This window comes from Eretmochelys imbricata, chromosome 5 (genome assembly GCF_965152235.1).
Source record: "Eretmochelys imbricata isolate rEreImb1 chromosome 5, rEreImb1.hap1, whole genome shotgun sequence".
Lineage (NCBI taxonomy): Eukaryota > Metazoa > Chordata > Testudines > Cheloniidae > Eretmochelys > Eretmochelys imbricata.
Genome location: NC_135576.1, coordinates 91,881,775 through 92,152,835, shown reverse-complemented (window position 1 = coordinate 92,152,835; position 271,061 = coordinate 91,881,775). Strand labels below are relative to the sequence as shown.

General features: G+C 42.0%; 1 protein-coding gene across 1 annotated transcript; it reads right to left on the bottom strand.

Moving 5' to 3' along the window:
* Positions 1-34,205: 34,205 nt before the first annotated feature.
* FRMD3 (FERM domain containing 3) lies at positions 34,206-251,090 on the bottom strand. Its single transcript, XM_077816390.1, has 14 exons — positions 250,941-251,090; positions 165,656-165,760; positions 149,682-149,724; positions 132,134-132,212; positions 111,358-111,455; positions 108,260-108,383; positions 82,239-82,326; positions 80,043-80,131; positions 76,596-76,659; positions 73,609-73,697; positions 68,888-68,962; positions 68,004-68,072; positions 61,405-61,526; positions 34,206-34,804 (listed from the first exon to the last, which is right to left on the bottom strand). Exons 1-14 carry the CDS (start codon positions 251,088-251,090, stop codon positions 34,206-34,208), a joined length of 1,794 nt encoding a protein of 597 aa, XP_077672516.1.
* Positions 251,091-271,061: the final 19,971 nt, after the last annotated feature.

Below are 271,061 nucleotides of genomic sequence, written 5' to 3'. Positions count from 1 at the left end.
GTGTGCACATGAACTCTGACAACATTAACTTTATTTCAAGAGGAGACTTTGTTTAATTTTTCCTCATTAAGTTACTGTAGAGCAAATTACTCATATATATGGAATTATACTACAAGTGCTTATTGACTCATTATTCCTTCAGTGTTAGTATAAATTGTTGCTGCTTGCCCTTGTTAAATAACTGGGAAAAATACAAGAGCCACAGTGTATAAATAGAGTTGTTTCAAAACATTAATGTTCATTTAGAAGTCAATTAGGAAATACACACATACATATTAAAATGCAGATTTTAATAAAGCATTTGATGTACTCTCTCATGACAGATTATACATAAAGTCCATTCAAATTTGTTTGGGTTTAGAGGAAAGTCACATGGAATGAAAACTGACTGAAGGAACAAAAACAAAGGGTAAAGATAAACAGCAAATTACTGAATGGAGGGAGGCATCAAGTGGGATACAACAGGGATCCAGTATTTTGTCCTGTCATTTTTAAAATACTCTCTAATGATCCAGAAAAGGGAGTAAACTGAAATTAGTAAAATTCTTTCATTCAAGGAATTTGAATTTCTACAGGAACATGTAGGCACTTTGGGTGAAAAGAATTATGAACTGTATCATTTCATGATCACAGCGCATGATTCTGTGGAACGGTAGTAGGGAAAACAACAGAATAAAGACAATGGACTTCAAGAAGACAGACTTTAGCAAAATCAGAGAATTGTAGCTAAGATTTGGGGGGGAGGGATAGCTCAGTGGTTTGAGCATTGGCCTGCTAAACCCAGGGTTGTGAGTTCAATCCTTGAGGGGGCCATTTAGGGATCTGGGGCAAAGATTGAGGATTGGTCCTGCTTTGAGCAGGGGGTTGGACAAGATGATCTCCTGAGGTCCCTTCCAACCCTGATATTCTATGATTCTATGATCCCATGGGAAGCAGGTCTGAGGGCTTGTCTACACTGGCGAAAGTTGCAGTGCTGCAACGTTCTTGCTTAGGGGCATGAAAGAACACCCCCCTGAGCGCAGCAAGTTTCAGCACTGTAGAGCACCAGTGTAGACAGTGCACCACGCGTTGCAGTGATTAGACAACTAACATAGTGAACATCAGTATAAATGGGGTAGGATTTGAGGCTCAAACAGGAACAAACAAGTTAAGAATTACTCACACAAGTTAGATGTCTTACTAGGCAGGGCCTGATTAAATATATCCTAGAATACTTAAGGAACTGGCTGAAGAGATACCTGAGCCATTAGTGATTATTTTGAGAATTTGTGGAGGACAGGGGAGATCCCAGAGGACTGGAAAGGGGTAAAATATAGCACCTATCTATAAAAAGGAGAATAAAGACAACCCAGGGAATTACAGACTAGTCAACTTAACCTCGCTACCTGGAAGCATAATGCAGCAAATAATCAATCAATTTGTAAGCACCTAGAAGATAAGAGTGATAAGTAACAGTCAACATGGATTTGTAAAGACCCAATCATTTCAAACCAACCTAATATCCTTCTTTGACAGGATAACAAGCCTTGCGGGTAATGGGGAATCAGTAGATGATATATAGCTCAACTTTAGTAAGGATTTTGGTACTGTCTGACATGACCTTCTCATAAGCAAACTAGGGAAATATAGCCTAGAGACAAACCTACTTAAGATGGGTGTACAACAGATTGGAAAACCGCACTCAGGGAGTAGTTCTCAATGGTTCACAGTCAAGCTGGAAGGGCATATTGAGTGGGGTCCTGCCAGGATCTATCCTGGGTCCGGTTATATTCAATATTTTCATAAATGATTTGGATAATGGCATAGAGAGAACACTTATAAAGTTGGTGGATGACGCCAAGCTTAGTGGGGTTGCAAGCACTTTGGAGGACAGGATTCATTATGAGCTTGACAAACTGCAGAAATGGTCTGAAGTAAACAGGATGAAATTCAATAAGAACAAATGCAAAGTACTACACTTGGGAAGGAATACTAAACTGCACACATGCAAAATGGAAAATGACTGCTTAGGACAGAGTACTGCTGAAAAAGATCTGGGGGCTACTGTGGATCACAGATTAAATATGAGTCAACAATGTAAAAGTGTTGCTAAAACAGTGAACATCATTCTGGGTTGTATTAAAAGGAGTGTTGTAAGCAAGACACAAGAAGAAATTCTTTCACTCTACTCAGCACTGATAAGACTTCAACTGGAGTACTGTGTCCACTTCTGGGCACCATACTTTGGGAAAGATGTGGACAAATTGGAGAACGTCCAGATGAGAGAAACAAAAATGATTAAAGGTCTAGAAAACAGGACATACCAGGAAAGACTGAAAAAAATAGCTTTGGTTAGTCTGGGAAAGAGAAGACGTGGGGGGAGGGGAGGAAACATGATTGATAACAATCACTGAATACATAAAAGGATGTTACAACAAGGAGGGTGATCAGTTTTTTTCCTTAATCATTGAGGACAGGACAAGAAGTAATGGGCTTAAATTGTAGCAAGGGAGATTTAAGATAGACATTAGGACAAACTTTCTAACAGTAAGTGCTGTTCCAAGCACTGGAACAAATTACCTAGGGAGATTGTGGAATCTCCATCACTGGAGGTTTTTAAGAACATGTTAGACAAACACCTTTCAGGGATGGTCTAGATAACACTTAGTGCTGCCTCAGTGCAGGGGACTGAACTAGATGACCTATCAAGGTCCCTTCCAGTCCTACTTTTCTATGATTCACAGCTTGGGGTGAACTCTCTTTAAATACTCTCTCATACACAATGGCTTGTTCATGAACCACCCGAGGACAGCACCAGCAATAGCAGCTGCCACCTGCTCCGTTACGCTCATGAATGAGCTATTTTGAAGAAACGTTTTAGAACTCCATTGGCCAACAAAGATTCACTGACAAAAGTGTGTGTGTGGGGGGGTGTTTGAAGAAGAATGCATCATACTGGCCCTGTTTTAAACAGTCAGTTAGGGTCCAGTCCTTCTCCCATTGAAATCAATGGCTAAAGAAACAATGGGGCACATACTTCACCTCTGTTCAGATGCAGTGGAGTGAGGCCACTGCAGAAGATTAGTTGCAGCTCCCTGATACTCAGCCATCCACCACCACCGCAAGTTAGAGCTTCACAGTAAGCGCCTCTACCTTTCACTACTGGTGTAAGGTCTACCAGGGACCACAAGCCAATGGAGAATAGGGCACAGCAGAACTCCACTCTACCATACCCCATCTCCATCCCACCAATCTCCCTGAATCTCTCCAATACACCCTCTGTTTCCCCTTAGAGCTGTGTGGCACAGGGGCGGCAGGCACAGGAGGTGGTGGAGAGTTCCTGTGTGTAAGGGGAGTTCTCTGCCGTCCATTTCCAGCAACTTTAAGATTCCTTTGTGCAAAGTGGCTTTAGTAGACCACAGAATCCATCCCAATGGCTTCACAGGAAGCAGGGTCAGGGCCTTAACAAGGACAGAAATGAGGCAAAACATGACAGAGGACATGAGCAAGAGCACATGCACAGATTCTTACCACCAAAGAACAAATCAATTGAAAACAAGAAAAGAGGCCCAATAGTAACTGAATCTAGATTAAAACAATTCTCTTCTTTATTGGTCCCTAGTGCTAAGAAGTTTATTAATTATGGCGAAAGCACACTTGGATTTTTACAAATAAAAAATGCCGTCCTACACAAACCAACCCAGAGCATCTGAATATTAACACAAAAACTTTTTCAGCTCTCTGCCATGAAATTATAAGAATTTAGCCCTCTTGAGTGTTTGGCCTGAATTCTCCCCAATTCTAAGTACACTTTGACTTTTTCCACTGTTTAGATGTATGCTTTTTATAATATGCTCACACCAATTCTGATAAGCTGTGAGTACTTGGTGAACGCTTTCTTCAGATAATTAAACTAGATGTTTTATAAATCTTATTTTATTTCTCTAAAAAGAAAATAAATACAAAAATAAATTAATAAAAATAAACTTTCAAAATAAATGATGCTTACTATAAGCTGGACTCCAAAAATGGGCCCAATCCTTTCAGGTACCCCACATGAATACAGAGGTTCACCCATGTGAAACCATGTCCAGGGTCAGGGAATATGAGATGTTAATGAGATTTTCCCAAGCTACGATTTATCTAGTTACTACTGGTACTATCCATTGCAAGAAGCAATAAATCAGGTTAATGGTGTAATGAGTAAGAAACAGAATTTGTTAAAACTGGAAATTTCACAGAAATGGTAGGACAACTTTTTCAAACATAGGTGCCTAAATTTGGGTCACTAAATTGGTACAATTATCATCTTTTAGACATACACAGTACAACTAAGAATTTGACTGACTAGATTGGAAATATGTAAATTTATCATCTTTTTGTTGCTGCTCTGATTTCTTTGTTATTAGCTCTATAACAGACAATGGTGCAAATCCAGTCCTGTGTTATTCTATTGAAGTCAATGCATTTACACCAGGGTGTAAATTCACCAGGGTGAATTTAGCGTAATAACAATAATGAAACAGTTTTGCATTTCTATAGTGCCTTTCAACCAGCAATTTAAAAGCGCTTTGCTAATTCTAATGAATTAATCCTCGTTTCTCCTGTGATGTAGGGAAATATTATTATCTCCAACTTAATTATGGGGAAAATATTGAGCCTCATGAACTTGGCCCTTTTCCACTGGGCTCCAAATCCAGGAAGCAATGTCATTGGAGTGAGCTGCATCAAAGCAGCTCCCACAGCAAACCAGCATCGCCTCCTGCGCTTGACCCTTGCTCCTGCCACTCTCTACCTGGCTTCTAGAAATTAAAACTGCTGGGCAGTCAGAGAGAGGATCCTCAAGCTCATTCCACTTGATATGGATGGTGCCACAATAGGAGCCAACCCCGCCCTCTCTCCCTACTCAATTCTCTGTTCTTGTCAGATGCCATCTGAAGGCTGCTGCCACCAGACTCCGCCTATCTGCTATATAGATATCTTTTATGTGCCCCTTTTCCCCACTGCCTCTACTTATTCTTTTCTATTCAAAAGTATTCTGTAGTGTGTCCCCAGCACAGAGTCTGATTCTCACTTATGCTAAGGCTCCTTACCTTAAAGCAGGCGTAAATGTCATTTACACTGATTTTAAGCCCCTTTACACTGCTAAACTGGTTTAAAGGGGCCTAAGTATAAGGGATAATCAGACCATAATAAATAATGTTCTGCTTAAGAGACAATAAAAATATTATTTCCCATAACAGTTTTGTATTTTCCAACCCCTTTCTTTAACCATTTGCCATCTAATAGCTGACCTGAAGGAAGAGGGGAGCGCTATAAACAAATGTCTTGCCACAGACCTTATTGTGACTCCAGGGGATACTAACCATGTGAGGAGTAGACTTGTTCTTTTCCACTCAGCTGCCTTGAGAATCCCCACTGCTTGATTTGTTTCAGAAGCAATTAGAGTTGTATAATAAAAATCTTGACTTTAATTCTTTGCCAGTCTAGTGTCTCAATTCTGACTAACGTAGTTTGGCTAATTTGAGTTAAAATTAGAATGTTTCAAATTAAATTGTAACTTTAGAACAACATACCGCAGAGCTAGAAAAAAATTGGCAAGGTTGATAAGATTAAGGATGTTGATGTCGGTATTAAAGCCCTAACTGGAGCATTTATTACAGATAATTTTTAGTGGATTGTAAATTCAAAAAATTTAAAAAAAAGATAAGCAAACCTTGGCTTCAGTTCTCCATGTGTGTAAGATGACCATGCAATGCTGGATTTCTCCCAATACCTCTTAGAACCAGTCAGTTTTGTCCGAATGCTTTTGGTTTTTGAGAGTTTCCTATCTAAAAATATGTAACAACACTAAATGTTACCAAATGTTTACATATAATGAATTTATGATTTTTTTAAAATCATACGGAGTGATCTTACTTCATTATGAGTAAATTCTGACAATAAAGTATAGTACTGTAGTTCCACATTCTACTGTATTCCACAAGAAACATTTCCTAGAAAACATATATCATCTTTACTCATTGAGTCCCAAGAACAGCCTAATCAGAGCTGTTTATTTACACGCAAGTGATAAAAAGGGGCTAATAAAAGCAATGAATTTCACAAACAGTTGTTATGTGTCATTACTTGACAGCTCTTTTTTAATGCAAAAACTAAGCATCTCAGAGCACATGAATCAATTTCAGTTAACAATGAATTAGGAACTGGAGAGATGGATGCTACTTTATCAGTGCTGAGCCATTATTATTATTATTTTTATATCAAAGGTCATAAAATTTTAGATTTACTTATAAACACCCAAAATAAATTATGATAGAGAAGAATAATTATGACAGTCAGAGAAGAATAAACAACAGGATCATGCATATATTCAACAACAGAGGATTACCACATTTCTCCTTAAAGTAATAGTTAGAAATGGTTATATATTTTACATAATTAAAAATGAACAACTTAGCAAATGTGAAAAAATTCTTTACCTATTGAAACGTGGCTTTTTTTCTGCTCTGTTTTACTGTTCAACTCAAGATTATCCAAAAGTTTCATAAAAGTAGATTCTCCTTCAGATGTGTCCTGTTCTTCAAGATGGCTATTCTCTTGTTTTATGGCATCAGGATTTATGTCACTAACAGAGCTTAGTTCAGTTGCTCCACAGTCACTGTGAGTTTCTTCAGTCTCCTCTTGCTCAATCACCATACCCTCAAGATATTTGGCGATCTTTTCCTCTTTAGAGTATCCAAGGTATTCTTGGAAAGAATATGGCTGGTTTCTCTCTTTGGGATGAAGACATCTGGCCTTATTTAACTGATCCAAAACACTAATATCACAGTCTGAATATAACAGTGGCTTATCATCCCAGCATATCTTTTGGCAATCATCACTTCTTTCTCTGAGTTTGGGGAATTCCTCTGAGCTGCTTTCTGAAACGTGTGAAGATTTGTTGACTTGACTGAAAACATTCTTCTGCTTCTCAGTCACATCTCCTAGGAATACTTTGGATTTATGTTCCATATTGTCTTTAGTAGACTGTGTTAATATACCTAATAAAACACAACCACATCCACTGCACCAAGTCATATCTGGATAACTGAGGCATGCACAGTCAGGGCAAACTTTAAAAGTGTGTTCCGGAGGGTTCACTAATGAATTCAGCAAAGGATTGCTACTTTGCATGGCTGGATCTTTCTTAGAGCATTTTAGCTCTATTTCTTTTTGAGCTCTCTTGTAGTTATTTCCTTTACCCATACTCTTGTCAAAACTTGTGCTACTGAAGATACTGTCTGTTTGCTTTTCTCCAATCCATTTTCTCACTTCAACAGCGTAATCTGAGTCTTCCATATCCTTGAATCTTGATTCATTTCTCTGATCTGTATCTCTCTTCAGAGGTGTAAAATCTACCACCAGATCTTCTAATTCAACATTTTCTACCTCAGATTCACCAGCGAAGGGGATACATCTGTTTTCAGCCTCTCCCTTGATTCTACCTGCAATAACCTTGCCTTCACTGCAGCCATGAGCCTTTAAGGCCAAATTGAAATCTTTGTGTTTATAATTTTCTTTGTTCTCTAATATGTGCTTTTCTCCCACGGACCGTTTTCCATTTTTGTACGTCTTCTTCATGGAGGCAATACTACCTCCCAACACACCAGAACTCAAATATTTTATATTTTTTTCTTTAAATGAAAATATGCTGTGTGAAGATTTTTTGTGCTCCTTAATCTCAGCACCAGACCTATTTGATCTTTTTGTCTTCACAATTCTGTCTGTGAATTCCTCATCTGAACTATCAACTAGGGGAGCCCAAAAATAAGTACTAGGATCCTCACATAGAACCTCTGCCATTTTACTTGAATAATTGCCAGTTTTACACACAACTTGAGGTTCTGGCTGGACACTATGTATCTCTGACCACATATCTTTTTCACCTATATTTTGAAAATTTGATTTTTCTTTGCTGTTCCAGGTTTCATCAGCAAGTGCAAGTTGGCTCAAACTACCCAGGGAGATCTCAGGGTCCCTTCTTTCTCTCTTGATCCTAATTATTGTCTTTCTCTTATTATTATTATTAGCCTGAATGTTATAAAAACATTTGTTTTCAGGGGATAATGTTTTATCTCTTAAAGGGTCAAGAGAAATGCACCTTTCTGTATGCTCTGAGTTAACTTCAGAGATTGAAGAAAAGCTGGAACTCTTGCAAATATTAGCATGTGCATTGAGGTTAAAACCATCTGTTGATTGCGACAAAGAACGATGTGAGCTTCTGGTTTCCCTACTTAGTGCTATTTCACTTTCATTGTCTTGAGACAAAGTAAGTCCTTGAGATAACTGTGAATATTTCGGCATATGAGCTGCTTGCTGAGATTTACTAAGGAACAATTGTGCCCAACTCATAACATGCTGGAGTTTTTGTGTCTCGGGAACAGTCAGATCCTCAAGTAGTCTATGATCTAATTCTGAAATACAGGTCTGGCTCATACACTTGCTATGCGTTTCTGGATTTCTGATAATTGTTTCTTGTTCTTTTCCTTGATGGTTTACTCCAGATGATCTCTGAATTAAAAGTTTTCTTCTATTTGTTGCATCATTAGGTTGCTGAGAGCCACTTAATGTGGAAGTCTGATTTTCTTCTTCTTTAGTGCTCACTGCAGAATGTAAAACTGCTCCTCTGGAAGCTGATGAACTTAGTTTATTATCTGTACCACAAGAGCAAATCTTTGTCCTTCCACTCCTTCCATAGTAAGCTAAACGCTTGGCCCGTAAGAGCTTGAGGTTGCGGGTGCGAGGTGTATCTGTTTCATTAATGATTTCAGCATGGAGCTGTTCAGCTGCTTTTTCAGATAAATGCTCCATCTGCAAAAAAATATATGTACACAAAAATGACATTTTTCAGCAAGAGTAGAACTACAAATATAACTCTTACAGATAAACTGAGGCATTCCATGAACATATTCAATGCAGCATTACAGAACTGAAGCAACTAATTATAGGCAAAAAGGTAAAAAAATGCATATTAGTTTAGATTAAGTAATTAAAACAAGATGCAATTTTACTTTTCCATTCTGAGGCTAAAAACTTGATCCTGCATCGAATGACGTCAATGGAAAAATTCCCATTAATTTACATGGGTCCAGAATCAGCTGTAGGAGCACTAGCTCCAGCTGTGGGACCACTAGCTCCAGCTCAGCGAAGTACTTAGGCATGTCTAACTTTAAACACGTGAGTAGATCCATTAACTTCAATAGAATGGCTCATGAGTTTAAAAATTAGGCACAACCTTAAGTATCTTGCTGAATCAGGGCCTCAGTTCAGACTTTTTAAAGCTGCATGAGCTTATTGGCTTTAAGGCCAAACAGCTGCTTTAAGCACACAATTATCTTCTAAAGCAACAACATCAAAATACTCATCACATTACAAAGCTTCTTGCTAGAGTTTAGGGCAGGGGTGGCCAACCCATGGCTCTGGAGCCACATGAGGCTCTTCAGAAACTAAAATGCGGCTCCTCGTCTAGGCACCGACTCCGGGGCTGGAGCTACAGGCGCCAACTTTCTAACGTGCCGGGGAATGGTCACTGCTCAACCCCTGGCTCTGCCACAAGCCCTGGCCCCACTCCACCCCTTCCCGCCCCCTCCCCTGAGCCTGCCGTGCCCTCGCTCCTCCTCCCCCTCCCCCTCAAACCTCCTGTATGCCACGAAACTGCTGATTGGGAGGTGCGGGGAGGGAGGAGGAGGCACTGATTGGCGGGGCTGCCAGTGGGTGGGAGGTGCTGGGAGCGGGGTGGAGGAGCTGATGGTGGGGGCTGCTGGCGTATTACTGTGGCTCTTTGGCAATGTACACTGGTAAATTCTGGCTCCTTCTCAGGCTCAGGTTGGCCATCCCTGGTTTAGGGGAAGGAATATGTGACAATAAATGGTACATAAGAATGGCCATACTGGGTCAGACCAATGGTCCATCTAGCCCAGCATCCTGTCTTCCACAAGTGGGCAATGCCAGGTGCCCTAGAGGGAATGAATAGAACAGGAAATCATCAAGTGATCCATCCCGTCACCCATTCCCAGCTTCTGGCAAACAGAAGCTAGGGGACACTTCAAAGCATGGTTTCGCATCCCTAACCATCGTGGCTAGTAGCTACTGATGGATCTATCCTCCATGAACTTGTCTAGTTCTTTTTTGAACCCAGTTATATCTTGGCCTTCACCACATCCTCTGACAGAGTTCCACTGATTGACTGTGCATTGTGTGAAATACTTGGTTTTGTTTGTTTTAAACCTGCTGCCTATTAATTTCATTTGGTGACCCCTATTTCTTGTGTTATGAGAAAGAGTAAATAACACTTCCTTATTTATTTTCTCCACACCAGCCATGATTTTACAGGCCTCAATCATATCCCCCTTTAGTCATCTCTTTTCCAAGCTGAAAAGTCCCAGTCTTATTAACCTCTCCTCATATGGAAGCTGTTCTATACCCCAATCATTTTTGTTGCCCTTTTCTGAACCTTTTCCAATTCTAATATAGCTTTTTTCAGGTGAGGCAACCAGATCTGCACGCAGTATTCAAGATGTGGGTGTACCATGGATTTATATAGAGGCAATATGATATTTTCTGTCTTATTATTTATCCTTTTCCTCTTGATGCCCAACATTCTGCTCGCTTTTTTGAAAGCCCCTACACATTGAATGGATGATTTCAGAAAACCATCCAACAATGCCTCCAAGATCTCTTTCTTGGGAGGTAACAGCTAATTTAGACTCCATCATTTTGTATGTATAGTTGACATTATATTTTCCAATGTGCATTACTTTGCATTTATCAACATTGAATTTCATCTGCCATTTTGTTGCCCAGTTACCCAGTTTTGTGACTTCCCTTTGTAACTCTTCACAGTCTGCTTTGGACTTAACTATCTTGAGTAATTTTGTATCACCTGCAAATTTTGCCACCTTTGTTTATCTCTTTTTCCAGATTATTTATGAATATGTTGAACAGCACTGGTTCCAGTACAGAGCCCTGGGGGACACCATTATTTACCCCCTACATTCTAAAAACTGACCATTTATACCTATCCTTTGTTTCCTATATTTTAATCAGCTACTGATCCATGGGAGGACCTTCCCTCCTATCCCAGGACAGCTTACTTTGTTTAAGAGCCTTTGTTGAGGGACCTTGTCAAAGGCTTTCTGAACATCTAAATACACTATATCCATTGGATCACCCTTGTCCACATGCTTCTTGGATACTTTGTCGGATACTTTGAGAATACTCAAAGTAGATTGGTGAGGTATGATTTCCATTTACAAAAATCATTTTGACTCTTCCCCAACAAATCGTGTTCATCTATGTGTCTGATAATTCTTTTCTTTCCTACAATTTCAACCAATTTGCCTGGTACTGAAGTTAGGCTTACCGAACCGTAATTGCCAGGATCGCCTCTGGGGTCCTTTTTAAAAATTAGCGTCACATTAGCTATCCTCCAGTCATCTGGTACAGAAGCTGATTTCAATGATAGGTTACATATCACAATTACTAGTTCTGCAATTTCACATTTGAGGAACTTTTCAGTGAATACCATCTGGTCCTGGTGACTTATTGCTGTTTAATTGATCAGTTTGTTCCAAAACCTCCTCTTATGACACCTCAATCTGGGACAGTTCCTCAGATTTGTCATCTAAAGAGAATGGTTTTGGGATTGGAGAGGATAGGGAATCTCCCTCACATCCTCAGCCATGGAGATCGATGCAAAAAATTCATTTAGTTTCTCTGCAATGGCCTTATCTTCCTTGAGTGCTCTTTTGCATCTCGTTGGGCCAGGGACCCTACTGGTTGTTTAGCAGGCTTCCTGCTTCCAATGTACTTACAATATATCGTATTTTGATACCAAAAGGAGTGTACAGGTTAAGGATGTAAATACTGTTTAGAAAGTTAACTGTTTAAACTAAATATTTGTAATTGTTTAAATGGTTAACTGTTTAAGTGGCTGGGGCCCATCTCGCCGGGGTGGCTGGGTGGCAGCTTGGCCTGCTCCAGCTGCCCGGCACTGCTCCGGTCGAGCTCTGCAGCTGGGCCCACTCCATCCAGGCAGTGCTGCTCCATCTGGGCGCTGTGGCTAGGCCTGCTCCAGCTGGCTGGCACTGCTGGGCCCACTCCAGCTGGCATGGGGCCGCAGAAGCCGGCTGGCTAGCCAGCCCAGGCATTAATGGTTAAAGCAGTTAACTGGTAAGACATCTCTAGTACAGGTGTGATGAAATGGACAATCATTCCACTTTAATTATACCTATAATACACCTCAGTTTCATTTGAGATAACAGTAATTATACTCAAGAAGGAAAGAATCCAGATCCAGGTTTCTGCATTTGACAGATAAAAAAAATTGATCAAATTTCATATGAAATAACTGAAAGACAAACATGGATCCCACAATGTTATTTCTATAGAGTCACTTTCTGGATGACACAAAACATAAACAGTAGCGAAGGTTTAACCAAGATCAAAACAAAACAAGCGATCCTTCTACTAGAGAGTGATCAGGTTGAGTGTTACTGAAGCTACGTGGAGTCCCCAAGTACTGGGAGTGAAATCCTGGCACAACTCAAGTGAATAATAAAACTCCCATTGACTTTCATGGGGACAGTATTTCACACAAAAGCAGTCAGTTGTTTTGTTTGTTCTTAAGGCCAGCTCTGGAAACTGCTCAAGAACTGCAAGAAATGCACACTATCTCAATCTACCAGAAGCATTATCTCAGGGCTCATAAGGGCTAGTGGGGCAGGACAGACTGGGGCAGGGGCCGAATGGGAGTGGAGGCACAGGGACAAGGGTGGAGGGAGGTGCAGAGACCCATGGGGACAGGGGGAGGGGGGCAGAGCTACATAGGGACAGGGAGTGGCTGAGTGAGGGCACAGAGACACATGAGGATGGGGTACAGGGCGACATAGGGACAGGGGATTGGCTGGTGAGGGCACAGAGACACATGGGGATGGGCAGATGTGCCTACCTGAATGGGAGAGGCTAGGGGTCACCCAGGGTCTGCATGGGGGAAGCTCCCTAACAATCCCTCCCTGTCCGCCCCCCCCCCAAAAAAAAAACTGTTCCATATGTGACGGGTTCGGTCACAGAGACATCCTTGACACTGTCACCTTACGTACTGGAATTACCTTTTTTCCTGCCCGTTTTCCCTGCCAGCTTGGGACTTCCAGAACCCTGCCTTGTTGAGCCAGGCATACTAGCCTGCTGCAACACAGACCCAGGTCTGGTCCACACCCCCAAAGCTGCAGGCTTTAAGTGAAAACAGCTCAGCAGGTTACTTACCTCCAGCACCCAGACACCCAGCTCCCAATGGGATCCAAACCCCAAATAAATCCGTTTTACTCAGTATAAAGCTTGTACAGGATAAACTCATAAATTGTCTGCCCTCTATAACACTGATAAAGAGATATGCACAGCTGTTTGCTCCCCTATATATTAATCACTTACTCTGGGTTAATTAATAAACAAAAGTGATTTTATTAAGTATAAAAATAGAATTTAAGTGGTTTTAAGTAATAACAGACATAACAAAGTCAGTCACCAAGCAAAATGAAGCAAAAACACACAAGTCTAAGCCTAATACATTAAGAAACTGATTACAGGTAAAATCTCACCCTCAGAGATGTTCCAATAAGCTTCTTTCACAGACTAGACTCCTTCCTAGTCTGAGCCCAATCCTTTTCCTGGTACGGTCCTTGTTAGTTCCAGCAGACATCTTAGGTGGAAACTAGGAGTTTTCTCATGACTGGCAACCTTAGGTGGTAACCCAGGGTGTTCTGATGACCGGCAGCCTCCTTTGTACTGTTTCACCCCCTTTTATAGCTTTGGCACAAGGCAGGAAACTTTTGTCTCTCTGGGTCCCCACCCCTCCTTCTAAATGTAAAAGTACCAGATTTAAGATGGATTCCAGTCTCAGGTGACATGTCACTGTAAGACCTCATTCTTCATTACCCATGGGCTGGCCCACACGTACACAGAAAGGCTTACGGATAAATAAACCCATTCACAACCAATTCAATGGAAGCCATCAAGATTCCAAGCCATTATTAATGGCCCACAGTTTGCATAATTACATTAGGACCTCAGAGTTATACTTCATATTTCTAGCTTGAGATACAAGCATGATACATACATACAAATAGGATGAACACACGCAGTAGATTCTAAGCTTTGTAATGATACCTTACAAGAGACCTTTTGCATAAATCAGATTCCAGTTATATCATATTCACATTCATAAGCATATTTTCATAAAGCACATGGAATGCAATGTCATACCATACTTTTCCCACCCATACCCAACAGCCCTCCAAATTCACACCCAGGCTCCTTCCCAGCAATTTACTTCCCTCTCCCTCAACTCCTCCCTTACCTCTGACTCCCCCAAGCCTTTGCTCTGCTTCTGAGGGGTGCGGGAAACACGGTTCTGTATTGTAGTTTAAATGAATTATTACTCAGAGTTCTGTATTAATATGCCTAGTAAGGAAGCTAGTTGTCAAAAAACCTTTCCTGAATCTTTTTTGTTGTCTGTATTGTTACAGACATACTTGCTGACAGGTATTTTGAAATAAATGACCAAAAATAATTGAAACTGGTGTGATTATATTGTTATTTTGACAAATAAAATATGCAGAATTTTAAAATATTGTGTGCAGAATTTTTTGTTGCAGAATTTTTAATTTTTTAGCACAGAATTCCAACAGGAGTAATCATTGTTCCATAGCAAACTGGATGCCACCAGATTAAACCCTTGAGAAAACAATGTGTTATCATATGATTCTCTAAAACAAATTACAGTCTGCAATTGCCACCTAGAGGTATAAATAAATTATACTTGTGTTTTAATAGTACAGTGTGAGAGACGGAATATTAGTTTATTTCAGTGACAATGCTGCAAATACAAGCTATGTCAAGTGGGGCAATTCAGCAGGGAAATAACTTGGTAAACAACATGGTGGGGAGGGGAGACTGAAAATTAGGAGGAGGCTGATGGATGGTAAGACTGGCAACAGAAGGAGGAGAGGAGAGAAAATGCAGAGAAAGGGTTTTTCTTGTTTCCCAGTAGAGACGGGTGATATTTGAATATGGTTAGGCAAAACTAAAAGAAATGTTCATTAGTAATTTACAACATGAGTAACAATCATATTGAATGTAACTTAATAAAGTAGGCAAAGCCTACCCTGCTTTGTCCAGCCTGGCCTAGAGTTCCCATTCACAGATAGCCTATTTTACCCCCATTTTGTCTCACCCCACAAGAAAATTATACAATAACAGCCCTCCTTTGGTTCAACAATATGACAATTCTGGATGCAGAAGAAGGGTTAAACATCCAAGTTTTCTAGAGATTGAGTTTTCTTTTGTTGATTTTACCAACACTTATCTCTGATCTCTCCCCGGAGTTCTCTTCTATACAACTTTCTTTAATGTAGACCAGATTAATAATTAAAAATAATACTTTTCACTGCTACAGTACTTTCCCTTAAAGAACCTCAAAAGATTTTACAAACATTACTAGGTAAATATTATCTCAGTTGCCTCAGAGGAAGAATGATGATTGACTTGCCCAAAGGCAAGTGATTGACTTGCCCAAAGGCGCACAGATAGGAATACAGCCCAGATCTTATCAACTTTTGCTAGAAAGCAACATAAATGAAGCAACATAAAACAAATAATATTTCTAAATGATTTCCAAATGATAAAAGGACAAATAATGTTTACTAGATACACAGAAGTCCATTTCAACTGAACACAATACTATCTAAAGTCAGACGAGAATTCCTTAACACATTAGCTCTCCAACAACTTTTGGTACATCCCTGTATACTCAATAACCTGGCCCTTCCAGTAATTAGTCTCTGGCCCTTAAACCAGGCTTCCTCAATGTTCATGTACCCAGGTGGGTCTCTACAGGAGTCGATCTCAAATAATGCTGCTTTAGTGCTCTCTTTAACATGAAGGTCAAACAAACGTCTCTGGCTCAGGTCAACCTCTCACTTCATTTTTAATAGTTTATCCTATCTCCAGCCCACTTCACCCTTTTTAGAAATCCGCTATCCAGAAGAAATTACCCCAGGGAGCTACCACAGTAACTCAGATATCTTTAGGACTTTAGAGATAAGTTATATCACACCAACAAACAATGCTGTTTTTTCACTGGAGTAGTCAGAATGTCCTTTCCCCCCCGCAAAGAACTGGCACTGCAGTGCTGCTGGCCCTCGCAAGGAGTAGCTAGACCCAGCAGAGCCCAGCTCACAAACAAAAGACATTGTCAGGGAAGGGAGTAGGAGCTGGCGAGTTCCTGGCACCTCCTGAAGGAAGGAGGTGGCTTGAAGGAAACTCCATACAAGCCCAGGACCCAGCATCAGGTTGTTTCTCCCCCTGCATTCATGGGCTCTAAGTGGGGAAGTGAGCAGTTGTATGGGCAGCTGGACGCCTCCTTGAACGGGTGCATGGAGAGGTAGATGACTGAGTGAGCAGGCGGGTGGCTGAGTGGGAAAATGAGTGGCTGACCTAGTGGGTGGGTATGTGGATTAATAGATAGCTGTATGGATGAGTAGGCAGATAGATGGTTGGGCGGTCATATGGCTGGGTGAGTGAACGGCTAGATGGGTGGTTGGAAGGCTCGGTGGCTAGCATCTGTATGGCTGGGAGGGTGGCTGAGTAATTGGAAGGCAGAACAGGTGGCTGTGTGGGTGCATGGTTGGATGGGTGGCTGGGCAATTGGAAGGCTGGGTGAGTGACTGCCTGACTATGCAGGTGATAGGAAGGCTGGACAGCTGCATGGTTGGGCACCTGGCTGGCTGGCTGGAAGGCTGGGTGATCGTACAGGTGCATGGCCAGGTGGCTACGTGCCTGGCTGCACAGTTGAACCTGCAGCAGTCGCATGGTGGGACAGGCGCATGGGCGATTGCGTGGGCAGTTGAATGGTTGGATGGGTAGCTGTAGAGCTGGAGAAGTGGCTGGCTGCCTAGTTAAAGGCGCAGGACCGGGGTGAGTGGGGGCAGTTCCATGACTGTTTGGCGGGAGGGGCGGCTGTCTGGCGGGAGGCTGGCCAGGCGTTCGTGTGTGCGGGTGAAACGTTCAGCCCTGCGCCCAGCCCAGCCCGGGACTCCCCACCCACCTTGCCTGCAGTGCCCACGGCGCCGACCGGCTGACTCCCCGGGGCTTCGGGTTCTGCCTGCGGCGCGGCCCCTGCGCCGGGCCACACGGGGGTTATTTATGCCGGAGCCGGAGGGTCCGGTCGGGCTGGGCGAGTCACCCCTGCCCACAGCCCAGCAGAGCGCGGGACAAGAGCCCGGGAAGGGCCCCGGGAGTGGGTCTGGGGCGGCGGCTAACACCCGCCGCCTGCGGGGCCGAGGCGAGCCAGGCTGGGGTGACGGCTGCCCGGCGCGGCTCCAGGCACTTGCACCCCGCTGTCCCCGTGGAAACCGTCGCCAGGGCAGGGGGAGGAGCAAGCGGCCGCCCGCGCCCCGGAGCTGAGTCAGGGGCCGGTCCCCGCCCCGGCCTGCCCGGCTCCTCCCTCCCCCCCGCCTCGTAGCCATATACAAGCTCCAAAGCCAGGGGCCGGCCTGTTCCCGGCCTTCCCGCCTCCGCTGGCCCCGAGCCCGCCAGGCCCCGGCCTGCGCAGCGCTGCCCCCTCCGCCTCCACTGCCATTCCCGCTCTGCGCCCCCGGCCGGGCGCCCCCGCGCGCACAGGCTCCGTCCTTGGCCCCCCCGGGCTCGGAGAGCAGCGAGCGCCAGCAGCGGGCCTGGCCTGGCCACGGCGTCAGCCGCCAGGGGCCAGACGCGCGCCCCTCCTGCGCCCGGCCCCCGGTCTGGGCTGACGACAGCGCTTTGCTGGGCTTCGTGCTGCTGCCACCGTGGGGCAGATGAGGACTATGGCATGAAGTTGATCAAACCCGGCCGTGTATCTTCCAGGTTGACCCCGAGGGGCCTTAGCGTACCGTTCAGATTTCGGGCTGTCCTACAAAAACCAACCACCGTGCTATTCCGTTAGGAGCTGAACATGAGAAGGCCCTGAGCTCCTTAGCCGGGGAAAATACAACAATGTCCCAAAGAACATACAAGCTGCATTGGCGTAGCTAGGTGGAGCGAACAAGGGGAGCGGCTAACCAAGAGCGACAGAGCCAATAGGATGCACTGAGAAGCCCGGCAGAGGGAATAGCCAACAAAAACATCCTAGTTTTCTCCTTAGATGAAGGTGCAGATCGCAATTACCCCAGCCTGCTTCTGTGAGCAGGTAAAATACTAAGGGTTACTTTTAGGAGAATCCTGCACATATAGTTCTTCTGCTCTCCTATCTGTTCACGAGAGTAAGGCAAGCATGTCTAGCGCCTGAAGTCCGATGTATATGTTCACCAAGGTAGGGTTTGTCTATAGCGATTTCTAACAAGGACAAGATTTTGATGATTTTCACTCTCTCTCCAAACATTAAAACTGCAACGCAGGGAAATAGTGAACACTACTACACACACCCAGCACAGAGGTGGTGTTGTGACACCAAACTACTTGAAGTTTTAATGTAATAGTAGTGCCATTTAGTTTCTACTCTGATTCATGGTAATCACTATCACCACTTGTACTGGAGTGCAATGATAATATGCACCCTAATTATCAGGGGGATAAATGGTTTCTCATCTTACTTCAATGAGCCACAGACCTCTGTAGGACACATTATATTATGCAGCCAATGGGAGCTGCGGGGGTGGTGGCCTGTGTGGAGGAAGCATGCGGAGCTGCCCGGCCATGCCTCTGCCTAGCAGCTAAGCAAGGGGGATGTTGCTGTTTCCGGGGAGCCGCCCAGTTGAGCGCCACCCAGAGCCCACCTCACCCTGTCCTGTGCCTGTGCCCCTGCCCACAACCAAACTTTTCTGCTGAGGGGGTGGGGGCTAAAAGAATGGTGCCTCATGTGAAGATTTATTGGGGGAGGGAAGAGAAGGCAGTCAACTTACCTGGAACCTTTTTATCCCCATTCTTTTCCCCCTTGATATCCTTTTCTTCAAGGGAAATTAACAGCTCACACACTGATTTCAATTTGATCAGACCAGACCTGTGCAAAAACTTAACACAGACAGCACACCCAATCACACAGATTTGGCATGTTGTGTCTGAAAAGCACCACAGCTATAGATGAGTTTTGTATCTGCTATTTTAGAGACCTGAGTTCTATTCTTAGCTCCATTAGAAATGACCATGTGCAATCTCTCAGCTCCTCCAGCAATGCAGGGAATGATACTTGCCTGTCTCCCAAGGTAGGAGGGTTGAAGTACACCGAATTAACAACACAAGTCAGTAGAAAAGCTAAAACTTGAAGATTATTTTCAGGTTCCCAATCGTGCACACCTTCCTCTAAGTCATACAATATTCTGCTGCTGATTGTGCTACTATGTCCCACCAAGTCTTTAGCTCTGTACCTACTGTGATGGGTTGGTTCACAGACCCCCCCTTGGGACTGTCACCTGATGTGCTGAGGCTACCTCTGAGCCCTTTTTCGCCTCCAGAACCCTTTCTTGTTGAGCCAGATATGCTAATCTGCTGCAACATAGACCCAGGGTCTGACCCATGCCCCCAAAGCTGCAGACTTAACTGAAAATGGCTTAGGAAGCGCTCCTGTCTCTAGCACCCAGACACCCAGCTCCCAATGGGATCCAAACCCCAAATAAATTTATTTTACTCTGTATAACGCTTATACAGGGTAAACTCATAAATTGTGCACCCTCTATAACACTGATAGAGAGATATGCCCAGCTCTTTGCTCCCCCAGGTATTAATTACTTATCTGGGTTCAATAATAAACAAAAGTGATATTATTAAGTATAAAAAGTAGGATTTAAGTGGTTCCAAGTAATAACAGACAGAACAAAGTAAGTTACCAAGCAAAATAAAACACGCAAATCTAAGCCTAATATAGTAGGAAACTGAATACAGGTAAATCTCACCCTCTGAGATGTTCCAATAAGCTTCTTTCACAGACTAGACTCCTTCCTAGTCTGGGACCAATCCTTTTCAGACCAACATTGTGGCTTATGGCCTGGGTCCAGCAATCACTCACACGCCCATAGTTACAGTCCTTTGTCTCAGTTTCTTTCAGGCATCTCTTTGGGGTGGAGAGGCCACTTCTTGAGCCAGCTGAAGACAAAATGGAGAGGCTTCCAGACCCTTTTATATTCTCTCTCTCTTGTGGGCGGAAACCCCTTTGTTCTTCTGTGCAAAGTCTCAGCAACAAGATGGAATTTGTAGCCTCCTGGGCAAGTCACATGTCCATGAATGATTCAGCTTTTTGCAGGCCGATGCCATTGTTTACATGTTAGTTTGAACATTCCCAGGAAAGCTCAGATGTAGATTGGCATCTCCCAAAGTCCATTGTCAGTTAAATATTTCTTGATTGGGTGCTTACAGAGAATGGTCCTTTCTCAAGAAGCTGGCCAAATGCTTCACTGAGGCTACTTAGAATCAAACACATTGAGATACAAGTACATAGCCCAGAGGTGGGCAAACTACAGCCTGCGGGCCACATCAGGCCTGTGGGACCCTCCTGCCCGGCCCCTGAGCTCTTGACCTGGAAGGCTAGCCCTCCTGCTGTTTCCCCCACCCCCCTGCAGCCTCAGCTCACTGTGCCGCTGGTGCAATGCTCTGGGCGGTGAGGCTGTGAGCTCCTGGGGCAGCGCAGCTGCAGAGCCCGGCCTGTCCTGTTGCTCTGTGCTGCATTGCGCGGTTGCCTGTCCTGGTGCAGCTGTCAGTGCTCCAGGCAGCGTGGTAAGGGGGCAGGGAGCAGGGGGGGTTGGATAGAGGGCAGGGGAGTTGGGGGTGGCGGTTAGGGGCTGGGGGGTGGATAGCGGTCGGGGTGGTCAGAGGGCGGGGAACAGGGGGTTTGAATGAGGGCAGGGGTCCCGGGTGGGCAGTCAGGAATGAGAGAAGGGGTTGGATGGGACAGCGGGGGGCAGTCAGGGGCGGGGGTTCCGGGGGCGGTCAGGGGACAGGGAGAAGAGGTGGTTGCATGGGGCAGGGGTCCTGGGGGGGAGGGGCAGTCAGGAAGGAGAGGGGTTGGATGGGGCAGTGGGGGGCAGTTAGGGGTGGGGGGGTCTGTAGGTGGTCAGGGAGAAGGAGTGGTTGGATGGGGTAGGGGTCCTGGTGGGGGCTGTCAGGAATGAGAGGAAGGGTTGGATGGGGCGGCGGGGCACAGTTAGGGGCAGAGAGTCCAGGGATGGTCAGGGGAGAGAGAGCGGGGTGGGGGGGTGGATGGGGCAGGGGTCCCGGGTGGGCAGTCAGGAATGAGAGGAGGGGTTGGATGGGACAGCGGGGGGCAGTCAGGGGCGGAGGTTCCGGGGGCGGTCAGGGGACAGGGAGAAGAGGTGGTTGCATGGGGCAGGGGTCCTGGGGGGGAGGGGCAGTCAGGAAGGAGAGGGGTTGGATGGGGCAGTGGGGGGCAGTTAGGGGTGGGGGTCTGTAGGTGGTCAGGGAGAAGGAGTGGTTGGATGGGGTAGGGGTCCTGGTGGGGGCTGTCAGGAATGAGAGGAAGGGTTGGATGGGGCGGCGGGGCACAGTTAGGGGCAGAGAGTCCAGGGATGGTCAGGGGACAGAGAGTGGGGGGGGGTGGATGGGGCAGGGGTCCCGGGGGGCCATCAGGGAACAGGGGGTTTGGATGGGGCAGGAGTCCCGGGGAAGGGCCAGGGGGGGGTGAGAAGCAGGGGGGTCGGATGGGGGCGGGGGCCATGCCACACCTGGCTGTTTGTGGAGGCACAGCCTCCCCTAACCGGCCCTCCATACAATTTTGGAAACCCAATGCGGCCTTCAGACCAAAAAGTTTGCCCGCCCCTGACATAGCCAATATTCATAACTTCAAATACAAAAATGATACACTCATACAGACCGCATAATCATAACCAGCAAATTACAACCTTTCTACAACCTTGACTTCCTTTGTACAAGATTTGGTGCACCTATAGGACCTTGGTTGCAACAACAATCTGTAAGGTCACAGTTCATGTCAATAACTTCACACCTACCATGCAGGAACCTTGGAGCCTGAGGGCATGTTCCATGGAGATGGAATGTTTAAAGATTTTAGCAGCAAGCCTCTAACAAACTCCAGTGAATATGTAGAAATGGTGATTTTCAGTGTCTGATGACTTGGCCAAATCTGTGTAGATTATTCACAGGGGCAGCAGAAGACATCTCTCTTGCCCCAAGACTGTTCCCCTGCCAAATTTCCAAGTTCCTGTTCCAAAGTCTGAAGGTGCTAAAACACAGAAATAAAGGTTTTGGTTTAACATTGGGAAAACTACATTTCCCCCCAATCCCATTCTCAGAAACAACTGAACCATTTTTTATTTTTATTTTTTAAGTTTAGCAAAATCAGGCTGTGGCAGGGAAGCAGGATGGAAAATTTCAGCCCAAGTTGTTACAGTTTGGAATAATTATAAGCAACTAGGAACGGGCCTTAAAATGGAAAATATTATGTACTATAGATTTTGCTGTCATCTCAGTCCATAATTAATGTAGTATAGATTTAAGACCTACCTGGATTACAGAAATGGGACAGGACCCTTGAGAGTCTGTGTGCTTTTTGTGCTCAAACTCAGTTTAAGCAATTTAAAGCAACCTCAGGGCTATTCTAAATTGTGCCATCTATCCACAGCCCCCAGGAGATGTTCTAACAGCTAAGAATGACCAATGTGTAGGAAAATCCCAGTCATACCTCCTTTTCATCAACCTTGTCCACTACCCAGAGGTGAAAGTAAGCCGGTCCGGTACACCATGCCAGACCGGACCGGCTTCCCCAGCAGTGATTTAAAGGCCCGGGGCTCCAGCCACTGTGGGGAGCCCTGGCCCTTTAAATCACCGCCAGAGCCCAGCTGCTGGAGCCCTGGAGCTCCGGCAGCCGGGCTTGGGAGGGGATTTAAAGGTCCTGGTGCACCGGGCACTGCGGGGAGCCCCGGGCCCTTTAAATCACTACCGGAGCCCTGCCACCGCTAACCCGAGCAGCCACAGGGCTCTGGCGGAGCCCCGGGGTAGCGATGGCAAGACTTGTGCAGTGATTTGAGGGCCCTGAGCTCCCAGCCACTTCTGCAGCTGTTAGCTCCAGGGTGATTTAAAGGCCCTGGGCCTCCCAGCCACAGCTGGAGCCCAGGGGCCTTTAAATCTTGATTTAAAGTCCCCACCTCTTCCGGTTGAGGCCACACCCCCACTCAGGACTCTGGCGTACCAGTAAGTCCTTTAAGTTACTTTTACCCCCGCCACTATTCCAAGGGCGAGGAGGAGGCGGAGGTGGCTCTACACTAGTTAGAATTTCCTAACATAGGGAGAATCATCTACTGGCTGGCTATGCCAGCTTGAAAACAGCTTTTCACCAGCAGAGGATCACAGTGTTGCCACATGGCAGGGAAGAATCTAAGTCATTGGCTTAGAGTAAAATAACATGACAGAGATCCTTCCATTCACAGATGTATTATTTAATTTCACAGTAAGAGACTGGGAGATGTGCTCCAACAGGAAAGATGAAATACAATCAATTAATAAAACCTTCAAAATATTAAAATTTGATTTATTTCTACACTTGTTTTTAGAACTGCCAAGGAGTTAAAATAGTGTTGCCAGCACCCAGAGGCAAAACAACAGCAGGGGTTTGTTGCCCGATGTGCGTTACTTATTAAACACAATGGGATGGAGAAGCATAAAAGTTCATTTGGAATTTTAAAGAAAGGTACAGGGAGAGAAATCTCAAATCCTGCACACCAGAGCAGGTTATTATATACACTTTTATATTTTTCAGTGCTACTGCACTACATATTAGTTAATTAAAGCTTTGCACAAATACTTTGGTTTTTTTATATGGGTTACAACAATGTTTATTTTTTGCAATTTTTAATAAACATTTTTAGCAACTTAAACAACTAGCACATTTTGTCTGGCTTTGTAGCAGTTTTTTTTATTATTTTTAACTTGGCGTTAGCAAACTTTATATTATGAGGCATTATTTACAACTGCAACATTGTTTTAAGAGCAAAAGAGCTTACTTAAACCAGCCAGGCCTGAGTTTTATTAAAGGGGGTTGAAAAGAAGCTCTTAGACCTATAGCAGGGAGACTTTTTTTTTTACTTTTATGGCCTTTCATTTTTTTGACTTAACTAGTGGCTATGCCCTGGGGTTTTTAACAATTTTTTTTTTTGAGAATACTTATTTTTGTTGCTTGAGTTTTTTTATTTTTATTTGCTTATTAGCGGGCTATGCATAAAATTAAAATTTTTAAAGCTATGTAAAATAAGCATTTTTATATAGGACTACATATAATACTGTAAACATAGCATGATTAATACAGGGGAAAAAACTTAAATAATAGGCTAAACAACCCACTTAGCCACGGGGAAAGGCCCCAACCAGAAAATAGAGAGCCTAGCCAATCCTCCCCAGTTTGTTGATGAATGCTTTTTGCCAGCTGCTGTAGGCTTTGTAAATTAGCTTTTTCGGATGGCCCTGCTAATAAACTGTGGAACATATCATTAGAAGATGAGATATATCTACCAGCTAAGCTTTGTGACTTGTGGGCAGAAATATACTCACCCTAAAAAGTGGCATTGTGTTGGGTCTGTAGCAGTAAAAGGCCGATGAACAAATATTATACAGGTGTAACAGGTTTCGAGGGGAACCCAGAAGAAAAGCAATTCTAAGCCCCTTCTCCCAAGAAACAACAGAAAAACAACCATCAGGAATTCTTACCATGGAGAAGACTCATAAGTATTATTGACTGCCCTCAGTTTATGGCTTGCTTGTTTACCTGGAGCCACAGAAGACAAAATCTAATTTGATTCCAGGGAATTTCAAAGAATTATGAGTAAACCTATACATTTCTGATTCAACCATGTTCCCAAGTCTTTTGTTACTTTTGAGGAAGATTTTCAAAATGTCTTAATCCAAAAAAAAAAAAAAAAAAAATCCAACCCTGGCAGATTTGAAATAACTTGGTCCTTGTTAAGGAGTAGACCAACCTCTGAAAGATTACTGTCAGGTGTTACTAGAGGGCAGTCTTTCACTGTTTGCTTGCTTTATGAACAAATTTTATGTGTAATTTCTTTCATAGCATTAGTGCAAGAGATGAGGACAAAGTTCTTCAGACTGACCAAGAGAAAAGGTCAGAGTTCAAATGGTAACTATTTAATAAAAAGTATTTACCATTTTGGCTTCTGCTTATATACCTGTTGAGCTAATTATTTTAGCTGCTAGAACTGTGACCCCAGTCCAAGTGAGAACTGGAAACTGTCCTTCAGTTCAAATTCTGAGTCAGATTCAGCTCTTCTTTCCTGACACACTTATTTATATACTGCCGTAACTCCTGCCTCCAAGTGTTTTTCCTCAAACTGTTAGGTTAGTTTCCTTGAATAGGTTTTTCTTTTTTAGTTCAATTGAGTTATTCAATCTCAATTAATAATTACTTTTAGACATTTAGGGCAAAATTTGCTAGCAGGATACAAACAAGAAATTCACAGACATACTTTTTGAGTATGTGCTTTAGTTATTTGAATTAATATAACCCAGTGTGACAGAACAGAAATACAAACATAAGAAAAGGTCTTCTTACTTTACAATGAAAGCTGATGAAGAGGTGGATGCTTTCAATTATTTTCAACCATTTGTAATGGCTTCCCTGGCCTAGTCTAGACAGGAAAAATGCTGCCTTTCAAAATCAAGTTACTAAATGGGATATGAAAAACCATTTTGCATCTAATGTAGATACAGTTTAACTACCTTAGAATCATGTTAGTTGGTCCTGGTGTACTGTAGACTATCCCTTCAGATAGCTGGCCATGGTAATTTTATTTGGAATAAACTATTTTAATAAATTTTAAAATGAAATTAAGCAAAAATCACAAAATAGATAAATGGGACAGTCCTCAGAGCCTCAGTCATTATTCTTGGCTGGTTGTTAGATCTCCCACCTCACCCCACTTCACATCTTTATTCACCCATACCACATTCCCAAATTGTTTGACTTGGTAGTAGTCAAGTGGATGTAGATAAGGGCAGTCCCGCTCAGCTTGACTGCTGTGGACAGCTCTGATGTCTTTCTGCCAAACTCATTTAGATAATTGCATAGTTTTACAACAGGCTACATAAAAAACACTAGCAAAGTCAGTACAAACTAAAATTGCATTTAATGACTTGTTTATACTGCTATATATACACTATACTCTGAAATTTAAGTACAATATTTATATTCCAATTTTATAATTATATGGTAAAAAGGAGAAAGTAAGCCATTTTTCAGTAATAGTGTGCTCTGATACTTTTGTATTCTTATGTCTGATTTTGAAAGCAGGTAGTTTAAGTGAGGTGAAACTTGGGGGCATGCAAGACAAATCAGAGTCCTGAAAGGGATACAGTAGTCTGGAAAGGTTGAGAGCTACTGCACTAGGCTAGCTCTGATCAATTGTCAGCATTCCACTAGTTTGGCTTCAACTCATCACAGCTGGCTCCAAACAGATGCTGGAGTTAAAGACTCTGGATTGGAACCTCTCCCCAGAACAAAGTGAGACCTCAGAGTTCTCACTCTCACTTTATCTTTCCACATACACGCATTCACACAAAATAAGTTTAACACAGTTCCTACCAGACAACAAAGAAATACAAAATCAAACAACCGGATGCACCATAAAAAAATAAATAAAAAAGCACCACTTTAGCAGATGTAAATTATACCCTGCATCAGTAGGAACCCCCCTCAATTTTACCATTTTACCCCTCAGATGAGCCAAAGAGCTGAATATACAAATTCACCTGGCAGCTGCTAGGAACACACCCAGAATTTTCCCTTTTCATTTTGTGGGAGCCAAAAAAGCCATGCACTCCCAGCCTGGCTTCCATTTGTAATGTGATTTATTTCTGTGAAAGGTGCTATGTAAATGCTGAGTAATAATTATTATTAAATTTCAAATTTGCAAACTTTTTATACCCTTTTTTTAATCTCATTAGCCATGATTAGCTGTCATGTTTTGAGAACTGTCTTTTGAAGTTTCTTATGATTGATTTTGTTGATCATTCTACTCAGATGGTGAGGCCAGAGGGGGTCTGATGACTCTGCAATGACATTTCTATGCAGAGCAACATAACCACCAAAAATTCAGCAGCGTAAAGTAATCCAGTCATTATTGAGAAGCAGGAAAGAAGCCACATCAGCGGACACAAATCTTTGAAGCAGATGTTCCTAGTCTTTCTGCCAACCCTGGTGGGTGCTGGATGGGCAAGGTAAGTTAAATCTTCTCAATTATCTAGCCATATGTACAAACTTCAAAAATGAGCCTATTATTATCTATAAAATCATGTTTGCTATAATTGGGCATTTTTAGGGTGTTCATGAAATGGTGAGTATAAATGTAAGTAGATTTATAGAAAACAACATTTTATATCCTACCAATGACACACAGGAAATGATTGAACATGTTTTACTAACCTGGGTGACTTACTGGTTCAGTCACAGTAGTTCAGAGAAAAGGGTTTAGAGGAACAGTTAATTTTAATGCAAGCAGTATGCTTTCAAAATTGGCTGTTTCAATGTAAGGGCTGCTTTTCAGAATGTGACCAAAGAGGTAAAAAAGGATATTTCGCTGTGTATGAATTATCAAGCACTTAACCTGCCTCTGCCAGGGAGCTGCAATAATGCAGCTGAACAAAAATATGTATCCATGGCTCTTTAAAAGGACCATTTCAAAAGACGAAGATAATTATGAGCTCATAATTATGATGATTGGGAATTGTTTAAGAACACTTTATTAGATAACAAAAAAAGGCATAATTTGACAGTCATGAAAGAAAGTGACCACCATTAAAAACCATCCTGGTGAAGAGAGGAAAAGAAACCAGCACCAAAAATAATTATAAACTTTTATTATAGACAGAGCTGTTAGTGTCACCTATAGTTAAGGTTTCCATAATAAGACACTGTTTTCAGTTACTTAGAATTTTGTCTATCTTTAGCAGTTTGGGCTGGAATTTTCTATCCTGGGTGACTGTCTCAGGCTGTATTTTTTGGGAAGTTTAAGATAAAATGGTTCTGCCATTTCTGAAAAAGGGATTTGGGAAAATTATGTGTTTAAAAAATTCTTAAAATTGTTTAACTGAAAGCTGTAGCACACCTTTGCTTTGGAGCAATGAATTGAAATTTGCCAGAGGGATCAGTCTGGTGTCAGGCATGTGCCTTTTGCTGTCACTGTGAAAATTCACTCACATTTGACCAAGTTATGAGCCATGAAAAATCAAATTGCACATGCTCAGTTAAGATTTGTGGGTGGCTAAGTTCTCCAAAGCTTTCATCTGCACTGAGAATGCTCCAATCTATGAAGCTCCTATGTGCCAACTAGACTAAGTTTTTGTCCTCCGCACAGTCATTGAATCTTCTCCATCCCAAGACTACAGGTGCTGAGCAGCATTTACCGTTATTGCTGTTCCAGATTGCTATGGGCCTGGGCACCAGAACTGAGAGCAGAAAGACTGTCTCCTATGCTCTCAATGTACCCCTCTGCTGGCACTGAGAGAGCCTGGAGGAGGAATCCTCATGACTTGAATGCAGAGAGGGTGAGGAACTGGGCAGGAGGAAGAGATTGCAGGGGGAAGAGGACAGCAGAGAGTGAGGGGTATAGGATTAGAGGGGTTTGAAAGCCACTAGGAAAATGTGTGTCTCATTCTTTTCTGATGTTTTAGTCCACATAGAGGATAACAACCTACTACTGCTACCAATGACTGCATTACTTCAAGTGGCAGAGGTCAGTGCTACTTTAGTGCTTAGGAGCCCTAGCCCTAATCTCCCCACCCCCAGCCCCGCACTAGGCGCTGTACAAACACAGAACATATTTACTGTTTCATCAACAAGTTATTGGACTCAATATTCATTTATATAGTAGAGAATAATAATTTTTTCCACTGTAGAAATGTCTAGTGAAACTATATGGCCTGTGTTATGCAGGAAATCAGATAAGATTATCATAATGGCCTTAAAATCTATGAATTTCCAATAGGTCACTGAATAACTTACTAGCCAGCAAAAAAAACGAGGAGTCTTTGTGGCACCTTAGAGACTAACATTTATTTGGGTATAAGCTTTCGTGGGCAAGAACCCACTTCATCAGATGTATGAAGTAAAAGATACAGGAGCAGGTATAAATACATGAAAGAGGATGTGGGTTGCTTTACCAAGTTTTAGGTCAGTCTAAAGAGATTAATCAGTTAACAGCAGGATACCAAGGGAGAATAAATAACTTTTGAAGTGGTAAGAGAGTGGCCTATTACAGACAGTTGACAAGAAGGTGTGAGTAACAGTAAGGAGAAATTACTATTGGGGAAATTAAGTTTAGGTTTTGTCATGACCCAACTATTCCCAGCCTTTTTTCAGGCCTAATCTGATGGTATCTAGTTTGCACTTGGTAAAGCAACCAAGTTTTCTTAGGTCACTGTTTACTTCCTTTCTGCATTGTATTATCTGCTGTATAGAGATAACAGATAAAGGACCTCTCTCTACATAGAAAATGAAAGCTAAAGTGAGAGAGATCAGAATGCCACAAATATACAATGTGTCTTATTCATGTTTTATTTTGGAGTATTTTAATTAGCCCATAAATTATGGACAGTGTTTTCATCCCTTCTCCCTGTCCTCTCCCCCCGAGTGAAAATAGAGATCCCTTGTTCTCCTTTATTATGATGCAGTAGTATTGACAGGATTGATTATGACAAGCTGACTGTATGTTACAAAAAAAAGACTTTTATTGTTAAAAATTACACCATAGTTTTAAATTCAGGTCATTCTACATCTCTATGCATCATTTGAAAGGACAGAGAGCAGCATAATTCTCCATGAGGGAGCTCTGCAGCATTTAGGACAGATTGTGGCCCCTTACAGTGGTGTACAATGGAATAATCCCACTGACTATCTGGCCAAGGTGATTGCCATTAAGCTATCTTGAAAAAAATTAAACACAAAGGAGACTGCTTCAAAGACTAAGATGGGGTTCCTATAAGGATCTGTAGGAGAGGGGTAAATCCCACTGAGGAATGACTGGACCAGTCACTGGCCTTTGTAGAGCTAAGGAATGAAAAATTGCTAAACACAAGAATGTGGACCATTGTCTCTGCTGTCAACAGGGCCATTAACAGCTGCAATGGCTGAAGTAGACACAGGGAGATCACTCAGACATTTCTTGAAAGCTGACATGAGAAAGTCCAAATACGCTGGTGCAAACACGACAGGCAGTGACGTTCTTGGAGTCACACAAAGCTGATGAGATCCTCCAAATCCTACTGCAGTTTCCCATACTTTTGGGAGCAGAGACTCGCTTTACCAATCCTACCATGTGTCTTTAAAGGTCTACACATCTTAGTTTATACAGAGTTTGTGCTATTTCCGCCCCCCAGTTAGTCCTTTACACACATTTATTTTGGGAAATGGTCATGCAGAACTTCATAATACAATACTTTATCCCCTTCATGCTTTGATGAGTAGTAAACAATTTTGAAATTTAAAGTACTGTATCCTCATTCTCATTGGCATCTGAGTTAGCTCCTATTACCAGGAATGGGGCAATTCACAACTTAGAATTATTGTTTCAGACTCTCTGCAAACTCATTTTTAACTGGAACTAATAAAACATATTTGTTAACTTCCCAAAATTATTGCTTTTACTCTGAATGCTGAACAAATTTTCTGGGAGGATACACGGTATTCTTCATATGTTACAAAAAAGTTGAGTCCCTGCTTAAGTGCATAACTCAACACTACCTTAGCTGCAGAGTTGCAACTAGCAGCTCCATAACTGGGTATGTAGTGGCTTTCTATACAGAATACAAACATACATATGTAGAAATACGGTATAAGTCAACCGAACCTGGTTGGGTTTAGTGTGTGGATGCTGGGTGTTGTATGTGGCTCAAACTAGATGATGTGGTGTTCCCTTCCTGCCTTAAACTGCGTGTCTTTATAACACTCTTCGAATGTTCAGAAATACAACAAAAGTCCAAACTAAATATGAAAATTGTTTTACATCAAAAATATCTTCTTTTAAAGACTGAGACATACTGTATACAACAGTTACTAAAACATAGATAGAAAACATCAATTTCAAACAGTCCCACATTCTGTACCATTTCATAGGACAGCACAGTCCTGAAAAAGTACATTGTGAACACTACATTTTGTTTGTACAGGATTAATATGAATTTAGGTTGATATCCAACACTAAGAAACATTCCTTTATCATAAGAAGTGCCATCATTGCAGAGTGCTTTTTTTCCCAGTGTATTTTTATTAGGGATTCCTGCCATCATATCAACATACAAAACAATCAGGATATTGACAGAGAAATGTGAAATGCACTGTACAAAGATAAGGCTTGAGTTACAGGTACATTTTTCTCCCCAGGTCTTTTGTATTTCAATGAAATAAACCCATTTTTAATTCTTCCCAGAGTAGCATTTATAAATATTAGACAAACCACAAAATAGATTTCAAGTACATAACATTTTACCATATATCCAAGCACAGACAAATACACAATACTGTACCTACAAATTCTTCATAATCCAACTCTGTCATAGTCAGCACTAAATACAAGATTGTTTCTACGTGTGCGGATACGTATATGCCATACTGTGTGTTTGTGTATTACACACAGTGTGTGTATATTATACAAAGTTCCAGCCCTTTAAAGTCCCAAGTCTTATGTCGTAAAATGGTATGTTACAGGAAACTCTATGTTTCTCAGTGGAATTCAGTTTATAGACCAGAAAAGCTCCTGCATGGTGGGAGGAACTTTAAAGGCCAGGGCTGTATTTGCATACAGTAAAATATACACACACAGTCTCTCTCTTGCATTCAATCTACATATCTCCTTATTGCACTATCAGTTCTCTGAGGTAATCTTTTCCTCATGCAACTTAACCATTTTCTGATAGAGTTAAATCAAACAAAACAACTGCTCCTGTTTCTGGAGCTCTATGAATTTACATAGACAAAACTACACTTTAGAACACAGCGCCTAACTTTTTATAATAAAAGGACTTAATAGGATCCAGCATGGAACCCTGCCCCTGTATTCTAGCAGACTGCCAGCTTTCATAACTATCACCACCTAGAATCCCTCAGCTGACATCTTTGTGTAGGAAATCATTTGTATGAATAATATCCTGTTAAGGGCAAATGTCTACTTTAGTTCACTCTCAAAAGTTCTATTAGGCTGGATAATTCTTGTTTAAGGGGAACAGATCGTTTAGCTGGATGTTACGCAAGATGAAATACACACAAGACGACTAATCAATAGTGATTGTCATTGGGACCAAGCTAGTGACGAAAGAGTTAGAAGAGAGGGGACTAAATGGTTCTACGTAGTCTTTGTTCATTGGGAAATGGGGAAACAACCCAAATGGTCACAGTGGAGAAGAACAATTCCTAAGAGCTATGATTGTTTTATCCTTTTAGAGGTGTCAAATAAGAAAAAGGAGAAAAATTCCCCTGTTGGAAATTTCATACTGATCATTTGCAAAGATTTAGAGGAAACAGCGTTGCAATTCCCATTGTCAAGCATAAATGATTCTGAAGTATATGAATTACCGTTACGATATGTATGTACAATATGACAGACTCAAATATCTCTCTTATTGAAAAAAATCTCTTTATAAAGTACACAGACATTATGAGGTGAAGTTGCAGCCAGTACATAGGCAAAACTTCCACTGGCTTTAATGGGAGTATTATGGCTGAAGGATCACGCCTAATGATTTTGATTTAAAAAACAATCCTCTAAGATGATGTTCCAGTTTACAAAATACAATTTCCTATTTTCTGTAGCATTTGGATTGGGATGGGGGTATCCTACTGATCTTTCTAAATGCTTATGAGGTTTTATGTATATTCTCTACACAATATTGGGAGCAAATCCTTAGCACATTAAAGTAACAATGAACCTCATTGACTGGAGTCCTATCAATAGGGAAATAGTATGAGTACAATGCCACACATAAATGGTAAAACAATCAGCATGCACAGGAAGTAAAAACACATTAAATGATGATTCTCCGGGATGCGTTTCACAGAATAGTGACAAAAGAAATAAAGAACCAACATATTTCTCTCAAAAATATTTTGACCTTTTATTATGATTCAGTAGAATATCTGCATCTCAACTGTACAATCTAATGCCTTGATTTTTAAAGTATTGTATACTGTTTATTCTCTAGCCATTTAAAAAAGTAGGTTACTTATCTACCAATATAGCTAGACATTTCTGATACTTACTATCTCTTCATCTTTCCATGTTATGTACAATAATCTACATTTAGTCCAAAGATCCATCACCTTCTGGCAAAACTTACTTACACTGTCTTGTAAAAATTTACCACTGATTGAAGTGTAAGATGACAACACACAGATGAAGGTGGACTATCATTGTCTCAATGATATTCACCACCTTTAGCTTTAGAACTGTGCCATTAAAAACTTACTTGAGGATTTTGTGTCATTTCATCTCCCCTCACCAGTCCCCCCGCACTTGAATAAACTTTCTGTGTTCTACAAACTGCAGGCCATCTTTTATAGAGTTATAATAAACACATTGTCCATCCAAAATATTTTAAAAACAAACCATTGGTAAAACATTAAAAAATCCCCTACATGCCCTTGTGCATTAATTTTACCAACCTGTACACTTAAATAACTTCAGAAGTCATCTTTTGCTAAAAAATTACCAAAATATTTTAAACACATAAAAATATTTAAAAAAACAAAAACAAAAAACAAACCAAGAAACAAAAACCGAGCATAATAAACATTGCTTGTATAGGCATTGGTTAGAAAAGATTGTTACACCACTAAGGAGTATATTCAAAAACATTTCCCTCTCGATTTTACTATCATTGAGATTCAGAATGTCATGGCTTGTAATGTTACAGATAATGAACCCTAGTACTATCCAGTCTTGTCTGATGCAAGAGATGATCAGGAACTCAACACTGAAATAAAAATAAGACCTCTTCTTGGTTATTTAAAGGCCACCAGATAAGCCTATAACTAAAGCAACTGTTTATGAAAAGTAAATGTTAGATCTTGAACAGTCTGTAATGGATTGAAAATGAAGATAGCTACCTGCTGATGGCCTCATGGGCATTATGAGAAGCTAATGCTAACTAAAATTTTGAATATAACCCTTAGTTGTATCATATTTCTTTAACATTTAAGAGTTTCCCAGCATGTCACGAATGAAGTTTATTTTACAAGCTATCCACTGCCTAAGAGGACAGTAATATTCAATGTGAAATTGCTGAAACTCTGGCGTCTGACGGATTTCATGAAGAAAGGAGATATCAAGGTCCGACTCCAAGAGGACAAGGAGGAGTGGAAACACAAACAACAACAGTCCAAGACCTACAAAAAGAAGCCTGGAGAAACTCTTCACGAAGGCATTTACCTGCATGTTGCCCATTACAAAGTCATAACTGCACCTAAGTGCTCTACGGGCTTCTTTCAGCTCCTCTTCCTCAGCAACCAAAAATGCATTTTCATCCGCTTCCAGTTCCTCAAATGAATCTGTATCTTCTCTCTCATTCTCTGCTCTTGATGGGATGTCAAAGAGCATGTCAATCTCATCATCATCAACTGGGGTGGGCAGCAAGCTGGCACTTGGGTTGTACACCAGTTCTGAGATGGTTAGAGGTTCCTCTTTGATCTTCTCTTCCTCTTCAATGGTGAGATCTACACTCTCCCCAACATCCTTAGCAGGGGAATTAGATACCACAGGTACGGAGATTTCATCTTCCTTAGGCAGCTGGATACCTAAAGAAGGGAGATAAAAAGGACTCAATTTCTGATGTCGGACAAATTCATCCTTTCAGTAGGATCTTGTATAAGAAATTGTACAAATGAAATGTTCTTTCAGAACACAGTGGTGGCAGGAGGATTCCACAATCACTTGCTTATAACTTGATTACTGAAATTGGTAAAGTTTTAGTACTGTATAGTTGTGGCTGGCTTAGATTAAATATGACATTCCCTTTTTCAATTCCACCTATTCTGCAGAAGAGGAGTGTCTTTTACAGGAACTCAATCCTCTGAAACTTGAGGCCCGATTACCTTTTAATCTTAGCATACAATTAAGGCCATTAATATTTGTGGTTAACTGCAGCATATGGCAAGCGAAAGAGAATTTTCTACTAGAAGGCAGACTTCCAATCATCCAACTCCTGGTTTTACTATACAAACAGGTGTTACTAGGATGCAGCTAGGAAAATGTAGCTTCACCCTTCATTTGAAATGAGAGAGACAGGAAAGTGATAGGATAACACCTAGAGGTTGGGAAATTTAATCCCTACCATTCAACCACAGGTATCATGACATCAAGACAGGTTATTATAAATTCTTGTCAAGAGGAGACCATGTGAAAGGAGAAGAGGGACTACACAATAGGAGATATGGATGGAAGTGAATGGATACCCTGGGTCCTGATAGGAATCTCTCTCTCCCATGTCTGTCTCCTTCCTTTGTCGTCCCTCTCTTGTCTACACTCCCTCCTTGTTATTGGTCTCATTTCCCACTCCTTGATGCTTCTCTCTTTTCCAGCCCTCCTCCCTCACACTAAATCTTCCTTATTCTCACCACTCTGTGACTTTTTCTTCCTTTCTTTTGTTCTCGAGTTTTCCATCTCCCCAATGCCCTGAAGTCTCTCCCTTCACTTTCTTCTCTGCTCCTAACCCACTAGGTTTCCTCCAATATGACACTATATTCTCTTTAGTTGGCACTGACAAGGATTCCTGCTTCTGATGTACTTAAAACATTTTTTGCTGTTAGTTTTTGTGTCTTTTGCTAGTTGATATTCGTGTTCTTTTTTGGCCTGCCTAATTATACTTTTACACTTGGCTTACCAGAGTTTATGCTCCTTTCTATTTTCCTTACAAGGATCAGACTTACAATTTTTAAAGGATGTCTTTTGGCCTCTGATTGCCCCTTTTACTCGGTTTAGCCATGGTGGCTTTTTTATTTTTGTGGTCCTCTATTTTTTTTTAAATTTTAATTTTGAGTACACATTTAGTTTGAGCCTGTATTATGGTCTTCTTAAATAGTTTCCAAGCAGTTTGCAGGCACTTCACTCTTATGAGTGTTCCTTTTAATTTCTGTTTAACTAGCTTCCTAATTTTTGTGTAGTTCCTGTTTGAAGTTAAATGCTACTGTTTTGGGTTTGTTTGGTTCCCCCACACTCCAGTGATGTTAAATTTAACTACATTATGTTGCTAATACCGAGCAGTTCAGGTACATTCTCCTGTTGTACAATATCCTGTGGTCCACTTAAGACTAAATCAAGAATTACCTCTCCCTTTTTGGGTTCCAGGACTAGCTGCTCCAAGAAGCAGTCATTTATGGTGGCTATAAATTTTATTTCTGCATCCCATCCTGAAGTCTTTGTCTTTCTTCCACAGGACAGAAGCGACTTTGTCTGTACAAAGTGCAAGCTGGTCTCCATATTGGAAGAGAAGATTGAAGGTCTGGAGCAACAGATAACAACCCTGCGTTGCATACAAGAAACTGAGGATTTTCTGGACAAAACTCAGGATACGCTTCTAGGGGCACAAAGCTCTAAAGATATAGAGCAGGTTGCACAGAGGAGCCAAGAGGCCAGTGAAGAAGCTTGGCAACATGTGACCTCCAGAAGAGGTAAGCGGAATGTCCGGGTTCCAGTAACACAGACACAGGTAACTAACCGCTTTCATGTTCTCTCCACAGGTACCGTTGCGGAGAGTGGATCAGATGATATGTCTGGGGCGAGAAAGCAGAAGGAGACTCCGCTGGTTGGAAGGCATGAGATGCGATGTCCTGAGGTTGGGGGTTCCACGACCACCACTCCCAAGAGGAGAAGGCGGGTGGTGGTGGTCGGGGACTCTCTCCTCCGGGGGACTGAGTCATCTATCTGCCGCCCTGACCGGGAAAACCGAGAAGTCTGCTGCTTGCCAGGGGCTAGGATTCGCGATGTGACGGAGAGACTGCCGAGACTCATCAAGCCCTCGGATCGCTACCCCTTCCTGCTTCTCCACGTGGGCACCAATGATACTGCCAAGAATGACCTTGAGCGGATCACTGCGGACTACGTGGCTCTGGGAAGAAGGATAAAGGAGTTGGAGGCGCAAGTGGTGTTCTCGTCCATCCTTCCCGTGGAAGGAAAAGGCCTGGGTAGGGACCGTCGAATCGTCGAAGTCAACGAATGGCTACGCAGGTGGTGTCAGAGAGAAGGCTTTGAATTCTTTGACCATGGGATGGTGTTCCATGAAGGAGGAGGAGTGCTGGGCAGAGACGGGCTCCATCTTACGAAGAGAGGGAAGAGCATCTTTGCCAGCAGGCTGGCTAACCTAGTGAGGAGGGCTTTAAACTAGGTTCACCGGGGGAAGGAGACCAAAGCCCTGAGGTAAGTGGGAAAGCGGGATACCGGGAGGAAGCACAGGCAGGAATGTATGTGAGGGGAGGGCTCCTGCCTCATACTGGGAATGAGGGGCGATCAGTAGGTTATCTCAAGTGCTTATATCCGAATGCACAAAGCCTTGGAAACAAGCAGGGAGAACTGGAGGTCCTGGTGATGTCAAGGAACTATGACGTGATTGGAATAACAGAGACTTGGTGGGATAACTCACATGACTGGAGTACTGTCATGGATGGTTATAAACTGTTCAGGAAGGACAGGCAGGGCAGAAAAGGTGGGGGAGTAGCACTGTATGTAAGGGAGCAGTATGACTGCTCAGAGCTCCGGTACGAAACTGTAGAAAAACCTGAGTGTCTCTGGATTAAGTTTAGAAGTGTGTGCAACAAGAGTGATGTAGTGGTGGGAGTCTGCTATAGACCACCGGACCAGGGGGATGAGGTAGATGAGGCTTTCTTCCGGCAGCTCACGGAAGCTACTAGATCGCATGCCCTGATTCTCATGGGTGACTTTAATTTTCCTGATATCTGCTGGGAGAGCAATACAGCAGTGCATAGACAATCCAGGAAGTTTTTGGAAAGCGTAGGGGACAATTTCCTGGCGCAAGTGCTAGAGGAGCCAACTAGGGGGGGTGCTTTTCTTGACCTGCTGCTCACAAACCGGGTAGAATTAGTGGGGGAAGCAAAAGTGGATGGGAATCTGGGAGGCAGTGACCATGAGTTGGTTAAGTTCAGGATCCTGACGCAGGGAAGAAAGGTAAGCAGCAGGATACGGACCCTGGACTTCAGGAAAGCAGACTTTGACTCCCTCAGGGAACGGATGGCCAGGATCCCCTGGGGGACTAACATGAAGGGGAAAGGAGTCCAGGAGAGCTGGCTGTATTTCAAGGAATCCCTGTTGAGGTTACAGGGACAAACCATCCCAATGTGTCGAAAGAATAGTAAATATGGCAGGCGACCAGCTTGGCTTAATGGTGAAATCCTAGCGGATCTTAAACATAAAAAAGAAGCTTACAAGAAGTGGAAGGTTGGACATATGACCAGGGAAGAGTATAAAAATATTGCTCGGGCATGTAGGAATGATATCAGGAGGGCCAAATCGCACCTGGGGCTGCAGCTAGCAAGAGATGTCAAGAGTAATAAGAAGGGTTTCTTCAGGTATGTTGGCAACCAGAAGAAAGCCAAGGAAAGTGTGGGCCCCTTACTGAATGAGGGAGGCAACCTAGTGACAAAGGATGTGGAAAAAGCTAATGTACTCAATGCTTTTTTTGCCTCTGTCTTCACTAACAAGGTCAGCTCCCAGACTGCTGCGCTGGGCATCACAAAATGGGGAAGAGATGGCCAGCCCTCTGTGGAGACAAAGGTGGTTAGGGACTATTTAGAAAAGCTGGACGTGCACAAGTCCACGGGGCCGGACGAGTTGCATCAGAGTGCTGAAGGAATTGGCGGCTGTGATTGCAGAGCCATTGGCCATTATCTTTGAAAACTCGTGGCGAACGGGGGAAGTCCCGGATGACTGGAAAAAGGCTAATGTAGTGCCAATCTTTAAAAAAGGAAAGAAGGAGGATCCTGGGAACTACAGGCCAGTCAGCCTCACCTCAGTCCCTGGAAAAATCATGGAGCAGGTCCTCAAAGAATCAATCCTGAAGCACTTGCATGAGAAGAAAGTGATCAGGAACAGCCAGCATGGATTCACCAAGGGAAGGTCATGCCTGACTAATCTAATCGCCTTTCATGATGAGATTACTGGTTCTGTGGATGAAGGGAAAGCAGTGGATGTATTGTTTCTTGACTTTAGCAAAGCTTTTGACACGGTCTCCCACAGTATTCTTGTCAGCAAGTTAAGGAAGTATGGGCTGGATGAATGCACTATAAGGTGGATAGAAAGCTGGCTAGATTGTCGGGCTCAACGGGTAGTGATCAATGGCTCCATGTCTAGTTGGCAGCCGGTGTCAAGTGGAGTGCCCCAGGGGTCGGTCCTGGGGCCGGTTTTGTTCAATATCTTCATAAATTATCTGGAGGATGGTGTAGATTGCACTCTCAGCAAATTTGCGGATGATACTAAACTCGCTGGAGGGGAGGGATAGGATACAGAAGGACCTAGACAAATTGGAGGATTGGGCCAAAAGAAATCTGATGAGGTTCAATAAGGATAAGTGCAGGGTCCTGCACTTAGGACGGAAGAATCCAATGCACCGCTACAGACTAGGGGCCGAATGGCTAGGCAGCAGTTCTGCGGAAAAGGACCTAGGGGTGACAGTGGATGAGAAGCTGGATATGAGTCAGCAGTGTGCCCTTGTTGCCAAGAAGGCCAATGGCATTTTGGGATGTATAAGTAGGGGTATAGCGAGCAGATCGAGGGACGTGATCGTTCCCCTCTATTCGACATTGGTGAGGCCTCATCTGGAGTACTGTGTCCAGTTTTGGGCCCCACACTACAAGAAGGATGTGGATAAATCGGAGAGAGTCCAGCGAAGGGCAACAAAAATGATTAGGGGTCTAGAACACATGACTTATGAGGAGAGGCTGAGGGAGCTGGGATTGTTTAGTCTGCAGAAGAGAAGAATGAGGGGGGATTTGATAGCTGCTTTCAACTACCTGAAAGGGGGTTCCAAAGAGGATGGCTCTAGACTGTTCTCAATGGTAGCAGATGACAGAACGAGGAGTAATGGTCTCAAGTTGCAGGGGGGAGGTTTAGATTGGATATTAGGAAAAACTTTTTCACTATGAGGGTGGTGAAACACTGGAATGCGTTACCTAGGGAGGTGGTAGAATCTCCTTCCTTAGAGGTTTTTAAGGTCAGGCTTGACAAAGCCCTGGCTGGGATGATTTAACTGGGAATTGGTCCTGCTTCGAGCAGGGGGTTGGACTAGATGACCTTCTGGGGTCCCTTCCAACCCTGATATTCTATGATTCTAAGTGTCATGTACCCAATCAATATGGGGGTACCTGAAATCCCCCCATTACTGGGTTTTCTGTTTCTGTAGTCTCTCTAACCTTCCTGAGCATTTCACAATCACCATCTCCATCCTACTCATAAATACTTATATTGTCAATGGGTGAAAGAAACGTTGATTCCCCCATGCAAGTTAGACAGCTGAACGTCTATCTTTCCCTGGTTTGTGAATCGCTCTGGGGCTTAGGTGGGAAATACGTGTCCAGATGCCTAGAGTGAGGTGGCAGTGCACATGCCCTGAGGCCGGAATTTAGGCGCCTACAGGGTTCAGTGGGGGTTTTGTGCTTTGCAGTGGTCCTGGAACTGAAACAGGGACTTAGACACTCAACTCCTTTTGTGCATCCAGGTCTTAGAGCTTTACAAATGATTAATAAAGCCTTGCAACAACCCTGGGAGGTACACAGGTGCATCCATCTTCGGAGGACAAAACCAAACACAAAGAGATTAAGTGACTTGCCCAAAGTAACCCCAGAACCTCATGTCAGAGCTGTAATTAGAATCCAGATCAGCTGACTCCCAGTACTTTGCTTAAAGCAAAAGCCTAGGTACCAACAGAAACAAAGGCCCTAAGCCACCATTACAGTTTTAATACAAAATGAGAGTAATGCCATGGAGGACCACAGCCAGATGCTACATGACAAAAGTGAGGTATAAAATAATAAGATGCATGGCCATTAATTACTGGATAATGAGAAATAAAATGAATGCTGTTTCTCCAGTACCACGTGTACTAGACCTGCAAAGTCTTTCAGTGTTAACAAAAGTGGCGATCAAAGTAGAGCTCCGTCATAGGACAACAGATATAAAACCAAATGTAAAATGAATACACACGAGCCATTGCTTAACCTCTCCAGGAAAGATGTGAAACTCTGGGTTCTGCCACAGAGATGTGTGACTACTTTGTAACCATATAAAACAGGGCAGGGACTGAAAAACAATAATCCTAGTTAAAAAGACAGCCACAGTACAGCCAGTTGTGCAGACGAGATCATTCTGAATAGGTGTTCACTACTTCAGTTTTAAAATGTAGCTGCATTATTGCTCAAATGACCAATTATATTAAAAATTATTCGACTCAGAAATCAGGGGCCTTCTCACTTTTTTTGAGGGTGGGGGGAGGTCAGTATACGTTTTTCTTGTAGTTACACTGTAAAGCATTACTAAACCAGCTTATGGAGACTGCTGGTGTTTCTGTATACATTATGTTTTCTCTAGATGACTAGCTAGCTAAAGAAGACCACTATCATTCCATTTGTCTATGATCATTAAGACACCACCCAACATGCACAGTCTATCAAGGACTGTTGCACCAGCCAGAGTGGCCATGGCTAATGGCTTCACACCAGGCTTCGTGTAGTGAAGTTCCCAGATTCAGTCAATCCTAGGTCATGAGCCTTGTAATTGATTTTTGACCATCTCAGCACAGATGTCCTTACACTGGTATGAGAACACTAATACCTTCTTAACATAATTCCTATAACACAGGGGACAACTGCAACTGCTCCAAAGCAAGGTCACCCTCATTTGTGCCTCTGAGCCATCTCCCCCTCTCCATGGTGAATTCCAGTGTGCATAATATGCATAGAGAACACATACAAGGAAGATCATATTAGTATGATTAACATTGTTCTCATCTCAGACATCTAGCAAACTTCATTTGGCTTGCTGGTAACATGTTGGAAGAAGGCAGCAGAGTAAATTCCTTCAGCTCATGATTTTCTGAGAGGTAGCATGAAGCGTTAAGACATGAGAATGGAATGGCAGGTCCCAGTTACACAGCGCTATTATTTAGTTTGAGCTAATTATTTAGGAGAAAGGCTATCAAGGGGACCACTCATAAAAAAGCCAAACCAATTAGGGCTATCAATTTACGTTATCCACAGTCATTCATTAATATGGTACTTAAGATATTATACATTATCCTCAACTTCAGCAAAAGAAAAATAGGGCATTCGCATGTTGGCAGTGGGCAGAAGATTTTTCTGAACGTCAAACAGGAATTCTGAATAAAACAGCTACAGCATAATCCAATGCTGCATGTCATGAGTAAATGTCCTATGTTGAGTTCTCACCATAAATATAAGCTTCAGCAGTTATCCCCTGTAAATGTGGGATTATGGCTAGAAAAGTGATCTTGTAAACATGTCAGTGTTCTACATTTATTCTCTGTATCAAGTGCCCTTAGTTTGCAGGTCAAAAGGGGGCTATTTTTTCCACTACCTTGCATATCATGTTGTCCTTTATAGTGGTGTAAAAGCCTATCAAATCAGAACGGTAGTGCTATACACCTGCTTGGGACAAGTGTAAATTACTGCAGGTGGTGTCTGGCAATGAAGAATACAGGCCAGTGTTTCTAACTGCCAGGTCGATCTGAAAAATAAAAAACTAAAACAATCTCTTCTCTTCTTTCCTTCACACTCAGCACTTACAAGAACATTCGTGGAATCAAGGATTCTGGAAACTTGCATTGTCCACTTATTTCAAGTTAAATTTCCAGTCCTAGTAAAGTAGAGTAGTATATATTTTGGGGTTCATTACAGTTTGATAGAGTCGTGTCATGACATGGCATCATATCATAAGTGCCATGCCATTATGGCAGAACATGATTCAAAATGTTGAGATTTTATAAAATTATATGAGAACACACTGTCAAGATACAGCAATGCAAACTTTTTGACATTATGCCACAACAAATTTTCCAGCAGAGTTTACATCATCTTAGAAGTTGGCCCCTTTGTTAGTGTTTGGATATATTTCAAGAGCATTTGAATTGAAGGTTAACTAAAATGATGAGCCCATGTTAAAAGAAAATCCCTAAGACTTTGAGATCCTGGTGAAAGAGATGAAAAACCCGAAAGTAATCTTGGAGACAATTTAATTTAGTCTGTCACACCTGGGAATCTTTTGCACTTACTCGTGTCTGAACCCTATTTTCTCTTCAACCCTTTTCAGTCAGGGAGGATACATTATTTAATAAAGTTTTCTGGGAGTTTACAGTCTACTGTTTTTTCAATACTAGTTAAGGTGGGTTTGTTTTTTTTTACTGTGCGTATTTGGACTAAAAAAAGAATCTCTGGGTTGAATATTAAATTACATTCTGAAAGCACTGCTTCTTTCATTCATGCTTTGTGTACTTTATAGGCACTTACAGTCCATAGATAAAGATCCTTTCATACATATTATTTGCATCAGATCACTTTAGAATGGCATCTCTTTTATCTTCTATATTGTATCTCTATACCAAAGGTTTGCAACAGTTTGGGGCAATTGTACCAGTTTCACAGAATAAAATCTTACTGAACCAGTCAGGACCCAATTCCTCTCTTCAGCTATGTACTCTATACTCCAAAACAAGTTGGGATGGCTCTAAACCTCATTTCCACAACTGCAGATTAAAACATGAACAGTTGCATAAGAGGCAAACAAACACTACAGCAGGAGTACACTGTGCACCAGGACCGAGCTGGTCCCCTGGCATAACTTTCACCAGCTATTAATGGCCCAAAACCATCAGCTGAAGATTAAGTAGGGTCTAGAGGAGCCCCAGCTCCATTATATTTCCAGTTAATATAGATTCTTTATAGTGACCTAGAAAAATGTAGTGCATCTTAGTGAAACTTCTGCTTTAGGTGACTGGATATATTGTACAGCTTTACATACCAACTGGGGGGAAAAAATGGTGGGTAGGTGGGTGGTTTTTGTCTGTAGTAAAAAAATTACATGAGGAGGAATGTTAGTTCTGACAATACGCTCAAAAGTAAAACTAAATCACGCAGAAATTTCAAAATGACACAAAGTAAAACAATTAAACCTGAGATAAGGCAGGTTCTCCCCCCCATCTCCTTTCTTCATCCTGCAAGTTTTTAGATAGGAAAGGAGGTACTTCCTTGTGCATACATTATTAGTGCAGAGGAGTTATCAGCTACAAGTAATAACATCCACTCTACTATTGACTAACGTAGAAATACAGGGCATTTGCATGTTGTTTTCAGTAAGAATGAAATTCACCTGTGCAAGCCCACCACAGAACTTAAGCCTCAGAGCAATACTGTGTTGAGATAGTGAATACAATTATCATGGAGTGGGGGCCTTCACAATCCCGTGTGGCGGAGGAGTTGTCTGGCTTGCTTAGACCATAGTGAAGCATGGCAGTATGGGTGAGTTGGGCGATTACTGGGATCCCTTATCTCACACTTCCTTTACAATTGGTTGGAGTAGCATAGCAGCCGCATGGGAACTCCACCGCTGCCCCTGTGTTGTGGTCTCAGGGTTGAAAGTGAGTGGACTTCATCTCAAGCCTGCATTAATTTTGTACTTGGGGTTTATGTGCACTCTGGCTTTATCCAAGTGAAATGAATTTCACTCTGAAGAAGAGCTCAAGCTTTCATATCTACCTTGCATAATTAGCCAGCTGCCTGCTTTCCTGCTGGTAATTTCAATTTGTTTTAGCTGTACTGTAAAGCTAACTAAAATACCATTGCAGTTGCCAACTTTCAGAGCAATACTAAAACTAGCCTCTGACAAGAAGTGCAAGCAGGCAGGGATTTCTGCCTGACTATAACTGATGCTGCAGTTCTCACTGCAGCCACCGGAGGCTGCTGCAGGCTTTGGACAGAGGCCCAGGGCTCTGCTTTCTGTGTCCTGCAGAGACACCCTTTTGCTCCACTGAGAGTACTGCTGCCTGTACCCAGGAGGCAACCAAAGAAGCAGGGAGTTGTGTTTGGGTCAGCAGAGGCCGTTCTCACCCATCCTCCTCGTCTGTCCAGCATTAAGTGGGGTGAGGGAAGCAAAGCAGAGCAAGCCATAGAAAAGGGATCCCAGGAGTATGTTTCTCCCCTCCCTCCAGCCTCTCGGAATTCAGCTCCTGCCTAGCTGCCGTGTCCCAGAATTGGGCATAGGCCGGGGAGAGGGGAAGGAAGAGCTGGGCAGGAGAGCCGGGGCAATGTCCTGGGAGGAGGTACATAGCATAGGATAGAGTGTGCGCTTGGCAGGGCCAGCATCCAGGAGTTGGGATGACTGGAGCAGGGGGCTGTCTCCAGCATTAAAAGCTGGACAGGAGCCCTGCCCTGCAGAAGTAGAAAGAGCAAGACAGGAGGCTGCAAAGAGCAGGGCACAGAGGTGGCAGCAAAGATCAGTGCCTGGGGAAGGGACATGTGGGACACCATCTATCAGAAGTAAAAGGGAGGAAGGTCCCCAATTTCTGTGTGGCTTTTTTGAGCATTTTAGGATGAAATTCCTGAAACACACTCAAAACAAGACACTTTCCTCCAAAGTGTTCAAAAACCAGAAAGCACACCCAAAAGCATCAAGTTTGTCTTTTTTAAACATGATTTTTAAGTCAATCCAAGTATTTTGGGAGATTTCTCTCAAGATGTTTGTGAAGTTGCAATGCTGTAGCTTGAATGTGAACAGGTTCCCTAGCCAAGGCCGTTTTCACATGGGTTCACTTGCATCCACAGAAATCATGACAGCAAGGGTGCAAAACCAGGCAAACATACATTTCTCCTGGCCTTGTGTGGAGTGGAGGTCCCACAGCAGCAGCTCCTGCCCTGCAGGGCTGGGCCCAGCTCATCACTCCAGATGTTGCAACCTGGTACACGGGGTCATAGCACCACTCAGTTTTGGCCCAGCCAGTCCAAACCTGAGTGGTGTTGTGACCCCATGCATTAGGCTGCAACACCACCCATTTATATTTGGCCCAGCTGCCTCCTGTCATGACAGAAGGGTAGCCCGGCCAAACATGAGTTATGCTGTGATCCTGTGCACTAGGTTGCAATGCCCAAGTGAAGAACTAGGCACAGGGCTGCAGGACCGGAGCCACCGTGCAGGGCTGGCTCATTCGCCAGCCCCCCCGAGCCTCCACTCTGCACCAGGCCAGGATTAGGTTTGCAGTGCTGGGGCAGAGGGTGCTGCTACAGGTGGTCAGTGCCCCCTTGGCAGTTTAATATAATGCAGCCATTGCATCAGGAGGCCACATCCACCCCTGTTCCCACTTTTCTATTTTAATTGATATAGGGATATGGTATAAGTTTACCAGTAAGGATGAAAGCCATACAAGTAGCATTGTTTTCAATCCACATTATCAGAAACTAATTTATGTCCCAACGTCCAGATTAATCACTGCACTGGCTGTAGGTCCAGCAGGAGAGGTGATTTGCACGTACTCAGAGAATGCGTTTGGGCCACTGCAGGGATGCTGAATTTCTGGAGTGTAACACCACCCAGGCCATTCTCTCCCGCTGCCATCCGCCCTGGAATGCCCCCAATGCTGGGGCATCCTGTTGGGAAAGGTGGAGGTGGGGGCACACCCCAAAAGCCCTGCTGCACTGGGGGGTCTTATGATACCTTTGTAACCCCTTTGTACCCACTACAGCAGCACCAAGGCATGGGGTGATGCAGTGAATTCTCTTGGAAATTTAGGTTTTGGTCAAAGAGAGAAGGGGTTTAAAAACTTAATATTAATGGAGATGTAGTTTAAAAGAAAATTAGACAAAAAACACATTGTTCTAAGTGCATGGAAACCAAAAAATTAAACTGACTGAAAAGAAAGTTAAACTGACCAGTCAATTTACATAGCCCTGGCTGACTGAAGTGCAATAAGTAAACAAACAGTATCACAAAAAGAGATATTATATAAAACTGGACTTGAGTCTGACTACATCTATTTTACGGTTAAAGTTTTTTACTTCCATGGAATTCGTCCTGATGTACATCAATATCAAGCCCATTATTTTTCAACTGCACCCCATTAATTAATACATTGAATAAACCTTCAATTATTGCAAAATAAAGAAATCCAAAAAAACACTGGGGTTCAATTACATGAAAAAAATGGCATGGATTGGCAGTTCAACCCAGTCAGTTGTAATTAGTGAAATATCAGAGATAAGCTAAGAATAGTCATTATTGTATTTCAGCTATCATTCAAAAGGTCCCTAACTACTCTTTCTAGGGCTGTTTTGTTGTTTCTAAACTTATCATAGGTTTATATCTTTTTTTCTTTCCTGAAAGGCTGCAGGAGTAAAATTCCACTTGCTAGCAAAAATGAATAATTCACACTTAAATATACAGCATGTTAAATAATTTATCCAGTGGATCTCATTCATCTTTTGATCTGATCCTTTTTCCAGCTCTCAGTAGTTCCTCCTTCTCTCCACCCCATTAAAGTAGTATTCTGTTAACAACAATATATTCTGCTTCCATCAGAATGATCTATTTTTAGTATGACAAACTACAAAGAAAACTGGACACCAGACTTCTCTGAAAAGAGTCCAACAAGCAGCTGAGTATATTAGAATGAAACTTACCAGCACTTCTAGCTATGATCCTTGACCCATGCCTCAGCAAGCGAATACACACATCTTTGCTACAGTGGTTAACCATATGCAAATGAATACTTTTCCTGGTTTGGATTTTTACCAGACATTTCACCATACTGACTATTATATTTTCTATCACAGCCTTGTTAAACTACCACCCATACCGGCTCTGACCTTTCACTAAGTTTCTACTGTGTTTAAAGGACTAAAGCCAGTTGCCCAGAACGAATCAAATGACAGGCTTCTAACATGGCCAATAAAAATATCCCACTAGGGAACAGAAGAGGAGGTTATTTTTAAATATTTCCAACTGTCTCATAATGTATAATGCAATATCTTCAATACCATCTTTCTCACTTAGCAGTTGCTAATAAAACAGCTGAATTACACACAAATATAAAAATATGTAATACATTACAACATAGCAAGGTGAAACAACAGGCCATAAAAAAGACACACAAAGTATCTGGACAAAATGACACTATGATCCTTATTTTAAAAAAAAATTAAATTCAGCCGTCAGAGTTGCACAACCAATGTTATCTGTGGGTGCATTTGTAATTATCTAGGGCTAGATCCCTAGCCCATGCATGGGACTTAAAGCTGCTCTCACCAGGAAGCTGAGTATTCCTCCTGCATGGGGAGGAAGGTTATAAAGGTATTCTACATTTCAAGGTTTGGGACTTAGATTCCTCAGCTAAGGTCAAAGTCTGACCTGTCCTGTGCCCTGGAATAGGTGGGAGAAGAACAGAAAAGTGCAACTGGGAAAGTGCATCTCCCTTTAGAGATGTGCTCCAGTTCTCGATGGTGGACAAAACCAGAGGATGTTCACATCCATCAGAAAGGTGTTGCTCTAGAAAGCACATTGCATTCACCGGTTAGCAAAAGATATGCTGGGTCACTAAACAGACTTAACCCATATGTGCTTATAATTCATAACCAGTTCAACTGGAAAATGGAATAAAACCACATACATAGTGCCATCCTGACAGTTGTACTGGCAGTCCTTGCTGGTGCCAATGAAGTGACATGTCTCTTTCCACCCTAAATACACAAGAGCAAACCTTTTGTCTTTATTCATAAACAGGACAGCATCCCAAACTGACAGCATGCCTCATGAAAGGAGAGTCCCAGGCCAGCCTGGCTGTAAAGTGCTTCAAGGATGTTGGGTGAGCAATACACTACAAGACATGAGAGTATCCTGTTAATTAAGTCTAGGCTCTAGAATGCATGTCATGATTTTATTTTATATGTATACATTTGTTTCCAGTACTTCTACTTGCTATTACTTGAATTCTGTGCTTTGTTAAATAAATTTATACTGGATTTCACTGTAAACATATGTAAGTGCTGTGTGTTAAGCGGAACAGTGATCTGAGGTGAAACTGGTAAGCTGAGATGTACTGTTTCTTTCGAAGCAGAGGATCTGTGAATACTGCGAATGTTCAGTGGACCAGGGCCTGGACACTCCAGGAGATGCTCAGAAGGTTCACGGGTTGGCATGTGCCAATTGCTACCTGTAGAGTGGCAGCAGGGCCTGCGAGGCTAGAGGGGAGCGCTTGTGTAGCCAGTGACCAGTGCAGCTGGGGAGCTGACCCAAAGCAGGCACAAAGTTTCCTCACACGAAGGGCAGGTGGTAGCAAGGTGCCTCACAACCCTGGGTATCCCGGGAAACATAACAATATGATGTTCAAAACAAATGCAGAGAATATCTTAAAGGTCAGAATTCACAATTGTGTTCTGAGGGAATCCTGGCACAGCTGCTAATTGCCTCTAAAGGACATTAATCAGTATATTTTTGTAGGTTTTTCAGAGGGAATGTGGGGGAACATTTGTTATTTTTGCATTGACAGAACAATTTATGCTTGCAGAACTGGATGTTTCTGTCATGGGTGATTAAACCTCCGGTTTTGTTTGATTTGAAGTTAGAGGACTGTAAATTTGAAAAGCTCATGAAAAACAAATTATGCATTCTATTACATGTAGATCCACTAGGGGACTTCAGAAAGAAATGTTTAAGATTCAGTACCAAGATAAGTAAAGGCAGACACTTCAAGTCACACACTATGGACTTGGCTCCACAAATGAGAGAAATATCTCAACATTCAAAAATAACTGAGCAATTAGCAAGAAATTAAATTACAGGTAAATTGAGTAAAAGATGCCTATTATGTTTACAGGAATTTGCAAGAAAACTAGAAAACCTGCCTCCAATCTGTAGCAATCTCAAAATGGAATTATTTAATTTTAAAAAGCCACAGAGCCTTGATGCCCTGCTGCCTGCTCAACCCTGTTTTGTACAGCAGGTATAATCAGCACTCAGAAGTACTGTTCTTCTAATTTTAAGATCAAAGGCAGTTTGTTTCTACAATGCAAGATATTTAACGTTTTTCTCACCATCTGATAAACAGAAATCTGTGTTGTATTTTATATTCAACTGGAATGATTTTAAGAATGCAAATGCATAATTGTACAGATGTTTAATAGGTGATGTGCAGTTCTAACCTGAAGTAATGATTTAACAATAAAAATATCTTTTAAAAATAAAATTGTGTGATATAACTCTGTTCCGTGCACTGAAAAAAAGAAAAGTGGACTAGGTTAGAAGTAGTACAGAATCCTTACTGCACAAAGGATCTTTCTGAACTTTAAAGATTGCATTAAACCCCCATACTAAAGGCCACGGACTGTTATTTTGTGTTTTTATTAACCTGTTTCAAAACATCAAAATTGTTATGCAAAAGTGGCCAAATATTTAAAGTTGTGTGCCTAAGATATATGCATAAGATTTCCATGTGTACCTGCTGCATGCAGGAAGTTCATATTTTGACATACAAACTTGGATTGGCAAATGTAAAATGGGTAACAACTGTAAGCACCTGAGTGTGTGTATAGTTACATATATGGGTGTGCAGGTGCAGGTTTCAAGTGAAATATCAAGAAAGAAAGAATTACAGGTAAAGCATACCATCTGTACAGGTTTCTCACTCAAAGACTGAGCTGCTTGAGGGATTTGTCAAAAGTAAAGTAAAGCAATAACACCACACAAATCCAGGCCAATGCCCAACATTACTAAGCATTACTAAGAGAGGTAGCTGTGTTAGTCTGCATCCACAAAAACAATGAGGAGTCTGGGGACACCTTAAAGACTAAAAAAATGTATTTGGGCATAAGCTTTCTAAGCTATTATTAAGTAAAAATGTATATCCAATTGTATACTCACTACATATCTATCTTTTAATTAGATAGGTAAAGGTACGTACAGAGAGCAGGATAAGATATCTCCAAACACAAAAAGAGGCACATACACAGACCCCGTCAGTCCCAGAGGATATATTCTCAGAAAAAATATGTCCCAAATGTGGCCAACTCAAATAGAACAAAGGTAAAAAAGTACAGAACTCTCTGTGGAGGAAGTGCTTGGGAAGCTGACTTTGGGAATTAGTTCTGCAGTGCCAAGAATCAGAAGGGCTCTTTCCTGGAGCCAACTCTCAATACTAAGGCATAGTAAAAGTGTGCAGAGATTCATGCATAAATCTTCAATTGAAAAGGACTTGAAGCTAACAATTAAAGCTACTCTGCTTCAGACTGTTTGACATATGATCCGCAGCCCTCCATAGGTCAAAGCAGTAATAAATACAATGTCTTAAAATAGTTCCTCAGTCATTTAGACGTGGATTTTAAAACAGTGCCGACTGAATTAGTGTCAATTAAAACAAAACGTTGGGTGGACTTCCTAAAGTCTTAGTCTACTCCAAATAAGGTATGACGGACCTTTGGCTGTCGAGCTGGTGGAAAAGGACCTCAAGGGGATGGGCATGAGAGCAAGAAAATGTTCAGAAGTGGCAGACTGAAGTGGAGATCCATCCCAACTTTAGAAGGAATTCTGGGTGAGACAAGAGCACCATCCTTTTTTGTTGTAAAACTTGACATAAGGTAGAAAGTCACTAAAAAGACTCAAGGTTGCTCACTTAATTGGCGAACTAAAGTCACTGCTACCAGCAGAATAACCTTCCATGTAAGAAACTTGAGCTCACATGTATCAAGTGGCTTAAATGGCACTTTCATCAGTTTGTCAGAACCACATTCATATCCCATGACTCAGGGGACTTTCAAATGCGTCAAGCCCTACTTAACCGGGTGACTAAGGGATCCAGAGACACTGGTCTACTTTTGCTAGTTCCCGACGGCAAAATAACAGCTGAATAAACAAAGAGAATTAGGTTTTATTACAGACACAGAAAAAGAGAGCAACCTAGCAGGTTTTGTGGGGGTACTGTGCTGGTGTTCACTTGGGTCCAGCAGGCCTAGAGAGCAGGACATGGCTTAACAGTCTCATAACATTAGGATGGCCCTGCCAGGCAATCTGAGGGGCTGGCGGCCTCCACCGTCCCCTGGTACTTCCTGGGATCCTCCAGTGTCCGGGGGCATAGAGACGAGTAGGGGGAACTGGGCCCTCCCTTTCCACCAGTCCCAACCCAGGGCCAAATGGGGAACAGGTTAAGATAGTCTCAGTTCCCGCTTGCTGGTACAAAAGACCAGCCTCCGCAGGGCCACTGCCTAACTCCCCTGTTCTCTCCTCATGTTTGTGGCATGTCCCAGCACTCATTTTCCCTCCCAGTTTCAGTAATTCAGACAGTCAGTTGTCCAGCTCAGTGCCCAGTTGCTCTCTCATCAGGAAGAACAGGGGTAGAAAGAGGACCCAGGCCCTTGGCGTCCCAACTGGGTCTTACCCACAGTCCAGATCCTTCCCAGGTAGATCCCTCTGTTCCAGAAGCTAAAGCCTGGCTGCCTTCCTGCAGACAGTCTCAGAGTCCCCTTTTAAGCAGGTCCTCCATTTGGAGCATGCTCTGCTGCTGCTGAGGGGAAAGGCCTTCTTGGCTTAATAGTGCTCCACAATTCCCTTAGCCTCAGTATGGGTCTGTAAACCCCATCACAGGCACCTAAAGAGATCCACATGGGCCCATTTGCCCCACACTGAAAATCTTTTTCCTGGTCCGTAATACAGGGACTCAACTTAGGCTTCTGCTTCAAGGATCAATTGTTTGAAGTACTCCAAATCAGCTTATTGTATGGACAGGTGTTTCTGAGGAGTGCCTCTAGAAATGTCCTTGAGCACTCCTCTCAGAGTTTCATGGCTCTGGATGACATCTCCAAGCATATCTGACACTCACTCCTGTAATGCTCATCTCCATAGGGAGGTCACACTCACCTACGAGGGACATCTTGTACTTATAGTCACACTTTTTGAAATTACTGTGCTCCCTTCCTCCTTCTGCCTCATAGCCAGGGAGAACAACATTGCTGTATGTTTCATTTCTAGAAAGCAAGACTCCGGATCCACGCTGAGAACCGTACAAATCTAAGAGCGCTTTAGGCAGAGTCAATATGGATCGGGGGATTAATCGATCTGGAAAGCCTGGAACATGACAAGTACTAATTATTTTTCTTCAGAAAAATACTCCAAAGCTGGCACTGAATTTTTTTTTCCAGAGTTCCTAACACACTGGAGTCTTGAGAACGCTGATCGCTAAGGCTTTGTCTACACTATCACTTTTGTTGGTAAAACTTCTGATGGCCAGAGGTGTGAGGAAAAAAAAAAAAAACACTCCTGAGGACACAAGTTTCATTGGCAAAAGCACTGGTGTGGACAGTGCTATGTTGGCAGGAGAGGCTCTCGTGCCAACATAGCTAATGCTGCTTGTTGGGGGTGGTTTCATTATTCCGGCAAGAGAGCTTTCTCCTGCCGGCAAAGAGCGGCTACACAGGACACGTTACTGCAGCACAGCTGTAGCGGTACAGCTGTGCAGTTCGTAGGGTAGCCATAGCCTAAGAAATGCACCAAAGTGCCACATAACTTGTGACAGACTAAAAGTGTTAAGGCAACAATGCTAAAGCATTAAAAAAGGTGCTCTGAGGATACCAATGAAGCATACCAGATCAGCCCAGAGGCAGTAGGAGGTCATGGATTCTGAAAAGGATTCTATTTCTGTGATCACCAAGCCAATAGTGCAGAAGAACAGACAGGCCAGTAAACACTGAACATTTATTCAAGCAAAGATACCTGAGATGCTGTCACTGGACGAGCCGGACACCTGCAGAGAGCTCCTTCCCTGACCAGGGTTGAGAAAGAACCTGCTAGGAGGTTCCAGGAACTGAGACAGCGGAAGCTGGAGTGTGACTGGGAGGGTGTGATAGGTTTAATTGTCTCACGTTTAACTCCCATGGCCTCAGAGAATAAAAACTGTGAGTTAGGGGAGTTCTGCCCTATCGTGCACTGGGAGTTGGAGACTCAACATTGAGACTCCTGAGAGGACAGTATCTTTAAAGAAAAATATTTTCCATTAACTGTAGATAGAAAGACATTAACCTTCATTTCTATCATATCACCAGGGAAACTGTCCTGATAATTAGTGCCATCTCCCAGCACATTTCTTAAACAAATCTACTCGTTTCTCTAGGGGTTTGCATTCCTCTCTCTCTCTCATCTTGTCAGACTTTTCAAAGTTTCAGGTTGCTCAGCAATATAAACAGGCACCTGTTACTAGTCTGAAAAATGCAGGAGTACTGTCATTTTAAAAACTTTCAGGGATGGGGGGGAAGGGACATAATTAAGGTATAATGTTGAATGAGATTGTGGCCTGCCCAGGACACATTGGGACAGGCTGGGTGGGAGAGGTGCTGACAACGTGCCTCTCAAGGCAGTGCTCCTGTGAAGACTAGGCCAGATTTTAAAGCTGTCCTCCCTAAACTGTGAATGTGACCTAGTAGTTTTGTTAAAATGTTTTAATGGTATGAAGACAAAGATGTAGAGCTTCAGAAAAAGGGTGTTTCCCACTCTCCCTCTTAGCAGAACCATTGCTTTTAATTATAGCTGTTGACCACTTAGACTGTGTCTGTATGAATCAGCACTCTGTCCAGTGGTTCTCACGCACTTGTTGTTACAATGCATTGATTGAGAATGATCTTTTGAATGCTCAAGACACATGGGAGTGCAAAATCTGACACCTGGAACAGGAAGGGGCAAGGAGATCCTTGCCAACTTAAAAAAAAATTAAACAAAGTATTAGATACACATTTCCATCTCAATTCTGTTACTCATAGGCAGAGTTTTATCATTTTCCCTGAAGACATTCTAGTCAGTGTGACTAAGTACGAAGAATATTATCCTTATACTTGTAGCTCTTCCAGCACTGATCTGGTAAACCATCCACAAGAAAAAATGGTTACCTACTTTACATAACTGTTGTTCTTCGAGATGTGTTGCTCATGTCCATTCCATTCCAGGTGTGCTCGTGCCCATGTGCACAGCCGGAGATTTTTGCCTTAGCGGTATCTGTAGGGTCAGCTGTGGCACCCTCTTAAGTGCTGCGCTCATGCATCCGTATATCAGGGGCGCTGGCCCTACGCCCTCTCAGTTCCTTCTTGCTGGCAACTCCGACAGGGCAGGAGGGCAGGTAACGGAATGGACATGAGCAACACATCTCAAAGAACAACAGTTACTAAAGGTAGGTAACTGTTTTTTCTTCTTTGAGTGCTTGCTCGTGTCATTTCCATTCTAGGTGACTCACAAGCAGTATCCCTGGAGGTTGGCTCAGAGTTCACGGTAGCGCGGCTTGCAACACTGCTCTACTGAAGCGAGCATGGTCTTGGGCTTGCTGGGTAAGTGCATAATGAGACGTAAACATGTGGACAGATGACCAGGTAGTGGCCCTGCAGATATCCTGAATCGACACCTGGGCCAGGTAGGCTGCCGACAAAGCCTGATCACTAGTCAAGTGGGCGGTCACGGTTGCTGGTGGAGGCACTTGTGACGAGATCTCCCTGGGGTGCCACCTGCAACTGCGGTACCACTGAGCCCCCTGACCCACCAGCCTGGGCTCCCTCTCACACTGTACTGCTGTGGAAAGCTTCAAAGCCCTCCAGCCTGTACTTTTCCCAGAATTCATACAGGTCGGGACACACCCAGCTGCAGTTACACGCAGGCTCTCTACCAGCTTCCCAGCCTGGGACCCCAGAGCAGTACCATCCTGCCCTGGTCAAATCTGGTCAGTAATGGGTTTAATACCCAGTCCGCCTCTCCCTCAATGTGAAGAAAACAACGCACACGTGAGTGAACCAAGCAGAGATACTCCGCAAGCACTCCGGTCAAAGCTCACTAGTTTAGATTAAAACATAAAATAACTAACTACTAACTAACTACTGTAAAACTATTTACAAGGCCTTAAGGCTTGAAGACTGAAGTAGAAGAACTGCTAACCCTTGGAAGGAAAGAGAAAGGCGCTCCGACTACCCACCATGGGCAGTAAGAAGGAACTGAGAGGGCGTAGAGCTGGCAGTGCCTAATATACCGATGGATGAGCGCGGCACTCAAGAGGGTGCCGCAACCAACCCTACAGATCCCGCTTAGGCAAAGATATACGATGGCCCTGCACGTGGGCACGCACCTCTACAATGGAATCGACATGAGCAAGCACTCGAAGAAGAATATAATTTTGAAACTTTGGGGCTTAAGATAGAGCAACCAGTTCTGCATCTGGGTGTTCAAACTGGCATCAAGTTATCTCAACCTGATATTTGAGTGATTATTTGCAAATTTAAGTGCCCACATGACGAACCAGGCACCAAACTTTGAAAATTCGGATCTGCTTGTTTGTTCTAAACAGAAATGCTTTATTATTTACTTTTAAAACTTCTCTAACTGACAGAACAGTAATTTTTTATGGCATCATCAAAGTCTATTGGCTTTTGCCTGCACTGCAATGGACTGCCATGACCTCTTGTCCAGTCAGAACACCCTTCTTTCTGTATTATTCATGCTTTGGCCTCGGAGAAAACTAGCAATACCACACAGCATTACTGAACAACTTGTGTATTTATGGAAGAGAATTTCATTTTACAAGCAAGTCTACACAATGTGCTTAGATTTTTAGGAATGACATTAGATAGGTTAGAATGATGGGGATTTATTTTTAGTCCCTACATTCTGTTTGTTTTCTCTTCTGAAACAATTCTCCTACGCACAAACAAATAGGATATTTTGAACAACTTCAGACCTACACAAAGTTTCTTGTGCTGGAGTTCACTCTGATGTCTTTGTTACCTAGCAACTTTCAAATAATTGGCATGAAATCTACCTCATTGCCTGGCAGTTTCTGTCAAGTAATTTAGTTTCATACTTCTCATAGACTTGACCAACTTGTGAATGAATCTCTCGGGCAATTTTTGGAAGCAAAGGGATATTTTCAAGGAGCTCATTAAAATGGCAACACAAGAAACCACCAAGTCACTGCATATTGGGCAACTCATTCAGCTACCATGTATAAGGTTGATTGAAATTCAGGGACAAGCAAGAGGTGCTAGGCTAACAGGTGAAATATTGACAGTGCTAACACTGGTCTGGGAGTCAAGAAACCTGGTTTTTACTGCTGGCTCTGCTACCAATCAACCATGTGAACACAGACAAGTCATGTAACTGCTCTGGGACTCTGTTTCCCCATCTGTGTAAAGAAACTACTAATGCTTACCCCTGTTCATAAGACTGACACAAGCACCTCTGTAGTCACACCCAACACACTTTTGTAATAATCTTTGTACAAAATATGCCTTGTGAGGTACCATCTGAAAACTAATAACTCACTACTAATTAATATTTTTGCATGATGTAAGCACACAGTGGGTATTAAGAGTTATGAATATATGCTAAAATTATGACTAAAGTGTGTTTAAAGTAGGCATGCAGGGAGAGTTGGTAAATAGGTTTGCCTTAGAAAAAGAAATGTGTATTTGATTCTCTGACCACCCCAGTCTTCAGACAAAGACAATGAAGGTCCATTTTTACATATTAAGTAAACAAACCTATTAAGCTAACAAGTGGAGGAAGAAAGAGCACAGAGCTTCCTTCTCCACCGGAGAACATAGGAATGGCCATCCTGGATCAGACCAAAAGTTCATCTAGCTCAGTATCCTGTCTTTCGACAGTGGCCAATGCCAGGTGCTCCGGGGGAATGAACAGAATAGGTAATCAAGTGATCCATCCCCTATTGCCCATTCCCAGCTTCTGGCAAACAGAGGCTAGGGACACCATCCCTGCTCATCCTGGCTATCCTCCATGAATTTATCCCGTTCTTTTGAACCCTGTTATAGTCTTGGCTTTCACAACATCCTCTGGCAAAGAGTTCCACCCATTAACTGTGCATTGTGTGAAGAAATACTTCCTTTTGTTTGTTTTAAATCTGCTGCCTAGTAATTTCATTCACTGACCCCTAGTTCTTGTGTTATAAGGAGTAAATAATACTTCCTTATTTACTTTCTTCACACCAGTCACGATTTTATAGACCTGCGGTTCTCAAACTGTGGGTCAGGACCCCAAAGTGGGTCGCAACCCCATTTTAATGGGGTTTCCAGGGCCAGCATTAGACTTGCTGGGACCCAGGGCTGAAGCTGAAGCCCAAACTCTACCCACACCTGGGCTGGCGGGGCTCAGACTGCAGCCCCCTGTCCCTCCACCTGAGGCAGCGGGACTTAGTCTCCACCTCCCTCCTGGGGTCATGTAGTAACTTTGTTGTCAAAAGGGGGTTGCAGTGCAATGAAGATTGCGAACTCCTGTTATAGACCTCTGTCATATCCCCCTTTAGTCATCTCTTTTCCAAGTTGAAAAATCCCAATCTTATTAATCTCTCCTCATGAGGTTGCCTTCCTCACAGCTTAAATGAACTTTACTTTGAGGGGTAACTCTCAGAAGAATCCATATAAAGATGGGAGGGCTGACCCTTAAGTGAATTGAATTACCTGAATATATATAATATTAAATGAAATGTTTATATACAATATTACTGTATTATAAAAAAGTGTACTGAATGAGATCTTTTCTGAAAGCTGATAGCACACTGTTAATTAATATAATTGTGAAATGCCTGTATTAACACTATATGAGGATATATGGATACTTAATGATACTATTTATTAAAGTATGTGGCCAAACAGGGAGAAATGGGTTCCCTGCCAGACAGGAGAGAAGGCAGCTATTTACCTGTCTCCTGTGTAAAGTAAGCATGGTGGAAGCAAAACAATAGAAGCCCCATTTACACAGAAATGAGCAAAGGACTGGGAAGTTCACAAGAAGAGAAGAAAAGCATGAGGTCATCCTGACTCTTGAAAAGCAGTCACTGAACGTTGGAAGATATAAGAAAAGACAGAAGCCATCTTTGGCCTCCATCACGAGGCAGAAACAAGGGAGTGGAGTTTGTACAAGCTGAGAAAGATGGGTCCTTCAATTTCGGGTGTGGGGTGAGGGTCTAAAATCTCTGGAAACTGAATATGGTTGAGAAATCTGTCTAGGTAAAGATCTTTCACCTAGGAAGACAAGGAAAGACAGCACCTTGTACTTCTGTGGAAGGTCCTGACTGAGGGAAAGTCAGCCATGGCTGGGAAGAAGGAAGATTCGTGAGAGAAACCATCTTGAATAGTCCATACCTTGCCGATTAAGGTTTAGACTTTTAAATGCATGTTTTCACTTTTATTTGCTTGCAACCCTTTCTACCTTTATTCCTTTTACTTGGCATCACTTAACTTATGTCCTATTCATAAATTTGTTTTATTTTAACTATAAGCTAATTCAGTGTGGGTTTACCAGGAAGAATGTATTTACCCCAGTTAATAAGCTGTGATGTGCTTGTGTGTCTTCAGAGGAACAAACTAACCTTATTATTTCTCTGAGTGGTCCACAAGAGGGCTGGACATTACAGAGTATGTGGTTTTGGGAAAATTCAGGACTGGGAGCGTGGTGGGATCACCTTGCTGGACGTAACCAAGGCTGGTGGTGTAAGCCAGAGCAGAGCTGTAGACAGGCTGCTGGGGTCACAGCCACTGAACTAGGGCTGTCTAGCACACAGAAACTTCAGAGTGTGACCTGTATGCTTGCAGGCTAGTTGTGAATATCTCAGGCTGGGAGCTACAACAGCAAAGCATTGAGAGGCATCCAGGGTTGCAGAGGAAGTGGTGACACAGCCCCTCTCTTGGCTGGATTGCACCCCAAACCCCATAACAAAGTCACTTTAAGATCTATGGAGGAAAATATTATACAAGTGCTAAGTATTATTACTAGCAGTCATAGTAATTTAATTATGCATATGGTACCTCCTAGGAGACAATCCATAGACAAACATTCGCATTAGGTCTTACAACTTTACCTCTAAAGTAACTATATCAATATCTATTTGAAAGTCAAGGTGGCTACTGAACTGTACATGTTATTTATTTGAAGTGTATCAACATTATTCAGTGAGCACTACCCTTGACAGTTTTCAAAATTGGATTTCACTACTGCACACTTTTCATCATAACCAACAGTAAATTCAGCTGCTCCAGCTATATATACTTCTGCAGCTAGGAAACCCTAGATGGGACATTAGCTGATTTCGCAAAAAAGACTGTTTTTTTTACAAGTAACAAGGTGGATTATTCTGTAATTGTGGTAATTCTGTCTTCTAGTAACACAGTATTTGATGGTTATCTGGGAACCAGATAAAGAAGTCACCATAAATACACACCTTTCAAAGCCGTAGCTAACAAGTAATTTATTGTAAATTAACACTAATTACATAGTTATCTACAGTAATGGGTGAATGACCAGATGTTTAGCTAAGTACCCAAACATTCAAATGCTTAGCCAAACATCATCCAACCCCTTTGGATGAAATCCTGACCCCACTGAAGTAACAGGCAATATTCCCATTGACATCAATACAGCCAAGATTTCACTTTTGGGGTCTGTTAAAGGAAGGTAGAACTCTTATGAAAAAACAGACACACTTGTGAGATTTCTAGTACTTCCTGCTGCAGCAATGCGAAACCACAAATTATTTGATCTCCAGCCCAATGAAATCTAATTCTCTGGTGAAATACCATTGGCTTTCCATATTTCTATTGAATCTACAGGGGGGGAATTTTTAGGTAGAAATAATGTCTTTATGTATGTTGAAATTAAGCCAAGATGTTAAGATTCATACCCTTACTTTTAAAAACCATGCTATGGGATCTTTAATGAATACTTCAACTGAGAGTTAGGTGCAGAATGTGGAGAAAAAGCAGTGAATAAGCAAACATGTAGACATCCTCTTTACATAAAGAATATACTCAAATGTTCAGAGTCTCCTCAGAATAATGTCCACAGGAGTCAATGGAGTTACATTAGCAGAGAATTTGGGCTGGTATTCTTCACTATGTCCTTAAATTCTATGTAGTTTTGCAGTGCAATCTCAAACAGCTGCCACATTCCATCACAGAGTTCGTTGCATGTCATTATTTAGTGGAATGATCCCCATACTTCTTACCTATTTTGCAGGTATGTTGTGAGGCTGTGTGTGTGTGTGTGTGTGTGTGTGTGTTTTGAGTGCCTTTCACCTGAGGATCTCCAAACTGTTATCCCCATTAATTCCTCACCAAGACAATTATTCTTAAGTCATGTTACTTGCATGGAGCTTTCATACCACACAGCTCTCAGAATTAGTAATAATTTTTCAATACGGTGCACCAAGGAGTTAATGGTGTAATTCCTAGTGGTAACTGTACAGCTATTTCCACACTTACTAAGTTGCTATTGCACCTTTAATTAATCTTTCCATGTGCACAGGAATGTTTTAATAGCAGTTTATAACAGTTATGATTTCGAGTATGAACCAGTGAGGTAATTGACTCACCTTCATCTAAAGGAACCTCTTCTTCCTCACTTGGAGAAGGGAGGAGGGGCTGCAGTGGTTCCATATTGATTATGAGTTGTTTATTCAAGGAATGAGAGCTACAACTCTGAGGAATGCTGGTTCTAAAAGCAAAGATAAACAGCATCAGTTTGTTCACAAGAAATCATTACAAAATAAATACAACTGCCTTTACCCTTGCCTCAAAATAATTTTGAATAAGTTATAATGGGCCCCCAAGGAGAACATTCCACTTACAGTGAATATGCTTTGACTCCTCCCCTATCTATTAGGTCACACCCTTGGCTGAATAGTGGCTCTGCATCTGAAGTGCTGCAGAGGGGCCAGTAGTGGCTCTGCAGTAGGGGGGCTTCCCGCTTCATTTAGCCTCACATCTTCTCATTTTATACTGCATTTCAGCTTTACTGCTCCACTCTACGCTGCACAGCAGTGAGGAGAATACGGCCCCTTAGAGAGAGAATGCTAATCATTTTGCTGAAGAACCATGCTCCACTGTCTTTGGGACTGGGTCAAGGATCTTCTATGGTTTTGGATGTGTAGACTTAAGAATAAACCATGAGTGTTTTCTGCCACTCTCGTCACTACATGAGAAACAGCTCTCACTCCAGACACTGTCTCTACAACGTGCCTTCAATCTGTTTTTATTAGTTGTTTATTATTATTATTAGCTCTTTGGTACAGCCTTCCCTGTTAGCAAGTGTTGATCTTGTTAGGGAAGGTAAAGAAGGTTCTAACTGACTCACTCAGCCACTTGGCTCACTATCTTAGTCATGTGTTAAGAAGACAAGGACGTTAACTCACCTGTGCAGTAACTGACATTCTTCGAGATGCGCGTCCTTGTGGGTGCTCCACTCCAAGCCTTGATGCATCCCTGCCCCTTCGTTCAGAGATTTTTACAGCGGTACCCGCAAGGGCCGCACATGTGCGGTGCCTGCCTCACATGCTGACAGTGCCTTGATATCGCACGCGCGGCCCAAGCTCCTCAGTTCCTTCTCTACAATGGCGACCACTCCACACTCCGAAGCGGAGGGGAGGAGGGTGGGTAGTGGAGCACCCACAGTGCTCAAAGAACGTCAGTTACTGCATAGGCGAGTAACCTCCTCCTCTTCTTCAAGAGATGTCCCTGTGGGTGCTCCACTCCCGGTGACTGAAAAGCAGTCTCTCTTAAGGAGGTAGGGACTTCAGATCTGGTAAGAAAGCTGTAGACAGCACACCTCGGCCCATTTAAGTGTCGGTCAGGGGTTTCTGAGTAAGACCATAATGTTTAGTAAAGGTATGCGCTGAAGCCCAGGCCCAGGTGGCAGCTTTGCAAATATCTGTGAGGTGAATGTTATGTAAGAATGCCACAGATGTTGACACAGATCTGATGGAGTGTGCCCTAAAAGAAGTTGGAGGATTCATCTTCTTTAGTTGGTAGCATAGGAGGATGCAGTCTGTTATCCAGTTGGATAGTCTCCGGGTAGAGGTGGTATTTGCCTCTGGATCATTCTGCGATTGAAATAAAAAGTTTTGGGGAAGCCCTAAACGGCTTAGCCCTGTCCAAGTAAAAAAACAATGCTCTACGCACGTCGAGTGTGTGCATTGTTGATTCAAAAGAATTTGTGTGCCGTTTAGGGAAAAAGGTTGGTAAGTGGATAGCTTCGTTGATGTGGAAGGACAAGTGGACCTTGGGAATAAATTAGGGATGCATTTGGAGCATGACTTTGTCCTTAAAAATATATATAGTGTATGATGTGTCAGCCATAAGTGCTCCAACACGTCTGGTGGATGTAATCACAACTAAAATCTAAGTTCTCATGGATAGATGTAGGAGGAAGCATGTTGCTAGCGGCTCAAATGGTTGGTGCATCAAGCATGTGAGAACCAAGAACAGGTCCCAGGGTTGAGCGAGCGGTCTAATGTCCATTGCAGATTGCTCCTGTCCGTCCGCTGCAAAAGTGTGCACAGGTTCAGAAGCAGATCTTCGTGGGCTGTGTTGGTTACTGTGGTCCCTGCTGTAGAAAACCCAAGGGCTCCAGTAATGCCATTGTCTGGGGAAGGTTGCCATCCATGGGTGTCCATACCAGGGTGGTAAGTCTCTGGAATATGAGGACCTTGATCTCCTTGGTCCCATGCTAGCAGGAGTCAGAAGTGGGGATGAATGGTGTGGTGAAAAAACTCCCTCCACTTCATCGTCCTCATCACTAGAAAAGTGAGAGGGAATAGGGGATAGTTGTCAGTGCCATGCAGACAGTTCCAGTGAGAGACCGGTACCAAGTAATGGGGGATGATGAGACTAGCAAATCGCTTGAATGAATAAACTGCAGTGCCGAGGTAGAAGGAGCCAGAATATACTGCGCTGGGTGCAGCGGCGGTGCCGTAGGGTCAGCCAGCACAGATTGGTGCGGCACCATATGCGTCTGCATAGATGGTTCAGGTGTGGGTGCCACAACAGCAACCGTAGTTGTGTGGCCTGGGCAGACTCAGCTGAGTTGGCACCGAGTCCTTTGCAGTGCTGAGCAGTGGCGTATTAGAAGAGGCAGGCAACTTTAAGCCTGTAGCCTAGACACTGGAGCAGTGCATACTGGCAGCAGCTGTGGTATGCATGGTACCGGAGGTGCCCAGAGTGTCATATGTACTGAGCCAGAGACCTGCTCGGAGACCATTTGGAGGCTGACTGGTTTCTGTGAGGTGATGAAGCTGGCCATTTTTAATCCTTCGGGGACTTAGGCGGGCTTTGTCTTGAGTAGGACTCCTGACCTGGATCAGAGACAGGTCTGAGGGACTTCTCCTTTAAAATTAACTTGAGTCTCAGGTCTCCGTCCTTTCATGCCCTAGGCTTCAGCTTACTGCAGTGGGCACACTTTTGGGGGACGTGGGAATCCCCCAAACAATGAACACATTGAGAATGGCCATCAGAGATAGGGATGGCCTCTCTGCATGTAGTGCATCTCTTAAAACCTGGCAAGCCAGGCATAATATAAACTGTCTAAGTGAGTGACAGAAAAAAACTGGGAAGGGGCAGGGGGGCGGGGGGGATGGTTAAGAGAAAAAGGGGAGAGAGGAAATAAAACTTTTTTTTCATAGATATTTAGGTCAGACTGGATGATCATAATGGTCCCTTCTGACCTCCTGCACAACACAGGCCACAGAACTTCACCCACCACTCCTGCAAAAAACCCCTCACCTATGTCTGTGCTATTGAAGTCCTCAAATCGTGGTTTAAAGACTTCAAGGAGCAGCAACTGACCCGTGCCCCATGCTACAGAGGAAGGCGAAAAACTTCCAGGACCTCATCCAATCTGCCCCGGAGAAAAAAGTCCTTCCCGACCCCAAATATGGAGATCAGCTAAACCCTGAGCATATGGGCAAGATTCATCAGCCAGATACTACAGAAAATTCTTTCCAACTTATTGGACTAAAATACTAGATAAACTGTATAAACAACTGACTGTCTAAAAGTGAAAATCCTTGAGTGAGACTGCTGAGCTCCGTCTCAGGCTGGGGACAGTAGAGACGGAACTGAGGAGCCCGGGCCATGAGCACACAATATTGAGGCACCATCGGCGCATGAGGCAGGCACCTTGCATGGCAGCCTGCACAGGTACTGCTGTAAAAATCTCTGAGCAAAGGCACACACCAACACCTGGAGTGGGCACCCACAGGGACATCTCTCAAAGAAGAATGGAGTGGTTCTTTCAAGAGGATATTTTGGGTTGTTGTGATAATTGGGCCCACATATTTACTGTAGTTGTGAGTTAACTATAAGAAGTGAGTGAAAGTTCGTAAGATGTCACAGTAACTTAGAACAACAAATGTTGATGGGAAAAAGTACGAAAGGGAATCAGACAGACCAAATTAGTCCAAACAAAAAGGCCTACTGATATAAATCAAGTATTCTGTTCAGATCATGCTTGGTAAACAAGAAAAGCATGGAACCAGAAATCAGTGAACCAAAATTGGTGTGTCAAAAACTACGTCTTATGGGTGGACAAAATAATGAGGGGATAGGCTCTTCCACCAATCACTCCCTTTGTGGGTCCTTAAACAAAAGGACTTTCAGGAACAACACTGGCTAGTGGAGGACGCTTCACCACCCAAGCTGCTATCCCCACTATCTCCTCTGACCCCGGACCTTCTTTGTCCTAATCCTGAGAGATGTCCTGACCAGAGACACACACACACACACACACCCCCCATCACCACCTCAAATGTTTCCAGATGAATCCCAACCACCACCTGGGATGAAACAGGATCAGACATAGACACTGGCTTCCTATGGACCCACGGGATGCTCAACCCCCACCCCGCTCCTTCCCTCATGCCCCTACCCCTGTCCCACCTCTTCCTGCCCTGCCCCAGGCCATGCCCCCACCCCACTTCCCAAGTCCCCCGCCCACCTCTTCCAGCCCTTCCTCTTCCCACCCAGTTTCGCCCCTCCCTTAAGCATGCCCCATCCCGGCTTCGCCCCCTTCCCCCCAGCGCCTCCTGCATACTGTGAAACAGTTGATTGCGGTGGGCAGGAGGCACTGGGAGGGAGGGGGAGCAGTTGATCGGCAGGGCTGCCAGCGGGCAGGAGGCGCTGGGGGGGGTTGGGGGGGGGAAGAGGGAGCTGGCTGCCAGTGGGTGCTAAGCACCCACTAATTTTTTTCCTGGAGCACCCACACAGTCAGTGCCTATGGGATCAGACCTTAACAGCAACAGTAGCAGCTCCAAGCTGTCTCAACTAGCTTCTCTTTTCCCCCAAAGGACAGTCATTACCATCTCATCTACCATACTCTCTAAGAGACTGTCAAACAAGGTGGTTTTTCCTTCTAAAAACTCACTCCAGCTAAAGGGAAATGGAAAGTGAAAAGGGATGTTGTTAAAATGAAGGCCTCACTTAATACTTTACAGTTCAAGTGCTTCAACATTTTTTCCTTCTTTTCTTCATCTTTAATAAAAGGGTAAAATAATTTTTGTTAATGATGTGTTTGCCATGGTGCTAAGCAGGCTGAGGTCTCCGTATACCAAACCCCGAACCTTGTTTAAACACTGGACAGTGAGTGGGTTATACTAACACCTTTGGGCTATATATTCTATTTAAATTAATAGAACAGGTTGTAGGCAGGAGCCCCAGTAGTATGCTGTAAAGGTTTTTGTTAAAAGAGCCAAACACTCGAATGAGGGCAAGTTTCCGATTCCACATAGTGTGTGGACCTTGTTTCAGTATAGGCTGAGAAGGGTACTTGCCCACATTCTACTAAAGCAATATTCTTCTCATCACAAAATTACACACTACTTAAAATAGTTATCAAAAGAAAAGGCAGTTAAGTTCATGCAGCAATTTTGTGCCATGTAGAGTAAACCCTCAGCGTAGGCAACAGAAGTTATGTATTTTGTCACCGTTCACTTATATTATTTTTGCAATGCTTTAAAACACAGAAAAGCCAAATGCAAAAGAAATCTTTAACAAAAAAATCAAAATCATATTTATCCCTCAGAACGGACTGATAGAAAATGGACAGCAAAGAATAAATCAAGACAACTTGGACAATCATATGGATCTCCTATGTTAATGTGCACTTGCACACTTAAATAGTGCATTCAATCTCAATGGAAGACCTGCCCACTTATTTTTGTATACTCTTATTTAGACACCTAATTTTTAGGCCCTCCGTTTGGCGCATCATTTAAATGTAACCTGGTTAATGTTATTCAATGACCATGTATACCCATGTTAAGGGCAACACAACTGAATCTTTATGAAGATTACCTTTTAGACATTATTAAGAGCCTAACTTAGGGCAATGCTCCACGCTTCACCAAGGGATAGCTGGTATTTCAGGACACAACGAAAAAAAGTCACACAAACTCCACGCACAAAAGTAATGGAAAATTAACTTTACACTGGCTGTGGCTGCAAATATTCAAAAAATTAAGCAATCACTCTGGTCTCTGACACAATAAATATGTTTTTCAAGCTTTCTGAAGTGTTTCTTTTCCTCGTGGCATTTCTTTCCTTTCTTCTGCTTAGTCTCTAATCATGGAGTTTGTGCAAGTTTTCCATTTCCATTTGTTTTGATCAGGGTCTGATCAACTCCTGCTGGCTGTACAATGAGTGACATGTCTCAGGAAGACACCTGTCTATTTTCAAAGGTAAAACAGTATAGCTTTAGAAAAAGCAAACCAGAGAACTTTTTCCCAGATGAGAAGAACTATTCTCCTCTCTCTTTAAACTGGTTTTTAAGTCAGTGGATAAGTTGCTACATAAATCCCTCCTCCTAAAAAATTAAAAACAGGTCAATGACTGGGGCTGAAATGCAGGTGATTTTTTTTCCCAGGATCATACTTCCTACCTGGTGATACAGAGGCCAGTGAACTATTTTACTGATTGATTAAAAGGAATTTCAGGTCAATACTGATTCAACTCCCTTACCTAGGACAGAAAAAGTGATAGAGACACTTGTATTATACTAACTTAGCATCTTCCATTAGGACTGATTGTCTCAAATGGCTGCTCAGAATGATGGTCCCTTTGTCCCATAGTAACCAAAGTGACTTTTTCTGTGTAAAGCAGACTCATCTTCTTTGGTCCTTAAAGTTAAAGTATCAAAACATACCGGTGCACTTCAGGAGGCTCTCTCTGGATTTTAGAGCTTGCTTCAACAACCTCTTTGGCGACCTTTCCACTGTAAGGAAACATGAATTTGAATGGTTTCAGAGTAACAGCCGTGTTAGTCTGTATTCGCAAAAAGAAAAGGAGTACTTGTGGCACCTTAGAGACTAACCAATTTATTTGAGCATAAGCTTTTGTGAGCTACAGCTCACTATGCATCCGATGAAGTGAGCTGTAGCTCACGAAAGCTTATGCTCAAATAAATTGGTTAGTCTCTAAGGTGCCACAAGTACTCCTTTTCTTTTTATGAATTCGAATACTCAAGCAACTTTTGAGGGATTTTCTTAATTTATGTTAACATTAATATGTAGCTGTAACATGAACTATTAAAATGGCCACAAAGAAAAGCAACACATTTTTAGAAGACAGGATACCAGAGTACTTTTATTTTTTAATTTATCAGAAATCAATGTAGTGCTCCCCCTGAAAATACAGGAGATCATTTATCTGCAGAACAAGTACAGAAGAGCTGTGTCAGCATGAGTTTCACCCCACTGTCTCATCAAGGTACGTCTACCCTGATTCTAGAAGCATCTGGTGAGAGTAGTTCAATCTCTATGCTATCCAAGTTTTGTCTTGTCTTGAGACTGCAACAAAGGATATTGTGGCTTTTTTTCTTATGTGAAACACTGTTCACTAGGATCTAAATGAAACCACCAACTAATTTCATAAAAGACAGTGAAGAGCAATCAGGCTTTGAATCCCTACTGACCTGCATTGGGAACCCTAGAGGTAAAGGCTCAATTTCCCATTAAAAATTTTCCAAGCTCTCTTCCACCCTCAAAATGGTTAATCTTAAAAAAAACATAAGGACAAGAAAGTGCATACCTATATCGAAATCTACTGCCTTTAAAAAATATTTTGCTGCTGGACATCGTCTTGATCTGACTTGATTTTGCATACCTTCCAGAAAAAGAAGAGTACATGGTTGTCACATTTTCAAAAAGTGTAAAAAGCAACTTAATATACAGAAATGAGCAAGACAAATGACCAATTGTTTTATTCTTCTACTATACCAGAATATTCTATAATTGGCAGTTTAAAACTTTTGTAGTGGTATGTGTAATAATTTCAACATAAAATTACATGTGAAACATAACAGAGTTATCTCACAATTTAGATAGTATGGAAAGACTGCATACCAATGAGTGATTATCTGGATAACAGAGCAAGAAAGTAAAACATGTGCCTACAGGGCCCGTAGAAGTTTATATATACACCATGTGAACCAACCACCATAGAACCCAGCAAGGGTTCTTACAATATCCTGTACATGGGAGGATTAGGACAGAGATGTGGTTACCTCCACACTGCCTAGCCATGCCAGAAGGACAGGAGGTAATGGATGTGGTTTAATAAGGCCACATCTTTATTCACCTAAAAATCTGGAAGAACCTGGCAATAAATGGTACAGTGCAGATCATAATTTGCTTAATCATTTCCATATAATCCTCACCTGGTCCCAACCAGTCCATTACTGGAATCCTGCCAGGCTCCCCCTGTTGGAAGTGAACGGGGGCTATAAAAGGAGGAGGGGGAACCGTCTCCCTCCTGTGAGACACAGTAGCCCCAAAATCCCCCTCCCTCAGCTTCCTTAAGGGATGCTTTCCTTCAAATCCTTTTCCAGTCCATTTTATCTGATAACTGTATCCCTTCCATTATGGACATCTGCCATAAGTTTTATGTACTACATTGTGACATTATAGCCTAATCACCCCTCACACACAAATACACACCCGTCCCACCAGGTCCCAGACCTGCTATGGGGAAGACAAGTACCCTGCACAACCTCGGCCATTTGGTGGTGAGGGAAAAACTATTTCCCAGCCCCCAAAGAAAAGGGCAACTAGCATAGTGAGTAATGAGGAAACCTGGCCCTTTTACAAATTCATGGGTGCGAATGCCAGCCTGATCTGGGTAAGAGAAGGCTTTTTTGGGACTGCCTGGGATATAAATACCCAGCCCTCACTCTCTCAGTCAGCAGGAAGGGCAGTGCCCTCCCCAGACCTGTCCCAACCGCTTCTTGCTCCTCTCCCCTTTCCTGTTCCATGTTGGTAAACTTTCCCTCCCTCCCCTTCTACTACCCATTGTAAGGGGAGGGCCCCTTAAAGTGGCACAAACCCTTTTTCCTCCAGCAAGCCACACAAGGACTCCCCACATGGATGCTGCAGTAAGCATGCTGGTATTACTGAAACAAATATGAAACAAAAGAACAGGAGTTCCTCACTCAGAAAACAGCCAGAAAACATATTTTCTGTGTCTTCACACAGTCTATGTACGTGTAGAGTCTACCTAGTCCGGTCACTTTGAATCAGCATGCAACAGCCTTTGGCTACATTAATCAGAGCTTGAGGGAGGGAGGGGGTCTGGCTTATGAACATCAAGGAACAATATGGCTCCAGATATGCCAACCTCTCTGCTATTCTGTAATTTTGAAATGTCAGGTGGATTTCATATTTCTTCCCCAACCTTGAAGAAACTCTTATTTATAGCTGTGTGCAAATAATCACACAAATATTTTAATACAAGGCATGATTAAGGCATAGGCATGTCTAGGTCCCTAGCTCCTAGAGTCACATGAAGAGAACAGAATCTCAGCCTTCATTTTTAAAAGAGTGAAGTTTCTACTTGTTATGGTTGAAAAGAAAGCTTGAAACCATGATTCAAATTTAACCAAGGGAATGTCTCACCAGCAGGAATTGCATGCAAGTCTGTTTGGTTTTTTTTTAAATGAAAATATTTTTTGGGTAGCAAATTCATTGTAAGTAATTTTGTGTAGCCAGTCTACAGGGTTTGTACTGTATGCAATGTTCCAAAGTAGAACTATTCATAGAGTCCAATTTTATCTTGGTTAGACTTTCAGCAGGGCTGCACAAATATTATGCTGTTGTATCACTTAGAATCATAGAATATCAGGGTTGGAAGGGACCTCAGGAGGTCATCTAGTCCAACCCCCTGCTCAAAGCAGGACCAAGCCTGACCTTAAAAACCTCTAAGGAAGGAGATTCCACCACCTCCCTAGGGTAAGTTTATGCACTTACAGTGCAGTTTATGTACTGTTTGGCAAGGTGGTCCGGTGCCAAGATAGGGATATGGGTTCTGTCTGTCGCCCCACCACAGTTAGGGAACCCCATTGCAGCAAAGCTATCCACTATGAGCTGTACATTTCCAAAAGTCACTACCTTTGTTAACAGGTTATTGATTGCCCTGGCTACTTGGATCCAGCAGCCCCCACTGTAGATTTTCCCACTCCGAATTGATTCCTGACTGACCGGTAGCAGTCAGGTGTTGCAAACTTCCACAGGGCTATTGCCACTCAAGGCAGGTCTCATCTCGGTATTCCTGTGCTTCAGGGCGGGGGAAAGCAACTCACAAAGTTCCATGAAAGTGGCCTTACACATATGAAAGTTTTGCAGCCACTGGGAATCATCCCATACCTGCAACACTATGCAGTCCCACCAGTCTGTGCTTGTTTGCCAGGCCCAGAATTGGCGTTCCACTACTTAATTGATAACGTCCAATTTCATAAAGAACTTTATGTTCAGAAACACCAGCAATTTTTTAAAATTCCCCAATTCTGGGTGAAAAGGTGGGAGGTTTCTCTGAATCCCAAATCTGTCTTTGCTGGTTCTATACTATTATCCTAGGCTTTGGTTCACAGTTTTCTTTGGTCCCTCCAGGCTTCTTTTTGACTCTTTCCTATGAGCCATTGGGCCAGCTTTCTTTACTGTCTATGGCCCCCTTGTGCTCCTCTCATCTCCCTGACTTTGCAGTCTTCTGGCTCTACTGGCTCTTTTCTGGTCTCCTCAGCTCTGTTATCAATTTTATAATGTCTTCATGAATCTTCTCATTCTCCCACATTACTCATTAATGAAAAAGCCAGAAAAATCCCTCAACTTCCTCCAGCAGGCTAAGGAAATACTTCCCTCTTTCTTGTAGCACATTAGTAGGTTTTGAGTGTAGATGGTTTGCAATGCTATGCAACCTATCTTCATTTCACTTTAACTCTGTAGACTGTTTATTTATAGCAACCACTAATCTAATCTACCAGTGTACTCCTGTCCATGGAATGCTACTTCCAATCCTCACCTACTCAATTAGTAACATACTTCCATTCGGTCTACAGACACTGAAATGAAACAGGAGAGTATATTTTCAAAAACTTGACGAAACAACCTCACAGGGTTGTATGGAAGCCACATGGAGAGTGTGGCAAGGAAAAGAGTAGAGGGGGTAATGATGCCTGAGACCCACATTATGAATATTGCTACTTGGACAGCAAAATGTCAGATGATATTTTATACCAGTCCACATTGGACATTCATACTTTGACAGCTCCTACTGTCTAAAGGTGAAGAATGTTCTTAAGTAGAACCTCTGTAATGATTCAGCTTCAAACATAGTTTTCAAATGGAACATAACTAAATTAATGGCTGTATTGTAACGGGCCTATATTTTATGCCTTTCATTCAATACACTGTTGCATCCGTGTTAAACTGAAAGAAAGAATCTGCTTCAACATAAAACAGATAATTAACAACCTTGTTAAGACACAAATTCTATCTCCCCAGTCACAAGTCATTCCCCCTCCCCTCAGTGTTGGCTACTTTGCAAGCACCAAAGACACAGCATTTTTACAAAACAAAGTATGCCAGATGCTGTAAAGAAACTCAAAGTAGCAGGAATAAAAGGAACATGCCCAAAGGGAAATGTTAGTATACAAGGCGAAAGATCTAATTAAGTAAACTGGGGAAAGGAAAAAAATGAATGAGTACCTTTGATGATTTATCTGCAAAGTATCTTTTGAGGTGTAAGAGAGGGGATAGTTTCTGGAGTTCTTCCTTCTCTTGCAACTGATTTATAGCCATTTACTTTTTGAACTAGATGAGTGGCAACTTTCCCAAATGCATCCAACAGCAGGTCCACCTTTTTGAAGTCTATTAACCCATGCTGTGGAATTCCTAGTCACCAGTTACCAGCCCTTGTGGCTTCACTGGAAAATAATGTTTATTCAGAAATGCCCGTAAGAATAATACTTACGGCTCAGCACTCTCCTAGCATAGATCTCAAAGCACTTAACAGAGGTAGGTAGAATTATTCTCACCATGTTACTCAGAGGAGAAACAGAAACAGAACAGTTAAGTGCCTTGCTCAAGTTTGCAGAGGTGGTCAACAGCTGAACCAAGAGTAATATCCATGTTCCCTGACTCCTGGTCTGTCATCCTGTTCACTTAGCTACACATTGCTGCTACAATCTTAGCTAGTACAGGCTATTTGGAAGAAAGTTCTTGATCCTCCACCCTAAAAAGCACCAAATGCCTCCTCAACTATTATCCTCGTTTGTAATGAAGTACTACCTCACCTCCTAGTATACCAATTTGCACATTTATCCAAATATGCTTTTTTGGCATCTACATTTAATGATGCAGCAATACTGTTTTTGTCTTCCATCCTGTTAAAGACACATAGAAAATTTCACATGGAACCATCTTCTACCCTAGTTCACACGCTTTCCTTTTACGATGATGAACTGATGTAGATTTACTTACTTATAAAAAGCCTGGTTCTCCACCCCACACTTCCAAAGATGCTTGCAGGCTGCTGGTGTAGAGGTATGAAATGACAACATAGCCTTTTTCTAAGTGTAGAAAAAAGAAATAAGAAAAAACATAAAAGTTGAATTCTTTGAGACTGTGGAACGGATAGAAACTCTGTCCACTAGAAACATTTAGGACCAAATTTTCCTAAGTGACATCAATCCACACTTCATTGCAACCCATTTGCACTTGATTTTCCCCTCTATCTGTGAAAATGGATTTTTCACATAACCAAGCTACTTTTGTGGGGGAGAAGGAGATGGCTGAGTGATTTGTTAAGAGAGAAATGGACTCAAGGTCATACCCATTTTAGCTGTAGGTAGAGAAAGCTGAGTTTTACGCAAATGAAGCAACATCCCAATTTTCATATTTAATGAATATGCATTACCTCAACTCCCCTGTCAAATCCTTGAATTCTTTGCTTCTTCTGCATATAAAGATAATAAATTCTCTCCCTCAAAGCCATCACTTCCTTCTTGAGTTCCCCCCACCCTCTGACCTGGCTCCCCCTTGACTTTCCACTATGTTCTCCTCTCTTGTTCTTGTTCTCCACATAGGCCCTCCCCCCCGTCCTCCTTCCGTCTCTCTGGCTACCCATTCTCCCTGCTGACCGGCTCTCTTCCTCACTACTATGTCCATCCCTATCTTTGACTCTTTATCCACTACTTCAAGCTTCCCCCACCCCCAACCAGCTTTCCTCATTTAAATCTCCCTGTTTCCCTGGACTGACTCCCCCCATACCATGGCTCATTCTAGATTCCCCCTCTAGTTTCTGGTTCCCTGTGTCTAGCTTCTTTCTTCCATCCTCCCTCCCCGGTCTAGATTGTGGTCCTCAACATGGCCATAGCCTTAGACACAGCGATGCCCAACATCACTCTGACTTGCATTACTCTACCATCCTGAAGGTCATGGGCAGGTTAAGAGGTATGCTCTAGGCAGAGCCTCTGTGGTCAGAACACCGGAGAATGAACAAATACTAGAAGAAACTAACTATACAGACACTAGATAGTGAGCTTTTCCCACAAGTCTGCAGTTCTCCCACTCAGCTGCTTGGGAGTCCAGCAGGATGCACCTCAAATCAGAAGGCTCCCAAACAATCAAGAGACTTTAAAATTCAAGTCTGATTTAAGGCCCATGTAACAGGGTCAGCTGCCTCCTGAGTGCTTCTTGTGTCTGGGGTGACTCTATAGCACCCAGCTTCAGTTTGCCTTTCTGGACTCAACTCCCAGAAGGTTTCACAAGTCAAACAGCAGCAGCCTTTCTTGGGTTCTGGCTTATTAACATAAAAGTCAAAATAATTCAAACTGTCCTCAAAATCCCAACGTAATTCAAGCAATCACACCAAGGCTCCTCTTAACTCAAGTCTTCCACTGATCCATGTCTGCTTTGTCCAACTCTCTCTGGCTCTGAGGATATATCTATACAGCAGTTAAACACCCACGGCTGGCCCCAGTCAGCTGACTCAGGCTCACAGGGCTTCAGCTGTGAGACTGTAAAACTGCTGTGTAGACATCTGGATTCAGGCTGGAGCCCGAGCTCTGGGACCCAAAGAGGGGTTGGATCCCAGAGCCTGGGCTCCAGCCCAAGACTGAGCATCTATACAGCTATCTTTAAGCCCACAGCCTGAGCCCAGCAAGCCCCAGTCAGTGGATCCTGAGCCAGCTATGGCTGGGCCACAGTGTAGACATCAGCAGGCAAACCCCCTTTGCTGGTCCCCTGGTTTCTCAGAGTCACTGCAGGAGCCTTCTGCTCACTGCAGCTCTTTTAAGTAACAACCACAGCATCCTCTCCCTGGTTCCCCCTCTCTCTAGAAACCAGTTGCCCTCTGTCAGGCCCCATAGTTAGACTGTTAATAAGGCTCAAGTGGCCTGCCAGTTCCCTCCTAAAAATCCCAGTCCACCCTGTAACAGCTGTAGCAAAGTGAGCACCCACTCCAGCCCTGAAAGGATTAGAAAAGCCCTGCAGAGGGCTGGGGCTGGGGAAGGAAGTAAAACCCTGGCTGATTGGGGGAAATGGTGGCAGCTGAGGGCCATGCCCCAATCAGCGCCCAGCTGGCTCTATAAAGGCTTTGAGCCAGAAGTTTCAGGAGAGTCTCCCTCTATAGGCACAGGGAGAAGGGCCTGGCTACAAGCTGCTGAGCAGGATGTGCAGAGCTGGGGAAGGGCCAGAGGAGCTGGGAGCTCCAGCCTGGAAAGCCCTATTAGGTATGGGGGTTGTAGAGGCAGCAGGTCCAAACCCCCTCGCCTCTAATGAGTGGCTTATACTGCAGTCTGCCCCAGGGAGCAGAGGGGCTAGTTGGTGACTGGCAGTAGCCTAAGATGGAGGTGAGGTGGAGATAGTGGGTGGAGGTTCACATGGGAGGGGGAGACCCAGAACTGTGGAGGTACTGCCAGGGGGCAGCACCCAAAACAAGGGCACCAGGGTCCAGGAGGGACATGGGGGCCAGGGGCGGCGAGACACTGGCCTGAAGGAGGTGCTCTGGAGGCTGGATGCTAATTCCCTGATGATGACCAGCAGGAGGTGCTGCTGGGTGAGTCTGCACCCTGTGACATAGCCCACTTGAAAATTTAACCATAGGGGTCAGGGGCTCCTATTTTATGCTGGTGCAATTCCCACATTTAGGTAATTTGACCCTTAAAACTAGACTAGGTAAACACTAGGGAACAAATTATACAGAAAAATCCCTGCACTGCATGGTTGGATTAGATTAACCTAATAGGTGTTGTCAGATCTATTCCCTTTGTCAAGTTAGATACCTTTTTCTCAAACAATAAACAATCACAAGTTTATTTTTATTTTACATGTAATCTACAATATATGAAATACAATTTGTCAAACCATCTGTTAAAAAACCTGTTTTAAAATTAAAATACACTAGTGACTTTTTAAAACTAAATCTAAATCACTCATACAAATTTAGTATAAAACTAATATCCAACCTCTTTCTGAGTTCCAAGCACATAAAATGTCTTCCCTTCAAATTTCAATTTACAGACATCAGCCCTAAAAAGAAAACAACTTTTAAGTAAAGGAAAAAATTGCAGTGAACAAAAGTGATGTGCATTTTCATGCAAATTTAACTGATTCACAAATGTAGAGCAGGCTGTTATTATCTCATCAACAGTGCACTCTTGGTAAATAATGTAAAATCCATAGTGCTAGAGCAAATAATATACTAATTTTCCTTAGAGTAGAGAATATAGACTTGGGGTGTTATGCTTTCCACATTGTTGTGAGCCTTTAAAGAGTTCCTTTGGACCAGGGAGGAAAGAGAAACTTACATTTATTTGAGCGTGGACATGCACCTGGCACGGTTCACCCCTACACCTGAGGCCTGCCCCTTTTGCAGCGTGAGGGAGAACCTGGCGCATGCCTATCTCGAATGCGCCAGGTTGCAGCCCCTATTCCAGCTCCTCCAGAACCTCTTGTTGAGGTTCTGGCTACACCTTTCCCCACACTTGTTCCTCTTTGCACACCCTATCCGTGGCCCCACGAAGTCGCGAGACCTCCTCGTCAACCTCCTCCTAGCTCTGGCCAAAGTCTCTATCTACAATACCAGGAGGAGGATGTTGGACGAGGGGGTGCTCTGTGACTGCGGGGCCTATTCTGTTCCTCCCTAGTTTCACGCATCCGGACAGAGTTCCACTGGGCAGCGTCCGCTGGCTCCCTCAACAGCTATGAGGAGCAATGGGTTCTCTGCTCGGTGTCCTCATCCGGTATCCTCATTTTGAACCTCTGACCCTCACTCCAGTCCTTGTTTTTCATTAGTTGTCCCCCGTAATCAGTTGGTCCCTGGGTCCAGTGGTCACTCCCGCTAGGCTGGGGGAGGGGCCTTTAGCAGTGGGTGGGCTTGCGCCCACCCACTTCCTGGGTTTTCCAATAAGAACTTATATTTATGCTTCAGAATTTTTCTTATCTTTAAAATCTTGGAACCCATTTGGTACTTAAAATGAAGAACAGGTAAAACCTTTAGGAGCCAGATGCTGCACAGAAAGGTCTGGAAGTTTCCAAACAGAATGCTGCAAATGCATCTTGTTTCTCACCAGCAATATCCCATCTATTTGCATATCTGCTTATTTATGCATTGATGTCACTCATCATTGTATCTGAACACTTACAAATAGCTCATAATATGCCAAAATGCATGGGTTTTTATGATGCTTAGTATCTCTAATATTGGGTATGAGATAAAACATATATTTTACTGTGTGTCCTAATCAAGATTTAAACCACTAAAAGAGGACATATCAGTAGTGCAATAACCTCCTTCCCCTCCTAGTTTATGTATTTTCATTTAATTGCATGATAAATTATTAAATGAATAAAACTATTAAAATTACTGTAGTTTCTCAAACATTTCTAAGACTTTAGCAAGCAAATGGTTGGCGCTGAAGAGATTCTAGATGCAAAGAGGAATGTGCTACAAAGAAAAAACTTTCTAACAGGTACTGCATTTTAATCATAAATGTACCGTATCAATGAAAGGACGGAGGATTACTCAGACATTTTAATTGAGCCTCTGTGATAAGCCTAATATTTTGCTGCTTTTTTCTTTTTTGACTGACCCATTTATTTGAGATGAGCATGTTTTGCCAGTACACAATGAAAGGTTTGAACACAAGGGAAGATGCCTAAAGGTTGCAGATCACCAGAGCACCATGTGCTCCAACCACATCTCAACCAGACCTCTAGCCCCGTCCCCAAGAATGCTTTCATTTGACTGCAGTTTAGAGAAATAGATAGAGGTGGCTACTCTGACTTTAGGCAAGCGGGGGATTCCAGACTGGCCAACTTTATGGGTTTTTAGATGTTTCTGTACATCTGTAGGAAAAAAAACAGTCTACAGAGAAATCCCCATCTGTACGGCTTCTCTTCCCTATTCCCCCACCTCTTGGGGAATGGCAATCAATGACAGCTCTGTTCCATCCCCTTCTAAGATGATGCTCTGGGAATATTTTGTGTGAAGAGCCATCTAGGAGGCAGTTGCTCCTGTCATCGGTTCAGCAATTTCTCTGATTACTTGAACTTCCCACTTAAACCTTTGGAGTTAAAATGGGGAGGATGGCTGAGGCGTTAATGAAAACTCTCCCAGTGCTCCCCACAATACTTTCAGTATGTGTGTGGGGATGTTTTGCAATTAAATTGGCATGGAGTGTTGGTTTTTGGAGCGGCGTTTGGTTTTATCTTGCAATGAAGGTGGTTATTTTGAATGGAGCTGCTTTTATTAGCAATTAGCAAAATTAAACTGATTTGGAAGAAGGGGTTATTTTGCAATGTAGATGATTGGGGAGCTGGAACTAAATCCTGGTAATAGGATGAGACGAATAAAACAATTTTCCAGGAAACAAATGGCAAAGAATATGAAATTCTGAAGACTTTTGCATTTCTTCTTTCCTCTATCCTTCTTTCTCTTAGTCTTGGTATGTATCTACAGAATTATTCAAAATTGTACACATTTATGAAGACTTGAAAGTACTAGGGTTTGCTCCAAGAATGTTGGAAGGTATGGGATTAGGCTATGACAAGAGAATCCCCCTCTGGGGCAGCAGTAATTCTCTTGTACCAATGGAGTGATATAAAGGGAAATTAGCCTGTGCCAAAGACCTGGCTGTATGCCACACCAAATACAACTATAACTGCCAATAATTCTAATCAAAGTAGTGGCCTATTCTAGAACTTGACCATTGACCTTCTGCATAATCCATTTTGCTCATCAGAGCTATTTAAAATGAAAATAAGTGGAGTACACCATAATTTCTAAGTTATTCCATCAACCTCCGAAAAGCCGAAGATGTTATGAAAGACTGGAAATGCTGGCAAGAGAGCTTCAATCTGCCTTCACTAATGTTGTCATAGCTTCAGATGTGCCCTATAACAGTGAAATCCTTGAGATATGAAGCAAGTTGCCTTAAGAAAGAAAAAACATTAGGACCAAATCTACTTATATTTAGAAATCTGAAAGGGAATGATCATTTATAAACATATAAAATCCCACCTCAAGTCCTTCTTTAAAAAATCCTATTTTTATTCATATTTGAATGAGAAATTGACAGCACATTCAAGAGCCAAGCATAATGTAGTAGGAATTGTGAAACCTTCCTATGCACCCCTGCCATTATACCTCCAACGTCATAGCTATTCAATTTTTGAGCATCTCTGTCAATTAGTTTGACTTATTCAAGTTTGTCATGTAGACTAATTTCCAGTAAGAAGTAGAATGAGACCAATTTCTTTTTCATATGTGATCTAAAAATCCTTGGAAAAATAAAATGCGAAAGGGAGAAGAACTGAATCTTCAATATTCCACCTCTAGTTTCCTTAAAGGAATTAGGGGGGAAAACACAAATAAAAGAATATTTAATAATCTAATTAGTTGATATGCTTACCATTTTAACAAATGAATTCTTTTATTTCCCTGGAAAACTACAAAGCCCGTTGCTGTGAATCCTAAAAAGGTAGTGGTCCCGGTTGAATCCTTAAAATAAGAGAAAAAAACACAAATTACAGCTATTTGTTTGTTTGGTTCCCCCCTCTCCGCCCCCCAATATATAACATTCATGGTTGATGGTGTAAAGTCTTAGTCCATTGCAGTCACAGATATGGTATCTATGTTTTTCTTAGGACTAAGCCTTAACGGTCAACTAATTTTTTTTCTCAACATCTAAGTTCAATCACCAGCTATAAAAAGTCTTGTTTGTTTCTTACTATTTGACTGGATAAAACGGTCTTATGCTTTTTCTTCACATGTAGATTTTGGCACAATGGTAGCACTTAAAGGCTTATTCTTTTCTACGAATACATACACAAATAGTCCCATTTCATAACAGAATGCTCACCAATACAAGCAAGGGATTCAGTTTTGCCCAGACGTGGTATTCTCATCTTATGTCCTTCAGCCTTGAAATTCGTAAGAAAAAACTCTCTCATGTGATTTCCAATACTTCACAATATCGTCTGTGCTGGAAAGACTGACACAAGACAGTCTTTCTTGCTGTATTTAGATATTTCCAATTTTGGTGGAAACCAGAAGTGCAAATATAAGTGGTTTTCTTTTAAATTAGTACACCACACTTTTTTTTGAATTCCACAAAGAAAAAGTGGGATTCAATTTTTTTGAGCAAAAGTTTAAGTCCGTTTGTTTTACACTAACCAGCTTTCCTATGCCTATTTCCAAACTCTCATTTGCCTGGCATAATCTGCTTCACTGTTCTAGAAGCTTTATTTCAAATTATTATGCAGTCAAAGAATATTAGGGTTTTTTTAAGCTTCTTGTGGAAGGTAAAAGCAAAAACACAGAGGGACACAGTTTCAAATGTAAGTACCCTATTGTGATTACTATTAAAAAGTCTATAATACCCATACGATGACATCTAAAATAATGCAGAATGGTTCTCATCCAAAGCTCACTGAGGTAAAGGGAAGTCTTTTCATTGACTTCAGTGGGCTTTGGATCGGGCCCCATACCTAATTTAGAATAGAAATACCTGCAATAATGCAGATACCGCTTTGGATAAGGGTTGACTGTTTAATGGTGAGCACTGTAAACTGCTACATGTGTGCGTGGGATCTATAGGTCACTTAGTTTGCCCCATAAACCATGTTGGAATGCAGTATTGTTGAAATATAACAATGCAAAGTAACAATTAGAGCATCATAAAAACGGGCAACCTTAAAAGCAAATTATACAGGTAATGCACCATCACTCAAAAACGCAGATGTATGGTGGCTTCATTTGTACATGAGACAACTAGTGGTTATAACCAAAGACACCTTTGTAAAAGAAACACAGAATAGTAGTGGACTGTGAAGCTGAATACATAAGTACATGTCCAATTCACCCTTTTGTATATGCAATTTCCTGTTTGTGTTATGGTTTGTATATGTGGCTGCTGCAACTGAAACACTTGTGTTTGAAATGTCAGCCTAGAAGTCCTAGCAATTGGTGGTGGCTTCTGGACAACAGTAACACTGTTACTGAAATTCTTGGAAAATGTCAAGTATTTCCCATCTAGAGTATTTGTTTAACTCTAATATACTGTTTCTCAAGAATTGCATGCGCCATATAAGATTGAAATTTAGTAAACCCCTCCATAAGATGGCATTAAGAGTGTTTTGAATGGCAAAGAAATTATCAGTTATCAAAACTTTTCCCACAGTACACCTGGCAAAATATACTCTACTTAATATGTTTAATTAGGCTATTTTCTGTTGACTAGAAACAGTTTGAGCAATAACTGTTGTAAGAGGACAGCACAGAACTACAAGTTGTTCACATGGTTGGGATGGAATTACAATACTTGTGACCTGCCAGGACCCCTCAAAAATCTCCTCATACTGACAGAGCACGCTAGAGTGTCATACTATGAAATACTGCCTATGCAAGACACATAGGTCTTCTGGGACTGACACACAGGTGTTTATCAACCAACATTTTACAAAGCTGCAACATCTCTCACTTTCTGGGGAGGCTCTTTTAGAAATGTTTTAGTACACATGGCTGGATAAAAATGGGGCTAATTCATTGAATCTGATGGTTTTATTAACCTGTAAGATAATTTAGTTTAAAAACCCTGAACTATTACCTTGCAAGGATGGGGATCAACACCATAGGTTTCCAAAGAATGTGCTTTCAGTAGTAAATTAAATTCAGCAACAGCTGGGCTCCGTCCTCTGAAATTACACAATGCAAATGTAGCAGTTTAACAAAAACAAGGAAAAATGTATAATTCGGTTCAGTTCAGTAGGCCACAGTCATCAAAACCAGACAAAGAAAGAAAAGACCTACCAACACGTACACAATTTCAACCATATAACATTTCAAAGAGAGAACTAGGAGATCTTTCATGTGACTTCTGCTGGTGCTCTGCCCTAATGCCTAGTCTTTTCAGATTAAGTTTTGATGGTTTTTGCATACTGCCAGGACTCCAGTGATCTGTGCAGTTAATCAGGGTTATCAAGTATCCATGAAATGTTCTTGTCTACGCACAAGTCGAGTCTTACCATGAAATAAACCTCAGCATCTGTTTTTTCCACACACAACCTCCCAAACTAATTTAAAAGGATTGTCCAGATTAAGATACATTCCTTCCAGCTCAGGGTATTGACAAGGCAATCATATTACACAGACTACTGAGACGCATGCCTAATTATAGCAAACCCCACTACCACCACCTTAGTTTAAAATCTGTCAGCATTTCTATTATGACAGGTTTCAGAGTAACAGCCGTGTTAGTCTGTATTCGGAAAAAGAAAAGGAGTACTTGTGGCACCTTAGAGACTAACCAATTTATTTGAGCATAAGCTTTCGTGAGCTACAGCTCACTTCATCGGATGCATACTGTGGAAAGTGTAGAAGATCTTTTTATATACACACAAAGCATGAAAAAATACCTCCTCCCACCCCACTCTCCTGCTGGTAATAGCTTATCTAAAGTGATCACTCTCCTTACAATGTGTATGATAATGAAGTTGGGCCATTTCCAGCACTAATCCAGGTTCTCTCACCCCTCCCCCGCAACAAACCCACTCTCCTGCTGGTAATAGCTTATCTAAAGTGACCACTCTCCTTACAATGTGTATGATGATCAAGGTGGGCCATTTCCAACACAAATCCAGGGTTTAACAAGAACGTCGGGGGGGGGGGGGGAAGGGGGGAACCAAGGGTAAATAGGTTACCTTGCATAATGACTTCATCATTCCCAGTCTCTATTCAAGCTTAAGTTAATTGTATCCAATTTGCAAATGAATTCCAATTCAACAGTTTCTATTATTATTAATTTCTATTATATGGCCTTATTTTTAGGAAGTGCTCCATAATCAACCACAAATATTCACTAAAGCCTAAAACTTGGAATGCAAAGTCAACCCTGAAGCAAATTTTACTGGTTTTAATTCCTTCATTGCCAGCTTCCATTATAAACCATTGCAAGATTATTTTTTTAAGATGCTGTGGAATGCCAATATTTTCAAAGAGAGGTATTGGTGATTTGAGAGACAACTCTTTATGGTATCCTAATATCTAGTTTGCTTTGACCACAGCTGCACACTGAAGCAAGGACTTCACTGAGCTGCCCAGGTCCCTGTCCTGAGGTGATACAATCAGTTTAGTACCCTGTAAGCCGTCAGAGTAGTTCAAATGCTTTCTTCCAATGTGCATGATTTTGCATTTACAAAACACTGAACTACATCTGCCACTGTGCTGCCTGCAGTGTTATCCTTGCTTGCTTCGTTCCTCTCTGGCATTCCTCAGTCTCCCTGGGGGTGACTAACCTAAGCACCTTTGTCATCTACAAATTTGGCTATGTCACAGCTCACCCCTCTTTTCAAATAATTAGTAAATATATTAATCAACATCAGATCTAGTACACAATCTTGCAGCACCCCGCTGTAGTTCTCTTGCCATAAAGAAAATTCACATTCGTTTCTATGCTTTTACTTCTGTCTCTTTGCCAGTTTTTTATTCAGGAAAGTCTAAGTTATGTTCGTTCTCTACTAAAAGACCATAGATGAGAGATCCAGGAACAAAGCCCAAGTCTCCTGAGTCCCAGTCTAGTGCTCTCTGTCTCCTGAAGAACAGTGCCTCACTGACTCACTATTTACTTTGGCATGTCTGTTCCTTATAATCTACATCAGAGCAATGTAAAACATTAACTTGGAGAATAAGAGAAGAGCTAGTCAACAATTTTTCATTGAATTTTTTCATGATAAAAAGTTTTTTGGAAAGAAATGAGTTTTCACAAATTTTGGTTTCCTTCTAAACAGATTATTATTATTAAACTGAAAAAAATTTCATTTTCTTTCAAATCAAAATTTTCATTTCACTTCAAGGTGAGGGTTTTTGGGGAGGGTAGAGATTGGGAAGAACAAGGGATTTCTTCACTTTTCCTCAACTTTTTCCAGTAGGAAACAAAAGGGTAAAGTATGAAAACAAAGCCATCTGAAATGAACATGTTTAGCCACACTGAAAAAATTCCATGAAAAATTTTAAAACTAAAAATGTTCATTTTGTTCAGAAATTTTTGCAGAAGAGGAAACCCACGTACCTCTTTTTGACCAACCCTACTGAAGTGTAGTGTAAATCAAGTAGAAATAATGAGCCGGACCAATATAAATGAATATTATAAATTCTACAAGATTTTGCCTCATACTTGTAGATTACAGAGCACAAATTGACTGAAATAACTTCAGTTGTTTAAGTCACACAAATGGGGGGAAACTAGAGAGGCTCTGGTTGCTCATTCAGAACTGGTCCTTTTAGTAGAGCCCGACCTCAGAAAATCCATGGATTTTCTGTCTCCCTTTGCTGGAAGGAAAGTATGCACTTTTATGGAGTAGCAGAAATTTTGGAAGCTAGCTTTTTAAATTTCTAAAAGACAGGTTATATTTAAAAAATTATATCAAAAAATACAATTAATGTCCTTCATGCCCAACATAATGGGAAGAGCTCTCCAAATTCAATGATCTTTGTGCATGTCACATCGCATGCTGTACTCAAAACACAGCAGGGTGGGAGGTTGGGTCTTAATTACAGACATAACTCAAAATAGCTATTGCACAAAGTATTAAAATAAGAAAACAAAAGTGCAAAATACAGAGATGTTTTTAAAGTCAAGCGCAGTATCAAAATTTTAAAAATGATATGCCCTCTATCAGGGGAATTATAGCCAACCATTGGTAATCAACTGCATTTGCAAGCAACCTAACGCACAACTGTGATAAATGAAGTGGGTGGGGGTAGCTTCCTTTGATGGACAGCCAGCCAGTTAGCTGTAAAATCCCTCTTGGTAGCTGTTCTTTACTTGCTTTACCTGTAAAGGGTTAAAGTCCACCAGATAAAGGGGGGAAAAAGTGGGCACCTGAACAAAAGAACCAATGGGAAGGACAGAACTTTTAAAATTGGGAAAGAAACTTGCCCTTTGTCTGTTGCTGTCTCTGGGCTGAAGAGATGGGCAGCAGGAATGCTGTGTGAAGTTTGAACTGGATATGAAAATGATCAGATCATATCTAGAACTACTTTTAAAAACCCAAATATGTAAGTAAATTAGAAATGTTTAGGAAGACACAATTAGGTTTATTTCTGGTTGTTTGTTTTTTTTAAGGCTTGTGAACTCCTCTGTGCTAACTCAGATGCTTTTGGTTGCCTGTAACCTTTAAGCTAACCCACAAGAAAGCTATTTTGGGTTCTTAATTTTTGGAATTGCTCTTTTAAAATCTAGCAAAAGCCTAAGTTCCAGATGTATTTTTTCCTTTTTGTTTTTAATAAAATTTACCTTTTTTAAGAACAGGATTGGATTTTTGGTGTTTGATTAGCTGGTTTTCTTTCTCAGGTCTTTCTTTGTTTTCCTTCTCAAGTCTTCCCCAGAGGGGGTGGGTGTGTGTGTGAGAAAGGGCTTGAGGGTACCCCACAAGGAGGAATTCCCAAGTGCTCCTTCCTGGGTCCAAGAATTTTTTTGCATTTGGGTGGTGGCAGCGTTTACCAAGCCAAGGTCAGAGAAAAGCTGTAACCTTGGGGGTTTAATACAAGCCTGGAGTGGCAAGTATTTTTTTTAAAATCCTTGCAGGCCCCCACCTTCTGTATTCAAAAGTGACAGCCTTGACATTGTGTCAGAGCAGTGGGATTATTTTAAACCAGAAGGACAGACCTCAGGATTTTAAAAGGACACATTTTTCATTTTGGTTGCTTGAAAGCCAAGGAGTTCTTTTTCTTTTCTTTGCTGCCTGAGTGGGAACAAGCACCAAAGGATTAGATTGCAAAGCCAGGGAGTACAAGAAGCATTTTTTGTTTAGTTTTCCCTAGCTTTGTGGCAATGAAATAGTTAGGCTAGAGAAGGGGATGAGGTTGAGGTCAGGCAGCATTACTCTTCTATCCATCCAGAGGAAAGTTTTTGCTTCTGTCTTATTGGCCTGACCCTCAGATATCTTCAGAAAAAAGACCATAAATTGGCTTCACTCCCAGCCATTCCACAACAGAGCAAATCTTCAGTGTGCCAGTTTATGGAGAAGGCATGAAAATTCGAGCATCCCATTCACACTGCATCTGTTATTTCACGACCGCTTTTCACTATTAACAGGGAATTGCTTTGACTGATTTTGAAACTTGCAGGCTTCCTTGACAAACTCTGTAGAATGTTCCATCTCTTATATGATGGCTCCTCAAGCTGCATTCTTGTAAATGGGAAAATAACTGCCTTCTTCCGAATTACATCAGGTGTTCGACAAGGATGCATTGCATCCCCAGAACTCTTCAATGCAGTCAAAGACTAAGTGCTTGACCAGACACTAAGTAAATGTATTTTAGGCATACCCTTTGATAAGAACCTTACCAACATAGATTTTCCCAATGGCATAGTGCTAGTTATTGAACTAGTGGATGAGCTGGCTGTGGCACTGAAAGCCCTGGAAAGCTGAGCCTGAAAATTAATTGGAGAAAAACCAAAAGTCTTCCAGTTGGTGGTTTTGGACATGCTGTGGGCTCTAGAATCTTAGTGGGCAACCATCCAGTCAAGATTGTCAGTGATTTCATCTACCTTGTCTCTATCAATAACATGGTCAGCAACAAGAAAGCACTTGAAGCCCACATTGCAAAATTGTTATAAATAAGAGGGTACCTCATCAAGAACGTCTTTCACAAATCAAAGACCTTGATAAGCAGAGAGATGAAGCTAAGGATATATGCTGCTTTGGTCAATATGTGACTTGTGGCTGATCACTATAAAGAGGTTGGACACCACTCAGACGAAGTATCTACAAATGATCAAAAACATCAAACAGTATGAATTCAAGTTGAATGAAGAGAGCTTCTTCCTAACTAGACAGATCATGCTCTCTCAAATGGATGTCCAGCACTCTCTAAGGTAGTACGGTCATCTATTCTGCCTGAGCTTTCCTGTGAGAAAGATCTTTGACTTTGACCCAATGAAAGCAGGATGGAAAAGACCCCACAGAAGTCCTAAAACATGATGGCTGGATGGCATCAACAGACATGTCCCTCACAGCCATCCTACTGCATAACATGGCAAAATTGTCTCAGGACAGAACATCACGGAGGCACAGAACATGTTTGACCTCTATGCTGTACAAGCAACATCATGAGAATGAACCAAACCTTACCTTAATAATCTAATTGGCCCTTTTCATGGTGAGGAGATCATTTTCTTTTCTAAATAAATGTACCTATGTCAAATCCTAACATCAGGGCGAGCTGCAAATTGATCACTGTCTTAACATTAGATGCTACTTTTGATCAGAGTCAGGAGCCTTTAAACTTTCTGCTTAAGATGGCCTCACATAGACAAAATCCTTTCATCTGAGGAAATCCTCTAATTACTGCCCTGAACCTGCAAACTAGGAAGGAAACTGTTCCGTTATCTCTGTGGCTTATATTTCACTTCAATCAGGAAAGCTAGGTATGCTTTCCTGATTGAAATTATTGTATTTCCAGTAGGCTTCACAAGGACACAGATATATAATGCAGCATGAAAGAGAATCCTAAATATATTATATCCTCAGAAATTTTACATGATCAGTTTCCAGGTCAGAAAGCCCAGAACCATGCACTCAGGAAAAACGACTTTTTTTTTGGTGCAGAAAAGCCTGGCAGCCTACAGTTAAAAACAAAAAAATGCATTTCTGATTTGAATTCAGAGCTCTACAACTGGGATAAACTATGTATTAATGACTCATCCTGTGTGCACTCTGCAACTATCCCACAGGAATCTATCCATTTCAAAGCTCCAGCTAAAACTTTGAAGAAGAGATACTCTAACTGTAGAACTGAGCAGCTCACAATGTGTTCTGCTATTTTCTTTTAAGCTAATGAGGTGTACATTAGAGGATGTACAAACTCCCACTATTTACTTCCATATGCACCTCTGGCTCTGATGCGCTTCGAAGGCCAGGGAGTTATGTAACTCAATGGGAAATGCTCTCCAGGGACGTGGATTAAGGGCGATGTCACTGATTTTTCCCCCCCCTTGCACAAATTCACTTCTAAAATACTTTTTTCTTTCATTCCCTATCATTTGGGGCCTGATGAGAAGCAGAGCACATCCTCTGCTGCAGTCAGAGAGTTGAGGGTGCACCTTAAAGGATTATTGGTCTTGTTTCTTTAAATAGCTTGATATGTATGGTTTTTTAGGGAACCATGGAACAGTGAATCCAAAAAATGTTGGTCAGATTTATTTCCTGCCACTGGCCTGCTGAATGATATTGGGCAAGTCACTTCTGCTCTCTGTACTTTAGTTTCCCCATCTGTGAAATGGGGTAATGACACGTATTTCTAAAATGCTTTGAGACTTACCAGTGCAAAGCATTATTTAAGAGTTGTTGTTCATGATTTCGTAATCACTTCTGTATCACTTGGAGCGACCTGCTGCTGAATATTTAGACTGTGTCCCTTCCAGAAGTCATTGCTCAACATTTAAGATCTAAACTGTGGACAGGTTAAAAGCAATTCAAAGACTTAAAAAGCATGCATGTAATCTAATATTCGTAAGTGTTCAGCATCCTCACTTTCCACTGAAACCAATGTAAGCTGTGAGCCCTCCACTCCTCTAAGGTTATACAGGTTTAAACAACATAGAACAAAGTCCCTTTTGAGATTCCACTCAGGGTTGTTGATGCTGATCATCCTGTACTGCAAGATAGATCACAGGGACTTTCTATGAAGGCCCTCCATCTCTGAAATGGTCTCCACCTCATTATATGAGATCACGTGTGGCATCTTTTAGAAGAACTCAAGACATTCAAGTTTTCTTAAGTTTATGTAGATTTGCCTGTGTCCTATAAAGGATTCTCTGGGTGATTCATTTCTTACTTATCAGGGGCAGCTACCAGATTGTGTGGGGTTGCTGATTTTTTTAATCTTTTTTTATCCATGCTAGTTGAGAATTCTACAAAGCCATGTGTCTAGTATGCTGACGTCCTTACATAGTTTTTAGTTTGCCCTTATTCAGACAAACTTCCTATGTGCTCAAGAACAGTTTTGATTGCAGGCTACATTAAAACCCAAGTAAAGACTTCAGGACTTGGCATTAGGTTTTTAGTGCGGAGACGAGGAGGATTAAGCACTGAAACTATCAGAATGAGGCACCATTTAAATACAAATATATTAAAATTACTAACAGTGCCTTTTTTACTTCTGGGCTAAACTCAGTTAAGTATACCATTTTTGACTACATTGCTTTGCAGTAGTTACAATGAAATTACCATGCAGATAAATTTATAGAGAAGTGCAGAATGAAAAATCTTCTAAACTACTTTCTAACCCTGTTCCGTAGTTTGTCACCGAGTCTTTTAAATTGAAAATAGCAAGACAAAACTTTGCAAATTATCTAAGCAATGGCACTGCTGCTCTTGGAATTCCCCTGGCAATGGGGATCACAACAGAGCAAAAGCTTTAAATTATTCTGTATGTGAAAAAGAAGAAACACCAGCAACTAGTTAACAGCCTAATTGCTGAAATCCTAGTGGAAAATTTGAAAGCCAGGAAAACACACGAACATCAAGTCCATCCAGGTATCAGAATCCTTTGTGTTCTTTACGTAAACTTCCCATTCCTGATCATAAAATTTTGAAGATCATTCATTTAAAACAAATATTTACAGTATTTGATTTAATACCACAACAGTAACAACACAACTTTAGTTCCTTATCAGATTTCAAAGCACTTAACTAAGATTTCTGAAGTCACACTATCTCAAACTGTGTTTAAGCAAACCACCTTTTAGATATTTGTATCTCAACATAATGACATTCCATCATAACAAAGCAGTGATGAAAACCACTTTGTGCTCCAGGAGCTTATCCTAGGAGACAGACAGCAGTGAGACTGGCCTGTGCCCAAATTGAAAGCCCTAGTAAACCTACTTCCTAGGACACAGTTCTCAATGTGAAGGAGAAGGGGAAGGAAAAAGCTGGCCACTTCCCCTTTATTGGATAACCCAAAAAAACCTCTGCACTCAAGAAACCCTTAACTGGAATGCAGAGAGGCATCTGGATTCACTCAGCTTTGTGATGAACAGCAGAACCCAATCCCCAAAGTCTATATCAGCTAGAGGATGATAAACATGGAGAAGACAACAAATGCCTTCTACATTCATGGTTCCAACTACCTTTTCTAGAAGAGAACTTTGCTGGGAAAGCAGCAGTCTCTGGGCAGCTCTAACAAATGGCACAGCATAAGATGACCATATTTTTCCACTTTAGCAAGTCATTCCTACTACTGAACAGCATGTGCTCCTGACTCACATGAGATTCCTAGTAAAATCATGCAAACCAATCTAAATTTTGTTCCTTGTTATTCACAATAGAAGTATGGGGTGGATTTTTTTGTGTTTTTTTTTTTTTTTTAAAGACACAGAGGATTTCTCCAGACGTTCCACTGCTGCTCTAGTCACCATTTCTGAGACACATCAGCTGGTTTCATATGGAGATTGCTCCTTAACTCAATGCCTCCAAAAATTCTCTCCAGGCTTGCTGTGTAAATGTTAGTTCTGGTCTGATTCACTCTCTCCACCCTCCATTATTCACACACAATTACAGATTGAACTTGTTTTTAAAAATTTCTTTGAAATGTTTTCTCCTATGAAAAACTGCTTGTTTTCCCCCCATGGAAGTTTCCGTTTTTTCCTGAATATGTTTTGAGGAGTTTACATCAAAAATCCAAACCCAAAACTTTTCTTTCATTTTTGGCAACCAAAATCTGCAAAATTTCAACCTCTCTTTTTTGCCAAAATGAGTGAAATGTTTCAGCTTTTGTTGCTGAAATATTCCATTTTCTGGTTGTCAGTATAAAATATTGCAGAAAAAAATACGACAATGTATATAATTTTTGTCAAAAGAAACACTTTCTGACCAACTAGTTACAGGGCTTACAAAGCTTGAAAGGGTGCAGATATTTTGTGCTGGCCTGGGTCCTTATTCTGCTTAATCTCTATTCCCATCCTACAATGTGTCTCCTCTGATGTTAACCCACATTGGCTCCTTAGCTGTAGAGAAGGCGTTCAAAGAAGGCAGACTAAAGAAGTAATGCTAGTGGACAAATGACTGCCTCCTTTAAAATTGGACAAGGCAAAGCCATTAGACTGAGGTTCGTCTGCTGAAGGGATCCGCTCACAACCTCTTGACAGGAAAAATCTCTCACTTCAAATAGACTCATCTGCCTACGTACTGAGACCAACGCAGCTCCCACAGCACAGCAAACAAACAATCTGCCTATGTCAGTCAAGACTGAAATGGAAGCCCATTAATCCAGACCGGTGGTTATGTTTGTTTTTTAAAAATATTCCATAGATTTACAATAGCCATTTAAATACATGCTGAAGATATTGAGGGTTTTACTGACTTCTGAAAAGTGCAAAGTCAATTGTGGTTGATGCTTGTTCCCCCAAACGCAGTTTATACTAGAATGGGCATGTTGAGTACAATGATCATAAGAATGTAAATTCATTCTCTATCAGACATTTCTGATAACTGTCTGGTATTACTATGGCAACACAGGCTGGGCAGTAGCTATACAGCTTGGATACCTCTAATGCCAGCAATAGAAAGAATTTTCACTGTTAAAGGGCAAGATCTTTACTTTGATGTAGTTATTTTCATCCCCAATGATACGAACATGTTTTACAAACTAAATGATAAACTAAATATTAAGATCACTTCATCCACCACTGAAATGCAGCCATCTCTAAATATGAGCCACTTGTTTCAACAGCTTTCAGATTTAATTCAGTGTCCCCACATAAAACAAAACAAACCACTATCAAAATAGCTGCTTTTATAAGACATGCCAACATTAAGCATAGAAATGTCTGGGACTCCTGGAGTTAGGGGTATCTGCCCTGCAAAATCAGGATGAATGTACACGATAATATTTAGTAGTAAAGTAACAGCCAGTTGAAATTGCAGGAATAAGTCAGACAGACAGAATGCAATTTTGGTAATGAATACATTTTATTTAAATTATGGAAACAAAAGATATATGAATATATTTAAACTGACTGTACTTAAATATTTTCCATATTAAGATGGTCCTTCTAACGCTTCGATGTCATTTTCTTCTCAAAAGAAAGATACCCCACAATGATCACTGATTTCTTATTTGTCTGCAACCAGATTGAAAAGTCTTTTTTTAACTGTAATACATCATCTTAAAAGGTACAACTATGCATATATCAGTCTAAACAGAGGTGTGATATAGTTGAAAGTTTATTATAATAATTACCTAGTTTCCCCTAAACAATAACCAGAAAGTAAAACCAAAACTAAAAGGTCAACCAATTATTTGTTTTTTCTTTAAAATGAAATGGCCTATTCAATCTACATCCTCAAAATCTAAAAGGTAAGGTGTTTCTACAGTAGCTGAGAACTGAATTAGATTCACAGCCTTTTCAAGCATTTGCTTTTGATGTCTTTTAAGGACATTCAGTCTTCTCTACCTTTGCTGGGAGATTAAGTTATTGAAGAGAAAACTGGAGAAAACCAAATGTTCTTTTATACCTAGAGAGGTATACGTTTCCTTAAGAATTTCAGTTCCCATCAGAACAGTTTCTCAAAGACCATTAAGATGATGTTGGAGCATTTCACTGCAAATTCTCTCACCTCTAAAACATACAATGGCACAATTATGTTAATTATTTGTTCTCTGAAAGTCATCAGGCAGTTATTGATCAGTGTTAAAGAAAAAGCCTCAAAACATTTGTGCGAAAACTTACATCCAGCACAGACAGTTATTTAAAAGTCTTTTTTTCCCCCAGGGAGATACTTTAGTAAAGTATTTTTGACTTTTCCACTAAAGTATCATTTGAAAAGAATGTCTTTACTTGAGACTGCCATTTACTAATGGAAAGGGATCATTTCCAGCCTTTCCACTTGCTGCATCAAAAATGTTTGCTGTCATGTTAAGATGAATTATCCTCCTGCAAAATCTCCTTAAAACTCTCCTCTGCCATATTGCCTAGAAAAAACGTAAGTTATGTTGCTAGCATGCTGATACTTCTGCTATCATGCTGACCAACATTGTCTCATTGTTTCCTTGTACTTCCCCATCTGCATCCATCTGTTGTCTCGTCTTACACTTTGACTGCAAGCTTTTGGGGCTAGGAGCGGTCCTTTTCTTCTGTTTATATAGCACCTAGCACTATGGTCCATGAATAGATGCTCTGGTAATATAAATAATAACAAGAAGATATTTATTTTCAGTGTGAGAAATATAAAAACAGATTATTAATCAACGCTTGGTGTAACAGAGCCTTCGTTTTCAGTTGTTGACATTCATGCTAGTGTACTTTCCAGTCAAACTGGCAAAAAATATGCCAGACCACTACAGTCTTGAAAAGGAAATTTGAGTATCACAACCCTAGCAGTCTTAGTTCTTCTCATATGTCTCATCTCAGGGAATCCTGGCTGTCAGCCAGCTGTCAACAGCTGTTGGACTGTTATCAAAATGGTAAATCCTCCATTAGAAAGTCATATGATTCCTTGTAAACCATACAGTGTATTTGTGTCTTTGAACAAAGAGCAATCATTTTGATTCCAGTAAAAACATTTGTGATGTTCAGCATTATTGTTCTGTCCTTTAAAGTGAATGCAGGTATTGTATCAGCAATAGGGAAACCATTTGGAAATGGCATATTTTCTTTCCTCTGTAAAAGGAGTTGCATAAAGTCATACACTAAGAGCTGCATCTCTAGTTGGACCAATAATTATTATGAATGTAGTAGCCCAAGGAAGCAGAGTCAGTTATGTAATAGAAAACATACAGTCTGGTGAAGGAACTACAGTAAGAGAGACTAATTACTGTGGATGTTTTTCTACATTTTCAAATATATTTTAATTACAACACAGAATACAGTGAACAGTGCTCACTTTATATTTTTATTACAAATATTTGCATTGTAAAAATAATAAAAACTATTTTAATTCAGCTCATACAAGTACTGTAGTGCAATCTCTATCACTGAAGTGCAACTTACAAATGTAGATTTTTTGTTGCATAACTGCACTCAAATACAATGTAAAACTTTAGAGCCTACAAGTCCACTCAGTCGTATTTCTTGTTTAGCCAATTGCTAAGACAAACAAGTTTGTTTACATTTATGGGAGATAATGCTGCCCGCTTCTTATTTACGTCATCTGACAGTGAGACTAGGCAGTTGCAGGGCACTTTTGTAGTCAGCATTGCAAGGTACTGAGTGCCTTTCTTAAAAAGACAGTGCACAGCTTCTGAGATGTGCCCATCAGCCAGCTCACACTGTCTGTCTGTCTTTCTCCCCCTCCCCATCTCCACAGAGCAGGTGAGAGAAGACAACAGGACTCATGACAGAGCAGGAGAACTTTCACTGAGTGCTTTAAAGAGACAATGAACGGCGTCTTAAACTTCCCCAGCACATACACAGTCTCTGTGCCACACACACAGTCTGTTTCACAGTCACCTCACAACACATACTTGTATCATCATTGTTGTTGTTGTTGTTACTTTCTTGGTACTTCCTAAAATGCACGCACATTCTTCAATTTTATTTTTTCAAAGTGTGTTATTTTAGTGTTTTGATCAATCTATGCATTTCATAATTTGTATTTCTCGTACACTTGAATTTAATTCTTTGAGCAGTGAGTTCTAAAATGCCTAACCTGCCCTGGCTGGAGTAATTATCCCTATTGTAACTTCTTAAAGAAAGAAAGATAGATAGATAGATAGATAGATCTTTTGTTTCTACTGGTGGTGCACATCCACACTTACCTTGGTGCACATAAAATTTATTCCACACATGCATGGAAAATACTAGAGGGAACATTGCATGCCGGATATGCTAAACATTCATATGCCCCTTCATGCTTCAGCCACCATTCCAGAGGACATGCTTCTATGCTGCCAATGCTCATTAAAAAAATAATGCATTAATTAAATTTGTGACTGAACTTCTCGGGCGGAGAATTATAGGTCTCCTGCTCTGTTTTACCGACATTCTGTCATACTTCTTGCCATCCTATACTTCATGTTATATCAGTCTTGGATGATGACCGAGCACATGTTGTTCGTTTTAAGACCACTTTCACTGCAGATTTCACAAAACACAAAAGATATCAATGTGAGATTTCTAAAGATAGCTACAGCACTTAACCCAAGGTTTAAAAATCTGAAGTGCCTTCCAAAATCTGAGAGGGATGAGGTGTGGAGCATGCTTTCAGAAGTCTTTAAAAGAGCAACACCCCAATGCAGAAACTACAGGACCTGAGCCACCAAAAAAGAAAATCAACCTTCTGCTGGTGGCATCTGACTCAGAAGATGGAAAATGAACATGCGTTGGTCCGCACAGCTTTGGATAGTTATCGAGCAGAACCTGTCATATGGTGGTTGAAGCATGAAGGGACATATTTACGGTATCTGGCACATAACTATCTTGTGACACCAGCTACAACAGTGCCATGCAAATGCCTGTTCTCACTTTCAGGTGACACTGTAAACAAGAAGAGGGCAACATTATCTCCTGCAAATGTAAGCAAACTTTTGTCTGAGCAATTGGCTGAACAAGAAGTAGGACTGAGTGGACTTGTAGGCTCTAAAATTTAACATTGTTTTTGAGTGCAGTTATGCAACACAATCTACATTTGTAAGTTGCACTTTCATGATAGAGATTGCACTACAGTACTTGTATGAGCTGAATTGAAAAATTTCTTTTTTACAGTGCAAATATTTATAATAAAAAATAAATATAAAGTGAGTGCTATACACTTTGTATTCTGTGTAACTGAAATCAATATATTTGAAAATGTAGAAAACATCCCATATATTTAAATAAAAGATATTATTGTTAATAGCGTGATTAATCGTGATTAATATTTTTTTAATTGCTTGACAGCCCTAATTAAAACATTACTAGCCTTTTTTAACCTGGGCAGAACCAATGTTCTTTTCCCTCCTAGCCTTCTCCTCTCAAATGGCTGGGCCAGTTTGGCTGAAGTTCTCCAAAAGAAATGCAGTCTTAGGCAGACACTCAGCACGGAAAATTTGAGCCCAAATGGTTAAAGTCTGGCACAGATATAAGATTCTGTTTTCAGTTGCTCTAACAGGAATTGTCAAGCAACAGTGCTACAAGGCCTGCCTATGAGATATAGATAAATATTAACTAAGGGCTTGTCTTCACTGGCAATTTACAGCATTGCAACTTGCTGTACTCAGGGGGTGTGTTTTTTCACACCCCTGAGCGAGAAAGTTTCAGCGCTGTAAAGCACCAGTGTAGACAGTGCTCCCAGCGCTGGTAGCTATGCCCCTCATGGAGGTGTGGTTTTCCTTGTTTTTTTTTGTTGTTGTTTTTTTTTTTTTTTTTTTAAGAGCGCTGGGTTTTTTTAGTGCGCCACGACCACACAAGGCACGTTAAAGCACTGCCCGCTTTAGCGTTGCCAGTGTAGACTAGCCCAAAGTCAGAGATGCCTTATGTTTCAGCAAGGAAATAAATCTGTTTCTCCCTTATAACATCTGGCATATTGTATTGTCTTAAATGCCAGGGCTGCTTGTTGAAGGTAATATTGAAATTATAAACCATGTTGCTACTTGTACATAAAAATAATGAAAGTAATAAAAATTATTAAATGACACCTTGATGAGTCATAATACAGAATTTGTGAACTTCAACTGTTATCCACATACCATATCTGAGCTGAGAGAAATGGCTTGATCTTGCAAGCCTCATGAGTAGCCCTTGCTTCATGCATAAGCAATGCCAGCTAGCTTGAGTAAGAATTTGCAGAATCAAGTCCTTAGAATTATCTCCAAGTTTACATCCTATCACATTGTACAAGTACAGCATTTTAATTAAAAAATAATCTTTCCATAGTTATTTTTATTCCTTTTCAACAGCATATATAATAGAACTTTACAAAGGTACATTCAATTATTCAATTGTGTTTAACAAAAAATAATCACGGGTTGAAAATAGAGCACTGCAATTATGCTTCATTAAAATATTGTTAGATTTATAAACATGATACTATTTCTTCTTTCAGGCCCTGATTCAAGAGGATATCCCTATTCAGGACAGCACTTAAACATGTACTCAGAGTTAAGCATTTCCTTACATATTGTACTGAACAGGGGGTGGACTTAAGCACATTTAAGTGCTTTCCTGAATCAGAAATGTCTATATGCATTTATTGGCCCTGCTCCTCCTGCTATATTCCTTCACTGTGCAGTGCAGCGCAGCGCAGCCAGCCCCACAAGTTGTCCTTTTGCTTTATTGGTTTATTAGTCATAATTTGCTCCTAAGGGCATAGACCTCATCTTCCAATTGTCAATTTGTATATTTCTACCACTGGCAAGAGAGTGTGTATCTCTATGGTGCTATATAATTAATAAATAGCTGTAGCTGAGCTCTGGTAAAAATTGACTGCAGTGATTCCAAACCCTAATGGTATAGCCATTTTAATTACAAAAAGCTATGTTAAAGCTAGGTTTTAGTTGCACAAAAATAGGCAATTTCTTAGCTGAGTTTCTTTCTGCAACCTTAAATCTGCCCCTTTTGTGAATGTGATTAAAAGACCCCACTGTAATATATCATGTACAATCAGCAAATTTTTACTCATGTACTGGGGCAAGGTTTTTGGGGTTTTTTTTTTATTGTTACTGGTATAAAAATATTATTCATGTTTTCACTTACAATCATCATTGTATCACTGTAAAGGCGAAAACAAGCTCTGGAGAAGGAGAAGCCAGAAATCCCAAGGGCTTTGAAACAAAAAGCAAGGGGGGTGGGAGGTTTGTTTTTAAAAAACGATGTGCAACTGTTAGCCTGACATTAACGGTAGGAGCTCCAGTTTTAATAGGGATAGAAAGAAGTTGTTTCTATGCAAAATGTTCACCCTCTTCAGATTCGTTTTCAAGCAGCAGCAAATTATACGCTGGAGCATGTCCCCAGGCTCACCAAGCCCAGTTGGTACAAGTCCAGGAGGACCAGAAGTCACATTTATCAGTATCTCTGCTCCCCCTCGCTCTGCCAGTCAGGGCAAAATTTAAAGTTCAGGCTCAACCCTCCAAAAAGCTGAGCACCCTCAATTCCCATATACTTCAGCAGGAATTGAGGATACTGAACACCTTGCATGGGTGCTCAGAATCCTACAGAATCAAACCCTAAGAGGCAGTCCTGAGTCCTTTAAGTCACAAGGCTCCTAAGGGTTATCCCTGTTTGCTTCTCTTCGGCCATGTAAGGTGCATACGCAGAAATATGACAGGGCTCCATATTCAAGTCAGACAGCTGGAGATCAAACAGCTTTGATTTATTTAAAGAACCATTCACAAAGTCCTACTAATGCATCTTAAATCTTCCAACATCTACTTTGCTTTTAGTATCCAGTTACAAAAACTGCTTCTTCTCATAGGTAAGCTGCATTTCTAAAGAGCCTTTATTTGTGATGACATGAAAACCAGAATATCTGTTATGAGGACAGGCCTTCATTTAGCCTCTGGTAAGGTTTGATTCGATTGTTACAGTACCCCTCCCCTACTTTACTGAGGTGGACAACCATTAATTAAAATTCACAAGACAATTAATCACAGCTCTATAAAGCTGTCATGTGTCTCTGCCTGTCACAACCTCTGTATCAGATTAAATTTGTTCAGTCAGGTTCAAAGAATGGTCACATGAAAGGTCACAATTTGATAAAAACCTAACAAAGAATTCACTACCACATAAAGAGAGAGAGAGAAGCAGCACATTGTACATCTGTTTAATTAATTAGAACAAGCCTTCTCATTGAGTCACCAAGTCATTTGTAGCTGTCACTGTGCACTATCAGCTACTTTCCAGGCATTTCCTTCACTGTTTTCATGTTGCCATCAGGAGACAAATACTTCCATCATGCACTGGGATAAAAGAAAAGATGTGCCCAGTTAATGGGCCATGAGAATAATGAGATAGGATTCAGTGAGGAAGCAGATTATTCCAAGCTACAGGGGCCTGGATGATGGAACAACATTCTGCAAAAGTGAGAAATCCTGATTTGTATTAATTCATTTAGCCCTGGTCTACTCTAGGAGTTGAGGTCAAATTTAGCAGTGTTAAATCTATTTAACCCTGCACCCGTCCACACAACGAAGACTTTTTTTTGACTTAAAGGGCTCTTAAAATTGATTTCCTTACTCCACCCCCGACAAGGGGATTAGTGCTGAAATCGACCTTGCCAGGTCAAATTTGGGGTACTGTGGAGGCAATTGGATGGTTTTGGCCTCCAGGAGCTATCCCAGAGTGCTCCCTTGTGACCGCTCTGGACAGCGCTCTCAACTCAGATGCACTGGCCAGGTAGACAGGAAAAGGCCCGTGAACTTTTGAATTTCATTTCCTGTTTGGTCAGCATGGCAAGCTGCAGGTGAGTGCAGAGCTCATCAGCAGAAGGGACCATGATGGAGTCCCAGAATTGCAAAACAGCTCCAGCATGGACTGAACAGGAAGTACGGGATCAGATCGCTGTATGGGGAGAGGAATCCGTGCTATCAGAACTCCGTTCCAGTTTTCGAAATGCCAAAACATTTGTCAAAAATCTCCCAGGGCATGAAGGACAGAGGCCATAACAGGGACCTGAAGCAGTACTGCATGAAACTTAAGTAGCTGAGGCAAGCCTACCAGAAAACCAGAGAGGCAAACGGTCGCTCCGAGTCAGAGCCCCAAACATGCCGCTTCTATGATGAGCTGCATGCCATTTTAGGGGGTTCAGCCACCATGTTGTTTGACTCCTTCAGTGGAGATGGAGGCAACACGGAAGCAGGTTTTGGGGACAAGGAAGATAGCTTACAGCAAGCAAGCGGAGAAACCGGTTTTCCCAACAGCCAGGAACTGTTTCTCACCCTGGACCTCGAGTCAGTGCCCCCCAAACCCACCCAAGGCTGCCTCCTGGACCTGCCAGGTGGAGAAGAGACCTCTGGTGAGTGTACCTTTTAAATTAGTATACATGGTTTAAAAGCAAGCATGTTTAATGATTAATTTGCCCTGGCATTCGCGGCCAATACGGCTACTGGAAAAGTCTGTTAACGTGTCTGGGGATGGAGCGGAAATCCTCCAGGGACATCTCCATAAAGCTCTCCTGGATATACTCCCAAAGCCTTTGCAAAAGGTTTCTGGGGAGGGCAACCTTATTCTGTCCACCATGGTAGGACACTTTACCACTCCAGGCCAGTAGCACGTAGTCGGGAATCATTGTAGAACAAAGCATTGCAGTGTATGTTTGCTGGCGTTCAAACAACATCCGTTCTTTATCTCTCTGTGTTATCCTCAGGAGAGTGATATCATTCACGGGCACTTGGTTGAAATAGGGTGCTTTTCTTAAGGGGACATTCAGAGGTGCCCATTCCTGCTGGGCTGTTTGCCTGTGGCTGAACAGAAATGTTCCCCGCTGTTAGCCAAGGGGAGGGGGGAGGGGCTAGCCACGTGGTGGGGGGGGGTGAAGCAAAATGCGACCTTGTAACGAAAGCGCATGTGCTATGTATGTAATGTTAACAGCAAGGTTTACCTTGAAAGAGTGTACTCGTTGTATAAAATGTGTCTTTTTAAATACCGCTGTCCTCTTTTTTTCTCCACCAGCTGCATGTGTTTGAAGGATCACAGGATCTTCTCCTTACCAGAGGCTAGCGAAGATTAGCAGGTGAAAAAAATGCACTCATGATTAAATGTTCTCTGATCTCATGCTGTCCTCCCACACGGACAGAGCACAGACAAATGCATGGAGGCAGACAATGTCAGAATGCAGGAAAGCACAAAATGATCAGGAGGAGAGGTGGTGGGCTGAAGAGTGATGAGAGGAGGCAGGAATCAATGCTGAGGCTGCTGGAGGATCAAACTAATATGCTCCAGCGTATGGTTGAGCTGCAGGAAAGGCAGCAGGAGCACAGACCACCGCTACAGCCCGTGTAATAAACCGCCCTCCTCCCCAAGTTCCATAGCCTCCCTCACCCAGACACCCAAGAATGGGGTGGGGAGGCCTCTGGCTACCCAGCCACTCCACCCCAGAGGATTGCCCAAGCAATAGAAGGCTGGCATTCAATAAGTTTTAAAGTTTTAAACTTTTAAAGTGCTGTGTGACCTTGTCCTTCCCTCCTCCACCACCCCTCCCCAGGCTACTTTGGCAGTTATCCCCCTATTTGTGTGATGAATTAAAAAAGAATGCATGAATGTGAAGCAACAATGACTTTATTGCCTCTGCAAGCGGTGATCAAAGGGAGGAGGGGAGGGTGGTTAGCTTACAGGGACGTAGAGTGAACCAAGGGGCAGGGGGTTTCAGCAAGGAGAAACAAACAGAACTGTAACACCGTCGCCTAGCCAGTCATGAAACTGGTTTTCAAAGTTTCTCTGATGCGCACCTGCCCTCCTGTGTTCTTCTAATCACCCTGGTGTCTGGCTGTGCATAACCAGCGGCCAGGCGATTTGCCTCAACCTCCTACCCCGCCATAAACGTCTCCGCCTTACTCTCACAGATATTGTGGAGCGCACAGCAAGCAGTAATAACAGTGGAAATATTGGTTTCGCTGAGGTCTAAGCGAGTCAGTAAACTGCGCCAGCGCGCTTTTGAACATCCAAATGCACATTCTACCACCATTCGCAACTTGCTCAGCCTGTAGTTGAACAGCTCCTGACTACTGTCCAGGCTGCCTGTGTATGGCTTCATAAGCCATGGCATTAAGGAGTAGGCTGGGTCACCAAGGATAACTGTAGGCATTTCAACATCCCCAATGGTTATTTTCTGGTCTGGAAAGTAAGTCCCTTGCTATAGCTGTTCATACAGACCAGAATTCCTGAAGATGTGAGTGTCATGTACCTTTCCCTGCCATCCCATGTTGATGGTGAAACGTCCCTTGTGATCCAGCAGTACTTGCAGCACTATTGAAAAGTACCCCTTGCAGTTTATGTACTCGCCGGCTTGGTGCTCCGGTGCCAAGATAGGGATATGGATTCCGTCTATGGCACCACCACAGTTAGGGAATCCCATTGCAGCAAAGCCATCCACTATGACCTGCACATTTCCCAGGGTCACTATCCTTGATATCAGCAGATCTTTGATTGTGTTGGCTACTTGCATTACAGCAGACCCCATCGTAGATTTCCCCACTCCAAATTGATTCCCGACTGACCGGTAGCTGTCTGGCGTTGCAAGCTTCCACAGGGCTATTGCCACTCGCTTCTCACTGTGAAGGCTGCTCTCATCTTGGTATTCTTGCACTTCAGGGCAGGGGAAAGCAAGTCACAAAGTTCCATGGAAGTGCCCTTACGCATGCGAAAGTTTCGCAGCCACTGGGAATCTTCCCAGACCTGCAACACTATGCAGTCCCACCAGTCTGTGCTGGTTTCCTGGGCCCAGAATCGGCGTTCCACCGCATGAACCTGCCCCATTAGCACCATGATGCCCACATTGCCAGGGCCCGTGCTTTGAGAGAAGTCTGTGTCCATGTCCTCATTGCTGACATCGCTTACTCACCCAGTTTCGCTTTGCCAGGTTCTGGTGCTGCATATGCTGCTGGATAATGCGCATGGTGTTTAATGTGCTCCTAATTGCCAAAGTGATCTGAGCGGGCTCCTTGCTTGCCGTGGTATGGCGTCTGCACAGAAAAAAGGCACGGAACAATTGTCTGCCGTTGCTCTGACAGAGGGAGGAGCGACTGACGACATGGCTTACAGGGTTGGCTTACATGGAATTAAAATCAACAAAAGGGTTGGCTTTACATCAAGGAGAAACAGAAACAACTGTCACAGAGAATGGCCCCCTCAAGGATTGAACTCAAAACCCTGGGTTTAGCAGGCCAATGCTCAACCCACTGAGGGGAAAAATTAGCATGGGGAAATAGTTTTTAGTTTGTGTAATGACTCATCCACTCCCAGAATGCAAGCTTAATTTAATGGTGTCCAGTTTGCAAATTAATTCCAGTTCTGCAGTTTCTCGTTGGAGTCTGTTTTTGAAGTTTTTTTTGTTGAAGAACTGCAACTTTTAGGTCTGTAATTGAGTTTCCAGTGAGGTTGAAGTGTTCTCCGACTGGTTTTTGAATGTTATAATTCTTGACGTCCGATTTGTGTCCATTTATTCTTTTACGTAGAGACTGTCCGGTTTGGCCAATGTACATGGCAGAGGGGCATTGCTGGCACATGATGGCATATATCACACTGGTAGATGTGCAGGTGAACGAGCCTCTGATAGTGTGGCTGATGTGATTAATTACATTGATCATAGGACCTAATCACATTAGCCACACTATCAAAGGGTCGTTCTAATTTTTCCCCTACTGTTACTCACACCTTCTTGTCAACTGTTTGAAATGAGGCATCCTGATTATCACTACAAAAATGTTCAGTTTTTTTGTTTTTTTTTTCTCCTGCTGCTAACAGCCCACCTTAATCTATGAGTCTCCTTAAAGTTGATATGGCAACACCCATTTGTTCATGTTTTCTGTACATATATATCTTCCTACTGTATTTTCCACTGAATGCATCTGATGAAGTGAGCTGTAGCTCACAAAGGTTATGCTCAAATAAATTTGTTAGTCTCTAAGGTGCCACAAGTCCTCCTTTTCTTTTTGCTGATACAGACTAACATGGCTACCACTCTGAAACCTCTGAAGTCAGTAGAACAACACAGGTTAAAATCAGTGAGAACAGAATCAGGGCCAATCACCTGCCCTTTACATCAACAAATACATCACTCAAATGCCTTTGTTACAAAACCTTGGTAACCTATTCTCAGAATTTTTTTACGCATTGGCTGATTGACAAACTCCTGATTCACAGGTTATCTGCCTATTTTTCTTATTGGAGGAAAAAATCAGGAATCTGAATTTTATAGCACCTATCAAGTGAAAGACATGCTAATAAAATACATCAACAACATATAAAAACTGGTAAGATTAATGCCTTTTTTGATTATTTGTCATAGTATACAAGTTTTTATTCTACCATTACTGAAAATGTGATATCACAAAAATAGAATGCTGCACTTTCCCAATTACAATCAAGTTTCAACATATTCTCAACGTCCACTCGCGCAACAAAAGTAAGAACTTGTTTTCTTGACCTTAGCCTCCACTTGTGCACATACGCACGTCTGTGCATTTATTTTTCCAGCATTGGAACTTGAATGGAATAGGTTAGATCAGATAGACAAACATGCCAGTGACGTGATTCAAGAATCTGTGCACACACATGATGGAATCTATCACCTCTGTGTGCAGGCATTAGTGCTGAGAAAATGCATGCACGCATTTTGTGTACGTGCACGCAAGATTGTACATGTATAAATGGAGGCCAAGCTGAGGTCCCAGTGGAAGTCAGGGCCTAAAACAAATGTAAAACAATTTTGGTAAACAAGTTTACAGAAGAATGTTTGAGTACAGGATGTATTGAATAAATAAATCCTCCTTCCCTCATTATTTTTCTGCAATCTGTTTAAGGGAGTAGTCTGTTCTTGCACAAGAGTTTTGACTAAATTCTTTTCTCTAACACACACACTTTGTCATTGAAATCAATGAAAGTCCTGTGCCTTTGGGAATCTAGAAGACATCGTTTGGAAGAGAGGTTTTAAAATCAAAATAATATTTATTGAAAAATAGAGTGTGTTTTTGGCTTCTCTTTGGAAATTGTTTGTTTTAGTTTAAAAGTTTAACATGGTTCTAGAATACTTCACTCATGAGATATTATCTTTATGTCACTTAAGGTATGATCCTGGCAAAAGAGATACAAAACAAATACATAGGCTTTGGGGAAAAAGGGAAAAAAGGCAGGGAAACAGGATAATGCTGGCACAGTTCCTTGCACTGAGGTATAATAGTTTTTTACTAGATGTCCTGAACATGCCAACTACTGCTGTGACTGTCACGGAGGTTGTGTTCAAGTGTATAAAAAACACTTGATACACTTTAGCTGTTTATCACACAGGCAATATTTAAAGCTTTAACTATATAAAATCTGAAAACTTTCAGTTTCAAAGTTGTTCAGGTTTTTGTTTTTCCCATTCCCCACCCCTTTATGGTAAAAGTGATACTTCTGCATAGAAAGAGACCATCTAAATACAGTCATTATTTAATATAAGAAATATGATACAAAAGCAAGTAGAGCTAGTTGAAGTATTAATTCATGAATCCTTAAATAACAATCAATCAATCATTGTCCCTCCTCTGCGTAAACAAAGAGTTACGGTGAAAATTACAGAAATAGCATGCAGATCACGTTCTGTTCAGGTCACTACATTGTCTTTCACTGCAGTTTGTAGAAACAACTTTTTTTAAAGTTATGAAATTTCACCTGTACACCTCACTGTTACTGTCATGTCATGTCGCATCAGCTTGAACAAATCCCTATTAGTTCCTGACAACTTCAAGCACATACAATGCACTGTGGATTATAAACATTTTGTAATGCAATCAATTTTTCTTTACTTTTTTCCATGTCACATTCATCTTCCACTTCTCCAACAACTGCTCCTTTCCTCTAAGCAGGCTGACAAGAGCGCAGTTGCCTTTATTACTACTGTCCATGTTATTCCTATATGCGATGTTGCTGTAGCTGTGTTGGTCCCAGGAGATTAGGGAGACTAGGTGGATGAGGTAATATCTTTCATTTGACCAACTTCTGTTGGTGACAGAGAGACATGCTTTTGAGCCACACAGAGTTCTTCTTCAGCTCGAAAACATCTCTCTGTCACCAACAGAAGCTGGTTCAATAAAATATATTGCCTCACCCACCTTGTGTCTGGTTATTCTTAGGCAGTCCTGAAGGGAGTATACATGCATAAAGCAGTGATTGTTCTCCATAGAAACAGGGTGCTTCATCTCAGGATCATGGTTAGCTTCTATTAGACTAAGAAGTATTTTAATTTTTGTCTACTCTGGTCCCATATTTAAAGATCAGAGAAGAAGAGGGAAAGGGTCCTGAATCTAATCCCCCTCAGCTTTCCAAAAAGCTTTATACAGAAATCACCAACCTGGCTATTGCTCTGTTTTTGTGTGTGCATGCATGCACACCTATCCATAAATGCAACACACACACACACACACACACAAAGTCATAGCATTACAGCAAGTGAATAGTTCCTGCTAAAGATACAAACAAGATGACAATATGTGCAATTTAATACACAATGCAAGTGATCAAGTATCAAATCTCACTGTAAAAAGCTCTGCATGGCTACCAAGTTTTCATTTGAAAATCAGATTCACGTGAAAGACACAACTAGGGTGACCAGATGTCCCGATTTTATAGGGACAGTCCCGATTTTTGGGTCTTTTTCTTATATAGGCTCCTATTACCCCCACCTGCTGTCCCGATTTTTCACATTTGCTGTCTGGTCACCCTAGACTCTGTACATAAACAGCAGCAGCCCTCATAGTGTAAGCCATGCCCACTTGTGAGAGCCATACATTTCATGCTCACCACATACCATGGTAACAGTTGGCAGCACACACGCAGCGGTCAGTTGTGATTTATAGTGGGTTTTGCATTCCTGTTAATATTTTTAAGCTGACATTGCATTGTCAAATAATTCACCTTTGACAGCATGGATGTATAGAATGCGTGTGGGAGAGAACCTGTATCTTTATGTATATTTAGGGCTCTTCATTTTCGGTTTTTACTGAAAACCCCTTAAAAATTCCCATGTTTTGAAAAACCCAGTATTTGGATTTCTCTAATTTCTACCCAGATTTTGTACCTGCTTGAACGTCCCGGACCCGGTGCCGTGGCCATTCTTAGATTCCCCGCTAGCCTCCTCAGCATGACTGTGCCAGGGAGGGTAAATGCTGGTTAGTGGCTGCCGCCACAGCTGTCCAGTGAAGGAGCAAAACAGGCAGGGACACTGCTGAGACCACCAAACACTGTAGTGACAGGCTGCAGGGAGAGGAAGGCTGTACCCTGTAAGTCCTGGCCCTCTTCTGGCCCCGGCCTTACCCCTGTTCAGCACCCCCTTCTACGCCACCCACTGCCATTGTATCAGGCACCCCCTTGCTCTCACTGGGTGCCCCCATGAGTTCCAGGAGCATCCTCCCCACCACATGTGCTGCCACCATGAGTACTGGACATGCCCCTCCTCCCCATCCCCTTGATAGCCACTGCGAGCAGCTGGGTCCAGAGATCTGTCACTGCCTGGCGAGGAAACCCAGGGCACAGAATCCCCTCCTGCTCCCAGGATGGGAACAATGAAGAGGGTGGAGCTGAGGAGCACCAAGACACACTGGAAGAACTGTTGCAAGCCTGTACCTTCAGGCTTTTAGAATTCACACACTGAAGATCCTTATATCAAGTGTAACTGCACAAGTCACCAACAGTGAACTGACTTAGTTTTAAATGCAGTTTTATTTCTGTACTGGGAATTAAATATACACACAATAAATTTTTACCGTTCTCTATTTGTTGTTTTTGTTCTGATCTCCCATCCCCAATATTAAACCTGATATTCACCTAGAAAACTGCTAAATTAATTTTCTGTAGTTATTTTCACCCATTTTTTCATTTTTGAAATAACTATCAACACATTCCTCAGAATTTAAAAAGAAATAACCAGAAACCAAAAGGCTTATGCATATTGTATAGAAACAGACACACAATAATTTACAACTGCCTCTTTCACAAGCAGCCCTTTAAATTACCTGAATTCATTTTGATGTATTTCAGCAATTTTCCTTTCCAGCTTCTGTGATTGTTTGGGAAAAATCTTGAAGTCGCTAATGTAATTGTCTGGGTGTTCATCAGGATCATAATCACCGAGCTCAGCTGGACAAGTTAAAAAACAAAACAAAGCAGCAGAATGAGTTAAATTAAAGAGTAAGTTAATGATGGAAAACAGAGATAGTGAATGAATGTGTCCTCCTGTAGATCAACCTCCATGTGTCATTCAGAAAGTTGCCAATTTTAGTAAGAGTTCAATAAACTGTATTTCCAAAGGAAAGCACGCTTGTTGCATTCATAAGGCTACAAAATATCTGGAGAGATACCTAGTCTTTGAGGAATGTGCATTACCACTTTGGGAGCACAAACTCCTCCCCATCCAATAAATGAATTTCAAAGTACAGTTTGCAGGTAATTGATTATAAAAGGTAATTGAAAACCATTATTTGGTGATAACATGCTCTGAAAAATATATATAGTTAAACCAAACATCTGCCCTTCATCACTCGGTAGACAAGCAATTTAATAAAACAGACCAAAACACTCTGAACTAGATTCTCCTCTCACCTATCCCAGTGTAACAACACTGAAGAAAATAAATTTAATCCTACCCTAGTATATAAGCACAAAAGCTGTGCTCACTAACATTAGTCAATTTGCACCAGTTTATGCCAACGGTGAATTTGGTCAACTGACTTCAATGGGAGCTCTTGGGTGTTCAGCTCTTTAGAAAATCAGGCCACTTATTTAAGTGCCTAAATATGGATTTAGAAGCCTAGTTTTAGGCACATATTTTTAGCCTTGTTGGCCTTTGCTATCCAGCTCTGGGCCTCAGTCTGGCTTTGGATATACTGTACATGAGGGACAATGCTCCCTAATGCAGCAAAAGTTGCATGTACGAATCTGGAAGCAGAATATACAGCCTCTTTTTCCAAACCTTTACACACTCCTGCTGATCATGCTAATAAGGTTGCCAACCCTCCCAGTTTGGCCGGGAGTCTCCCGGTATTGAGCTCTATCTCCTAGAGGCGACCGAAGCCAAACCGGGAGATTTTAGGATGCTAAAAGTCCGGCGGCACAGTGGGGCTAAGGCGGGCTCCCTACCTGCCCTGGCTCTGCACCACTCCCGGAAGTGGCAACATGTCCGGCAGCAGCTCCTAGGAGGAGGCATGGCCACGGAGTCTCTGTGCGCTGCCCCCGCCCCGAGCACTGACTCTGCAGCTCCCATTGGCTGGGAACAGGGAACCGTGGCCAATGGGAACTGGGGGGGTGGTGCTTGCAGGCAGGGGCAGCGCAAAGAGCCACCTGGGAGCCTAGGAATCGCTGCTGGACATTACTCCACTTCCAGGAGCCACCGGAGGTAAGTGTCGCCCAGTCAGAGCCTGCCCCTAGAACCTCCTCCCACACCCTAACTCCATGCCCCCCCTGCACCCAAACTCCCTCCTACAGCCCGCACCCTCTGCGACACCCCAACCCCCGCTCCAGGCTCAGCCCGAAGCCCCCTCCCCCACACTCCAAACCTCTCGGCCCCACTGCCCTGACCAGAGCCCACCCGCATCCCCCTGTCCCAGCCCAGTGAAAGTGAGTGAGGTGGGGGAGAGTGAGCGACAGAGGGAGGGGGGCTGGAGTGAGCAGGTGCGGGGCCTTGGAGAAGAGGCAGGGCAGGGGCATGGCCTTGGGGAAAGGGTGGAGCAAGTGTGTTTGGGTTTGTGAAATTAGACCGTTGGCAACCCTATATGCTAATCACTTAGAAATTATTGTGAAGGACATTATTAAAATCACTAAGATAAATAATAAACAAAACTGTAAATAAATTGAGGTATTTACTAGGAACAACATAAAGGATAAGAGAAAGAAATGTCACTTCTAAAAATATTACGAAGATTTTAAAAAGATTATTTCAAAAGAGAAATCAACTGAGCTCTTTTTCCTCATACACTATTTCACCACTCATTCACGTGGGCAAAAAATTGGCATTTACATCACAGTACTACCCCTCTTTCTATACAGGCCTATCCCCTTCCAGGGGTTTGGTCACTTCTTGGCATATGCAACAGGCACTAGGGCAAGTGTAATTATCAGAGTCTCCCAATCTGATGGTAGAATTTGGTGATGTACTTCCAACACATCATTGCTGCCAAATTACTACAGCACAATGTATGCCTACACATTGGGTATCTGTGCACACAAATTTCCAGATAGATATCTAACTAGCAATCTGTGTGTGCAATCATAGAATTGTCTGCACCAGTATAAGAATCCAGTTACGTATCCAAGTTTTGCATGTGCACCTCCAGTTTTTCCTCAAAATTTGGCCCTAAAAGTCAGGCCAGTACAGAACAGCCAGGGAAAACCTATTCCCACATTTTTAAGTTGGTGTCAGGAATCTCCAGCATCTCCAATATTTCCGGAATGTCACTGTCATACTCTGTTATCCTCATGCCCAGTCCTCAGTTAACACAGACACAAACAGGCTACATCTTATAGTGCTCATTAGCTTTTCTAAAACTGACTTAGTACAGCCTTTGATTGGCCACCAAACAGTAAAGGAAATGAGGATGGTACTCCAATCACCTAGAGACTGAGACCCCATAACCATGGTAATCTACTTGTCTCCCTCTGCCCTGGGGTCCAACTATCATTCAGATCTCCTTTGTTTCAAGGTGGAAAAATGCAATCTGAACCACTGCCTCTGAATCAATTAACTTTTATCTTTTGTTTAGTTCATACGGAATTGCATATGTTTATATTCAGAAATATAAAGGTACAGAACCTTGATTTCTTTTATAGCTAGAGCTGAGTACCATACACAAAATACTGTATATTCTCATATAAAAACCTAACAGAATTAGTTTGTTTTTTACAATGTCCTAATTTGTTGCTGGTTTCTTACACTTCTGAACCCCCTCCATTTTTGAAGCACATCTTCAAGTTTAGAGAGAGGATGGCATAAGGACAAAAGGCTCACTATTTCTTTTCACCTTATTCTGAAATACACTTCTAAACCCTTTGCTGTTTATATTGAATACCACTCTCAAGGTGCTGAAATAATTCACAATGTGCTGTGGGTTGTACTTACCTTGGACAATACAGGCACCGAGGTAGGCAGCATCAGAAAAAGAGCACAGCAAACGACCATGGAAAATGTCCCTTTTTATTTGTAGATACAAAAGATATCTGCAATATAGTTTAAAAAAAGCACTTTAGAGTAAGAGTGAGGCCCTGTTGTGAGAGCTTTTCATGTTGTATTTACTTTACCACCAAGACCATCATTGTGGTCAACTATTCTGGGTCTTTTACTTGCTGCATGAAAGGCAGTGAAGGGGAATGGGAAGGAGGGTGTGACCTGCAAAAAAACTAGACTACTGACAAGAAGAGAGCTGTTGATTTCCCTCTGGAAAAATATAATTGGGAAAACAAGAGTGACAGTACTTTACTGAGAGAATGACGAAGAGCACAACATAAGGTGAACCCTATTGTAAATTTAATGTCAAAAATCTATGTTAGCTCAGAGAAAGGGTGTTTGGGGGTATGTCATCCCCTTTCAGAATGTTCATCTGAGCAAACTCAAACTTCTGAAAACCAGGAAATGAAATGTAAAAATTGCCCATGTAACCTTAACTCTGCCCTTTTTCAGCAATGCCCCAATATGCCCAGTTTATTAAAAATACCTTTATTCTGGCAACCCCACAGTTACTGAAATATACATGCTCTTCACCTCCTTTTACAAGCCATTCACTTTCACCCACAGGATTCTAACTAACACTATTTAAAGGACAAAGCAGGGGGAGGGAGATTGCCCATGCCATGTTCACCAGAAGATCTGCTAGGTCACCACCTCTTAAGTCACCAGTTAGACGCTGCAAAGTGGGCAAAACATGATGCCAATGCAGGCCACCCCAAATCAGACTGTAGTCAGCAATCCTCCTTGCTCTCCTGCAAACTACTGCAACCTCCTGGTCCAAGAATCGCCCAGTATCCACACACTGGCAACTCCAGCAGCATACACATTTATTTTCCATCAGCGGTCAAGCTACTGTGTGCTGTCGATTCCAAATATCCACACTGTGCATCTTGGGAAACACCGCATTAATCTGCCTCGAGATCAGGAAGTAGCCACTTGGGTCCACTCCCAAGGCTAGTAAAATACAGATTTTCTCAAACCACCCATCCTCATGTCCCATCCCCTCCACAGCCAGAACTCCTCTCCCTGTTCCTGTCCCCACCCCCACTCCGTCCTCACCACCTGACACAATATCAGTCTCCAGCTCCTCTCCCAATATAAGAAAAATTTTCATTAGACCACCTACTGATTATTCTGCTGTGTTCACAGTAAACCTCCCCATAAAATAAATATATTATAACAGACACCACTTGTAGCAAGCAACGTGAATTATTAGATCTTCATTCACAGGGTTACAAAAGTTCCAACTAGAAACATCAGTGATGGGGTATTCACAAGGGGAAACGGCGTTGGCACATTCCCTCAAACTACCCAGGTAACCAAAAAGCAGCTGCCTAAAAACCTTTTTTTTTAAATTGGTGCAAGCACAATTACAATCCTTCCACACTACACATCTACCGAAGTGAACATGTTCTTAAATACTGATCTCAGTTTTCATTCCCCCAGGGATTTAGTGAGTTCCAAGCACTACCTTGGATAACGCTTGACAGATTGAGACCATTTTGACCCATATCACATCAATAGTTTGATCTCTAGCTCTGCACAAAAAATCCCCACCTAGAAACTTTTTGAAAAATGATTTTTTTTTCCAGGGCTTACATCTCCACAACCCCTACCTCAAACGACTCCAAGTTTGGCTTACTAACCTTATCCTCCAACCTCCTGAGGCACACCAAATTTCAAAGGAATCTAACAAAGCATCTATATTTTAGAGGACTTGAAAAAGTTGACTGTGACGGGTTAGACTACCCTTCTGGGACGCCACCTGATGTACTGGGATTTCACTGAGCCTGCTTGCTCCATTAGCCTGGGCTCCCTCTCCCTGTTTTGCTGAATTATGCTATCCGGCCTCTGGCAGCACACATACACACAGGTAGGAACGCAACAGCCGTAGAATCACACAGAGTCTGCAAAACAGTTCTCTCTGAGAAGACTCAGCTAGGAAATCACCCAGCACTCAAGTATCGCTCCCCTCTGGAAAGTACACCCAAAATAATATTGTTTTGTGCTGTAGAGAAATCTATACAATGTAAGCTCATAAATTTGCCCCGTACCTCAATGTGGGGGAAGATACACACAAGTTCTTGCCCCCCCAGTTAGTAATTGCCCAAACTGGGTTTAATAATAAACAAAAAAGTTTATTAACTATAAAAGGCAGATTTTAAGTGATTATAAGGGATAGCAAACAGAACAAAGCAGATTATACGAAGCAAATAAAATAAAACAAAACATGCATACTAAGCTTAAGATTTTAAAGAGACTGGCTTCAACAAGTAATTTCTCACACTCAGTGTTGTTTTGGGCAGGATGCAGAGTTTCTGTAGCTTAGAGTTCCAGTTATTTCTCTTTACAGACTAGACTCCTCTGTCTCAGTCTGGATTCAGCCCTTACCTTTCTCACTGCTCAGTTCCTTTGTCTCTTCAGGTACTTTCAGCAGTCTTTCTTCTTGGGCAGGAAGGCAATGGAGAAGAGTCCTGATTGCCTAACTTCCCAGCCTTAAATAAGATTTACAGAAGGTGGGAATCTTTTGTTTCCCAGACTTGACTTCCCCCTCCTTTCAGTGGTAAATTACTAGAAGTCCAAGGTGGTGTTTAGTACCAGGTGACAGGACCACCTGACCTAGTAGGTGTCACAGCTAGATCCCAGGACACCTCTCAGGAAGGAGAGAGATCAGTATCTTTAAAGTCTTATTGCTGGCTCCTTGCAGCTCCACCATGCAGCTTCCTAACCCCTTGTGGGAAAACAAGCCATTTGAGCACAGCTGCAGGAAGGAAATCAGCCGGGAGGGATTTTTGGAAGGTCTGTGTACTCCTGGAATCCTTCAAGACTTGCATTCACCATGCTCGGTCCACTCTCACCTTCACCTGCATGGACAGCTTATGGAAATGAACCTCCTGGGCCCCTAAGGCAGCATTGTCAACAGACATCCCGGCAGGGGTCTCTGTTTATATGTCTACGTTATCTGGCTATGTATTTACCCCATACATCCTGTGCCAAGCAATCTTGCCTGTAAATCTGTAACGAACTCCAGAATGGAGCATGACTCAAAAGCGTTAAGTCTTCCACCAGTGTGCCTGCCCCTTCCCCCAGAACAGACTATTGCTAAATATTAAATCAACAGAACATTATATCCCTCTTCAAGCAAGTAAAAAGGTCACTTTTCAGGAATTCCCTTTAGTGTCTTACAGCGTTGGATGTTTCCGTAAGAATCTTGTCCCTGAGAGGCTTCATTTACTCTCACACTGCTCTCTACTATTTATTTTTTTCTGTCTGACTAATGTAATCTTTGTCCAGTCACAGTTCACTAATCCATTTTAAACTTGACATTATTGGAGCACAGGTGGTCCCCAAGAGGAAAAAATGTGCTCCACCTTAGTAAACTGAAGGCCCTGGTGATACGAAAAATCCTTAATCTGCAATGACAATGTGCCAAAAGAGGTTGCAGTGGCACTGCATCAGGGCAAACCAGCAGCCTCAAAGCTTGTTTTAATCATCCTCTCCAGGATTTAAATCAGTCTGCACAGCCCTGGGAAAAACCAAAACTCTGGGAGCAAACTTGGGAAAGCATGTTCGCTGTCTAGTGAGTAACAAAACAAATCCTGTGAAAAGGCAGCTCATGGGTTCATCACAGCACTTCCTAGCCAATTCTGAGGCAAACAGGTCTGCTCTAACACTGCAGGTTGATGGTTTCCGAGTCTGAAGGTGGGGTAAAGTGAGAGATAATACTGGAACCAGCAAATGGTGAGCAGAACTGAGGAGAAGCGACATTAATCATTTAGTCCTGGCCTGCACTAGGCATACTTCTGATTGAGAACAAAAGGTACACACACTTTCAGAATACAGCACAGGAACAGAGATCATTAAAACAACCATCTTCTCTTGTAGTATCAACTGCAGTTGACACACTGACAGCAGTTGACCCCATTAAATTACATTACTGCACACGATGGTCAATAATATGTGCTATACACAGAAATCATCCAAAACTGCAAATTCCTTAGCCAACCACTTACACCTAATGGCTTCCTGTAGCATTTCTCAGGCAAATAACAAAGAAATGGTAAAAGTGTTATGTTTAAGAAAGTTAATATACACCGGATTATTTGGTATTGACTTAGAATTGTATTAATGGAACCAAATGTTATTAAAATAGCAACATTTTTGCTAATTACATCACTTTTAATGCAAATGGGAAGAGGGAAAAGGCTTGCACTGTAAAGAAAAGAAACAGTATTTTCTGCCTTTACTGCTCCATTATGGGGTGCAAAACACTGACTGTCTAGGCTCTTCCATGTTGTTAGGCACCCTCATCCAGAAAAACAACCCCAAACACATACATGTACATTTATTAGAACCCAAAAATAGACCTACAAATGAGTGAGAACTATTTTGCCACATCAGTGACAACATTCTGCACCTAGTGGATAAGATATTACTGTGCCACTTTAGGTCAGCAGCAGCATTTCTAGGGCAGCTGGAAAGTTAACCTAATTTTTCATATGCATTCCTGTAGATCTACATAGAGGGAAAGGGAGTGGACGAGTGCAGTATTTCTAAGCAAACAATCTGGGCAATTTTAATCTCATGAATAGCACTGTCTTTATTCTACTTGTTTGCCTACAACAAATTAAAACAAAAACAAGCCTGTGCTCTCTACTTTCCCAAAATAAAATCCAGACAGTTTTAAAATCATGTCATTCATTTAGGTCTTAAGTGTGGAAGACTGTGATCAGTAACTCCAATGAACTCTGTATTCAAAGATTTCCTGTTAGAAAATTATAGCTGTATAGCCAGCATTAATCAACAACTCTGGTCTCTCGTCCTATTTAAGGTTCAGGGGGGCAATCTTCAGACATTTGCTGTCACAGATGCTCTGATTTTCTGATAACATTACCAAAAACAAATAATGAACTATACAATAAAACAGAACCCTTATTTTAATGAATTAATTGGATATTGAGGAGTTCATAAAATTGAACATTTCAAAATTACAAGAGGTATGGTGCATAAATTGCACTATGGCGCACTTCATCGCTTTCTTCTTGTGCTTTAAAACGCTGCAATTGCGATGCATTGAAGGCATTGGAATACAAAGAGATGTCAACTTGTTCTTATCGCTGTTATGATGCGGGTTTTTTTTCCACGTTAGGAAAAAATGGTTCATATGACGGGCTGCTCATAAGATTGGTGTTCATAAAAATCGAGGTTCTACTGTACCCCCATTTTATTACTATAACCCTAGTTGCAATAAAAAATACTAATATTAATTGAAATCTTTTCTGGCTCCAAATTAAGTCATTACCATGACTCCTATAAACATAAGATGTTGGAGAAGTGTGGGGCTTTTTGTCTGCTTGTTGCTTTTTTGTTGATTTGTTTGTTTGGTTTGGTTTTTTACTTTTTCTGTAGTAAGACAATGTTGTTAATTTAGTTTATAATGATCATAAAAGAAAACAGAGCAAATATTTGAAAACTTCTGAAATGGCAAAAGTTGTACATAAAGACCAAATAAGTATCTCTAACAACTAGTGTGTGTCTATTTCTTTCTGTTTCATTTAAGTCTTGCGAGTTGTTGGCCCTAACATGGGCTGCTTTAAAATATAACTTTTATTGAAGCACCTAATGAGTAAAAGCTTTTGTCAAGCCACTTTACAGAATGTACACTGCCTCAGATGCAAAAATAATTACTGGATGGGGTGTGCCGAATATAAGATCACAAGAACATACAACAATTGATATTTATCAAATCTAGCATTTGCATCTCAAGATCTGCGCAGTATTTTTCCTGATGTATATATTACAGATACTGAGGTAACAAGAAGCAACATCTAAGGTCAGTAGCACAGTCGACTGTTTCTCTCTACTAACCGATTTCCCCTAATCTCAGTCTCTCCAAATATCTCTCTATGCATATAAAGTACAGTGTGTTACAGTTCCCATGAGCAGATAGCTTTTAGATTCCTCTTAAAAATATGAAGTTTTGATACCTTGGGAGCCAGTTTGTAAATTGCCCCTCCTTTATGCTTTCTATCTGAATGATGAGTAAGTACATTATTTTGTCTGATACAGAATTGGTAAAAACAAATTGTCAACATTTTGTAAGACAGTTGAAAAATAGCAAAACCAATTTTTTGAAATTTTGAAAAACCATCTTTGCAAAAAATTTCTAAAAATTTCCACCAGTTTTATTTTCATAGCACATCTTCCCTTTTCTTCTCATCTGCTTACAAAACCAGACCAATTTCTTCTTCTTTTGGAACTTCAACAAAAAAACCAAAACATTAGTATTAGGGGTTGTTGTTTTTTTTTAATCTGAAAGTAGTTAATTTCCTCCCTCCCCCAGTCCCGGGTATACATAACCTGAACTCATTATAGTACGTCATAATTTTGCAGATCTCTAAATCTCCCCCTGTTGTAGGAGAGAGACTAATTAATCTAAATGTTTGCTTTTTAATGCAGAGAAGCGTTTCTTTTAATTGAAGCGAACAACAAATACCATGCTCTATCATCAATTTTGGAATGAATGATCATTTGTACTAAATTTCATTAAACTTTCAGGAACTTTCACAAATAAACCAGTAGTCATCACAATACTCTCAGTTACCACGATTACTCATAAAAATATTCATAAGGGGTCCAGCCTACACAGAGACTTAAGGGAATAGGGCCCCGTCTGCCTCCCAGCTCCCTCATGGCATCCTTGGACCTTGGTCTGGGAGGCTCAGAAGCATTGTTTGCCCACTATTCCTCACCTACCCCAAAGCAAGTGAGGTGGGTGTAGATAGAACCTTGGCTCTGGCCCACCTCCCCCACACTCCCCCCAAAGCACCAGCCAACATAGCTGAGCTACTATGGGGTGGAGGGTTACTACCCTTTGGAGCAAGGGGGAGCAGGACAGGAATCATACCTGAGAGCTATGATTCTCTTTGTGTTGGACTTTGAACGACACAGTCCTTACACGGAGTCGATCACATCCGTGCACTCTAGCCATTCGTGTGTTATTTGATTAGCTCTACTTTTAACTATTTATATCAGCAGCAGCATTTTAAATTCTCAGCAGGCAATTCTATTTGTTCCCCCTCCCCCTTAGACTTAGAGGAATTTTCTTATTTTATTCCAACTTTTGAAGTGCTCTCTTAGTAATTTAGAAGCCCTCTTTTGTCTTCACTGAGGTTTTACTCAACCTCACAAATTTGCTGGATTTGTTTGACTGCAAGATCCCATTCTTGAAATCAGGATTGGTTCACAGACTCAAGAATTACAAGGCCAAAAGGGATCACTGTGATCATCTAGTCTGACCTCTTGTACACCACAGGCCATAGAACACCCCCAAAATAATTCCTCGAGCATTTCTAAAGAAAAACATCCAATCTTGATTTAAAAATTGTCACTGATGGAGAATCCACCACACACTTGGTAAATTGTTCCAGTGGCTAATTACACTCTTAAAAAATTACATCTTATTGCCAGCCTAAATTTGTCTAGCTTCAATTTCAGCCATTGGATCATGTTATACCTTTCCCTGCTAAATTGAAGAGCCTATTATTAAACATTTGTTCCCCAGATAGGTACTTACAGAAGGTCATCAAGTCACCCCTTAACCTTCTCTTTGTTAAACTGCATAGCAACATGCTCAAAGAGCTCAATCTATAAGACATGTTTTCTAATCTTTCAGTCATTCTAGTGGCTGTTCTCTGAACCCTCTACAATTCATCAACATCCGTCTTGAATTGTGAATGCCAGAACTGGACACAGGATTCCAGAAGCAGACGCAGCAGTGCCAAATACAGAGGTAAAATAATCTTCATACTCCTACTTGGATTCCTTTGTTTATGCATAAGCCCTTTTGGTCACAGTGTTGCACTGGGAGCTCATGTTCAAATGATTATCCACTGCAACCCCTACATCTTTCTTAGGGCTTGTCTACACTACCAAGTTTTGTTGACAAAACTTATGTTGACACCCAAAAGTCGACAAAACAAAAATTGCCAAAGGGTGTTCACACTTGCTCCCTCTGTGGACAAATCATGTCCACATTGGGGACACCATCATCGACAGGGTGAGCAATGCTCTGTGGGTATGTATCCCACTGTGCAGTGTTGTGGGAAGGAAGAGCTGATCTCTCCGCATCTTGGGATTCTCTCTGAGTTCTCCCACAGCCCCCTCAGCTGCCGAGAGCAGCATCATGAGTAGCTCTGTGAGCTCTAGGTGCTGAGGAATGGCAAAGCAGCACAGCAGTCTGTCCCCCTCCCACTGTGGCTGAGTTCTTAGGGCAGAACAGGAATCATAGAATCATAGAATATCAGGGTTGGAAGGGACCCCTGAAGGTCATCTAGTCCAACCCCCTGCTCGAAGCAGGATCAATTCCCAGTTAAATCATCCCAGCCAGGGCTTTGTCAAGCCTGACCTTAAAAACTTCCAAGGAAGGAGATTCCACCACCTCCCTAGGCAACGCATTCCAGTGTTTCACCACCCTCTTAGTGAAAAAGTTTTTCCTAATATCCAATCTAAACCTCCCCCACTGCAACTTGAGGCCATTACTCCTCGTTCTGTCATCTGCTACCATTGAGAACAGTCTAGAGCCATCCTCTTTGGAACCCCCGTTCAGGTAGTTGAAAGCAGCTATCAAATCCCCTCTCATTCTTCTCTTCTGCAGGCTAAACAATCCCAGCTCCCTCAGCCTCTCCTCATAAGTCATGTGTTCTAGACCCCTAATAATTTTTGTTGCCCTTCGCTGGACTCTCTCCAATTTATCCACATCCTTCTTGTAGTGTGGGGCCCAAAACTGGACACAGTACTCCAGATGAGGCCTCACCAATGTCGAATAGAGGGGGACGATCACGTCCCTCGATCTGCTCGCTATGCCCCTACTTATACATCCCAAAATGCCATTGGCCTTCTTGGCAACAAGGGCACACTGCTGACTCATATCCAGCTTCTCGTCCACTGTCACCCCTAGGTCCTTTTCCGCAGAACTGCTGCCTAGCCATTCGGTCCCTAGTCTGTAGCGGTGCATTGGATTCTTCCGTCCTAAGTGCAGGACCCTGCACTTATCCTTATTGAACCTCATCAGATTTCTTTTGGCCCAATCCTCCAATTTGTCTAGGTCCTTCTGTATCCTATCCCTCCCCTCCAGCGTATCTACCACTCCTCCCAGTTTAGTATCGTCCGCAAATTTGCTGAGAGTGCAATCCACACCATCCTCCAGATCATTTATGAAGATATTGAACAAAACCGGCCCCAGGACCGACCCCTGGGGCACTCCACTTGACACCGGCTGCCAACTAGACATGGAGCCATTGATCACTACCCGTTGAGCCCGACAATCTAGCCAGCTTTCTACCCACCCTATAGTGCATTCATCCAGCCCATACTTCCTTAACTTGCTGACAAGAATACTGTGGGAGACCGTGTCAAAAGCTTTGCTAAAGTCAAGGATCCCCCCTCATTCTTCTCTTCTGCAGGCTAAACAATCCCAGCTCCCTCAGCCTCTCCTCATAAGTCATGTGTTCTAGACCCCTAATCATTTTTGTTGCCCTTCGCTGGACTCTCTCCAATTTATCCACATCCTTCTTGTAGTGTGGGGCCCAAAACTGGACACAGTACTCCAGATGAGGCCTCACCAATGTCGAATAGAGGGGGACGATCACGTCCCTCGATCTGCTCGCTATGCCCCTACTTATACATCCCAAAATGCCATTGGCCTTCTTGGCAACAAGGGCACACTGCTGACTCATATCCAGCTTCTCGTCCACTGTCACCCCTAGGTCCTTTTCCGCAGAACTGCTGCCTAGCCATTCGGTCCCTAGTCTGTAGCGGTGCATTGGATTCTTCCGTCCTAAGTGCAGGACCCTGCACTTATCCTTATTGAACCTCATCAGATTTCTTTTGGCCCAATCCCATTCCAAGGATTTGCTCTTTGTTTGTTCCCTAAAGGGAGCAGCACACAGATACTTCCCAACGCTTTGAAAGGGGAGGGGCGCATGCCTGCAGGGCAGCAGAGATCAAAACACTCAGCAGAGCAATCAGGGCAGGCATTGTGGGATACTGGCAGGAGCCAGTTCTGTTGACAAAACAATCAGCAGTGTCTACACTGGCTCTTTGTCGACAATAAAGGGAGGGGAAAAGAAAAGTATCTCGTAGGGGTGGAAGTTTTTTTGTTGCCAAAACAGGACGTTTTTCATGACAAAAGTCCCATTGTAGTGTGTCCGCTCTTGCTGTTTTGTCACCAAAAGGCAGTTTTTGGTGACAAAACTTGGTATTGTAGACAAGGCCTCAGAGTCACTAATTCCCGGGATGGAGTCTTCCATCTTGTAAGTAGAGCCTACAGTCTTTGTTCCTAGATGTACACATTTTCATTTAGTTGTATTAAAACTCACAGTGCTTGCTTGCACCCAGTTTATCAAGTGAACCTGCCCTCTGTAGTGACCTGCCTCTTCATTATTTACCACTCTCCTAGGTTGTGTGTCATCAAACTTTAACAGGGATGATTTCATGTTTTCTTCCAGGTCATTAATAAAAATGTTAAATAGCATAGAATCAAAACCACACCCATTTGATGATGATTCTCTATTTACAATTACATTTTAGATCTACCAGTTAGCCAGCTTTTAATCCAATATATAATGTTAATTTTACATCTTTCTAGTTATTTTTTTAATCAAAATGCTATGCAGTCCCAAGTTCAATGCCTTCCATAAGTTTAAGTATATTACATCAGCACTATTACCTTTATCCAGCAAACTTCCAGTCTCATCAAAAAAAGTTATCAAGCTACTTTGACATGATCTATTTTCCATAAACCCATGTTGATTATCATTAATTATATTACCCTCCCATAATTCTTTATTAATCAAGCCCCATATCAGTTGCTCCATTTTCTTGACGTCAGACTGACAGGCCTATAACATCCTGTTTACCCTTTTAAATGTTGAAACATTAGCTTGCTTCTAGTCTACTGAACCCCCCTGGTATTCCACGACTTATTGAAAAAATCAACATTAATTGTTAGTTAGCTCCTCAGCCAGCTCTTTCAAAATTCTTGGGTGCAAGTTATCCAGACCTGCTGATTCAAAAATGGATGTGCAACTTTAGTATCTGCTGTTTTGTATCTTCCTGAGGAATCAGTGGAATGGAAAGTGTGTTATCATATGATACAACCACATCATCTGGTTGCCTTTAACTACCTAACACAGGGGTACGCAAACTTTTTGGCCTGAGGGCCACATCTGGGCATAGAAATTGTAGGCGGGCCATGAATGCTCAGAAAATTGGGGTTGGGGTACAGGAGAGGGTAAGGGCTCTGGCTGGGGGTGCACCTCCAGGGTGGGGCCAGAAATGAGGAGTTCAGGATGCAGGAGGGGACTCTGGGCTGGGGGGGGTGTTGCGGGGGGGGGGGGTGAGGGCTCTGGTGTGGGGCTGAGGATGAGGAGTTTGGGTGTAGGAGGGTGCTCCGGGATGGGACTGAGGGCTTCAGAGGGTGGGAGGGGGATCATGGCTGGGGCAGGGGGTTGGGGCACGGGGAGAGGCTCAGGGGTGCAGGCTCCAGGCGGTGCTTACCTCAAGCAGCTCCCGGAAGCAGCAGCATGTTCCCCTCTCCGGCTCCTATGTGAAGGCACGGCCAGGCAGCTCTGCTGCACGCTGCCCTGTACGCAGGTGCCGTCCCTTCAGCTCCCATTGGCTATGGGTCCTGGCCAATGGGAGCGGCAGGGGCAGCGCTTGGGGCAGGAGCAGCATGTGGAGCCCCCAGGCTTCCCCTACACATAGGAGCAGGAGGGGGGACATGCCGCTGCTTCCAGGAGCCGCGCAGAGCCGCGCAGAGCCCAACCCTGCTCCCCAAGCTGGAGTGCTGGAGCGGGGCAAGTCCCAGACCCCACTCCCCAGTGGCAGCTCAAGGTCTGGATTAAAACGGCTGGCGGGCCGGATCCAGCCCACAGGCCGTAGTTTGCCCACCTCTGACTAGTACAATAGGGCCCTCAACCGGTTGAGGCCTTTGGGAACTAACTCATTATAAATGTTAGATAATACCACCACCACCGGAACATTTCAATTAAGGGCAAAACTCACCTATATGATCACATCTTTAATGCATATACTGCAGCTATTTTGGCACACAGAGCCCCCACTGAGATCAGTAGATGCCCATGCGCAGAATATGTAAGAGACTATCTTCATTGTGGTTGCAGATCACAAAGAAGATTTTAATCTCAACAACCATTTCTTCTATTTTATGTCCAACTAAGCAAAAAAAAAATTTTCTAGTAAACCTTGTGCTGTTTTACACTTAATGGATTTTTGTAACTTAGTCTGCAAAATAATTCATCTGCTTCTTTAGACTACCGATCACATCTCCCTGTAAAATTTCAAGTAATCTTGTCACAAATATCATACCTGATCCTACAAGTGGCTCCCCATGGGTGGGCCCCACATGAAGTTCACCACAGGACTGGGTTCTACATTCACAAAATTGCAGGGAAATATACAGCTGACCACTTCAACCTTCTTTTATATAGGTTCTTCGTCCACGCTGTCAAACTCCCAGGGGCGATTTGGGTTTATTGTCCAAAGCGCATGGAATAGTGCATGGGAGTATACATTTCTAAATCAGCCATGAAGTGGAAAGGGGAGCATGAAAAGCAGTGAAAACGCTACAGTCCTCTGCAGATGTCCTGAGGCCCATGGGATCTCCCATATACACATATATCAAGATGTGTGAGTATTTGGAGGATCATACCCCCTGCTCACTCTGCAAGCACCAAAACACCCCTTATCCCCCACAGAAATCTCATAAATTGGAATAGAGTTTCTGGCTCTTACCCAAACTTTTCCTGCTACAGAGATTATTTGGCTCTCAATTTTTCATTGAAAATATGGAAGGTCAGGGAAAAATGGCTGAATATCCAGCAACTACTATTTATATTGGCCAAGATGTTTCAATCTGAGTGCCTAAAATTAGGCTCTTAAATCCAGATTTGTGTACCAAATCAACTGGCCTTATTTTTCAAAAGTACTAAAGACTAATCACCAAATACTGACCTGCTGAGTACTCCGCATGTTTGAAAATCAGACCACTAAATGTTAGCCCTTATATGATATTTACAAAATTAAATGCTAATCTGACCATAAATAATGTTTTTATTTTATCTACTTTGCTTGCACAGAAATATTTTATAGTGCTTTTTTTTTTTTTTTTTACAACAACCAAATGATTCAAGATCTGTTTCTAAAACATGATTTAGAAAATAACACGAAGGTTTGCTGAAAGAATCCACCTTTAACATTGGTGTGTTTTATTTCCCCTGTAGGGATATTGGTTTCAGCTGCAGATAATCATGGATTATGGCTGATTCAATATTATCTTTTAGACCTTAAAGGGACTTTGGATGCTCTAATTTTAACAACACAATTATAGACAAGACACACTTCTAGTCTTTTAATAGGACTATGTAGGGATTAAGAGTTAGGAGTGCATGAGGCCCTTGGGTTTGAATTAATGGCACAAAAATAAGTAACACTTTTTTTTTTTTTTTTTAACCAAAGCAAGAAGAGTGAAATGAACTGACATTTTTAAAAAAATAAATGTTTGTGCCAAAGTAGATCTGAGAAACCTACAGATCTATTTGTCTTGCTCCTGTCACGGACCCATTCTTCCCATGCACAATCCTACATACTTCCATAGAGCAAGCTGATGCACAGCCCATCTCTAGGACAAACAGGGGTTTTGGAGACCCTCTCTAAGGCTTCTCTACAGGCTGCTCTGAGCCCCTTGCTTTTTCTCTCCACACAATACAGTTACAGCAGTTTAAGCATCCCTAAATTTCAAACTAAATAAATAAAATAAATCACCACTAGGACAGCTGATTGAAGTGGATGTTACTCTCCCCAAGCAAACTAGATTAGATGTTTATGTAACATGCTGGCTAAGTGCATTGTTTCCCTTTCTAGTGTCTGGTCTATCAAGAGATTAAAAGCCTGCTTATACTAATAACCAACAGTTGCACTGTTTGCTCCAGTGGTAAATATGCTTTGGAGCAGAAGATACTGAATTCTAACCCTGCTGATGACCGAGGTGATGGGGTTGTTACACTTGTATCTCTCTGCGCCTACACACGCATGCTGTTAACCCTGTCAAGTCTGTGATGCTTATGTGACACAGGTTTGTGGAGGATTAGTCAGCTGAAATGTGACAAAATAAGGCAAGATGGTTTCAAAAAGAAACTTGGAAGAACACTGAAAATATGTATGCTTTCAAGCTGTCTATCACAGTCCTGCAGAGTCTCTGCCCTGAAATCTGGCTGCAAGAAGGGGGTCTGAGTCAATGAAAAGAGAAAGTAAACTGTGTTTGTACAGGGACAAACGAGCAGATGAAAAACACAGGATGTTTTTTCCCCCCCTCAGGATGTTGACTACTTAATTAGTGTAGGTTAAAAATTAGTAGTTACTGTTGTGGTCTGGGATGTTCAATAAGGTCAGACACTTTTTACAAGCAGAGTTCATTACTCTATTAGAGACAGGCTGCTGCCAACATCAGACCTCCAGGTATCTTGTATTTCCTGTATCAGGCTATGTCATACAGAGACACACACACACTACGGACATAGTATCTGAGGCCAAAATCACACAGACTACAGACACTCCTAGTGAAATTATAATGCCTGCTCTACAAATACCAGCTCCTTTCCCCACAGTTCCTCCCCATGGCTGCTTCATCAGGTGAGGGGGTGGGGGAGGGGGAACGGCTCACAGGTCCCCTTCCCTCTATTGCTCCCTGATCAGCTGAAAGAACTAAGAACTCCTGAATTAATCTGTAAGGATAGAGTGCTAGTTTGTGCATTATGGGTAAGGCTGCAAGTTTGTCACAGAAGTCATGGATTCCATGACTTCTGCAGCAGCTGGTGCACCTGGCGCACCTGGCTCAGGGGCAGCTCGGGCAGCCCCTGCACCAGGCGCACCGACTGCTGCTGGGGCAGTCTCGGGCCACCGTGCCCCACCCCCCAGCAGCATAGTTTGGGCGTGGGAGGGGGCAGGGGCACAGGACGGGGTGAGACAGGCTCTGGGCGGCGCTTACCTGGGGTGCTCCCCAGAAGCAGTGACATCCCCCTTGCTCAGCTGCCAGGTGGAGGTGTGGCCAGGCAGCTCTGCGGGCTGCTTCCGCCCAGAGCTCTGGCTTCGCAGCTCCTATTGGCCGGGAACCGCAGGCAGTAGTAAGGTAGTGTTGCATTTCCTGATTTTCAGACATTAAAGTTTGTATTTCCTTACCTCTACCTTTCCTGGTTTTCAGAGGTCTGAGTGTAGCTGAACAAAATGTTCTGGAAGGGCATCAGGCATCACTGGGCCATCTTAACTTTGCCTTAAGAAGTTTTTGTGCAGTTAATTACAATGTGTTTATCCTTCAGTCTATATAGACACCAGGTTCTCTCAGGCCTCTGTTTAAAATTTGATTTCTCTGTTATTTAGTCTAATCCTAAGAGAACATAAAATAACCTAATAATAAGAATTAAATGGAAAAAAAAATCAATATTTTGTTTGTTTTAGTTTGGTTTTGGCTGCAGCTGTTAGCCCTGAGGTCACTTTCTACACTGATTTGCTCTAACACAAGCATTACTTGGCTAAAACCAAAAAGATCCCACGATATCTTTCACAAGTCAACAGCTGAAGTGGAATTCCACATGAAAAGTTTCCAACTGGATCCTTCTGCTTCTAGTTTGCCCTGTTTCAAAACCTAATGCCAAAGGTGTGTTAGGCTGCTGAATCCTGAAGCTACCTGATCCCACAGTACAAAAAAAAAAACCAACAGATTAGCTAAAGGCGTCTAGTGGAGTCTACTGGAATTGCCATTAAGGAGCAGGGGCTGACCTTAAATAATCTAGCATCCAGATCTGTCAACTTCTAAAAGGGCAAATCTGTAATATGTTGGGTCTGACGACCCAGCTACCCCTTCCCACCACTGTGCTAATTTATTGGTCCCTGAGCACTGTGGTTTTCAAAAAGGGGTACGTGTACCCCTCAGGGTACACAGAGGTCTTCCGGGGGATACATCAACTCATCTAGATATTTGTCTAGTTTTACAACAGGCTACATAAAAAGAACTCGCAAAGTCAGTAGAAACTAAAAATTACATACTACTTGTTTACATTGCTCTATATACTACTATACACTGAAATGTAAGTACAATATTTATATTCCCTTTGATTTATTTTAGAATTATATGGTAAAAATGAGGAAGTAAGCAACTCTTCAGTAATAGCATGCTGTTTTATATTTTTATGTCTGATTTTGTAAGCAAGTAATTTTTAAGTGAGGTGAAACTTGGGGTATACAAGACAAATCAGACTCCTGAAAGGGGTACAATATGGAAAGGTTGAGAGCCACTGCATTAGCAATTTGAAACACTTTACATAATTAAAGCCACCTGCAGCTTCACAGTTAAATTTATACACAGGTCCTTTATCATTTCAACATGTGTAGGCACCGTTTAAACGGACATCTAACAAGAGACCCATTAGCTTCACTGTTGGTGGCACACACCAGGCCTTTTAACTCCTACTTAAATTCTACACCCGTTACCACTTGTCTCATTTTTTTCAATAAGAAAAAAAAGTCAGCAATCTGATACGACTTTTTTAAACACTGGCATTGAAAAGCAAAGGAAATGAGACCACCTCTTGTGAAAGATCTTCCCCTTTCCATCTATCTATCTATCCATCTCTCTTTGACGACTGTATTCCATTAAAAGTTATTTCTATAAAGCTCTGTAAAGACTACAATGTACAGTAGTTCATATTGTATATTTAGAGAGGGTCAGCATATGTCGGATTTAGCCTTGTGTATCAAACAATGCAAGAGATGTGATACAATAAATACCACTCTATATACAGCATAGGGAGCACAAAGCTAAGTACGGTCAAAGAGAAATGCTCAGAGAACTATAGCTAGGATTCGTAATTTGTGCACTACAGCAGTGGTGGATTAGCCACTGGGCCAATGAGGCCTGTGCCCAGGGGTCTCGGCCAATTGGAGCTCCCCCGCATCCCAACCCGCCCAGCACTCCTGCCAGGGAGCGGGGTCAGGGCATGGGGGTTTGCCGCACTCCTGCAGGGAAGCCCCTGCACCCTGCCCCTGCCCCCCCAGCAGGAGTGCCGGGCAGGCGGGGCAGGGCAAGACTCTGCTCTGCAGCAGGAGCACTGGGGGACTGCAGGCAGAAGGGGTGAGGAAGGGCCCCCACTTGCTCTGGCTCAGGGCCCCACTAACCCCTAATCCGCCTCTGCACTATGGGACCTCACCCATTTTTTCCTTGTCATATAGCTGTAATCTATGCCTATAAACTGGCTTGCTTTTGGGCCTAGCAATTAGAACAGGAGATTAGGAGAACAGAGACCAGATTTTATTCCTGAGTCTTCCACTGACTTCATGTATGGCCTTGGGCAAGCTACGTCACCTTGCTGTGTCTCCGTTTCTATATTTAAGCAAGATACATTTATCTTGCTTGAATATGCGTGAGAATAACTTCAGTGAAGTGCTTTGATCTTTGCAGACTCCAGGTGCAATCAGGAGTGCAGCATACTATCATGCTGACTCTGCCACTTTTCAGGAGAGAGGTACACTCCTATGGAGCACAACTGGTGCAGAGGTCAAGGTCCCAGAATGTCCTTAATTTTTTTTCCCAGTGAAGTATCTGAAAACATCCATGTAACTCATCAGCGAGGAAAGGTACAATGTGTGTGTGGAGGTGTCCTACTGAAAAAGGAAGCCAGGGCCAAGAGGAAATAACTGTTTGCACACTGCTAAATACTGACACCTTTTATATCTTTTTAAATCCATGGTCATTTTGATAGAAGAAAATGAATTAACTTAATTTAGTTTATAGAGGGGGTTTTACCTCCCATTTGTAATCCCACACACTGCCTCCTGTTTTAGCTGCTGCAGCAAACTCTCAGAGCCTATGTGATTATACAATTACATTTTCCTTTTTTTAGAAATGTTTCCTATTCCCTGTCTCTATGTGAAAGACCCATACAAGCAACAAAAAAACCTGCCAAAATGACAATATAGGGGAACGAGTGAAACGGACTATACATAAAATGCTGTCAAATGAAAAAGTTAAAATGAAAAAGAAATTAATTTTCCTATAGTATTGCTTCTTAGCTTTGTGGCTAAAATTAGAGTATGTTGCCTTTAGCGTCTTTCAATTTATAGTTATATTAATTGATACTTATAAAAATGGTAGTTATTTTAAAATCACGTTGCTGTCCAAAGTTTTTTATGACAACTTTTTTTAAACTAATCCAGAATCCCTCCCAGAAAGCCTACAGCTATGCTATTTTGCCTCTCTAGGCCCTGTACAGTGCATAGTTCCTAAAAGAAAGCAACATAAAAACAAGAGAAGGCTTTGATTAATTCAAAAGTTTTATAAATAGCAAAATAAATCAAGTAGCATTACTTATATACCATAGCTGTTTTATACCTATAATACACGTTAAAAGAATGCATTTTGTGCAATAATTTATACGGATAACATAAGAATGGCCATACTGGGTCAGACCAAAAGTCTCAAGCCAGTATCCTGTCCTCTGACAGTGGCCAAAGGCCGGTGCCCTTAAGTGAATGAACAGACAGGTTTCCATCAAGTGATCCATGCCCTGTCACCCAATCCCAGCTTCTGGCAAACAGAGGCTAGGGACACCATTCCTGCCCATTCTGGCTAATAGCCACTGACGGACTTATCTTCCATGAATCTATCTAGCTCCCTTTTGAACCCCGTTATAGTATTGGCCTTCACAACACCCTCTGGCAAGGAGTTCCAGAGGTTGACAGTATGTTGCGTGAAAAAAAACTGTGTGTTTGTTTTAAACCTGCTACCCATTATTTTCATTTGGTGCCCCCTTGTTCTTGTATTATGACAAGTGGTAAATAACACTTCCTTATTTACTTTCTCTATACCACTCATGATACCATCGTATCCCACCTTAGCCATCTCTTTTCCAAGCTGAAAAGTCCCAGTCTTATTACTCTCTCCTCATACGGAAGCCGTTCTATACCCCTAATCAATTTTGTTGCCCTTTTCTGAACCTTTTCCAATTCCAATATCTTTTTGGAGGTGGGGCAACCACATCGGCATGCAGTATTCAAGCTGTGGGTGTACCATGGATTTATATAGAGGCAACATGATATTTTCTGTCTTATTATCGATCCCTTTCTTAAAAATCTTAAAAAAAAAAAATCATCCTTTTCTTGATGATTCCCAACATTCTGTTTGCTTTTTTGACTGCCGCTGCACATTGAGGGGATGATTTCAGAGAACTATCCACAATGACTTTGCACGTATACAAAAACTTTCATTATATGGCCTCAAAATATTTTACAAAGATTAATTAAAGAAGCCTTGCAGCAAGTTTGTTGCATGGCCCAGGGTTACACCAAGTTTACACAGACACACATACAGAGATTTGTCCAAGGAAAGATACTGATGATTATCCCAAATATCCTAACTCACAGGCCTGTTCCCTATCCAGTAAACCACTTAGTTCTAATATTTATCAAAGGAAAATAAATGTAATATGAACACCATTCTAATGTCGGTTGTATAAATACATACATATCCAGAAAAACAGCATTTAGCAGAATGCAAGCTCCATCTTTCATTACAATATTCAGTAGTACTGGGACCATTCCGAGACATCAAGATAGTCACTTGTATAAGAATCTGCAGGATTGGGGACAATGCTATTGAAGTGCTTTGAGAATTTCCACAACATAGGACTTATTTCATTGCACTCCCAGTTGCAAGGCATACACGCACTCCTGAAAAACAAAACTGGTGCAGAGGTCAAGAGGGCCACTACCAGACTCAATTTTTTTCCAGTACATTTTTTGAAAATATCCATGGCAACAGAACACATGTGTTAAACAAGTGAGGGCTACTTTAAATAAATAAATAAAATAAATAAAAGTAGATAGCAAGCCTTATCCCCCATCCATCGAACATGACTGTTCTGCTGTCACAGGCATCTTCAAAAAATTTACTGGAAAAAAATTCAGCCCTCGACCTCCATACCTGCTGTGCTCTGCAGGAGTGCATGCATGCTTCACAACTGAAAGTATAATCAGCTGAGTAATAATAATAAAAGTATGCAGCAATTCTATAGCACCTTCCTAAGGAAGGTCTCCAAGTTCTTTACAAAAACAATGTACCTAGTCCTGCAAACATGTACACGTCAGTAAATTCAGTGGGACTACTCATGTTTATATTTGAAGCATCAGGGTCATTACTGAATTAAGCTTTTCTACCACAGTGGTATTATCCTCCTTATTTTAAGATGAGGAATCTGAGGCAAATTTACCCAAGGCCACACTGCTAGTCAGTGGCAGAGCCAAGAATAAATCCTAATTCTAAGTCTCCTATTCTAACCACTGCCTCAATCTATGGTGCATTCCGTTGGAACCCACACTCTGTCACCGCTCGTTTATGGTAATCAGTTAAGCTCCCAAAGAGTGCCTGGAAAAGTGAAAGATAAATATATGTTAAATAAATGCTAGCAACAGCTCAAATGTTTAGCACAGCATATGTGACTTTACATTTTGTTGTGAACCAAGGGAGACCAATCCTGCAACTAAATGTATGATTTCTTGACGTGGTAAAGATTTACATTAAATGCACAGACAGAAAAAATACCTGGTGAGCTCTTCTTTAATCTTCAAGGGTTCATGTGGGTAGAATTTCACTCTAAAGCACATGGTATATGGTGGATGAGCTGAAACATTATTAAAAAAAAAAAAAAGCATGAGAACAGCAGCAAAGAACATCACCTCAATCACACTCCAGGAGAAGCTTTCAACAGTCTTACCAAATAGCCTGTGAGATGATTTGCTCTGCAACATCAGGCAGCACACCAAACAAAAACAAAAAATAAAAATATTCTATGGAACATATTACAGGAAAGCCCAAAGCATATGCAGGATCCAGCCAAACTACGCAAATCAATTACATGGTTTTGCGCCTCACAGTATTTATTGCTCAACACATGCAGTGGAAAAAAATGTAGTTGTTTTTCATGTCAATTAACATAGTAAATCAGAAGCTTTAATCTCCTCTCTTGTTGCAGTGAAGTGCAAATATGTCCTGTATAACTGTTTTTCCTGGTGATGGTAATGCCTAGATTACAAAATGGAACAAGCCATTCACTGAATTTCATTTGTGCCTGCAAACAACTTACCTGTACCTGAACCAACAGTTTTGTAATTAGAGATCATCATCACTTTCAGATAATCAGATCTCAAACTGAAGTACTGTATCAGCAGTGGGGTTTGATTAAGTTTAATGTTTTAACCTTTCCAAAGAGGATATATACAGTGCTTAATTACTCCAGTAAAATTACAGTAACACAATCTATATCTATTTCACTGATCTGATATTTCAGCTGTCATTTTAGTGTTTGCCTATTATACACACACACACACTTTTGAGAGGAAGACAGCACACGAGAGAGAGCGCGCGCGCGTATATTAATGAACACAGCATTACACTTTCTTACTTCATGCCTTAACATGGCAGCAGGGAGATTCTGTAGTTCTATTCCAATAATGTAGTTTCCAGTGAGCACTTAAGTGTAACTGCAGCCCCGGGAGCCCTAATATCTAGTAATCATGTTAGGGTGAGAGAACCATGAGCGCAGAGCAGTACTAATGTGAAAGTAAGAGACCATGATCTATTCAGTTAGGAGGAATCACCACAGATTACTTTTTTATCTATTTTATATATATATATATATATATATATATATATATATATATATATATATATATATATATATGCCGTCAAACAATTAAAAAATCAATCATGCTGTTAAACAATAATAGAATACCATTTAAATATTTTGGGATGTTTCCTACATTTTCAAATATATTGATTTCAATTACAACACACAATACAGAGGGTACAGTGCTTACTTTATATTTATTTTTGATTTAATATTTGCACTGTAAAATACAAAAGAAATAGTATTTTTCAATTCACCTAATACAAGTACTATAGTGCAATCTCTTTATCATGAAAGTGCAACTTACAAATATAGAATTATGTACAAAAAACCAGCATTCAAAAATAAAACAAATGTAAAACTTTAGAGCCTAAAAGTCCACTCAGTCCTACTTCTTGTTCAGCCAATCGCTCAGACAAAGAAGTTTGTTTACATTTGCAGAAGATAATGCTGCCTGCTTCTCATTTACAATGTCATCTGAAAGTGAGAACAGCAGTTTGCATGTCGCAAGATATTTAGATGCCAGATACGCTAAAGATTCATATGTCCCTTGATGCTTCAACCACCATTACAGAGGACATGCATCCATGCTGATGACTGGTTCGACTCGATAACGATCCAAAGCAGTGCAGACCACCACATGTTCATTTTCATCATCTGAATCAGATGCCATGAGCAGAAGGTTGATTTTCTTTTTTGGTGGTTTGGGTTCTGTAGTTTCCACATCAGAGAGTGTTGCTCTTTTAAGACTTCTGAAAGCATGTGCCACACCTTATTCCTCTCAGATTCTGGAAGGCACTCCAGATTCTTTAGCCGGGGTTGAATGCTGTAGCTATCTATAGACATTTCACACTGGTATCTTCTTTGCATTTTGTCAAATTTGCAGTGAAAGCGTTCTTCAAACAAACATGTTCTCGGTCATCATCCGAGACTGCTATAACATGAAATATATGGCAGAATGCAGGTAAAACAGAGCAGGAGACACATAATTCTCCCCCAAGGAGTTCAGTCACAAGTTTAATTAATGCATTTTTTTTAAATGAGTGTCATCAGCATGGAAACATGTCCTCTGGAATGATGGCCGAAGCATGAAGAGGTATACAAATCTTTAGTGCATCTGGCACGTAAATATCTTGCAATGCCAGCTAGAACACTGCCATGCGAACGCCTGTTCTCACTTTCAGTTGACACTGGAATTAGAAGTGGGCAGCATTATCTCCCGTAAATGTAAACAAATTTGTTTCTCTTAGAGATTGGCTGAACACGAAGTAGGACTGAGTGCAGTTGTAGGCTCTAAAGTTTTACATTGTTTTGTTTTTGAGTGCAGTTATGTAACAAAAAAACTACATTTGTAAGTTGCACTTTCATGATAAAGAGCTTGTACTTCAGTACTTGTATGAGGTGAATTGAAAAATACTATTTCTTTTGTTTATCATTTTTACAGTGCAAATATTTGCAAAATATAGAGTGAGCACTGTACAATTTGCATTCTGTGTTGTAATTGAAATAGATATATTTGAAAATGTAGAAAAACATCCAAAAATATTTAACAAACAATAGAATACCAATTGAAATTTAACAGTGTGATTAATTGCGATAAATTTTTTTTAATCGAGATTAATCTATTTGAGTTAATCACGTGACTTAACTGCAATTAATCGACAGCCCTAATACATTTCAGTTTTTAGATTTAAATAAAAATTAACCTTATTTTATAAGAAAATACTGTTTATTAGGAAAGCAGACATTTGTGGACAAATGTCAATATTCTATAAACCACCACCACAGCTTTGCCAGAAGAGAGACAAGTGATGGAATGAGCACAGAGACTGCACTTTCCTCTCAACAACTCAATTCTTTGTACACTTACCAATATGAACACCTTTTTTTTTTCCATGGCTACCACTAAGCTGCCACAGGCCTTTAATTTGAATGAATATTCATGCTGGCACGTATCAACACTAAACTCCCTAATATGCCTGGGAGCATTGCTTTTTCTGAATGCCTAATCAGCTTGGGAAAGAGAAGAGTTTTAAAAGAAATAAGAGAAAACAGACAAAACAGGCAAAGAGAAATTACCGAGGAGGAAAAAAAAAGAAAGTTGGAATGGATGTAAGACATATAGACATTTGAGTGAATATGATCCCATAAATCAGAACATAAGAATGCCCATACTGGGTCAGACCAAAGGTCCATCTAGCCCAGTATCCTGTCTTCTGACAGTGGCCAATGCCAGGTGCCCCAGAGGGAATGAACAGAACTGGTAATCGAGTGATCCATCCCGTCGCCCATTTAAACCTGTTGCCTATTAATTTCATTTGGTGGCCCCTAGTTCTTGTGTTATGAGAAGGAGTAAACGCTTATTTACTTTCTCCACACCAGTCACAATTTTATAGACTGCTATCATAGCCCTCCTTAGTCGTCTCTTTTCCACGCTCAAAAAGTCCCAGTTTTATTACTCTCTCCTCATATGGCAGCCGTTCCATACCCCTAATCATGTTTTCTCAACTCCAATTCCAATTGTATTCCAATTCCAATACATCGTTTTTGAGATGGGGCGACCGCATCGGCACGCAGTATTCAAGATGTGGGCGCACCATGGATTTATATAGACGCAATATGATATTTTATGTCTTATTATCTATTCCTTTCTTAATGATTACCATTCTGATTACCATTCAGATTACATTCTGTTCACTTTTTTGACTGCTGCTGCACATTGAGTGGATGTTTTCAGAGATCTATCTACATTGACGCCAAGATCTCTTTCTTGAGCGGTAACCGCTAATTTAGACCTCAACATTTTACATGTATAGTTGGGATTATGTTTTCCAATGAGCATTACTTTGCATTTATCAACACTGAATTTCATCTGCCATTTTGTTGCCCAGTCACCCAGTTTTGAGAGATCCTTCTGTAGCACTTCACAGTCTGCTGGGACTTAACTATCTTGAGTAGTTTTATATCATCTGCAAATTTTGCCACCTCATCGTTTACCCCTTTTTCCAGATCATTTATGAATATGTTGAATCGGACTGGGCCCAGTCCAGACCTCTGGGGGACACCACTATTTACGTCTCCTCGTTCTGAAAACTGACTATTTATTCCTACCCTTTGTTTCCTATCTTTTAACATTACCAGTCCATGAGAGAACCTTCCACTTATCCCATCACTGCTTACTTTGCTTAAGAGCCTTTGGTGAGGGACCTTGTCAAAGGCTTTCTGAACATTTAAGTACACTATATCCACTGGATCCCCTTGGCCCACATGCTTGTTGATCCCCTCAACAATTTCTAGTAGATTGGTGAGGCATGATTTCCCTTTACAAAGACCATGTTGACTATTCCCCAACAAATTATTTTCATCTATGTATTTGACAATTTTGTTCTTTATTATAGTTTCAACCAGTTTGCCCGGTACTGAAGCTAGGTTTCCCAGCCTGTAATTGCCAGGGTCACCTCTGGAGCCCTTTTTAAAAATTGGTGTCACATTCGCCCAGTCATTTGGTACAGAATTGGATTTAAATTATAGGTTACAGACTACAGTTAGTAGTCCTGCAATTTCATATTTGAGTTCCTTCAGAACTCTTGGACGAATACCATCTGATCCTGGTGACTTATTACTGTTTAATTTATTAATTTGTTCCAAAACCTCCTCTAACACCACCTTAATCTGGGACAGTTCCTCAGATTTGTCATCTAAAAAAAGAATGGCTCGGGTTTGGAAATCCCCCTCACAACCTCAGCCGTGAAGACCAATACAAACAATTCATTTAGTTTCTCCACAATGGCCTTATCATCCTTGAGTGCTCCTTTAGCATCTCGATTGTCCAGTGGCCCCACTGGTTGTTTAGCAGGCTTCCTGCTTCTGATATACTTAAAAAAAATTGCTATTACTTTTGGAGTCTTTGGCTAGCTGTTCTTCAAGTTCTTTTTTGGCCTTCCTGATTATATTTTTACACTTCATTTGCCAGAGTTTATGCTCCTTTCTATTTTCCTCACTAGGATTTAACTTCCACTTTCTAAAGGATGCTTTTTTGCCTCTCACTGCTTCTTTTACTGTTTAGCTGTGGTGGCTCTTTTTTGGTTCTCTTACTATGTTTTTTAATTTGGTGTATACATTTAAGTTGAGCCTCTATTATGGTGTCTTTAAAAAGTTCCCATGCAGCTTGCAGGGATTTTACTTTTGATGCTGTACCTTTTGATTTCTGTTTAACTAACCATCTAATTTTTGTGTCGTTCCCCTTTCTGAAATTGAATGCTACAGTGTTGGGCCACTGGGGTGTTTTCACCACCACCACAGGGATGTTGAATTTAATTATATTATGGTCACTATTACCAAGCGGTCCAGCTATATTCAACCTCTTGGACCTGATCCTGTGCTCCACATAGGATTAAATCAAGAATTGCCTCTCCTCTTGTTGGTTCCAGGACTACCTGCTCCAAGAAGCTATCTCTGCATCCCTTGCTGAGGTGATATATACCCAGTCAATATGGGGATAGTTGAAATTCCCCATTATTACTGAGTTTTTTTAGTTTAATAGCCTCTCTGATCTCCCTGAGCATTTCACAGTCACTATCACTATCCTGGTCAGCTGGTCGGTAGTATATCCCTACTGCTATATTCTTATTATTTGAGCATGGAAATACTGTCCATAGAGATTCTATGGTACAGTTTGGTTCATTTAAGATTTTTACTTCATTTGATTTATGCTTTCTTTCACATATAGTGCCATTCTCCCACCAGCACGACCTGTTCTGTCCTACAATATATTTTGTATCCTGGTATTACTGTGTTCCATTGATTATTCTCATTCCACCAAGTTTCTGTGATGCTTATCAATAACCTCATTTAATACAAGTCACTCTAGTTCACCCATCTTATTATTTAGACGTCTAGAATTGGTATATAAGCAGTTCAAAAACTTGTCACTTTTTAGCCGTCTCCCATTACATGATGTAATTGAATAAGACATTTTTCATTTGACTGTTTCTCATCAGATCCTACCTGTATTTTATCTTCCATCCTCTCCTCCTTACTAGGTCATGGAGAATCTCCATTACTAGATCCTCCCCTAAGGGATGCCTCTGTCCAAACCACGTACTCCTCCGCACCTGTCGGCTTTCCCCCAGCTCTTAGTTTTAAAACTGCTCTACAACCTTTTTAATGTTAAGTGCCAGCAATCTGTTTCCATTTTGGTTTAGGTGGAGCCCATCCTTCCTGTATAGGCTCCCCCTTTCTCAAAAGTTCCCCCAGTTCCTAATAAATCTAAACCCCTCCTCCATACACCATCGTCTCATCCATGCATTGAGACCCTGCAGTTCTGCCTGTGTAACTGGCCCTGCACGTGGAACTGGGAGCATCTCAGAGAATGCTACCATGGAGGTCCTGGATTTCAATCTCTTACCTAGCAGCCTAAATTTGGCCTCCAGGACCTCTCTCCTATCCTTCCCTCTGTCATTGGTACCTGCATGTACCATGACCACTGGCTGCTCCCCAGCACTACACGTAAGTCTATCTAGAGGTCTCGAGAGATCCGCAACCTTCGCACCAGGCAGGCAAGTCACCATGTGGTTCTCCCGGTCATCACAAACCCAGCAATTTATGTTTCTAATGATCAAATCACCCATTACTAATACCTGTCTCTTCCTATGGAGTTCCCTCCCCCAGAGAGATATCCTCAGTGCGAGAGGATACCACATCATCTGGGAGGAGGGTCCAATCTATGGGATCGTTTCCCTCTGCTCCAGATGTTCTCCTTCCCTGAGACTTTCATCCTCCTCAACAGCACAGAGGCTGTCAGACCGGGGATGGGATTGTTCTACTGTGTCCCGGAAAGTCTCATCTGTGTACTTCTCTGTCTCCCTTAGCTCCTCCAGCTCAGGCACCCTGGTCTCCAAAGCCCGCACTTGGTCTCTGAGGGCCAGGAGCTCCTTGCACCGAATGCACACATATGCCACCTGCCCACAGGGCAGGTAATCATAAATGCTGCATTGGGTGTAATAAACTGGGTCACCCCCACTTTGTTGCTGGACGTCCGCGTGCATTCTCTTTTTACTCCTGCAGCTGGTTCCTTTGTTGCTCTTTTTATCAGGTGGTGTTTCTTGGCTTACGTTTAAAGAAGTTTAAGGAATGTTAAGTGTATGTAGCCCCTCCTCACACTCCCATTGTAAACTCCCTCGCAAAACTCCCGTTAGCCGCTCCTGTCCCCCAGCTCCTCTGGTTGCTTAGCAGCGGGCTTTTTAAAGCCCTGGTCTTTCTGAGTAGCCCCGCCCTCTGGTTAAAGGTTGCTGGGTGCTAAAGGGCTTAGGGATCAAAGCCTCGCTAAGAAGCTCTCAGCCTTGCCTAGCAGGCCGCTAGGCTCAGCACCCACACAGTCCCCCAAACAAACAGACCACACAGTATATTTCAGTCCAGCAGCAAGCACACCACAACACAAACACACAACAGACAACAAACTTACCCCAAGGGTCACATAATCGCTTCTCCTTCACCTGGAGAAGTCCCTCACAAAGCTCCCGTTAGACTTATTCAATATCTGGATACATATATATAGCAGCTTCCCAGACTTATTAACTCATGTGCTAGTTATAATGCCTTGTGAATTGTGAAGTCACTTTCATATCACGTACGGAAGTGATAAGAAGGAAACAAATGTTTGTTTCCTTCTTTGTTATGGTTGGATTTTTAGGTTTATTTGTTTTTTGTTTGTTTGTATTTTTTTTAAGGTGGTGGTTGTTATACTTGTTTTTAGGAGGAATATATTTTACAAGATTTCATATTTGTATATATGGCTAACCACTACAGAATGTATATTGCACTTTTTTAAATAAATAAATAGTCAAAAGAAACATTGGGAGGAGTGCAAAAAAGAAAAATATGAGTGCAATAAAAGACAAAAATAAAGAAAGGGAAAGGACACAAGTAGAAGGTGTTAGTGGAGAAGAGAATAAATAAGTAAATGGAGACAGAACAATGAGTTTGGTTCAACTCACAATGGCACAGAGTTTTCTATCTTTTCTCTGTATATTTCTGTTACTCCACAATGTACAATACAGTGACTATGCCATGGTCAGTGTTTGAATACTGAAGCTAATTGATCATAGGCCTGACCCAAAGCCAAATGAAGTCTAAAGAAAGACTCACATTGGCTTTGCCTTCTGTGGACTTTGGATCTGGTTCCTTGTTATCAAACACAATGCCAACGTCTTTCAAATACAATTGCAATCCAGCAGTAAAAAAGAGAAGGGAGTAAACTTCTGGAGGTTTACTGTATACTCATCAGGTGCGCTGTGAGGGGGCAAAGTGGAAGGTCAAGTGAAACTCCTCCCCCCCAGAAATGAAAAGAGCTGCTGTCAGATTCAGAGCTAGCCATGTATGAAATCACCACATAAAGAGCTAGTACATGCTATAGGCTAGTGCAGGGCCCTAACGCATAGTGGGCCTGATCCAAAGACCGCTGAAGTCAATGAAAAGACTCCCATGGGTTTCAGTGGGGGCTTTGGTTCAAGCCATTGTTTTTCACACAGGGAAAAACACATCTAAAGAGATAAAGAAAGGTCAAATTCTGGCCCCCATTCTGGCGATGTGCTGCGGACATAAAAGAGCCATAACAGCCCCAGGGAGAATTCCCCAGGAGCAAGAACAGCATTGGGCCAGCATTGGGTCTTGGATGAAGAGTAACCATAGGTATAGTGCCTTGTGCTGTGGCTATTTTGGGCTGCAGAGTAGCCCATAGGCGGACGTGGATCATGAATCTAGCCCAAAATCTTCAATATTTTTCCCCTTAGCATGTGACATTTCATGGACATTTTGAAAAGAAAGATGACAACATCACTAACAAGTTCTGTCCTATGATCCTAATTACAGTGTTGTTCAGAACAAATGTGTCCCTGTCATAAAAATAAAGGGAAGGGTAACCACCTTTCTGTATACAGTGCTATAAAATCCCTCCTGGCCAGAGGCAAAACCCTTTCACCTGTAAAGGGTTAAGAAGCTAAGATAACCTTGCTAGCACATGACCAAAATGACCAATGAGGAGACAAGGTACTTTCAAATCTGGAGGGTGGGGGGGGGGGGGAGAAAACAAAGGGTTTGTCTGTCTGTGGGATGCTTTTACCGGGAACAGATCAGGAATGCAGTCTCAGAACTTCTGTTAGTTAGTAAGTAATCTAGTTAGAAATGCGTTAGATTTCCTTTTGTTTAATGGCTAGTAAAATACTCTGTGCTGGATGGAATGTATATTCCTGTTTTTGTGTCTTTTTGTAACTTAAGGTTTTGCCTAGAGGGATTCTCTATGTTTTGAATCTGATTACCCTGTAAGGTATTTACCATCCTGATTTTACAGAGGTGATTCTTTTATCTTTTCTTTAATTAAAATTCTTCTTTTAAGAACCAGATTGATTTTTCATTGTTCTTAAGATCCAAGGGTTTGGGTCTGTGTTCCCCTGTACAAATTGGTGAGGATTTTTATCAAGCCTTCCCCAGGAAAGGGCGTAGAGCTTGGCGGGATATTTTGGGGGAAGACGTCTCCAAGTGGGCTCTTTCCCTGTTCTTTATTTAACATGCTTGGTGGTGGCAGCATACAGTTCAAGGACAAGGCAAAGTTTGTACCTTGGGAAAGTTTTTAACCTAAGCTTGTAAAAATAAGCTTAGGGGGGTCTTTCATGCAGGTCCCCTCATCTGTACCCTAGAGTTCAGAGTGGGGAAGGAACCTTGACAGACCCTATCTATCCAAACCCAGGAAAGTGACTACAAGATATCCTATATTTCTTTTGAATTGAAGGTTATTAGGTACAGTACTCTCCTTTCCCCCCCCACCATTGATAAATGAGGTAGATCAACCAACATGGCGGTGGGGGAACTCATACGAGTTCTTTCCCCCATTTTACTTTTAAAATAATCATAAGCCTAATGGAATCGTAGTAAACAATCTTTTCATCGTAAGTGAACAGCAAGTAAAAATATTTGTGCATATTACAGCACTGAAATCAACAGCAAGAAAAAATAATCATCTCTCTCACACATTCCTATACATTTTATGACAGCAGGCATGACCACAAGAACAGCAACGAACACTACTGGTTCAGGGGAAACATGATTATCAAGCTTGCCAGTCACTTTCCTAAAACAAAATTACGTTCAACCAATCACTCAGACATTAAAAGTGGAAACGGTGACAAATAAAACAGAACTTCATTTTCAAAAGAAAATTTCTCCACCAAAAAACCAAACAAAAATAAAACCCCAAGGAGAATATAATTGGGTTTATAATAGCTATAAGGCTTTTCTGTCAGAGAAGTCCTTTATCTGTCAGATAAGAACCAGCTGCTGTAGAAAAAATGCCCTAAGGCTTCGTCATGATTTCCTCCTGTGAGGCTTTGCCATATTGCTTAAATATATTCATAACTATAATTATTTCAAAGGATTGTAGGAAAGAGAATTGCATTGGCTGCAACTTCCTCACAATTAGGTTATTAATTCACCAGTTTATATACTAACAGAACTCGGGAGGTGAAGGAAGTAAATGGAATAAAACCCACTTGAATTATATCCTATATTGAAACTGTCAGCTGCAGTAAATCAAGACACAAATTCCATGTGAAGGAACTTTACACATTACATGGCATGTTTCCAGGCAATTAATTGTAATGTTTGTATTTATACCCAGCTGCAGAAAGCAACACTTAATTGTAAGAAGTTCTTAGTTGAAACTAGGCATCAACAATGATTTCTAGACTAACGAGTGCCTTGTGTCCTTTCACTACACACTCTGGTGTACGAGTATCTGTCTCATAAATGTTTCAAAGCAAACCCACCTGAACAGCTCTGGTCTTCAAATACAAGGCAAAGAGAGTTGACTAGACAATTTCAGGAGAATGATATGCCTAAGAAAAACTATACCCTCACTTCTTCCGTCACTTTGTTCACAGAGTGATCATCATCAAAAGCAACCCTATTCTGGAGAACAGCTATTTATATCAGAAAAATCCTCTTGAAACAAAAACTCGTGAAAAGCAGGTGTAAAAAATAATCCAGAAACTTCAGGTGGATGGGTGGCAAGTAGAGAGGCATGCCAACTGGTAGGATTTCTTAAACAGCTGCCTTTGCATGAGGACAGAGCGACAGGGCTCCACATATACCTCCAATAAAACTGTTACTTTCAACCAACAACATGGAAGAGAGGCAGTCACTGAAGTCCAAAAGCAGATGTTTAAGCTATTTCTGTATTTCTGAGAGTGCAAGTATGCAGAAAACTTTCTGCCTACCTCAGTGATGTTCCATGTTGCCTGGGCAGTGTTAACCTTAAAAGTTATCAGGCTTTAAAAAAAAAAAAAAAAATCTAGTATCCAAATATTTTCTATTGTTCATCAGCTCTGCAGAAAAATCTCTGGAGAGCCCTGAGGATATGCCACTATTCTGCTTCCCCTCTTGGCAAGTACATCAAATGTTTATGCAATCCACTTCCTGAACACCTGTAAGTGAGCCTGAGAGGATGATAGTCTGTATGTGGTGGGGATTTTTGGTTTTTGTTTTGGGGGAGGGGGAGGAGAGGGATACCAAATGCACCATAAATTCCATATCACAGGTTCTCCCTCAATTACTGTACAACACAGGTAGGAAGAGAGCACAGCCTGTTGACAAACCTAATGATTCAAAGTATTTTAACAAGACTTTGTTAAAGGGAAGGGATCATAGGGGAAGGAATATAGGATTTAACAAAACTACTTAAACAGGGATTCATGCAAACCCTTTCTACCCACTTTGCTTTGCATGGAGTCACATCTATTGAATTTTTCTCTCAGTGTCTGTTTCTAATAGGCAGCAGAAAAAAGTCAGAACCAAACTCAATTAAAATCAAGTTTCAGACAGTTTTTAAAACTCAGAACACTTAGGGTATGTCTACACTTTATTTAGACACCCATAGCTGGCCCATGCCAGCTGACTTGGGTTCATGGGGCTCAGGCTAAGGGGCTGTTTAATTGTGGGGTACATGTTTGGGCTCAGGCTGCAGCCCGAGCTCGTGGACCCCCAACCCTGCAGGGTCCTAGAGCCCAGGCTCCAGCCTGAGCCCAAACATCTACACTGCAATTAAACAGCCCCTTCCAGCCCAAGCCCCATTCGGGTGGCATAGGCCAGCTGCGGGGTTTAATTGCAATGTAAATGTACCCTTAGACCAGTGGTTCCCAAACTGGGGTTCGTGAACCCCTCTTGGTTCATGAAATGTTACAGGGGGTTCTCAGGAAAAAATTCCTAATGGCAGACAGTTGTCCATAGGGACCCTGGGCAGCATGGTGCCAGGAGCCTGGAGCCCCGGACTTCCAAGAGCTAAGCAGATCAAAGCAAGCATATCTATCACACTGATGAGCTTTAAACTTCAAGACTCCTTATAAGAAATGGAAAGGGAAGTGGATATTTTTTGCTGTTTTTAAAATTAAATAGGAAGCTAGTATTGTTTTTAAAATTATTATGAAGAATAAGTTTAAGCTTTGTTGTAACGTGTGGTGTTTGCTCAAGACTTGAATGCTTGTGCAGGAGGAACTCTGAGTTGGCTTCTTAAATACCTTCATGCTGTTTCACATCTGATAATCCTTGATGAAACACAGGAGCCTTGTCTTAGAACAGGATTATTCAAAGTGATACAAGCTACGAAAGTGAGATCTTGGAAGAGTGTTGCTGTTTTCATAATGCAGTAAAAATACTGTAATGATAAATAATAATTAATAATAGTGTGTAATAAGCATGGCATAAAAACAAGTTTTATATTTCCAAGATCACTGCTTTTATAATTTATACTCAGGTAAAGGAGAAAATCCCTGGAAATATTCATTTTTAGGATGGGGTTCACAAGACTTGACATTTTAGTGAAAGGGATTCACTGGTTGTTAAAGTTTGGGAACCACTGCCTTAGACAAACCTGGCCTTTGGTTTAGGTTTCACTGCAACAAAGAAAGTCAGGTGAGCTTTGCTTGATTTAATATTTTGTTATGAAGTTCTGAACAGGTCTAATTTCTGCATCTCTCTTCATTCTGGACTACCTAACTTCACCTCTTCTCGGGAGCATCGGGTGCGCATGTTCGGAGAACGCTGCTGCCTGAACCCTTTTGGCTAGCATAGCAAACAAATTACACTACTCCCAGATAGCAATATCATTAGGAGTGGAGGTGGTGAGAGATTAACAAATTGCAATGGCCTCGTGCCAAGAATATCATCCCAGCTCATCCTAGGAGCCAGGCTGCTGAAGCTTATACGAACTCTGATTTTGTGCATCGTAGAGCAATGTGTTACCAATCAAGCCACAGAACTGATCTTCACAGATTTTATTCCTTTTATCATATCATTTCCTTCCATAACAATTATAAAGGCCAGTCAGGAACTAGACCCCATTGGACTGAATGTTTCTCCCCAATGAGCCAAGTTTACAGAATGGCTACAGTACGTAGTATACACACAATTTACTTTTTTTAAAAAAAGGGGTGGACAAATTGCACCCTTGAATACACTCAGCACTGCTGTTGAGGGAACCATTCTGGCATAACCAAGGGCAGAATTTGCCTCAAGAATCTTGAGGGTGATGGAGGGAGAAGGAAACTTTATAGATCAACATTTTGGGAGGAGAGAGGAGGGAGTGTTGCTTTGTCTTTATGACTCTTAATATAGCAAATTCACCGCAAGGACAGATGTGTACAGAAGAGAAAAAAATGTAATTCCTAGTTCTACAAAGACATCTACCCTACTTACCAAAGGGGCTCCTTTGTGAATTTTCTAATAATACATTAGTGCAAGTTGATCCCACTGACAAGAAGTCTGAAGTGTGCAGGACAAATCTATTGATTGCTAGCCCTGGACAGATTTTTGACCAGTAAAAAATGAAACTGGCAGTAGTTCAACAAATGGGAGACCCTTGAAAGCCTAATACAGTATGTTTCCTTTCACAGGCAGAACTAAGGGCAGTAAAAATGGCCAGGGGGTATACTTAGAACTTGTGCACCAAATGTTCTGATGCACTGAACTTACTAATGAAGGTAGAAAACTAAAAGTAAAGTGCTCGGAGAAAGACTGGATGCTGTGGCAGCACTCATACTGTGCTGTCCCAAAGCAGGCTAATGTATTACTACATGACAAAATAGAGCAGAGATTCCTCTCCACTTCCAGGTATTCTTACTAAATATAAATAACACTCTTACCATAGTTAAAGAGGAGGAAATTGCAGAGCATCATATAAAAAAAATCAATATAACTTATCCAGTGTACCTTAAAACTTTCTTACAAGAATTATTATGACCTATTGAATGTATGGCTGTTGAAATACGATAGCTTTGTAACATGACTAAATATAGGGATTATGTTTGAATTGTTTTATGTATTATTCAACACCAAGAAATCTAGTCCCTTATAAAATATGCATAAGAAAACTATTCCCATCCATTCCTGTCTGCTCGTCAATGCTGCACTCTCTGTGAATACAATATATAGAAAGCTTGGTACTGTGCTGGAGGAAAATTAAATCTCCGCATATGCCAGCTGAGATCAAGTAAAAACAGTCTGGTTACAGACACAAATGGGTTTTTTCCATGCTTTTCTCTACTTTTGCTCTATCTAACCAAGAGCTTCGTAATCCTGTCTAAATCTCACTGGTCAATTACGTTTAGAATATTTTAAATCATTAGTAGTAAGAACAGCCTATTTTTGCACCGTAAGGGAACCGATGTCCCCCATGACAGCGTATCACTGTTTTCTGAATTCTCTGCATTATGCTTACTATTATTCCTAACTTTTTACATAAAGTCCCTATCTAATACACTCCATGTAAAATACTCCCTACAATCCCTCTTCTACCCCTTCTCCAGTCCCCCACACAGAAGTTTTTAACTGAAGGCTGAACTATTTGGTCTGTTTACCAATCACTTCCTCGTTCTTGTTTTCATACTCCTCATCCTCTACTGATCTCAGGTTTTCCTTTGGCCCACCTGGAATCATGATTTTATTTTTTAATGTATTTATTTATTAGTGAATACTCTTAAGTTATAAAAACGGCTTTTGAATCTGAACCTCTGAGATATATTAGATATTTTTGATTTATACAAGAAAAAATGCTTTTTGCTGGATAAAATGAACATTCATTTTGGGTATTTTTTAAAAGTGCCTATTAGTTATCATTGGTACGATGACTTAGGTGTGTATGGCCTTTGACAAATAAACTTGCAGGTCCCTGCTGTGAGAACAGGGCAATTTTGAGTGATCCATTCCCTGTCGTCCAGCCCCAACTTCTGGCAGCTGGAGGTTCTTGAAGGATGCTCTATCTTCCAATCAATACATTTGTTTACGAATTACCCTTTTTTTTTTTTTTTTTTGCATAGTAGATAAAAGCAAACATTAAATTTCACCTCTTCAGTCTCACCACATTTTAAAATAATGAAATGGCCTCATATATAAGTAATGTGAACTCTGCCACCCAGTGGAATCAAACTCTATACTGAAGCATTCATGTTTTTTTCAAAAAGATTATGCCATAAAAAAAGATTATGTGGGCAAAATTCTCCCTCCAGTCATAAATAAAGCAGGTCGACAACACGCTTTAGTAAATCAAGCAGCAGACCCCAATGACTGATTTCAAGTCTCCATAGACTATGAAGCGAACACTCTCCTAGGCTCCTGGAAGGAAATCATTGACAATCAAAGTAGTTTTGCTTACTGAACAAGACTTTGTTATTGGTCCATTTATGAAAAAATAATCCAGGCCATAACATTTCCAAAGCAACTTGGCTGACCTGACCGCTAAGGAGCGGGCAAGGTTTTGGAAAACAGGAACCTCAGACAAATGTGAAAAGATTTAGTCTAACTTTTTAGAAATCTTTGATTAATTCCTAGTGAATAGAAACCAAAACGTCCAGTTAAATATGAGTGAGCAGTGTAACGCCATTGCAAAAAAAAGCAAGCATCATTCTGGGATGTATTATCGCCAGGATTGTTGTAAGCAAGACATGAGAAGTAAGTTTTCTGCTCTACTCTGCACAGATTAGGCTTCTATCTGGAGTACTGTGTCCAATTCTGGGCGCCACATTTCAGGCAAGATATGGACAAACTGGAGAAAGTCCAGAGAAGAGCAACAAAAATGATTAAAAGTCTAGAAAACATGATCTATGAGAGAAGATTGAAAAAATTGGGTTTGTTTTGATTGTAGAAGAGAAGATTGAGAGGGGACAGAATAGTTTTCAAGTACATAAAAGGTTGTTATGAGGAAGAGGGAGAAAAAATATTCTCCTTAACCTCTGAGGGTAGGACAAGAAGCAATAGGCTTAAATTGCAGCAAGGGAGGTTTAGATTGGACATTAGGAAGAACTTCCTGTCAGGGTGGTTAAGCACTGGAATAAATTGCCTAGGAAGGTTGCGGAATTTCCATCATTGGAGATTTTAAAGAACAGGCTAGACAAACACCTGTCAGGAATGGTCTAGATAATAGTTAGTCCTGCCACAATTGCAGGGGACTGGACTAGATGACCTCTCAAGGCCCCTTCCAGTCCTACGATTCTATGTCACTCTCCTTTTCTCTCCCACCTCACTCCTCCTCTCTCCCTTCTGGGGTGGGGAAGGAAGGGGAGACAGGGGAGGGGAGGGGGAAAAATAAAAAAATAAAAATTTAAAATAAGACTACCCTTAAATTAATTGATAGCCAAATGTCATGTGTTGTAATTTTCTGCTTGACTGTTCCTGGTATTTAGCAGCCCACTGAAACGATCTAGCATTTGAGATTAGTGGTCTGAACCGATGGTACAGGGCAGTGTCTACACATAAAACACTAAAGCAGTACAGATGCAGCAATGCAGCTGCACCGCTGTAGAATTTCAGTGTAGACACTTACTTACAACAATGGGAGGGAGTACTCCCGTCACTGCAGGTAATCCACCTCCCCGAGAGGTGGTAGCTAGGTCGATGGAATAATTCTTTTGCTGACCTAGTGATGTTTACACAAGGGGTTAGTTCAATTTTAACTAAGTCTCTTGTGGGGAGGAGGTGGATTTTTCATATCCGAGAGACATCCTATGCTTACGTAACTTTTCAGGGTGAACCAGCCTTCACACTCTGCATTGCCACAAGGCAGAAGACTCCAGTCTGATTGCCACTGTGTCTTGTTTCTATAGTCTGAAAAGGACTGGGTGCACAACAGAGCCAGAGCACTCAGTTCTTTTCATGAGGGAAGGATGCACTGAATCACTCCAGAGATGTTGCCAGGCATCTGGTTTTAGTCTTAACCCAGAAAGTCTGTAGTCATAATGAAGGGCCTTGATGGTAAGTGCTGTACAATATCAGAAGTAGTGAGGAGAGTATAGAGTTCACAGGGCTTCAGCAAGAACACCAGGAAACAAACAAAACACACTGTATATGACTGCAGAGAAACACAACACAACTCATGGGCATTTCAAAACAGGGTACCAAGACATAAAGTGGGCTGTTAGCACTTACATTTCATTTGCTTGGAGATGGACTTGTTGGGCTCAAGCCAGTGCTGAAAAGGAAAAGCAGAGGTCAGCAGTTAACGTGATGTACAGTACAGCACATACTTAAAATTAAGAGGCTGTGATAAACTGACACACAATATTTTCATTTTCCAGTAAAAGCTAGTTTATAGGGGGCACCTCAAAGGTAGAGAAAACAACTCCATTGTGTTACAGTATAACCATAGTATAGAGAGAGAGTACGGCACAATTATATACACAAATGGTGTTCTAATAATAGAGTAAGAATTGCTATTCATTGTCTCTATTTGGCATGATACAAGCAGCATTCCAAAGAGATCCATTCAAGCAAAGTAGCGCCACTGATCAGTCCCCAGCAGTGATTTAGACCTTATTTTTTTCCTCCTCTATTCCAAAGGAGATGTTCATGTTTCTGAATGGTCTCTCTCCTTATTTCACAATCTAAAACCTATATTTGCTAATCCCATTAATGAACTGGATACGTAGTATAGTCTTTACAGCTGCTGCATATACTAAATTTTACAATCTCAACCCATATCAGCATAAAAGTTCCTATCCTTTTCCAGCAAGAACTGGAAACCTGATCAAAAACAAAAATGGGAAAGGACAAAGAATACATTTTAAATTGAATGGTGTCGCTATTAGGATCATACAATGCACAATGGGTGATTATGGACATGTTTTGGTCTCTTCACAGCCCACGGGGGACAGGGTAATAATAGCTAACTTTAGTAAATTATTGTCTTCTTTGGAAGAACAAACAGTATGAGGTTGGGAGAGATTTCAGTCCTGCAAGATGGACTCATACCTATACAAATATCTTGGACTCAGATCTCAGCAGTAGATGGACTAGGGCACTTAACTAGCAATTGCAACAACATTGAGCTGAGCCACTGAGGCAGCTGTTTTAACCGATGTATGGATGGGTTGATACTCATTTGTCACTTTTGAAGCAGCCTTTCCACTGAGATTTTTCATGTACGTGAAAAATCTCCACATTAAAATGAGATTTGTTCTGCAGCAACAGTTGGTCAGCAAGTGCGCTGTTCAACTTCACAAAGCATGATCAACACTGTGGGGCCTCATGCTAGCTCAAAATCAACCTTTAAAAGTTGTATAGGGGCGCTAAGCAATGTAAAAAAATACCAAGAGAAAGGGGCTTTTTCACTGCCTACAATGTCTGTAGTATTGTCTGTCATAGCTATTGTAATGGTACCAACATGCAGAACAAGCTCAAGGTAATTTACAGTAGTTGTTAATGGGGTGGTACGGTAATTTAATTTAGAAACAAACTGGTGACTGCCTGAAGAAACAGCTAAATTCAGCTGTAATTAGTGGTGCAGTGGGTTGCTTATGTACAATTGAGAATGAAAGACAAATGCCTCTAAAAAACACATTTCTGAATGTGTGCAACTCACAATTTAGGGCTGTTAAGCATCAGTATTAATGGCAGTATTCTGGGTGGCAAGCACTGCTCCATAGTTATGTTAAGCTGATTTTAAAGCCCATCCCTAACTGCCTCAAAAAGAAACCCATTCCTCCTCCCTGACATATCCCACACCATATTTCATCCTAGGGCAGAGAAAGTTGGAGAAAAAAATTAAGACTGGAATAAATTTAAAAACCAGAAAAGCAGTTTTTAACTAGGGTGTTAAAAAAGAATGACCATCACGAACTTACTGGAAAACGTACTAGCACTTATTTGATTCCCGCCCCCGCAAATCTACAAAACAGCTTGGATTACACGCGATAAAATGTTGTTCACCTTGCACTGGAATAATACATTTTAGAGAATTTCTTGGTGGGAAGTAGGCGATTATTGAGGAAACTACAGATATATATTCTAAAGAGTTTGCAGTAGGATCTACATAACCCATGCTAAGTGAGTAGGGAAGGGATTAACAAGGAGCTCATTAGAGTAGGGATATAAGGAATCATAGAATATCAGGGTTGGAAGGGACCTCAGGAGGTCATCTAGTCCAACCCCCTGCTCAAAGCAGGACCAATCCCCAACTAAATCATCCCAGCCAGGGCTTTGTCCAGCCTGACCTTAAAAACCTCTAAGGAAGGAGATTCTACCACCTCCCTAGGTAACGCATTCCAGTGTTTCACCACCCTCATAGTGAAAAAGTTTTTCCTAATATCCAACCTAAACCTCCCCCACTGCAACTTAAGACCATTACTCCTTGTCCTGTCCTCTTCTACAACTGAGAACAGTCTAGAACCATCCTCTCTGGAACCACCTCTCAGGTAGTTGAAAGCAGCTATCAAATCCCCCCTCATTCTTCTCTTCTGCAGACTAAACAATCCCAGCTCCCTCAGCCTCTCCTCATAAGTCATGTGTTCCAGACCCCTAATCATTTTTGTTGCCCTTCGCTGGACTCTCTCCAATTTATCCACATCCTTCTTGTAGTGTGGGGCCCAAAACTGGACACAGTACTCCAGATGAGGCCTCACCAATGTCGAATAGAGGGGGACGATCACGTCCCTCGATCTGCTCGCTATGCCCCTACTTATGCATCCCAAAATGCCATTGGCCTTCTTGGCAACAAGGGCACACTGCTGACTCATATCCAGCTTCTCGTCCACTGTCACCCCTAGGTCCTTTTCCGCAGAACTGCTGCCTAGCCATTCGGTCCCTAGTCTGTAGCTGTGCATTGGGTTCTTCCGTCCTAAGTGCAGGACCCTGCACTTATCCTTATTGAACCTCATCAGATTTCTTTTGGCCCAATCCTCCAATTTGTCTAGGTCCCTCTGTATCCTATCCCTGCCCTCCAGTGTATCTACCACTCCTCCCAGTTTAGTATCATCCGCAAATTTGCTGAGAGTGCAATCCAAACCATCCTCCAGATCATTTATGAAGATATTGAACAAAACCGGCCCCAGGACCGACCCCTGGGGCACTCCACTTGACACCGGCTGCCAACTAGACATGGAGCCATTGATCACTACCCGTTGAGCCTGACAATCTAGCCAACTTTCTACCCACCTTATAGTGCATCCATCCAGCCCATACTACTTTAACTTGCTGACAAGAATACTGTGGGAGACAGTGTCAAAAGCTTTGCTAAAGTCAAGAAACAATACATCCACTGCTTTCCCTTCATCCACAGAACCAGTAATCTCATCATAGACGGCGATTAGATTGGTCAGGCATGACCTTCCCTTGGTGAATCCATGCTGACTGGAGGAACTTGCACTCTCTCCCATCTCCACTCAGGCAGGGTCAGGAAGCTCCTGGGCCCAGATTCAGGCAGGAAGGAGACACTTGGAAAGTGACGACCCTGCTGACTTGGTATGCAGGAGAATTTGAGAGTTAAGAAATGTTCCTTTTATCCCTGACTGAAGCAAGCTGCTTTTGTTTGCCATTTTCTTTTTAAAAGGCCAGGCTGAAGTAAGTGTCTCTGCTGTTTCCCATACACTATGCCAGGACTGAAAAACACCGTACATAGCTGTGTGTGCCTTAAAATGCTAGGATGCAGATTTATTTCATGTGTCACAAACACCAAAAGAAAAAAATTGTTTTGCTCAGAGTTGAATTTCAGTTAAACATTGCAGCTTCTATTATTTACCAAGCAAAATTGAGGCTAATTCATCAGATTAGATTTTTTGCTTCAAGGTTAAAGAGGGATCAAAACAGTGCTTAAAGATCAAATTTCTGTGATGACCTTCCATTAGTGGGGATCGGGGAATTTAAGGATAGCTTGTTTGAGTACACACGCGGAGGAAGCATTCAGCTGGGTATTTGAGACATCTGAGCAGTTACATCAGCTTTTTCCTGTAGTGTATTGGTGGAGATTGTCAAAGACACAGACAACTTAACTGTTGTTTGTGCCTTTGAAAGTCTCCACCATTGTACATTTTTTGAATGTTCTATGTAGAGTTTTGAAAGATTCTCTCTTAATATCTCTCTTCTACCTTTGCAGAAATAGATATTAACCTAGACTACACCTCACAGAGTATTAATGTTATATTTAGTCTCAGACTATGAAATAGCGTTTATATTTAGGACCAAATTAAGGCTTCTACATGTGAGGAAGGGGAGATGTATTTCTCAGCAAAGGGTCCCTGCAGACTACAGCTGTTTGGGAATTCTCACAATGGTTTTTGCTACAGAAAGTCTTTATGCAAAATCAAAATCTTCTTTGGGAAATTTGCAAATTGTACTGGCATTTTTCAAATTTCTCCTGGAAAACTGAAACAAAATGTTTTATTTAAAATGTGGGGGGGGGGTAAGCCAAATTAAACAATGTTTTCAGGTCAGTTTGACATTAAACTCTGCTCACCTGTGTTGCTGCACTCCCTCATGAAAGACAGTTTGGGTGTCTCATGTCCCTATTTTTCTCTATGGACTGGACTCCCTGGCTGGACTGCATCTCCTTTGATACACTGTGGTCTCCCCTCTGGCTGACCCACCATGATGCATCATGGGTAAGGTTAAGATTTTTTGTCACGGGTATTTTTAGTAAAAGTCACCGACAGATCATGGGCATTAAACAAAAATTCACAGAAACCCATGACCTGTCCCTGACTTTTACTAAAAATACCCGGGGTGGGGTGGGGACATGACACGGGACGACTAACAATTGGACCCCTGCCACAGGCTGACCACCAGCCACTGCTCCAGTCCCGCCGCTCCTTCTGCAGCGTTGACTCAGACCGGCCGCTGCTCCAGCCCCAGCTGCTGCTCCTGCAGCGGGGGCTAACCACCAGCCCGACCAGCTACTGTTCTGGCCCCAGGCCACTACTCCAGCCCCCACCACTGCTCCCGGGTGGGGGCTGACAGCTGCTCCAGCCCCACCATCGTGGCTGGCTAAAGACGAAGAAGTCACGGAGGGTCTGTTGAAATCATGGAATCCGTGACAGAATCAGATCCTTAATCATGGGAAACCCATTGCCATAGTGCAATACAGGAGATGGACTCCTACCAGGGAGCCTGGCCCACAGAAAAGAATGGGAGTATGGGGCATCTAAATTATAACTCTCGTGCGGCAACTCAGCCACTCTCGTGGTCAGCAGCTCAGGCAGACAATTTAATATCAACCCTAGCCAACATTAAATATTTTGATTCAGGAGTGTTGAAATACCTAGTTTCTAGCAAAAACGTTGATATGGGATATTCTGACATTTATAAATTGAATTTTTTCCTAAACTTTCCATAAAAAACAAACAAACAGTATTTTGACCTTTTGTCCTAATTTGGGGCAAAAACAAAAGGTCAAAATATCAGAATTTCATGTACAATAGAAATTCCAATTTTTAAACAGCATTACTGGAGACATTCAGAGGCCACTGATGGTCCCTGTGACACTTACAGAACAATTAGAATGATCTAATCTTATTCAGACCAACTCCTTTCATTCACTCTAGTTGTCAGGCAAGTATAATAACTGAACAAGTTAGTAACTACAGGATCTCTGAATGTTAAAGCAATTTGACTCCTATTTCCCTCCCCTAGGATGCACCTGTAACTGCAGTGCCTCTCATTATGTGCTGCATTTTTAACTAAATGGGGCTTTACTTTGTAATGGCTTGTTGACACTTAAAAGGCTGCAAAAGTGCAGCTGCACCAAGGCAGCTGCGCAGCTCGAGCGCTTCCGTGAAGACACTACCTACACCAATGGGAGAGCTTGTCCTGTTGGCGTAGGTAATCCATCTTTCTGAGAGACAGTAGCTATGTTGACAGGAGAAGCCCTCCCGTCAACGTTAACGCTGTTGCTGTCTACACCGCGAGTCAGATCAGCACAAGTGCGTCACTCAGGGGTGTGGATTTTCCACAGCCCTGAGCGATGCAGTTATACTGACATAAATTGCTAGTGTAGACTAAGCCTAAAAGTATTCACCTCTGATCAGCAGAAAGGTGACACTGAGTAGCTATTTACGACGCCAGGTGTCCTCTTATTGACCCACAATGCTGATGTGTTATGCATGCTTCCACAGCAAAAAATTTACAGTTAGGAAGGACACCACAGGGCTAAAAACAATTTAAAAATACATAATATTTAACCCAGAAAGCACCAGAGCTTTTCCACATAAGTATATTTAACAAACTGATTATTTCATTTAACATAATTAACTGACATACAGGGCCAGATTATGCGTAGGATTTATTTATACATCTGAGAAATTGAGGACAGTGGGGTAAGGAGAGTGCAAGGAGCCTCCCAACCCTCCTCTCAGGGACAGTGTAAGGGTCAGGTATACTTGCAGGCCCCATAGCTCCCAGCACCACCTCACACTGCTCCAAGACTATGGCCCAGCAACACTCCACAGCAGCCCACAGAATAGGAAAACAGCGTAGAGTCCAATGTTGCAATCCCCTGCTACTCTCCCTGGAAACTCCACACAATACAGGGATTATTACCTTAAAAAGCTAAATTAAACCCATGAAGATTTATTGATGAACAAATCATGGACCAACAATGGGAACCTGGGGCCTGACCATAGGGAAGCCTCCCATTGACTGCAGTACACTTTGGATCAGGCCCCTGTTTGGCAAGGATGTGGGAAGGGGAAAGTTTGCCAAATAGCATGAATATTGGTCATATTCAGAAAACAGTGTTCAATCACATACTCAGGAGTGCATGTGGCTGAATGGGATTACAAGGAGAATGCCAGATTTCATAAGTGCATTTCAACCAACCTGTATTTAGCGCTAAAGATGCCCATTCACGCAACAGTCATTTTACTATAATTTTGAATGCTATAGGGAAGCAGTTTACTGGACTTTTCAAAGTGGAAGCAGTTTGCTTCTGTTCATGGAAAGAGTAACAAGAATTATCTGAAGCAGGAACAGTGAAACAGAAACAAAAAAAATACCAAAAGCCTCTGTTATAAATTAGAGCCTCATAGGGAGTTTTGGGATAGAAGCAGAAACTGAGATTGTTATAAAGATGTGACAAAGAGAAGTACAGTAAGACCCTGAGTTTTATTTCCTGATCCCAGTTATATGATTTGAGTCAGGAATGCAAAAGTTTGGGTCTGTCACACAACAGAGGTCAGTATTCACTGTACAGTTGTATCATCTTGTTGTGTGCCTAAGAAACCAAGTTTGTCCATTTTAAACAGGACAACCAGATGCAAGGAGCACAAGAACACATAGAAGATACATTGCAATATTACTGAAACTACTGGAGATGGAACAAAATTAAAGTCTTTTATCCAAACTTCAATCCAAAGCTAAAAACTTTAAGATAAATACCATCCTGCACCCCTTCTTTGAAAAAACAAAACAATAAACAACCCCTTTTTAGCCACAATGCAGTTCCTTTCTTCAGGTCATTGCCAAGAACAGACACAGAGAAGGACAAACAACAGTAACTGCAGCTATAGCTAGTACAGGGCATCCAGGCACAGACAGGGGGAATTCATGGGTGACCACTTTATGCTGGTAGAGCTGATGCAAAGTCGTCAACACCAGCTCCAAGTGTCCCACAAGCAATATCCACAGTGTAAGGGGACTACTGAGCAGGTCTGGAGCCTTGCCACTAGCTCTGCATCCCCAGCAGGAGCTCCTAATATAGGAAGCATGACAGGGGCTTTCCACAGCAGGAACGAGCTGTAGGGAGAGAGGAGCGTGCTGTTACAACCTAGCTATTCTGCATTGATATAATAGCCCACAGGGCATCCTACAGGGACACTCATTTGGGCAGCACCCAGGACACCCCAGAATAGGGGTGGCACAAGCGAACACCTCTCAGTCCCTGCATTGGTTTCTTCACCAGTACAGGGATGAATCTGTTCTAGAAGAACAGCTACGAGAACAGGACCACCAGTGTTGGTGACCTTCAGCTGCGTTGTTGTGGGCTGAAAACCAGTAGCGTGGCCTGGCAGATATTTCAGCTTCGTACAACGAATATTGCACAAGCAGTAATGTGACCTGGGAGAAACCCACAGTCACTGCAGTTGAATCCTCTCCCAAACCACATACTCCTATTTAATTCATGATGAGCACCACTTGGTGCAGCAAAAGAAGCCGCTTGTGTGGCCCAAGCCTAGTCCCCTGCTGCCTATTTCCCTATGCCAGCACATATTCTGAATCACTTCCCGAGGAAAGCAACATTGTGACACAATCTCTCTTCCCCTCTCCTACTCCTCCATGTCATCCAGTTTGCATACTGCTGGCACTCCCACCTCTAGGATTGCAGACTGCTGGTATTTTTCTTCAAGAGGAAAAACGCTGAATGATCCATAGCCATCAAGCAGAGCACATAGTTAACCTATGGAATCATGTGTTCTTATTCCTACTTCCCTCATCCTTCCTCCCCCAGGCCCTCCTACGATTTGACAAACCCACTTGTGGTTGCCTTGTCTTAAATTAGGCTAAGTTCTTTGGGCAAGGGACTGTCTCTTCCAAGGAGTATGATCAGCATCTAGAATAATGAGTCCTGACTTCACTCCTGGGTGCTACTATAATTATAGAGGTGCTGTTCGTATTACCATATGTAAGGTCGTAGTAAGAGAGGAGCAGCTGTGACCTTGGCTATATTAGTGCCCCTCAGTAGAAATGACAGTCTGGCAGTACCAGTAGCAGCACCATCCATGAATGGACAGAGGTTCAGCGTTTCACAGATTGATGTATAGTTGGCAAGGACTGAGATGCACTTTCAGCTGAAGATTTATTTCAGATTTACACTGATGAGGCCATCCAGCCTCATCCAGCCAACCCTCTGGGCTATGAGCTCAAAGGCAACACTCAGAGTCACAGAGTTTAAGGCCAGAATAGACCACTCGATCATCTGGTCTGACCTCCTGTGCATCACAGGCCACCACCACCACCCAGCACCTGCACACTAAGCCCAACAGTGGAAAGGAGACCAAAATAAATGAGTCCCACCAAAGACTAGACTATGCCACAGGCAGAGAATAGGAGGGAGTGAGGTACACCAGTGCCTGAAGCCCCTGCAATGGCAGGGAAATTATTTAATGTGATATACCCACATAATCCTGACTAGTGACCCTCACCCACATGCTGCAGAGGAACAGGGGGAAAAAAAAAAAAACCAAAACACCAAGGTCACTGCCAAAGTGACTTGGGAGAAAATTCCTTCCCAATACGACATATGGCGACCAGTTAGATCTGTGCAGGTGAGCGTTAAGCGCCTGAGAAGGTTCACCGCCCCCTCAAAGCACTGACTCTCCCCTGTCCAGTGACCCATCTCCAGCCCTGGCCATCCCTGATACTTCAGAGGAAGGAGATTTTTTAAAAGCCCAGAATATATTGGGGGAGGAAAACAATGCCTTCCTGATCCCTGCAGGTGGCCAGCTGAAACCCTGAAGCATGAACCTTAGAAATACAAGACCTAAACAGGAAGTGAGCCCCAGGGCAGTTGACCCCTTCTTCCCACAGTCACAAGCAACTGAGTCAGACAGTTGCACTCATAAATTTGGTCAGCTCTCTCTTAAAACTAATTGTTTGGCCCCACAATTCTGTGATCGAATGTACCCCTGTATTCACACCCTACACACTACTGTAATAATAATGTATAAAGTAAGCCTTGTGAGGTATCATTTTAAAATTCATAATTTGCTGATCAGTATTGTCCTGATAAAATGTGTGTCATGTGTAAGGTCATGTCATGTGTAAAATGTGAAGTTACAAGATAACACTATATGGTGTTTTTAATGCATGTTTCTAATGGAGGTCTGTCTTAAGCAAAGAAAAGTGTTCTATGCTTAATTTGCATTAAAGCAGTAAACAGAGTCATCAAGCAGAAAGGGAAAGAAAGGAAGCTCAAATAGGTGAGTAAAAAGCAGCAGGGGACATCCTTCCCCATAGACTTGTCATCTCCTGATATCCAGCTGGAAATGTATTTTTCTTGTAACCACTGCTGACTTTTATGCCTCATTACTTGTACTCACTTAAAATCTCTTTGTGGTTAATAAGCTTGTTTTATTGTTGTGTCTAATCCAGTGTGTTGCAATTGAAGTGTCTAAGTGGAAACTCCACTTGGGGTGGTAAATTTGTGCATATTGTTTCTATTAAAGAAATAATAGACTTTATATAATTTGTATTGTCCAGGAGAAGACCCAAGGCTGCAGGACAAGGGTGCCACAGCTGCTCATTAGTCTAGATTGTTCCCTGGTATGTCACGAACTCTGACTAGGAGGCTGTTCCAGAACCTCATCCCTCTGGTGGTTAAAAACCTTCTTCTAATTTCCAGCCTGAATTTGTTCATAGCCATTTAGAGCCATTTGTTCTTGTGCCAGCTTTATCCTTTAAATTTAAACAGTCTTTACTCTTCCTGGTATTTACCCCCCTAATGTATTTATAGAGAGCAATCATCTCCCCTCTCAGCTTTCTTTTGCTAGACAAAACAAGTCAATCTCTTCCAGTCTCCTCTCATAAAAGAGGCCCTCCATCATCATAGTAGCTCTTTCCTGCACCTGTTCCAGTTTAAGTTGATCTTTCTTGAACATGGGTGACCAGAATTGTAAACAGTATTTAAAGTGAGTTCTTACCAGTGCCTTGTACAATGGCATTAATACTTCTCAATCTCTACTGGAAATTCCTTGCCTAATACATCCTAGGATTGCAGTTGCCTTTTCCCCAGTCATATCACATTGGTGGCTCAGTCATCATCCTGTGATTGACCCATGCACCCAGGTGTCTCTCCTCCTCTGTCACTTCCATCTGATGAGCCCCCAGCTTGAAGCAGAAATTCTTATTAGACCCTACATGCATGACCTGCTGTGCACTGTCCACCCTGTACCACCTACGTCAGTCTTCAACTGCTGCCAGGACTATTGCATAAGGTCAGAAAAATACCCAGAGTGCTTCTCTCCAGGCTATTTTGATACTGCCATAGCCCTCACTCTGCTGCTTATCATACTTTATACTTTACCCCTCTTAGTTGGAAACCCAGCTATTCCAAAATAACGTCTAAACAGGACTTCTGAATCCAAATATCAGTTCCTTTCCAAAATCTGATTTCAATATTAAAGTAACATTCAGAGAACCAGACCTGCTACTGAAATAAATCAGCACAATTCTACTGAAGGCAATAGAGCTACAGTGATTTATACCACTTAAGGCCCTAATCTGCATTCATCAGCATACAGCCAGTAGGCCACACTTTTAAGTAGACAGTGATGTACGTGTGCTATTGATGGAAACTAGCTGATTTGTTTTAGTTTTGTTTGCATTCATATTAAATTGTTTAGCCATCTGTTTGGTTTGTAAAATCATTTAACAGATACTAATTTTCACAAATTATTTCAATTGGTGATTCTATTGCAGAATATTGTGTTTAAAATTTTGTAATACACTATTGATTTTGATTATTTAACTGTAGTTATTAGAGGAGTACTGGAGAGCTTCCCACCACACATACACACAAACTATCATCTAACCCTAATCTACAGGTCTAAGACACAATCTCTTCCTGGCGCTACACATCAATCCCTTCTACGAGGCTGTGGCCTAAAAACCACAATCTAGCCCTCACATATAGCTGAGCTTTATAACATGCTACATGTAGGTGTAGTAAACAACTCTTCTACCACAGCTGGCAATTGTCTAATTTCTCTCCCTTCCTTCTATTTTAAACCATAACCATCACCTGGGACCTAGTGCAGATTCTAGAGAGCAAGTGTAATATGTTCTCCTTGGCCAGCGTGGCTCCGTAAGACAGCAGCTGCACCCTGCACTTGCTGAAGCTGCCAAAAGGTCTTAGTGATGCAGGATGTTGTTTTGGATACTCTGTGTTAAACATTGTGTGGCTTCACAAAACTACCTGGGGGTTTTCCTCCTGAAATAAACCTACCTGCCAGTAATACAAATAAGTCTGCGCACTTCTTAAAGACACTACAATTAAGCTGTATCAACTGACAGAATGAGTCTATTATCCTTAGCTCAGAATAGGCTCAGTGCAGTATTTGAGTAATATCAGCTGATGCATGAAAACCAGCTAGCTGAAGCTGAACCCCGGCAAGCCAAAAGCTGGTGGGCAGAAAAAAGCATTTTCAAGAGTTTGCAGCCACAGTGCAGCTTTCTTTGGTTGAAAGTCCACACCCACAACTGTCAATTCAGCCAGTAGTTCAGGAGCATACTTTGATTCCTAGCTTGTGCTAAGTTCTTGAATAGCAACAGCCACAAGTAATGCCTTCCATCATATCCAGCTGGCAACGAGACTCCATCCCATCTTGGAGAACAATGACCTGGCTTCAGTTATTCGTGCCTTTGTCATTTTACAACAATGCAATATACCTGAGCATGAAGCCTTCAGCACTTACGAAACTCCAGTGCTACAGAATACTGCAGCACATCTCTTCGGCAACACAAACTACCATGAGAGCACATCTATCGTCTGCCCTCTAAACTCTGACGGGCCAGTCTGTGTCTGTGCAATGAACGCCCCCAGGACTCAAGGACCAACACAAACCTCATCACATTCCATTCTAAGAGCAAGGCATGTCTTTGACCATGCCTTCTCTAATATATACACACATAGCAACAGGTATATTTAAAGAAACAAAACAAAAAAATACCAAAACAAGATACTGCTCTGCACATACTTCTCCCCCTATGGAGAGCATGAGACGACAAACACATGACAGATATTAGTCAGATACTACAGTAATGACTGCAGTGTAAAAATCTATATAGAAGTGTTCTCCTATGGAAGTGACGGATGCATTCTCAATGTCAGTCACCCTCAGTGCTACTCTTGAATTCTGTCTGGAAGGATTGCTGGGTTTCATACTTCTTACAGAGAGTTTGGGAATTTGTCCAAATCCTATTTAGAAGAAAGTCTCTAGACACTGCATCACTGCTAACTTGAGAGTCTGCAGATATTTACAGCCCCATGGTTGGGGAAGATTGTTTATTAAGTCTACAGTTTATTCTTAGGCATGCTGAATCATATCTAGATTGAAGCAATTGTCACATTTACAGAGAAAGTAACTATGCAGTTGGGCATATGTGAAACTCTAGCAGCAGAATTCACAACTCCAGAGAAACAATTCTATAGCAGCAAGAACTTTACTTTTTAGGTATCAGATTTTTCAGATTCAAAAAATGTTCTGTGCATTATTTGCTACCCACCTCAACAACACTGTTTTCATATGGGATCTGTGCTTGTTTTGGCTTTGCTACTAGAATAAAATGCAATGTTAAGGTTGAACAAATTTAAATGGTAAGGCTTTGCTATGGCAATTGTGCAAGTTAGTCTTCATTTATTGTTCACCACTTTGTTAGCATATGGGACACTGAAGCATCTTGTCAAACATAATGCTAAATAATTTATACACTGCAATAGTTTATCATAAATCAAGTTCTGAAGAGCTCTTAGTCAAACCACCAGACTCCACAGCTTTAAAAAGAAGAAAATCTTATTTTAATAATGCAAGAACACCACCTTAATTTCACATAATGGACCTGATGCACTCTGTTTATGGACTTTGTTTGAATTCACTCATTCCTGTTTTATTATAAGCAAGATCAAATTAATCAGTCAGCAGGTATTATGAAAAATAGGGACTTTCTTCTTCCTTGCAGAGGCTGTGAGAACAGTGTGACACTTGGGAAGCCTCTTCCAAAGATTACAGTTGCTTGCCAGTGGCAGTCTCTGAGCAGTACTTGTGCTGAGGACCAACTGTGATTTCATGCTTTCCACAACCTTTCTGTATCTCTACAGCTTCATCTCTCACAATTCACCTTATCTGCTGGGAGCTCACTTTTTATTAGCACAAGTGACTAACCTCAGGAAGCGGAATCATACAAATGAAAGTATGGAAAACGGTATGTGTAAAGCTATGACTCCGACATCACTTCAAATTTACTGTTCCAGCTATTTTTTGTTGAGCTGCATATTTCTGAACTTCATCCAGTATTTTCAAGACAAGTTTACAATGTTTGGGCCCCAGCAGGTTACGTGATATGTGGCCGACCATTTCACAGTAGTAGGAACCCAGGGGGAAGAATGTGCATCAGGATCTGGAGAGTCTCCTATTCGCTCATTTACAATGGACAGTGAAACTGCACAGATTTTCCTCACAAGCTCCAGCTACATGTGACACTTATGCCTGTGTCTGAGGTACAGGTAAAACTCAGATAAGTGAACTCAATCAAGATCATGAGTAAGGGGAAGACAGAATAAACAACGTTGCTTCCTTGGAACAAAGGTATTATATTTTTAATCCATATTCATCACTCAATATGCATTGTCTGAAGTCAAGACAGCAAGGGACTCAAACATTTGTTTAAAACCATAAGCAGCAGTGGTAGCAGCAGTACCCAATATTTATATTATGGTATTGTCCAAAGGCCCTCATCTGGACTGGGGCTCAGCTGTGCTGTGTGCAGTACACACGAGATAGTATCCCTGCCCTGAAGGGTATACAGTATAGTCCCTCAAAGAACACAGTCAAGGTATGTACCACTGGCTTCCATGAATTCAGCGTCCAGGCAGCAATCCTGCAACTCCTAAGAAAGGCCAACACAGAATCTACAACTAGCATAAAAAGGACATATTCCTGACAGCGAGTAGTCAGTGACTGCATTGGTGTATTGACTGCACCTTTTGGACTTCTCACTTCTTAAACAATAATTATATAATAATTTTGTGTGCTTGCTTAAGACTAGGCACTGCTTAAGGGAGGGTGGCCCTTAATTTCCCATATAATTCCACAGCATTAACATATTTACCCATGAGAGGTTTAGGATCACACAAAAAAGCCAGAACTGTTGTCTAATTAGAAACAGATATCCCTCTGTTTATGCTGGTGTTTAAAAATTAAAATATATAATTGTTTCTGCTCATTCTAATTTGGGGTAAATATCTTCAGTTTTACTGCTTATGAAGGATTAACTACATTGATCTGAGCTATTGCTAACTGAAACTCTTCTAATAAGGCAGGTGACGTGCAAGTGGCCCAAACATAGCTTAGCAATGCAACTTCTACAGTATTCCAATTCTATAGGTCTGAGCAGAGGGTGCTAATCATCCTGATTTTTGCCAAATTTATTTTATTTGTGGTGCTGACAAGTATCCAATGGGAGCTACACTGAGATGATCAAACTCATTAACATTTTTGACCCATATCCAATTTCAGCCTATTGTAGGTCTCCAGAGAGAAAAGGCTTGTGTGCTTGCCACTGTGCCATTTAATTCCCCAGCTAAACCTGATCTGTGCAACAGAACTACATGGCGCTGAAGCGGTTCTCAATTCACTGTCCAAAGGCTTCAGTTTCTAATGCTGATTATCGCTTACCACTCACAACCAACAATATTCATTCAAAACCACACAGAGAGAAAATAAGGATACACAGGCATACAAAAAACTGACAGAGGACAAAGTGCAAAGCCACCTTCCCCTAGAGGAAAATGTGCTCATTGCTGTGCAAATGACTGCACACAACATTGGCACTAATACACTTTGCAAAGTATATTACCTGGAAATAATGCAAAGATGCTAATGGTGAATGCTAATTGGAAAATTTCATCTGACAAGCTGTTTTCTGTATTTACAGCTCTCCAAGCTCATGCACCCTGTAAAAAGTGAACTGGGATAGCGGACTGCCTTTTGCTGTTAAACTCAATGTTCTTTCTGCGAGCAACTTCAGAGAAGCAGTCCCTGCATAAAATGCACTACTACAGAATCCACTGCACTGTCAGAGCCTGGAGCTAGAACCCTTTAGCATAGCCGCTGCTCCTCATGAGTCATGACTCAATCTTGCCCCCCCCCCTTCACTAGCAACTAAGACAATGGCAAGGTGCAGTGCGCAATTTAAAATACACCAATTATCCTCATGTCTGTAGACCTACGTTTATTGGTTCATTTGAATCATATGAAGTGAGGGAAATGAATTTAATAAGCGAATTTAGAATGAATTATGGATTAGGGTCTGAGAGCACTTCAACAGTAATACTGTAGCTTTGCATTAGAGCTTGCCTGCTTGTTACCCATATCAATACAATGTTACTTAGAAATAAATTTAGTGAGTGTTCTTCTACATACCCGCTGTTTCTCAGGGTCGACATATCGAATGCCAAAATAGTCTTTTTCCAGTAAGCTGTAATAGTTGCAGATATGATCTATGAGAAACTGACCTTTGGTCTCCTTCTGGAAAAGAAAAAAAAATAGTAACCTTATATTGTATTACTCTGCATATACTCAGCACACATTCTAAACCCATTATTTATGAACTCTTAGAAGTCTAATAAAGACAGTTACAGAAGGCGGGAATAAGAGCTTTTATGGCAATCAGAGGAGGACAAAAGCAATGAATAACCACTTCCCTTGAAGCGATACAAAAAATAAAATGTGTTCTAAAAATGCTCTTGTATTCATCTCGGTCTCTTCACAGATTGCTACATCAGAACAAAGGGTGGCATTTCCTCAGGTATACTCCTGATTACTTCTAAAATTGCACATTTAGAAAATCCAATTACAGCTCTCCAAGCTCATGCACCCTGTAAAAAGTGAACTGGGATAGCGGACTGCCTTTTGCTGTTAAACTCAATGTTCTTTCTGCGAGCAACTTCAGAGAAGCAGTCCCTGCATAAAATGCACTACTACAGAATCCACTGCACTGTCAGAGCCTGGAGCTAGAACCCTTTAGCATAGCCGCTGCTCCTCATATATATACTTTTAACCACGTTTCTATGGGATGTTAGTCTGTCCACACCTTATCCATCCTTCTCTGCAGACATAAGCATTTTGCATAATGGCACTATGGCCATTAATTTAGCCACAGAATTTCAAACCAGTCACATGTTTTTTGCAGTCATCAGACTTGTGTTGGACCTGATTTTGCACTTCTAAGATCTGTTTGCAGAGGCACACCCACTCTGGGTGCACCACTCCAGATGCACTCATTTGTTCTACCCATCCACTCATATGTGCATGCAATTTATGGATTTGAGTGCTCACAGATGTGGATAAATCAGTTACAGAGATGCCCAGGTATTTTGGGGCTGAAGATCAAATTCCTTACTATGCACCAACACGCTAAAGACTTATCAGGGATTTCTCATTTAAAAAAAACAAAAACAAAACAAAACAAAAAAAACTAGCCACGGACAAATCACTTGAGAATTTTCATCTCTAGTCAGACAATTCTGGAGATGTATGAAATATCCCTGATATTAAAGATAGAAGTAGTATTTATAGCATTTATTATATACCATTCCTACCAATAGTTTAAAGCTACAAATACCAAAGGGACATTTGTGGATAAAGATATGAATATACTTTTTAGCACTACTGAGATACATAGGATTAGGATAGTTTTGTGAGTTTTTAAAAGTGACATGGGAGCAGGGAATATTAAACAATTTACTTGAAAAATAAATATAATTGATAGATATGCAGTACTTCTCATTGCTGCGCACAGTGACCCTCAGTGGAAAGAACTCCCCACCTACTAAGGAAAACCGTGAAAGTCAGAGAGCCAGGGAATAAGAGCCTATGCTAAAGGTCTAGCACTAAGTATCACCTGTCTTTCTTGGGACCTTTTTGTGGATAAGGGATTCCCAGTGCCTCTATCCTCACAGCACAGGTTGTAGGGGGGACTTAACTGCCACATCCATACAGATCATTTAGTCCAGTATCCCCTTTGATAATTGCCAATACCAGTAATTCCAGAGGAAACTCTGGGGAACCCCATCTAGAAAGATACGGAGAAACTACCCATGAGGTTAAAAGATTACTTACGCTCTGAAGCATGAGGGTATTTAACCCCACCCAACTACATACATTTTGTTTCAATTTAGCCAATGTAAACTAATCCTTTCCTGAATCCTGTAAATTTTGGCTTCAATGGTATTTTCTAGCAATAAGTTCCACTCGTTAATTAGGTGTTGCATAAAAAAACCCAGAATATAAACTACCTAAGGAAACCTTTTTAATTTTTCATTCTGAAAGGAGTAAGATCATTTATACAAGACTTAACACTGATTCACTCCAGCAGGTTTTAAAAAAAAAAAACAAACAAAAAAAACCCACAATTAAGCAGGTTTTGAGAATGTCACAATAAATTTAGCCACCCTGAAAAGCTTTCATCACACAGAGGGCACATTCAATTGTTTGAAATTAAACCTACGTCTTGCACAACAATGCTGGTATCCAGCCAGGCATAAGAGGCCTTTGGTACAGAACACATCATACTGAATAAATTATTCCTTTGTTTCCTTGTTATCAGCATGAATCTAATGATGATCAAGCTATAAGGGAATATGGGATTCAGAGCAAGCAATACTTTCCAAGTGAAACACACGCATCACCACACCTCCAAAATGGGCAGGTCAAATGTGTTTACAAATTAAGAAAGCAGAGCATGCTTTTTTCCCCAAAGCGTATGTTGAACTGCAGAAGTTTACTTTCGGAACACATTTCAATCCTTCTATGACAACTGGAGTTCCAAGCTGCTTATTGTTGCACTGTTTCTCATGATAGTCATACACGAAAATTTCACTTGTATTGCAAATACTGAGATTTCAGATTACTTATTCCAAGAATTGTATTCTCAGTATTATGCACCCTGATACTATGGGTGCACAGAAATATCTGTTGTCTCATCCCCTGCATCTTGTCGGTACCTAGAGACTGTGAGCATTTTGGGGCAGGGACTGTCTTTCCTGTATGCCTGTGCAGTCCTCACCACAATAGGGCCCGATTCTTGATTGGTGCTCCTAGGCACTATTGCAACACAAATTATAAAACAAACAAGCAAATAAATAAAATAGACTGGGATTAGACAGACAAAGTACATAAAAATAGCTCCCTTTCACCCCTCAGACAACAATGTCCTTAAGAGACTTTAATTAAACTGCACTACACTTTGCTGTAGTTACCAACAAGATCCAATATCTGGAAGCTGAAGTAGACAAATTCAGACTGGAATTAAGGTGTAAATTTTTAACACTGAGAACGATATACCCACTGGAACAGAGGTTCTCAGTCTGAGGGTTGTGATGCAGGGGGTCACGAGGTGTCATCCCCAGGCCTGGTGTGGGGCTCCAGCTGACAGCCCAATCCCCACCAGGTGCAGGGTTGACAGCGCAAGCCCCTGTTCAATTAAATTAACACACACACGTTTTTAGTTCATGGGGTAGTGTCACACTCAGGGGCTTACTGTATGAAAGGAGTCGCCTGTAAAAAAAAGTTTGAGAACCACTGGACTAGATGATCACAAATGTTCCCTCGGCCTTGGAACCTATAAATCTATGAACTTCCTTCCTTCCTCCTGCTGCCCGTAGCCTCAATGCAGCCTTCAGTATTGTGTATCGTCACCCACTCTTCCTGGACTATCTCTCACACACACACACACTCTCTCTCTCTCTCTCTCACACACTCTCTCCTCTCTCCCCTGCATAAAGACGCTTCTTCTGTGGAACCCAGAGGTATCACACTTCTTGAGCCTCTGTCCTTTTCTATTTTCCCTCTTTTGACCAGCTCTTTCTCACAGTCTCTGCCTTCAAACCCAGCTACCACTTACGCACTGATAGTCCTCACTTGAATCTGCCTTTTGTTTAAAATCATGTTCCCTTTGCATCTTCTGTTTCTCCACAATGCATGTATTTAAACCACTCCATTTTTTCTCCTAGTCCACTCCCTGAAAACTAACATCCTATATTTCAATTTTTAAATGGATCGTTAAATTACAAGCTGTATGGGTAGGCAAAAAAACAACAATTAGCTCTCCCGCCATGCTTGCTATAAATAGATCGCATAGCACTTTACAAACGAGGGTGAGTATTATCAGCGTTTTATACAAGAGGTAGCTGAGGCTCAGAGAGAGATGAAGCGACTTGCCCAAGGTCATACACTAAGTCACTGCAGAGGCCAGGTCTTCTGACTCATCAATAGTCCAGTGTACCTGACTGCTTTCCACAGGTAAAAATTTTGTACATCATGATTATGCAGAAAGTGTTACACAGATAACTATGTAAACACTAACTATTGCAGAGCTTTGTTATTTGTATAATTACCATTTTACAGGCAAGTTTTGGTACATGCCTACAGTTTTGGTATGGATACAGTTGCTTTTCCCTGAATCCTCTTCATTGTTCAAAAACTTTTCAGATTCTCTCTAGGATCCCAATCCAGAGTGGTGCTGAACAGCTTTTACATGGAGTTGTGACTCCTTAGCCCCTTGCAGGATTGCTCTCTCCCTCCCTTCTGCATTACAATGATATACTGAATCTTCTCTCTTCCTCTCAGCCCATCTCTAGCTCATACTCTAGTTATTCAGACTTTTGTCTCTGTGTTGTTAATTCATCTCTAGATTTCTTTTTTGCTGTAAGTGGGAGCATCTGCCATTTCCACCCTCCCCCCAACACAAGCTTCTCCTGTTGTGTTCTCCCTTTCTCTCATTCCTCTCTCTCTACCTCCCATTTCCTATGTATTTAGTCTTCACTGTATGTCCCCTACTCTTCCAATCAAAACCCTGCTTCTTCATGCCCAGGAGATACTACTGCCTTCATTGATCTGCCCTTTATTTCCCTGTCATTAATAACTTTCCGCACTTCCAAATGATGGTAAGCCAGTTTGTCTTTTGTCTCCTTGTATGTCATCCTCCTAGTGACAGAGGATGTGGAAAAAGCTAATGTACTCAATGCTTTTTTTGCCTCTGTCTTCACGAACAAGGTCAGCTCCCAGACTGCTGCACTGGGCAGCACAGCATGGGGAGGAGGTGACAAGCCCTCTGTGGAGAAAGAAATGGTTCGGGACTATTTAAAAAAGCTGGACGAGCACAAGTCCATGGGGCCGGATGCGCTGCATCCAAGAGTGCTAAAGGAGTTGGTGGATGTGATTGCAGAGCCATTGGCCATTATCTTTGAAAACTCATGGTGATCGGGGGAAGTCCCGGACAACTGGAAAAAGGCTAATGTAGTGCCCATCTTTAAAAAAGGGAAGAAGGAGGATCCTGGGAACTACAGGCCAGTCAGCCTTACCTCAGTCCCTGGAAAAATCATGGAGCATGTCCTCAAGGAATCAATTCTGAAGCACTTAGACGAGAGGAAAGTGATCAGGCTCAGTCAGCATGGATTCACGAAGGGCAAGTCATGCCTGACCAATCTAATTGCCTTCTATGATGAGATAACTGGCTCTGTGGATGAGGGGAAAGCGGTGGATGTGTTGTTCCTTGACTTTAGCAAAGCTTTTGATACGGTCTCCCACAGTATTCTTGCTAGTAAGTTAAAGAAGTATGGGCTGGATGAATGGAATATAAGGTGGATAGAAAGTTGGCTAGATTGTCGGGCTCAACGGGTACTGATCAATGGCTCCATGTCTAGTTGGCAGCCGGTGTCAAGTGGAGTGCCCCAAGGGTCGGTCCTCGGGCTGGTTTTGTTCAGTATCTTCATAAATGATCTGGAGGATGGTGTGGATTGCACCCTCAGCAAGTTTGTGGATGACACTAAACTGGGAGGAGTGGTAGATACGCTGGAGGGGAGGGATAGGATACAGAGGGCCCTAGACAAATTGGAAGATTGGGCCAAAAGAAATCTGATGAGGTTCGACAAGGACAAGTGCAGAGTCCTGCACTTTGGACGGAAGAATCCCATGCACCGCTACAGACTAGGGACCGAATGGCTCCGCAGGAGTACTGCAGAAAAGGACCTATGGGTTACAGCGGACGAGAAGCTGGATATGAGTCAACAGCGTGCCCTTGTTGCCAAGAAGGCCAATGGCATTTTGGGATGTATATGTAGGGGCATTGCCAGCAGATCGAGGGACGTGATCGTTCCCCTCTTTTCGACATTGGTGAGGCCTCATCTGGAGTACTGTGTCCAGTTTTGGGCCCCACACTACAAGAAGGATGTGGATAAATTGGAAAGAGTCCAGCAGAGGGCAACAAAAACGATTAGGGGACTGGAACACGACTCACGAGAGGCTGAGGGAACTGGGATTGTTTAGTCTGCGGAAGAAAAGAATGAGGGGGGATTTGATAGCTGCTTTCAACTACCTGAAAGGGGGTTCCAAAGAGGATGGATCTAGACTATTCTCAGTGGTAGCTGATGACAGAACAAAGGAGTAATGGTCTCAAGTTGCAGTGGGGGAGGTTTAGGTTGTATATTAGGAAAAATTTTTTCACTAGGAGGGTGGTGAAACACTGGAATGCATTACCTAGGGAGCTGGTGGAATCTCCTCCCTTAGAGGTTTTTAAGGTCAGGCTTGACAAAGCCCTGGCGGGATGATTTATTTGGGGATTAGTCCTGCTTTGAGCAGGGGGTTGGACTAGATGACCTCCTGAGGTCCCTTACAACCCTGATATTCTATGATTCTATATGCTCACTCCCTGACACACTCTCTCTCTCTCTCTCTCTCTCTCTCCAGCCCTCTCCCACTAAGAGTGCTACAAAATATTTGCTTCTATAATTAGCTCTGTATAGCCTCCAGGCATTTACAGAATGACTTGGTACTGGAATAGTTTACACGGTGGCTTGTTAAACTCTATATGTTTATCACTATGGACACACTAATGAAGGCAGAGTAAAGTGTTGGCTCAGAAGGAAGAGGTCTGTACCAAAAACACAAAATGTGAAAAGGGAAGATGTCTACTGGATGTCTCTCTGATTGACCAAGAGAGGTGGTGTACTCATCAGATTTAGCTCTGTGACAGCAAAATCTAAAAGAAACATCTCTCTGATGCAAATTTTAGGGGTCACTGCTACATATGCACTTCATGTTTGTAAATATGCTACAGAAAGAAAAGCAAAGAGACTAAAACAAGAACAGTGATGCCTTATTACACAGGCAATCAACAAATCTAAAACACGAATTGTTGAAATTCAAGATGTATTTAGTTATAAAATAAGCATGCAATAATCAGATTAACTAGATTTTAGGAATAAAAGCCATTTTGGTGAATCACAAAAGGAAGCAACAAGACATGGATTTTTGTAACAAAATACATAAAGGAATTCCATTTTTAAACTAACAGTTAAAAAAAACAGACCTAAAATGACATTTTCATTTGACAAAAGTTATACAGAGGCAGGAAGAACAGTCAGTCAGTGAATGCACTCACTTTTATAGATGTACTTTCTAAATCATTCATTTTAATGAATCTCTTGCATCACCCAAATCACCACACGTGGTATTTGAGCTCATTAGTGTGTTATCATCAAAGGCTGGAGCAATCATCCTGTTTTTCAAAACAACAAAGCTCTCTTTCTGAAATCAACTGCTGCACTAACTCTATTGCATGGAAGATTGGTGGATCAAAAAAACCTGAACTGAGTAAGAATGGAATTTTGTTTTATATAATGACTTTCATATTCCAGGTATCCTTAAACTCTTTATAAAGGAGAATGCAAAGATAACCATGTAGGTAAATACAACATTTCTTATACACTCAACAATAGCTCACATATAACTTCAGGATTGGATCCTGCAAAGATTTAACACATGCTTAGTGAGCAGTCCTACTAAACTTAATGGGTTTTAAATTCCACCTGGACTCTGATCAGGTTTAAGAAAAAATTCTACATTAATAAACACACACAAAGTTACATTTCTCAAAGTTGCAAAACTTTGCCCCTTCCCACAAATAGTGTTTTAAATATTAGTTTAAAATGTTTTAAAACTAGAAAAAAAGTAAGGAAAGTCTCAGTTATGGATTTTTTTCCTCATTAGCTTATAATGAAATCAGAGGTTCTGAAATCTGGGGGCTGGTCCCCCAGAGAGGGGTATGGAATGTATTCTGGGGGAGGGAGCAAGAGAAGCTTTAGGGGAAAAAACTTGGGGGGAGGAGGGGGTGGATAGGGGTCGGGGCAGTCAGGGGACAGGGAGCAGGGGGGGGTTTGATGGGCTGGGGGCCAGGCTGTTTGGGGAGGCACAGCCTTCCCTACCCAGCCCTTCCGTACATTTTTGCAACCCCGATGTGGCCCTCGGGCCAAAAAGTGTGTCCATCCCTGCATTAGGGGATGAGTTGGTCCTTAATCTTTCATGACAGACCGTTTGCTTCAGTGTTACAAGGCAGTGGGTGGGTCTTAAAAATCATCAAAATATGTGCTGTGTAACTTATGGACAGCTCCTAAGCATGAGTAGTTTTATTTGTGTGAGTAGCCCCTTTGACTTCTTTTGGGCTACTTATATTAATACAGTTACATGCACTGCTTAAATATTCGGGAGATTAGGCCCTACAGCTGCATACTTTTAGTCCCATTTTAAAACAGGTTTTAATTGAATTTGCTTGTGTTCAGAAAATACCATTTGAATGAAAACAAACAAGGTTATTCTGTGTAATATTGTAGCAGAGAGAGATTACAATATTAATGGGACACCATTAGTTTGAAATCTAGCCGAAGTTAAAGTGAGGTTGAAATAGAAGCACCTGCTTCTCTGAGTCCCCCTGTCAATTTTGGTGGTTTTGCAATGCTTTTCCCTCTCCTGTGAAATATGCGGAAGGCCCACAAAAGCAGCAGGGGAAACTGACTGAACTGATTATATGCAAGTGATCTCAAATGCACAAATTAAATAAACTGGAAAGAGAGGCAATTTCCTTTTCCTTTCATTTTTTTAAATTATAGTTAATGCTAGGTGTTCCTTGTAACAATGGTAGAAACTAGGAAATTTTAGTAGGTAACAGTTTTTCAGACAAAGAAGCAATATTTCAGTATTAAGAATTTATATGTCATAAAGGATTTATATATGGAAAGAAATACCTGAAGCAGCACATGATGCCACTGAAGCCTGAGATCATAATGAATAATTTAACAAAACAGAGAGTGGTGTAATGCTTAGTCCATCCATGCACTGCAGAAACCATAAACAGCTGCTTTCATGATTATTGTAACATTGCTGAAAACCCTCTTGAGCTTTGACAACTTAGTGATATCAGTCTTTTCTTAACTATATGTTTGGTACACTTGTCACGTATGGTAAAAAAATGGATATATGTTAAATACAGTTCAAAAACTATTCTTATTTGCAAAGGAATATGGACAAATTCAGTGAAAAACTGCCAATCACACACAACGGAGCATGGGAATCAATCTGGATCTTAGAATAATGAATATCAAATCCATCCTGAAACTCAACAAGCACCCAATAATAGAGCCAGGTTTCAAATTAAACACAATCCTTCCCTAAAATGCCATATGAAGAAGCATGTCAATGCATGAAAATAATGTATATGTTGGAGTGTAACATTCTTGTAAGAAGATGACAAAAAGGCTTTACCAAAGTACATTACTTGAAACTCGACACACACACGGAAGTGTCAAAGCCAGGCTGGGTCAATACAGAAATTGAAACAGCTGCAGGGGCATGAGGACAGCACTCAAGCCAGATTTTTAAAACCTGCCAGCTAGAAATCTCAGAGAATAATGTTAAGATCTAGCCTGGTGACCATCAAATGTTTCTCAAGCAGATGATGCAAGACAGCTGGAGAGGAACACAGCAAAAGTCACAAAAGCATACAAAATGGAAGAGCTGAAATATTCTGGAATGTTAATCAACAAAGTGTCCTTGAAATACTGAATAAGAATGCCAAACAATTAAACCATTTAAACTTTTTTTAAAAAGCAGTACCATGTAATTCAAATCTAACATGTGACCTACATCAAAGCTGATGGTGGAGTATCTAAAGGGAAATGTCATCCATATTCTGAGGAACATCTTCAAAATGGCCTTAAATCAAATCCCAAAACAGCACAAGCTGTGCACAAAGAGAGGCATTTGCACTTATAAGTTGAGTAGTCAGAGGCAGCATTATCTGACTTAAAAACAATGAGGAGTCCTTGTGGCACCATAGAGACTAACAAATTTATTTGGGCATAAGCTTTCATGGGCTAGAACCCACTTCATCAGATGCATGGAGTGGAAAATACAGGAGCAGGTATAAATACATGAAAAGATGTGAGTTGCCTTACCAAGCGTGAGGTCAGTCTAACAAGACAAATCAATTAACAGCAGGACACCAAGGGGGGAAAAAATAACTTTTGAAGTAGTAATGAGAGTGGCCCATTTCAGACAGTTGACAAGGTGTGAGTAACAGTAGGGGGAAATTAGAATTGGGTAAATTAGGTTTAGGTTTTGTAATGACCCAACCACTCCCAGTCTTTATTCAGGCCTAATCTGATGGTATCCAGTTTGCAAATTAATTCCAGTTCTACAGTTTCGAATTGGAGTCTGCTTTTGAAGTTTTTTTTGTTGAAGAGTTGCCTCTTTTAGGTTTGTTATTGAGTGACCAGGCAGATTGAAGTGTTCTCCTACTGGTTTTTGAATGTTATGATTCCTGATGTCAGATTTGTGTCCATTTATTCTTTTGCGTAGAGACTGTCCGGTTTGGCAAATGTACATGGCGGAGGGGCATTGCTGGCACATGATGGCATATATCACATTGGTAGATGTGCAGGTGAACGAGCCACTGATGTGGTTAGGTCCTATGATAGTGTCACCTGAATAGATATGTGGACAGAGTTGGCACTGGGGTTTGTTGCAGGGGTTGGTTCCTGGGTTGGTGTTTTTGTTGTGTGGTGTGTAGTTGCTGGCAAGTATTTGCTTCAGGTTGGGGAGCTGTCTGTAAGTGAGGACTGGCCCCCCAACCTGAAGTATAACAAGATCAACCTTTTTGTTGCAAACATCTGTTAAAATCCACTTTACCAGTAGGATCAGAGTTTTGTTTTCTATTCACTGCTGAAGCTTCAAGTATGCATCAAATAGATGAGAAGAGTAACAAAGAAGAAAAAAATGTAAAAGCAAAAACAATGGATACCTCTCAAACCCAGGGCCTGATTTTGTAAAGTCCTCCAACTTCTCACAAAAGGCACTCAGCAACTCTGAGGATCAGACCCTTTTTTCCTGATTGTTGTTTTCTTCAGATTTGGCTATAACACAGCACAGATATGACACTTAGTACATACAAGCCACTGAATGCCATTATAGTGAAGTTTTACATAACGGCAACCTGGCAAATTTACAGCTGCATATCTGTACCTATTAGGCCATATCCTTCAAGACTGGCACTTAGTCAATAAAAAGATCATGCTGACTATTGTGCATTTAAATCTCATACCATAATAATGCAGCAATATAGCTTTCTTCTTCTTGGCATTTAATTTGCCTAGTTTCTCTATTTACAAGAGAGAGAGAGAAAACTGTAATTGTTCTCACATTCAGAGAGAGACAGTGAGTCTGATTCTCCTCCCACGTAGAGAAGATTTACACTGACAGAGTTGCACCTAGTTTACATTGATGTGAGAGGAGAATCAGGACTACTATATGCATTTATTGGAGTCCCTAATTTTATATTAAAATTAAGTAGCTAGTCTATGTGCATTTATTTGAATGTGAAATGTGAGAATCAAATAAGCGATCCGAGCCTATTTATTTGAATGCTGTCACAGATATAAGGCATCAACACAAGCAGAGACAATATATGCATGTGCCCTGATCCTGCAAATGTTTTTACACATGTGAGAAGTCTTCACAGCTGTAATTGTTCTTGCAAAAGGTGTGTTTTTTTTTTAAAGAGACTAACTTGCAGAATAATCCATCAACTGCCTAAGAGAGAGTTAACAATTCAAAATTGTCCGGAGACCTAGGATTAGAGGACATTTTTTGGACAAAACTTTTTTTTAAATGAAGATTTCAGTCAATCAAAACATTTCATGAATTCATGTCAAATTTGCCGATTTTTGTTCAAAAATCCAAAATAGTTTTTAAAGAGAATTCAAAAATCTCATTTTTACATTTTTAAAAATGAAACATTTCATATTTTATTTTAAAAAAAGATAACTAGAAAATTAAATATTTCTTTTTGTGTCGAACAAAACATTTAGTTCAAACTAACAAAAAAAATTTAATCTTTTTGGTTCAGCCAGCAAACCAAAAAATCAGTTATTTACACAAGTCTGCTGGGGATACTCCCTGACCATCACCTCCTTCATTCCCCAGCTCTTATATCACCATGTCCAGTCATTCATTTCAAGCAGCAAGAGCCTTTTCTTTCTATATCTTTGTATAATGAACTTGTGTTTTCATCCTAGCAAGAATAGAAAGTCCGTGCTATTGACATTTAGTCTGCAGCCAAAGACAGAGGACTTGCACTTTTACCCAGAAATGTAGCTTTAAAAGGACATCTGGGAACAATCCTCTGTTCATTTGCATTTTGGAACAGTCAACATTATGTTTGTTTTCATTTGCACTGGTGTAGCAATAAAGCTCACTGAGTAGCACTGCCAGATAGGGCCACGTGCTGTGAGAATTGGACAGATTTTAAAACAACATTGTAGAGATGTCTTTTGCTGCTTTTGTGGGGGATGGGAGGGAGGAAAGGGGAAAGAGAACATGAGTGAGTGAGAGCGCACGCCTGCATTTTCCAATAAGGAAAAGCTTTTTAAAAACTAAATTCTGAAAGTTCAAGTCCTACACTAGCAAACAAGATCCAGCCAGTGACAGGATGGCAATAACTAGTGGTAGCAAGGGGTAGCAAGCTCATGTGTTGAAGCTGAATCCCAACCCCACCCTTGCCACCCACTCACTGAGAGGCTCTGGGCAAGTGTTTCATGACTTGGTGAGCTCAATGGGATTACTCCTGGGAGTAACTGCTCATCAGTGTGAATAAACCGGCCCTCAACCTCTCTGCCTCTATTTTTTTTTTTTTTTTTTTTTTTTTTTTTTTTTTTTTTACAGATGAGAGAAAAAGAGGCAGTGCTAGCCTGTTAGGTGCCCTGCGCAGGAATACTGAGGGGCGCTTAACCTTCAGAAAATACTAATTGCATTATTTACACAGATCCAAAAATATACCAATACAGATGTTAAAAAGTCCATGTTAAATAAGGTGAATGGTATTTTGGAAATACTACTAAATCAGGGGCCCTGTAAAGGTTCGGACCCTGCGGCGCCTCCTGCTGGTAGTCGTTGGGAATTAGCTCGTCCAGCCCCGGAGCGCCCTCTGCAGGCCGATGATCCGCCTTACCGCTGGCCCCAGTGTCCCTCCCAGGACCCGGTGCCCGTTTCTCTGGGGTGCTGCCCCCCTGGCAGTACCCCCACACCCTTGGGTTCTGGGTCTCCCCACCCAGGGGAACCCCCACCCTCTAACCCCACCTCGCCTCAGTTTGGGCTACTGCCAGTACCCACTTACCCCCTTATTCAGGGGAAGACTGCAGTGTATACGCCACTCATCACCAGCAAGGGGGTTTTGGACCTGCTGCCTCTGCCTACCCGTGGGCTGCCCCTCTGCAACCCTGCACCTATTCAGCCTGTAGTCAGGCCTGCAGCCTGAGGCTTTCCAGGCTGGAGCTCCCAGCTCCTCTGGCCCTTCCCCAGCCCTGCTCCACTCTAGGTGTCCTGCTCAGCACCTTGCAGCCAGGCCCTTCTCCCTCTACAGGCAGCAGGAGACTGACTGGACTCCTGACTCATAGCCTCTTACAGGGGCAGCTGGGCCCCACTGAGCTGGCCACAGCTGTGGCTGCTCCCTTAATCCGGCTGGGCTTTTCCCCAGAGCCCCAGCCCTCTCCCCAGGCCTGTCAGGGCCGGAGAGGGTAACCACCCCGCTACAGGCCCCTTGAGTTGCTTCTGGCCCTAAGCAATTGCTATGCTATTGCTTCTGGCCCTAAGCAATTGCCTGGGCTATACTGGGCGGGGTTCGAACTACGATACGCAACTTCAGCTACGAAGTTTGCTAGTTTGATTTACCTGGCTATCCTCACGGGAGCGAGTCGATTGCGTTGGCTCCCCCGTCAACTCCGTCAACTTACTCCTGCTGATGAGGTGGAGTACAGGTGTCGATTTGGGGATCGATCTGCCGGGTGGTGAAGATGTACCCTAAAGTCTGCTTATGCCTAGCCCCACCACTGTGTATAATGGAGATAGTAATAATCACCCTACATCATAGGAGTTTTGTGAAACTAGATGTTTAGATTAAGAGTGCTTTGAAAATACAAAGCACAGTAGAAACGCTGTGACCTATCAATGACATTCTCCTTTTCCTCTCACAACTAGCTCCCTCCAATACGTTGCAAGTAACGAGTTATTATTCACTTCTAAGTTGCAAAATTTGTGGAATACCAGGAAGACCCAAATGTTATTTTCAAGTTAAACAAACAAAACGAAAAACAAGGTAAAAGAGGCATTTGTAGCTGAGTAAAGCCCAGCTTGGAACTGGAACATTTTATGCCAAGAACAAAACAATTATGCAAAAAACTTTGCTATGGAAAAGTTCACACAGTAAACATCTACACATCTGAATCATCATCAATATCAACCCCTCTAGGATAGCTCAAAAGCAAATACTGCAAATAAGCACATTTACCAGCTGGTCAGTCAATTAGAAAAGCCCTCTCCCCTAGACTATCTTCGCATGAATAAGGTCTTGCACATGGTATACTTTACTGTGTATATTCAAACATCTAAGTATGTTTTGTATAACCATTTCCAACATTAAAACATGCAGGTTGTTAGAAGTTTTTTTTTTACTAGTGGTTAGTAATGCATTTTGTAACAAATAAAGTTCACTCATTATGCTGTGCTCTAAATTTAGATTTTGTAGAAACTAGGTATTTTCCAAACCCCATTCATCTGTGCTTCCATAGCAATTCCATCACTGTATATAGGCATATCTAACAAACAAATTAATAAACATCCATTTTTTAATAAATGATTTTTTAAAATTTATTTTATTTTAGAAACATTCCTCTGCAACGTTGGAAACACAACCACATCATCGCCACACACCTGTAAACCAGAAAGTGAAACTATATATAATCTGAAAGTCAACTAACTGATTGGTCTTGATTCACAGGCCACATTGATTGAGTGAAGTGAGGGGAAACAAACAAAGCAATTACATGAATATAGAAAAGTACCGTCAAAGGTCGGGAAGTGACAATCTAATCCAAAACAATATCACTTATTAGAAAAAGTAACTACTTGCGAAATGCATACACAAACACACAGAGAGAACGAAGCTCAGAGAAGATATAGTTTTATTTACAGTAAAGCTCCTAAGGACATGCAATTAGATTACATGCTTAATTCACTCACCGTCCTTTCATAACATTATACAAACCTCAGTGAAGGTCTTTTCTCATTGTTTTAGTGAAGGGGTGAAGAATGGTATAAATCATAGGGTGGTGTCAACGAATGACCCAAAACTGAGAGGTTAATCATCAAAAGTAAAGCTTTCTCTCTTTATTGATCCATTATCTTAGACCAATTTAAAGTGGTAGAGGCTTTCAGACAAAGGAATGTGTGACTACACAAAACAAAAGCACAGTGGAGCTACAAGGACATGAGCCCGTTTAATTAGGAGTGTGGCAGTCTCTAGTGATGACTTGGCATGCAAAAATACATCACATTTAGTACCAGTGTGAGCTTTGAACTATATAAAACAAGCACCTCTGGCTTAAGAAGGCAAGAGTATACAGAACTGTAGGTATTATAATTATACTGTACAAGAAAGAGTCTTCTATCTTGAACATGCAGAGCTGATCTTTATTTATAGAATATGTAAGCCTATGTTTTGTTAAGCCAAAGTCTCAGACTTCAAATTCCATGGTTCTCTCTCAATGCCACCTGGTGACTATGCTTTCTGTACATGAACAATACATGGCTGCACAGTGCATTACATAAAAAAATATGTATTTCCAAACATCTTTAATAATTTTCCTTTCCCTTGAAAGAAAGAAAAAACAACAACATCATCATCAAACTGCAAAAGCATCTGAATTGCCTTTGTCAATGCCTACATCTTACCCAGGATTATGTGATCAAGTCTTATTTCTCCCACAGGCAATGGAAAGGATTAGTTTAAAAAGGAGAAAACACACTGCAATCTCCAATGTGCCATAACTCAGGAGACGAGTTCAAGAACTGTATGAAAGACTATAAAGATACACCACAGAGTAGTTTTCTTACATAAAATTTATTAACTGATGGATTTACTTCTGTAGAAGGGCCGGGATTGAACAACATGTCTCCCATATGGGCAGTGGTACTACAATGCTATTTGCAAACCTGATTCATGGATTTGCAAATGGGATCTGAAAACATTTTTAGAATGACATTGCTATCTCCAGGGCCAGGTTTCTGAGCCCTTAATTATTACTCAAGCCCCAAGTGTTAATTAATAATTACTGAAGTGGAATAAAATCCTTTCCCTCTATTCCCTTTGGACCATGAGGAACAAATGACTAAGGCTTTGCCTACACTGGATTTTCGTCAGTAAAACTTTTGTTGTTCAGGGGTATGAGAAAAACACACACCCCCCAAACGACAAAAGTTTTACCAATGAAAAGCACCGGTGTGAACACCGCTTTGTTGGCGGGGGAGCTCTCCTGCCAACAAAGCTATCAGCTCTTGTTGCGGGAGGAATTTTTTTTTTTTTCTTTTTTGTCAGCGGGAAAGCTCTCACCCATCAATAAAGAGCAGCTATACTGCACACCCTTTAGCGGCATGGCTGTAGGGGCACAGCTGTGTCGCTAAAACGTGCATAGTAGAGACATAGCCTAAGAAAAAGGAGACATAGTCCAAAGACAAAAGGGAGGCAAGAGAAAAAAACTTTTTTAAAAAATTCCATGCATGTTAAAGAGTGTAAAATTTCAGGGTTGCATATGTACATTTAGCTGTGTAAGTCCCATCACTGTTAAATGGAACCCTACACCTAAACCCCAGCCCACTAAAAATTTAGTCTGTTAAAGCATATGCTGAAGTGAGCTCAGAAAGAGATAGCTTTTTAAAAAGTTCAATTTCATCTGTGCCATCTATTACCTCAGATGTTACATGAGAAGGGTAAATTGGAGTTACCTATTTTTCTTTACTTTCAGATTCTGAGTTTGCAAACAGCTGATAATGCTGTCCAAATAACCAAATTTAATGAGGTATTTTCATCCTCTAGCAAATAAGAATAATTATAGGGCAATATTGGTCAAATAATAGATTATGGAAGAGAAACTAAAGGATACAATTATACAATAAAAATAAAGTGAACAATATGCCATTTGCCAACCCACACTATCTTTGCAAAGCCATCATCAATCCATAATTATACAGGAAGATGGGGGTTGTATATTGCTGATTGTACAACAAAAAGGGATAGCAGGAGTAGATTATAAAAATAGTGGGTAAAGAGACTTCCCCAGATAATTTGCTTTCTATTGATCAGCTATTGACCTGACTTCTATCCAGCCAGTAAATTAGCCTGACCTGGGAGTAAATTACATACTGAGGCTCTCAAAGCCCCCATCAACACACAGAACAGCCAAATGTACTGCACACTGAATGCTCAGCTGGAGAGTTCATCATCATTACTATCAAGTCATGTTCCTCTCAGTATGGGCAACACTTGGCCATTTAGGTTTCAATGGCCCTGAAGTGCTAGCCTTACAGAATGCCCTCCAGCACTAATTGCTTGGTTCTGCTAGTTGTTTCCATTAGTGCAGTAGTCACAATGCTATCTGAAGGCGCAACTGATTTTCTTAAAAGGAAGAACGTGCTTCCATCAGGAAATCTTCATGACATTTTCTTCAGTTTTCAACTTCATTCAACAAAGGTATCTGAAATAATCCCTTCCTGCTCTCCTGTAACGTATTCTGAGTTAAATCTAACTTGCAGAAGACTGACAGTATATAGAACCACAGTAGACCAACACACCAGAATTGACACAGCAGATGAAGTCGACATTAATTGGGTATGACACTGATGCGAGGGCAAGGATATAGTCTTCAGACCTGCTCACTGTGACAAAGTGGGAATGTTCTTAATGTTCTCTCTGAATACTGTGTGTGTGCCTCAGTTTCCCCATGGCATTTCTTAAGTATCTAGGTGGTGGGATAAGGGTGTGAGATTGTTGCAGAGCACTAGAGGGCCAGTGTGATGGTGTCTGCACAGAGAATGGCCGACACCCTATCTCCTGGCAACTGATGGCCCGGGGCCCTCCTCTGCAAAGGCGCCAACTGAAGGTGTTGGAGAACAAAGATCAGGTGCTCTCCTGGCCCAGGAAAGAGACAAAGGCCAGAAGAGGGGCGGGAGAGTTTCAGTTTGGAGCTGGCTGGGGAAATGAAGGGAGGCCCATATGCGGCTCTGGGTTCCCTGGCCCCCAAGATGGACCTGACTGAAGGGTCCTGTTTCCTGTACCTACAAGCTCTGTTTTAGACCATGTTCCTGTCATCTAATAAACCTTCTGTTTTACTGGCTGGCTGGGAGTCATATCTGACTGAGGAACTGGGGTGCAGGGCCCTCTGGCTTCCCCAGGAGCCCTGCCTGTGCAGACTTGCTGGGGGAAGCACACGGTGTGAGAAAGGGATGCTGAATGCCCCAAGGTCAGACCCAGGAAGGTGGAAGTTGTGTAAGCTTCTTGCCCTGGAGACAGTCTGCTCAGGGGTCAGAGTCCTGACTGGCTTTGTATGGAGCAGTGCCAGAGCATCGCCCGCTGACTCCGTGACATCCACAAACTGAGATGCCAAACTGTACATTTGTATTTCAGCATAATTGATCAGGGCAGCCAATTTTACATGCAAGAAGAGGGCATTCTGCCATATTTGTACTGTAATTGTGAAGTTAAATTATCAGAAATTATTAAGAAAATGATACTTCAGTTGAAACTTAAAAATTAGATGCACTCTAATGCAAACTAACAACCAACTATATAACTAAAAGTAATAGTGATTATAGTAGGGCATAGTTAAGGTTGCACCAGGATTTCCGATTTAACAGAAATGGAAATAAGAAGTCTGTGTTTTGATCTAAAAGATCAATTCCAAATACATATTACAGTATTTGAACTTTCTTGAACATTGCAGTTTATGAACTTTCTATAACAGTTTGTGGAGAAAAAAGTTAGTTATGACTGTTTTTTAAAATGCCATGTAACGAATTATTCTCATGTCCGGTGTTTTCTTCTGATCCCTTATTTCCTACAGCAGTCTGAAGTAGGTAATTAAATGTATGTGATTGTTTGCTATTAGTATAATGAAAAATTTTTAACCTTGCAACATGTTTTGAATAGTTAAGTTTTAAAAAAAATATCAGTGTTAGGATTGATAGAAGGTTACTGCTCAGGGTTGATATTTTTCTACATTCAGCTATTTTTTTTTTTAAAAGGAACCTTGGAACAGCTATTGATTTTGAACTAAAATGCTTCATACAGAGTTTCCACTGAAGTAAAAAACGACTATATTTTCAAGGGCAGAATTTGGTCTATTGTATATAACGTCTGCTGGGAAGAGGGAGCTGTCAGATTTTACATATAGAACATTAAGTATACCCATATATGTTCAAACATGTCCAAAATCAAATGTTTATATCTATATACATCACACATACAGAAGTGATTCATATAATAAATTTATCATGAACTGTTGAACACCTTGCCTACATTCTACCCTATGTTGTGATGAGAACCAGACAAGCACCTGGATAGAAAAAAATCCATTTCCCCTAGGACTTAACCTAACATTCCAACTCCAAGAGCAACTTCAAAAGAGCCAGCATTTTATTTTTCCACTTGACCTACCAGAATGTTTCTTTCTCCTCCCACCTTGCATAGAATTTCCTTCACAAATTAACCCCTCCCAAAGCCCAGGATGAATAAGATTCAATCTAGGACCAGCAAAAATGTTTCTGTATATAAAAATGTTATGATTTTCAGCCTGTTATTTTTGCGTTTCCATTGGGAGAGCCCAACACTCTCCCAATAGCTGTCCCTGAATCAGCCTCTTGGTTAATAGAGTACTCTAAGGGTGCAGCAGTGTCTTTGGATCAAGACTGGACAGAGTGATGACATAAGGCTGTTCCCAGAGTAGATCCTGTCTTTAAAGGGGAAAGCAGTCTTATAAAGCTTACCAAGCTTACCCGGGTCCAGTATTTCACATAGTTTTTGGAAAGAAGAGGAGCTTATGAGAAGCTAGTATTTACAGTCTCTTATTTTGAAATAAAAAATTAATATCCAAGCCTAATTCTGATATTTTCATATTGTGTGCCTCATCCCCCTGCTTTTCCCAAAAACAGTGTTCATAAACTGTACACTTTTTTAAAATGTGAAAGTTCCAAAAACAGTGGAAGAACAGATATGCAGCACTCAACACACCCTTTGCTCTTAGGAATAGGATTCTTGCAAGTACTTGAGAAAAGAATGGATGAGCAGCCAGTCTTGTGTCTGAGTACAGCATTAATTAGCTGCAGCATAGGAAAAACCAATCAGCTAATAAAATATTCAACAATCCACCCCCTCTTCCCATCCATTTCACAAATAATTTCAAAAGCGTGCACTCAGATGTGCTTGTTGTTTTCCTTATATCTCCACTGAAGTCAAAAGCAATTATGTCTAAGAAACTTACTCTATGTAGCTGAGTAGACAACCATCAGCAGTAAATAGTATACTATCATTTTCATATGACACACAGTCAGATTCATCACTGAGTGTTGTGTGGGTTTGATTCAGAAGCTGAGACTCAACCTTGTAATCAGTGTGATGGTAATAGCAAGTTTGAAACAAAATCTCTTGGAGTGCTATAAACTGGAGGCAGGTTCTGCTATGGCAAGGTCAACAGCTGCAAGCAACTTGGCTAAGAGTGTAACAAATACAAGTGTAATAAAGACCCAGATAAACTCTTAGGGATGGACAATAGGGAGGCCTTCCCTACCATGTATTAGTTGGAATAACTGAAATCTGTACATTATTACATGGAATGGAAGATGGTAAAGAAGCCCAGCTAGTTCCACTACCTCATGATGAATTAGCAAGATTAACAAATAGTTTTTCTTCCACATACACCTCCTCAGCACTGCTGACAAGTAGAAACCACATTTTATTTTAGCTACGGCCAGAACACAAAGTGAAGACAGTCCTTTTTGTGTTAACATTACATTGTCCTCAAAAGACATCAAATAGTATTTCCAACAATCAATTAGATTTAATCCAGATTAAATAAATTCAAAGACTTATTTCAAAATACAGAAGCAAACACAAAATAAAGACTTTAGACAAATGTCCGGCAGGAAAACTACAAGAAGATTCTGCAACCTGTTTTCAAATAAGTTATTTAGTTACAAAGCAAAGACTGTAAAAGTAATAAACTTTACAACTCTCGTAAGAGATAAATTGTTGCTTCTCCAAAGATAAGAAATGTTTAATTAAAATGGGTATCAAGACTGCAATCAGAGGAAAAGGTGATCCTCAGAAAGCCACTTTGGGACTGGTAAGCCATCAAGTGCTTCTTGGGCACATATCATAAATCACGTATCATGTCTCAAGACATCAACGGGAGTTGCATCTACTTACACCAGAACTGAATTTCACCCATCCATTATCCCTAATGGAACAAACTCTGAAGTTGCGCAGATGCTACACGTTCAGACAGAAGGCACTTTCAGGCATTTTCACTGCCAATGGAAAGTTGCTGTGAGTGTACAAAAGACTAGTCTGCATATAATCTAGCATCACAAGAAATATCACTGAACTATGGAAAAGAAAAGTCACTTATTCTCCCAGGGCAATCAGAGTCTCTTACACAGTGTGCAGCATTTGAAAAACCTAGAACATATTCAAAACAGATTCACATAAAAAAGTACTGGACTCGTGTCATTTACAAATGAATGCTGTCTGAGATTCCAAACTCTTGAAGTCCTACCAGTACCAAATGACAGTGATATGGCTCACACTCAGGTGACTCCATTCTGGACTGGTTTCAATCACTAGCTTGCAATAAAGAAAAGCACATGCACAGCAATTGCATATGTACCTATTGTGGATGCCACACCAGCTGACATGGCCACAGGCTGTATTACAACGTTGAAATGTAAGGAAACGTCAACAGCTCTGGGACAGCAGCAGGCCATTCAGACCATGGATCAGCAGCTGTATGCTATTGCTCAGCAACCGAAATACACTCTCTCAAATGAGCCCTGGTACCGATGTGATTTGTCTGCGTGGTTTTCACACCCGGTGCTATTTTACTGCATGTATTAGGAAATTTTGGGAAGGTGCAGGATTGCCTGACCTTCTGGTGGATTCTGATGTGTACGCGGCATGTACTGCAGATCAAAGGTTTGCTGTTTATCAATTCAGTCATGCTATATGGGGCTTGACTCTAGCATTTGAGGCCCTGAGTGCTCTGAAATTTTATTCATATGTTAAATGGTGTGAGCAGGGAGGAGATACTCATGTTGTTCCAGCATTTGTCTGGCAGATATTGGCAGATACACAAAAGGTGTAAGGATTCAGTGTGTTCGGACTCAAATCTGTCATTAAAGAGCTTGATGATACTGTAATTCAGCATATGTTACCACCACTGGAGGAATTTCAGACATGGGAGTATGCTGAGTCTCCTAGATTAAAGTTATGGGATCATTTTCTCCAGATTACGCAGATACTACTTCTAAATGTCCATGCAGAGTAAGACTGTGGTTGGAAACTTCACCTGCATGCGTGTGTGCGCACACACACACACACACACACACACACACACACACACACCCCCCCCCCCCCCCCCCAGGCCATGCTTCCATACTTCTTTACAGCAAACAGGCTCAGTTATAGGCCTGGTGGATATTTTCAAGGTGGATATTTCAAAGTGGTCATTTTAATGTATTGATGGTGTCATTGTTTATCTCTGTTTCTGTGGCTCGACAGCACCACATCATATCTCACGTTGAAATACACATAAGCAGCTTTCAAATGATGTATTGTGTGTGTGTGCACACAGAGAGGGTGCATGAAGTTGACCAAATCAATCGTGTCTGCCTCTCACCTACAAGAATAGTGGGAGGTGATCAGGCAATTTCACTCAGGTTGAAATACCCCAGAGAAGGACTACCATCTGGACAGGCTCCGTGCACCCGTTCACACTGGATTCTCCAGAGACCAACAGACAAAGAAGGAAGTTTTGGATAGACAGACTGAATTTAAACTGAGTCAGGACCTTCTTTCTGATCCAGCAAACAGACAGGACCTTCAGTCCTGGGGAGCCCCCAATCAATCTTGGGAGGGGTTGGAAGGCCTTTGGCTCACTGAGGCCCCAAAATACTGATGGGTGACCTCTGGTAAGCTTTTAGCATGTGTATAAGAACATTAATTATTTTCAACATGTCGTCTCTGTAATGCTTTCACCTTAATAATAAATATTCTTGCTTATAAAAAGCTGTGTGGTAATGTGTAACAGCTAGCAATTACTCTATTCATAGCGTCTGGAGAGGAAGCAAAGCAAAGATCCTGGCCTGTTTAGGCAGCCTGATTTGCTAGGAATATCATAGTCTAGGCAGGAAACTGTGCAGCCTCTTCCCATAAGGAAGGAGACAGAGACATTGGTCTCTTCCCAAGAGAAGTAACAGCTGAGGAGCCAAGAGCCTAGAGTGGAGGACTTCAAGGGAACACGGGGGAGAGTGGGAAGAAGGAATAAAAGGGGAGTTGCCCTTAACTGTGACACTTTTTTAATACATTAAAACTACCGCTACTACTTTGTTCTAGAACGAAGATATAAACGCTATTCACTTCTCTGAGTGGAATGCAAAATCTCATTAAAAAAATAAAAAATACAGGGTCAAGGCCTGCATTCTGTCTTCCACAGAAAAAGTACTCCAGAAACCTTTCAGCATTTGGTCCTTATGGCAGGATGGGTTTGCCACAAGACTAGGGGGTACCTGGAGGCTTTCAAGAAGCACAGAGCCTAAGGATCCACAAACAAGTCTAGGCCCATCCTTTTGGATCTCAGAGCCTCCAGGCCCCTCAATGAGACCTTTTGTCCCCTGGCACAAAAACTCCTTCAGGAGTTATACTGACAATGTTTTCCCAGCATAGCTGTACACTGACACCTCTGAGGGCAACTGTCACAGGGGCCTTTTCAAGGGGGTTCTGGGTCCAAGCTGTAATTGGTTTCTGCTTTCCACCCAGAACAGAGTGATTCTGAGACCCAAGACCAGAGGGAACATAGCAGTTGGAGGCTATCAAGGGTTACTGGGAAGGGGGCTGGCAATCTATATGCTCCTTTCCCCCAGCACAGGTTTGGAGAGGGAACCACTTGTGGGACTCTCCTGTTCTTGCATAACCAAGCTGTGGATCTCTCCAGTGAGAGGGATCTTGGGTGGCTGTTGGATGAGCAAGAAAGAGTCAGATGGAGAGAGAAAGAAAACCAGGAGAGGAAAGTTTATATTTTGAAACAACTTATGGAAGGGCACCCCAGAGAAGGCAGAACGCTGGCAGCAAGTAGAGAAAATGGCCCCTGGGGGCACCAGACACTTGCTTCCTCTTCTCAGCTCTTCTACAGAGCTGAAGCTCCCTCCCCTCCATGCTATTGGACTAAGGGGAAGAAAGCACATCAAAGGAGGGAAGGACTGGATTTTCATTGGACTTGCTGTCCCATTTATTTCTGAACATTTGTTACTCTGCCAGGGCCAGAGTTTTCATTTTAGCCATGTGCTAAACTACCCAGCCAGCAAGAGGCTGCATTTGTACAGCAGACCAGGCAACAGTTGCACTGCACAGGGACCAAAGCCAATAAGCAGGAGTTAATGCCACGTGGGCTTTCCTTAGAGAGAAGCCAGGCTTCCTAGCCTAGTTGTTCTTCCCTCCAAATACTCCCCTCTGCGCCACATATTGTAACATGCTACCCAGGCTGTTTCTCCTCTTTCAACGCTCTTTTTCCTCTGCTTGGCTCCTCACTGTATGTCATAGCAGAGGAGAGAAGAACAAGAACTGACAAAGGAAGCTAAACCTGGGGTCTCTCACATTTGCATCCTTAGTGCAGGAAGCAGAAACAATTCTGGTCCATATGCACCTAGAGCACAAGGATCCAGAGAGCTTTAGCACTGCCAGAGAGGCTAGCTTGCAGACTGAAATCAGATAGGGAAGTGACAGTCACATGCTATACCTCCAAGATGTAGGTATAGAAGCCACCTCTGAGTTCCCCTCACTCCCAATGCCCCAGAGGCATGCACCTGCCTGTAGGCTTGAGAAGTCAAATGCCTTAGATGGCTGGGCTATTGCACTGAGCCTTGGAACACCCAGGTCTCATTGTAGCTGAGCTATGAAAAAGCCCTGAAAAACACTAAAGGAACAAAATAGAAACAATGGAGGGAAAAGGAATGCAAGACAAAAGCAAGATCAATGAGTCACATCTTGTGAGCTCCAAAAAGTTGTTGTTTTTTAAAAGCAGTATTTGTAATGCAGGCTGAATTATGAGGCAAGGCATGAAAGCAGGGGGTGTTAGTAGTAGAAAACTACCAGAAAGAAGTGAGTTTCTGAAGGACTTAAGGGAAGAAAACAAGTTTCCTTGGGCCTAGTCTACACTAGAAAAGGGTTGCTGATATAGTTATACTGGTGTACTGGCAATCCTCCGTACAGATGTCACTTATACCGCAAAAGCTTTTGCTGGTATAGCACATTCAGGCTCCCCGAGTGAATTAAGCTATACTAGCAAAGGCACTTTTATGCTGGAATATAACTGCATCTACACTAGAGTTTCTGTTGGTATAGGAATGTCAAAAAAAAAAATCGCACCCCTAACCAACCTGACTATACCAACAAAAATTGCTTGTATAGACCTGGCTGTGGTATGGTAGAGAAGGGAGGTTTCATTAATTACATGTGAAAATAGATACTTGCATCAGTACAGTTACCTATTTGTGCATACCCTGTACAACTACAGGTGCACAACTGCACATGAATTTGGGGGTTTGGTAGATCTTTATTTTTGATAATTTGGCTTCTAAGTCCTCTAGCACATATCAAAAATATGTACAAGGCTGATCAATATACCCATTTTTAAAAGTTCCACTTACAACTGATAAAATACATTTGCATGCCTGGCTTATTAGGATGCATTTTTGGTATCACTTCTTTATGCATTTTTGCTTGGTTTTATGTATCTATTCACTATACATGTGAGTGTGTGTTATAGAAAGAAAGAATTAATGAATTCACAGATTTAAAGACCAGAAGGGACCATTAGATCATCTAGTCCGACCTTGTTTATAACAAAAGCCATAAAATTTCAGGCAGTTACTTCTCTATTGAGCCCTATAAACTTGTGTTTGATTAAAGTATCCCCCAGAAAGGCATTCATTCTTGATCTGAAGGCTTCAAGAGATGGAGAATCTACCCTCCCTTGGTAGTTTGTTTTACTGCATGAGGTTAGAGCTTTTTTAAAAAAAGCCTGAAAAATCTATTTTACTAACTGGTGGCACAGTATTCAGTGAACATCAGAGTAAGATTCAAACTTCTGAGATTTTTTTTTTTTCTAAAGATTGATCCATCCAGCACGTACTCCTGCAATCAAATGGGTTTTATGAAGGACAAGAATCTATTTGACAACATTCAAGAGTTGTTAGTTTGTTTTTTTTAATACATGCTGTCACATTTAATAATATCCACTTGGGGAGCTATTTTGGTAAAACAGAAACCTTGAGTATAAGTATTCATATAAAAATTCTGAAAAATAGCCTCATCTTTTACAGAGTTCCCAAGATAGCTATGAACAGCCCAGCACTACACTTCATGAAATAATCATTTTTTCCCCAAGCCAAACTCACTCTATATCTACATACATACTAAATTTCACATTTCCCATGTTGGTCATCAACATCATAATTTAAAGAGTTGATGTAATTTTTTGTTTTTCACAGAAAATCATGAAATTGTGAATAATTCTGAAGATTAAATATTCCTCCCCAAAAGTGTAAATTGAACAAAATGTTCGAACATATCCAAAGAAAAAACATAACTACTAGTCATTTCAATTGCTAATTTTATGTTAAAAATAATTCCACAGGGAGTTTGTGGTAACATTTAGTAAATGATGTGTAATTTCTAACAATTTCTCTCAAAATGGCTGCATCCCTTGCACACAAGGCAAAACTCTCTCCTGGTATAAACGGACACAACTCCATTGACCTGCAGTTTTGCTTGTTTTCTCCATTAGAGAATTTGGCCCCTTATATGTAAGGGGTTTTGCCCACTGGATCCTTAGCCACAGAGCAGTTGCCATGCTAACACTCCTCCCCAAGATTGGAGGAAGAAAGGAAAGCAGCAGAATACGGACCCTGGACTTCAGAAAAGCAGACTTTGACTCCCTCAGGGAACTGATGGGCAAGATCCCCTGGGAGAATAACATGAGGGGGAAAGGAGTCCAGGAGAGTTGGCTGTATTTTAAAGAATCCTTATTGAGGTTACAGGGACAAACCATCCTGATGTGTAGAAAGAATAGTAAATATGGCAGGCGACCAGTTTGGCTTAACAGTGAAATCCTTGCTGATCTTAAACACAAAAAAGAGGTTTACAAGAAGTGGAAGATTGGACAAATGTCCAGGGATGAGTATATAAATATTGCTCGGGCATGTAGGAATGGAATCAGGAAGGCTAAATCACACCTGGAGTTGCAGCTAGCGAGAGATGTTAAGAGTAACAAGAAGGATTTTTTCAGGTATGTTGGCAATAAGAAGAAAGCCAAGGAAAGTGTGGGCCCCTTACTAAATGAGGGAGGCAACCTAGTGACAGAGGATGTGGAAAAAGCTAACGTACTCAATGCTTTTTTTGCCTCCGTCTTCACGAACAAGGTCAGCTCCCAGACTACTGCACTGGGCAGCACAGCATGGGGAGGAAGTGGCCAGCCCTCTGTGAAGGAAGAAGTGGTTCAGGACTATTTAGAAAAACTGGACGTGCACAAGTCCATGGGGCCGGATGCGTTGCATCCGAGAGTGCTAAAGGAATTGGCGGCTGTGATTGCAGAGCCATTGGCCATTATCTTTGAAAACTCTTGGCGATCGGGGGAAGTCCCGGAAGATTGGAAAAAGGCTAATGTAGTGCCCATCTTTAAAAAAGGGAAGGCGGATGATCCTGGGAACTACAGGCCAGTCAGCCTCACCTCAGTCCCAAGAAAAATCATGGAGCATGTCCTCAAGGAATCAATTCTGAAGCACTTAGACGAGAGGAAAGTGATCAGGAACAGTCAGCATGGATTCACCAAGGGAAAGTCATGCCTGACCAATCTAATTGCCTTCTATGATGAGAAAACTGGTTCTGTGGATGAAGGGAAAGCAGTGGACGTGTTATTCCTCGACTTTAGCAAAGCTTTTGATGTGGTCTCCCACAGTATTCTTGTCAGCAAGTTAAAGAAGTATGGTCTGGATGGATGCACTACAAGGTGGGTAGAAAGTTGGCTAGATTGTCGGGCTCAACGGGTACTGATCAATGGCTCCATGTCTAGTTGGCAGCCGGTGTCAAGTGGAGTGCCCCAGGGGTCGGTCCTGGGGCCGGTTTTGTTCAATATCTTCATAAATGATCTGGAGGATGGTGTGGATTGCACCCTCAGCAAGTTTGCAGATGACACTAAACTGGGAGGAGAGGTAGATACGCTGGAGGGTAGGGATAGGATACAGAGGGACCTAGACAAATTGGAGGATTGCGCCAAAACAAATCTGATGAGGTTCAACAAGGACAAGTGCAGGAGTCCTGCACTTTGGACGGAAGAATCCAATGCACCGCTACAGACTAGGGGCCGAATGGCTAGGCAGCAGTTCTGCAGAGAAGGACCTAGGGGTGACAGTGGACAAGAAGCTGGATATGAGTCAACAGTGTGCCCTTGTTGCCAAGAAGGCCAATGGCATTTTGGGGTGTATAAGTAGGGGCATTGCCAGCAGATCGAGGGACGTGATCGTTCCCCTCTATTCGACATTGGTGAGGCCTCATCTGGAGTACTGTGTCCAGTTTTGGGCCCCCACACTACAAGAAGGATGTGGAGAAATTGGAGAGAGTCCAGCGAAGGGCAACAAAAATGATTAGGGGACTGGAACACATGAGTTATGAGGAAATGCTGAGGGAACTGGGATTGTTTAGTCTATGGAAGAGAAGAATGAGGGGGGATTTGATAGCTGCTTTTAACTACCTGAAAGGTGGATCCAAAGAGGATGGATCTAGACTATTCTCAGTGATAGCAGATGACAGGACAAGGAGTAATGGTCTCAAGTTGCAGTGGGGGAGGTTTAGGTTGGATATTAGGAAAAACTTTTTCACTAGGAGGGTGGTGAAACACTGGAATGCGTTACCTAGGGAGGTGGTGGAATCCCCTTCCTTAGAAGTTTTTAAAGTCAGGCTTGACAAAGCCCTGGCTGGGATGATTTAGTTGGGATTGGTCCTGCTCTGGGCAGGGGGTTGGACTAGATGGCCTCCAGAGGTCCCTTCCAACTCTGTTATTCTATGATTCTATGATTCCCTTCATGTTGGCCTACGTGGAGCTGGCACAAAGCCCAGGTCTACTGCCCCACAGAGCCATGCAGTCTCCTCCAGCCTGCATCCACTCTGCAACCATTCACCCAGACATAGGGAAAATGCAGTTCTGCTGGGTCAGAGCAGTTGAATCTCACTCAAGGGACGTTATGAATAATTGATATAAAGGCTTAGTAAAAATATGTTGTGCATACTTATTCTTGTTATTTCTGAGATGAAAACTTCTTTGTTGTTTCAAAACAATTTATGATAGGTTAGCAGAGAGATGGCTACTCTAGCAATTCCCATAATAAGGTAGGAAGTGTCTTCTCTTGACCCACCCTGCCGGTACATCTTGGAACTCTGACTGGGGATACGGTTTCCTGCTGACTTATTGTGGCAATACACGTTATTAACTCCACCCTACACATAATGAAATGAGTGTGGCTCTTCAAGCACGGAAGTCTTAGGAACAGTGCACAGAAAACTTAGGCTGAAGTTTACATCTGATGAGTTGCCAACAAAGTTAAACTCCAGGACAGGGTGACCAGATGTCCCAATTTTATAGGGGCAGTCCTGATTTTTGGGTCCTTTTCTTATATAGGCTCCTATTACCACCCACCCCCTGTTCTGATTTTTCACACTTGCTGTCTGGTCACCCTAGACAGGGGTAAAATTTTGGACTAAATACAGAGAGTAGATTCTGTTTAGGGCAGGATGAAAATTCCACCCACTTATGCATCTTTACTATAATATAGCCTTTTTAGACTCTTTTGCTTTACTCTAATTGGAATATATCCCCAATTCATTTCAACTATGATCACATGCTACCTAGTGACTAGGGCTCTGTCTTCAACAAAATTAGGAAAGCCTCAAAATATGAAGTTAATGCATTTAATTACAGTTTTACAAAAAAAAAGTCAGATTTCACCCACATGTAAAACCCTGACATTTTAAGGGATTTTTGCTCAGAAACTGTTCTCATTTTAAAATGAAAACTTGAATGCTTTCAATATTTAAAATTATTAATTTTGAATTACAAAATATCTGGCTCAAGAACAATTTTTGCATCAAAATGTATGTTAAATCTGAAATTCACATTTTGATGTGAAAAAAATCTCATTTTGCATATTTTGATAGTAAAAGTAAATTTGGGGCCAGGGGTTCAAAGATGCTCAAAATAATTATCAACATTTTTTGCATATGCCTATTGATTATCTAGTAATTAGATTATTAAAGGACACCATAAATAATAAGAAGCACAACATTTTAACTCATTTTAAATTTCATATTGTAATTTTATTTTAACCTCCTAATACTGAGAAAATGCACCTGCTCTCCGAAACAAGGGCTGCAACAAGGGTTGCAATTTCTCAGCTTCTTCATTGAGCAACCAGGCAATATCCACCCCACCTCTCCATAACAGGGGACATCTACTGCATTCCAGAACACTGCCCTCTCTCAAGGAAGCAACAGACAGGCAGAGTAAACACTGTTGTCAACTCTTAGGATTCTATTGCAAAATGATGTGATATTTGCTGTTTTTCTGAAAGCCCCAGCTCCTAGGGTCATGCAATTAGGTGAGAATCTCAGATTTAATTTTTAAAAAGTAAGTTGTAGAGAAAATATGAAACACAAATTTTCAAAAATTAGAAGGGAAATACAACGAATTATTTTTAAAATTAATATTTTAATACAATTTCATAATTTGGGGGGGCTGACTCCATTTTTTTTATTCTTGTGATTGGCACACTTGTGGTGTGCAGAACAGCCTGCACACTAGTGTCACATGCAGCAGGCATACTAGTAAAACCAAAACACAGCCATTAGACCTGTTAGTCTCGACATTGTCCCTTTAAGACTGTGCAAGTTAGAAAAAACAGATCTCTGCCTTACAGCTGAAAGATAATTAATCCATATCAAAGACTGACTGCAAGATTCTGCTTTCCTAAAACTATGTTTTTCTGTCTTATATAGTGGAAAAGATAAAACTCTTAACACCTGCAGATTTCAAGTTTTAAAAAGGAAAAAAAAATATTCTATATATAACACGTTTTTTGAATTAGAAACCATCATTTCATTTAGCTCAATGGCTTGAAATAACTGCACTATAAACACCTGAAAACTGGCATAATAATGGAAATATTAACAGTGCTTTAACTAGAGTGTTACGACCAAGACTAGTAAAATAACTTGTGTTAAGACATTATACCAAGTGCATATATATTTTTTACATTTATAACATCTGATTTTTTCTTCACCTCATGAACTTTAAGTTCAGCCAAGAGTTCAGTATGGAATTTTCTAGCTTTAATGGGCATATTTTATAGCTTCCTGCTTTAATCCCCTGTGAACTTTTTTTTTGTTGGGGGGGGTTATGTACAAAACTGTTTCTGCATTCCCTGATATTTCACAGCCTGCTTAAACCAAGGGACAAGAGACTATGGGTCTCCAAATCCTTTTCTACTATATTTTTCTTGCACTGGAAACAGAGACACACTCACAATGTGAAAAGAGTGCAACTGTCTAAATTCTGGTTTCATGAAGACAATATACTGAATATCCAATCCATTCCATCCTTTGGTGCAGTAACATTTGTGCCAGCGTTTCAGTTAAGAGAGAAGTCTTAACCCCAAAGTTAAGCGCAATAACTGAATCAGCCTCCACAATAAGACACAGCAAGTAAATTCAAATGGCTTTTTAATTAATAGCATCACAGTGGTCTCATCATGGGCGTCTAGACCGTTAGTAACTAATGTATTTATACAACCTAATTTCTGCACTGCACTGGTGGAGGCCCAGGAATATGGTCCAGCATAGTAATGTCACAGACTATTTTGTATATAGAATATGACTAGCCAATTTATTTAAAGTCACATATTTTTCTCTGCAAAGCAGTGTTTCTTTTACAGATCTTTAAAAATCATTCTGTAATAAGGCGCTTGAGTGCATGAATACGAAATGATGTAGAGCATCTCCTCAGTAACCAGGACTATGGAGACCATATCAGACCTGTCCTCTGCTCTCTACACTGACTTGCCATAGAACATCGGGTCAAGTTCAAGGATTCAGTCCTTATCCTCAAAGAGCTCAATGGCCTGGGCTCAGGATATCTTAGGGTAGCTCTACACTGAAGTAAAAGCCCTGCAGCAATGAGTCTCAGAGCCTGAGTCCATTGACTCGGGCGCGCAGTATGGGGCTAAAAGTAGCAGCACAGACATGCCTGCTTGGGCTGAAGCCCTGGCTCCGAGGCCTCCTCTCTCACCGAGTCTCAGACCCTGGGCTCTAGCTTGAGCAGTAATATCTGTGCTGCTGCTTTTATTCCCATAGCACAAGCCTGAGTCAGTTGATTGGGACTCTGGAGTTATTTTTGCAGGTAGACATACCCAAAAAGATCATCTGAAGCTCTGGAATAAGGACAATGCTCCTCAGGCACAACGAACCTGTCCACCACAAGGGTAAAGCTAATCTGAGCAAGGTAGAGCGCTTTCTCACACAGGAATGAAGGACCATCACAAACCTCATCACTTTCTGCTCCGAGTGCAAGACGCACTTCTTCCATCTCGCCTTCTTTGGCGAACACATCGCAGCATGCGCATATAAAAAGAACCTACCAAAACAAAGTACAACACCGCACACACAATTTTCCCCCTACTGAGAAGATGAGAGTAAAAACCAACCATACATATCCTATATTAGTCACAGCGCTTAATGCACTACTAAAAGGCATTTGAATATTATGGTGGTGAGGGACATATAAGAACTTGAATAGAATAATATTCCTACATCACTGATATTAGCAATCTTTAAAAGGAAGGGGTAAATGAATGCTGTCTGCCACTGACTGCAGTCCACAACCATACATACATACATTCCTTTGACTATAAACACATTCTCAGACGACAGGTCACTTTTGTAAAGTTTCAACAAAATGTATTAAACAATTTTAATCAGAGTGTGTTTTTAAATATGAAATATTTTAATAAAATATTTCAAAGGGTAACTTTTTAGGTCCTGCGTACTTATAAGCAGTGTGTTTTAAATAATATATTATTTATTTTTATACACCAACTATGCCTCCTTGCGCAAGTTGTTGGGATACTAGTCAACAGAATAAAACTAAAAATAAACATCCATAAAAATTAATGAACAGATTCCAATTTAGAAGAAAAAAAAGAACGAACCACGTGTGCACAGACTCCTCTTAAATATATATTTTTAAAAATTCAATAATCATCCCCAAGCAGTCAAGTACCCTCATCTTTCACTGGTTTATGGAGTTTGAGTACATTCAGAATTTTGCAGTCTGAGTTATTAGCATTCTGAATAAGTACTGAGTGGTTCCCCATCTGGATACAAGTGTGTGCCATTCCCAGAGGGAGGAACCTGACTTTCAGCGTTTCCAATGCAGAGTCGCATGCCAAAAATTTGCCAGGTGAGCAAGCTATTTGTGTATCACAGAAGGACTTCTGTGCTATATTTTATTTGCAGAAGCTTTCATACAGTAGTTAAATCCGCAGAACGCACTTCAGGGCTTCAAGTTCTCAACACTGAAAGAGTTCAGTACCGTGGCTAGTTCTTTGTGGTATATGACACATACCAACTCTCCCCCAAGCTCACCTCTGCTTTGTCCTCTGTGTTTATCTCACTCTTACGCTCCTTATCTACTTTCTGTTCTCTCAAATTAAAATTTCATTCAATATTTTCAGTGTGTTGACATCATGAAATGCAAATTTGTAAACCATACACACCTTTGAGGATTTGAAATGTACACAAGTATATGTACATTGCCATAAGCATTACAGCATGTATTTTGGTGCATTCCCAGTATGTAGGTCAGGGTTCAATTATATCAGCCAGAAGCTGGTGGTGAGGGAAGGCTGCAGGGAGTGTCTTCCCCACAAAAGGACTGAAGCAGAATGTTAGGCCTCGCATCGCCTTAGTGCAGGATGGGGATGGCTAGCAAAGCCAGCAGCCTCAAGAGGCCACAGCAATGGCCCACAGAGATCTGTCTGCAGGAGCAAGAGCACGTGCCACACCTTTCACCAGCAGGTGAATAAAAATTGCAACTCAGCACCCTTCCCTGCCTCAAACTTTCCAGGATGCATTCTGCCTGCCTCGGTCCTCCACAGATGGAATACTTCCAGCCATCTCCTCTTGTCCGTTACTGCTCTTCAGAGGTGAGCAAGGGCCCAACATGCCCTTTGTTAGGCTGCCAGTTTCTTGTTGTTAGAGCTCCTGCTGCTCTTCTAGGGGCAGTTTTCTCACTCAGTGACCAGCAGAAGTTGGCGCTTCTAGAAGTTCCAACTTACTGCGGCAAGGAAAAGAAATATTTTAAGATGACCAGAAAGCCTACAGGTAATTTACAGATGTTTCATTACTTCCTGAGTGGGAGGTGTACACTCTCAGTCTAAATGTGTTGTGTCCCCCTCTAATACCTGGCCCACAAGAAGAATAACAGCCTACTACTGCCACTAGCTAAGGGAATAATTCCTTTAGCTCAAGTAACAGGAGTTTATGTTTCTTGTTGAATGAAGGTAAGTAAGCAACTAAGACACCTAATATCCTAACATTAAACAAGTTCTTCTCACAGGTTCACCAAACCACTGAAAAGCAAGTTTTGCTTTCACTGAGATTTCTAGGTTGCTGGTTGACTTTTTTTTTTTTTTTTTTTTTAGCGTAATGTGATGTATAGCATGGCCACTTTCCACGTCTTCATGCTTTATTATTGTAAAGACATGGACTAATGAATTGACAATCCTGATGCTTGTAAAAGCAGAAGATGAGGAGTATGATAAATTCTGAGTCTATTATTCCCTTGATGTGTACTTGCAGGTCCCACTGATGCGAATAGAAGAAGGAGACGACATCAGTGAAAGTTTGGAACAAAGACTGAAGGCAGATTATAGCCCAAAAATGATCAAAATGAATAATGGCTGACTTGCCTGAATTTTTAAAATCAGGTCTGTCCAAGGAATATTACTTTGGATTAACATAATAGTAATGTTAAGCAGAGAGTCAAAAATAATGTGAAATGTATTCTTGAGAGATTAAAAAAAGAAGGCATCTATAAAGCTTCCTGCAAACTGTGCATTAGTTTTCCCATTATGGTCATCTTATTTAATTCAGTATTTCCCTTTGTCCTCTCAAAAGGTGAGTTTGGGAGTAATTTTCTTTAAGCAGTGAGTATTTTCAATTTTATTAAGATCTCATGCCTCCTCATTCACCCACATCCAGCAAGACGTGGAATTAAATCCAGTATTTGGTTCACTGTGGATCAAGTGACCAGGCATAGGAAATACCTTGGGCCCTGATCTTCCAAAGTAACCTATGGGAGCAAACGCTTATGCCAGCATGGAATTCCACTGGCTGCAGAGGAATCCACATGGCATAATGATCTGCTCCTGTAGATCCTTTGCAGGATCATATTTGATGTGCACTTCAGCTTCATGTCCAAACGTTGTAGCGTAAGCCCATCTCCATGTACAGTTTGGAAGTTTACAGCATAGATTTAAAGTACTTTTTAAGTGCCCAGTCCAACTCCAGTTGAAGTTGATGAGAGACTTTCAAGCCCAAAAAGGAGTACTAGTATTCACAACTGCTGGTAAAAGTTAAGAGATTACATTTAATGCTCTAGTTTACTCTGTAGTTTCCTTTAACTTAACTTGTGAACCAAAACAGTTAAACTTAAAAAAGAAAGAGACCTAATATTCTCTCTGTCCAGTCTGAACTGTTTCAACAAAGCTTACCTGAATTAAATCACTTATTAGTAATTAAGAACGGTTAATTTTCTGAATCATCCACTATGCTTAAAGAGAAATTCAGACCGAGGTGCCTCAGGCAGCAGAACTAGGATAGTTCTGCTGCCCAAGGTGAGAGATGCTAGGAATTCGGAACAAGGACGCAGGAGAAGATGGGCACCCCCTGTCCAGTGTGGTGATCTGCTCTGAAAGGGGGTCCTCCCGCACAGCGGTGCGTAGCAAAGGGAGATGTCAGAGCATAACAGAACTAAGGGAATCTGCTGCTGCACAGATCCTACGGGGAACCATAGAGCCTAGGCCTATTCCAGGCATTTAACTCCATAGAGCAACTCTGCAGCTGCTCCACAGCCTAAGTATGAGGGTTCTTCTCCTTCTCACCCAGTGCATCACGGTGATAATTAATGTGGAAGCCTTATACTGGGAGCTGGAGAGGGGCAGGCTTCATATTACAATTTTATTCCTCCTGCTTCCTAAAATTGAATTCAAAGATTATTTAATAGTGTAACAAATTTTTTTTAAGTTTACGGGAGATACTGCTGCCTGCTTCTTATTTACAACATCACCTGAAAGTGAGAACAGTTGTTCGCATGGCACTTTTGTATCCAGTGTTGCAAGGTATTTACATGCCAGATGCGCTAAAGATTTGTATGCCCCTTCATCCTTCGGCCACCATTCCAGAGGACGTGCTTCCATGCTGATGATGTTCGTTTAAAAAAAAAAAAAGTGTTAATTAATTTTGTCACTGACTCCTTGGGGGAGAATTGTAGGTCTCCTACTCAGCTTTACCCTCCTTCTGCTATATATTTCACGTTATAGCAGTCTTGGATGATGATCCAGCACATGTTCGTTTTAAGAACACTTTCACAGCAGATTTGACAAAACGCAAAGAAGGTACCAATGTGAGATTTCTAAAAATATCTACAGCACTTGACTCAACATTTAAGAATCTGGAGTGCCGTCCAAAATCTGAGAGGTGTGGAGCATGCTTTTCGAAGTCTTAAAAGAGCAACACTCATATGTGGAAACTACAGAACCTGAATCACAAAAAAAAGAAAATCAGCCGTCTGCTGGTGGTATCTTACTCAGATGATGAAAATGAACATGCATCAGTCTGCTCTGCTTTGGATTGTTATTGAGCAGAACCCACCATAAGCATGAACACATGTCCTCTGGAATGGTGGTTGAAGCATGAATGGACATATGAATCTTTAGTGCATCTGGCACATAAATATCTGGTGATGCTGGCTACAACAGTGCCAAGTGAATGCCTGTTCTCACTTTCAGGTGACATTGTAAACAAGAAGCGGGCAGCATTATCTCCTGCAAATTGTAACTAAAACTTGTTTATCTGAGCGATTGGCTGAAATAGGACTGAGTGGACTTGTTGGCTCTAAAGTTTTACATGGTTTTATTTTTGAATGCAGTTATTTTTTGTACATAATTCTACATTTTTAAGTTCAACGGTCATGATAAAGAGACTGTATTAGGTGAATTGAAAAATACTATTTATTTTGTATTTTATAGTGCAAATAGTTGTAATAAAAATATAAAGTGAGCACTGTACCCCTTGCATTCTGTGTTGTAAATGAAATCAATATATTTGAAAATGTAGAAAAACATCCAAGAATACCATTTAAATATTTTATTATTGTATAGCAGCACGATTAATCACGATTAATCTTTTTAATTGCTTGACAGCCCTAATTCAAACTTAACAGAAATAGCAGGGATATTTATAACTCAGGTCCTCCTGATCCAAAAGCCAAGACCCTTACCATATGAGCTAACAGGGAACCTCCTTTAACTGTAAACATTACAGGGTCAGTGACAGGCAATTAACCATTCTGATTGTATCCAAAAGAGGTAAAAGGGTGCATGCTAGCCAGTCCATTACAAAGTATGGGTTTCATAACACTATCATCTTCTTCCATTAGGGCTCCAGATAAGGACCAACAAGTGATGCCAGTCCAATTTTACAGATGACTTCTTAAGTCTATTTTCAGTCTTTTTAGAGAATAAAATGCAATATTTGGGGATTTTAGTAAGGCTAAAAGAAAATGCACGGCAGCCACTCAGGCTCTTGAAGGGAAATATTATCAAGTTCATGGACAGCTAGGGTTGTCAAGTAATGAGTTTATTTAGATCCAAACGTTAAGGTTTTCCTTGCAGTTTCTCATTATTTAACCAAATACAGTTGTTGTTTTTAACGTTTGAAAAAGGCTAAGGGCTAAAAATAATTCAAACTTTCCTTAATAGAAATGCAATGTTTTGGGCATATTTTCAATATCACGTGTAGATTAGACCCAACAACAGGGGAAGATAGGCTGCAAATTTTGTGTTTTTTAGCCTACTCATTAAAGAGCTGTCTCCTGGGTACAGAAATAATTCTTTTCCACTCAATTAGTCTCTACATCAGTTTTTTCAGCCTCATAACAGGGATGTATCAATGGGAATATTGTGGTACTGAATATGAAGGAAATGCTGGCATGACTCACTACGCTCTGGGCCAATGCTCAAAAAAGTTGCAGTTGTCATGGGAATGGAGCAAAAGCTTGAAGCAACACAAATGAAAGGAAAGGGGAAAACCTTCTGGGACTACTCCCTTAAGGGAACAAGATGAACAGGGGGAAAATCAAATGAAGTGCCTTGCTGATTTGCTCAAGATAATGAGATTTAAAAGCTTCTGTACTAGAAAATGTTTTTCCCCCCACCCCTTTTACTTCTCAAGATTCAATTCCTTAAACTTTTATCCCCAACAATGAGAATTAATACTATTTTCTGCAATAAAAGGTAAAATTAACAATTGATTTCCTAGCTACAAACTACTGTATGCAAGGTCCCTGAAGTTCTGCTCTACAGCTGGAGGGTGTACAGGTGAATGAAAGCAGGTAATGTTGGCTGAGTGAACAATCATTGCTGCCAATTGCTGGAACAGCCACATGTCTCCAAAGTAAAGGCAAAGGGGAATGGAATTTAGCTTTCCTATAAGGATTTTTTCTATAGATAGTAGTTATGAACGTGCAGTGACTTATATTCACAAACAACATTAAAAATAAGTATTCTACATGAGTCTGAAAAGAAAGGGGTTGCTTCACCAACAATGAATTTGGTTCCATATCCCTTTTCTGTTGGAAAGACAATGGAGTATGTATTCAGTTTCAGTTGATCACAATGAGAACTTCCTGAGAAAACTTAATCCATATATAAGGCTCCAAACTACAGCCCTTATTCAGGAAAAACTCCCACTGAAGGATTTGCCTGAGTAAGAACTGCAGGATCTGGCCCTAAGTGAAGCACTTTGCAATTACAGCTTTTAATCCCTTTTTAAAAACCCTTCTATGATGCTCTAAAGTTCGACATGGCAGTTCTAAACCCAATAATGTATCCCTGAATTAAAAATAACTCTCAAAAATCGTTATAAAAAAGTGAGGTGTTCAACTATTTTAAGACCACCTCTACAGTAGCTAGAGAGCAGATTTAAAAGCAGAGATGTTGCTTCCATTTCGACCTTCATTTGGGCAGGTGCTTGTAAGTTTTCTTTTGAATGTAAATTGATAAGATTTATTAAGTCACTGTCTGATGGGTGTTCACCCCACACACAATGGGAAAGGGTTAATATTGGCCTGGAGAGCCACGCCTAATTAGAGAAGCTCCAGATAGGAAAGAGCAGGACTTTTTTCCCTGAAGAGCTGGTGAAGGGAGGCCAGAGGAGAGGAGGTCAATATTTCCCTCTCTCTGGGAAGCAGCCTGAAAGACGGCCGAGAACCAGAACCAGAGCCACAGCCAGCCAGGGATGTTGGAGCAGCAACTTTGCCATACACTTATTTGAAATATAGCTGTTGTAAACGACTGTACTAATAACATTAACTAGTGTGTGAATGGCAACAACTAAAAAGTTCGTAAATGGTAATGACTGTATTCCAACCCAACATGGATGCCATCGGAACATGCAGAGATATGGAACATGCAAGACCTGATGCAATTATAAAGGAAGCGTCTCAGAGACTGCAGACGGGGAAAATTAGTATCTTCGCCATTGTATATAGACATCTTTAGGATCTCAAAGGAAGAACTGTAATGGGGCTAAAGAAGCCTCAGATCCAAAACAAAGACAACAGGAAAAGTTTGCTTCCAAAGGGCCTGACACTGAAGCGCAGAGCATCACCTGGGAAGTGCACAGTACCCTCAACTCACCAGACTTGGGAGCCGATGCACAACCTGCTAAGTGCTTCTCAGGATCAGACCCAAGGCGTGGTGCCTATACCGGCTGCCACAGTGGGATATATGTTTGCTGACGGGCTGAAGAACTCCAGAAGAAGCACATTTAGTCTTGCAATGCACAGAATTCCTTGCGTCACTGTGCAGTGACAGTTCTAGTTATCTTCCTAATGAGTTGCAGAGGGAAGTGACTCAGGAAAATAAAAAGAAAAGGAGTACTTGTGGCACAATTGGTTAGTCTCTAAGGTGCCACAAGTACTCATTTTCTTTTTGCAAATACAGACTAACACAGCTGCTACTCTAAAACAGGAGAATAAAAGGAATTCCCAAGTCTTCAAAGATCCTAGCTCTGGAATAAAAGAAAAAGGAAGTTAAACAAAAAGCCAACAGAAATATAACATTATAGTTGAGATAAACTGGAAGTTTTCAGAAATTCATGACGTGCCTTAGTACTGCATGTATCTGAAGCTAATGTGCACTATCACCACATTTCCTACACACAATGCTGGTGAGAGTCAAGGGAAGAAGACGAGGTTTAATGTCCCTGCTTTCTGTGTTTGTTTTCTCCTGACTTCAAGACCCAGATTTTCAAAACTGACAGCCAATGGTCACACACAAAAATGCATGTGTAATTGAATGCCTAAATTTTATAAATACAGTCACCAGGTTTGCACACACAAATCGTTAGTTAGGTGCCTAACTAGATGTCTGCATGCGCCATCACCCAATTGGCCATATACACCATCACTGCAAAATGTTTGCAGAAATTCTGTTTGTTTGTATAGATACTAATACAGGACCCCAACCCAGCACTTCATAGATTTTATAGTCAGAAGGGACCATCATGATTATCTAGTCTGACCTCCTGCACATTGCAGGCCAGAGAACCTCACCCTCCCACTCTGTAATAGACCCCTAACCTCTGATTGAGTTACTGAAGTCCTCAAATCATTGTTTAAAGACTTCAAGTTACAGAGAATTCACCATTTACACCAGTTTAAACCTGCAAGCGTCCCAGGCCCCATGCTGCAGAGGAAAGCCAAAAAAACCCCAGGGTCTCTGCCAGTCTGACCAAGACAAAAATTCCTTCCTGCCTCCAAATATGGTGATGAGTTAGACCCTAACCATGTGGACAAGACCCACCAGGCAGCTACCTGGGAAAGAATTATCTGTAGTAACTTAGAGCGCTCCCCATCTAGTGTCCCGTCTCCGGCCGTTGGGGATTTTTTCTAGTAGCAGTCGCTGATGGGCCAAATGCCATTGTAAGCAGTCCCATCATACCACCCCTCCATAAATTAATGGATTTATCCTTGCAGCATCCTTGATGTAAATTAGCAATGTTACACCCATTTTACAAATGGGAAACGGAGATGCAGAACATTAAGTGATTGGTCCTAGGTCACATAGGACGTCTGTGGCAGTCATGTGAAGAAAAACCAAATCTCCCAAGTCCAAATCCATTGGCTTTCATCTAGATCTCAGGGCCTCCAGTTTTAAGAGCCAGAGCTAAAATGTAAATTTTTTTGTACTTTTCCAATGTTGAATTTAGATTTACTTCATTAGTCAGAATCCGCCCCTTTACCCAGAATCATTCCTTCCTACCCTCCACCACTACCACCACAGATGGGGACCAATAGAACTACACAGACTTCAGGCAACTTGCAAGGAAACTAGTACATGCATACGCAGACTTTTCTCACTTGGCACTATGATGTTATATTTACTATCTGTAAACTGCACCACTTTTTCCTCAATCTCCTACCATTTTTGGGACCCCTTGTGATGGCTGCATCTGGCCAGTACAGGACTCAATCCCCACCCTGGAATAACATTTTCCCCAGTTGATGTGTTCTCTGGATTCACAGTTGGCTTGTCTGGCAGCTACATAACAGGGCTGGTGCAGGGTCAGCTGCACTTGATTCATCTGTGTGTCATTCTTCATGAGCTTGCATGAACAGAGTCTACTCCCTGTTGAAAATATGGCAGAGGTTAAGACCTATGGAAATGCAACATGAGCATAATGACCTTGTAGAGCGGTAAGAACGGAATGTGTCCCCACGCACTTTTACAAGTTCTGCCAAACATCTGTGGGGGCCTCACATTCTACTGAACATCCCACTTGCATACCAAAATGTGTGTGAATCACTAGTTAACCCTGGAGCCTCTGCTGTGCAGTGAAGCCATTCAATGAAAAAAAAAAAAACAAACAAACAATTCCTTCTCAAAGCATCTGTAAATTTTCTATTCAGCTTTTTAATTTTAAGCATGTGTTGTTACATTACTATATTTTAATGTTATACTTAACGCACCAAGCACCACAGCACAAAGAGAATTTGCTTTATAAATAAAAGTGCTTATTAAAAATTAGAAATTAATTTTTCCCTAAAATTTTCATTAAAAAAAATCAGAAAGCATGGGGAATGTGACAGTATATTAATGCTCTAGAGGGAAAATTATACTTAAGTCCATAACTCCCATTGATTTTTAATGGGAGTTAGGGCACCAACTGCCATTTATGCCAATGAATCTCTCTCTGCTTGCCCTCCATCTATGCCATGGAGACTTGGGCTTAAATTCACATGGTCACAAGCGAAAACATATCTGGTGATCTCAAACTATGGTCTATTGGACACAAATCCACATCATAAAGGGGCCAATTCTATCACTGTTTTTCATGTTGAGTAGCACCTTACTCAGTAAATAATCCTGGTGATTTCAATGAGACTATTCAGAGAGTAAGGAACTAGTCTACAGGAGTAAGGGTGGCACAATGGGCCCAAATTTGGTAACTTTAGTAGTATCTACACAGGAGCATGGCCAAAAGGTAAATGAGCAGCAAACCTGTGCCCAAAAAAGTACAAATAATCTCTCTCCTTACCCACATGATTTTAAAGATTTTTACGGAATATACATTAGGAATTCTTGAAAGATAGAGCAACAGCATTTGCCCCAAAACACACACTTCTAAAAAGACATCACCAAGACAGGAACTCTGTGAGGGTCTCTACTGGGATTAAGATGCACCGAGCTGTGTTGGGGAGTGTACACAAAACTAATCCACATTATGCCCGGCTGAAGCCAGATCAGTTTTAACAGAGAACAGATTCCTTCAAAAATGAGAACCAAAAAACCTGATACTCCCTGCTTCTTGAGGAAAGTTTGTTTTCAGGTAGAAATACAAGAAAGCAGCCCTCCAGAATACTGAAAACAAAACTGCCTGTAATTATTGCCAGAGCTTCGCCAACAAGAGGGTGTCACCACCACCAAACAACTTTTCGCAAAAGTTTTTATAAACAGTAGGTGTTCCAAGATTCCATTTTACTGGTTAATGTCACTCTAATCGCAGGGGTGGGCAAACTTTTTGGCTTGAAGGCCGCGTCAGGTTTTGACAATTGTATGGAGGGCTAATTAGGGGAGGCTGTGCCTCCCCAAACAGCCAGGCATGGCCTGGCCCCCGTCTCTCCCTGCTTCTCGCCCCCTGATGGGTCCCCCAGGACTCCTGCCCCATCCAACCCCCTCTGTTCCCTGAGGGTCCCCCCAGGACCTCTGCCCCATCCAACCACTGACCGCCCCCAGAACCCGCACCCTGACTGCCCCCCGCCACCTGATCCCAACCCCCCTCCTTCATGACTGCCCCCCAGGACCCCTGCCCCCATTCCCCGCCCTCTGATTGCCCCGACCCCCATCCACACCCCTGGCCCCTGACCACCACCCCTGAACTCCCCTGCCCTCTATCCAACTCCCCCTGCTCCCTGCCCCGTTACTGCGCTGCCTGGAGCACCGGGGGTGGCAGGCGACACTACAGCCACGCCCCCCGGTTGGAGCCAGCCAGGCAGCGCGCCGCACAGAGCAACGGGTCAGGCCGGGCTCGGCAGCTGCGCTGCCCCAGGCGCTCGCAGCCCCGCTGCCCAGAGTATTGCACCGGTGGCACAGTGAGCTAAGGGGGAGGCGGAGGGGGAACAGCAGGGGAGGGGCCGGGGGCTAGCCTCCCAAGCCAGGAGCTCAGGGGCCGGGAAGGAGGGTCCCGTGGGCCGGATGTGGCCCGCGGGCCATAGTTTGCCCACCTCTCCTCTAATGGAACCCATCAGAACAGTCCTACGTGAAAATCCACACTGAAAAATGAAAAGAAGGACTTGTGGCACCTTAGAGAGACGAACAAATGTATTTGAGCATAAGCTTTCGTGAGCTACAGCTCACTTCATCTGATGCATTCAGTGGAAAATACAGTGGGGAGATTTATGTACATAGAGAACATGAAACAATGGGTGTTACCATACGCACTGTAACAAGAGAGTGATCACTTAAAGTGAGCTATTACCAGCAGGAGAGCGGGGGGGGGGGGGGCGGAGACGACCTTTTGTAGTGATAATCAAGGTGGGCCATTTCCAGCAGTTGACAAGAACGTCTGAGGAATGGTGGGGGAGTGGGGAAATAGTTTTACTTTGTGTAATGACCCATCCACTCCCAGTCTCTATTCAAGCCTAAAGTTAATTGTATCCAGTTTGCAAATTAATTCCAATTCAGCAGTCTCTCGTTGGAGTCTGTTTTTGAAGTTTTTTTGGTGAAGAATTGCAACTTTTAGTCTGTAATAGAGTGACCAAAGAGATTGAAGTGTTCTCCAAACTGGTTTTTGAATGTTATAATTCTAGACGTCTGATTTGTGTCCATTTATTCTTTTACGTAGAAACTGTCCAGTTTGACCAATGTACATGGCAGAGGCGCATTGCTGGCACATGATGGCATATATCACATTGGTAGATGTGCAGGTGAATGAGCCTCTGATAGTGTGGCTGATGTGATTAGGCTCTATGATGGTGTCCCCTGACTAGATATGTGGACACAGTTGGCAACAGGCTTTGTTGCCAGGATAGGTTCCTGGGTTAGTGGTTCTGTTGTGTGGTGTGTGGTTGCTGGTATTTGCTTCAGGTTGGGGGGTTGTCTGTAAGCAAGGACTGGCCTGTCTCCCAAGATCTGTGAGAGTGATGGGTCGTCCTTCAGGATAGGTTGTAGATCCTTGATGATGCGTTGGAGAGGTTTTAGTTGGGGGCTGAAGGTGACGGCTAGTGGCGTTCTGTTATTTTCTTTGTTGGGCCTGTCCTGTAGTAGGTAATTTCTGGGTACTCTTCTGCCTCTGTCAATCTGTCAACTTCTTCACTTCAGCAGGTGGGTATTGTAGTTGTAAGAATGCTTGATAGAGATCTTTAGGTGTTTGTCTCTGTCTGAGGGGTTGGAGCAAATGCAGTTGTATCGTAGAGCTTGGCTGTAGACAATGGATCGTTTGGTGTGGTTTGGATGAAAGCTGGAGGCATGTAGGTAGGGATAGTGGTCAGTAAGTTTCCGGTATAGGGTGGTGTTTATGTGACCATCGCTTATTAGCACCGTAGTGTCCAGGAAGTGGATCTCTTGTGTGGACTGGTCCAGGCTGAGGTTGATGGTGGGATGGAAACTGTTGAAATCATGGTGGAATTCCTCAAGGGCTTCTTTTCCAAAGTAAAACTATTTCCCCATGTTTATTCCCCCCCCTGCCACCACCTTCACTGTTCCTCAGACGTTCTTGTCAACTGCTGGAAATGGCCCACCTTGATTATTACTACAAAAGGTTTTTCCCCCCACCCCGCTCTCCTGCTGGTAATAGCTCACCTTAAGTGATCACTCTCGTTACATGTGTATGGTAACACCCATTGTTTCATGTTCTCTATGTATATAAATCTCCCCACTGTATTTTCCATTGAATGCATCTGATGAAGTGAGCTGTAGCTCACGAAAGCTTATGCTCAAATAAATTTGTTCGTCTAAGGTGCCACAAGTACTCCTTTTCTTTTTGCTGAAAAGAGGTTTCACTTCTGTTTATTCCCAAGACCGAGTTATACCTCCCACGCATTGGCTGTTCAGCAGCTACATGCAGACTTCTGTAGGAGGCATAATTTGACAGTAGTACAGTCTAAAAATGTCTGGTAAATTATTACTACTACTAAGCACACGACAGTAGAGGCTTGACTAGAGGAAGCATTTTCTTGTGTTTTCCTCATGGAGAATGAGGGAGAAAAACACAATATAGTGTTTTTACTCATTTAGGAGTAACAAAGAAGAGGGAACTAAATACTGTAAAGTAACTGCAACTGTTGAAATAATGAACATGGTACAAAGCTTAATAGAAACTCTATAATTGTTTACTGGAAATATTTCTAATCAGATATGTCCTTCCTCAAGGTTCTCAACTCCACTAATAATCAGAGCTTTTTTCTAATAAATAATACTTGAGCAAATTTGGGACAAAATTTACATTGGGCCAGATGCTTAGCTGGTAAAAATCAGCATAGCTCCACTGAAGTCAATCTGGGGATTTGGCCCATTGTTTGTAAAAATCTTCATTAGATTAATACATTTTACTCTGAATAAGGGACAGGATTAAGGCCTCCTGCCTTGTAAATCATGTATTAAAAATAATTTGCATTGTGCCTTTCAATCCCAAATATTCCACATTGTTTGTAAACTACATATATAGATTACCACTGAAGAGCAGGCACACAGCAAGCCACACAACTGGGAAGAGAAAGCAGGAGGGAAAATTTTCCACTAGGCCTCCAGAGTAAACTCTTTCTTACTAAAAGTGCATAGGAATCCTTGAGAGCCTCTCTGCTTTGTGTAGCTATTAAGTTTGAGACCTTTTGGGTGATCTTATACAAACTGCTCAGGACTCTATTTTTCTACCTCAGAAAGATAAAGGGCCAAGAGCAACCCATTTCAATTAATTAAATATACAAGTTCAGTACATTACATTACAAAGAAAAGACTAAAAATGAAACCTGACTGCTTCAAGCTGAGCAGCATTAATGCAGAAAGCAAGTTTGACAAAATAAAAGCCTTTGTTGAGTTGGACCCCAGCAGAGAAATACAGAATGCAAGAATTTGGGACAACAGCCCTGATAAGCAACAGTATGTACACATTCTTCCTTTAAAAAACTGTAATTGACCAGAAAACGTATGAGTTTGTTATTCAAGTGGAAAAATGCATTACTGAAGAACATCACATGCACAAGCAGGACATTTCTTTTTTCTCCTTTGTGCAAACACATACTGGAAGAGAATCATTGCCCTAGGGAACTTGCAGGCTAGATGGATAAAGAGAGAGAGAGGGAGGAAGAGAGAGACCTGCACAACATCACACAGTAGGCAGTGGCAGAGATGGGTAGCTTGGTGTCCAGACCCCCAATTCAGTGCCCTGTTCACTAAGCCACACTGCCTGTTTTGTGCTGGTTGCTCTATACACCTGCATTAAGACAGTCACTCTCCTGAAGATCTTACAGTTTGCTGCATAATGTCCTAGTGACTGTTCTGTGGCATGTTTAGTTTAAGAGGCACATGAGGTATTGGTATGGAGAGATTTTGCTCAACTGTTGCCTATACTGTTAAAATCATTACAGAGAAGAAGGGAGAGGTAGCTGCTTGTGTGTCTGTAGATTAGCATGATTCTCTTATAATACATAGCACTTGCATGTTCACCTTCAAAGGAGCTGAAAGGAGTTAGGTGTCCAATGGGGCTTGACACCTATTTCTAGACTCCTTTGAAAACTTCTAGTCTTAGATGGCAACAAAGTCATCCATTCTCCATATTTACCGACTGGGGATGGGGGAGGACATGAGACACATGACAACGTACCCAAGAGGTCAGTAGCAGAGCCAGAATTATACCTCAGACTTCCTATTTCCCAGCCCTGCATTCTGATTGCTACGCCTTGCCTCTTTGAACACGTCAATGCCACAATCTCTATAACCATGGAGAGGATGGAAATGTATTTAAATCAGAGCTAGTGTTAAAAAGGTTACTTGGGAACAAGATCTTATTTTAAGATTAATGCAAGAAAAGGTTGAGATAATTTGATCACCGCCTTCAAGTACCTAAATCGGAAAGTGATTTCTGACAAACACCTCTTTAATCTAGCAGAAGAGAGCTGAATCAGATCCAATGGTTGCAAGCTAAAGATAGACAGATTCAGACTGGAAACGAAGGTGCACATTTTTAATAGTGAAAGTGATCAATCATTGGAACAACTTACCTAAGGACATCGGGCTTCTTCCATCAATTGAAGTTCTTAAATCAAGAGCCAATATTTTTCCAAAAGTATGATCTAGCTGACCCAGATGTTAAGGGTTTAATGCAGATATTGGTCAGTGAGGTTTTTTGGCCTGTGTTATACAGTAGATCAGGCCAGATGATCATAATGGTCCCTGCTGCCCTTAAAATGTAGGAATCCATGAAATGCATTAATTGGGGATCAGTTGCAGTTTTTCTCCAAGGCAGGCAGTCCATGCTGCAAACTACACCAAGGAATATTTGCTAATGGAAAGAGACATATTTCCTCCCTAGTATTCAGGCTGAATGTAATTGGTATGTGGCCTTTGTTCACTAATGCTGGGAGAATCGATCAGTAATAACTCAATACTGGACCACCCCCTTATTAACAACATGCTTTTTCCCATGCATCCTGGATGAAACAAGGGTTGTAATCGGTCCCTTTATGGGGTCAATTACATTTAAATACTTTAAGAAAATGTTGTGGATGCAGATTTTATTGTTCCATCTTTTTGGAGAAAGGATTACATACTCTGAGAAATAGACTGATTAATTTCAATGTAGCTTCTGTAAAAACCAGACAACCTATGTATCCTATTCTTTTTGTAACTTCATACAGAAGTATTCCTTAATAAATCATAAGATCTATCCATACATCTGCTCTACCTATAAGACTCATGGAACTACATTTTTTCTTCTCCAGTAGTAGAATACATCTTAGATCAAAAAATTGTGCCAAATCAGGACAGTGGCCATTCCTGCACTGTCTCTAGTAGGTCCTATTCTTAGATTCATACTGTGACAAAGCTCTCTCCTTGTCTCTGTGGGTCCCACGTTTCCTGGCGGATTTCGCTAGTCTCAGAGGCTCCCTGTGACCCTCCACGTAACCCTTCTCTCTCTCTCTCTCTCTCTCTCTCTCTAGAGAGAAGGGTCACAGTCTACTGAACCATTTTCACCATAAGACAGTGAGGGAGGTGAGGAGAAGCTATCCTCCCTTGCACAGTCTCTGTTGTCTCCCAGTCTCAGTGATTAATCAGGGGGGAGGGGCAAAAAGGGGAGCCCAGGCCTGCCCTCTACTCCGGGCTCCAGCCAGGGACCTTAATAGTATCAGCTATGGTAGCTGACCTTTTAGAAACATGACACATACAATTCCCTGGGCTACTTCCCCACAGCAGCCCCCACTTCCTCAGGCTCTACTTCACCCTTACTTCAGGGCCTCCTTCCTCGTGCCTGATATGGTGTGTACTACTCAGCCTCTCCAACAGCGCAACTTCCTCCCTCAGCTCCTGACATCCGCACTCACCTGCCTAACTGGAAGGCTTGTAACTAGTTTCAGCCAGTCCCTGATTGGCTTCAGGTGTCCCAATCAACGTAGCAGTCTCCCTGCCTTCTGAAAAGTTCTTAATTGGCCCCAGGTGTCTTAATTGACCTGGAGCAGCTGCCATTTAACTTATCCTTGTACCAGGGATTTGTTTAGCCTGGAGCTAATATATTTATCTCCCACTACTTTCCTGTAGCCATCTGGCCTTGCCCCATCACAATACCTAAAATAGAAATGGACTTGATCTCATTAGAGATACTGATAGAACAGTAGCAGAAAAACTGATTGGAGCCACACTTGGCCAATAAATTACTAATGTATAATTAAGCATGTTATATGAACACTACACATAGTAGCAATGAGTTTAAGATTCAAAGGATTAAAACACTGTCCCTCAACAAGACTATCAGCTGAAAAAGAAGACAAATCCACACAGGGAGAAGTTACAGTTCAGTCATAAGGCTGAATATTTGTCACCTGCTAGCAATATCAAGAGTTTCAATGAGGTGTACAATTAGGTTAAAGGCAATTGAATGTCAAAAGTCTCAATCTATTAAATAAACTTTAAAGTTCAATTTGATGTCAATTTGTGCTTTTATCCTGCTTGCTCTCTCTACACAGAGCATCAACAAAAGGAATTTATTTTAATTTGGTATTTTTAAGAAACTATAGTCTACCTGCTCAGATCAAGATGGAGTATTGCTTACTGGGACCACTGCTGTCCTGAAATACACCTCTGAACTGAAGACGAATGCAGCTGCAAATCTGCTGCATTGTTACACAAGCCCAGCCTGAGAAGCTCTTTTAGCCATGCAAAGTTTTCACACCCTTAAAATAGAATGAACTGGATATGACAATTCATGATAAATATCTCAACACTATCAAACTTTTCAAAAAAGTAAATAAAACCTATGACACTCAAAACACCAGCTGATTGAGAAAACATAACATAACAAGTCTTTAAAGACACAAAAGGAGCGTAAACAAATGAGAGACTATTTTTAATACATTAAACTGATTACATTAAATTTAAAAAGGTTTCCATCCTTCACAGACTGCAGCTGCAGCTTCACTGCCAGGAAATCCTCTGCAATAAGCACAACTGTGTTAACCAATCTGAAGCCAACTACCACTAATACTATAAGAAGCTGTTGCCCTCAATTTAATGTTTGATTTACATTGTTTGTTTTTCCAGCAGATGTTTGACCAGTAGCAGAATCCACACAAGCAGCCTTCTTTACCAGGTTTTCCAAACAACTCTATTAAACAAAGAATTTAATCCTGTTACTGGATTCTTTGAGGAAAGAAATGTGTTTTATAAGATAATAACTTATGCTCAATTGTTTGTGTGCGCCTGCCTGAATTGATCTGTACAGTAACTCCTCACTTAATGTCGTCCTGGTTAACGTTGTTTCGTTGTTACATTGTTATGTCACTGATCTATTGGAGAACATACTAATTTAACGTTGCACAATGTTTGCTTATAACGTTGTTTCGCCACGGGGGCTTGAAACTAGGGTGGGCCAGCAGCCCCCCACCTGACCAGCACCTCCAGCTCGCCAGCAGCCCCACAGATTAGCAACTCCCCCCTACCTCCCCGCGCCTCCCGCCCACAGCAATCAGCTGTTTCGCAGTATTCAGGAGGCTCTGGGGGGCGCGAGGGAGACTGGGGAGAGCGACGATGCAGCGTGCAGCTTCCCACCTCCCTCCCTGTGCCTCCCACCCACAGCAATCACCTGTTTCTTGGTATTCAGGAGGCTGGGAGAAGCAAGGATGTGGCACATTCAGGGGAGAGGGGGAGCGTGGGCAGGAAGAGGCAGGGCGGGGGAAGGGGTGGAGTGGGGGCAGGGACAGAGCCAAGGGTTGAGCAATCCCCAGCACTTTGGAAAGAACAGCAAGAGGGCAGCCAGACGATCCACCCTCTTTCACCCTCTGACTCCACCACCTCAACCAAGCTTCATCATCAAGTACAGTATTACACTGCTTAAAATTGTTTAAAAAACTTATACTGTATATGTATATGATGCCTTTTGTCTAGTGGAAAAAAATTCCCTGGAACCTAACTCTATTTACATTCATTCTTATGGGGAAATTGGATTCACTTAAGCGAACATCGTTTTGCTTAAAGTTGCATTTTTTCAAGAACATAACTACAATGTTAAGCGAGGAGTTACTGTATGTCTCTATTGCTCCATCATACCAGGGTGATAATGTGTTTAATATAAGATGTGTTTGAATCTATCCCAGGACAGGAAGAAACCCATTGTAAACAAGCTGTCCAACTTCACTGGGTTCATCTGTGGAAATATCTTTGAAGAAATATATCGTAAGTGTCAAAACTAGAATTCCAGATCAACTGATAAAATTAAAAATACATCAAAACAGAAGTTCAAAATGTAATTAGATCAAAGAGGCATCTTCTTGTTTTCATTTATATTCACAGAGGGTGTTCCAAATGAGTATAATGTAAAGAGCCCTGTATAAGTATGAAGGTAATAAATATTTATTTCTTGCGAACATGAAAATGAACGCTGTATGTATATAAGCCCTAAGGCATAAACAAAACCTCTAAGAAACACAGTCACTTCAGAGTTCCCCTGATGTGCACATTTAACAGACTCACAGAGAAGCAGGAATATATATTACTATAGCACACATTCTGCGACACTAAAAATACAACTTCCAGAGGACTGGATGAGGTCTAGCCATGAAAAGCAACAACAACATTACTCTCCATGAAAAACTGGAGTGCGGTATCTTATTTAAGTTGGAAAGAAGTCAACCTTTATCATTGGTGATTCTTAATAAAGAAATTTACCACAAAATAGAGAATTATCAAACTGCTTCTTGCTCTTGCACTGTTGCTGATAAAAGCCAGGCACAGTGAACTGTGCAAGTTTGCGGATGACACTAAACTGGGAGGAGTTGTAGATATGCTGGAGGGTAGGGATAGGATACAGAGGGACCTAGACAAATTAGAGGATTGGGCCAAAAGAAATCTGATGAGGTTCAACAAAGACAAGTGCAGAGTCCTGCACTTAGGATGGAAGAATCCCATGCACTGCTACAGACTAGGGAACGAACGGCTGAGCAGCAATTTTGCAGAAAAGGACCTACGGGTTACAGTGGATGAAACGCTGGATATGAGTCAACAGTGTGTCCTTGTTGCCAAGACGGCAAAAGGCATTTTGGGCTGTATAAGAAGGGGTATTACCAGCAGATCAAGGGACATGATCGTTCTCCTCTATTTGACATTGGTGAGGCCTCATCTGGAGTACTGTGTCCAGTTTTGGGCCCCACACTGCAAGAAGGATGACGAAAAATTGGAAAGAGTCCAGCAGAGGGCAACAAAAATTATTAGGAGTCTGGAACACACGACTTATGAGGAGAGGCTGAGGGAACTGGGATTGTTTAGTCTGCACAGAAGAGAAGAATAAGGGGGGATTTGATAGCTGCTTTCCACTACCTGAAAGGGGGTTCCAAAGAGGATGGATCTAGACTGTTCTCAGTAGCAGATGACAGAACAAGGAGTAATGGTCTCAAGTTGCAGTGGGGGAGGTTTAGGTTGGATATTAGGAAAAACTTTTTCACTAGGAGGATGGTGAAGCACTGGAATGCGTTACCTAGGGAGGTGGTGGAATCTCCTTCCTTAGAAGTTTTTAAGGTCAGGCTTGACAAAGCCCTATCTGGGATGATTTAGTTGGGGATTGGTCCTGCTTTGAGCAGGGGGTTGGACTAGATGGCCTCCTAAGGTCCCTTCCAACCCTGATATTCTATGATTCCTATCTGTGATATCATGCTAGAATAGTGAGATTTTAATTAATTGTTTTATATGGAGTCAATCAGACCTCCAGGACTGAAGAAATAATAAAGCCGGGTGCCTACTCTTAAAATAATAAGAACACATTTCAATAATGGGTTTGATACTTTTCTTCTAGCCTACAACATGGGCAATACTCTAGCCTCCTAAAATTCTGTTTTTTGGTTTGCTTTTGTAGAATGCTACCTGTTGCCCAAAGAAATCTCTTTGCCTAATGCCAGTTTTGCCTTTCGGAACACTTTCAGAGATAACTATTGCCAAAGCATGTACATAGCACACATAAGAAACGAATACAAATAAGACTGCCACATTTTTGTGAGCTTTGTGCAGTGAAGAAAAACTGCATTTTAAAAACCATTCAAGTAGAAATCATAATACTCAGGACCTTTTACTTTTTCTTCCTTTCAAAGGGCTGTAAAAGTTGTATAATCTAATAAATCCTCATAATTTACCTGTGAATTGGTCATCCGCTCCATTTTACAAAGAGGGACAAAGATGCATAGAGGGGTAAAAGGACTTGCCCAAGACCATGCAGTGAGTCAATGGTAGAGCTGGATAAGAATTTAGGAGTTCCCACCTCCCGGCCTTGTGTTCAATCCACTAGATTGCATTGCTTTATAAAATGGAGTCACATGTAAGAGTGAGGTCCTGTTTCTCACAATGAGGTATCAGACAGAGCAGCTAATTGTCTCTATGAAACAAAAATAAGATTTGTGGGAGAAGATCTTTCGAATGGCTCTCGAACAGAAAATAATCTGTAGTCTTGCCTTGCAGGCCAGCAAAACAAAAACCCTCACTTTAACAAAGATAGAGGATAAAAATCTGGCCTCAACTTACACCTCATGCAACCATCATGAAGTGCATAGTGTCTCAGGAGGGCAGAATTTTGCCCACAATATAACTGTTAAGGTGCTATTAAGAACTGTGCAACATTTTTTCCATCAAAACATTTTTGGACAAAATGGATTTTCAACAAAAATTTTAATTGGAGTAAAAATATTCTAGTTTTTCAATGAAAAACTGGACACTGAAAAAAATGGTAAAAAATAAAAACCATTCTGGGTCTGGTTTTCAGTAAAAATGGTCAGAGCTTGGTTTTATTTAACCCAAAAAATGTAACCAAAACCCAAATATTTTCACCAAATGTTTTTTTGAAAATCGAGACTTTTCAAGCTTTGTTTTATTTTTAATGGAAATTTTATTTAAAATGTTTTCCATAAAAAAGACAAAGGCATTTTTCAACCTCCTTTTAGTACTGATACTGCCGTGCCAAAGTAAGGTCTGAATTTCAACGGCTCAACGACAGCCACTGTTTCAGGTTGTTTGTATAAAAATAATTTTTAAAAGGCGGAGGAGTTTAAGAGATACTCGTTTTCTCACACCTACTTATTTGTAGACATGAATAAACGTTATTCAAGAGTAATCTAAACGAGACAATGAGAGTGATTAAGTAAGCAAGCAAGCACGCACGCACTGTGGCCAGAAAATAGTGCAAAATATGGATTCTCAGCTTGCTATGATGCCTGTACAGCTTATTATTCTCCCCTTTTGCTTCACAAATCAGACATTGGAGCCAGAGTCAAAAAGCATCACCTACAGTTTCCTATAATCATTATCTGTGTGGATCAGGTATAAGGCAGTTTTGCTGTAGCTCACGAAGAAGAGAATCTCAGTTTCCTGACAGAGCTTTTGAAGATCCTACCTTTGGATAAACTCTGCAGCATGTCACAGAGCCACATGATCTCCAGCTTTTAAACAGTCTCTTGAAGGAACCCCTTCAATATTGCAAACCCCAAAGCAACGCCAGTCTTCCTTCATGGGAGGTCCTGGAGCCTCACTGCCTCCTAGACTGGAGCATCTGGGTTTCAGCACTCCTGTTTCACATTGTGAGCTCTGCCAGCAAGTCCAACTGAAATTGACTCCTGTTAGAAAACTGTACGCTCTTCAGAGACTAATGAACCTCAGCAAATATTTGCTGTGATGTTTCACTCCATATGTTTTATGGAAATATGCTAATGAGTGTGAATATGACATAACTGGAATATGCTTCACGCAAAAGTTCTCTTGTAAGGTATCATTACAAAGCTTATAATCTACTAAGTGTGTTCATCCTATTTGTATGTATGTATGTATGTATGTATGTATCATTTTTGTATCTGAAGCTAAAAATATTAAGTATAGCTCCAAGGTCCTATTGTAATTATGGAAAGTGTGGACCATTGATGGTGGTTTAGAATCTTGATGGCTCCCATTGACTTGGAAAATTGGTTTTAAATGGCTCTGTTTACTTGCAAGCCTTCCTGTGAGCCAGCCCTGGTAGAATGGAAGATGGGGGCTCACAGGACATGGTACTTTTCCATTTAGAAGGAGGGGTGAGGACCTAGAGAGACAAAAGATTCGTGCCTTGTGCCAAAGATATAAAAGGGGGTGGAACAGAACAAAAGGGGCTGCCAGTCATGAGAAATCCCCGAGTTACCACCTGTGCTGGAACTAACAAGGACTGTACCGGGGAAAGGATTGGGCCCAGACTAGGAAGGAGTCTAGTCTGTGAAAGAAGCTTATTGGAACATTTCTGAAGGTGAGACATTATCTGTAATCAGTTTCTTAATGTATTAGGTTTAGACTTGCATGTTTTTGCTTTATTTTGCTTGGTAACTTACTTTGTTCTGTCTCTTATTACTTGAAACCACTTGAATCCTACTTTTTATACTTAATAAAATCACTTTTGTTTATTAACAGACCCAGAGAAGTGATCAATACCTGTGGGAGCAAACAGCTGTGCATCTCTCTCTCTCTCTATCAGTGTTATAGAGGCCGGACAATTCATGAGTTTACCCTGTGTAAGCTTTATACAGAGTAAAATGGATTTATTTGGAGTTTGGATCCCAATGGGAACTCATTGTCTGGGTGCTGGAGATAGGCGACATGCTGAACAGTTTTTGGTTAAAAAATCTGCAGCTTTGGGGGCATGGTTCAGACCTGGGTCTGTGTTGCAGCAGGCTAGCATGTCTGGCTCAACAAGGCAGGGTTCTGGACTCCCAAACCATCAGGGAAAATGGGCTCAGAGGTAATTTCAGCAGCCCCAGGTGACAGTCCCAAGGGGGTCTCTATGACCGAACCCGTCACATTTGCACTGAGACCTCAACACAAAGTAGGATTTATTAGGAAACTAGAACACAGCATTGGAAGTCCTTAGGTTAACATAGAGAAATAAAGGTTAAAGCTTAGTCCATTCTCGTCAAGCCAGAGCAATTCAACAGCCAAGCTGTAGTGAACTCCATTGTCAGACTCTGTCTCTCTCTGACCTCCTTACACTTAACAGTGCTGCAGCAGCACAGCTGCACCAGTGCAGCTGCATCACTGTAGTGCTTCAGTGACTATGCTATTTATGCCAATGGGAGAGCTTCTCCCTTCGGCAGAGATACTCCACCTCCCCAAGAGGCGGTAACTACGGTGGTGAGAGAACTTCCTGTCAACATAGTGATGTCTACATCAAAGATTAGGTTGATATAAGTGCATTGCTCAGAAGGGTAGAGTTTCCACCCCCCTTAAGTGATGTAGTTATACCGACATAAGATCCGAATATTACTCCCGAGGGAATTCTACACCACTGCGCATGTGTGGAATTCATGTCCCCCACAGATTTCTTTGATTCCCTGCAGAAAAAGGACTTTCTGAAGGGGAACCAAAGGGACGTCACAAGAGATGTCCTGCAATCCTCCCCAGCAGTACGTTTTGGGTGCCCAGGGAGATAAATCACTGTGGGGCAGGAGGCGGGACTAGGGAGGACCTGGCTGGTGGTTCCTACACTGCGCCAAGCTTAGCTGATAATCTGGGCGGGCTGGCTGGACAGGACTTCCTCTTCCCCTGCATGGCATCTGGGGCCAGGTCAGACACCCCCCAAAATCTCTCCCCCGGCTGCAGGAAGCTTTGCAAACTCTCCCTCCTGCCTGCTTCCTGCACCCATCGCTCCTCAGCTGCAGGAGGAGGGATCCCTGTGCAAGGAGCTGCTCCCCCATCTGCCCAACCCCCCCTCATACCCAGACCTTGCTGCCAAGCCTCACCCCCTCGCCTCACCCAGAAACCCTCCCCAATGAGCCCCACTCCCCATGGATCACCCCAACAAGCCACCCCCACCCAGATCCTCACCCCACCGAGCCCAACCTGTTGCACCTGGATCCCCACCACACTAAGCCCCGCACCCCCAGACCTCCCTGCTGAGCTCTATCCCCTCACACCCAGAGCCCCATCCCCCGTTGAGCCCCAACCACCTTCACTTGGACCCCCTGCAGATACCCATTGCACCCAGAATTCCCCCAACAAGCCCCTGTGCATCCAGATCCCCTCCACACCCAGATCCCCCACTGAGCCACCTGCACCCAGATTGCCCCACACAACCCTCTCAACCCACACCTGGATCCCCCACACTAAGCCCCTCCACACTTGGCTCCTGCCTTGATGAGCCTGCCTACCACACTTCATGCATCTGGCATGGAGGGCCGTGGGGTGTTCCTGGGGCAAGGCCAGTCCTTGCACAGTGTCAAGGTTAGGTGCAGCCTCACTGCTGAGTGTGTCCCAGGGGCTGGGGGGAGCTGCACAGTGATCTCCCATCTTTGTGCAGCCAGTGGCCTGTGCTACCCAATGCCATACTGGAGCCTTCACATTTCTTTGATAAATATTTGCAGAATTTTAAAATATTGTGCACAGAATTTTAATTTTTTGGCACAGAATGCCCTCAGGAGTACAGTATAGACCAAACCTGAGACCTGGTCTACATTACAGAGTTAGGTTGACATAAGGCAGCTTACATCAACTTAATTATGGAAGTCTCTAACCTACAGCCTTGCTCCCGCCCATGTAAGTGCCCTACTACACCGACATAATAACTTCACCTCCACAAGAAGTGCGAAAAGTGTAGGGCTTACATCTGTGTAGTCAGGGTGAGTGTCCATGTAGACACTGCATTACTTACATTGGCTTACATTGGCTGTTGCCTGTCATTCTTGTCAATTTACCAGCTCCCTGCTGGAGCCAGGAAATTGACAAGAAAGGTTGGTAGGCTCCCTGCTGTGAATCCTGTGCCCAGCTCAGAGCTCGGGCTGTCACCCTGGTGAGGGGCTCCCTACTCCAAGCCAGGCAGCTGCCCAGGCTCCTGGCTCCCTGTTCCCAGTCAGGTGGCCACCCAAGGTTGGGGTTGGGAGCCCAGCCAGCAGCAGGACTCCCTGCAGGGAGCCCCCGGAAGCTGCCCAGCTGAGAGCAGGGAGCTAGGAGCTGAAAGCCTGTGCTCTCAGCCCCCCAAACTGCCCCTCTTAAGTCAGTGCAAGTGCTCCTGGTGAGGATGCGCTCCACCGACAGAAAAAGGAAGATACTGCAGTTTTTCATGTCCACACTAATTATTATAGTGGCTGTATATCAACTTAACTTAAAGTTGGCTTAAGTTTGTAGTGTAGACATGCCCTGAATCAGTCCAAAGTGAGAGTTGCAAGGTTCTTCCAGAGCCAACAATTAATGTCCTGGCAATTGGGGTGTCCCATCGTCTTCTTGGATTATCCATTGTTATGGGTCAGTCTCAGCCAGGTCTTTTTAAGTGACCTGTTCAGTCCACACACACACACACCCCTCTTCTTTGAGAGCAAAATTCCTCCTTTCCCAGGTAGCAATTCAAAGTATGGGGGAAACTGAGGTACATACAATTCATAAAAATTTCCCACTTCATCACACCATGTCTCAGATAATATATTTAGTCTGACTGGACATCTACATATACTTGTAGAAAATTAAATTTCAGAGTTGATCGAGACACTCAAAAGGATTTCTGCATCATGAAGCAAGGTATGCTCAAACTCTTAGGAAAACTATGTGGGCAGTGATAGCAGTGTTTGTTAAATCTGTAAATACCATTCTTGTCTATGCTCTAGAACATTATGAAGACAGGGATGTCTACAGTAACAGGACTGGACAGAATATTCCAAGCTTCCAAAATGTAGTTGTGTGTGTTAACTGTACAGCAAAAGCTTAGAAGCAATTTGTAGAATATTTTAAAAAGAAAATATAAAGAAGTTTCTACAAGAATAGATAATTGCCTAAGTTTTAACTTTGACATATTACAATGGAAAACAAAGCAAGCAAACACTGGTTTGTTGTTTTGTTTGTTTGTTTGTTACAGCCTCTCCCCTTATGTATGTGTGATTTTGAGATTAAGTCAAGTAAAATTTAAGACAAAAAGTGAGAACATTACCTATAATCAACATGTCTTTTATATATTCTGAACCACATTGACTTCTGCAATCACGGAGAAAGAGGTTGTATTTTCATTTCTGTGAGGATCTCATTGGCTTTGAGGGGCTTTGGATCAGGCCCTGAGAAAAGCAGTGATTTCTCCAGGATACCTGTAAATTAATATAAAGTATCCTTGGGCTTCTCAAACATTTAACACCTTGATACCGGTTCCCCTCCTGCTGCTGAAATATTTTGCATTGCAGATTCATTTTAGGAAATCTCAAATGCCATCAACTAATAAGTTAGAGAGACAAAGTAGGTGAGGAGAGAGACATTATACACCCCCCTCCCCAAAACTTGTCTTTCTAATATCCTGGGACTGACACAGCTACAACAACACTGCATATCACTACCAGATTGACACTGCACACATCTGAATCTAAATGAAACTCATTTGTGTCAGCTTTTTCCTATTATTTATTGTCTGGCCCCCAAGGCTGATCCAGCTTATGCTCTGCTTCCTATTACCTCTAGGAAGCAGAGATAAGCTTTAGAGCAGTGCACTTTGGCCAAACCTACCTCCAAACCTACCCCACTGGGAGCAGAACCAGTATGGAGCCATTACACCAGTTCTACACCAATCAGGGACTATTCTTTAGGGATTGTTTTCACTAACTTTAAAGCCTTAGCACATCTGAAAATCAAGCTCACTATATTTATTTGGGCATTATTTTATATTATGCATTCTGACCGGACCACATCCTCTCATACAACCTACAGACACACATGAAAATATACTGAAATAATTTTAAAAATGAAACGTAACTGAAGATATGTTGACTTACATTTTCTGAAGTCTGGTACTCAAGGATAGCACTAAAAAGAATAGTTATATACACCTTATATTCATTTCTGACAAGATCAGTCTTCGCATAATATCACAGAATAATTTATGAATAATAGAATAAGCATGCAACCAATTATTTTACACATCTTTGGTCTCCAGGAATTCAGAATCCTTTCAGTCTAGTAACGTTCTCCTCCTTTCCACAGTCCTTAAGCACACTAAACAATCCTTTAAAAACCAACTGTGAAAAATTCATTAAAAAGTATTTAAGCTCTTCAGCTCATTAAGTTTCTAACAACAGACTCTTTCCAAATTACACCAAAAGTATTAGTTTCTCTTGTAGATCCCAGACTGTCACTAGTTCCCTCACTCCCGGAATTTGTTATCTGGTCTAATTTTGGAAATTAGTTTTATTTTACAAAAAAGTTTTCCACGTGTATTGTGATTTTTCTTATTCTTTCCTCACACTCGCACGCGTGTGCACACACACACACACACCCTCACACCCCCCTCCTCAAGACACATCTGTAGACTGTTCAACGGTAACATTCATCAGCATTGACATCCTTCTGCAATGTTCCCTACTGGAGAGTTCAAATCAACTGCTAAGCCAGGGGAGACCAACGTGTGGCTCCAGAGCCACATGCTGCTCCTTGTATAGGCGCCAACTTTCTAATGTGCCGGGGGGTGTTCACTGCTCAACCCCTGGCTCTGCCACAGGCCCTGCCCCCACTCCACTCCTCCTCCTCCTCCTCCTCCTCCTCCCCCTTCCCCTGAGCCTGCCATGCCCTCGCTCCTCCCCCGCCTCCTGCACACCATGGTCGGGAGGTGTGGGGAGGGGAGGGACGGGCAGGTGCTGATGGGTGGAGCTGCTGGTGGGCGGGAGGCGCTGGGAGCAGGGGGGGGACGGTGGGGCTGATCGGGGGCTGCTGGTGTATTACTGTGGCTCTTTGGCAACGTACATTGGTAAGTTCTGGCTCTCTCTCAAGCTCCGGTTGGCCACTCCTGCACTAATCCAACAAGCTAAGTAGCAGCCAATCATCATGTGTTCATTTTTCCCCCAGAAGCAAATATGCTCAGTTTTCTTGCCCTAGGCATTCATAAATGTGAACACTGTCCAATCCAAACATTAAGAATCACATTGTGATCTTTACAAGCAAGATATTTGAGAAAGCGGCAAAGAGTCCTGTGGCACCTTATAGACTAACAGATGTATTGGAGCATGAGCTTTCATGGGTGAATACCAGCTCTCCCTCTTCCTACAGTTCAATCAGAACTTTAACAACAAAAGCATTAGTAGTGTTCCTATAGCTGAGTTATTTAAAGAGTATAGCTAGAATTATATTTTTTCAGTTCAAGCAGGTTTCAAAATCCCTTTAAGCATGAAAAACCATCTATCGTATTAAGTTACACTACTCACTCACAGACTACTGTCTATTTTCTGGAAAATTACAAATAAGTCCACTTAGTAGCTGAAAATAACTAAAAACAGGTCCTTTATTAAATGTTATAGCTAGGATCCAACTTGATCAGATTCCTCTAAGATACAAGTGGCTTTGTTAAACATTTCTAACTTCAGGCAGATTTAGATCTCAAGAAGTAAACACAGACAGAGGCTGGTTTAAAAAAAAAAAAAAAAAAAAAAAAAAAAAAAAGTGTTTGGGGGGTTTTTTTTAAAATGGGGAATGCAAAGAAGATACAAATTTTGCCACATACCAAAGAGTGTGTCTACACTGCAACCGAAAGTATGACTGTAGCACGGGCTTGCATAAAAGTGCTAGTTTTAATCTAGCTAGAACTGCTGAAAATAGCAAGGAAGACAGTGGCAACAGGGGCTTCAGTGTGGTGTGGGCTGTACAAACAAGAGACATATGTACCTAGTCACAACATTAGCCCTCACTGAAGCCTGTCATCATGGCTTCACTGTTGGTTTTAGCTATGCTAGCTAGATTAAAGCTAGCACCGTTATGCCAGCCTGTACTGTCAATCACACCTCCGACTGCGTAGACATACCTGAAGTGTAATATTGTACACATCCAAACTACAGAATATAAAGTTTTAGATGCCAGCACTTTTGAGAGAAACAAAACATGACTATCCAGTAGAGCTTAAGCTCAGTGGAAGCAGGGAGCTTTTGAGGCTCTGCTAAGTAGGTAGCTTCCACAGCAGTCTCCCCCCCAGAGCATACAAGGGAGGGAGAAGCCGAGTGGCAGCACGCTCGGGGGAAGCGGCGGTGGTGGAGCAGAGGCGAGCTGGGGCCGGGAGCGGTTCCTCTACCCCCCCTGACTTTCTGCACTCCCCCCCCCCCCCCAATCGCTCACCTCCGCTCCGCCTGCTCCCCTGAATGAGCTGCCTCTCCCTTGCCTGAGAAGGAGGGGGGGAGAAGTGGAGCAGCGGCATGTTCAGGGGAGCAGGCAGAGCAGAGGTGAGTTAGGGTGGGGAGTTGCGGTATGCCTGGGGGAGCAGGCGGGGCCGGGGATTTGGGGAAAGGGTTGGGAAGGGGCGGGGGAGACACGAAAAAAAGCAGGGGCAGCCAAAAAATTTTTTGCTTGTGTCAGCAAAAATCCGAGAGCCGGCCCTGACAGTAGATGCGTTGCCTTGTTGTGGTCCCTAGGAGATGGACATGCAGTAGCAGAGTCTCCTACTAAAAACATTTTAGGACACCTCTGGCACTGCAGCTCCTTTCCTAACACGTCTCCACACCTTAGGTGGTGCATAGGAAGGCACAGCCAGCAATGATTGAATATTAGGCCATCTGCCCAAAATTCAGAACAGAAAGGTATGGAAGGTCCCACACCTTCCTGGGGGTTTCCAATAGTACACAGCATACCCAACCCCTCTCTTGGTGGGATTTTTAAAGCTCCTGCCTCATCAAATCAACATTTTTAAATATATCAGACCTGATATTCCTTTAAACATATGTTGTATCCTGTGCAGTAAGGATATGATTTTAAAAAACAATAGCTTTTATGTTGCAATTCCCACAAAGTAAACAAAAAAGTGTTAAAAAGTACCAAGACATTAATACATCTATGGAAATAAATTAATCCGTATGTTCAGTTCTCTGTGTAGTTTCAATTTACATTTTGCCCTAAGCTGGTTATTTTAATTTGATACACCTAAATGGTTGGAGCAACCGAGATATTTAAAATAGAAATGAAATTGTGTACATCGGACTGCACAGCTGAAGAAAAAATAATTTTGTCTTCAAAACTCAGAAATATAGTCTATCATTTAAAATAGCAAATCGGGTAAAATAAAAAAATATAGTATGACAAAGGAAAGCAGAAAAACTCATAGCACTGCAGAACATTTAATAGTAAAGTCCCGCTGAGCAGATCTAGACAACATGGGAGGAATCCAGTGTGAAGAGAAACGTTAGCATAGCTAAAGCCATTGAAAGGCAATGGCTTTGAGTAACCCAGAGAAAACTCAAAAGCTCATAATTTGATCAAGTTCACGAAGTCATGCACTAAATATCTGCCGTAGATTGTTGTGCAAAACAAAAACGAAAAGTGCACAGCTCAGGAGGGATTCAATGCACATGCACGCATGGTTAACTTGTGAGGAGCAGAGTCAAATATGTTGCTATGCACTGGTAGGAGTACCTGAGGCTGAGGGGAAAGACCTGCTGTGGCATAAGCCCTTGCCTCAGCTCCTGTTTCGCGCAGGGCAAGCCTGGGAGGGAGGGGGGAGAGAAGTGGAGCGGCGGCAGCGGCAGCATGCTCAGGGGAGCGGGCGGAGGCGAGGGAGCGGAGGCGAGCTGGGGTGGTGGGGGTACATTTCTAGGGGAGGCATGGTGGAACACCACCCCTAGAAATGTGCTGCCCCAAGCACCTGCTTGTTTTGCTGGTGCCTAGAGCTGGCCCTGTCTACTGTGGACAACCTAAAGTCATCAGGGGAGGAACTCCCATCTTGTACACTAAAAAACAACACGGAGTCCTTGTGGCACCTTAGAGATGAAAAATTTGAAAGCATAAGCTTTCATGGTCTATAACCCACTTCGTCAGATGCATGGAGTGAAAAGAAAGTAGGCAGGTATAGATATACAGCACATGGAAAGATGGGAGTTGCCTTACTAAGTGCTAACAAGGCCAACTCCCTTCTTTTCATGTGCTGTATATTTAACCTGCACACTTTTTTTCACTCCCTGCATCTGATGAAGTGGGTTCTAGCCCATGAAAGCTTATGCCCAAATAAATGTGTTCGTCTCTAAGGTGCCACAAGGACTCCTGGTTGTTTTTGCTGATACAGACCAACATGGCTACCCCTCTGAAATATCTCCTAAGGTTCTCAGAAAACAAGCTCTCTTATAGACCTCCAAAAGGTGAACGTGACAGAGCACTCCAGTATCAGACCAAATAGTTCCACCTGATGGAATTTACAGATCTATTGCCAAATTTTTGCAGGCCAGCAGAACTTCAAAGTTCTGGACAGTGCAATCCCTTCCTTGAATGCCTGCCCTGTCACTATGTATCTTTAACCCCCTCCCTACCACATATAGGAAACCCTGTAGAGAACACTGGAAATAGACCTGTAAGTATCAACAGTTAAGCACAAGAAAATAGTCATGGAACATATGAGGGCAGAGTTAGTGTTTTGTTTGCATGAACTATTTATTCCCTGGAAAGATTAGGACTTCAAAGTCACAAAAGCCAGCTCTACTCTTTGTATGTGATTCTGACTGTGACTGGGTTTTCTATACCCTACACTTCTTTCAAAATCTGGTGGTCACTGTATACATAAGTCCAGCACAGGATCACTACTGGAATGTTTTGGTCTCACGTTTAATTATATTTAGCTAAAACGAGACATGGATTCTTGGTCACTCTTTACCATTTATAAATAACTGGCCACAATAAATGACATTATGTTACAAATAGAAAATCTTTGGCCAAAACTGCAGATCCCAATCTGTTTAGTCAATGCTCAGAATGCAATGTAAATAGACTGCCTGATGTTTGCCACCACCATTTTTCATATTCTCTTTGGAACAGCTGCAGTCACAAACGGCATACTGCTCAACAAAATAATACATCTTACCAGTAGATGTTGCAACATTGTGTGACTTGCCTCTTCATGGGAAAGGCATTTCAGAATCTGGCTTGCCAGATTCCACCTTAGTTGTGGAATACCCCAATGGACAAACTGGATTGTAAAATATATTTCTCTTCACGGAGAAACATGTTAATATTGAAATCTCCCTCCCCCACATTTTTATAAACAATTTCTATCCATTTGTGCTCTTCCTACATAAAGACGATAACTAACGTTACTAACGTGCTGAATTATTTTTGGATGATTAAATGAAGATGGTGAAAGATCTGCTGTAATACTAATAACTAATTAAAGAGCATCTACATATATGGAAGAGTAATCATGCTTCATGGACACACTTTTTCTCCGGAATGTCACAAATCCCCAAAATGCCCTTAGTGCTGGCATTTGTTTTTGATCTCCGATTAGCTGAAAGATGTGTAAAACCAGGCACAGCAAACTCCATTGAGTAGGCTTCTGAGGCAACCCGCAGGGTGTTATTTTTTCCAGAGAGTGCATGAAATATCTTGCAATTGTAGGTCACAGACTAGTGATACTTGTTCTAAACAGGAGGGTACAATTCATTGGTTCATAAAGCAGAAACCTTTCATTTTGGGCAAGCCACATCTTTTATTCTGAGATATTTTTGCACAGAAATCCTCAGATATCAACACAGGTAACCGAATGCACACAATCTTTTACTTTAAGTGCCTTTTTGAGCAAATGTTTAGCTGTTTGACTTTGGTAGTGTGCAAAGGTGCCAACTTTTGTCAGCGCCGGTGGGTGCTTGCGCCCCTCCCGCCCTCTGCCCCGCCCCAACTCCACCCCTCCCTGCCCCTACTGGATCCCTCCCCAAATACCCACCTCTGCCCCGCCTCCTCCCCCAAGCATGCCGCGTTCCCCCTCCTCCTTCCCAGGCTTGCCGTGCAAAACAGCTGGGAGGAAGGAGAAGCAGGACCCAGCAGTGTGCTCAGGAGAGGAGGCAGAGCAGAGGCAGAGGCGAGCTGGGGCGGGGGGAGAAGCTGCTGGTGGGTGCAGAGCATCCACCAATTTTTCCCTGTGAGTGCTCCAGCCCTGGAGCACCCATGGAGTCACTGCCTATGGTAGTGTGACAGGTTGAGTCACAGAAACCCTCTTGGTAACTGCCACCTGATGTGCTGAGACTACCTCTGAGCCAGTTTTCCCTGGCAGCTTGAGACTTCAGTGCCCTGTCTGGTTGTGCGTGACACGCCAGCCTGCTACAAACACAGATCCAGGTCTGAACCACATCCTCCAAAAGCTGCAGACTTAACTGAAAAACAGCTTAAGAAGTGCTCCCGTTTCCAACACCCAGATACCCAGTTCCCAATGGGATCCAATCCCCAAATAAATCAGTTTTACTCTGTACAAAGCTTATACAGGGTAAACACTGATAGATATGCACAGCTGTTTTGCTCCCCCAGGAATTCATTACTTGCTCTGGGTTAATTAATAAGTAAAAAGTAATTTTACTAAATATAAAAAGTAGGATTTAAGTGGTTCCAAGTAATAACAGAGAGAACAACGTGAATTACCAAGCAAAATAAAATAAAACACGCAAGTCCAAGCCTAATACAGTAGGCAACTGAAATGTAGGTACATCTCACCCTCAGAGAGGTTTCAATAAGCTTCTTTGACAGACTAGACTTCCTCCTAGTATGGGTCCAGCAATCACTCACACCCCTGTAGTTACTGTCCTTTGTTCCAGTTTCTTTCAGGCATCAGTTTGGGGTGGAGAGGCTCTCTTTTGTGCCAGCTGAAGATAAAATGGTGGGATTTCCAGGGGCTTATATAGCCTCTCTCTTGTGGGTGGAAACCCCGCTCTTCCCCTGTGTAGAATCACAGCTACAAGATGAAGTTCTGGAGTCACATAGGCAAGTCACATATCCATGCATGACTCAGTTCTCTACAAGCTGAGCCATTGCCCACGTTAGCCCGAACATTCCCAGGAAAGCTCAGATGTGAATTGGTATCTATCAAGGTCCATTATAAGCCAAGTACTTCCATTTACCTGAATAACCCCTTTCCACTATGTTGACCAAATCTGTCTTAGGTGCTATCTACAGCAAACACTTTAAATACAAGCATAGAGCCAACACTCATAACTTCAGATATAAAAATGATACATGCACATGAATAGGATGAATACATTCAGTAGAACATAACCTTTGCAAAGATATGTTACATGGCATATCTAGCATAAAACATATTCCAGTTTGTCATAGTTACAATCATAAGCATATTTCTATAAAGCATTATGGGGTACGTCGTCACAGGTAATATGTGGGGAAAGGGAGGAGGTATGGCTATCCCGGTCAAAAGGAAGGAAGAGTATTTTGTAAGGGCTGATTGAATTTTCATAACAAAGCAACATAAGATCTGTATGAAAACAACATGAAAAAAGAATTCATGAGATTCTTATTTTCCCTGGATTCATAACCTCTCTCCATCATACAACCAGAGGGGAAAAGCATTCTGAGAACCTTCTCCTTGTAAATATTTCGTGTTATGCATGAGTAATAAATCCTCAAGAAGCAGAACAAGCAGAAGGAGTTAGGAAATGCAATGCCTTCGGTACCTCACATGGAAAGAGGCCAAAAACGTGATTTAAGGCACAAACCTGCTCTGCAGGTTTGTGATGATCAAGGTTCTTCTTACTGTCTGTTGGCACTGTCAAGTCATCAAATTAGTAGTTTAAATTATTGTTTACACCCTGCCATGCCTGATGATCACAGTACGAAAACAGAGCAGGAAAAAGAAAAACTTCTGACCCAGTGAACAGAAGCAAGGTATTTTATTTACCCCTACCGAGGGGGAGTCTATTCCATTGCCAATTTTAGATTTGATGGGGGTTGAGGGGAATAACTCCACAACAGACCGCAGTTATTTCTATGGTTATGGGGAAGCAGGAAAGTCTTCCAATAATATTATTTCACATCTCAAATGCTTTCCAGAGCGATCAGCTGAAAAGATGTCATATGTAACAAAACCCTCCAATCCTCAACATATTGGTTAATTGGGGAGTGTGGGGTGGGGGGGAGAAGGAGGAAGAGGAAATCCAATTTCCTGACTATTCTTTTGGATATCCATTTGAAAAAGAAAATTCTAATCAGAGAGCAAAAAGCATAAAAAGCAACACTCCAGAGAACAGGCATTGAGGCTGCAAATCCAAGATTAAGTTTGTATTTATTTTTGCATACCACAATTTATCAACTGAACACTGGTTAGAAATTTTAATGTATGAGAGAGTCCATAAATGAAGGCCAGAGGCCCTGGGCACCTTAACCAAAAAATGAAATACATATCTAAATTTCCTATAAACAAGGAAACATGTCCAGACAAATCCCAGCATATAAGCAAAGAATGGAAAGTCTAACATGCACACAGAACACAAGTCTAAAAATTTTTTTAAAAGTGTTTAGACAGATTTAACAGTAAATTTCCTTGAACACAAATCATTTTTAAAATGTAATTATTAAATGAAAACACATCTAGGTCTCTTAAAAAATTGTAAAGTTTTTGAAGGTCACAGAAACTTTTCTAGTATCTTTGATCCCTTCCCCAGTATTTAACATATCATTCAATTTTAATGTAATGATGCAAATGTTAAACAACATAACCTGCACTAGAAAGAATGTTCAGGACGCTAAATTACGGTGACCAGACATCCTGTTTTTAAAGGGAGAGTCCAACATTTAAGGCCTTCTGCAGGTATCCCGACTTTTTATTTTTTTTAAAAAACAGGCAAATTGTCCCATATTTTCTGTCTCTGTCCCCCTCCCATCAGTACTAGCAGGACCTGTTGCTGGCTGGATCCCTGCTCCCCAGCCACCTGTCCACTAGCGATGAGTTGGGGGGGTCCAGTGGCTGACGATGGGGGTAGGTGTGCAAGGCTGGTTGTAGGGTGAAGCTGCAGCACACAGATATATCTGCAGCACACAGGGCCTGGACATTCCCCCTGTCAGTCCATCATCATCAATCCCATTTCCAGCTGGCATTGGCTGCGTGATGCAGTGGCTGGTGTGCGGGGGCAGGCGCCAAGCAGCGGCTGGTTACATGTCACCTCTGCTGCTCTCCCATCGGCCCTTTACGTGCTCTCCCTCTCACTGTCCTCTCCTTGCTTTGCCCCTTCCCCCTCAACCTCGCTGCTCCTCCATGGGAAAAGCAATACGCATATTCAATCTGAGTAGCTCATAAGGAAAATTGTTATAAACTACTGCATAGATGGCATTTGAGTCCAGTTAAGATCCATCATGTTTTTGCTACTAGGAAGGCCCTCTGTTAGAGGATGTGCAGGGAAGGGGGGAACATATTTGCACAAGGTAGTTGTGTCCAGGAATTAGATAGTTTTAGGAGGAAATTATTAAAGAGATTCATTTTATGACAAAATGCTGGCTTCTTAGAGATCCCTTGACCAGCTTACTGAATGTTCCAGTAAATAATCTACTTTTTAAACAATGCATTTATTTTTTATTGTTAGCACTTTGTATTGCATATTAACAGAAAAATGTGACTTCTCACCCACGGAATAATGGTACTGGATAATAAAATATAGACTATCCTTATAATGAAAAAGCTTTCAAATCAAGTACACACACAAGAGAAGCACCAAAAAGATAAGTACTTAGAAATTTGGTCACCCTTCTTAGCATATTCAGCCAGCCAGAATCTTTAGCCAGGTTATTAGAATATTAACTCGATCCTGAGTAAGTAACATATTATGTAGCAGGTTAAAAAGTTTTATTGTAACTTTGCCTTGATAAAGTTTAAAAAAACCCTACGAACATCTAGAGAATAGCAGAAGCATAACTCATGATTAGCATAGGTTTATAAAAACCAAACCTGATCACTCTTTATATAAATAAAAACCAGTGGACCAAGGGAATAAAATACATGCAATATTTGTAGACTTTTGTAAAAGCACTTTGCACAGTGTCTCACCATCATCATATCTGAACATTTCAGAATTGGCTTGTGCACATTGTATTGTCACAAGGACTGACAAAGGGCTGAACATCAGAAGACAAAAGGGTAACAAGAAACAGCGGCGTATTGAATCATATGACTGTCTCAGTGGCATGTTGCAAGGATCTGTGTTAGGTCTGGTGTTAACATAGTCATCTAATATATGGAAATGAACAATGTTAATAGAGACTGAAAAGCAATAGTGGAAAGCAAAGCAAACATATCTGCAATGCAGGATCATCATGCCATGGTCCAGGGAGGGGGGAGTCCCTCTATATGCAGCACTGACAAGATTCTACCTGAAATACTGAGTTCATTTTTTGACATGAAGATAAAAAAGATTATCAAGTTGGAAGGAATACAGGTTACGGTAACAGATGTCATTAAGTAGCTGATGGGACCGGGAAATATTAGAAGAATTATACTTCAATTGAAACAGTAGCTAAAGCGAAGAACAAGATAAACCAGCTATAGAAATTTGAAGGCATGAACACATGGCCTGTAACCTTGGAATCTCTCCCCCAATCTCACATAGGCTGCCTCCAAATCTTGCTTCTTCCTCCTCCACAGCATTTATTTTTCTCTGCCCACCCAGCCAGAATACTCTCCCAAGCCCTTAGCTTGGTCTCAGTTACCGTAACCCCCTTGTCTCTTCCCTTTTGATATCCACATTGCTCCTTTTCAGCCCATACAAAATGAAGCCGGCTAAGATCATCCTTTTCGTCTGCTGCTCTATGCACACACTCCCTCCCCCTCCCACCTTGAAATCCACTGATGCAGTGGAAATAGGGAGAATCAAGTTTAACCTTCCTGTCCTCACCTTCAGGACCCTTTACAACTGTGTCCCTCCCTACTCACGTTCTTTATCACATCGCCCAGAGGTAGATTAGGGGTTTGTGGGGCTCTGGGCCAGAGCAAGTGGGGGCACCTCCCTGCCCTTCCATCTGCAGTCTCCCCTGCCCCTCCCCCCAGCACTCCTACCAGGGAGCAGGATTGCAGTGCAGGGGCTTTCCCTGCCCCAACCTGCCTGGTGCTACTGTCAGGGATTGGGGTTGGGGCACAGGGGCTTCCCATGCTCCGGCAGGAGCACTGGGTGGGCAGAGTGGTTCTGGGCACCCATTTTTCCAGGGGCTCCCCAGTTGGCTGCGGACCCTGGCATGGCCCCATTGGCCCAGTAAGTAGTAAGTCACTGATATCACCATCCTGCTCTACCAGTCTTAAGCCTTTTGTTTGCTTCTCCCACAATTATCTTCACTCTTTTTTACATTGCCCTTACACACAGAAAACCCACCCCAAACTAACCCCTAAGGCTATTCCCCCTCTTCAGAGTCCTCCCCTGCAAGCCTGCTATGTCCATATCTCCCTTTATATGCAAGGTGTAAACCAATTATTTCAAAGTGTGAAGCTCTGAGCTTGCATCCAATGAAGTGAGCTGTAGCTCACGAAAGCTTATGCTCAAATAAATCTGTTAGCCTCTAAGGTGCCACAAGTACTCCTTTTCTTTTCGTGGATACAGACTAACACGGCTGCTACTCTGAAACCTTTTCTTTTTGAGAATTATAAAAGTTTCCTAAACAAAACAAACATTTTTAAAAAAAAAAAAAAGCGGCCATTTTTGAAGTAACACCTACAGGAAATGCCAGCAAATGATAGCTAGGCTGAGCAGCAGTCTGAGATAGTAGATATTATTTATTTTTAAATTAGATTATGTGAAGCCACTGAATTGTGCACACAGGTAACCTATATAGCCATGCAACCTTATTTTCCCCCCCCCTCCCATCTTCCCTCCTGCCCTTGTCTCGTATATTCCCTTGTTATAGCTTGTTTCAAAATTAGATCATAGACACGGGAAGAGTACCTGTACATTTGTACAGTGAGAACTATTAGACAAAAGCACAAACTCCCAAGAAAAATACTAAATTTCATCAGAGATTAATTTTAGACTTGGACTAGGTAAGGCCCTGAAAAATATGCTGTAGGAACAAACCTGCATCTTCAGGTTAATGAGTTTAAGGACTATAAAGGATGAGTTAGATCTTAGGGTTTTTTCGTCAGTCTCTGATTTCTACATTTCTCTGGTTAGCCAGCCAAACATAGAACTAGAATGTCTTGAGACTGTGTAGATTACTGTTCACATTCCACTTAGCTGTGCCGTTATTATTAATGCTCGGTTGGAAGGATTTTGATTACATCCTTCCTTTAAACCTCCCCAGTTCCTATGGCTGTTTCTGAGGTACAAACTGTGAGACAACGTAGGAAAATGAATTCAAGAATCCTAGCAACGTGAGTGGATTCTCCAGTCAAAACAAAACAGGATTTCTCTAGTGACTGATTCAAGTATAGTTGGTTGTTTCATTAGCTTTATGTTAATGGACAAGTCTGCATAATGACTCACATCAAGCACTATCTGTCATAGTCTCTTATTTCTGTTCATTTTTCAGGATGAAGCTAAAGAAAATTCACACAGATGGAGTGAGCAAGAGAAACTGGCATCCGTACGTTTGATGGTGTACACATATTGGCTCACTACGTTTTCCAGCGCAAGTCCCAGAGGTGGCTCATGTGTCAGAATGGTACTATATAATTTAAGCTCTCATCCACAGCTCTGATTCACTCTCTCATTCTACATTTTAAGAACCAGTGAAGGATAAGATTCTCTGATGCATCTGTCAGTACAAAAACAATATACAAGTATTACAGTGAGAGTAAGAAATGTGTCATATTTGTAATACATGATCTCAGTGTAACTAAACATGGCAGGAAGCAGAAGTGCTGATCATTTCTCTATGTACAAAAGCAACATTTGAAGCTGCCATTTACTTCATTAAACAGAAACACAATGGTCAATTAAATTAATTTACACAGAAAAGCCTAAGGAGACAACTAGAACCTGGGTCTCCTCACATTTCCATGCACCTGCTGCATCAGTTAGAAAATAATTCTAAGTATGTATTTAGCTCTGTGAAAGAAAATTATAAGATTCCCGATGAGAGATGTATATAATCTAAGGTTATGTTTTCACTGACAGAGATGTGTTTTTACAGTGAAATATCTAATGCACGTTAGCTATCTCTCTGTAAAAACATAGTAGAGACAAGGCACTTTAGTTTTACTGTGAGGTAAACTATGCACGGTCATATCACAGGTGGGTAGGGTATAGTACCAACCTTGTGGGAAGCACTGCAAATGTCTTGTTTGTGATTTGCATTTTACAGCAAAATACTGTAACCTGTGAAGGATAGTTAACACTTGTTTTGTTAAAACGGAATACATGGGGTCAAAGAAGAATCCTACAGCCCTGTTCCTGTAAACTGATCCCATTGAAGTCAGTGTGGCTCCCCAAAAACACAGGTGTCTATTCACATAGAACCGGTTGCATAATCAACGTCTCAATGTAAATTAAGGCCTGGATTCTATAAATACCTTGTGCATATAAGGACTCCCAATGAAATCAGTACTTTCACTAGTTCAAACCAGCAGTAATGGTTTACAATATTACCTACACTCTTAAAATTTCCATTGACAAGGATAACAGTAATGTTATGCACATAAAGCTTTCACCATTTTATACTTCCTTCATTTTAGAGTGCCTCACATGTACGACACGAGTCTTTCTTACGCAGCTATTAGGATTGCATCTTTGTACATATATACACTCTACAACCCCGATCTAAATCATATGTACTAGTTTTCCTAAAGGGTGATCATCAATTTGAAACTGCTTTTAATTATTTAACAAAAAAAACCTGCACACTAGATTGGAGGTACTACACCTCACCTGTAGGTTCTGCTGCTCATTTCTGTTTTATCATTTTCCTGTGTTGTTGGGGGGGCAGGGGCGTTTAGTTGGTTGGTTGCTTTTTGTTGTTTTTTTTTTTATATTACACACGCGCACACACACACACACACACACACACCCCCCTGTATGAAAGGCCTGCACAGATAAGTGTGCATACAGATTTTTTAGAGGAAATAGTGAAACTAGGTGCAAAATGTTATCAAATGCACAAAGTAAATGAGCTGGGGGAAAAACTCGGGGGGGGGGGGGGAGAGAATCTATTCTTCCTCTATTCTCTCATTGTATCACCTATGGTTACTACAGCAGGCCAATAATTTCCAGATAAGAGCAGCTTTTTACCTTTGAAATGCATGGACTTCTCAAAATAGATTGTTTATTGATTTCCTTAGCTTAAGCTAAGGAAATCAATAAACAAGGAACAAATATAAAGTCTCCACAACAAGAAAGAAAGATACATGGAGTCATTTTAGCATTCTGCATCTTCAGTGAAACACAGAACAGCAGCCACTTCACAGCTGTTGCTACTGTCAGAGAATAGGCCTCTGTACTTAAAGGTGCACTACAAAAAACAAGGTGAAAACATTCCCTTCTGCCAGTTACATCGCTACATACACAACACTAAATGACATTGGGGGTTCCAGATTTATTCCTGCTATGTGACTTCCACATCAAATATACTTTGTTTATAAGAAAAAGGATAGAATTGATTATCATCAATACTGCAAACTACTGAGCGCCCCGGTAATTCAACATCACTAGTAATAAGACTGAAGTCAGAATTTAAACAGTTCTGTGAAGGATGTTCAAGCCTCAATCCCCACTCCTGCATAGTGTAGGAAATCTCAAAGAAATAAAAAGCTAATAATTAACAAAATACTGTATGTAACACTTTCAATTCTAAGCTCTCAAAGAAATTTACAGGAGTATTATTTTTGCCCCTTTTTACAGAGGGAGAAACTGAGATGAAGAGAGATCAAGCAATTTACCCCAAGTCATAGAGCAAGTCAGTGGCACAGTTGACAACAGGAGTCAAAATACAGATTCCTGATGCTGTGCTTTAAACATTAGACCATGTGTCTCCTACTTTTACATTCTGATTGGTTAATAGGCTCCAACAGAATATACACATACAGTATTTTTATTATGTTAACAACAGTATTATGTAAAAGGATTAATTCCTTACTGGTTAAGAAGATTTTGAATAAACCACACAGTGCTAGAATTTATTTTACTATCCTGTCTGCAACAGTTTAAGTCTCTTTTAGAGTAATGCTAACAGATTTTCAGCACTGAAATATACGCAAAGAGAAGCAAAGGGGGAAAATGAAGGTTTTGGGGGTTTTTTAAGCAAATGATCATTACCCTTTCTACAGGAATCATTCATTTTTGTTTTATGGTCATACTGCACTGTTTCCAAGGTAAGCAGAGAGTATAAAAAGACCCATTAAGTGTTCTGTTTTATCTCAAGTTTCCAGGGTCACTTTCAATGACATAGCGAGTTTTCCTTTTCCTCTAAAGTAAATGTTACCAGAATATGGATTTCCTTATAACAATAAAGTAATACTTTGTACTTCATGTTTTTCATCCCTCAACCTTTCTTAAGTAAGCTTCACAATACCCTGTGAGGTCAGTAACGATTATACATATTTGCAAGGATCATTTCACTCACTACTGAAGTGCAGCCAACTCTGGGGTTGGAATGCAACAGCTGTTTAACAGTATACACAAACACCAAGATTTTGTTATCAGCTGATGTTTATACAAAATAAAAATAAAGGAAAAAAGGAAAAAAGATTTGCATGGGCAAAGAAAATGGAACAAGACTGGATATAATAATCAAAGGTGGGGATGTAGGAGAGATAGGTCATGTAAAGATTTGAAGAAAAGGACCACAATATTAAACTTGATTTAACAGGCATGGGATTGGAACAGGAGCAGAATGTGGTCTAATATGCAGGCATGGAAAATTATTTTAGCTGCTCAATTCCGGATGAACTGGAGAGAAGCAATGGAAAACAAGGAAGCCAGAGAGAAATGGCTGTAGTATTTAAGACATCAGCTAAACAAAGCATAGACATGCAGTGTTGGGATTAGTAGGAAGTGATGTATTTTCACCATGTGATAGAGAAAGGAACAGCAGGGTTCATTTGGCGACAGCTTGGATGTGACAGGAAAGAGAGAGAAAGGAGTCCGAGATGACCGAGGTTATGAACCTTGGTAACGAAGGATGGCAATAATTGTCTGCACCAGGTGAGAAGAGAGGAAAGGGCTTAGAAGGCAATGGGAAGAGACAGAACTTATCTACAGTATGTTTAATTTGATAAACCAGGACACCCAAGAGATAGCAATGCCACAAAAGTGCAAGTATATTTCTACATCAACAGGAATCATAAATAAAAGAATGTATCAGCTACCAACTTTGCTCATTATCTGGCCTGAATGATTGAGCCGTCGTCAGCTATGTACAGCCTGTCAGATGGTGACAATCTAAATCTGTAGGGAGAAAACGCAGAGATCTTATTCCCTCTTCTCAGAGGGATTCAAATCCCATTTTTTTTTTTTGTGAAAGATAACTTACTTGGCCTCCATCAAATTATGGAAACATGATTTCAAAGAAATATAAAAGTTTGGATTCAAGTGAATGCAACAAAAAATCCTAAATAGGATGTTTCCACACTGCTGATTTGTTCTGGCTCTAACCTTGAGTGCATTATTCCTGTTAAATGATCTCCCAGTTCATCAAGTGGTTGATTATATCTAGACAGAACTGAGCATCTCAGAATGCCAGAAGTCCCTACCTTGTGAGGTACACGGTACCTGCAGTTCTCTTGCAAGACAGGGGAATCCATGAAGTCATTAGGAGTGGGAGATGCTCTATACCTCACAGGAGTCACTCAGCACATAACAGGATCAAATCCATTATTTGAGGAAATTTCAGTTGTGCTGGATTGTCTTATTTATGTTGCTATTTTTTTTCCTCCACTGGCTTTGAGGGTTTTTTTATTTGTATTACAATAGTACCCATAAAGTGCTAGGCTTTGTCCAAACATATAGGATGACACAGGCTGCACCTCTAAAAGCTTATGTTCTTGGAAGACAAACAACTAATGGAGGATGGGTAGAAATCAAAACATGATTATACATATGATTATTTTAAATTAGTATCAGCTACTCCCAACTAGTAATTATTAACTGGCTAATTTTGTGTAGTGAGAAGTGCATTTTTAGCTCTTTCCTTCTTCACATAATCCGTAACAATGATAAGTCAAAATTTTTGGTACATAAGTGTATTTCAACGTGACAGGCAATTTGGAAAAAAAAAAAAAAAAGACCCAAAAGGTTATGATGTGAGTCTAACGGCATAAACAGAGATCAATTTCTATTCAGGCAGGTACATTTGCTTCTAAATTTCACACTAGAGAGAAAGGGAGAGAGAGACTAGTATTGAACAACAAGACAGCTTTGTGATATTAATAAATATCTTCAAACCCTATGAAGGTAAGAGTCAAGATTTTTTATAAATAGGAACTGCTAATATGTTTTTTGGTTTATATACCTAGCTAATAACAGTCACTGTTCTGTTTTTTTTTTTATAATGGAATTATTCAGTTCTTAAAAGGGCACACAATACATCTACAAGTGTACAAGAGTAGATCATTGTAAGCCTGTGCAATTGTATGAAAGAACAACAGAAATCTAGTTTAATACATACAGGCACAGTCTCAAATTGATCAATGGGGCTTTTGACATCCAGTTCTTGTCAAGTGCACTACTAATAATTGCACAGCTACTAATACAGACCACAGTATCACACCTTTAAATGTATCAATAAAATGTGACATGAAACACATAATTTGCATCCCCTACCTACATCTTCTATCTCCATTTCCTAATAGCTGAATTGTTACAGCACTATCAAGCAGCTCAAGGCATTTGCAGGTTATGGCTCTGACATCACTTACAGGATAAATATAAATTCACTAAATCTCCTGCCTGCTGCCTATATAATCCCTTAACCTTTCCCTTTCCACAGCTAAGGTTCGTCATCTTCATCCCTGGCTTCTTAGCTCTCTGATTTCCCTTGTTCCCCTCTCCTTCCCATTTACTTTCCAAGTTGTCAACATCTCACACGTCTTCACAGTGGGCGTCATCTCCCAATGGACACTGGTCCTTCATCGCAAAAGCTTGCTTCAGCCTACTCTATTGTTCTTCACATTTCACCGAGCGATGAGAATTTTAAAGAGAACCCTTTGGTTAAAGTTTATTTTGTAAATTGATATATTTCTGTAAGACGCAACGAGAGAATATATTAAATTTATTCAAGAAGATGGGTCCACAATTATTAATAGAAAGATACAGGAAACTGCGAATATCACATTAAATACCAACATGTTAATAGATTCCTTAAATTACAGCAGTGAACACGTGTGCTCAAGAGAAAAGGTAAAAGAAAAAACCTGTTCATAAATAATTTATCAGTTTCACAATCTAAAATAAGTCAAATATTTTCTGCAAAGGGCTGTAGAAAATTGATATAGAAAAGTCAATGTAAAATTGATGGAGCATTCACAACAGATTGTAATGACCACTCTCAGATTTGGTCTTCCCCATTCTTTAAGTCATGCACTAAGAGGTGTAAGACCTATGAGCAGATCATAACCAAAGCAGAAGAAAGTTTGTTTTCCTTTTTGAACTGAAAACAATTTTTTCCATACCCTTTTCCCCCCCTAATTTGACAGCTGGACTCACCAAGATATGTTTTAATGATAACTAAATCATTTATGTACCAAAATAGTAATGTAATGAAACTATAAGCAAATATACACATTTCTATTCAGGAAAGATCAACTCAACTGCAGCATCTTTTGTTGAGAAGGTCCTGTTATTGGAGTTTTACAGCTCAGCTGACTGAAGCATAAGGAGATCAAGTAACTTGCCCCAGGTCATTCAATATTCTTACAAATAGTCACAAAGAAAGTAAAAAGAAAAGAAGGACTTGTGGCACCTTAGAGACTAACAAATTTATTTGAGCATTCGTGAGCTACAGCTCACTTCATCAGATACATTCACTACCAGCTTTAATGTCTCAATAATAAAGTATGATTTGGAGGTGGGGAGCTCTTTCACACCAACTTTACAGAGTCTCTTAGGAGGGTCAGAGCAGCTGGAGTTGAAAGACCTGAAATGCCAGAAGCTGTTAAAGGCTATCAGATTACAGTGTAATTTAAAATTAGAAACATGTTACATTTACTAGCCTTTCTGGAGATGAGGGTTAAAATTCTACCTTTGGTCATCTATGAAAATTTAATGGTTTCACAATGTTCATGACAGACATTTGTTCACATAAAAAACCCACTATACAATTTGATAGTCCAACATAACACTCTCTACTCAAGAAAGATCAGATACTGGAATTAGCACGTGTATATCAGGATTAAAAGTATATTGGAATAATTAAGGCTCCAATTCAACACAGTATACATAAACCCATTCCTAATTTTAAGCATGTCAGTTAGTCCCATTGAACTCAATGTTTGTACAGAACCTAGCACAGTGGGACCTTTGGGCACTATTGCAATATAAACAACCATAATAATAAATATTGAAGAACAGACCCACTAGCACTTAAAATACATAGTCTCTAAGAACATGTGAGTCATAAAGCATCCTATCATCTACTCATTAAGGTATTTAGGTTATGGTGACAAAGTTTAAACCAGGATACTTTGATATTTTAACATAATATTGGCAAAACCAAGAACAGAATCCCTGTTTGCTTTGCACAACTCTCTGGGTTTCACGGTTCCTCAACAAATTCTTACTGTTCTGAATCTGATTACAGGAAAAGGTTCTAAATCCTATTTTACCATTATCCTCTCCTAAACCTTTACTGAAATCCCTTTAGTATTGTGCTCAGTCAGGCAGGTCAACTGCCTTTTGCAAATGGAAGAAGACAGTGACCACCGTACCTTTAGGTTATTTTCCATTCTGTCTACCTTTTAGCTATGCAACTATAGCTTTACCCTACCACTGCTGTAAGACTATCAAATGTGCAGGTCCCAGAACGGCTTAACCCATAAAGTAAAAAAAGTGGGAAACAAATGTCATTGCAAGAATTAGTTAAACCTCAGTCCCCAACCATTTCCTGTGTCACTCCTCACTTTGTCTAATTTGCACTCATGAAGCTAAAGAAAGCAATATTTTGAATTCTGACCTTTGAGCTACATACCTAGCCCTAAGCTACTTGATGACCTACATGAAGACAGTTCTACAGCCTAGTTGGCTAGAATCTGCAAATGCATGATTCATATTAGTCTCTCCCCAACCCACTCCATAGTATTTCACAAAAAAAAATTATTTCCAGCAGTAGACACTATTAGCCTCTTGAGTGACCAAAGTGCCACTGGAAAGAACCTTAATGCTTAAACGCAAATGCTGTTCTTATTTTTCCTTGAATCCCATTAAATTTACACAAAGAAAATTAAGCCACTTTTTTTAATCCAGTTAACCCCGAGTGCCCTTATGGTTTGGCTGAAGAATGTGCAATTCTGGTTGCACCTTTTGTTGGGCCAAATTCTGCAATGAAGTTGTGAACAGGTATACAAATGAGTATATTTGTTTAGCTTTATGTTGAAGTGCCTATTGTGAGCTCTAAAATAACTCCATACCTGTAACCTAGCTATGGTCAAGGGTATATATTCAAATAGGATTTGGCAGTGTAGAAGTTTTGAGCCAACGTGTTACAAAACTACATATAGCTGCATTTCTCACCCACACCCCCCAAAAAAGCACAAACAGAACGTGGGCACCTCTCTATTTCTTGCTACATCCGTACTGCCAGTGCTCAGATTCTGTATTTGAGGAATTAGGCTCTACTGTTCTGTTAATGATCAAAACATTACCGTACAGTGTTATCCAGCTGTCACAACTCTAGTGTTACCCCACAGCACACAACATGGGCTGCTCTCTCCCTTATGAATATGCAGCATTTGGATAACATAGCTAACATGCAAAAAAATTTTGTCCAAACAAGTTTTTCCTCAGTGATTCTGGGAAGGCATGCAGGAGTTTTGTGAAAGTGTGAGGATGTCTACTATGGTGCATGGAAATTTTAAAGTGTGTGCGTGGGTGCTCTGTTTGTGTGTACCACTGAAGAATCGGCTGAGTTGGATTTTCCTTTTCACATGCCCTATTTTGGACAAAATACACTTCATTCTCCTGCTACAAACACATCTTTTTGCCCTCTGAAAGCAAGTGGCATTGCATCTGTTCTGCATATCCACTGAACGCCCTATTGGGACAAGTCGGCTTACTTTGCTTTCTATACCTACCTTCTATTCATCTTGCATACAAAGATGAACTTAGAGTGTCAAGTAGGTTCCTGAAGAATTTTGTCCATTCAATTAAGTCCACACACATGACGCAGAAGCTGAAGCTTGGATTTTGTTCATTTGTTAGGCCTTTCTTAACTTAACTCCATTATTGAACAAAAGGAAATGTGTTTTAGGCAAGGCCCTCTATGTTCCACAGTGAAGTACCTGGATTTTTGACAGGCTGGAAAAATTGTGTGGCAGATTCTATTTAAAATTTTAAATAGAGATATTTTAAATTTCAATATTAAAATACAATCAGTACAGTAGCTATAGTCTAACAATTCAAATTTTATATTGTCTCTGCATATTCAGTTTTTGATACACTAAAGATTTTTGCATTGACAAAGTATAATTGCACTGTATATGTTACTGGGGGGAAGGTGGAGGCTTTGCCAGCTAAGCAAGAAACAGTTTGGACTTTTGGCAGATGGGAGAGAATGGAAGGCAGTTTGGGATTGTGAAACATACATTGGCTGGACTTTTTGGCTAAAGTGCTCAGCAGTGAAATAAACAATGTTGACATTTACACAGTCATCCTTAGGTTTCAGAGTCCACAACCCATATAGGAAAATGAAGATCTTCACATCTCTTAGATCTATTGTTTTGGGCTGTTTGCAGACTCCAGAAGACATCATTTATAATCAGTTTACGTTTTCAGGGTTGTCTTCATAACTATGACAGTTAAAAAGACTTTAAAATGTTGTTGTTTTTCTACATATATCGTTTTAATACCACAAATGCAACATTTTTACAGGATAACCTGACTGGTTCCATTACCATAATAAGCTAATCACCTGGCACTCACTCTGCCAAGTCCCTAGAGGACTGCACCTTTTAGCCTTCCAGACCAGAGGCCAGATTCTCAGCTGGTGTAACTGTAGCTCCAGTAAGTATATTGAACTAGTCTGATTGCAGTAGCTGAGAATCTCAACCTAAGTTCTTTGTTATATAGAGATACTCTTTTTTTCCCCCACTGATGTCGGAGATGTGCAGCTTTTTGCAGTATTAAGCTCACACAAGTGCCATTCTGAAGGACATCCAGGTTCACGCACTCATTAAAGCTATGATGTCATAACTACACTGTTCAATTACCAAATAATTTAGTACTGCATGTATACGATGTCAGTAATTCCCGATACTTCTAGGCATTTTACAAGATCAAGAATTAAATTCTACACTGATTTACACCCTGAACAATCCCATTATGTGACAGTAAATGTAGCTGCCCAGGAAGTAAACCAGAACAGAATTTGGTTCAAGCAAAAAAAAAAAAGTTGCAAAATTCATGGGTCCTGATTTTCAGAGGTGATGTGCACTCACAAATCCTAATGACTGTAATTCAAGTTGTGGGTGCTCAGTATCTCTGGAAATCAAGCCTGTGGTGACCTATGGCCTAGCAAAGGAAAAGCAGCACTCTCTTCTGACATGAAGGGCCAAATCAGTGAAGTCAGTATGGTTACCATGGTTACACAGGGAAGAATTTGGCCTCAAATGCTTACAGAATTCTCTGCATTCCTCACGAGAGGACCATATCCGAGTTTGGGTTTTATTAGGAATATTTCCATTTCACCCAAACCGGTCTGTCAAAATTACCACCACAGGCAGACAACAAACTCTGCTCCATTAGAAATTTCACAGGCTTTTCTACATTGTGTGGTTCTCTCAGATGGGTCTGTCTTTTTTCAGGCTGGTAAGAGCAAGGAAAGGTGAGCACAATTAAATCACCCTGATTTTAACTGTTCAGCTGTGTTAAATTTGATTAAAAATCCTCATGTGAGGAACTATTCTCTACCTTAAATCATGGGAAAATACCAAGAAGTTCACTTCATTCCTTCAGATATGGTTCACTTTGAATGCTATGAACTTTCTCAATGCTCAGTATTGCCTAAGCGCAAACACTTTTGGATCCTGCTTTCAAAATAATGTTTTGCTGACAATGGTAATGAGGTCCATCCATCACACACCATCATAACGAGGAACAGGTCAAACACTTCATTGGTGCATGCTGTTGTACTGGAGCTTCTTTTATCCTAGGAAACTTTAGGTACAAGGAATACTGCCCCCCCCCCCCCGGCTTTATACATATTAATAACATTTTTTGTCCAATAGATCCAACAACACTTGTAATTCATGAAGCTTCTCTGATAACTCTCAATAGGAAAATTGAGATTACTTCATGAGAATATTGAACAGAACCAGATTCCAGGCACTTCAAAATAAATAGGGGGGAGGTTAATAAATTCTCACATGGTTATTGGTCACTTTGCCAGGACAGAGTGGAATTAAAAAAAAAAAAAAAAAACACGCAGCACATCAGTCCATAGTGTATTTCAGATTTAAATTAGCATATCTGCTCTTCTGTTAAACACACCCTGAATATATTTCCTTCATTGTACACAGCAGGAGCAGCAGCAAGGCTGCCAGAGGGCGCAGCATCTGCTCATTCACATAGGAGGTGCTCTCCAATCCTAGACAGCAAAAATAAAGGACAGGTGGAAAGGGCATCCCATAGGAACTGCCTACCACTTTGCCATTAACAAGTGGTGTAGAGCCTAACGATAAGTAGGCCCTTTGGAGGTGAAAGGGGGTCTGGCTGTGACTGAATTACTTACACAGATCAAAGCACAAGGAAGTACTTATTTCCTGTGCAACAGGGCAGCAGCCCAGCTGTTCCCAACAGCAGGGTGAGGTCTGCTGCTGCCAAAAACCAACCAACACACCACACAAATCTTTCAGTGTGAAGAAGGAGATGGAACACATAAGAAAAACTCCAGGATCCACCACTATCAGAAATGCAATTTACATTCATAATCAATAGCTAATTGCTCTCAGGCAGATTTAGCATTGCAGTACCAACTGTAAACTGTGTTATACTTTCTTTGTTTCTTTTTTCCATTACAATGTTTTACAAGGAAATAAATATTTTCCAGTATGTCATGGAGACACAAACACACACACACACGGACCAGATTTGTCCCTGGTATCACTCCTAAGTCAACAGAGTTACAACAGAACAACTACTACAGCCAGCATTTCCGTTAGTCAGTTCCTAGGTGCTGGAACTAGGTGTGATGCTGCACCCCCCTGGTTTGAAGGGGTTTCCATCATACACAGTGTTTACAGTTTGGCTCAATGGCTCTCAGCACTCCCACTATACAAATTGTTATTCCAGTGAAGTTCGTTCATTTGCAGTACAGTTCTGTCCTTTCACAGCAATTCTCTAACAGTTTTTCTGGCAGTTTTCCCCAATCACTCTCTTTCCCGTAACCACTCTGTTTATTTGGCCTTTGCTTTCCCTGTCTGCTTCTCTAGAGGCTCTCACTCCCCATGTATATAACTTCTCCATACACCCGTAGTGAACACACCAGGCAGTGTGCGTGTGTGAGAGAGAAGAGAATAGAACTGGATGGAATGACACGCCTGGTGTAAATGTCAATGCACGATTATGTGCTGAAGAGCACATGGGCTAAAAGGAAAGAGCAGACGGGGGTATGTTACCAGGGAAGGGAAAATATATTAAGGGGGCCAGACCTGTAAGTGCCCCCGGCCTGGTTGATCTTGCAGAGGGACCTGAGGGGCCAGAGGGTTGGAGTATTGTGTTTTACAGCCCTGGGGCTGCCTGTGATTTAGACCAGGGAAATCCTTCCCACTCGCCCATCTTAGGGCACTCCCCACCCCATACCCCCCTACCCCGGCAGGCACCTGGATATGGCAGGAGATCTCAGAGTCGTCCAGCAGCCGGATGGTGCATTTCATCTCCTGGCTCAGGGACCTGATGCTCGAGCTCCGGAACCGGATCATTTTCATGGTCCTCCTGCCGCCTCTCCTCATGCACTCGCAGGGGGCGAACATGCACCAAAGCCCCCGTGGGGAGCGAGCCCAGCCGCCCGGGCACCTGGAGCCACCCACCCCGGGCCGCGCAGTGCAGCTAGAGCAGAGCTCGGCGGCCGCTCAGCCCCGAGGCGGCGGCTCCAGCCGCGGAGCGGACACCATCCTGCCGCCCTTGCCTCTGCCTGCGCCGCCCGAGCCCGGGCTCTTCCCCGCAGCCAGACCCCGGAGGGGGGGCGGGCGCGCGCGCGCGCCGGAACCCCAAGCCCCGCCGGCGTGTGAAGAGACTGGGAGCCCGGGGTCTGCGCCAGGGGCTGGGACCGCTGCTGCTGCTGCGTCAGGCTCTGCTCGCCTGTCTCCAGCCCAGCCTCAGCATCCCTCCACCCCTCCCTGCCCCGCAGCCCGCCGTTGCCCCTCCCTACGCCTCCTCCCCCTTCTCTCTCTCTCTCTCCCTCCCTCTAGCTCACCTCTTTTCTCTCGTGCCCAGTCGCCACCTCTTGCCTGTCGCTCTCCTTTCCCCTCTTCCCTCTCACATTCTCTTCCTCTCCTCCCTCCATTTCTTTCTTCTCTTCCCTGCCTGCTCCCATTTTTTCACCCCCGTGCCCCAGCAGACACTGAGTGCATGGGAACAAGTGGGATTAAACTAAGGGCTTGGTCTCAAAGCACCCCCAGGAGAAGGGGGTCCTTGCTGCAGATTTGGAAAAGGCAGCATCTTCCACCTTTGCAAGGAAAATTATGAAAGTGCTAAGGGTGCAACTGCTCTGCTTATTTTAGCATGGCATTTGGCAAACACACACAAGTTCCTTGACCTAAGGAGTTTATAGTACAAAGCCTCACCCGAACGTCCCCTGCACCTGAGTAACTCAATTTTGTGTTTCCAGGAGTTGGGCCCTGCTCAGAACAAAAACAGCGGGGGGGTGGTGGTGGACATGGATGGAGTAAGAAGATGGAAAGGTATAGAATGCTATAATTACAACCCATTATCACTATATCCTATTTAAGAATGTGTCTTGGAGCCACCTGACTCCAGTGAGAGCTAGTCCGTTATATGGGATATCTTCTCGTCCCATTAGCTGGTCCCTACCTATCTATGATTCGAAAGGAGAGAAAATGAAATCATTAGATCACCAGGAAGCCACTGTCTTGGCTACTGCACCATCAAGAGGGTGCAACTCAATGTGCCACCAAACTACAAACAGGGTTGCCAGGGATCCAGTTTTCAACTGGAATGCCCAGTCGAAAAGGGACCCTGGTGGCTCCAGTCAGCAGCACCAACTGTTAAAAGTGCAGTTAGCAGCGCAGCAGGGGCCTAAGGCTAAGGCAGGCAGTGAATGAGAGTGGGGGATAGGGTGACCAGATGTCCCAGTTTTATAGGGAGAGTCCTGATATTTGGGGCTTTTTTTAATATAGGCTCCTATTACCCCCCCCCCCCATCCTATTTTTCACACTTGCTATCTGGTCACCCTAGTGGGGGAGAGCAAGCGACATAAGGAGGGAGGATGGAGCAAGCAGGGGCAGAGCCTCAGATGAGGGTCGGGGCAGGGGTGTTTGGTTTTGTTCAGTTAGAAAGGTGGCAACCCTAGCTACAAAGGCTGTGGCATGTAGTATAAGCACTAAGAACAGGTATGGTATAGACAGCAGTGGTTCTCAACCTTTCCAGGGTATTGTACCCCTTTCAGGAGTCTGATTTGTCTTGCATACTCCCACGTTTCTCCTCACTTAAAAACTACTTGCTTACAAAAAATCAGACAAAAATACAAAAGTATCACAACACACTATTACTGAAAAATTGCTTACTTTCTCATTTTTACTATCTAATTATAAATCAATTACAATATAACTATTCCACTTACATTTCAGTATATAGAGCAGTATAAACAAATCATTGGTTGGTATGTAAATTTTAGTTTGCATTGACTTCCCTACTGCTTTTTACATACCCTGTTGTAAGACTAGGCAAGTATCTAGGTGAGTTAATGTACTCCCTGGAAGACCTCTGCGTACCTCCGGGGTACATGTACCCTGGTTAAGAATCACTAGTATAGAGGCCTTAACAAGGCTTTTAACAGTCCCACAACACATTCTCATAAACCAGCAGGGGAAATGTGATCAGATTAAAGTACAACTGGTTGAAAGACCATACTCAAAAGGGTAGTTATCAATATTTCACCATCAGATTGGCAAGGCGTATCTAGTGGGGACCTACCAGGGGTCAGTTCTGGGTCAGGTTCTATTCAATATTTTCATTAATGACTCGGATCACTGAATGGAGAGTATGCCTCTAAAGTTTGCGGATGAAGAAGCTGGGAGGGGTTACAAGCACCTTTGACGACAGGATTAGAATCAAAATAACCTCGACAAATTGGAGAATTGGTCTGAAATCAACAAGATGAAATTCAATAAAAACAAAGTACAAAGTACTTCACTTAGGAAGTCAAATGTGCAGCTACAAAATGGGGAATTACTGAGTAGATGATAGTGCTGGTAAAAAGAATCTAGGTGTTATAGTGGATCTCAAAATTGAATGAGTCAATAGTGTGATGCAGTTGTGAAAAAGGTTACAATTCTGTTGTACACCCCAGAATGTATGTAAGACATAGAAGGTAATAGTTCCGTTCTATTTGGCCCTGGTGAGGCCTCAGTTGGAGTACTGCGTACAATTCCGGGCACTACCCTTTGGACTTGCTTCAATTTGTCCATACCTTTCCGAAAGTGGAGTGCCAAAAATGATAAAAGGTTTAGAAAATGTGACCTGTGAAGATTAGATTAAGAAAAAAAAAAAAAAAGGCTGTTTTTTAACCTGAACATGGTTGGTGCATGAACCGCTGGCTGGGGAAGGCTAGTCCCCCAGAACCCCTTTCTGCCTGAGGCCCCGCCCCTTCCGTGACTTCCTGCCAGAACACCACCCCCCCTGCCCCAGCCACTGGCCCCTGCCCTGGCTAGTGCCGCCAGCCCCGGAAGGGCGGGTGGCGTGGCCGGAGCTGGGGCCACCCCACAGGGAGACTGGAGCTGCATCTAGCAGGAAGGGCAAGCCTAGGGGCAGAGCATGGGTGGGGCTACGCCTGGCTGTTTGGGGAGGTATGGCCTCTTCCAGCCTACGATACCCATAATCTTGAGAAAACAAGACTGAGAGGGGACCGAATAACAGTCCTCAGATATGTTAAGGGCTGTTTGAAGGAGGACTGATCAATTGTCCCCACTATCCACTGAAGGTAGGACAAGAAATAATAGGCTTAGTCTGCAAAGAGATTTAGGTTAGATATTAGGAAAAACTTTCTACAATGGTAGGTAAGCTCTAGAATAGGCTCACAAGAGAGGCTATGGGTATGTCTACATTACTTGCCAGATCGGTGGGCAGCGATCAATCCGGCAGGGGTCGATTTACCACATCTCAACTAGATGTGGTAAGTCGACCCCCACACGCTCTCCCCATCAACTCACGTACTCCACTGCCACGAGAGGCGCAGGTGGAGTCAACAGGGAAGCAGCAGCAGTCGACTCACCACGTGAAGATACCATGGTAAGTAAGTCTACTTCAGCTACATTATTCATGTAGCTGAAGTTGCGTAACTCAGATCGATCCCCCTAGTGCATACCAGGCCTATGAAATCCTTATCATTGGGGTTTAAGAACAGGTTACAGAAACTGTCAGGGATGGTCTATGTTTACCTGTATAAGGAATAGTGATAAATAAACTGTTTTCATGTATCCTGAAATGGGAAAGAGTTCTCCCTCTCTCAGAGCTCCATCAGTATTTCAAATACTGTGTATGAAATATATATTTGTGAGCACTTTCATAGTACTTACCACTGCAGTAACTGAAAAATCTCACAGGAGTAAAGATACATAATTTAATTCAAGTGGTAAAACTCCTATGGACTTCAACGAGAACAGAATTGGGCCAACACTGAGTGTTTTGAAATGTGCTTTTAGTCATATCCTGGAGCAGCTATAGGAAAGTTTGAGTTTTTGGAGTTTGATTTTTAATCTTTTATCTTTTATTAAAAAGTTATAGATTCATTGAATTTAAGGAGAATGCCATGAAGAATAAATAGAAGCTTATAAAGTATCATAACAATAATGCCACACACAACACAAAAAGTGAAACATGATTTCCATGTTTGTATTTAAGTGCAGATTTAGTGAGTCAAATACATTCTTGGTATAATTCCACTGAAGCCAAGGGAGTTACATCAGTGATATTTCTGTCCCACTCTTATCCTTATAGAGAGAGAGCGCGAGCTAGAGTCCTGGAATTAAATCCTATCACTGAGAGTTTTGCATAAAATGCATGCCCAAAATTTATCCTCAGAAACTTTGTGTGCACACACACCTGGGATGTGAGCATGGAGGTACCTGTTACAATGCATCTGCTCTGTCAATTTTTTTTTTTTTTTTTTGGGGACTGGCAGAATATTTGCCTGGTCACATAAGTGGAAGGTGGAGTAAAGTTAACGGCCTGGTGGTACATGCTTGCAACAAGAGCTCAAAGTCTGATAACAAAATGGATTTCTTTAATAAGACCCCTATTCAGGAAAACATGATTCAGGATCTTAAGGAGAGGAGAAAAAGGGACCTTCCCCTTGAGCAGCCTGTGTCATTTGAGTCCCACTCATGTCAACTCAATGTCCACAAACCAAACAAGTCTACCACCTAGCGTGTGTTATCACAGTATAGTCAAACACAGAAGCTGGGCTTTTAAACACTCTTGCAGCCAACAATTTGTAGCTGACAGCTACGTTCGTGGCAGGAGATATTAAAGAACATATAAGAGGCATTTAGACTTGTAAACCTTGACAGTGTCTGATCTGTATCCAGAGAATTTTATAAGAGTTACTATCAGCTTGAATTTTTTTTAAAATACAATATATAATTGTATGCTCCAATTGTATATTCTGATAATTTTTAAAAATTCATTTAAAAAATTGTATAAGGGTTTTTCCTGCACTCATGTTGCTATTTATCAGGGTCTTTTATACAGCTAAAGGCCAGAAGGCACCATCATCTAGTCTGACCTCCTGTTTTCAGTCAATTACATGTCACCCAGATACCCTATAATGAGCCCACTGACTTTAGTTGGACCAAAGTATTTCAGTCCTCAGAAAAGCGAAACTGTTGTGTGCAACAGGCAGACAACAGAAGACACCACATTTCTCTTGCTGAACTTTTTATGCATGTGCGTAACGCAAATGGAGTCAAAGTTAAGCATATGCAGAATCAGAGTCTGACTATGCAGGGAAAATAAGATGTGAGACACAAAATGCTATCAAATGCCTCAAGCAAGCAGACTTTAAACATAATTTTTGCTAACTTTTCAGTAGTAATAATCTTAGATGTTATTTTCGGGTCCAACATTTTAAAATATAAGTCTCCCCTCCCCATTGCTGGTCTCTACCACAGAGATAGCTACATTTCACTAGGGCTTTGAGAGCCTGTGACAGGGAAAAGTCCTGCCCATCTTCTACTCGGTCTACACAGACTGTTTGAAGACCTTCATTTGTTAACCGCCACCACGTAGTTTATTTACATTGCCATTTCCACCATACATCTCATTTATAGCACCAGTTTCTCCTCTCAAAAGAGGGAAGAGGAAAGATCACTCCACTCAGAGATTCTTCTTGTTTCTGGCTCCACAAGCCTGCCTCTCCCCTAGCACTTCTTTCCTATGCCTTGTTTTACCCTCTGCATTAAAATGGGATAATCAGCTCTTTAGTCCTTACCAGCCCATTCTAATCCACTAATTGGAAAGAGTCAGGTATGGGGAAAGAACGGGGAATTAATTGATGTTTAATTTATCAGAGTGCTGGCTCAGCTACTGGTTCCCAGTGCTCTGCCACAGAGCCTTCAAAATGGGTGGTGTTATATCAATGTAAACTATTATTATACTAAGTAATGCTGAAATACATCATTGCATAAGTTCTCAGGCATGGCTGTTAGGAGGAAGACAAAAGAGAAAAGATTAAACAACAACTTTGTTGCAGAACCTGTATTACAGTTGGAGGAAAGAGACTTTTAAAAATGAAAAAAGTAACCTCTTTGAGGCTGATCTCATGTATATTGTGATTACGTCGTCAGTATAAAACCCCATTGGCCTCATCCTCAGCTGCACTCAGTATCTGCTGGATGCAGCTGAAGCATTGCATTAGTTTGCGGCTCCCTGAGCTTAGGACCTGATTTAGCCCCTGCTATATTTTTAAAGTAGCTTAGACATTGCTCTAAATTACACAACTGGCTGTGGCACCCCCAAAGGGCCAGCCACAAGTTGCCAGAGTGCAGCATATTCTAGGCATGTCTCCCTGTCCCCCCACCACAGCCCTTATACTGGCAGCTGCAGAGGACACAGGCCATACCAGGGGAATCCCCAAGTAGAGTAAGCTAGATGCTCACCAGCCCCTTTGCTGGACAGAAACAGCACAAGATCAGAGCTAGTCTGAGACTACTGACTTCAGAGTCACTTCTAATTGGCTGATTCAGCAGAGATCAAAATCATGCCCTTTATCACTATTCAGTTATTGTTCTCATGTTTCAATTTATTCTGTTAAAGATGGTGTTGTCTTTTTATCCCAGCACAGTGAGAAGCAGGAAATTATGTTACATGACCAGGAGCTCTGATAAAGATTTGTATTTTGTACAACTTCTGGTAGAAATAACTTATGAGGGTTCTTATACAAATGCCAGGTTTCAGAGTAGCAGCTGTGTTAGTCTGTATCCACAAAAAGAAAAGGAGTACTTGTGGCACCTTAGAGACTAACAAATTTGAGCATAAGCTTTTGTGAGCTTATGCTCAGACTAACAAATTTATTTAAGGTGCCACAAGTACTTCTTTTCTTTATACAAAAGGGTTTACTTTAATCAGTTCACATGGAGGAACTTTTCCTAGGCCGATACAAATTTTGATTTCTTATGTTAATCACTTTTGGCCAGATTCTGTTATTAGTAACATTGATCTATAACTAACTTGACTAACATATGCGTAAGATTACACTGCTCTATACAATTAAACTCAAATATAAAAGCCACTTTATTTTTAAATTCTGAGCAAGATAGTTGATCAGGTATTGAGAGAGTGTAGATACATTCAGAATATTAGCTTTCCTGGACACTGAAAAACATCTAAGCTTTATGGGCCAGATTCTGCTATATTGCACTGGTGTAAATCCAGAGTAATTGCATAGATGCTAACATAGTTATCCAGATTTAAATCAATCTGGGGTAGGCTCTGATTTGTGCTCCTCACCTTTAATGGGATTCAGTTACATAACTTATTTTCAGTTCTTAAACTTCAAGATCAAACTGATTATGCTTTATATCATCAGCAAGAAACAGCATTTATGATTGTCACTCCTGTTTTTGTGACTAGTGGGCTGGAAAAAGAATAGCATAGGACTACAGGTGGCTAAGAGCTCATGTTTCAGTTTTTATTTGGATTGCCACATACAGTGTGCCCTGGAGGAATATACTACACTAAGAAAAATTGGATAAGGTAAAAACAAAGATATCAAATCTGAATCTCACATCTATTCAAGCAGTTTTAAATTTGGTCTATTGGCACAAGGCTGCCCTAAGCCTAGCAGATTCAGCAGGGGGAGGGATTCCCTCTACATAGGGAAATCCTCCACTGGGGTAGAGCTGCCATAAAGGGTCCTACATTGCCCTGCTTCTCCCACCCCCACCCCAGTGCTAGTATGGCCAAGGGAAAGAACTGTAGGCAGGGTATCCCTATGATCAGCAGTCCCGGAAGACTCTTAGAGTGGAGCACCCATGGGGAAAAATTAGAGTATGGAGCTTCTCTTCCCTTTTTACTCAAATGAGGCTTTAGAAGAAAGTCAGTAAATAAACTGCTTGATTAATGTGAAATTCAGCCACTTTAGACAAGAATTGTGTGAAGTCAAAGAAAAACCTGGTCCCTAAAAAAAAAATTTATAGGGAAGCTCCGATACTAAAGCTTGCAGATCCCCATTCTCCTGGCCAAGGTGACAACAACCATGAAAGCCACTTTCATAGAAGGTGTAAAAGAGAACAAGGTGCTAGTGACTCAAAGGGGCAACTCATCAACTTTGCTAGAACTAAGTTTAAATCCACTGTGGAAGCAGGCTATGACCCTATGGGTATAATCTGAGCAGACCCTTTAGCAATCTGATGGGCATAGGGTTGGAAAAAATTCATTGGTTATCCACAGGAGGGTGGAAAGCAGCCAAATGGACTTTGATGGAACTAAGAGCAAACCCTTGTTGTTTCAGAAACAAAAGATAGTCCAAGATACAGCAAATTGGAGTTTGAGTTGGGGAGACCTCTTTATAATGGATCAAATGGAGAATATATTTCATTTAGCAAGGTAATTAGATCTACTTGAAGGCTTCCTATGTAGCAGCACTTCCTGCACTCCCCTAAAGCAAACATTTTCCCAGGTTGTTGCCATGAAGCATCCATGCTGTCAGGTGGAGGTCCCGAAAGCTGGGATGAAGAAGGTGGCCATGGTCCTTGGATATCACTGCAACATCTCTTGGGAATAGCAGCAGAGGTCTGACTGATTGGTTTTTGACTCCACTAACCCCTGTGTGGATAGGGCCATGCTGGGGCTATTAGAATAAGGTGAGTGGAATCTTGTTTGACTTTGGGAAGGAGCAGAACTGGAGGGAAAGCATACAGCAAGCCTTTTGATCAGGCTAGGAGGAAAGCATCTGTCTGTGAACCTAGGTGGTGATCTGCTTGGGAACAAAAAGGATGACATTTTTTGTTTGGTTTTGTTGCAAACAGGTCTATTTGGGGAGTCCCCCACTACTAGAAAATGGACCTGGACACATCTGTCTGAAGAGATTACTCATGGTGACCTGAAACGACCTGCTCAGGTGGTCTGCCAGAGTGTTTTGCACTCCTAAAAGATAAGCAGTTTTCAGGTTGATGGAATTGGTGATGCAGAAATTCTAAAGGAGGATTGACTCCTGGCATAAATGCCCCCGACCCCTGCACACACCCTTGTTTGCTTACCTAGAACATGGCTGCTGTGTTATCAGATTACCAAAAAATTCCACCCTTTGATATGTGGAAAGAACACCATTCAAGCTAAATGGATGGCCCAAAGCACCCTGATATTGATATGGAGACTTAGATCCTGAGAAGACCAAAGGCCCTGAGTCTGAAGGGGACCTGAGTGAGCTCTCCAACCTAGATCTGATGCATCTGTGACTAAAGTGAGTGATTGTTGTGGAGGGGCAAAGGGGATTCCCTCAAACACATCTGTAGGTTCCACCCCCCAGTCCAGGGAGGAGGAGACCTGAGCAGGTACTTGAACCACCAGGGCTGGCTCGAGCATTTTTGCTGCCCCAAGCAAAACAAAACAAGGCCGCCTGGACTGCAGAAACAAAAAAAAAAAAAAAAAAAAAAAAGGGCAGATGGAGTATCACCGAAACACTGCCCCAAGAATGGACGAAATGCCACCCCTTCACAGGGGCCACGCCAGGCATGTGCTTCCTTAGCTGGTGCCTGGAGCCAGCCCTGTGAACCACCATGTCCTTATGACGATGGGCTGGTGAGTACACTAAGGCTAGCCCACACTGTACTTCTGAGGTGTAGCCTGGCATGCTGTACCATATAAGTGCACACTGCTATGTGTCCTGGAAGTTTGAGGCAATTCCAAAACATAGTGACAGGGTGTGCCTTTAGATCTAGAGCAGTGACCTGCTCATTTGAATCCTCAGGTCCAGCAGGAAAGCCATCGTCTTTGTAGAGTCCAGGACTAACCCCAATGAATTCTACTCTTTGGGCAGGCATCAGGACAAATTTTTCAGTATTAAGAGTCCCTGTGCATTGAAAGTGGACTGAATAGAGGCTATGCTGGAGAATACCTGAAACTTGGACCGGCCTCTCACTAGACAGTCATGCAGGTAAGGGAACAGACTTCTGACCTTTTGCAGGAATGCCACTACTACAACCATGCATTTCATGAATACGCAAGGGGCTGCTGACAGGCCAAAAGGCAGTACTGCAAATTGGTAAAGGGATCCATTGACTATGAATCTGAGAAATTTTCTGTGGTTCTGGTGAAAATAAGACTTCTTCTTGTGCTGGTGGGTGCTTGGTCCCCCCCCCAACTCCACCCCTACTCCCTACTCCCCATTCCAACCCCTTCCCTAAAGTCCCCACCCCAACTCCACCCCCTCCCTGCCCCCTATTAAACTCCTTCCCCAAATCCCCGCCTATTCCCTGCCTCCTCCCCTGAGCATGCCACATTCCAGCTCCTCCCCACTACCTCCCAGAGCTTGCTACAGCTGTTTGGTGGCAACAAGCACTGGGGAGGGAGGGAAGAGTGGAGACATGGTGCGCTGGGAGGAGGCAGAGGTGAGGCAGGGGTAGCTTGGCTGCCGGTAGGTGCAGAGCAGCCACTAATTTTTCCCTGTAGTTGCTCCAGCCCCAGAGCACCCACGGAGTCGGTGCCTATGAATAAGCATCCTTTAAGTTGAGAGCAGCATACCAGTCCCCAGGATCTGAGGAAAGGAGAGACAATATAGTAACCATCTGGCATTTTGTTTTCTTTAAGAACTTGTTTAAGATCTAAAATACGCCTGAGACCCCTCCCCCTTCTGGATCAGGAAGTAAAAGAAATAAAACCTTTTCCCTCTGAATGACATGGGAACTTCCTGTATGACCCCCACGAGGAGGAGCGACTTGACCTCCTGAAGTAGCATGCTCTCATGAGAGTAGTCCCTTAAGAGAGACAGGGAAGGGGGTGTAAATTGGGGATAGAAATAAATTGAAGGGGTATGCAAGTTCCACCATGCTTAAGACCCACTGATCCATGGTGATGTGGGTCCAAGCACTTAGAAAGTGGAACGGGTGTTTGGCAAAAATTGGGGTGGGGGAAAGATGGTATTCTGGTAAGTGGTAGACTGCTCTTGACCAACTGGTCAGAATGATAGTTTAGAGGACCCAGTTTGCCTAAAAGAACTGGTAGCTGCACAAGAGATAGGAGGAGGAAGATATTGCTTGTAACCCCTGCCCCTCTTTTTGGGCAAGTTCTGGGAACACAGCAAAAAAGGCTGAAACCATTGGGACTGCTGTGGGCAGAACAGCTTTCTTATTGCTGCTTGTGTATAAATCCCCAGAGATTTAACGATTCAAGGGTTATCCTTAAGACTATGAACCTGCTCATCTAGCTTATTAGAAAAGAGCGAGTGGCCTTCAGATGGGAGTCTTGAATGGTTTATTGCACATCGAGGGGAAGACCTGATGACTACAGCCAAGATGAACACCGCATAGTGATGGCAGAAGTCTTAACTTGAGCCACAGAGTCTGCTGCATCCAGGCATGCTTGCAATGCTGTTTTGGCAATTAATTTGCTCTCCTCCACCATAGCAGCAAATTCTTGTTTGCCTCAACAGGAAGCTTGTCTTTGAACTTCAGGATATTATCCCATAGGCTGAACTCGTATCGACCCACAGAGCCTGCTGCTTCATGATCCTCAGCTGTAAACCTCCTGTGGAATAAAGTTTCCTGCCAAACAAGTCTAGCTTTTTTGCTTCTCTTCTTTTGGGGTAGAGGTCTGATGTCTAAGTCCCTCTTTTTCATTAGCAGCAGCAACTACCAGGGAGTCTGGAAGAAGGTGGTTATAGAAGTGCTCAAATCCCTGTGAAACGACAGAATGTCTTCTCCCCATCCTTTTAGTAGTGGAGACTGACATATCAAGATACAATTCAGACTACTGAGGGGCCGTGTCACTCATGCTCTTCAACCTTGGGTGCCTTTCAATGCCTTGCTGAAGTAGCTCCCACCTGGGCTCCTCAAACACCCTTCCAGCATGCAAGCCACTCCCTGAGTGTCTCTGTATAATAGAAGCCTGCCAGTTAACCAAGGCTGATGAGAGCCAGAGTGTAACTGCAAAATGACCCCAATGCATTCCCAGTCCTGGATTTTCCCCTGGAAATGTATGTTCTGTACTACCCAGCCCTCTCCTTGAGAATACAAATATATTAAGTGTTATTCCTTAAAGAGAATATGCCATTTTATTACCTTTTAAGGTAATAACCCAGACATTCACTTAAGCACACTGGATTAAACAAGTTTATAACTACAAAAAGATAAATTTAAGAGAGTACAAGATTTTAAATGGGTACAAGTAATGAGTAATAAAAGTCAGGGATGGTTACAAGAAAAATTAAGATAAAATGTTTACTAGTGCCTAACAAACTATGTTAGAGTCAAGAAAAATTTCTCACCACATGCATCCAGCAACATTCCTGACCTGATGGGGACTACTGACCAAACTCTTCCCCCCACCCCCAGTCCAATGGCTCTTTTCCTTTGTCTGCCTGTCTCCAGCATCACATCTAAGAAGAGAGGAGATCCCTTGGGGGTGTTTGTCCCCTCTTTTTATAGTTTCAGTCCCCCTCTTGAAAAAGATTTCCAACTGAGAACCAGGAGACAGTATATGTGGAAGGATATTCCCTGCTCGGTTATTTTATCTGTTTGAACTTCCTTTGTTTTCCCTTCTTGCTCGATGACTCTGTTTACTGCTTAAATGATAATTAAGGGAAACATACACCCCTTCGTTCAAAGCAGACATGTCTTCTGCCTAGGCAAGGTTGTGGCATTTGGAACACGTGTTAAAATATCCTACAAGAATATCTTGTAACTTCACATACAGTGTTGCCACTCATTTTCTCAAGACAATACTGACAAGCAAATTATGAGTTTTCAAATGATACTTTACAAGATTATTACAGAAGTGTTCAGGGTATGAATACAGGGGTGTATTCAGTCAGAGGCAGTGAAGATAAAGTTTTCCATAACACTTTGACAGGTTCAAGGATAGCTCATTAATAGGGAGAGCTATCCTAGAGGATCCTGCAGGGGCTAGGATGTAAACAAGCCTGTGTGACCTTTCCTGCATCTCTTCTGGGTTGGATATCCAGAGCTGCAGCCACCCTCCTCAACAAGTCTTGATGAGCTCTGAAATCATCAGGAGGGGGAAAAAAAAAGTAGGCTCAGGCCTGGTCTACATGAGAAAATTAAGTTGGTTGAACTACATCACTCAGGGGAGTGAAATATCCAAACCCTTGAGAATCATAGTAAAGCCTACCTAAGCCCCAGTGTTGACAGCGCTGCCTATTGGGGAGGTGGATTAATGCGCCAGTGGGAGCAGTGCAGCTGTAGCATTTTAAGTGTAGACAAGCCTTCAGTCACTACTGCATCATCAGGGGAAGAAGAAGAAGAGACTATGAATTGTAGAGGAGGACCCTCCTCTAGTTCCTCCACAGGAGAGTCCTGAGCACGCAGTTTCCTCTGCACTGTAACAGTACTGGTACTGGAGGAGAGAAGACTGTGACCTTGCTGTGGATGCTCCTGGTGTTGAGCTAATGTCAAAAAAGAGCGGGAAGGGAGCAGAGAGGTTCTAGAACATGGAGGGAAACCCCAAGGGGTCCAAAAGACCCATTGATATGGAGGCAGGACCCAGCTATGTGAAGGGCATTGGTCCTTAGAGTGCTGTGACCGTTATCGACAGTGGGCAGGCATCCCACTGGGGCTTCTGGGCAGGACTGGGTTGAGACACATATGGTCCTACCTCAGGATCTGATGAGGAATCTGCTTCCTCAGACGGGGGGGGGGGGGAGCTGACCCCCAACAATACCCTCCATTAAGTCTGGAGCTGGGTGCACCAGCGAGATCATCACTGGCTTCCCTCTAGATGGAACTATAGAAGCCACTGGTACAGAACAGTGCTCTAGGGCTGGAGCCAGGACTCTGGGAGCATACACTTCCAATCCTGGTACCAGGCAAGATTCCTGAACAGCACAGGAAGCTGGCACTGACTGGTTAAGCAACTCTCTGGTTGCCTCAAAATCCTCAGGTGCAGACAGCACTGAAAAGGGCTCCTGAGTATGAGGTACCAACAGGTGTGCCAGTCCTTCAGTGATTGGTCTCAGACCCTTCTTGGGCTTCCGAATCACTCCTGGCTTACAGACTGTGTCTGAGGGTGTCTTTTGTTTGAGCACACTGAGTCCTGGCCTTTACTCAATGCCTTCACCGTAGACTTCAAAGGTCCCAGTACCGAGTCCTTGGGAGACTTATGTTGTCTCTTTTTAGGGACTGGCAACAAGGATCTGCCTCGGGACCCAGTCAGAACAGGGGGAATGTTCTTAACTTATTTGGACATGCTTGGTACCTGTTCTGAGTGGAAAGGGTCTAATGGCAGGGGAAGTGCAGACTCCATAAGCAGGTGCCCTGTCTTTTCAAATGGGGTTTGAACCTTCTACGAAGGACATTTGTCACTCACATTTGCCTCTCCCAGGCACTTAAGGCAGCTGGGGTTTGGGTTGCTCACTGGCATAGTCTTCTTACATGAGTCCCAGGCCTTGAAGCCAGGTGAATTAGGCGTTAGTCCAGTAATGAGCCCAGTATCCCACCAGGACACAGAAACCCAATTCTAGAAAATTACTTATTCTTATATCTAAACACACTACACTAGACTAAGAACTAACTCTACAGCTACTATACACACACTAAACGAGGGAAAACTGGCAGATAAAGACCGGAGCTCTAACAGCTGCACTGGAAGTGAGGGGGGACGAGGGCAGTGCAGCCATTTATAGCTGGATACAGTGGTGTGAGGCACCAGAGGGCATTCACACTGTACTCTGTGGGAGAAAGTTTGACAACGTGCACTGGCTGCACACACCCCTAACATGGAATGGACATGTGCAATCACTTGGAGGAGGAGAACTAGTAAGTCAAGTTAAGAAACTTGTTAGTGCCTCAGCTCATAGGAGCTGACTTCCTCATAGATGCTCGACACCCACTCCACCCCTTCCCCCAAGCTTCCACCTTGCCTCTTCCCACCCCTGCTCATCCCCCTTTCCCCCCAGCACCTCCTGCATGCCACTGAACAGCGGACTGCAATGCACAGGAACTGCTGGGAGGGAGCAGGAGAAGTTGATCAGCAGGGCCACTGGCATGCGGGAGGTGCTGGAGGGCAAGGGGGAGGCACTGATCCACAGGGCTGCTGAGCATCCACTATTTTTTCCCTGTGGGTGCTCCAGCCCCAGAGATCCCATGGAGTCAGTGCCTATGCCTCAGCTCATCTACCTTCTGCATGCTACCTATTTCTTTTCCGTCACATTCCTATAACAGAAGATTTCTCTGTCTAAGCAAAGGCTGTAGAGTAACTGCAACACGCTCCGTGGGCCTGCACTTTCAAAACACTTGGATATTGCAGCTAGTGCAGAATAAAGTGGCCAGCATATTAAATAGTATATCTTGCAAAGAGCATATCATGGTAGTGCTCCATAATTTGGATTTGCTGTCAATAAATTTCCAGGCATTGGGTTTGACCTTTAAAGTGGTTTGGGACCTCTCTCTCCTTTTGAAACTGAAGCAGATCGGATTATCCAATGTGCTTGAACTATCAGCTCCCTAGTTTGTGTAAGAAGGAAGCAGATGGCAGCAGAGTATTATTGGTGAGGGGTCCTTTTTATTATTCATATTGTGGTAGGACCCAGTCAGGAATCAAAGCTCATAGTGCTAGGTACTGTACATTCTCTTCCTTTCTGGGCTTGCCAAAGCCCACATTTGGTGGCGCTTAGGGCACACTGTAAAACTCACCCCTTTTTCAGGCCTTTCTTAGTGTGTGGTGGGGAGGGAACAGATCTGGTGACGGTGAATATAAATGGAGGCCACTTCAGGTTTTGGTCAGGAGGTTTGCTTTAAAGTTTGATAGGATTATCTACAGAGTTATAGTGATGTGTAGCTTTCATATTCCTAGAGCTTCGGACAGATACCACTGGAAAGAAGGCAGTTTCTATACATCTAAAAAATGTGTATTACTTCCAAAGAACTCAGGTGAGTGAATTTGACTAGTTCATCCTTTTTGGTGTGTGAGAGCGCCACAGCATCACCAAACAAATACATGCTGCATGCTATTTTACACGATTATCTCACCTGCCCTTAGAGAGCATGCCCTTCTTCAGTAGAGTCATAGACAACTGGAAACCCTATGGGAACCATATAACTAAATTTGCATGCCTCAACATGGCAAAATCCTTATGCTAAAAATAGGATTTAAAAAAAAAAAAAAAGACAACTGGTCCTTCGAAAACAGCTATCTAAAGAAATTATATAGCTGGCCTAGCCTCTACTGGACATATTTTTACATTTAAAGCTTTGCGGGTAAAATATAACATTCCTAGTAGTCTAATTATCAGATCTTGACAATTCAGGGAACGTATCCAACCCTCAGTCAATAATTTTAATACTAACCAGGCTCACATATATAAAATGATGTATACAATGCCAATTTGGGCACTTGACTCTTTTAGTCACCTTTGAAAATCCCAGCCTTAATCAGCAGCCCTTCTCACACCCACAATCCCCTAAAGAAGCAGTCGCTGTTGGTCATCATCAACAAAACTCAGTTAAACCATTTTAAGGGTAAAAAATGATTTGGGAAATGCTTGCTGTCATTTCCACCCCCCCCTCCCCCAAATCATCTAGTGGGCAGAGAAAAGTTTGGAAGAATATTCACAGTACATATACATCAGTGTCTGTCAGTCAGTCTTGTTATTGCTTGCTTCTCAAAGCAGCATAGACAGTAGTTAAAATACTGAAACAGGGCTATTGCTGATGCGTCAGGCAGCATAAGAAACATTTGCTAATACACATCTTAATTGCTCCATCACTTATTTATTATAAAATAAAGTTATAATCATTCCTCCAAACAAGTCTGTCATACAATTCACTCACCCATAGTGGCACCTCCTGCTGGCCATCCTCAAAATTAGCTCCACCAGGCTTGTACTTTCCCTGTGGTGGTGTCTTCCCCTATCTTGTCTCACTCTGCAGCCTTATTCACTCTCAGATCTACAATCTCTTCTTTGTGGCTTAGTCCTCTAGCCAGGTCACTAAGGTCCTCCCCTTCCAGTAACTTCAAAGTCCTTCCAGACCCACTGGCTAGCATTGCCAATACCTTTGCCATTTGCCAGTGGCTGGCAGGGGAACCCAGGCCTTCCCTCTATGCTGGGTAACAGGTTCTGGCCCAGGGATCCTATAACAAGCAGCCATGGTCCCTGTAAAATCTTACCTCTTGCTGCTGTTTCCCTAGGCTTCTATACATCACTAGCTCCCACGCTCTCTGGGTTTGGGAGAGTCTAACTCCTTCCACTCAAGTAGCAACTGCAGCTTTTCCCAGCAGCAGCCCATGTCTACAGCCAGACAAGTCTGGCTTTATAAAGGCCCCACCTGCTCCTGCACTGCTGAACCTGTTTTTAATTATCTGCCTCCAGCCTAAAGCGGCCCTGCTTGCAGCCTAATTAGCTGATTGGTCCCACCTGGCCTCATCCAGCTCTTGCTGGGCTAGTGTGGGGAGTCCATCCCATCACAAAGTCATAAAAACCTAAAACAAAATAATTATCCTTTTCCTTTAAGGCCCAAACATACTTACAACAGGGCTCCCCTGGGTTAAATTCCACAATAAGTATCTAAATTGGGGCTCTTTTCAGTCAAACCTCACAGGTAGACAGGAAAGCCCTGATTCTCTTCTCATTTCCAGGCTTCTCTCTTGCAACACATTCCTTTTGGGTCTATATGCCCCTACACATCAACTCAAAGCAGCACCAGACAAAGCAGCCGGAACAACAAATGCAAAACTTGCAGACATATCTCACTGTTACAATGATCAGCACCCTCCACAACACACATTTCAAGATCCATGAATCCTACCCTGCCTATCACAACTGGTGGTGTGCCTCATCCAGTGCCAATAACAACTATGTGGGTGAAACCAGCCAATCACTATGCTCTCAGATGAACTCACACAGGAAAATGATAAAAGACAAAATCACCCTATCACCTGTGAGTGAACACTTTTCACAAAGTGGTCACCTCATATCTGACTTATCAGTCCTCATCCTCAAAGGAAACCTGCATAACACTTTCAAAAGACAAGCCTTGGAGCTTAAATTCCTAACTTTGCTAGACACTAAAAATCACGGTCCTAATAAAGACACTCGATTTATGGTTTATTACAACAATCTGTAAGCCCTAACCCCCCTTTTTATCCTATGAGCCCCTTCATCTTGAATGATGCCTTAGAATATGTGCTTAGAATACTTATGGTAAACTATATGTTCACCTTTGTATTTAGCTGTTTGTGACATTCTATACCTTGGGGGAGTGTGCTGTAACCCCCATATTCCTCATTTTCATATAATCATGATCTTACAGATAAAACATGCCTTGTAAGGTATCAGGAGAAAGGTTATGATCTGCTGAAAGTCATTTCTCTATCCATATAGAATCATAGAATCATAGAATATCAGGGTTGGAAGGGACCCCAGAAGGTCATCTAGTCCAACCCCCTGCTCGAAGCAGGACCAATTCCCAGTTAAATCATCCCAGCCAGGGCTTTGTCAAGCCTGACCTTAAAAACCTCTAAGGAAGGAGATTCTACCACCTCCCTAGGTAACGCATTCCAGTGTTTCACCACCCTCATAGTGAAAAAGTTTTTCCTAATATCCAATCTAAACCTCCCCCACTACAACTTGAGACCATTACTCCTCATTCTGTCATCTGCTACCATTGAGAACAGTCTAGAGCCATCCTCTTTGGAACCCCCTTTCAGGTAGTTGAAAGCGGCTATCAAATCCCCCCTCATTCTTCTCTTCTGCAGACTAAACAATCCCAGCTCCCTCAGCCTCTCCTCATAAGTCATGTGTTCTAGACCCCTAATCATTTTTGTTGCCCTTCGCTGGACTCTCTCCAATTTATCCACATCCTTCTTGTAGTGTGGGGCCCAAAACTGGACACAGTACTCCAGATGAGGCCTCACCAATGTCGAATAGAGGGGAACGATCACGTCCCTCGATCTGCTCGCTATGCCCCTACTTATACATCCCAAAATGCCATTGGCCTTCTTGGCAACAAGGGCACACTGCTGACTCATATCCAGCTTCTCATCCACTGTCACCCCTAGGTCCTTTTCCGCAGAACTGCTGCCTAGCCATTCGGCCCCTAGTCTGTAGCGGTGCATTGGATTCTTCCGTCCTAAGTGCAGGACCCTGCACTTATCCTTATTGAACCTCATCAGATTTCTTTTGGCCCAATCCTCCAATTTGTCTAGGTCCTTCTGTATCCTATCCCTGCCCTCCAGCGTATCTACCACTCCTCCCAGTTTAGTATCATCCGCAAATTTGCTGAGAGTGCAATCTACACCATCCTCCAGATCATTTATGAAGATATTGAACAAAACCGGCCCCAGGACCGACCCCTGGGGCACTCCACTTGACACTGGCTGCCAACTAGACATGGAGCCATTGATCACTACCCGTTGAGCCCGACAATCTAGCCAGCTTTCTACCCACCTTATAGTGCAATCATCCAGCCCATACTTCCTTAACTTGCTGACAAGAATACTGTGGGAGACGGTGTCAAAAGCTTTGCTAAAGTCAAGAAACAATACATCCACTGCTTTCCCTTCATCCACAGAACCAGTAATCTCATCATAAAAGGCGATTAGATTAGTCAGGCATGACCTTCCCTTGGTGAATCCATGCTGGCTGTTCCTGATCACTTTCCTCTCATGCAAGTGCTTCAGGATTGATTCTTGAGGACCTGCTCCATGATTTTTCTTGGGACTGAGGTGAGGCTGACTGGCCTGTAGTTCCCAGGATCCTCCTTCTTCCCTTTTTTAAAGATTGGCACTACATTAGCCTTTTTCCAGTCATCCGGGACTTCCCCCGTTCGCCACGAGTTTTCAAAGATAATGGCCAATGGCTCTGCAATCACAGCCGCCAATTCCTTCAGCACTCTCGGATGCAACTCGTCCGGCCCCATGGACTTGTGCACATCCAGCTTTTCTAAATAGTCCCTAACCACCTCTGTCTCCACAGAGGGCTGGCCATCTCTTCCCCATTTTGTGATGCCCAGCGCAGCAGTCTGGGAGCTGACCTTGTTAGTGAAGACAAAGGCAAAAAAAGCATTGAGTACATTAGCTTTTTCCACATCCTCTGT

What these genes read in the sequence shown, in the direction of transcription:
- FRMD3 (XM_077816390.1), bottom strand. Translation starts at nt 251,090, where the DNA reads ATGTTCGCCCCCTGCGAGTGCATGAGGAGAGGCGGCAGGAGGACCATG. An exon ending in CATCTCCAAGCAAATGAAAT is followed by an intron (nt 132,213 to 149,681) that starts GTAAGTGCTAAC and finishes ATAATGTTTCAG; the next exon opens with CTCATCCACCATATACCATG. An exon ending in CGGTGCCTGTATTGTCCAAG is followed by an intron (nt 108,384 to 111,357) that starts GTAAGTACAACC and finishes TAACTTGTCCAG; the next exon opens with CTGAGCTCGGTGATTATGAT.